At 43.5% G+C, this 281,939-nt stretch overlaps 2 protein-coding genes, 2 non-coding genes and 1 pseudogene across 5 annotated transcripts; 3 read left to right on the top strand and 2 right to left on the bottom strand.

The window, feature by feature from the left end:
* The first annotated feature begins 29,888 nt into the window (after window positions 1-29,888).
* On the top strand, window positions 29,889-73,782 carry ecrg4a (ECRG4 augurin precursor a). Its single transcript, XM_078545577.1, has 5 exons — window positions 29,889-30,116; window positions 49,158-49,274; window positions 52,659-52,706; window positions 61,800-61,951; window positions 73,355-73,782. Exons 2-5 carry the CDS (start codon window positions 49,205-49,207, stop codon window positions 73,520-73,522), a joined length of 438 nt encoding a protein of 145 aa, XP_078401703.1. The 5' UTR covers window positions 29,889-30,116; window positions 49,158-49,204; the 3' UTR covers window positions 73,523-73,782.
* Window positions 73,783-96,448: 22,666 nt separating this feature from the next.
* On the bottom strand, window positions 96,449-203,106 carry uxs1 (UDP-glucuronate decarboxylase 1). The gene is made up of 15 exons (XM_078545576.1): window positions 202,970-203,106; window positions 179,733-179,760; window positions 178,530-178,578; window positions 175,964-176,007; window positions 167,488-167,548; window positions 154,989-155,169; window positions 150,621-150,725; window positions 141,609-141,668; window positions 137,648-137,769; window positions 136,395-136,514; window positions 125,090-125,133; window positions 122,024-122,084; window positions 118,582-118,639; window positions 105,153-105,256; window positions 96,449-97,411 (listed from the first exon to the last, which is right to left on the bottom strand). The coding sequence occupies exons 1-15, from the start codon at window positions 203,052-203,054 to the stop codon at window positions 97,280-97,282; spliced, it is 1,254 nt and encodes a 417-aa protein (XP_078401702.1). The 5' UTR covers window positions 203,055-203,106; the 3' UTR covers window positions 96,449-97,279.
* Window positions 203,107-210,254: 7,148 nt separating this feature from the next.
* On the top strand, window positions 210,255-210,416 carry LOC144683117 (U1 spliceosomal RNA). The gene has a single exon (XR_013577169.1). It is a non-coding gene; the product is annotated as a U1 spliceosomal RNA (small nuclear RNA).
* A 29,867-nt stretch (window positions 210,417-240,283) lies between these two features.
* Window positions 240,284-240,386, bottom strand: LOC144683143 (U6 spliceosomal RNA). Its single transcript, XR_013577187.1, has one exon. It is a non-coding gene; the product is annotated as a U6 spliceosomal RNA (small nuclear RNA).
* A 333-nt stretch (window positions 240,387-240,719) lies between these two features.
* LOC144682409 (opsin-3-like) lies at window positions 240,720-281,696 on the top strand (annotated as a pseudogene). The gene is made up of 5 exons (XR_013577025.1): window positions 240,720-240,954; window positions 257,812-258,137; window positions 275,168-275,401; window positions 279,825-279,925; window positions 281,561-281,696. The product of XR_013577025.1 is annotated as an opsin-3-like (transcript).
* Window positions 281,697-281,939: the final 243 nt, after the last annotated feature.

The raw sequence follows: 281,939 nt of genomic DNA, 5'->3' as shown, positions 1-281,939 counted from the left end.
GATTTATGTCATCTTATGCAGTTGTTGATTTATTATCTAAAAGAGTTCTACCAACAAATTTCAATGTGTATCTTAGCAGTTTAATACCCCTCCTGATTTTCAACTGTTATGTCTGTATTCTCCCAGAGTTTATTTTTTTTGCAGGGAAGAATGCACTGCATATTCCCAAGATTCATGTGTACATCTTTTTTGTGTGTATATATATATATATATATATATATTATATATATTTTTGCAGAATTGTCTGGGCTGTCCCATGAAGTTGATTTAATAAATTATCTAACAAAAATATGATATGCTGTAAACACATGGAAATGTTAGTTAAAAGGATTAAATTCAAATGAAGTGATGGCCGTATTCAAGTAGTGATGAATGTGGTATCTTGTGTTCAGCACAGGATAGGGGTACAACATTTATTGCAGTTCTACAACATTATGAAATAATTTTCTTACCCTATAATTTTTTTGAAATGACTGACTCAATTGTTCACACTTAATTCAGTAAGTAGCTGAGCTGTGTGGACCAGGCCTGAAAGCTACTTTATTTGAATTACCATCTCAGCTGAGGTAGCAGCTGCAAACACTATTACCATTGATGTAGTGTTCCTCAGAAAGACATAATGAATCAGGGTTCCTGCTCTAGATTACTATCCATTTGTTTGTGGATATTAGGTGAGGGTAAAATTTAGCCCAGTTGTGATTTCTCTTCCCCAGTTCAAAAGTGAATGACGGCTATTTCAGGAAGAACTCAACATTTTCATGGGTGCATGAAAAGGAATATCATTAATAGAAGAACAGAACGATTCTACCTCCAGAAAAGCCCTTAATTTCAACATAAAATACTTAAAGCTTGCCAGTTTTTTACTGTTATATTTGAGGTATTTGACAATAACATAGTCACAGGGTCGTGTGGTGCTCCTTCAGTTATTTTGTACTGACCTTTTGAAGGAAAATTATTAAATATCTGGCTAGTATATAATTGAGCATTTCTTTTACATTTAGAAATATGGGCAAAGGCGTGTAGCTGATAATACTCTGAGATGGTTAAAGCTGGAGAAAAGATGAATTAGATAAATTGAGTTAAAGTTGTAATGATACTGAAGGAGGTGTAGGGGTTCCCCTTTTCCCTCAGAGACCCCCCACACTCAAGTTCGTGACACCAGATTCACAAGTGTATGGCTTGAACAGAGTGACCAGCGAGACAAGTTTCTTCTGATAATTCATAATTGCTCTATTGAATCACCCACAACCCCACTGTACAAAACCCAAAATTTAAAACAACCTATTCCCATTACCTGACATAGTCACCACGACTTGGTTAAAACTTGCAAAAACACAGGCAAAATACCACGTCCTGACCTGAAACCTTAAGAAATATACCCTCTGACCAATATCACTAAGATATAGCTGAAACAAGTTACAAGGTGCTGGCAAAAAACAGCAAGTTTTCGCCCCAAACCTTCACAAAACCCTCAGACCAATATCACTACGATTTGGCTGAACTTACAATCTCCAATACAGCTGGTCTGTCCGGTGTTGACTGTAGACCTGAGCCAAGGTGACCAAACTTGACCCTTTTTCCAACTGTAGCACAGATGCTTCGATCTGCTCTGATTTTATAATAATTTAACTCAGACATGTCAAAACATATTTCCTGTTATTCCAATGTCCATTTAGTTGATTCCATGCAAAGTCCAGACGAATGTCATCAGCTCCTGCTGGTTGAAATAATACGGGGTTTTCCATGGAAGATGTATCCAGACGAATATTATCAGTTCTCATTGCATGAGCAATTCTCCTGCTGTTTGAAGTGGCACAGTAACAGCACTTGGCTCCAAAGTTAATGAGGGTTTGAATGACCCTGTTCCAATACTATTGTCTGTGGTGGTTGAATAATTCGGAGCGTATTGTATTGATGCTATGTCCTTTGTGCCATTGTATTGGGTAATCAGACTTCTTGATCGCGTTAGTCAACATACAAACCCGTTTGATGAGTCGCTCTGTTTTCACTAAATGTCCGAATTAACCCCTTGCTGCCCAGCCCTGTACTGCTGTCTGCAACTTATCTTTTTTGAAATTTATAGTTCCAATCATGAGGTCAAAACATGTCCGTGGGTTTGAAATTATGCTTCATAAATTTCCCAGTTGGAGGGGATTTTGATCCTATAGAGTCCATTAGGCGAATGAGTACATGTTGGTTCTTTTTAGAGAAATCCAATCAATCCCATTCCTTCCTCCATCCCCCATAGCCCTATGCCCCCCCATTGCCCATCCAATTTCCCTTTGAAACCTTTCATCATCTCTGTTTCCACCACCTTCATAGGCAACAAGTTCCAGACCATTGGCATCCACGTTTTAAAAAAAGTTCATCCTCAGATCCCCCTGCATCTCTTGCCCAAAACCTTAAATCTGTGTCAGCTTTTCTTTGTCTACCTCAAATAAACCTGTCATGACCTTGTGTACCTCTAGCAATTCTCTCCTCAATCTCCTTTGGACCAAGTAGATGAAACCCAGCTTCTCCAACACAACCTTGGAGCTAAAATCCCTCATCCCTAAACCCATTGTGGTAAATCTCTTCTGCACCCTTTCAAGGACCCTCACATTCTTCCTAAAATGTGTTGACCAGAACTGGATGCAATCCTCTAGTTGTGGTTTAACTAGAGCTTCATACAAGTGTAGCCTTCCCTATTTTTTGTACTCAATGCCTCTATTTTGGAAGTCCAAGATTCCATATGCTTTGCTAACCACCTTCAAAGATTTATGCACATGAACCCCTTCCACCTTGTGCCTTTTTCGAAGACCTATGCACATGAACCCCCAAGTCATTCTGTCCTTGTACACTCTTTAGAACTGTACCATTTAGTCTATGTTGCTTCTTCCTATACCTTCTGCCCAAATGTATCACCTCACACTTGTTTGTATTAAACTCCATTTGCCATTTGTCTGCCCATTCTGCCAGCTTATCTATGTTCAGTTCAGTCGATTGGTATCATCCTCACTCTTTGCCACACTTCAAAGTTTGGTATCATTGGCAATTTGGAAATTTTACTGCATTTCAATATACAAGCCATTTATATATATCAAAAAAGTGGCCCTGGCATTGAATCTTGGGGAGCACCACTGCCTACCATTCTCTAGTCTGAAAAACAACTATTTGCCACAACTTGCTGTTTTCTTCCTTAAGCAATTATTTTTATTCAAACTGACTCCTATTCCTGAGCCTCAATTTTGTTAACCAGCGTTTGATTTTAAAAGGTTGCAAGAGGAATTTATGTTAATATTGGAAGGAAAAAGATGCAGCAGAATTTAGTTGTGAATAACTATAGCAGTGTCTAGAGAAAGGTAAAGGTGCAATGGCGTGTGACAAACAGGAGAGTTGAATTAATGGTGTTAGCCATGTACAAAAGCAAAATACTGCAGATGCTGAAAATCTGAAATAAAAACAAAATGCTGGAAATACTTTACAGGTTAGGCAGCATCTGTGGAGGGAAACAGTTAACCTTTCAGAACTGAGCAAATGTAGAAATATAATTGGTTTTGAGCAAGTGAAATGGGGAGGAAGAACAAAAGGAAAAGTGTGATAGGCTGGAGGGCAGGAGAGATTATATGACGTTTCATGGTATAAAAGCCAAAGGAAGTGGTAATGGATATAGTAAATAAACAAAGGATGTGTCTTTCATGTATCCTGTGCAAGAGATAGAGAAATGCTTGAGTTTCAACAGGTGCCATACCGGAAGTCTCGGATGGACATCTTATTTATCAATATTTGAGTTGTTGGAAGTGCAAAGTAGTCTGCAGTTCATATTTTAAGGTGACTGTTAAAATTCCCAGGTGCAATTGAAATGTGTATTCTCAGCTTGTATCTGGGCCTAAACATGAAGTTAAAAGCCAAGAATCTCTGAAGAAGAGTCATAAGGACTCAAAGCGTTAACTCTTTTTTTTCTCTCCACAGATGCTGTTGGACCTCCTGAGTTTTTCCAGCATTTTCTGCTTTTGTTCCTAAACATGAAGTGTTGTGTCTTATAGCAAATCATTGCACCTTAAAAAAGAACATGCTATTGTGTTTTTTTTTGTAACAAAAATGTCTACTGCAGAATAATTATGAATGACATAAAGATCAGTGGGCCATCTGTTAAGGGGGAAGAAAGGGAATTTGAAGATTAAAAATGAAAAAAAATTGTTGATTTGTTTTTATTGATAAACCATGTACATCACAGGATCATAAAGTGTGGGGGGAAATATTTTTGGTCCATTCAGCTGACTCTAGTTCACAACCACTTAATTGATTTTCTGATTAAATGCTTCAACTTGCATCTCAAAATTACTAATGTTGATGACCACCCTTTACAGTGCATTCCAAAGATTCACCACCCTTTGTGCAAAGTAGTTATAAATACTATGATCTATCCATTCACCTCTTCTGAGTTTCAGGTCATGCCCCTTTTTGGTGCCATTCTCAAAAGACTTGGAAGTGTTATTGTCTCCATTTTTAGCTTTCCTTCCTTTTTCCCTATAAAAATTTAAACTCCTACACTACTCTGTACTTCATTTTTAGAGATAAATTGAAGTAGAAATTTATTCACCCAGCAGTTTAAACTCTGACACTTACTGTGCTGAGAAACCATGAATGTATTTAACGTGATGAAGTGTGGGAATTGGTTTGATACATCCCTAAACTGTTACCTTTGCTCTATTGCATTTTTGACCATTGTAAAAATAAAAATAATTATTGAAGAATGCAAACATGGAATGAAGCCCTGTTGTTGATTGTAAGTGCAAATTTTATCTGTACTTGGTTTTGTAACAATGGTTGGAAAGAATGAGGAAGCACGGAGTGACCCAAAGGCCGAGTGCTTCATGAACCAAGCGTTAAGTCTTAATTTTGTTGCAGGTGGGATCTCCCTGGTAAGTTTTTCTCCAACTGTAATTGCAATTAACAGTCACACTCTGACTTAGGACTTTAAAACTGCAAACTAGTTATGAAACCTAGTTAACAGAAACCGCCTGGCAGTGGTAGCTATCTGTCAATCAATTGAAAGTGGTTGCCTGACTTAGGTGTTAATTACTGTAGCAGAAAGCTGACTTAGCAGTTGCAACTTGGGTGTAAGTCATCAACTCTCGATAAAAGTAAACCAGTTTTGCAACCGCACAGAGTGATCAGAAGACAGTGTGCTAAGTTGGGAAATTGGTGCAGAGAGAGAAGAGGTGTTGCTTTTTACACCTTTTATTCCAACCTCCAGGAGCTGATGAGTGTTCTTTTGTCTGTAAGCTAGGGGATCGTAACTTGCTATGTAACTAAATTAATAACTCATTGACTAAATAATTAAGGTTAGACAGACATGGCAGGAATGGTATTGTGCCATAACTGCAACATGCGAGGATCTGTGGAAAGCATTACAATTCTGAACAACCATATCTGTGGTAAGTGCCTGCAGCTTGAGCAACTTCAGCTCTAATTTCTGAGTTGAAGTCTGAGTTGCAGACATGACAGGGCATCAGGAACAGGGAGAATTACCTGGACACTTTGTTCCAGGTGGCAGTTATAGTCCTTAGGTTGGATAAAACTTGAGTTGATCAATATAAGGGACAGGAGGCTTGACTGAGAAGCAGGTATGGGGATCCAGCATGTAGTGATGGAGGAGCCTCAGCCCTTAACTTTGACCAACAAGTAGGAGGTGCTTGCTAGCCGTGTAGATATGAACAAGGACTGCAGGGTGGTTGAGCAAACTGACCATGGCACCATTAGTCAGGAAGCCATTCAAGTGGGGGAGTGAAAAGGAATGTGGTTGTGATAATGGGCAATATAGTCAAGGGCCTATAAATTGTTCTCAGCAGCTGAGATTGGGAACTCCAAACATTGTTGCCTGCCCAGTGCCAGGGTTAAGGACATCTCCTCAGGGCTGGAAAGAAATGGAGTGAGAGGGGGAGACTTTAGTCGTCGTGGTCCACATAGGAACCAACCACTGTGGTGCAATTAGGAATGATGGTCAGTTGAGAGAATTTGAGGAGTTAGTGCCAAATTAAAATGCAGAACTTCAAAGGTAATCATCTCTGGATTGTTATTGAGCCATGCAGCAATTGGCATCAGGGCAAACAAAGAATTAAATGCAAGGCTCAAAGGGTGGTGTGGAAAGAAAGGGTTTTGATTCGTGGGGCATTGGCACAGTACTGAGGAGAAAGAGCTGTTCTGCTGGGGTGGGCTCAAATTAAACTGGGCTAGACCTATGTCCTGGGAAATTGCATAACCAGGACTGTAGATACGTATTTAAACTAGGAGCATGGAGAGGGTTTAGGTGAAGGGAGATTTAGAAAACCAAAGAGAAAAGTTGAGGAAATAGAACAATGTTGCAATGTGGATAAAGATGAAAAGAAGAACAGAGTTTAACGGTAATCATCAGTGAACATGGTCCATGCAGTTTATAGTGTTTTTTTAAAAAAAATAATCTTTGTCTGAATGCATGAAGAATCCACAATAAGATAGATGAACTAGTCTCACAAATAGAGATAAATGATTTAATTGCCGTTACAGAGACATGGTTGCAGAGTAAACAAGTTTTGGAAATAAATATTCCAATATAACCAACATTTCAAAAAGACAGAATGGAAAAGGGGAGGGGTAGCCCTGACAGTAACGAATGACATAAGGATGTTAGTGAGAAAGGATCTCTGCTCAGATCATCAGAAAGTGGAATCAGTATGGGTGGAGATTAGGAATAGCAAGAGCCATAAAACACTGGTTATGAGTAGTTCATATCCACCCTAAAATAATGCTTTAAACAATAAATTAATTGCCTTTCTTACAAACATTATATGTAATAATTTTGGGTGACTTTAATCTTCATATAGACTGGACCAATCAAATTGGCAAAGATGGTCTAGAAAATGTGTGTAGAATGCTTTTGTGACAGGTTCCTGCAGCAATACATTGTGGAACCAACCAGGGATAAAGCTATTTTAGATCTAACATTGTGTAATGAGGCAGGCTTAATTAGTACTCTCAGTAAAACATCTGATAAACAGTGAGTATTAGACAATTGAATTGCATAATAGGTTTTCAGAGGGGCACACCCCAGTCCCAAAGAAGAATCGTAGACAAAGCGTTACGGACAGGGGAGGGAGACAAAACTGAACTCCTTTACTTTCTCACCATCTGTCTGTAAGCAGAGATGTTTTAATGTTTGAAATAGGCTGCGGCATGTTTCCCTAAACCCTTCTTGATGTCAATTTTTAAAGTGCTCACCACAAACTCTCTTTAGGATTAAATTAGAAGTATAGTTTATTCACACATTCAAACCCAGGGAATGGTCACAACTTCATACACACAAGCACACAATAAGAAGATAGGAAAGAGGAGTTTTTAGAACTATGAGTAACTTAAAAAGCACCACATATTTGGATATCAGTTCATGTGATTGCCAGAGTCCATTCAGAGTTCCTTTATGGAGGAGCCACAGTTCAGGTGGGCTCAGCTAACTGAAGCAGGAGTTTGCAGAATTCCTTTAAAGTTGGTGGTGACAGAGCAAGGTGACATTGGTGTACGGAGACTTGGTCTGTTTGGCTCGAATCCTCCAAAGAGACTTAGACTTGATGCAGGCTGTTGGTCAGCCTGGAGTCCTGCTCCAATGTTTGCAGGCTGGAGTGTTATCAGCAGACTGAGTTGCAAGTCTAGAAACTTAAGCTTTTGGCCTTTGGAAAGTTTTAGTATTATGTCTTGTGATGTTGCCCATTAATGAGTTGGTTGCAGGCTAACGAGCAGTTTCTATGCTTCTGGTCAAAGTCCATTGTTCACAGGAGATAGATAGTGGCTTTTAGCACCTCTGCAGGCATAGTGAGCTTTGATGGCTCTCCCTTTGTTATAGTCCAGGCTGGGGAGACAAGTTGTCTGCTGGTCTCTGGTTTTGTTGACTGTAATGTACTTTCACAATGAGTGGTGTGAGATTCCACAAGGATGAGAGCTGAGCTTTTGTCCTGTAACTGCTGTTGGAAGTTTCCAGAAACTAGCCAACTTGTGATTCGTGACCTGGAGCAGCCATCTTTTGGTTCAGCAATATCCACTTTTTAAATAAGCAAGAAGGTAAGGTTTGATTTAAATTGTTTATGGTCTCTTTCATGTCTTAGGGACATGACAAAAGACAGTTGCATAGGTATAAGGGAAAAGGTGGCTAAGGTTGGTTGGGTACATAGACCAAAAGGTATGGCAGTAAATAAAAATGGGAAACATTTAAAGGAACAATTCAAAATGTTCAACAAAAAGACTTTCCATTGAAAAACAAAAAGTTCAGCAAGAAAGGTCCATCTGTGTCTTACTAAGGAGGTTAAAGATACTATTAGATTAAAATAAGAGGCTTATGATGTTGCAAAGAAGTCTGAGGATTGGGATTTTTTTTTTTAGAAACCAGCAAAGGGCAACCAAAAAGTTGATGAAAAGGGGAAAAATAGAATATGTGATTAAACTAGCCAGGACTAAAACAACAAATTGTAAGAGCGCTTACAAGTATATAAAAAAAAGAAAGTAGCTAAAGTAAGTGTTGATCCTTCGGAAGCAGAGGCAGGAAAAATTATCATGGGGAATGAGGAAATGGCAGCGACATTGAACAAATATTTTGTGTCTGTCTTCACAGAGAAGATTCAAGTTACATAGCAGAAGTAGAGGGTAACCTAAGGACTAAATGGTGAGAAAAAGTTATGGTAATAATAAGAGAAAAAGTACTGGAGAATCTTAAGGGACTGAAAACCAGCAAATCCCCAGAACTTTATGGCCAACATTCTAAGGTTCTAAAAGAGATAGCCATCCACTATCTCTGCAACTATGATATTACAAAATTCCCTGGCTTCTGGGTTAGTAAATGTGGCATCACTATTTAAGAAAGGAGGGAGAGAGAAAACGCAGCACTGCAGACCAGTTAGCCTGATATTAGCTGTTGGGAAAGTCCTGGAATCTGTTATTAAGGAAGTCTTAACAATGCACTTAGAAGATCATGGTATGATCAAAGTCAACAGGTTTTAGGAAAGGGAAATATTGTTTGACAAATTTATTAGCACTTTGAGGATGTAACTAGTAGGGTCATTAAAAGGGAAAATCAGTAGATGATTTATATTTAGATTTCCAAAAGGCATTTGATAAGATGCCACGCCAAAGGTTAATAGGCGAGATAAGGGCCCATGGAGTTGATAACGTATCAGAGCTTAGATCAAGCACAAACAACTCATGAAGGCTTGTGTAACTGAAACCAACACAACTACCCTTTACTAGATCCAGCCTTACTATCTCCAACTGGTCCCTATATCCACTTTCCAATTAGGTGCAGCTGGGCCAGTTAAACTGCTTTTTTCTTTGGAAGTAAATGATCCATTTTCAATTTGGCAGGTTGTAAAATTTTGCAAAGATTAGTGCTAGGGCCTCAGCTATTTACGATCAATATGAATGACAAACAAAGAGACAGAACCATGTATCCAGGTTTGCTGATGATACAAAGCTAGGTAGGAATGTAAGCTGTGAGGAAGATAAAGAGGCTACAAAGAGATATAGACAGGTTAAGTGAGTGGGCATGGAGTGTAATGTGGGAAAGTGTGAAGTTATTCATTTTGGTCATAAGAATAGAAAAGCAGAATATTTTTTAAAAGGCATGAAATTAGTAAATGTTGACATTTACAAGAGATTTGGGTGTGCTTGTACAAGGAAAACAGAAAGGTAACATGCAGGTACAGCAAGCAATTAGGAAGGCAAATGGCATATGTTGGCCTTTATTGTAAGGGGATTGGAGTACAAGAACAAAGAAGTCTTGCTACAATTGTACACCTGGAGTACTATGTGCAGTTTTGGTTTCCATATTTAAGGAAAGATTTACTTACATTGGAGGTAGTACAGGGAATTTTCACTTGATTGATTCCTGGGATGAGAGGGCTGTCCTATGATGAGATGCTAGTAAATTGGGCCTATATTCTCTTGAGTTTAGAAAAATGAGAGTTGGTTTTATCAAAACATTCAAGTTTCCGAAAGAACTTGACAAGATAGACACTGGGAGGTGTTTTTGCTGCTTTGGGAATCTAGATACAGGTGCATGGTCTCAGAATAAGGGGTCGGTGATTTTGGACTGAGCTGAGGAGAAATTTCTTCACTCAAAGGGTTATGAATCTTTGGCATTCTCTACTCTAGAGGGTTGTGGTCCTCCATTATTGACTATATTTAAGGCTGGGATAGCCAGGTTTTTGGGGTCTTAGGGAATCGAGAGATATGGAGAGCAGGTGAGGGAGAAAGGGGAGTTGAAGCCCAAGATCAGTCATGATTGTATTGAATGGTGGAGCAGGCTGCGTTTAGCTCTTATATTCTTCTGTTAACCTGAAACTTGTTGCTGGTGCTGAGCAACAATTCTGCCAAGGCCAAGGTCAATGTTCATCTGGGGTCAATACTTCATTTTGACTGATATCATTACTGAAAATCCAGTTTCCTGTAGTAGGTTGTACTAAATGGACCAACACTTCCACTGCTTCAGGAGAAGCAGTGCTAGATTCACTGGAGCATTCACACGAAAATGTCTCCAGTGACTTTTAACTGAACTTGATTCTGATGGGGGCAGCCTAATGAAATTTCAATGAGCTCCAAAATAACTTTGGGACAAGAGGGTGGCAGTTTACTTTCAATATTCTCACTGAAAGGGTTTGTACTCACAGGTGTGTAGAAGGTTGTTTTGCTGAGAGTTCTGGAAAATAAGTTATAAATTTGTTGTATAGGCCAGAAAGAAGAAAAAAGGTCCTGTGTAGCAGTGGGTAGCATCCCTGCCACTGAACCAGAAGCTCCTGGTTCAAATCCCATCCAGGACTTAATGGCCAGCCAGGAAGAGGCATTCCGCCAAATAGGTTGAGTATCAACCTACAGATCCTTGGTAGGTGGTAAGATGGGAAAGATTTCTGGTCAGCCATGTGATGGAAAGAAAGTTGGAGTCTCTACCATCACTATCCATAGCTCCAGGCTACAGCATGCATGTAAAAAGTGTATTTTGCTACAACAATTCCGACTCCCTGTGCGATCCCATCATCAAGCAAATGAAAAGCACAATGTTAAATGACAGCATGCAGCCTGTGTGGGCTCCCTATCACCATTCTAGCACGGGGAGGTGGGTGGCGGTGGTGGGGAACCACGATGCCCTGTAACATTCAGCCCAATGTGTTTTACTTAAATAAATGAATGTAGGAGCTCAAAAGTATTCATAGTCTCCCCAAAGTCTGGAGCTTTCCAGACTTCCAGTTTGCTTTTGAATGCATCAATTCTTCCGCAAATACATAAGTTCTCCCCCCTTGTATAATTTTATATGCCCGTGAGATATCCCAGCTTAGCCAGCTGCATGCAATGACTCAGCACCTCAGCAAGTTCAGTTTTATTATCAGCTAAGAAAGTACATAACTCTTCCCTGAGATGAAATTGTCATGGCAGCGTACCATAGCCCGAATTACTTACGGACATATTGAATCTTTGAGTAAGACATGTGTTTTTTAAAAAAGGACATACAAGCAAAAATTGGCTGAGACTGTAAAGTAACCACTTGCTGTAAAATTCCTATATGGATTACACGTGACCAACTATTCCAGAGAATGGAAGGTCACACCTAAAAAGGTGTCAAGGCCTACTTCAGACAGAGACACTTCAAAGGAAAAGATGCAGTGCAAAAACTGAAGTGTAATCTCCTGTGGTCGCAGAGATAATGAAGGCTGATTATCACCTCAGCAGAAACAACCTCCTGTGAGGTATATCCCATTCTGTGGACATGACATGGTTGAAAAGAAAGCAGATTTGGGGGAAAGACATGTTTGTTTTTTCCCTTCCAAGAATACACAAGGACAGGGGTTAAAAAGCCAACTGCAACCCTTGTTCTGTGTGCTAGTTTTGGCATTCCAGGCCTGGTGTGTGAGGCTGTGCTGTGAAGGTCACAGCTGAAGAACATCAATTAGGCATCCCTGTCCTTGCAGCTAAAATAGTCCTCTCTCTCTCTCTCTCTCTCTCTCTGACTGCTTGAGCCAAATCACAAGTCAGCAAAGCCACAGTCGAAAAGGAAACAGGGCAACTCCTTCAACTGCCAAAGTCAGCTCTACCAGAATCACCTAACTTCATGGCCGCAACATTTCGCCATCTACTTCTCACGGACAAGCCACAAGACTGATTTGTGTACCTTTTCTTAACCTTTATTTATGAACTCATTTCTCATTTCTAATCTGTGTGTATGTGTGTTGCATTTTTATTAATTTTCTTGCGTTTTAGTAACTAATAAACTCATGCTTTCTTTGACTCAAGAAAGCCTGGTTAAATTGGCTCCTTTTAAAACATAAATACATTTGGACTGGGAAAAGGTACCCATGAGGGAAGGGATCCTTTTTAAATTAACCTTGTTGGGACCAACCAAGAGGATTGAATAAAGAAGGAGAGCCAGTTTATCCCTCCTCTCCCAGGAGCATAACAATTTGGGGTACCTTGTCCAGGATCATAAATTGGGGGAATCTCACCCCGGGACCGATCATAACAAAATATAGAGGTAATCATTCTGCCAAGAGATAGCCATCCCATTTCTGTACATATATGCATGGAATTGTGCTCTGCATCCATTTCCTCACAAAGCATTGGAGTTTGTCGCTCTGGATTTAGTAAAATTAACAAGTGTTGTTCTTGTGTTGAGAACACTCTGAAAACCTGGTTCAGTCTCTTTCACAACAAGCACCCCTTGATGTAAAAAACACTGCATCTAACTAGTGCACTGGCATTTTTCTGTCCACCAAAATCTTTCTGGTTTTTGCTACAGGCTGATCAGTACAGATCCCAGTGCACTATGTCCAGCTGATTTCCGCTGAAGTCATGGAATTAGCCACATGTTTCCTACATTACAACAGTGACTAAACTTCAAAAGTATTTCTCCTGCTATAAAGCACTTTGAAACGTCAGGAGGTTCCCACACAAGGATCAGGATTTTTTGCCCCTTGGCAGCGAGAAGGGTTTGGGGGCAGGCCCTACATCTTCCTGCTGCCATGCCATTTTGCTTGTGGCAGGCAAGTTTGGAGAAATGCTGCCCACTGGGAGCCCAATTGGCCACTTAAGTGGCCAATTCTGGGCCTCTTCCTGCCTCTGCAGGCATTTAGCCAGCAGCAGAGGGGCCCACTGCCAGATGGGGAGACTGTTCAGTGAAACTGGGAAAAGTTAGAAATATAATAGGTTTTGAGCAAGTGAAAGGGGAAAGGGTGGGGAAAAGAACAAAAGGGAAGACCTGTGATAGGGTGGAAGGCAGGAAATATTAAGGCTCAGATCTTCAGCAAGAAGACAGGAACCAAGAGTTGGGAAATGTCCCGAATTCACAAACCTGCCTTTGTTATGGAGACTCCTGCCCACAATATTTTAGTTCCACGGAGACAGGGCCAGGCCGAAGATGGGCCTGTCGTGAGTGCAGGAGGAAACCGGCCTTGATGTGGAGGAGGCCAAATTATGTTTTGAGGCCAATACAAAGGCCCACCTTGGATGCCAATGCTTTTGCTCACAGGAGTAATGTGCTTCAATCAAGCTGTGGTTTGTTCTCAATGTACTTCTGACTCGTGTCATGTGAGAATGACTTTTAACTGTCCCTGATGGCCAACAGGTTGTGAAAGCTCAAATAGATGGTCCAACATGAGCCTTCCATAGCTGAACTGAGAATCCTTTGCTGGCTACCTGCACTCCTTGTGAGGTTACCATACACATTGGACTCATTCCTGGAACAGTCTCTCAGTATTCTCCTGTACAAATGGCTGCACTCTGGCAGCTTCAGCTGCAGTAAGTCCCTGAACTCTGCTGTATTTAGATCAGCAGCCCACATCAGGGGCTGATCTTTAGAAGCTGTCGCCCATTTGCCTTTGGGTTAACACCTAAGACTCCCACGTCACTGGATTGGTCACGCAAATATGCCAAGCCCATTCACATCAGTGCTTCACACCATGAGAAAGGTGTGACTTAGGGGAAGCAGGCCAGCAGGGACATGGACATTCAGTGTCAGAACATACCATATTGGCATGCAAGCAGAAAAGGCAAGATCACACAGGCTTAACACTGTTTATGTGGTGTGTAAAATGGCTACTTCCCAAAACCTTTATTTACAAAAGATGATATCACATGTCATGAAGCTATTAATGTATATAATATTATTGGAAAATATTTTTCTTTTAAAATAAAGGTTTAGTTTGTGGGTGTGTCTTAATTGGATTAAAGCCAGCTAGTCTGGATGCTTTGATGTGTACTAGTGTTGATATGTAAGAGAGATAGAGTGTATCTGCATTTTTTTGAATAGAGCATTCAAGAAGTGGGATGAAAACTGACATCTATCTAGCAGATACCAAGCAATATGTTTATATTACTAATAAAATTGGTACTACGAATGGGGTTCTATGGTTCTAACCTCACTTTAAAATTGTATGGTGAAAATACTTTGCCTGGTGTCTGGTTAAGTCTATAGGTTGCTGTTGCCTTAATGGAGATTAATTTGGGAACTTGTTAAAAGTTGTGATAATAGTAATTTGTAGCCATGTGTATATATATTTTAACCAGTGTAAATTAACAAAATGATTCATTTAGTTTCATGTAAAACCTTGAGAACTGATGGTCTGATTCCTGAATTGAGTCGCATCGCGAATATAACACTTAAAATTATAGGTTATGACAGTTGTTTAAAGTTTTCCTCTGGGATTTTTAAATAACTCAGCTTTACCAACTGCATTGGTCATAACAACTGGGGGCTCGTCCGGGATAAATTATATTTCTAATTCCTTGATTGGTTTGGAATTGGTGAATCTTAAGCTTATGAGTATGAGAGGCACTTTGAATTCAGGAGTTGGTGAGGTATCTTAGAAGTGGTGAGACTGCAAGATGGCTTTGGCAATTGCTAAGACTTGACTGGGAGTAGAAGTCTGATTGGGTTGGAGAAAATAACCAAAAGTAAGTTAACAGAGTTGGCAGATAAATTAAAATTGGGGTTACCTGCAGGGGCTAGGAAATCAGATATAGTTAAAAGTATAGCACAGCATCTACAGATGGAAGTGAAACCTGACACTAGAGAGTCACAGCTGGAGGTAGTGAGACTTCCGTTGCAAATGAAAAAGCTTGAATTAGAAGCAAAGGACAGAGAAATAGCTTTTAAAAGGGAATTAGAAATTGCAAGGATGAAGAAGGAGGAAAGAAAAAGAGAGAGAGAGAATTCCAACTGAAAATGTTGGCAGTTAGAAAAGAGTTGTCAGTAGGTGAGGAAGGATTTGTCTCTAGAATAGAACCCAATGGGGAAATGTTTAAATTTGTACAAACTCTTCCAAAGTTTGAGGAAAAAGATATTGAAGCATTCTTTATTTCATTTGAGAAGCTAGCCAAAAAGATGGAATGGGCACAGGAAAACTGAACATTATTATTACAGTCTAAGTTGTTGGGTAGGGCACATGAGGTATATGCTTCGCCTTCAGAAGAAATGTCGATGAATTATGATGTGGTGAAAAAAGCTACTTTGAATGTATATGAGTTGGTTCCTGAAGCATAAAGGCAGAAATTTATGAAAATCAGAAAACAGCCTGGGCAAATTTATATTGAGTTTGAAAGAGTAAAACAAAGTAATTTTGACCGGTGGATATGGGCGTTAAAAATAGAGACAACCTATGCAGCTCTTAGGGAAATAATTCTTTTGGAAGAATTTAAAGATTCAATCCCTTCAGCAGTGAGAACTCATGTGGAGGAACAGAGGGTTGATTCTGTAAGACAAGCAGCAGAGAAAGCCAATGATTATGAGTTAATTCATATAGCTAAACCTTTTCCTGTCACCCTTTCAAATTGGAAAAGGATTAAAAATTGGGAAGGTGAAAGGAAGGTAGGTAGTTTGGGAAGAGAAGGAGTAGCTGGAAATTCCCAGGAAGTTTTTTCTCAGAATAAAAAGGAAGGTGCTGAAGGTAGAAGTGACATTCAAAAATTGAAGTGTTTTCATTGTAATAAAGTGGGGCACTAAAAGTCAGTGTTTTGGAGATTGCAGGAAAAATTTGTAGGAATTATTGAGGTACAGAAAAGCTCTGGAAGTAAAAGTACTGTGGGTTCTGAGATTCAGGCAAAGGAGAAACCAATGGTTTGTGTACAGGTGAAACAGGGAGAATCAGTGAAAGGTGAAGAAGTGGGATTGTGTTCACAGTTTACTCAAGTATTACTGAGGAGCAGATTGCAGAAAAGTTTAAAGACTTCGTATATGAAGGGAAAGTCTTTCCATGTGTGCAGGTGGAGTTGGTAAAGATGCTGAAATTTTAAGAGGCACAGGGGCAAGTCAATCCTTAATGTTGTGAGATAGTGATATTTGTTGTTCAAAGGGAGTATTACAGGTAATAATAAGTGGGGTTCATGGAGATGCTAAATCTATTCCATTGTGGAAGGTAAATTTAAAGACCAAATGGAAGACTGGTGAAGTTATTGTTGGAGTGGTGGAAAAATTGCCCATTGCAGGGGTTCAATTTATTCTAAGTAATGATAAAGCTGGATCGCAAATGTGGGTGATGCTTATGGTAGTTGAGTAGCCTATAGAAGTGTTTTCAACAGAGGTGTTACAGAAAGAACACCCTGGATTGTTTCCTGATTGTGTTATAACGAGGTCAAAGGCTCATAGAGAAAAACAAGACAAACGAGATAAGCAGGCAGTTCAAAGGCAAGAAGAAGGTGTCAAAATCCAATTAGCTGGCACTGTACTTGATAACATTGTTCAGGAGGAAGGAATGCAGGACAGTTCAGTTGAAATGTTTAACTCAAAGAGGTTAGTGGAGTTACAGAAAAATGATTTGCAATTAAACCAGTTATATCAGAAAGCTTATTCAGAAACTGAAGCAAAATGTATTCCAGTTTGTTATTATCTTCAGGAAGGTATTCTGGTGACAAATTGGCGGTCAGATCATGTCTCAGCAAATGAAAGCTGGAGGGAGGTGCATCAGATTGTTATCCCATTAGGGTATATAAATGTGATTCTAAGGATTGCTCATGAAATTCCAAAGGTGGGACATTTAGGGATTCGGAAAACACAGGAAAAGATACAGAGGTTTTTTTGGCCAGGATTGCATAGGGATGTAGTCAAATTCTATAGAACCTGTTATACATGTCAAATAACAGGAAAACCACAAGTAGTGATTAAGCCGGCATCTTTAATCCCAATACCAGCATTTGAAGAACCTTTTACCAGGGTCATGATTGATTGTGTGGGACCCCTCCCTAAAATTAAAAGTGGAAATCAGTATTTATTGACAACAATGGATGTGTGTACCAGGTTTCCTGAAGTGAAACCTTTAAGAAATATTACAACTAAGAAGCTTGTGGAGGAGTTAATTACATTTTCTACAAGATATGGTTTACCTAAAGAAATACAATCAGATCAGGGGTCAAATTTCATGTCACAGCTGTTTAAGGAAGTAATGAAGAGTTTGGGGATGAAACAGTTTAAGTTAACAGCTTATCATCTGGAGTCACGGGCGCTTTGGAAAGATGGCAACAAACTTTAAAAACTATGAAAAGAGCATACTGTCAAAATTATGCACAGGATTGGGATACAGGGATTCCATTTTTGTTATTTGCTATTAGAGACACTCCTAATGCATCAACTGGTTTTAGCCATTTTGAACTAGCTTATGGTCATGAGGTAAGGGGACCACTGAAATTGATTCATGAGAAATTGGTGGGTCAAAATTCAGAAACTTTATGTCCTGGATTACATATCAAATTTCAGGGGAAGATTGAACAGAGCATGTGAGTTGGCTAGGGAACATTTAAATATATCACAGCAAGTGATGAAAGTGAAAGCAGATAAGAAGGCTAAAATTTGTAGTTTTGTTTCTGGAGAGAAGGTACTAGTTTTGTTACCAGCACTGGGTGATTCATTAAATGCAAGATTTAGTGGGCCTTACAGGATTGAAAAGAAAATGAGTGAAGTAAATTATTTAATAAATACTCCAGAGAGAAGAAAGAAGCAGAGGGTGTGTCATGTAAATATGCTTAAAAAGTACTTTGACAGGGAAGAGGAACAAAAAGAGATATTAGTGACGGTGATGGTGAGAAAGAGGTAGAAATGCAGGAATATGAAATTGATTTTCCTATAATAAAATTGGATAATGAGGGGGTGCTTGAAAATTTAAATGAATTATTGAGTTACCTTCCAAGCAAGTGTCAAAGTGAGTTGGAAAAGCTATTGCAGTCACACAAACCTATTTGTGGAAATAAGTTGGGAAAGACACATTTAGCTTTACATGATGTATGTGTAGGAATATGATCTTCAATGAGGTAACAGCCTTATATATTAAGCTATCCCAAGTACAAAAAGAAATTGATTTCATGCTTCAAAATGATATCATTGAGTCTAGTTGCAGTAACTGGAGTTCGCCTATTGTACTGGTACTGAAACAAGATGGAACACAAAGACTGTGTGTGGACTATTGAAAGGTGAATGCGGTGACAAAAGCAGATTCATATCCCATACCATGGTTGGAGGATTGCATTGAGAGAATAGGACAATCGGAATTTATCACAAAGATTGACTTGCTAAAAGGATATTGGCAGGTGCCATTGTCGGAGAGAGCAAAGGAGATACCAGCTTTTGTAACACCAAGTGGACTATATCAGCTTAAAGTCATGCCATTTGGTATGAAGAATGTGCCTACAACATTTCAAAGATTGACAAAGTAATTGCGGGTCTAAGCAATTGTGCTGTTTATATTGATGATCTAATCGTTTTCAGTCAGACATGGGAGGAGCATTTACAGCATCTGGAAGAATTACTTACTTGACTACAAGAAGATAATTTGGCGATGAACCTAGCTAAACTTAAATTTGCAAAAGCGCAAGTTACGTTTCTAGGCCATACCATTGGACATGGCAAGGTGGCTCCGAGAGATGCGAAAGTTAAGGCTATCGTGGATTTCCCAGTGCCTACAACAAAACAAGAAGTTTTGGGCATGAGTGGGTTTTACCGGAAATTTGTACCAAATTTTACCAAGTGGTTGCCCCACTGAATGAACTATTAAAGTTTCAACGGACATTGGAGTGTCAGAAGTCATTCGATAGTTTGAAAACTGTATTAACTATGACGTCAGTATTGGCAGTACCCAATTATGCCAACCAATTCAAGTTAGCCATTGATGCAAGTGATATAGGCATTGGGGCTGTACTGTTACAAGAAGATGACACTGGAATTGAAAAACCGATAGGTTATTTTTCACAGAAGTTGAATGTACAACAGAGAAGATATTCAACAATCAAAAAAAAACTTTGAGTTTGGTGTTAGCATTGCAGCATTTTGAAATTTATGTTGCAAACAATTCATCAGAAACAGTTGTTTATACAGACCATAATCCTTTGAAGTTTTTGGATAAATTTTGAGACAAAAGTGCAAGGCTTTTCAGATGGAGTGCATTATTACAACCATTTAATCTTCGTATTATACATATTGCTGGAAGAGAAAATATGTTCACAGATACATTATCAAGAGTTTGAAGCTTAAAGGAAAATGGGACATTTAAAAAAAAATCCTGGACACTGAACTGGAGTGATTTCTGTTGATACCAAGGACTTGTGTATATATATTGATATGTTAATGCATGCATCTGGTAATGTAATAGTGTAATAAGTAAAGGAGATAGTGTGAGATGGGTTATAAGAATGAAGCCGTCTTTTGGAATTATGATGGTTCATTTTCTGATAAGGAGGGGGATGTCATGAAGCTATTAATGTATATAATATTATTGGAAAATATTTTTCTTTTAAAATAGAGGTTTAGCCTATGGGTTCCACATGGGAGACTTATAAAGAAGGAAAATGCACATGGGATACAGGGTAATTTGATAAGGTGGATTCAAAATTGGCTTAGTTGTAGAAGGCAGAGGGTGATGACAGAAGGATGCTTTAGTGACTGGAAGCCAGTGTCCAGTGGCGTACCACAGGGATCTGTGCTTGGTCCCCTATTATTTGTCATTTATATAAACAACATAGATGACTATGTGGGGGGTAGGATTAGTTAGTTTGCGGATGACACAAAGATTGGCCGGGTGGTTAACAGTGAGGTTGAGTGTCTTGGGCTACAGGAAGATATAGATGGGATGGTCAAATGGGCAGATAAGTGGCAGATGGAATTTAACCCTGAAAATTGTGAGGTGATACACTTTGGAAGGAGTAATTTGACAAGGAAGTATTCAATGAACGGCATGACACTAGGAAGTTCTGAGGAACAAAGGGACCTTGGTGTGTGTGTCCATAGATCTCTGAAGGCAGAGGGGCACTTTAGTGGGGTGGTGAAAAAGACATATGGGACACTTGCCTTTATCAATCGAGGCATAGATTACAAAAGTAGGGAGGTCATGTTGGAGTTGTATAGAACCTTGGTGAGGCCACAGCTGGAGTACTGTGTGCAGTTATGGTCGCCACATTATAGGAAGGATGTGATTGTACTGGAGGGAGTGCAGAGGAGATTCACCAGGATGTTGCCTGGGATGAAACATTTACGTTATGAAGAAAGGTTGGATAGACTTGGGTTGTTTTTGTTGGAGCAGAGAAGACTGAGGGGTGACCAGATCGAGGTATACAAGATTATGAGGGGCATGGACAGGGTGGATAGGGAGCAGCTGTTCCCCTTACTTGAAGAGTCAGTCGCAAGGGGACATAAGTTCAAGGTGAGGGGCAGGAGGTTTAGGGTGGATGTGAGGAAAAACTTTTTTACCCAGAGGGTGGTGACAGTCTGGAATGCACTGCCTGGGAGGGTGGTGGAGGCGGGTTGCCTCACATCCTTTAAAAAGTACCTGGATGAGCACTTGGCAACATTCAAGGCTATGGGCCAAGTGCTGGTAAATGGGATTAGGTAGGTAGGTCAGGTATTTCTCACATGTTGGTGCAGACTCGATGGGCCAAAGGGCCTCTTCTGCACTGTGATTCTGTAATTCTGTGTGTCTTAATTGGATTAAAGCCAGCCAGTCTGGGTCCTTTGATGTGTACTAGTGATGATATGTAAGAGAGATAGGGTGTATTTGCATTTTTTGAATAGAGCATTCAAGAAGTGGGGGGAAAACTGACATTTATCTAATAGATACCAAGCAATATGTTTATATTACTAATAAAATTGGTACTATGAAAGGGGTTTTATTGTTAGAGAGGTTTAGTTCAGAGGTTGGTGATACAATGAAAATTTACATTCAATGAGCAGTGCTAGGTATAACTTCAGCAGTGTTGTGTGTAGAGCAGAGGCAATGTAAAATCAAAGCAACTGTAAGCCTCTAACTGTCTCCACAGGAACCAAAGTGAAAAGAACCTCATTTTGAATTCGTAAGATGAAAATGCTTTGCCTGGTGTTTGGTTAAGTCTATAGGTTGCTGTTGCCTTAATGGAGATTAGTTTTGGAGTTTGTTAAAAGTTATGATAATAGTAATTTGTAGCCATGTGTATATACATTTTAACCTGTGTATATTAACAAAATGATTCATTTAATTTAATGTAAAACCTCGAGAACTGGTGGTCTGATTCATGAATTTAGAGTCACATCTCAAAAATAACACTTAAAATTATAGGTTATAACAGTTGTTTAAAGTTCCCCTCTGGGATTTTTAAATAACTCTGCTTTACCAACTGCATTGGTCATAACACACAGCTCTCATGAGTATCACGAGCCACTTTGTACAAAAGTATTTCTTCAAACATCCCCTTTTCAAAAAAAGTTGCATGCACTATCATTTCTAATTTACCCTTAAAGAAAATTATCATGCATAAACAGCAAACTTTGTCCTTTCTAATATACCCCAATTTTGTCTGTCCCTACACATTGCACACATAATCTTTAAAGCATTCAGATCTTCTAAAGGTACCTGTTTGAGTTGTTTTTGGCTGTTCATCTGGTGTATGCTGGTTCCTGGGGTGACATTTGGGGAATGTTGTTGCCATGTCAAGTGTGGCTGCTGTGGTCATTGTTGCTGCTGATCCATTGCATTTGTTTGGGAACGGTTGACCTCTGGGAATGATTGTTCTTTAGTTCCTTGCTCAGTTGGCGAAACCAAATCTTCCTCATCAGCTGTCTGCTGTGAAGGAACAGCTTCTCCATTGCATGTACATGCCAGTGGTTGTGACAACATATCTGTCAGTGACTTTCACCATGTACGATTCAGGTGACAACGGTTCTACACAGGTTCTGATTGCCAAGTGGGCTATCTTTTGTTGAGGGTGTTGAATGTTTGAACTCTGACAGGCTCTCCAACTCTCAACTCTGGCAATGGTTTGGAAGATTTAAAAAAGTGAAATTTGGGTTTCTGTTACTTCATTTTAATCTTGTCTCTCACTCCTGTTACTAATTCTGGCTCACTAGTTTTTAACTATTGAGTAAGATGCTTACCTGTCAGGTTCAATGTCTCTGCTGGGTTGATGACTTCCAGAGCATGTCTGCTGTTTTTTCTTGTTGAATCTGGAAGATTTCACACTCTCTATGAGCATCATCAACTTCTTTCAAAGAGACTCCAGCTCTTGGCGATGTATATCTGCTTCCCTCGCTTGTACTTCACTTCCAAATGATACCTCTGGAAATTAAGTAACATCCTTTGTAGATGCTTTGGAACAAATAGAAGCAGTTTGAGAAAGATGCTTTGAAGTTGCTTGTGGTCAGACTCCACCATCACTTTGTCTCTCCCAAACAAGTACTGATTGAAATGCTCACAAGCAAAGACAATAGCCAGACACTCTTTCTCAATCTGTGCGTAGAGTCATTTGACCTGCATTAACACTCTGGATGCAAACACAGCTGGTTGTCCTTGCTGCATGAGGGTTGCTCCAAGTCCTGTTTCACTGGTATCATATTGCAGGGTGACTTTGTCATTAACATAGTAGTACCTCAGCACTTACCCTGTCGTCAATAGTTAATTGATGTGAGTGAAAGCTGATTCTTGTTCTGTGCCCCAATACCACTGAACATCCTTTGGGTGAACTTGGGAAGAGGTTCACACTCTGACGACAAGAACTTGGCTAGGTGCTTCACAAATCCAACAAATCATTGGACTGCCTTCACATCTGATGGTTGCTGCATCTCTACTACAGTTCGCACATTATCAGGATCAACACAAAGTCTGGTGGCTCTGCCTCCTGTTGCCCGGGTACCTGGCTATGATGACTTCACAGCTGCTGCTGTCCCGCTTCTCTGGCCTGGATTTGGGAAGGTGCAACACCCATTCTTTATAGCAGCCTTCCTTCATAAACTGCTTAGACTGGCAGTGTTGCCTGGTGCCAGATAATGTGAATAATCTGGAGGGGCTTCATAGATATTCACATCCTCTGCTCCCCACCTCGCTTTGCACTGCCAGCATTTCAAACAGTAATTTATTGGTAATTTTAAAATACTTCCAATGCTGAAGAAAACTTACTCACAGGTCAACACACCTTAAATCTGCCCTCCAGCAGCGTTTACATCTCCAGCATCTAGTTGTGTTCAGAAACCCTCCTGAAAGGTGTCAGGAGCAACAAAAATCCGGTGTGCTTTAAGCGGTCGCTGGAATGAACTGGCTCTCCCCAGTTCAGCTTCTGCGTGTGTACAAATCCACTCCTGCCCTCTTTCCCATGAAGTCAAATATTGGGCTGGTCAGAAACGTGGGAGGGTCTTGCGAATCCGAGCCTCACCCGCCATTTTTTTCGAGTCCCACTTCCAATTGCTGACATGAAAATTTTCCCCTTAATGACAAAAGGTTTCATGACAAAGCTTTCTAACTTTTCCAAAGTTCTGATGAAAGATCTTTGACCTGAAACATTAACTCTCCTTCTCTCCCCAAAGATGCTGCCAGGTCCACTGAGTATTTTCTGTTTATATCTGTCAACCTGGTGAACAAACACAAGCTGACCAAACAGCTTTACAGAATTTTGTTATTTTCTGCTCCTCTAGCCTATGTTTAGTTCCCTGCCCCATTACTGCCCGTCTTGCACTGCACCACGATCCTTTTCCTCATTCAATCACTCCTGCTTTCCACTTAGACCTTCGTCTTACCCCCTCCTCACTCTCCATCCCTCTGTACTTGTTAAAATCTGCTACATCTCTAACTTTTTCCAGTACTGATGAAAGGTGAGTCCCCACCCCCGCCTCTCGCGCTTACATAAAGTACAATGTGATGATGTCAGGTCAGCAACCCAACATCATCACGCCAGTCTCTGATTTTACGGAAGGCATGCAGCCGCTAAAATCAGACGCACCCCCCACCCCCACCCCCGCCCCACCCCGCCATTTTTAAAAATCCAATTAATGACCAATTGACCTTGTTGAAAGCCCAATCAACTGAAATTTTATGTTGCCCACTTCAGGTTTGTTAGGCGCACGGGACAAACGCTGGGAGTGAGTTACGCCAGGCATGAAGATACGGCTCAAGGGCAGATAAAAGAGCCTGCAAACGGATACATGTCTGCATGTAGCAGCAGAGTCTGCTGATGAAGGTGGCAGAAATTGGATCTTATTACATTTTATCTGTTCACTGTTTTTAAGCTGCCATGGCAAATAAGGAGAGATTGAAAAGGAAGTGGGCCTGGGGACAGGGATATCCTGGAGTTTGAGGACTCCAACAGAGGAACTGGAGCTCCCTGTCTCCCATGGGAATTGTGCACTCTAGAGAGGGCCCCTCCAGTGGGTGGGAAAGGAGGAGAAGGAGACAGAGGAGGGCAGCTGCCCAGGGCCCTGTGGTCCAGGCAGGTAAGGGACCTGCTGCTGTGCAAGGGCCTGAACAAGTGAGACAACAACAGCAGGTTCTCTATGGTAGGAAACGACACCAACTGCACAGAGAGTCTTCAGGCAAACGATGAATTACCTTCAGCTCTCAGGGTGCCAGTGTCTTTGCAGACTGTGTCTGGCCAGGGAGACAGTGACCTCCCTTTGTGAATCACTGGCTGAGGCGATCAGTTCAAATTATGTTAGTGTTCACCGTATGCCGGTTGCTCTCAAAATAACAGTGGCCTTGAACTTTTATACATCAGGGTCATTCCAGGCATCAGCCAGAGGCATTTGTGTCATTTCACGTGAACATAGGAACATAGGACTTTGGAGCAGGAGTAGGCCATTCAGCATGATTCAGCACACCACTGCATAAAGATAGTGGCAGGTGCAATGTTTAGGTGAGAAAATAACTTATCTCCTTCACGACCGATGATGTTAGTCAGGCTGAGAAAGCCAGAGACTTTGCAGGTATTGCTGGATTCCCCAAAGTTCAAGGTGTCATCAATTGCACGCATGTACCCATCAAAACTCCATCAGGCCAGCCAGGGGCACTTGTGAACCAAGAAGGTTTTTATTCCATCAATGTGTAACTTGTGACCATCATCAAAGGATCATGTAGGCGTGTACCCATTATCCCGGGAGTAGTCATGACTCTTACATCCTTAGACACTCCTAGGTACCACGGATGTTCTGTCCACCAGAGCCATTAGAGAGTTGGCTTCTTGGACATAAGGGATACCCACTGAAGAAATGGTTTATGACCCGGGTGAGAAATCTGCGGACAGAGGCTGAGATGTGGTATAATGAGAGCCACATATACCTACCAGAGCCATCACTGAGCAGACCATTGGTCTGCTTAAAATGAGGTTTCAGTGTTTGGACTGTAAAGATGGCTCTCTGCAATGTTCTCCAGCTTATGTCTCACTAAATGGCCTGGTTTGCTGCAACTTACACAACCTGGCACTCCAGAGAGGGGAGGCCCTGGCTGAGGATGATCTATTGAAGCAAGTTGCATCCCCAGATGACGAGTGTCAGGATGACTCTGAGGACGAGGGGCAGGAGCCATGCCAGCCAGCAGTGGAACGCGGTGTACAATAGGCTTTAGATGGCAGAGAAATACCGGAGTCTCTTATAATGTGATGTTTTAATTAGGAATGTGGAATTTGTCAAACGATAACATCTTTGCTGTACTCACCTACTTTTTGTACCTCCTACGCATCAACACCAGGGCCAGCCAATGGTGAGGCAGAATATAAGGCTGTTCAGAGGGGACATATTTGCACAAACTCCCTTGAAAGCAGTCAGGCAACAAAAATCCAAACCAGTACCCCACACACATGAAACACATAGCAGCGAGTAAACAAACACCATCATTTAATACTGAATCTAAGCAACATATCATCAAATAAAAAATCCTATACAATCACTCTTGTGAACTCATGTATGACAATTGTGTTTTTTAAATTCTCTTACGGGCGCTACAGCGTGCTATGCCCCCAACCCCCCACCAACCTCAACCCCCACCCACTTCACTGCCAGCTGCGCTGGAGACAAGCTACTGACAGCATCTTTGCCTGGGATGACCTTGGCAGGCATCCTCTGGTCGCCTGAGGCTGTGAGGGCCCCAGTGTGATGGGAGCCCCCTGCATGGTGGCAGGAGTCTCATCTGTTGCCGTGGCACTCTGAGGCATTGGTGTCAATGACAGAAGGGTGGAGGAGAGGCTGCCCCCATCAGGAGTGCCCTGAGAGGTGCTGACCCGATGGTGTCAACACCTGTTCATCCGTCAATCTGAGGCCCATCTGGCCCTCCCTGTTTTCCTGAGAGGGCCCAGGACTTGGCTGCGACTCCAGGCTCCTCGTCCCCCTCTGGGCACTGGAGCTCAGAGACAAGACGATGCAGTGCACTTCAGCACACATATCCAGCAGCCCATCAGTGAGTTGCTGGGTCTGGCCCTCCCATCACAGTCTTCAGTCTCTCAATGGAGGAAACCATGCGTTCTGAAGAGCAGGTGATCACAGCACACATGGCCTGGATGGATTTCTCCACTGTCCATGCCAGTGCGCACAGCCCCTCTGGAATCTCTGCCACATCTCCACACACCTCATGCTGTACCTCCAGCATCTCTGCCTGAAGAACAACTCCAGACGTTCTGAGGCCTGGGCCTCAGCATCTAGGTTGGCCCCAGCACTCCTCTGAGTGCCAGAGGCTGCACTACCTCAGTCTCCAACAGCTGGTCTTGTGACTATGAGGTGCTCACATCTGTGTGTGTAACCCTTTCAGCCAACTCACGCATGCCCACTGAGGTGCATGTTTCTATGTTGGTGCTAGGTACTGCACAAGGATGTGACACTGCTCCCTCTGAGGCTCCCTCCTCCTCCTCCTCCTCCTCCTCCTCAGAGGTTAACATTGGGCCCTCGGGGCTGTGTCTGCAGCTGCTGAGTTTCACCTGTGGGGGGAACAAACAAGGATTCTGAAGGGCACCATTATCATTTAAGCTGACTTCAGAGGGACTCGTTTCTTAGTCATACACATTCTTGCCAAGGAAAATGGTAACCAGGGTGTAACCCTGGACCACATCAAAACTGAGACACGCATTCCTCCCCAAATGCTGCAAGCCTCCAAAGTCAACCCCATCAATGCTCCCTCCCCGCCCCTTCCCCCTTCCTCATTTTCCCACTACCACACCCCCCTACAGCACAATCTTTCCAGGAGAGAGCTACAGGCCCTTGGAATCTCACCACCTCGGGGCTGCCCTCCCGCCAGTGGTCCTGCACCATTGATTGCTGGCCAACTCCAAAATCTCCTCCCCCGCTGACACCAAAATGACCAGGTTTGTGACCTCTCATGGGCATTGTGTGCCCTCATCTCCTGCAAGAGAAAGAGACAATCGTCATAAATCTTCTGTGGAAAGGTCATGCTGTTATTCATGTGTCCAACATGTATGTTGTCAGCGGCCACTGCTTCCCAATGATCCTTGCAAATTAACAGGCCTTGGACTTCAGACCCCCCTCAGAATCCTCGGGTGCCATGCAGTGTGACATAACTGCTTCGTTCTGCCTTCTGCATGTGGCCCAAAAACTAGAAAATCCCACATTCGACACACGTCACAGGCTCATATCCTCTCATATAGCTCCATCTACAAAATGGTTGTACGCTCACTCGTGACAAACCTAAGAGGTCATTCGGTTTCTTACAGTACTGCAGCCAAATCCTTTGGATGATCCCACGGCTGCTGATATTCTCTGTGACCTCCACGTAGGCATTTTTGGTGTGGCAGGGCGGTCTCCTCCTGCCATCCCTTAGCATGAGGGCATCCCGACAGTCACCCACAACCAGGAGGAAGACTCACTGGGAGTCAGCATTGAACCTTAGGACTGTCCGTGGCCTCAGCCTGTCCATTCGTCCTGCCAGATGAAAGATGTGGTGAAGTTTCAAGGGTGATACTGCCGGAAATGCGCAGGTTGAGTTTCTATCTCCCTGGAGATACAAACAGTGCTAGAAGGTAGAATATGACTCTTATTCTGAACACTTGTTATTCTGAAAGGAAATGGGAGAGGTGCTCAGATGTTCTTTTCTCCCTGGCAAGGGTGCTGAAGGGCTCCTGCTGAGGCAATGATCACCAGAATGGAAAAACATGCGCTCGCCTGATGTTTCAGTGTCACGTATGGATTCTGCTTTCCTAGCCTTCTTTCAAACCACTTTTTTGGCCACACGTGGATCTCTCCTCAAGTTGCCACCAACCTTGCTGGCTGTGACTGACTTCTGGTTCACAGCCTAACTCCTCTGCCACCAGGTGTCCCACCCTAAACTGTCGATTGGGCACGGAGCCCACTTCACGAAGCTAGTTGGCCGCCTTCCTGCCGGGCATCCCCTAATTGGGTGGGTGATGCTTGATTCGCCATGCTGAAACGGTGGGATGGGGGTGAGCAGACCGTGCACTTGCCATTCTGCCCCCAGCACCTTTCTGGAAATGTATAATCCAGCTCATTAGCTCTGTTTCTCTCTCCAAAGAATCTGCAGGACTGCTGAGTACTTCCAGTTTTTCCTGTTTTTCATTATTTCCAGCATCTGCAGCATTTGCTTGTATAATTGTCGATGAAATATGGTGTTCCATTACTTGTGCATAAGATTTTGCAGAGAACATTATTCATTTTTCCTGGAAGTTCTAACTGTAAACAAAGTAAAAAACTAGAGCAAAATAACTTTTCTGGTAGACGTCCACCTTTGATTCTGTATTTTATGGTCTATTTGCCATTAAAATTCTTTGCCAAAAATGTACATTACCATCAAATAAAAAACATATAATATGGTCCTTTTTTCTCTCGTTGCATAGTTAAAGTATAGCGACTCTTATTGATGTAGCAGTATTCTGCAGTCAGTCGTTTCTATATTAATCAGCCATACAATTCAGGTCCTATGAAAGTGATGCCTATCTTTCCAGTATGTTTATTAAATATGTGGGATATCCCAATTAACCCGACAAGAATGATTAAAATCAAATCGTTACCCGGTGACAATAATGAACATGTTACATGTTGATATGGAGGGCTGACTAAGCATTAGATTCTGCATGTCCCATTTCCAGAGAAGATAGAGACTTTTCTGTTTAAATTGAAGCCCACGATAAACATGATAAACATGATAAAATGTCCCTTCTGACCTGATCTAACATGTCTAATAACACGCAGTCATTTTGTGGCCAAATGAAAATTGTGTGTTGAAATTGAATTATCGGACAATTTGAATTAAGAGGGGCAGATCAGAGGGAAAAATATGTTCACATGGCGCTGCTTCTAGTGGCTCATTGAACAAATGTTCCTCCCGATGTAGTTAAGCTAATGTAAGTATCATTAATTTTAGGCAACTGTATGTTTAGTTGAACATTAATGAAAGACATCAGTTAAGCAAAATTAGAAAGATCAAAAAGTGGATATTTTTCTGAAATTATTATGTTCAGTGAAAATTCATTTCAAATTGCAAATCTGTTCCTGATTTTTGTTAATGGAAACCACCTGTTGAGTTATTAAATTCTTTATGGCACACATCACACAGACATCTGTTTGCAATCTACAGCAGCATGAAAAGCATTTTCTTTAAATTAAAAACATTCCCAATTCTGTCAGCCTTATTTAATGCTTGTTGCCAACACCCTTAACATAGGATTTCTGAGATGACTAATAAAAGTTCCATTCTCTGTGACTCATCTTTAGCCTAACTTCAGTTGTTGAATTTTAGTTCTGTGCCTACATAGTGCTCACTTCAGCCTCTGTTTGCTAGGCTGGATTGGACTGTGCTAGACAGAGTAAGGAATGGTCTGTTCTTTTTTTGCTGCGGACTGAAAAATCTGTCTTTCTCCACACACTTGGAAGGGGAAAGAAAAGAATACTTGTTTTGTCAAAGGTAAAATGAATGAATTGCAAAAATGATTTTAGTGATTTAAGGTTACCAGTGATCTAAGTGTGATTTTATTTCTTTTGTTTACAATAGAACTGTACAATTACTTTGTATTTAGCACGCAAAGAATATTTCCCAAAGGATATGCTGCCTTTCAAGAAACCTAGTGGACCAGGAGAAAGTCTATAGAGAATAACGTGTTATCCTAAAGTCATAGTACTTTAAAAATCAAGCATCTATGTATAATTGCATTACCTTGTAGCTTTTGTAAAATTGTGTAAGTTGTATTTTTTTTAACACTTAACAATGCATGCATTCACTGTATTTGTTTAATTTTGTTTAACAATTCAATTGTTTAACAATATATCTTTAAAGTGGATGAAGAAAATGTTTTAAGTGTTGATCAAAACTTCTTAAAATATTGTGTTCAGATTTGCCCTTAGTTGAATCTTAATATTTTAGGTTTTTTTCTTAACCAATACACAGAGAAAAGGAACTGAAACAATTTTCCATGACAAATTTTCCCCAGCTGCAAATCTTCCAAAAATGGTTGTTCATGTAGACATGTTGATGTTTGGATTCAGTGAACCCAAATTCTGAAGTGTACACGTCAAGATTTATAATAGGGCTGGTTGTATTGTTAGTTTTGAAATGAAATAATTTCAAGAAGCTACCAGCATCTGTAACATAATGGCATACATTTCCTTTATTTGCATTTTGATCATGTTTATTTTGACTTCAAATGAAGTCTGGGGTACAATTTGAAAGAATAGAATTTTCCTTTGGTATATGGTAAGCAGATGTCTCTAATATTGAGCAGTAGAAGATTAAGAACTTGCATTAATAATACTGAAACTGGCCGTAAGGATAAGGCACATCTGGACTGAGAAGGGACATTTAAAGGGACTGCTTTCTTTGGACCTTGTATGGAAATGGACTTGAACTCCAGATTTTTGGCTTTTTGTTTATTTTCAGAAGTTCTATGCCAATAAAATTTATCATTGTTACAAACAAAATTATGGATTTGGGAAAATTAATGGAGGTTCTTCTGTTTTTCTGGTATTCAGAGGGGGGGGAAAAAAAGGCAGTGTAAGGATATGTTACAGCCTGCTCCTACTGTGCCAGAGGCAAGCTGACCTTGTCTACAGACCATTGACGCAGACATACCGGTTTGGGAATTTCTGAGGAAAGCAGCCTTTCACAGGATGTCAGCTCAGAACTGACCTTCAGATCATTTCTACCGCAGGAATAGCACTGCAATAGAAATTGTCTGAAGGTATATACAGCTAGAGTATTGCGTGCAGTGCTGGAATCCACATTATAGGAAGGATGTGATTGCACTAGAGAGAGTGCAGAGGAGATTTACCAGGATGTTGCCTGGGCTGGAGAGTTTTAGTTATGAGGAGAGATTGGATAGACTGGGGTTATTTTCCCTGGAGCAGAGGAGATTGAGGGGGGGGGACATGATTGAGGTGTATAAAATTATGAGGGGCATAGATAGGTTAGACAGGAAGGAACTTTTCCCCTTGGTGAAGGGATCAATAAGCAGGAGGCATAGATTTAAGGTAAGGGGCAGGAGGTTTAGAGGGTCTGTGAGGAAGAATTTCTTCACCCAGAGGGTGGTGGGAATCTGGAGCTCACTGCCTGAAAGGGTGGTAGAGGCAGAAACCCTCATAACATTTAAGAAGTATTTGGATGTGCACTTGCGATGCCATGGCATACAAGGCTACGGGCCTAGTGCTGGAAAATGGGATTAGAATAGTTAGGTACTTGTTTGACCGGCGCAGACTCGATGGGCCGAAAGGCCTTTTTCTGTGCTGTAGACCTCTATGATTCTGTGTAGTGAGGTACATATATTCAACAGAGTCAAAACACACTATAGGCATCTTGAAGCCATCGTATGTCTGGACAGATCATTGGGGGCCCAACAGTAAAATCCTACCACTGTATCTAAATATTATTGTAATCTGCAAACTTGGACACCTAGAAAAGACTAATAATACAACAGATGGAGAAGGAGGAGACCCAATTACAGCCAAGGACACAGCATGACACTGATGGTGAGCCAGAAAACAACCCTGTTGAAATAATGGGACAGATTTGAATGCCCCATATCTGGCAGGTTGCACCAGTCCCCTGCCCCAACGAACAGTTGGCAATATGATGTCATCATTCCAGATTCCCAAATTACACAAGGCAAATGGGCATGGAAATCGAAATCCCATGCCGCCATTTTGAAATGACTAATTATCAAGCTATTGAGCTTGTTAACAACCCAATCATCTGCAATTTTTTGGGTGTCGGTTGAGAAAAGGTTTGGGAGTGTTCTAAGGCAGGTACAATGAGCTGGTACAAGGGCAGAAGAAAACCTGCCACTGGGTTCATGGCTGAATGTAGCAGCAGATTCTGCTGGTGAAGGTGGCAGCATCTGTATGTGTTTTAAGCTCTTTTGTTTTTGCTTTTTGGAGTATGCCATAAGAAATAAAGATCTCAGCGAGCAGGGGGCCTTTAAATTTGTAGCTGCGACCGACCTCCTGTTAACGACATAACCCCTCTGCTGCATGGCGTCCCAGCCTAGACCCCCGATTGGGTGTGAAGTCCCTTTTGCTCAGCTAATTGACCGCCTTTCCGTTGGATGGCCATTAATTGGTCATCGATGAGCTGAGACAGCGGGGGCAACAGCGAGAGGACCATTCAGTTTCTGTTTCAACTCTCTTCCCCCACCAAAAAACATAAAATCCAGCCCAGTCGTTGCAGGCGGGATACGTTGGAGGAGATCTTCAGAGAAGTACCACATCTGGTCAATGCTCTGTCCACTCCACACGTGCATAATAAAGTGGCCCAAAGTATCTGCAGCCAAATTGGCCACTGCACTATCTCAACTACCACGATATCCAGATCACGCTCCTAGCACTGTTTAAAGTGCTATCAAATTGAATGCCCTGAAAATGACTTAGTGTATGGAGATATATTTCGTTTTGTGGCAATTAACGTGTTTTGTGTCATCTTCATCCTAATCTTCTGTACCTTCACCGTGCTTCCCCATTAGCAGGTATAAGTGAGAACCTCTGGGGGTTGAGGTAGCTTGTGCTGTGTCATATAACTGGTGCCAGCACATCCCATGCTGTTATGGCTGGCTGTTCTACCCACTGGTTGCCCTATATTTCTGTCATATGAGCAGGAGGGGGTTCAGTATAGGTTTGATGTGGTTTTTCCTTGAGAAGCAGCAGCTTCCTATAGGGTTATTCCAGCCATGTCCTCAGTACGTCCACAAATCTGTGTGGGAACAGAGCCCAGGCAGCGAAGCCTTATGCAACAGCTATCTCTGCCATGTTGAAACAGAACAACATCCTCTTCCATTTGAACTCCAAGCCTCTGTAGCAGCAGTCTGCTAGCAGTATACTGTGGCTTTGTGATTGTCCATGTGCTTCTAGGAAAAAACTTATGTTTTATATTGGGGTGATGGTCCCTTTTAAGAATTAGGTTTACCTGAAAGAATTATTGTGACCAAGTTGTCTGGGGAATAAACAATAGAGAGGAAAAAGAAGGGTCAGTCATAGGGGTTATAGATTGTGGGTGTGGCCCTGGTCTCAAGCAAAGTTTTGTTTTTAATTTAGAACAAGCTTGCTGCAAGGAACATCTCTTTCAAAGAGAGTTCAGTTGAAATCCTATGTTCTGGTTAAAAGAGTTTAAACCTCTTGTTAACTGAAAGGCTCCTGACGGTAAGTTGGACTTCTAGGTATAGCCAAGCCAAGAAGAAAGAGGGAGAAAGAGGCAGTTTTAGATACAAGCCTGTAGAGTTAAAGAATATTAGAACCAGGTGGCTATACTTAAGATGCTAGCGACGTTTCTGTTGAACAGGGAGTCTACAGCTGTGGGGCGATTGGACGAGATCTGAAGAGATAACCTTGCCAGAAGTAAGCAGAAAGCCCAAGAAATCTCAGCCTTTATATAAATCTTTGAAACAGGACTCAGACCAAATGGTTAACCTTCCAATTTTTGGAGTTTGCGGGGTGGGGGAGTTGGAGGGAGGGGGGTGTAAGTCAAATGGGCACAGAAGGAAAGTTGAGTTAAGAAGTTTGGTTTAGGTACCTGTGTTCATTGTACTTTTAATATCTTCACCATAACTGACTACTTAAGATAAAGTATAGTTATTAGTATTCATCTTCTTTGATTTTTGTATCGTAAAATTATTTTGTTTTAAACTGTGAACCTTGTGGCTTCATTCTCTTAGTAAATATCTGGTTTTCTGATTTCCAATCAAAAAATATTTAAAATGTTACTGGTCTCTACCAAGGTCATAACAACTGGGACACTGACCTTGGCACCACTACAGATGGTTCTGGTGTTGATGTGCCCATGGCTGTTAAGCTGTCATAATAGGTCATTACTTAGAGTTGGGGAATATGTATAGACATGAAGGACAAGAAGCAAATGGAACGCTACAGGCGATGTGATGGGGATGCTGACCTTATTGTAGATGAGGACCTAGGTCATTCCATTTTGCGATGACTTGCAACTTATGAATGTCTAAAGTAGAACAATGCAAAAAAAATTCAGCCAGAGGGGAGAGGTAGTGGCTGAAGCAGGTGATATTGTGGAGATGAACGTGACCTTAGTGACTGGATGTATAGAAGGAAACTGAGCTCAGGTCAAAGCATCCACATTAATTCCACACTATGTGTTTAGCCCACAAGCAGCCATGGAACCACATGGTATGAGGCATAAGGTGTTTCTGGAGTGAAAAGGATGACCTGAATTTTGGTGAATTTAAATTAGGAGCAATTTTTGTTTATTGAAGCCTTTAATGTCAGATAGGCGGTTGGAAATGATGGCTACATACATCAATGAATAAGATGGAAAAATAAAGCTGGGTGTCTTTGGCATGGATGTAAAAGTTAACCCAGACTTGCAACAACATTGCAAAAGGATAGCATGCAAAATATTGGGCTGAAGATGAAACCTTAGGAGCACATCTGCAGTAACTGAAGGAATGGGATTGTAGCCATTGCACACATGAAATTGAGAGAGTCATGCTGCAGAGGCGAACTGCTGAGGAATTTGTGGTGAATAGAATGGTCAACAGTATTGAAGGCAACAGGAGAGGACATAGAATATAAGGAGGAACTACAAGTCACAATAATGTTGTGGATAACTTTAAACAATATGGTCTCCATAATCTGGAAGGCTTCAGACTGGAAGTGGTGAAGGAGTTGGTAATGGCATTGCATAGAATTACAGAGACTAAACATTTATTTGTTTCAACCAATCCAAATTGTTCATCATTATGTGAACAGTTGTCTTAATCCCCTATGTCCACACTATCCCCACTTTCTTTTTATTCCTTTTTGCTTCAACTGCCTATCTAGCCTATTCTCAAATGTTGACCTGTTTTGTGTTATATTATGAATGCATTCCACAACCTGACAATTCTTATTTGAAAAACATCATTCTCTTACTCCCTGTTCTAAATCTTTGCTCAATGTTACATCCCCATCCTCTAATTCTGAACCCTGAGCCAAAAATATTTGTTTCCATCTATTCTGGCTGATCCCTTCATAATTTTAAACACCTCTGTCAAATTGCTCCACAATTTCCTTTGTTCTAATGAAGATAACCCCAATAAATCTTTCTTCATATTTCATACCTTTTTCATTAACTTTGATTAGAGGAAGAAAAAGTATGTCTTTATAGATCATTGGTTGAATTATTTTATTTAGTTATCTCCTAGAGATATGAATGTATGTTGGGATATGATGTCACTTGCACTGGCAGCAATTTTGTAACTTCCCTAAGTAGCTGATCTTTGTGTGTACATTTGGATAGCAAACATTAGCATAGAGGCCACCAAAGCCAAGTATGATCCTGTCGTCACAAAAACAAAAATTGCTGGAAAAACTCAGCAGGTCTGACAGAGTTAATGTCTCGAGTCTGTATGACCCACGGACTCGAAATGTTTTCTCTGTCTTTCTCTCCACAGATGCTGTCAGACCTGCAGAGTTTTTCCAGCAATTTTTGTTTTTGTTTCGGATTTCCAGCATCCGCAGTATTTTGCTCTTATGATCCTGTTGTCACTGGACTTCTATATGTACAGTTTCCAGCAGGCTTTCCTGGCCAATAGCTCAGAAGAAACGGGGGTATACAGAGGTTCCTAGTGTATCTTAAATAGTCAGGTGACATTGTTCCAGTTCATGTTAATCATTTCAGATTTTGCCAACAGTAGTTAGTCTACTATACAGATCTTTCTACCTAACCAGTCCAAAGATACTATTGTTATCATGAAGATAAGCCTACTCAACATAAACCAGGGGCCAAACCTGGACCCTTCTTAATCTGTATGGCTTGCTACCACAACATATGCTGCATTACAGTTTACACTTTTAATTTCTGATTAGCATCTCTTAAACAACTGAACTTAAAACTATTCTCTATTTTCTAGTAATGGTAATTGTTGCCCCACCTACTGGGACTTGAAAGGCTATAAATAATATTACAATTCTTAAAAATTACTTCTTGTATTCCTATTCTCATTATGTGCTACACACACGAAAACCTGAAATATATCCTTCTCACTGTAACGGTATGCAGGGGTTCCTAGTGTATCTTAAATAGTCAGGTGGCGTTGTTCCAGTTCATGCTAATTGTTTCAGATTTTGCCAACAGTAGTTAGCCTACTATACAGATGTTTCTGCTAGACTTGTACTCTTCTACTCTGGTTTGTTAAAACAGTACGGGATTTGTATATAAATTTAGGCCAATCTGATGTTCATTTGTAAGCTCCAAACTGCCCTGGGCACATAATCAGTTCAACGTTCTGCACAGTGATTTTCCTTTTATCCATCTTTGGCTGCTAGGGGCGGGGTGGGGGTGGGGGTTGCGGGGAGGGGGGGCTGGCGGTTGGCAGTTGGCGGTGGGGAGAAAGATGCTGTGTGTGAGGAAAGCAGGGACAGATCTGGGCAATGGCATCCTTTTTTTTCTCCTTTCTTTGCTGACATTTTTGAGCCAGCAGTAACACAGTTCTCCACAGAGTCGAAGTCAAGCAGCTGAAAGTCCTGCTAATGCTGGTCAAAAAGAAGGGTGGGCACATGAGGCCAGATTATGAAGAACAAGTGTGTTTGGGAGTGAAGGGTGGGGTGGTGAGGTGGGGGAGGTGAAGGGAGAATATATGACTGGAAGATATTGAGGAGATAGGGTTGGATGAAACCTTGGAGGGACTTAAGGACAAGGACGGGTATTTTAAATTTGGTACCTTGGGGATGGTATGCTAGTGTAAGCCATTGAAGAACTAGGAGGCATGTGGTAGAATTTTGGACAATCTGGAGGCTATCAAGGGCAGATGATGAGATGCCAGCTACGGATACAGTAGCATAACAGATATGTTCCTGGACTAATTGCTGGAGGCCTGATCCAAAGCGCAATCTCACCATGGCAGCTGGGAATTTAAATTCAATTAATTAAATAAATCTGGGGAGAAAAAGCTCGTAATAGTAATGGTGACAATGAAATGGCACTCACCTTGCCAGACCACATGAAGTCATTGACCCTTTACTGCCACTGGATCCAGTTCCTAGGCACCACACTTCAGCCACTGACAGCCTCAGTAACTTGCAGCCATGTTTTGGTGAGGCTGGCTGGTCTGATGCTGCTGTCCTCAGGGGAGAGAACTTCACTCCATACCCTGGCTGTTTCTAAGGTCACCTCCAGGGATATCTTCCGTCCTTCCTGCAGCACATCCCTCTGCAAACACTGCCGCCATTGCGAATCCTGTTGGGGCCCCTTAGGGATCCTTCATTGCTGCTTTAGGCCCATCATCTTGTCACCTTCCCTGATTTGAGCTGGGAACCGGAGTTGGGAGGTTCATTGCTCTGAGAAAGAGTAATGGCAAAGTGGACAATTCAGTGTTGAGTTCTGGACAGGAAAACAGTTCAGCATTCCAGCAGGGACTAAGCTGGGAAAATTCTGCCCAAAGGTGGCGTTGGCACCGATCGATCTGCTGCCCTCTGCACTCCTCATGCTTGCGTCTCCTTGCTATGGGAGGTTAGACCGTGTGGTGCCTAATGTGATGTAGGCAGCTTGTGTCCAAGGGGGTGGTGGAGGGGACAGGCCTGGCATCTTTGTGAGAGTGTTTGGCAGCAGCGGGGTGAGGAGGCACTGGAGCCCTGCAATGTCCCACTCTGGTTGGGGTGGGCCATCCGCGAAGAGAATCCAGGTATAATTAGCACTAATCAATGCTCTTCTCTCCTTTTCAGGAGAAGAACGCACATAATGCAGCCAAGTGGGTGAGGACTGGTGGAGGGCCAGCATAGCTGGCGATTCTCAGCCGCTTCAAGTAGGAGGCCCTAGATTTGGAGAGGCGCCATGTGCCCAGGTCCACTGGTGTTGGTGAGGCTGGGGTGCCACGGGCAGGTATGTTTGCCCAGCAGTGAGGTCACCCTTGTTCTCCCAACAGCCATGGCACTGCTGAGAGGTCAGTGATTGATGTTTGCAACATGGCTTCACCATTGCTTATGGAAGGATGAGCGCATAATGATCCAGGGGACAGGGATGCACATTGACATTGGCTCAGTTAACGTGGAGACAATGTCATTGTTCCTCCTTTCAGCATCAGCAGAGCAGGGCCGGGAGGAGGAGACACAGGGGCCCCCTCTCACACCTGAGGGCCCTGAAGTCACGGGCTCACCAGTGTCACACCATCTCTGTCAGGTAGGCACCAACGCAGATACTAGCAACTCGGTGGGAATTAGAACATCGGCTAGTGTCCCGGGGCACAGCGGTGAGGGCAATTCACAGTCGCTGGAGGAGCTGGCAGAGACAGAGTGCCCATGGCACTAGCAGTCTCTTTCTCTTAATTGGCCCACCCATGTAAAATGGCCAATCCCGGGTGGCACCCACTCCCGCTCCGCCCGTCCGACAAGCAGAAAATTCTGCCCATTGGGAAGAATCTTCCCAGCTTCCCTGCTGGAATGCTGAACTGTTTTCCTGTCCAGAACTCAACACTGAATTGCCCACTTTGCCATTACTCTTTCTCAGAGCAATGAACATCCCACCTCCAGCTCCCCCCTCAAATCAGGGAAGGTGACAAGATGATGGGCTTAAAGCAGCAATGAAGGATCTCTACGGGGCCCCAACAGGATTCGCAATGGCGGCAGTGTTTGCAGAGGGATGTGCTGCAGGAAGGATGGAAGATATCCCTGGAGATGACTTTAGAAACAGTCAGGGCATGGAGTGAAGCCCTCTCCCCTGAGGACAGCAGCATCAGACCAGCCAGCCTCACCAAAGCATGGCTGCAAGTTACTGAGGCTGCCGGGGACCAGGCACATGCTCAGTTGGTGCCTGATGATGTGCCTCTCAAGTCGCCCGCGATGCAGTAAATGCAGAAAATGCGGCCGGATGTGCGGGAGCACCTGGTGGAGATACATGAGGCTATGCTTGGCTTGGTGTCTGTAGTGGAGGAGTCTACGTGGACTATCGCCAAGCACTGAGCCTCATGGAGAGAGTGGCTACTCTTGTGGAGAGGCTCCTCCAGGAGACGAATCAGGTCTTCCTGGGGATGCGCTCTGACCAACAAGCCCTCACATTGGCATTGACCTCAGCTGGTCAGTGCCAGTGTGTGAGATGGTTTGGGCATCAACTTTCCCAGTTCGATGCCCATCCATCCACTTGGATCAGGGAGGTTCGAAGCAACCTCACGTTGGCGCAGCAGCTGTCTGTTGTCTCTGCGGGCACCTCTCAGGGCGCTCCAGATGAGGGCAGCAGCTCCTCCGCCCCTCTCCCAGTGACCTTTGCATCAGGTGAGGCTGCGACGACTGGGGAGATGCTAGCTGTGGAACTGGCAGCTCCCTCCCAGGTGGGGCCAGCACAGGCTCCACAGGCCAGAGGACGACCGCCAAGGTCATCGAGGCCAGTATACCCTGGCAGCAGGATAGTGGCATCTTCTGAGGCCCCTTCTGCCTTGGTCTACCTCTTGGTCTTGCACCCCTTGTGCCTGCGCCTCTCCTCCCAAAGGTGGCTCCCCTGGAGGCTGAATGTAGACTCCTGGCTTCCTCCCCCTTCTAGCCCTCCCTTCCTCCTCAGAGGAGGTGCCTCCAGTGGAGAGTTCAGCTCCCATTCCCAGGCTAAGGGAAGGCTTCCTGAAACATGCAGGCCCAAAAAAGATTCCTCACTGCAGAATGCTGGCCTGAAGGTTGTGAATCCAGACCAAGCAGCTGGTATGCGTTTTTGAAGTATTGCAGATCACACAGGCAAGTATCAGTAACTTTAAAAACTTCAATACTTGAGAGAGCACACTTGCGACCCCAGTGAGCCCTCTTATCCCGCCCATGGATGAGGTTTATACATACGTGTCCTACCTGCCTGCCTGTTGCGCCTGTGTGCCAACCCGAAGATTGCATGGGCGCTGAAAAATCAGCGTCGATTGGCATCTCAAAGTCCTTAAGTGGCCCCTTTAATTAATGGTGGGCGCACATCGGAGATCAACATGCGCCCGCCCAACGAAATATCATGATGGCACGTGGTGACGCCGGGACGCTTGCCCGACTTCACCGCGCGTCATTTTATGCGTGAGCATGCGGGGCCCACCTCCGCACACCAAAGGAAAAATTCTAGCCAGTGAGTCTATCACAAGAAGCTTCAAGCAACTCATCTTGATTTATGCACTCCACTGCAAATTAATATTCAATGTTAAGAATTTCTAACTGGAAGCTTGTTGTAGATAGTTTGGACCAAGTTAATAACAAACAGGACAGCAGGCTGTTGTTAATGTGGAGATATTAGGACTGCACTTAGTAATAGTAAAATTGCATTTCATATAATCTATTTAACAATAGAGATTTTAATCCTATTTAAATTTAGCATGGGGACAAGCACTTGAACAATATCATGATCAAAATATTGTTAAACATTTGAATTTTGATTCTGTCCTTTTGAAGTGAGTGAGCCAGTTTTTGGTTTTTATATATATTCCCCAGAGCCTTGGCTGTGCTGACTTTGCCTGCAGCTTTCTTGATAGCTGTCACAGAACTCCCCATCAGGTTCTGAGCTTCGTTCCTTATTTAAACGCTAATGACTCTTTTACAAAGTATTGGATAAAAGGAACTACCATTTTCATACGATGGCCTAGATTAACTACTGAACAGTTGCGAAGTGATTTGGGAATTTGCATTTCTTTCTAAAGTACAAAATAATCCTTGACTTGCAGCTCTTACCTCGCTGTATATTGTGATATAACAACAGATTAATACTTTCATATTTGACTGTATATTAATCATATATTTGAATCCTTATAATGTTTCATAAGGCCTGTGTTCTTGGCGCCTTGCTGTATGTGTATGAAACATGGACGACTTACAGCTGTCAAGAAAAGAAATTCAACAATTTCCATCTTGGCTGTCTGTGGTACATTATGGGTATATTCTGGCAGGACAAAATCATTAACACAACTCCCAAGTTTGTTAGCACTCATCACACAGAGATAACATTGTTGGCTTGGGCATGTCCGCAGGATGGAAGACGGCCACACGCGCAAAGACTTTGTGTATGATGAAGGTAGCCGGATCCAAACGACCCGACGGACGCCCAAAGCTCTGCTTCAAGAATGCTTGCAAGCATGACATGAAGGCTCTAGACATTGATTATTACATCAGGGAGTCACTAGCTGACCAAAGAGGAAAATGGCTGCACCTCCTGTGGGCTGGCGTGCACCACCATGATGACCAGTGGCTGCAGCAACCTGGCAACAGATGCTAACACTGAAAACAACAACCCACAATGACACTTGGTAGCTTCATTGAGACACCTGTGACAGAACCTGCCTCTCAAAGATTGGCCTCTCCAGCCATCAGTAAAGATGTGCCATATGAAGACACCCCATCTGAAATGGTTTTGTTTACTGCGTGTCCATCATCTTTCATAGATGGAAGGTTATTGTGGAAAAAAATTGAATCCTGATGTGTGCAATGTGATCACAATGTTACAAAGCAAAATATGTTATGTTTTTAATATATGTTTTAATATTTAGCATAAAGTGGAGGTGCAATATGATCCAATGTTGGCTAATTTTGCGACTTAAATGATTGGTATATAATGTGCAGTGTGAGCCTGAGTTTCCACTGTGCACTACAGTTGACACCTTGAAGCTGAGAAGTTAACTCTTGCATATTCTTGAGTATTGGGCAAAACATATATCAATTCAACTATTTTCTGAAGAGTGATAAACTTCTGAGAACTGGGCTCATCATTTCATGACTAGTTCAAAATGGCTATGTCTTATCAACTGCTTTACAGCATCTACTGTGTATGAGGTGGGAGGGGCTGGAATTCTTTAATGCAATTGGTTTGAAATGTATATTGACAGCCTTCCAAAACTAAAAGCTACATAGAAATCCAACACATGATCTATTGGCAGAAGTTCTGCCAAACTGATTTTGCCCTGATCAAAATCATATGATTCTGACTGTGGTGTGCTATTCCCTTCACCTTTCAACTCTGTTCCACGCTGTATCCCTCCTCCTTCTCCTTTTCTCCTCTGTGGAAATGCCTAAGGCTCTATTATAGCTATCTCACCAAAACTAGCGTGTTTAAAGGCTTCTCCACCCCTCTGCTGTCTAACTACTATGTCAGCATTAAGATTGGATAAGAGAGAACTTCTTTCACTCACTGTTGACAAGACTAAATACATCCTATTTGACTCGTGTCAAATAGTTCTTAGTGACTGGCCCAATCCTCTCCCTGACAGTTTGCTCAAGCTGAGCCAGAAGGTGTGCGAAATCAGTATGTTGTTTGACCCTGAGCTACTCTTCAAACCCTACATCATTTCCAACTCTGCAACATCAACAGACTCTGCCCTTGTCTCATGCGCATTAACAGTGTAAAATTCATCCATACTGTACTCATCGGAAAGCTCAATGTTCTTGCTGGAAGTCCCACCCTTCACAATGGAGACTTGTTTAAAACCTTTAGCTAGTCTCTTACCCCACAAACAAAAAAACTTCATGAAACTCCATTACGTAGTCTGTTTTGGGATGCAAATCTTGTCATCTTTGTCCATGTGCCAGGAATGGAAGTCCTAGATGCAAAGCCCTTTGCTTATAGATTTATTAGAGGAAATTGTGCTCCAAAGACAACACATACTGTTGCAGCTTTCTGTGGAGGATCTCACGTTACAGTCACTAAGCTCTTTAGTAGATTGATCCTTGAATTCCTAACACTGCATTCCAGTCCTGACATTCATCCCTTGGCTGCACCAGTCCTGTGATCTGTGAACTCACCCCAGTTTACATTAACGTCTATTCATTTAGCATTTCAGAGACTTGCTGTCTCTGCGGTACCAGTGCGTGAGATCCATGGCCTTCATGATGGACTTAAAACATAGCCTAAGCTGCCTGGCTGATTACCTTCCAGAGAAGGGTAAAAGCAACTTTGTATATAGTTGTAAAACAGGTTTATCTACCAGAAGGTGAAGACCGCACAAAGAACAGACAACTGCCTTTGCGACAAAAACAAAAATAGCTGGAAAAACTCAGCAGGTCTGACAGCATCTGTGGAGAAGAACACAGTTAACGTTTCAAGTCCGTATGACTCTTCATCAGGCCTTTGCGACTCCTGTTTTTACAAACCATGGAGGGGCCTTGAAGGTCTAGGCTGGATTGAGCATGTTCCAGAAGCATTCTGCTGCAGTTTCCTGAAGAAACTATTTGTTTGCTGCAAAATTGAGTCTTTAAAGGAAAATGGAATCCTTAATACAACTTTTGTCATCAGTGCTCCTAACAGTCTACAAAAGGGCTTGCAGTGCCTGGTTGCTGAAATGAGGTTCTCTCTTGTTGAGACATTCTGTAAGATGTTGTAACTCTTTCGAGTTATCAACAGATCGCATGTAACTCTTTCGAGTACATTCACAGTTCTTGGTTTCCAGGAGTGGGACATGAACCCACAATCTTCTGATTCAAAGGCGAGGGTGCTATGAACTGAGCCACAGCTGACACCTCTAAGATGTTGTAAGGTGTGCAACCCAGCACTGATGAACAAACCGTTTGACACTTGCAACATTTAAGTGGATTGCTAGCTATCAGCTTTAAAGGATAATGCAATTATCATAATTGGTTGCAATTTTTTTTGATTACCACAAACAGGATTGCATTTTCTGAAATCAGACTTTTAATTCTATTCATTCCTGTAATGTTAGTGGAAGTTAATTTAAACAACTATATATTGTTTCTTAGGTAATGCACAGCAACTCAGCAATTAATAGCATTTGGTAGCCTCTATGGAATAAGACAAATGGCTGTGTACCCAATTCAGGATGTGTCCATTCTACTAATATTTTAGTTTTTACAAGTCTGAGAGTTCAGGACAAGCTACATTTAAAATGTGCACTTTTAAGGTGCACTTCAAAAGATTTTTTTTTCAAAATTTTGAAGAGGCTACTGAGGACTTGTATTATCTGTCCTCCTTTTCTTTTCCCTCACACTTCTGAGAATTATGGAAATGACCTAATTGGAGCATCCTGCCCTCATTTTTGTCAGCCCAAAAAACCATCTCTAGATAAATATAAATGAAGAAACCCATTTGGCTCATCCTAATTCATGAATCTTATTTCCTATGAGAGCAACCAGCTTAATTAAATATCTCCCAACATTTCTGCTTCCACATCATTCCTAAATTTACCATACCCTAATTTCACAAGATCATAAGGAATAGGAGCAGGAGTACGCCATTTGGTCCATCGAACCTGCTCTGCCATTTGTTACGGCTGACCTCATTGTGGCCTTAACTCCACTTTCCTGCTGGCCCCCATAACCCTTGACTCCCTTGTCGATTAAAAATTAATCTAACTCAGCCTTGAATATATTCAATGACCCAGCCTCCTCTGCACTCTGTGGAAGAGAGTTCCAGAGACTAATGACCCTCTGAGAGAAGAAATTCCCTCTCATCTCCATCTTAAATGGGAGGCTCCTTATTTTTAAACTGTGTTCCCTATTAGTAGATTCTTCCACGAGTGGAAACGTCCTTTCAGTATCTATTCTTTCAAGCCCTCTCAGAATCATATGAGCCAGAATTGTCCGGCCCCATTGGCATCAGGCATCATGGCAGGCAAGGAGGGGACAATATGGTGAGAAGGCCAAAAATCAAAATTCATGCCGTCATAAAACCAGTTTGCAATTGTCCTCTCCACGCGTCAATGGCGGGCCGCATTTCCCTTTGCCGCAGGTCAGGAAACTAACTTCAATATTTTAGCATCTCATTATAAGCCCTGCTTATCAGAATCATTCCCCCCACACTGGATCATCTGGGCACATCGGTGTGATTGCACGCTGACATGTTTAACAACTGTACATAAGTGATGTGCACCTGGTGAACTGCACTTCGCTCAGCACTTCAAGGTCTGTTTGCCTACCTTGCTTCAAGCAACACTCAGTCATCAGCGCCAGGCTTCCAGGCAGTACAACATCACTTTTAACTGGCCTCACAGGCAGGTGTCTACCTACCAGATCAGCTGTAGTGTGGGGGTGGCTTTTCAGTGGCTGCAGGGCTAAGGCTTGCTTGGGGAAGGGGGAGAAGTGGCCCCAGGCAAGGGAAGAGGCTGCAATGCAAGGGCTGTACTTGCGGGGGTGGGGGAGAGGGGGGTGGTGGTGGTATCCCAGGTGGAAAAGTAGTTTAGCAGGAAAGACGGTTGATGAACGTTTAAGAAAATAGTTCATGACTCTCAGCAAAGATATATCCAAGTGAGGAAGAAAGGAAGAAGGATTCAAGGAAGGGGATAAACCAACCATGGTTAACCAAAGAAGTTAAGGACAGTGTCAAATTGAAAGAAAAAACATACATGCAATGTGGCAAAGATTAGTGGTAAGTCAGAGGGTTGGGAAAGTTTTAAAAACCAACACAAGATAACCAAAAAAATAATGAGGGAGAAAATAAACTTTGAGGGTGAACTAGCAATGTAATATAAAAACAAATATATAAAAAGGAAGAGAGAGGCCAAAGTGAACATAGGACCCTTAGAGGATGAGGCTGGGGAAATAATAATGGGGAATCAGGAAATGGCAGAGGAGTTGAATAAATGCTTTGCTTCAGTCTTACGTAGAAGACACTAATCGCATAGCAAAAATTCTAAATCAAGAGGCAAATGTGGAAGTAGGAAATAAATACAATAACTATCACTAGAGAAAAAGCACTAGGGAAACTAATGGGGCTAAAGGTCGATAAGTCCCCTGGACCTGATGGGTTGCATCCTAGGATATTAAAGGGAGTAACTACTGTGATAGTGGATGTACTGGTAGTAATCTTCCAAAAATCCTTAGATCCTGGAAAAGCCCCAGAGGATTGGAGAATGGTCGATGTAACACCCTTATTCAAAAAGGGAGGGAGACAAAAAAACAGGTAACTATAAGCCAGTTAGCTTAACACCTGTCATTGGGAAAATGTTGGAGTCTATTATAAAGGATGTAATAGCAAAGCATTTAGAAATACATAATCTAATCAAGCAGAATCAACATGGCTTCATGAAGGGGAAATCATGCCTGACAAATTTATTAGAACTTGAGGTAACAAGCAGGATGGATAAAGGGGAACCAGTAGATATTTGGATTTCTAAAAGGCGTTCGATAAGGTACTGCAAATATGGCTACTTAATAAGATAAGAATCCGTGGTGTTGTGGGTAGTATATCAGCATGGTTAGAGGATTGACTAACTAATAGAAGACAGAGAGTTGGGATACAGGGGGCGTTTTCGGGATGGCAACCTGTAACGAGTGGAGTGCCACAGGGATCAGTGCTGGGGCCTCAATTATTTACAATATATATTAATGACTTAGATGAGGGAAATGAATGTACTATCATGAAGTTTGCAGGTGACACAAAAATAGGTGGGAAGGCAAGTGGTGAGGATGAGGCAAAGAGTCTACAGAGGGATATAGACAGGTTAAGTGAGTGGGCAAAAACTTGGCAGATGGAATATAATGTGGGAAAATGTGATGTTATGCACTTTGACAGGAAGGATAGAGGAGCTGAATGTTATTTAAATGGAGAAAGACTGCAGAAGGCTGCAGCACAGAGGGATTTGGGAGTCCTTGTGCATGAATCCCAAAAAGCTAACATATAAGTTCAAGAGGTAATAGGGAAGGCAAGTGGAAGGTTGCCCTTTATTTCAAAGGGAATAGAGTATAAAAATAGAGAAGTCTTGTTAAAACAATACAAGGCACTAGTTAGACCACACCTAGAATACTGTGAACAATTTTGCTCCCCTTATCTAAGGAAAGATATACTGGCATTAGAGGCAGTCCAGAGAATGTTCACTAGGTTGATCCTGGGTATGGAGGTATTTTCTTATGAGGAGAGGTTGAGTAGATTGGGCCTGTACTCATTGGAGTTTAGAACAATGAGAGGAGACCTCATTGAAACATATAAGGTTCTTAGGGGGCTTGACAGGGTGGATGCTGAAAGGTTGTTTCCCCTTGTAGTAGGGTCTAGGACCAAAGGGCATAATCTCAGAGTAAGGGGGCACCTATTTAAAACAGAGATGAGGAGGAATTTCTTCTCTCAGAGGGTACTCAATCTGTGGAATTCTTTACCGCAGAAGGCTGTAAATGCTGGGTCATTAAGTATATTCAAGGCTGAGGTAGACAGATTTTTAATCAGTAAGGGAATCAAGAGTTATGGGGAAAAGGCAGGAAAGTGGAGTTGAGGATTATCAGATCAGCCATGATCTCGTTGAATGGCGGAGCAGACTTGATGGGCCGAATGGCCTACTTCTGCTCCTACATCTTATGGTCTTATGGTGTGTGTGGGGGCACATGTTGATCTGTGCAAGTGGAGGTGAGAGATTTGAGAGCTGAGGAGGCAGTTTCCAGAGGAGATGAGGACCAATAAAGGTGTGAGGGTGTGTGTGAGAGAGTGATTAGTGGTGTTCCTTGAGCTGGCAGTGAGTGAGATGCCAGTGAATGTGTGATGGCCTTTTGAGTGTGTAAGTTTAGAGTGATGAGATAGTTGCCTTACCCTGGTGGCACAGATGAGATCATTCATCCTCTTTCTGCATTGGATGGCCAACCCCTTGTGTGCAGCATTGGCACTGACCACCTCTGCCACTGCCTCCCAAGCTGAAATGGTGAGACTGATGGGCCTCCTGTGGCCAGAGCGGGGGCAGAGGACTTCGCCGCGGGCCTCCACGGCATCTAGAAGGATGCGTCACTGAATCGTTGCGGGGGAGGGCTGCACTCTTCTTGGCTCTTGGGGCCATGCCTTCACTGGAGCAGTCCTGGGCTGCAAACATTGAGAACTTTGTGTGAGGCAGCAGTTTAAATATGGCACCCTGCATGAGGCAGCAGCGAGATAACAGCATGGCGAGCAAATTGAAGGCCGCCCGCCAGCGAGATGAAGTTTTTCCTGTGGCTGCATAATTATTGAGGTGGGAATGGGACGGTATGGCATGAAAATTCGTCATTGCAGCTGGCGGGTAAAACTACTTTTTTCCCGCCCACTACCGCACTTGTACAAATCTGGGACGATTCTGCCCATATATATTTTAATAAGGTCACCTCTCATTCTCCTAAACTACAAAGAGTATCGGCCCAATTTGCTCAACCTTTCTTTATAAGACAGCCCCCTCATCCAAGAAATCTGTATGGTGAACCTTTTCTGAACTGCTTCCAATGCAAGTTTGAACCTATATTCCCTTGCCTTACTTTCGTGGGTTACCTTAAAGTAGTATTTTAAGGTAAACCATAACATTGTTGCTTTGTAATGGCACAGTTATCATTCACAGACAGTGTAGCAATGGAAATTTGGTGCATAAAATTTTAATAATCTTGGTTTAGAAGAAAGTCAACAAAAATTTGCATGGATATAAAAAATTGTTACATACTTTTTAACTGTAATTTGCTATGTAGTATAGTTAAACCTGTTTTACTTTAAAGGTAGTGTGCAGCAAAGCCTTTCCTGTTAGCATTGAAGGTTATATTAAGACTTATTGCAGATATTGTTTGAACAGTTCCCTAGTCTAAGGTTACCTGGATCAATGTTTGCTGTGTCTCATTATTATTCTCTTCTTCCCTTTAGCCATCTGAGTCTTCACAAGAGTTCTGAGAAAACTCTAATCTGAAGCAATGTCTCTTCAGCTATTCCGACTTTCTCTTGCGATTATTTGTGTACTTCTGGTGACTTTCACATTCCCAGGTAGGCAAAAGGATTTCAAAGAGATGTTCCCAGGGAGTTTCAAATTTTTTACACACTTAGTAGGATATCTTACTTTTCACTTAGCACAAAGGATTTTTTCAAGAGTATGAAATGTATGTTATACTTACAGATCCCTACAAGGAAAAATCCATCCATACAGCAATACAATACAGAGTATTTTCAACTCATTTTGAAGGCCATAACATTGTTTGAACAATTTAGTGTTAAGTTTACTGGTATATTTTATATCAAATAGAATTAATGAATGTGCTTGTGTTAACTCAATGCCCATGGGGCCCAAATCCTGAAATTCATCATATTTCTTTACACCTTACATCTGCAGCACTTGACTTGAGTGTTCACTCTCTCTTGCCTTAGGTTGGAAGGTACCATAAGCAAGACTACACCCTCTTTGAAGCACACATTCAAAAAATAACTTCATTCATCTTGAATATAAGAAGTTACTTAGAACAAACTGTGCAGACTTGAGTAAATTCACAGCTGGCAGTATCAAATCTAAGTACAAGCCTTTGCTGTCTGTAAATATTTAGAAAATGTGAAAGACTAGAGATTTACATTTTTCTTAAGGTATTGTTATTTTAATTGCTTTCAGTGCAATTGTTTTGAGTATTTGAATATGACTAGAATGACAAATCCTTATCATTCCTCCTACATGGAAACCTAAAATAAAACCTCCCAAAACTGGTGGCTCACTTACTGTCTTAAATCACCCAAACTGAAATAATTTTACAATAAAATATTTCAGTTTTTCCCATAAATATTGGCCAGAGAAAATCTTTATGAATGGAATCCCAATGCAGCTATACACAAGCCCTAGGGATTACTGGTGATATTAGCAGATATTAATGCTTAATATGTCTATATAATGTTCCTCTGTTATTTTAACATTGGTGTTAACCAGTTTACATAATTGTCAAGGACTATCCAATGAATGGATGGAGTGTTCAATCATAATTTCTGTAGTGGCATCTTCCCCATGATGTTCATTATGTTAAAACAAGGTGGTATCACTTAAGAATTACTTGGTCATGGGGAAAGATATATTATCAAGATGGCTTGTGCAAATCTTTTTTTGTCACATTTTGCTGAGTTTACATACAAGGTTTTTGCTTGCAGACAGATAACATTAAGATTTCTTGTCTATACAGAAGGGAGGAGAAAGTGTATGTATTTGCTCCCTGAGATTCAATTGGGTTAGGGAACCTGTTTAGTATTGATGTCCTTCTTGTCAATGGATGAGTTACTGATGCTGCCTTGTATCCCCTCTGGGGTTAGTCCTACGTTCTCCTGGGAAGTATACAAAACTCTGATTCTTCTATTTCATTAAAGCCCAAAGCAATTATCTCCACAATTAAGCATCACAGAATCACAGAATTTTAATGGCGCGGAAGGAGGCCATTCGGCCCATCGTGTCTGCACCAACTCTCCAAATGAGCATTATGGTCTAGTGCCATTGCCCAGCCCTTTCCCTGTACTCCTGCCGTAGTTTCTAAACTGCCTAGCACTTTATAGGAAAGGATTTTGAGACCTCCATGGACTTCTTTCTGTTTTTTCTTGCCAAAAGAGAGATTTTACTTTGATGCTTTTGTTTTTGCTGTTTTCTCTGTTCCTGCACATTCACTTTTGGCCTGTGTAGTAAAGATCTTTCTGATTATAGGTTCAATATTTTATAAGTGTGGATTTTGATAACAACCCTGAGTCAAAGAAACTTGCATATGCCAACCTTTCTCCATTTTAAGCTATCATCAGGGCTTTGAGGCCTGAGTCTGCAAGCTAATGCTTGCTGATCAAGCAAGTGGTGCCTCACCAAACACCGCACCACCCTGTCCGGCTCAGCACTGCTCCTTCTGTTACTAAAAGTTTCATCACCCTTTGCATAGCTTAGGTAGGAGTTCTAATAAGAATAGAAAGATTGATCTACAGTATACATGCGGCGACTAGAATCAACTTAGGCCACAAGTAGGAGCAGTGTTAAGAGAAGAGAGAAAGGGAAAGGGCAAGGAGTCGAGCTTTAAGGTGGGGTGGACATTTGCCAACATAAACTTGAGTGAAGGAAGAGGCTTTTATTTGTTCAGGGGGTAGAAGATCACCTTAATTAACTGAGAGAAAGTGGAAGAAAGCCTTCATTAACTGGTTTGGAGAGTAGGAGAAACCAAATAAACAAGTGAACATCTTTCATGCCCTCGGGATATTCCAAAGCACTTCATTCAGCTAATTACTTTTGTAATGTAGGAAAATAACAGTATTTAACAAGTGAGATAAATGATCAATTAATCTGCTTGGTTGAGGGATGAATGTTGCCCAGAGAGAACTCTTTGAATTGTGTCATGGCAGGAATTGGCTCATTGTTTGCTGATGCTTCAACCTGAACCATTTACTCACAGTTTCCTTTTTCAGTGGTGATTCGTCATTGCCTTCCACTCTCAGGGGCAAGAGGGGTGAGGATTCTATCAACTGAGCCAAACTGAACCCAGCCAGCATTGACTGAAGGGATGAGGGAAGAATGCTAGTGTAGGGAAACCATAGCAAATTGAACTGAGGAATGATGGGAAGAAATAGAGTCATAGTAGAAATTGGGCAGTTAGGAGAAGGAGAAGGCATCTCAGAAATAGTTGGATGAAATTAAAGTGTCGCTGAACAAGGGGGGCCATGAGGTTGGAAATGAGAGTCTGGCTATTGATGTCATTTTTTGGGCAAGTGATCATCTGTTTTTACCTTTTTTCTTAAGAAGTTACAATTCAATTTTCAAGAAAAAGATACTTTTTGAAAAGAAAAAACCAGATACACTGTATGTCTCCAGAACTCCCCTCTGCTTTCAGCTCCTTATGTGTTTTCTCCTCCAATCCAAGTGGGAGAATGCTTAAAATTAAAGTCCTGTGTTACTTTTTCATCTGATATTCTTGACAATCGAGGCTGTTCTTGAGCTGTAGCTGTTTCATGTCTGTCAGCTTTTTCTGGGTTGACATACTTTAAAAGGATTTGCCCAATTTGTGGGAGCCTCAGAGATAGAACCATCTGTAATGCTAATGTTTGCCTTTTATTGGTGTACCACTATGATAAGTAAATGGAGAGTCACACACAGTTTAACAAGCTAATGCATACTAATAAGTTTGAAACAACTGTATTTAGTACTTTGATTAGAACTAGTATTATTTTCAGCTATCAAAGCTGGAGACTTTTCTTTCCTGTTGGACACGCTTAGAACAATAGCATTAGTGAATTAGAAATGTGTTTTTGTGTATACATATATGTGCTTTGAGTGATCTTAGTTCAGCAATGAATCATCTGTCCCATTGATCCTCATAAACTTCATTCCGTTATTTTATCTATTCAAAAGCATCTTAAACTTAATTCCTTTTTCAGATGGATCAAGTGGAAACAAATTGCGCAAGATGATTGAGAAAAGAAGTGGTAAGGAACATCATCTTGATGCCTTTTTTGTGCATGATTTATGTAGGAGGTCAAAGAGCAAACTATTTCTTAGATGGGACCGTTGAAATCCATGTGGAGGAATTGAGAGATTGAATGTTCTGTGAGCTTGTGAGGAATGGCCATTAGGCAAGGTTTTATTTCAGAAGTTAACCACATCATCATTGTCTGGGCTTGTGCTTAGGCCTGGAATACATCTGTGGTTGATAAGTCACCAACTGGTGGGTAGGAAATAGGCTGCATGACTTATAGATTTGCAGCTGCTTCAAGAGGTAGGCATTGTGATATGCAGATTTGGAAGGTATTTTTTATTCGTTCAAGGGATGTGGGCGTCATTGGGTAGGCTGGCATTTATTGCCCATCCCTAATTGCTCTTGTTCAGAGGGCATTTAAGAGTCAACCACATTGCTGTGGGTTTGGAGTCACATGTAGGCCAGACCAGGTAAGGATGGCAGGTTTCATTCCCTTAGACATTAATTAGAGGACATTAGTGAGCCAGATGGGTTTACAATCGGCAATGTTTTGTGGTCATCATTAGATTTTTAATTCCAGATTTTTATTGAATTCAAATTCCACCATCTGCCGTGGTGGAATTCGATTCGAACCTGAGTCCCCAAAGCATTACCCTGGTTCTCTGGAATACTAGTCTAGTGAACAAACCACTATGCTATCACCTCCCCATAAAGTAGGCAAGCTTCTTTTAAAAAAAACCACAATATTCTAGAACAGGGCAACTTCCCAGTATATTTTTGCCAGAGATGACATGGCACTCGAGGGCCTAAGTAAGAAGATGGAAATAACTTATAATCAGAAGGGCATATTGAACACAATGTAAACCTTCTCCATGGATAATTTTTCTTATTGTTCTCACATATGTCAATGATCAGATTCTTGTCCTGATTTTCAATGTAAATATATAAATATGAACACCACTTTCTTGAGTCCATAACAATACCTAGTTGGATGTTTGTACATTCTATTGAGTGCTCCATTGTAGCTTTTGTACAATCCAAAAAGGTACGGAAAACCTCAAAACATGTCATTTTTGATTTACCTAACCTGTTTACTGATCTCCTAATCACTACTATCTCAGTATCCAAAATTTTATTGCCTGTACAGCCAAGGGGACATGCTGTTTGCAACAGGCAAAGTACTGACTGTACTCAACTAGCCCGTGCTTGCAAATCTCAAAACATAAGGTGGAATCGTCCCAGATTTGCACTAAGTGCGGTAGCGGGCGTGTAAAACGACATTTTACCTGTCAGCCGCGATGACGGGTTTTCACGCTGTATAGTCCCAAGCCCGTCACATTATTTATGCATTCCCGGGAAACACACCGTTTCCATGGTGGGTTGGATCTCGTTCGCCCGCCATGCCATCACCTCGCCAGGCTCCATATTTAAAGTCCAGCCACGCGCACACATCTCAGTGCCTCCTGCCTAGAACTACTGAAGGGAAGACATCCACGAAAGGCAAAAAGACTGCAGCCCCCAGGTTTAGTGGCACATCACTGGAATGCCATTTGGATGTCATGGAGGCCCGCTGTGATGTCCTCTATTTCCGCTCTAGCCGCAAGATGGGCAGCAGCATCACCAATCCAGCATGGTAGGCAGTGGCAGCAGTGGTCAGTGCCAATGCTGTACAGAAGAGGTTGGCCATCCAATGCAGATAGAGGATGAATGATCTTATCCATGCAGCCAGGGTATGGCAACCATTTCATCACCTTAAACTCACACACTCAAGCCCATCACACATTCACTGGCATCTCACACACTACCAGCTCAAGGAATGTCACCACCCATTCTCACACACCCTCACATATCCTTGTGGCCTTATCTCCTCTAGAGACTGCCTCCTCACCATCTTGAGGCCACTAGCAAAGATCAACATGTACCCCCACACACACCCTGAGATACCCTCCCCTTCCCCAGTACAGCTCTCATCCTGCTGCCTCTTTCCTTGCCTAATGCAAGCAAGCCATTGAAAAGCCACCCACATATGGCTGATCTGGTAAGTAGACACCTACCCGTGAACCCCCCTAAAAGTGACATAGTGTTGTCTGTGAAGTCTGCTGCTGATGACTGCAAGTGCTGACTGAAGCAAGGTAGGCAAATAAACCTTGAAGTCCCAAGTGAAGTGCAGCCCACCAGGTGCACGTCAGTTATGTGCTGTTGTGAAACACGTTGGCGTGTTTTCCCTCCAACATGGGAGGACAATCCAGCAGCTGGGGGAAGAGTCCGACGTGCTGGCCTTATAATGATATGCTGATGTATTACAATGAGGTTGCCGACGTCTGATGGTGGGAAATGCGGCTCACCATCGGCAGGCTGAGTGGACAATCGCAAACTGGTTTCACGCTGTCATGAAACCAATTGCGCCATATTGTCTGCTCACACCACCAAACAGGCCCGCCACCAGCAGGCACGGAAAATCCCGGCCATAGCGTTCAACATTAGGTGTGATTCTGCGATTGGACAACACTTACTAAACAATCCCGATTATGCTAAGAACTACACTAACAACCAATTTAAGATTATCAGCCGGGCTCACAGTGTGGATCATATATTCACACACAGGGCACTGTCCTTTGCAAACAAAAAGAACATGTCAACGCATTGCACTTTTTCCAACTAAACAAAAACTTTGGGGAACAGCCATTCCCTGGTTCATTTCCCATGGCAATGCCTTGACCAATCAGAGTCAACTTGGCTGGTATGAATTTAAACAGAAGCTCAACTATTCCCTGGTGCATTCTCCATGGCAACTACCAATCAGTCAGCACCCTCTTCTTATGCAATATAAATTGTTGTTCCCTTTGAGATTTGGTATTCCTGTGTCTGTCCTAATGAGTGAGACAAAAGACTTCAAAAGCATGTCTCCTTTTTTCAGCAATATTCAAGTTCTGTATTACCAAGTCACTAATTACAATATAGTAAAAATGGTCACATAGTTATTATGGATAACTGAGCTTGTCATTTTCTTCATTACAACATAAATATTAGAGTGTAGCACAAATGTTTAAAAGTCTTCTTATTCTGCTACTACCGTGTGTTCTTAATGCTAATATTAGAAAGATGTCATCAGAAAAGGCCATTTGATGGTGTTGGTTGTAATTGTTGGTAACAATCTGGTCCCAAACTCTAGCCTAAAAAAACCAGTATTCCTAGTTACACACACATAGTTAGCTGATATTGCAGAAGACTAACAACATAACTAATATCATGCTATTATATCAGCATTCAATTCTATTGGGAGACTTTTTTCTTTCCTGTGGCCGATGAAGTTTCACATTTATAAAGGGCTGCTGTACAAAGCCCTCAATAGGCTGGATTTTGTGGTCAGTGGCAAACGAACTTGCCCATAGACCTTTTAGGGCCTTTTGTACTGGAAGTTCATCTTGGCCAACTGTCAAAAATACAACAACTTCTGCAAATCATCTGAAGGAATAAGACTCTAGCACTTGGAAAGTTCATTTTCAGTGTTGGAGAGGTTGTTTGACAGTAATTCAGACTTAGCACATTATTAAAAATGTACTTACACTGAAATGGACAATCCTTAACTTTTCTTGTTTAGTGTGCATGTATCAGGTAAGTACAGCAACAGTACAGCAACTTCACACCATTCAATGGGTGTAATCGTTCGTGCGCTCTGGTGTCTGGGGTGCTTGGTGGTGTGAGTGGACAATATGGCGAAAAGGCCAAAAATCGGTTTCACAACATCGTGAAGCCAGTTTGCGATTGTCCGCTCAGCCTATTAATGGTGGGCCATGTTTCCCAACATTGGACGTTGAGAACCTCATTGTAATACATCTGTGTATCATTCTAAGGCCAACACGCCAGAATCATCCCCTCCCCCCGCCCCCGGTGGATTGTTCATCTACGTCGACGTGATTGCACGCCGGTACAGAACACGTCTTGACAACTGTGACGTGCAGAAGTCAGGCTTACCGTCAGGGCCTTGCTCACATCGTGGACACCCGAGGAACAGAAGATGCTGGAGCCCAACAGCAATGGCACACTGGAGGAACTTCCGTGGCTTGCTGGGTGGATTCTCATGGACGTGGCTGTGCTGTGAAGCAGCTCACGGAATTTAGAAAGTCACTGTTGAGGGTCTGCTCACAACGGATGATGGTCGAGGGGGCGGAGAGGAAGGTCCACCTGTATTTGGGAGAGGAAAATGTACCTGGGGGGTGCGAGGGGTGTGGTGCAGGAGAGGAAGGTCTAGGACTGACTAGGAGAGGAAGAGATGTCAGGATGGAGTGAGGTTGGGAGGGGGGAATGAAGTTGTCAGGATGGGGTCAGGTTGCGGGGGGGAATGAAGGTGTCAGGGTGGGTGAGGTTGGGAGAGGGAATGAAGGTGTCAGGGTGGGTGAGGTTGGGAGAGGGAATGAAGGTGTCAGGGTGGGTGAGGTTGCGGGGGGTGGAATGAAGGTGTCAGGGTGGGTGAGGTTGGGAGAGGGAATGAAGGTGTCAGGGTGGGTGAGGTTGGGAGGGGGGGAATGAAGATGTCAGGGTGGGTGAGGTTGGGAGGGGGGGAATGAAGGCGTCAGGGTGTGGGGAGATTGGGAAGGAGGGAATTAAGGTGTCACGATCGGGGGAGGTTGGGAGGGGGGAAGCCATGGACAGGATGAGGATGCGAGCTCCAGAGGATATGAGCCTGATGGAGATGTGAGGGTGTGTGTGAGAGTTAGCAGTGTTGTCCCTTGTGATGTGAGATCCCTGTGGATGTGTGATGGGTTTGTGAGTGTGAGTTGAGAGTGATGAAAAGAGTGAGTTACCCTGGTGGAACGGATGAGACCATTCATCCTGCAGCGGCACTGGGCGGCTGTTCTCTTTTGCAGGGCTTTGGCGCTGACCACCACTGCCAACGCCTCCCAAGCCGAATTAGTGATGCAGCTGCCCATCCTGCAGCCAGAGAGGGGGTAGAGGACATGACGGTGGGCTTCCACTGCATCCAAAAGGCTCATGAGGGACGCGTCACTAAACCTGGGGGCTGCAGTCTTCTTGCTTCTCGAGACCATGTCTTCTTTGGAGCAGCCCTGGGCTGGAAGTGCTGAGAGGTGTGCACGCAGCTGCACTTTAAATCTGGTGCCCGGCATGATGAAGCGGCGAGGTGGTGGTGTCGTGGGCGAATGAGAGCACGTACTCCATGAAAACGGCCTATTTCCCAGGAATGAATAATTAATGTGGCGGGTTTGGGATGATGCTGCGTGAAAAGCCACCATTGCAGCCGGAGGGTAAAACGTAGTTTTACCCACCCGCTGCCACACTTAGTGCAATTCTGGGATGATTCCTCCCGATGTATTTCAATGGCACATCCATCAGCGAGTTACTGGTACAGGTTTTAAGTAGAACACCATTTATAGAACAGTTGCATAAATTAAAAAGTAACTTGCAGTGAAAAGGAACATAGGAATATAGGAATAATGAGCAGGAACAGGTTATTCACCCCCTTGAACCTGCCCCTCATTCAATTACATCTTGGCTGATCTTCACCTACCTCAACACCATTTTCCTGCACTATCCCCATATCCCTTGATGTCTTTAATATCTAGAAACCTATCGATCTCTATCTTGAACATACTCAATGACTGAGCCTACACAGCCTTCTGGGGCAGAGAATTCCAAAGATTCACCACCCTCTGAGTGAATAAATTCCTCCTCATCCCAGTCTTATGTGGCCGACCCCTTATTCTGAGACTGTATCCCCTGGTTCTAGACCTCCCCCCCACACCCCGCCAGCCTCCGCCCCCACAGACAGGGGAAAAATCTTTCCTGCATCTACTCTGTCTAGTTCCTTTAGAATTTTGTATGTCTCAATGAGATCGCCTCTCATTCTTCTAAACTCTAGAGAACACAGGCCCAGTTTCCACAATCCCTCCTCATGGGACAATCCCACCATCACAGGGATCAGTCTGGTGAACCTTCATTGCACTCCCTCTATGGCAAGTATATCCTTCCTTCAGTAAGGAGACCAAAACACCATACTCCAGGCGCAGTCTCACCAAAGCTCTATAGAATTGCAACAAAACATCTTTACTCCTGTACTCAAATCCTCTTGCGATAAAGGCCAACGTATCATTTTTCTTCCTAATTGCTTGCTGCATCTGCATGTTAGCTTTCAATGACTCATGAACAAAAATATCCAGGTCCCTCTGGACATCAACATTTGCCAATCTCTCTCCATTTCAGAGAATGTTCTGCATTTCTGTTTTTCCCACCAAGTGGATAACTTCATATTTTTCCACGTGCCATGCTCTTGCCCACTCACTCAGCCTGTTAAAAATCCCCTTGAAGCCTCTTTGCATCCTCGTGACAACTCACACTCGCATTCCCATCTAGTTCCGTGTCATCAGGAAACTTGGAAATATTACATTTGATTCCACATCCAAAGATTGTGAATAGCTGGGGCCCAAAAACTGATCCTTGTGATACTCCACTAGTCACAGCCTCCGAAATTGATAATGATACATTTATCTCTACTCTCTGTTTTCTATCTGTTAATCAATTCTCGATCCATGTCAGTATATCACCCCCGATCCCATGTGCTCTAATTTTGTTTACTAACCTCTTGTGGGGGGGCCTTATCAAAAGCCTTCTGAAAATCCAAATACACCACATTTGCTGGTTCCCCCTTATTCAAAAAAAAACTTCCAACAGATTTGTAAAACATGGGGCAGAATTTTGCGGGCGGGCCCCACTGACTTGGTGGCGGGTGGGCAGCCGACCCCCGCCACCGAAATGGGGCCCGCCGCCATTTTAAGCGGTGGGCCAATTAAGGTCCACCCAGCGGCATCCACGACGGGAAGCGTTATGTGCTTCCTGTGCATGGGGGGGAGGGAATCCCCAGCTGTCTAAGTGCGCTCTTACGTGCATGCGTGCGAAAGAGCACACTTCTCCCTGAGGCAAAGTTCTGTCTCAGGGAGAATAGTGACATTGGTCAAAACTTTAAAAATAGAAACAATAAAAAATTATTAACATGTCCCCCTCATGTAACAATGTCACACGAGATGGGACATGTTAAAAAAGTACACATAAACTTTATTATTTTTGTTCAAAATGGACATGAAACTTCATCCCGCCAGTGGATGAAGCTTCATCAATAATCAGAAGCCCGCTGGGGCTCCTGGCCTGCCCAGCAGCCTTAAGGTTGACTGGGCAGGTCTTTAATTACTTTAACTAGCCTGTCAATGGCCTCAATTGGCCATTGACAAGTCGGTGGGCGGACAGCTGATTTTGCTGTCTGCCCGCCTTCCTAAAAATTTAAATGGCCTGGGATGACGTCGGGGATTCCTCCCGACGTCATCCCGTGTCATTTTCCCCTCGGCGACCAGGCCCCGCCCCCAAATCGCCAAGGGGTAAATCCTGGCCATGATTTCCTTTCCATAAATCCATGTTGACTGTCTAATCAAATCATTATTTTCTAAGTGTCTAGTTATCATTTATGACAGTAGAAGGGAAAATGCTAGAATCTGATGTCTGACTAACAGGTCAGTAGTTCCCTGTTTTCTCTCTCCCTCCTTTCTTAAATAGTGGGGTTACATTTGCTACCTTCCAATCTGCAGGAACCATTCCAGAATCTATAGATTTTTGGAAGATGACCACCAACGCATCCACTATCTCTACTGCCACCTCTTTCAACACTGGGATGCAGATCATTAGGTCCAGGGGATTTCCCAACTTTCAGTCCCATTAATTTCTTCAGTGCTCATTTGTTAACTAATATTGATTTCTTTCAGTTATTCATTCTCACTAGTCCCTTGGTTCTCTAGTATTTCTAGAAGCTTTTTCTACATGTTCCCCCGTGAAAAAAGACACTATGTATTTGTTTAGTTTCTCTGCCTTTGCTTTATTTCCCAGTATAAATTCTCCTGTCTCTACCTGTAATGGGCCCACATTTATCTTTATGAACTCTTCCCTCTTTACATACTGACAGAAGCTTTTATAGCCTGTTTTTATGTTATTTGGTAGTTTACTTTCATATTCTATTTCCCCTTAATCAGCTTCTTGGTCCTCCTGTAATGAATTCTATAATGCCTCCAATCCTCAGGCTTACTACTTTTTTTTGGCACCTTTATAAGCATCTTCCTTTGATCTAATACAATCTTTAACTTCTCTTTTTAGCCACAGTTGGATCACTTTCCTGTTGGATTTTTGTGCTCAATGGAATGTATATTTGTTGTAAACCAAGTACTAATTATTTAAATGCTAGGCATTGCCTATCTACCATCATACCATTTAATGTAATTTTGCAATCTACCACAGCCATTGCCCCTCATACCTTGGTAGTTTCTTTGTTTAGAATTAAGACCATAGTTTTGGATGGAACTACATCACTTTTAAACCTAATGTAAAATTCCATCATATTATGATCACTCTTCCTTAAAGGCTCCTTTATAATGAGATTAATAATTAACCCTTTCTCATTCCACAATACTAGATCTAAAATAGCTAATTCTCTAGTTGGTTCTCAATATGCTGTCCTAGAAAACCATCCCATTTACATTCCAGAAATTTGACCTCCACAGCATTAGTGCTAATTAGGCTTACGCAGTATATATGTAGATTGAAGTCCCCATAATTGCTGTATTACCCTTGTTGCATGCACTTTTAATTTCCTGATTTATACCGTATCCTACATTACCGCTACTGTTTGGTGGCCTATAAACACTCCTAACCAATGCTTGCTGCCCCTTACTGTTTCTTAACTCCACCCAAACTAATCCTCCACCTTGATCTTCTGATCCAAGATCCTCTCTCAGTAATGTACAATCTTATTGTTTTTTAGCAGTGCTACCCCACCTCCTTTTCCTTTTTGCCTATCCTTCCTAAAAATTGAATACCCTTGATTATTCAGTTCCCAGCCTTGGTCACCCTGCAGCCATGTGTCCATAATGGCAATTGGATTATACCTGTTTACTTCTATTTGTACTGTCAATTCATCTACCTTGTTGTGAACTCTGTGTGCATTCACATAGAATGTTAAGTACTTTGGATTCTAAACTGCTATGTAAATGCATGTTCTTACTAATTTGGATGACTCAAAATTTTTGTTACTGTTTTTGACATTTTTTAGCTGATGAGAAATTGGCTGTTTCAGTTCCTGAGTCCAAGGCGAAAGCGTTTTTGAATAGTTTGAAGCGTTCAAGACGGTATCTGTGGGATAGATCTCGTGAGGATGTTCAGCAGTGGTATCAGCAGCTTATGAACATGGGATATTCTGAAGCTGTGAGTATGCTGCATCATTGTTTGCCAAGCTTAATTTGTGTTATTTTCTCAATCACCAACTTAACAAATGCATCATTTTACCTGTTTAAAATTTTCTCCTTTCACCACCTTCCTGCCCTGAAGGTGTTAACTCACTGGGAGGTGGGTGGGATGGTAAACACAGTTGAGCTTATTGTTGTGGCTCTGCTATTTGAGGTGGAGGATTGTATTCTTCATATTCCTGTCTACAAGGTATTTTCATGGAATACAAGCATTGCTGGCAAAGACCAGCATTTCTTGCCCATCCTTAATTGCCCTTGAGAAAGTGGCGGTGAGCTGCCCTCTTCAACCGCTACAGCCCATGTAGTGTAGGTATATCCACAGTACCATTAGGGAGGGATCTCCAGCTTTTTGACACAGTGACAGCGAAGGAACGGTGATATATTTCAGGATGGTGTGTGACTTGGAGGGGAACTTCTAGGTGGCGGTGTTCCCATGCATCTGCTGCCCTTGTCCTTCTAGATGGTAGAGGTTGTGGGTTTGGAAATTGATGTCGAAGGAGCCTTGGTGAGTTGCTGCAGATAGTACACACTGCAGCTATTGTGATTTTAAAAAATATAAAGAGATACTTAAGTTGGAAGTCCTCAAAGTAGAAACATAACCTGGTCCAGATGGGATCCATCCTAGATTACTGAGGGAATAAGAGTGAAAATTGTGGAGGCTCTGGCTACATAATTCCAATGCTCTTTAAATATATGGGCAATGCCAGAGGAAGATTGCAAATTTTACACTTCTATTCAGAAAAGGGTAAAAGGATAAACTGACAATTACAGGTCAGACAGCCTGGTGAGAAATTTTTAGGGACAACAATTTGACAGTTGAAAAGTATCAGCTAATCAATGAAAGTCCACTCTGATTTGTTCAAGGAAAATTGTGTATATTAACTTGATTCAGTTCTTTGGTGAAGTAATTGGGCAGGATGTTGTACCTTCCCCTGTGATGAGTTTGGTGGGGTCATTTAATCAGGTGAGAGGCTGGCGGGTGGGTCCTCACCACCTTCCCACCTCCACCCCACTTAAGCCTATGGCAGGAAGGCCCATGAATGGTCTTCACGCTCCGCCTCCAATTGAGGCCCTTAAGTGGACAATAGTTCTTTACTCATCCTATTCCTTTGATCACCTATTCAATCTAATCTTGAATGTTAAAATTTGCTTTCTGCCTCAACCACTAACCCTGGGCGGGGGTGGAAGTTGGAAGGGCGGGAGTGGAAGTGGGAAGGGTGGGGGTGGAAGTGGGAAGGGTGGGGGTGGAAGTGGGAAGGGTGGGGGTGGAAGTGGGAAGGGCGGGGGGTGGAGGTGAGAAGGGCAGGAGTGGAAGTGGGATGGGCGGGAGTGGAAGTGGGGAGGGCGGGAGTGGAAGTGGGAAGGGCGGGGGTGGAAGTGGGAAGGGTGGGGGTGGAAGTGGGAGGGGGGGGGTGGAAGTGGGAAGGACGGGGGTGGAAGTGGGAAGGGCGGGGGTGGAAGTGGGAAGGGTGGGGGTGGAAGTGGGAAGGATGGGGGTGGAAGTGGGAAGGGTGGGGGTGGAAGTGGGAGGGGGGGGTGGAAGTGGGAGGGGGGGGTGGAAGTGGGAAGGACGGGGGTGGAAGTGGGAAGGACGGGGGTGGAAGTGGGAAGGGCCGGGGTGGAAGTGGGAAGGGTGGGGGTGGAAGTGGGAAGGGTGGGGGTGGAAGTGGGAAGGGGGGGTGGAAGTGGGAAGGACGGGGGTGGAAGTGGGAAGGGCGGGGGTGGAAGTTGGAAGGGCGGGAGTGGAAGTGGGAAGGGTGGGGGTGGAAGTGGGAAGGGCGGGAGTCGAAGTGGGAAGGGTGGGGGTGGAAGTGGGGACGGCGGGAGTGGAAGTGGGAAGGGCGGGGGTGGAAGTGGGAAGGGTGGGGGTGGAAGTGGGAAGGGTGGGGGTGGAAGTGGGAAGGGCGGGGGTGGAAGTGGGAGGGGGGGGTGGAAGTGGGAGGGGGGGGTGGAAGTGGGAAGGACGGGGGTGGAAGTGGGAAGGACGGGGGTGGAAGTGGGAAGGGCCGGGGTGGAAGTGGGAAGGGTGGGGGTGGAAGTGGGAAGGGTGGGGGTGGAAGTGGGAAGGGGGGGTGGAAGTGGGAAGGACGGGGGTGGAAGTGGGAAGGGCGGGGGTGGAAGTTGGAAGGGCGGGAGTGGAAGTGGGAAGGGTGGGGGTGGAAGTGGGAAGGGCGGGAGTCGAAGTGGGAAGGGTGGGGGTGGAAGTGGGGACGGCGGGAGTGGAAGTGGGAAGGGCGGGGGTGGAAGTGGGAAGGGTGGGGGTGGAAGTGGGAAGGGTGGGGGTGGAAGTGGGAAGGGCGGGGGTGGAAGTGCGAAGGGTGGGGGTGGAAGTGGGAAGTGGGGGTGGAAGTGGGAAGGGCGGGAGTGGAAGTGGGAAGGGCGGGAGTGGAAGTGGGAAGGGCGGGAGTGGAAGTGGGAAGGGCGGGAGTGGAAGTGGGAAGGGGGGATGCATCCTTCATTCAAAGGAACTCAGCAAGAGTAGCTGTTGCTGCCAGAATTCTATGCTTTTTAAGCTAAACCGTGCTACTCCTTATGAGAATGCTTTGTTTTCTGGGTAAGACTAGTATGTGCTATCAGGGTGTTTGCCTCTCGGTGATTTTAACTGAGCAATTATTATCACTTATAAAGAACAAAGCACAATGATGTCACTCAGCACAGGGGTATAGTGTAATAAAGATGTCCACCAAAAATTTAAATTTTGAAACTTTCCTAACAGCTCAACAAAGGAGACAACTAGTAAATACCAGGATCGAGGCTTTTGCTGCTGCCTGTGCCAGTGTGTGTGTGTGTGTGTGCGCGTGTGTCTCTCTCTCTCTGTCTGTCTGTGTGTATGTCTGTATCTGTCTGTATATGTGTGTGCCTCTGTCTGTTTGTCTGTGTGTCTGTCTCTGTGCCTGTGTATGTATCTATGTCTGTCTGTGTCTATCTGTGTGTGTCTGTGTGGTGGAGGGTGTATAGCAATTTAGCAATAAATAATAACAAGAGCTTACATTAAGCAAATCAACTATAAAAGAACCCCAGATAATTTTTGTGATTTATCACCTTTGGGTCAAAATTGGAGTCACAGCCTTATAAAATATGGAGCTAAAATAGAATGATAGACAATTCTAGATCTTGGGTATACACTTTTGATAGCAGTGATAACAGCTGGGAGCAAGATGCCAAACCAGACTTCTGGCAGCTAGCCACTGAATAGACCTGCCAAGGTTTTTTGACTTGTACCAATCTAAGTTTCACTTCTCAACATAAGTGCTGATTCCTCTACAGGTGTCATTATTATATAAACCTACCTAAACACTTTCTCTTGACAACTTAATTGATTCTGTTACGTGATTTTCAAAGAAAGGACATCATCATGGTAAGAACAGCCCCTGCTGTTTAAAAGTCCTTGAATATCCTTTTTTCCCCACTAATTATAATTTATCCACAAGGCATGGCTGCTTGTAGCCTGTCTCTTTACAAATGCTTCAGTGTCCTTTTATTGTCAGGGGATAATGGGAACATCTATTTTTAAAGTCGGCTTGAGCTGCATAAAATTTTCTGCCCAAATGGAGGTTAATGGCCGCCAGGCATTCAGCAAGCTACTTTTGAATTAATGCCCCATTATGAGTAGGATATAAATAACCTGCAACACGAGGGAACCAAAACTTGTATTTATATAACATCTTTAATGTGGGAATGAATGCACCCCATTGTGCTTCATTTTGGAAAAAAATGACACCAAGCCAGAGAAAGAGGTGATTAAAGAGGAGGATTATACTTACCTGGCAGGGGAGAGACCATGATCATGGTTCTGCCAGGGCAAGGCCGTGAAGCAAATGCTATAACCAATCGAACCCCATACCATGGGGTATCTAACACCGTCCGAGTCACGGTGAAGGACAGCGAAGGAGGAGCATCTATGAATCGGGCCTTCTTCACCAGGAGGATCCTGTTAAAGGCGTGTGGATTCGAAGCTGCGGAGATCTACTGCCTGCAGGACTTCCCCAGCGCGGGATATTTCGATGTGACGTTCAAGCAAGTGGCAGCCTGCGTCAAGTTCCTGAAGGTGTTCGAGGAGAAGAAAGACCTGCCGGAGATGAAGATCCTGACGGCGGAGCCACTCTTTGCTCTGCCGTTGCAACAGGACCGGGTGGTGACGGTGCATATTTACAACCCCTACGTCCCAGTCGCCGACGTGCTCACCTTCCTCACCAGGTATTTCGATAAGGTTGGGAGCTGCACCGCGGTTAGAGACGATTTGGGGATCTGGACATGCAAACACCAGGTTAAGGTCATGCTCAAGACCGATGGTAAGGGAGCCACCTTCCACCCTCCTTCCAGATTCGCTTTCGGGGGAAGCCGTGGCTACCTTGTCTACGCTGGGCAACCCAAACTTTGTCGCTCATGCGGCAAGGCTGGTCATGTGGTGGCCAACTGCAGCGCTGCCCTCTGCAAGAACTGCAAACAGGAAGGGCACCAGACAAAAGACTGCAAACAGGCTAAGTGCTGCAACCTGTGTGGCGAGGCAAGCCACCTCTACAGGACCTGCCCCAAACGTTGCCGTACTTATGCACAGGCAGCCAAAGCCAACGAGGGGGAAGCAAGAGAAATGCTTCGTGTCACTCCAACCACCAAGGCCCCCAGGGAGAACAACGGGACAAAGGAGGACACAGAGAGAGACAAGGTGGAGAAAAAGATTGAGGCAACAGATAGCCAATCAACAGCACTACCCCCTGAACCTCCCACTCCTCAGGAGAGCGAATCAATGGAGGAGGAGGAGGCAGCAGTGGAAAAGCAGCAGGGGGAGTGGCAGACGGTGAAGAGAGCCAAAAGGAAGAAGGGGCTAAGAAGGAACCAAGCCATATCCCAGACAAGTGGCAAGAGGTGTCTCCCATCCGACACGGATGACAAAGGCAGCAGCTCTTCGGACGAAGAAGTGCGAGGGCGGCACTGACAGAAGAAGCGGCAAAGCTCTAGGGAGTTGGAGGACGAGACACCTGAGCTCCAGAACATTAGAGACAATGAGGAGACCAGCGCACCCCAACTTTGCCTACAAACCGAAGAGGCCAGTGCACCGCAGTCCTAGGAATCTGGGAGCAGTGAGGCGCTCAGCGCACCCCAGCTCCGGGAAGGCGGGAGCAGCAACGCCCCAGAGGGGGAGAGGATTGGAGAAGCTTCTCCAACAAAGGTCATTTCAAACCCTGCTCTCTGCACGGACCCCCAGATGCCACCCGAGCAGAACACGGCCAATGGGGATTTCCTCAGCCCATCCAAAGTGAGGCAATTTGAGCTCACTACGGATATGAAGGAGCAGACTAAAGGTCTTGGACTCTCAGAGACAACAGGTTTGGTAAGAGAATAAATGCTTTAAAATGGGTTTAAAGATTGTATCCATAAATGTGCGTAGCATTTAATCTACTACGCGATGTGTTGTGACCTTGGACTACCTTGCCAAGGTCAAAGCTGACCTGTTGTTTCTGCAGGAGTGGGCACCTCAGCTCCTACAGGCAGTGGTCACGATGGTGGTCCCACGGGCCATCGATCTGGTCGGGCGGAAACGATTCTCGTTCCTCCGGCCTGGGTATTCTGCTGCGGGGAGGCAACTTCACCATCTCCGAGGTTAAGGAGGTGGTGGGCGGGCGCCTCCTCTTAGCAGACGTAATGTACAAGAATGCTCCACTCCGGTTAATTAACGTGTACGCCCCGTCACAAGGGGCCGAGCGGCTGGAGGTTTTTCAGCAGCTCCCACTGCTGCTGGCAACCTCCAGGCCGGTCATTCTGGGCGGTGACTTCAACTGCATCATCGATGCGGCTGGACAATCCGGCAGCGCCGACAGCAGATTGGACGCTACGTCCAGATCCCTGATGGAAACAGTTAAGGATGCCAAGCTGCACGACGTCTTCAGCAACCCTGCAGATGGAGCGCAGCGTAGATACACCTGGTTGCAGCCAGACGGGATAGACTTCCTGTTTGTGTCCCGTGCATTCGCAGTCAGATCTACCGATGTCAAGCCGGTGTTTTTCTCTGACCACTGCTTAGAGAAGGACCAGAGGGTGGGCAGGGGGGGCATGGAAGCTAAACGTGCAACTGCTGACCCCAGAGAACATTGAGGAGCTCAAGAGGGATTACAAAGGTTGGAGAACCGTGAAACCCTCTTTGAGTCCCTGACACACTGGTGGGAAGAGATCAAGGGAAACATCAAGAGGTTTTTCATTCTCAAAGGCACCCAGAAAGCTAGAAAGGAACAGAGGGAAATGTCCCGACTCCAGAAAAACATGCAGAACCTGCCCCAGCTGCAGTCGATGGGTGTCGATGTCAAGGAGGAACTCCAAGAGGTGAAGAGGCAGCGAGCCTCGCTCTTCGCCTCAGAGGCCTCCAAGATCATCTTCCGTTCCAGAGTCCGCTCCGTAGAGCAGGATGCGACGTGCTCACGTTTCTTCTTCCAAAAGGTACACAGAAAGAGCTCTGTGATCAGCAGCCTGAAGGAAGAAGACGGCTCAGTAAGGTCATCACAGTTCGACATTTTGAGGATCAGCAAATCCTTTTATGCCGGATTGTATGACGTGAAGCCCACAGACAGCACGGCCTCCCAGTCCTTCCTGTCCTCTATCACGGAGGTCTTAGACGACAGTACACGGGAGAGCCTGGACAAACCGCTAACTCCTGACGAACTGACTAAGGCCCTTGAGTCCTTTGAGAAGAGTAAAACTCCCGGAAGCGACGGCTTGCCGGCGGAGTTGTATTCGGCTCTGTGGGACTGGATCGGCCCAGACCTGCTAGAAGTGTACGAGAGTATTCTCCTGGCCAGCAGTATGTCAGAATCCATGAGGAAAGGCATTATCACCCTCATCTACAAGCACAAGGGGGAAAGAGAGGAAATTAGAAATTGGCGACCCATTTCACTGTTGAATGTGGACTATAAGATTCTGTCCAAGGTCATCGCCAATCAGGTCAAATCCGTTCTGGAATTGGTGATCCACCCCGACCAGACCTGCACTGTGCCGGGCAGGAAGATCTCTGACAGCCTGGCGCTGCTCAGGGATACGATTGCCTATGTACAGGACAGGGGTGTGGATACCTGCCTCATCAGCCTGGATCAGGAGAAGGCCTTTGACAGAATATCGCACACCTACATGGTGGATGTGCTCTCCAAAATGGGGTTTGGGGAGGGAATTCGCAATTGGATCCAACTGCTCTACACTAACATCAGTAGTGCAGTCTCAATCAATGGGTGGGAATCAGATACCTTTCTGATTAAATCTGGAGTCAGGCAGGGCTGTCCTCTCTCGCCTGTTCTTTTCGTGTGTTGCATAGAACCCTTTGCTGAGTCCATCAGGGAGGATCCGGGCATAAGAGGAGTGATGATCCCAGGCAGTGGAGGCACTCAGATCAAAGCCTCCCTGTACATGGATGATGTCGCCGTCTTCTGCTCGGATCCGCTGTCGGTGCGCAGACTGATCCACATCTGTGACCAGTTTGAACTGGCCTCGGGAGCCAAGGTAAATCGTGGGAAGAGTGAGGCCATGTTCTTCGGGAACTGGGCTGACCGATCCTTGGTCCCCTTCACTGTCAGGGCTGACGGCCTGAAGGTGCTGGGGAGATGGTTTGGAGGGACCGGGAATGCGTTAGAAACTGGAAGGAGCGAGTGTCTATGGTGAAAAGGAAACTGGGCATGTGGGAGCGACGCTCCCTCTCCATTGCGGGTAAGAACCTGGTCATCAGGTGTGAGGCACTCTCGCTGTTGCTGTACGTGGCGCAGGTCTGGCCCATTCCACACTCCTGCGTGGTGGCGATCACCAGAGCCATCCTTCGCTTTATCTGGAGGTCGAAAATGGATCATGTCCGCAGGGACGCGATATACAAGCCTCTAGATAAAGGGGGAAAAAACGTGCCCAACATCGCCCTCATACTGGTGGCCACCTTTGAGTGTGGCTGCATCAAGCGGTGCGTAGACCCTCAGTATGCAAACACCAAGTGTCACTACGTGCTGAGGTTCTACCTGTCCCCGGTGTTGCGAAGGATGGGTCTGGCCACGCTGCCGCGGAACGCTCCAAGTAGTTGGACCGTGCTGTACCACCTGTCCCTCGTGGAAAAATTTATGCAAAGAAACACCTTTGACCACAAGTCCATCAGGCAGTGGTCGGCACGTAACGTCTTAGAGGCCCTGAGGGAAAAGGAGAGGGTGGATTCTGTCGGATGGTTCCCCGAGCAGACTGTCAAAGCCATTTGGCAGAATGCCTCATCGCCAGAACTTTCCAACAAGCACCAAGACGTAGCTTGGCTGGTGGTGAGAGAGGCCCTCCCCGTCAGATCCTTCCTACACACCAGGAGTCTCACCCCCTCGGCACGTTGCCCTCGAGGTGGCTGTGGTGGGGAAGAGACCGTTGTTCACTTCCTTGTAGATTGTGCCTTTACAAAGAAGGTCTGGAGAGAGATACAGTGGTTTTTGTCAAGGTTCATCCTGAGCAGTGCTGTGACACAGGACTCTTTGCTCTATGGGCTGTTCCCAGGGACACACACTGAGACAAACATCAACAGCAGCTGGAGAATCATCAACCCGGTGAAAGATGCTCTTTGGTCTGCACGAAACTTGTTGGTCTTCCAGCGCAAAGAGTTGTCCCCGACCGAGTGTTGCAGACAGGCACATTCCAAAGTCCAGGACTACGCGCTGAGGGACGCACTAAAGCTTGGGGCAGCCGCTGCAAAGGCGCAATGGGGAAGGGTCGCTGCCTAAGACCTTTCTGCCACAGTGCACCAAGGGGCTGGGAACTGTGTACAGCCCCTCAGGCTGTACAGCCCAAAATGAATGTCTGCAAATGATTGTAATATTCATTGTTTGTACTGATGCACCTTGTGATACATGTTGTAAAAGTTGAACCTGATTGTACCTTTGTAATGGTGATTTTGAAATGGTTTGGAATGTGGTTGAAGATATTTTATGAATAAAGTATATTTTTGCAAAAAAAAAGATTAAAGAGGTAGATTTTGATGAGGATCTTAAAGGAGAGAGAGGTGGAGAGGCAGAGAGGTGGAGAGGTAGAGAGGAAAGAGAGGTGGAGAGGCAGAGAGGTGAAGAGGCAGAGAGAAGAGAAAGGTGGAGAGGCAGAGAGGTTGAGGGTATCACAGAACTTCTAGATAGCTAAGACAAGGTAAAAAGCAGTGGGGGAAAGACAAGATGGCAGAGTTGGAGGAATGCAGAAGCTTAGGAGGCTTTTTAAGCTACAGAAGGAAACAGAGATGGGGAGGGCAAGGCCATGAAGGGACTTCAACACAAGGATGAGAATTTGAAGTCGCAGGTGATGGAGGACCGGGAGCTATAGGCCAGTGGTAGGTGAGTGTGACCTGGGCAGATTATGCAGCAACAGGTGCCTCAGTCAACTTTTCTGAGATGCTTATTAAGGTAGCTGTGGGATCCCTCATCCTCACACTTATGTCCTGGGCCTGCTGCAATGTTCCACTGAAGCCCAACACAAGCTTGAGAAATGACACCACATTTCTGATTAGGCACGTTACAGCTAGACTCAATATTGACTTCACAAACTTCAGACCATGAGTTCTGTCTTACATTTTAGTCCTTTGGTTTGCCAAGTGCCAGTCTATATCTTGTTTTTATGTTTTTGCTTTCAGACAGAGCTGTCCTTTATTCTGACATTAACATGTGCTCTGGACCCATGTATTGTTTCTTTACTACAACCATTACCATTCCCTTTGTCTTTTGTTCCATCACATCTTTGTTATTTAACCCCTCCTGCCCTCCAACATGTCCCTGACCTTTCCTTTTGTTCTACCTGATCTTCCCCCTTTTTTGAAAAGCATAAAACCCGCCATATCCCTATCTCTCTTCAGCTCTGAAGAAGTTGTGTTGGATTCAAAACGTTAATTCTGTTTCTCTCTCCACAGATGCTGCCAAACCTGCTGAGTTTTTCCAGCACTTTCTGTTTTTATTTCAGACTTCCTCCAACTGCAGTATTTTGCTTTTATCAAGATAGCTGTGGGGTTACTCAAAGGAGATTCAAGCTTAGAACAGCAGCAGGAGAGTAGGGAGACAAAAGTGAAGGATTGAGGTAAAAATTTGGAGGGGAAGGAAGCATGGGGCGAGGGAAAAGTACCCAGGGGTAGGAATGAAAGATGGTATGACTGAGTGAGAAGAAGGGGATGAAACAGAACAGAAGAGGAGGGAAATATCGGGGGTGGAAGTGATTAATAAGTTCAATTAAAAAAGCTGCAGTTGCAAATAGAACAGGAAATTCAGGTTACGTAGTCATGGCAAAGAGTGTGATAGAAGCGTCTTGATTGTAATTAGAGAATGGAAAGAACACAATATGAAAATCCAAAGTTGAACTAGAAGTGCTACGGTGGGAAAACAATGGACTTTTTTGACAGGGTGTAGTCAGCTTTGAGCATCAATGCAGGAGGTGACTGAGTCCAGCAGTTGAGCAGCAGAGTATCAGTCAGCAAGTTAGTAGTGGGCTGGAATCCAAGAAGTCATGGAGAGTCGACCATGACGCATGACTCCAGGTTGATGCTGGGGCCCCATGCGGAGGTGAGCAATGGTCTTAGTCATCAGTAGTTCACAATTGCAGATCCAGCATATCAGCAGACAAGTGAGAGGCAGTGGGAATGAAACCCAAGGGCTGAGAGCAGCAAAACCAAGGAGGCCAAGAAATAAATCCACCAGATCAATACAGATGAGTGGGTTTGTCTAAGGAAATAGCTGGAGGGAGGTGAGGATTACAGAAGAATGGGGCACTAGCAGGCATTTGAGGAGTTAGTCCAGTGAATGATGATTGAGGAGTTCCGTAGGATGAATAAAGCACGACCATGGAAAGTGGCAAAGCAAAATTTATTTGGCAGCAATGGAATAGAATCCAGAGGAAGATTGGAACCATTAGGCAGTGTGAGCTCAGCATAGTATAAAAACATTTTCACAGTGGAGTGGAGAACTGCAGGAGCAGGCCAGGTTCTAGAATAGAGACATAGAGAAGAAGTTGTGGCCATAGAAAATGGCTGTGATGGTGGAGGTCATTGGAGGTCCAATTATAATTTCAGATTACAGTGTTAAGATCCTTACAGAAAGATATGAAAGAATGTGAATATTTTAAACGAACTCATGTTTGGAATGCTGCTTATTAGTTTATCATCCATTTCAGAATAAACACATTTTCTGAAACACTTCACAGAAGATTGATTCTATTGAAAGTTTTGGCTTTATGTGCTCTTCAATCTTGAACTGAGCTGCTATATTCAAGGGTTAACTTTTTTTTCACTTTTTAATTTACAGCAAGGTGCAGTGATTTCTCCATTTATTATCAGTTTAAAAACAATTGTGTTTTGAAAATTAATTCTCAAGTGTTAATTTTTAAAAATATTATCCTGCAGAAATTTGAAGAAGCTGTTGCGTACTGGATGAGCGTGCATCAGGGCACTATTCATGATGACCACTCCCGGTTTTACAATCGACACCATTATGATGAGAATTCTCCAACTGGCCCCTATTATTCCCAATCCATGCGCCACGGTGCTAATGTTAACTATGATGACTATTAAAGCAACAAGATGTAATTAATAAACATTACGTTGTTTAGCTTTATCTCACCTGGTGACATGATATGCATCTTTTTCTTGAACAAGAAATTTCCTACATATTATAAATTGAACGTTGTTGCTATAATAAATAGCTTTGTGTGAGTTGTTCAGAACATATCAAATTATAGAAATAAAGGTTATTGAACATTAGAATTATTCCTTGAATGCGAATGTACCATTTCTGTAATTATTTGCTCTGCTTTATAAAATGGTATTCTGCATTTTCTGATCAAACATTTTAAAAGTGTTATCCATTGCACATTTTATCAATACAAGTCATGGATAAAGTGTTGTTAGTTTTCCTATGATGCTGGTTAGGCTCAATAATCTTATCCCTTTTTAAATCTTTTGCCCTTCGGATGAGAAAATAGTTCTTTACTCCCCCTAATCCTTTGACCACCTATTCAATCTAACCTTGAATGTAAAGTTTGCTTTCTTCCTCAACCACTAACCCTGGGTGGCATCTTCTGGTCCTGCCAGCAGTGGGAAGCTTGACGTACAGGGGAAACTAATTTAGTGGGAGGCCAAAAATCAGTTTCCTGACGGCGGACTGAACTTCAGTAATTACGTTCTTGGGATTTTAAAGATGAGTTAAAGGTGGATTGAGCTTCCCGATGAACAATGTCAGGAAGCCTTTTTGCATACATTAGCATGCCCATTAAAAGGCCACCTCACCAAAATTAAGCTCCCCCACCAAAGTAAGTTCCCCACCAGCGAGAAATTAGAACGCTCACATTCCCATCTGCACATAAGCGGTGTGCACCTGGTAAGGTCGATTTCTTCCATGATTAATGGTGAGTTGACGCTGCATTGTCCTCTTTGGGGAGTGTCCAAATGCCAGCCTATGCTTGAGACTGGGTGGTGGCAGTGCAAGTTGTGTGGAGGATGACCAAGGAAGGGAGGAAGGGTTAGCAGGTAAGTGTGGAGCCGAGGCCGGGCAAAGGTGGAAGGGATAGTGCAGGCTGTCTGAGTGCCCTTTAAATAGAGCACCAGGACCTCAGGCCATATGAGGTAACAGCGGGGATGGTGACTTCCTGCCTGCCCCGCCGCAAGAATCGGCGAGATCCTCACGGATGTATATTTAATGAGCTGAACAGCCCAAGATCATGCGTGGTCAGCTGTTCAACCTGCACCACATGCCAGCACCCATGCCCAAACCAGGGGCTGAATTTTACCTATGTTGGGCGGGCTGGGCGAGGGTGGGCACGGAGCCGATCGCCACCCGCAATCGGCTGTGTGCTGCCATTTTATGTGGGCGGGCGAACTAAGGCCCACCCAGCGTAATACACGTTCAACACTACCTGGGCAGGCGGGGGGAGGAGGGAAAGTGGGGGCCTGTGTTCTTTCACGCATGCGCACGGAAGAGCGCAGAAATCTCCCTGAGGCACGGAGCTGCTTCAGGGAGATTGAATAGACAATAAAAAATTTTTAAAATCCAAGCAAAAAATTATTCAAACATGTCCCCTCATGTGACAGTGTCAGGAAGCTCTTTCTCGTGAGCTGGGACATGTTTGTCAACTTCACCAAACTTATTAATTTTATGAAACCTTCAGGATACCTCATCCCGCCCGTGGATGAGGTTTCCTGGAAAACATGAAGGCCGCTTAGGCTCTTTGCCTGCCTGCCAACCTTAAGGTTGGATGGGCAGTGGTGTTAATGACGTTAATTCATTTCTTAATGGCCTTAATTGGCCTTTGACAGTTCGGCAAGCGCACAGCTGCCTCCGGTGCGTGCCCGCTGAATGTAATATCGAAATGACGCGCGGCATTGTCGGGACGCACACCCGACATCATCTTGCATCATTTTGCATGTCGGGCCTGCCCGTACACGCCCGATGATGATATCCTGGCCCACCAGAATTCAATCCCACTTCCGTGCCTGCCACTGAATGTAGACTCCAGAGCAGAAGGTTCTGGTCCATGGATGTGAATTCCAGTCTCACAAATGTGTGAAGAAATCTCTCCTACCCTTGGTTATGCTAAATTTAATCTTGTATCCATGATAACATGTTCTTGACCCCTCTACTACTAGAAGCAGTCTGCTTCTATATGCAGAAGTTAAATACTCAGATGCAGAGACCTGTAACATTAACTCTGATTCTCTTCTATTTATTCATTCATGGAATGTGGATGTTGCTTCCTAGACCAGCATTTATTGCCCATCCCTAATTGCCCTTGAGAAGGTGGTGGTGAGCTGCCTTCTTGAACCAATGCAATCTACGTGGTGTAGGTACATCCATGGTGCTGTTAGGAAGGGTGTTCCAGGATTTTGATCCAGTGATAGTGAAGGAACGGCAATATATTTCTAAGTAAGGATGGTGTCTTGGAAGGGAACTTACAGGTGGTGGTGTTCCCATGTGTCTGCTGTCCTTGTCCTTCTAGATGGTTGTGGTCGTGGCTTCGGAAGCAGCTGTCTACGGAGCCTTGGTGATACAGAGGATACAAAAAACATTTGAGTAATAGCTGTAAATCAGGAGGTGGAAGGGAGAGGGGAATTTGGTGAAATTACAATCACTAAAGAAGTAGTACTGAACAAACGGCTGCGGGCTGACAAGTCTCCGGGTCCAGGTGGACTTCATTCTGGGGTCTTAAAAGAGGTGGCAAATGAGGGAGTAGATGCATTGGTGTTAATTTTCCAAAATTCACTATATCCTGGGAAAGTTCCTTCAGACTGGAAAGTAGCAAATATTCTATTTCTGCCTCCCTCTATTCAAGAAGGGAGGGAGGCAGAAAACACAAAACTATAGGCCAGTTAGCTTGACGCCTGTCATGGGGAAGGTGTTAGAGTCGATCATTAAGGAGATTACAGCTGGGCACTTAGAGAGACTCAAGGTAATCGGGAAGAGTCAGCAGGGTTTCGTGAAAGGGAAATCATGTTTAACCAATTTATTGGAGTTCTTTGAAGGAGCAACATGCGCTGTGGATAAAGGGGAGCCTGTAGACATGCTGTACTTGAATTTGCAGAAGGCATTCGATAAGGTGCCACATCAAAGATTATTGTGGAAAATAACAGTGCATGGTATAGGGGGTAACATATTAGCATGGATCGAAGACTGCTGACTGGCAGAAAACATAGGCCACTATTTTTAGTTCATTGGCGCGCGCCTGACCTGAACAAGTGTAAAATGACAATATTTCGGACGTCAGGCGCAAATGGGAGTCGGCAGCGCATCTGTCGACAGCTAAAAGGCCTATAAAGCCCATTAAATTAATAATTGAACTAAATTTTTCACTTACAAAACCTTATGGCTGGCAGGCAGGCGAAAAGGCCATGTGGCTTTTGGATTTTTTAGGAAACCTCATAAGGTTAAGGCGTCCAACAGCTTTTAAAAATTAAATAAAAATGTTAACATTTTATTAATGACATGACCCTGCTCATGTGACAGTGTCACATGAGGGGACATGTTTTGTAACATTTTAAAGTTCTTTATTTTTAATTTTTAAAATCTTCATCTTCCTGAGGTAGCTTTATGCATGTGCACGTGTGAAGTTCCCCGTCGCCCTCCTCCGCCCCCACACAGGCAGTGCTAAGTGCTGCAGCATGAGTTTCATGCTGGGCGGGCCTTAATTGGCCCGCCAACGTGATATCGTGGTCGGGCCCCAATTGCGGGCGGCAGTTGGCTTCCCGACGGGTCCCGCCTGCCCCTGCCGAGCCTGCCTGACGAGGGCAAAATCCTGGCCATAGAGTATGCATAAATGTTCTAGTGCATGTGTCACAAAAAGTTAGTGTGCGGGTACAGCAAGTAATTAAGAAGGCTAATGGAATACTATCTTTTATTAGGAGAGGAATTGAACATAAAAGTAAGGATGCTATGCTTCAGTTATACAGGGCATTGGTGAGACCACATCTTGAATATTGCGTGCAGTTTTGGTCTCCTTATTTAAGGAAGGATGTAAGTGCGTTGGAGGCTGTTCAAAGGAGGTTTACTGGATTGATACCTGGAATGAATGGTCTGTCTTATGAGGAAAGGTTAGACAAACTGGGCTAAACTGGAGTTTAGAAGTGTGAGGGGTGACTTGATTGAAGTACATAAGATCCTGAACGGTATTGACAAGGTGGACATGGAAAGGATGTTTCCTCTTGTGGGGGAGTCCAGAACTAGAGGGGCACTGTTTTAAAATTAGGAGTCACCCTTTTAGGACAGGTTTGAGGAGAAGCTTTTTCTCTGAAGGCTGTGCGGCTTTGGAACTCTTTGCCTCCCAAGGCGGTGGAGGCTGGTCATTGGGTATTTTTAAGGCAGAGATAGATAGATTCTTGTTAGACAAGGGAATCAAAGGTTATTGGAGGTAGATGGGAATGTGGAATTCGAAACGCAAACAGATCAGCCATGATCATATTGAATGGCACAGCAGTCTCAAGAAGCCGAATAGCCAACTTCTGTTCCTATTTCGTATGTTCGTTGAGTTTCTAAAGAGCATCTTGTAGATGGTGCACACTGCTGCCACTGTGTGTCGGTGGTGGAGGGAGTGAATGTTTGTGGATGGGGTGCCAATCAAGTGGGCTACTTTATCCTGGATGGTGTCAAGCTTCTTGAGTGTTGTTGGAGTTGTTGATCCAGTCAAGTGGGAAGTATTCCATCACACTCCTGACTTGTGCCTCGTAGATGGTGAACAGGCTTTGGGGAGTCAGGAGGTGAGTTACTCACCGAAGGATTCCTAGCCTCTGACCTGCTCTTGTAGCCACAGTATTTATATGGCTAGTCCAGTTCAGATTCTGGTCAATGGTAATACCCAGGATATTGATAGTGGGGGAATTCAGCACTGATGATGCCATTGAATGTCAGGGGGTGATGGTTGGATTCTCTCTTGTTGGAGATGGTCATTGCCCGCCACTTGTGTGGTGCAAATATTATTTGCCACTTGTCAGCCCAAGCCTAGGTATTGTCCAGATCTTGCCGCATTTGGACATGGACTTCTTCAGTTTCTGAAGAGTCGTGAGTGGTGTTGAACATTGTGCAAACATCCCCACTTCTGACCAAATGATGGAGGGAAGTTCATTGATGAAGCGGCTCAAGATGGTTGGGCCTAGGATACTACACTGAGGAACTCCTGCAGTGATGTCCTGGAACTGAGACGATTGACCTTCAGCAATCACAATCATCTTTCTTTGTGCTAGATATGACTCCACCAGTGGTGAGCTTTAATCCGATTCCCATTGACTCCAGTTTTGCTAAGGATCCTTGAACGCTGCACTCGGTCAAATGCTGCTTTGATGTCAAGGGCTGTTACTCTCACCTCACCTCTGGAGCTCAGCTCTTTTGTCCATGTTTTAACCAAGGCTGTAATAAGGTCAGGAGCTGAGTGGCCCTGGCGGAACCCAAATTGAATGTCAGTGAGCAGGTTATTGCTAAGCAAGTGCTACGTGATGGCACTGTTGATGACCCCTCCATCACTTCTCTGATGATCGAGAGTGGATGGGCAGTAATTGGCCGGGTAGGTGCCAGTGTTGTAGCTGTACTGGAACAACTTGGCTAGGGGTGTGGCAAATTCTGGAGCACAAGTCTTCAGTTTGTCATGATCAGAAGACAGGAAAGAAAATATATCTATATCACCCTGGCTACTTTATAAACTTATTACTTTTTAAAAAATGGATAAATGGCTAGACTGATAAAATGGCTGCTGCTGATGACCATATGATGTTAGTTCTGAAAGTTTCTGAGCTATTTAAACATGGACAAAGGTTAACTCATCAAACTCCAGGAATGTAACACTCCTTGCATTGTATAAACTTTCCAGCCAAGCCAACACAAAGGACTAGTAGACGAGATGTCTTCACCAGCCAGCGCTGGACAAAGGCAGAGCTATTAGGATCCTCATCTCCAACATTGCACTAATGGTTCTTCAGTTACCTGCTCAAAGCACAATAGGTTTTAGCAAGGCTGCCTCGTTAGCTGAATAGCTCGACTCGAAACCACCCTGCCACTGAGGCTTGAGCTCTTTGAATTGCTTTAATTGTACAGTTTTCAGGTTCAATCTTCAGTTGCATTTTAACTTCAGAAGAGAAAACCAGACTTCAGGCTAGCAACCTGCCTCTCGGACCTCCATCTCTTTCAAAGTCTGATTTCCAGAAAGAACCCAGTATTTCATGTACAGAGTGAACTAATTTCCAGGATACAAGAATACTTTGTTGCATCTTCAACGAACTCAACCTGCAATCGAGTTCCTAGGACCAAGACCAGGAATTCTGCCAAACAAAGCCACCTAAAAGAACACTGGCTTATTGGACTCTGAACTCAAGGGAAAACATAATTTATATTTTTATTGTGGTCTCTGCCCTGAACCCCTTTCTTTCCTTTATCCCTCTGTTATTGTAGGAATGCAAAAAGGAACGGATGTTGCGAAACCCCTTTCCCACCTTTTGTGTATGTGTAAAGTAAACCAACCCTCTTATTTTACCTTATCCCGAGTTTGCTGTGGGGTTATTTTTAGAGAATTGGATCACTCCAAGCTGAAGGGTTGGGAAACATACGCCACCACTTATAAAAGAGGGAAATCAAATATCAAAAACATCTTTCTGTTTACAGATGGATAGTGAGGGGAGAAATCAGGGCTGTTTAAATTAAGCCCCCTCCTGTCTGTAACAAGTACTATTGCCAGAATATTGTCAGGACCCATGGCCTTTGCGGTATCCAGTGCCTTCAGCCACTTCTTGTGTTGTGATCCCAGCTCGTGTTACTACTGGGCAAGTCAGATCCCAGGGTGGAACCTGGCTTGATAGGTCCTAACTTTTATTCTTTTTAGAAACGTGGAGGGCAGTTACTGAACAGAGTCACAGGAGTCTGCTGATGAAACAAAAGAATAAACATTTATTAAACAAGAAAAGATGAGCTATATTAGACTACTCCTTCACACCAACTATATCCTTATAGATATATATACAAATTCGTAAAGGTAACACATGTTACAAAATCTCTCTTATACTCTAATGTTCATAGTGAGTATAGTCCATGTAAGCCAATAGGTGAACTGCAATGGGACACACCACACTCCAAAACCAAGCTTCTATGGATTTCTCATCAACCTTCCAGATGCTTGTCACACCATGAGCCAACCAGTCTCACTGAAAGCCTGTCTTTCTCACAAGGGTTTCTAATCACCATGCTCGAAGAACTCATTTTGGGATTCTCTTCCAAAAGATGTTTTCATTCTGACATCTTCCACAAGGATCCACCTCAAAAGTTTCAAACTCTCCTTCCAAGGTTCCCTTTCCCTGGATCTCTACATGCATTCTCCCCTCTATGGGGGAGGCAGTGGCATAGTGGTATTGTCACTGGACTAGTAATCCAGAGACCCAGGGTAATGCTCTGGGGACCTGGTTTCAAATCCCACCACAACAGATGGTGAAATTTGAATTTGTTAAAAATCTGGAATTAAAAGTCTGACAATAACCATGAAACCATTAACAATTGTTGCAAAAACCCATCTGGTTCACTAATGCCCTTTAAGGAAGGAAATCTGCCATCCTTACCTGGTCTGACCTACATGTGACTCCAGATCCACAGCAATGTGGTTGAATCTTATTTGGGGATGGGCAATAAATGCTGGCCTAGGCAGCGACACCCACTTCCCATGAATGAATATTAAAAAAAAATTCAGGCTTTACCCTCCACGCACACTCTCAGATATTTGGCTGTCCAAACCGGACACCCCTGCCCCAAAGTAAGGAGTCACCTTCGGCTGTTTCCTCGGGTCTTCTGGCTTCTCACAAGCCTGTTTTGTTCCAGGCCACTCCTGGCAGCTCTATATTTAATTGGGAGCCTTTTCCTCTGCTCCTTATTCTTAACAGGGCCTGTTTCAGATTCCTGTTCTTGTTCCTTAACGTAAATGTCATCCTGGGACCTGTTTCTGTCCCACTCCCTGGTTTTTAGGACTTTCTTTTCTTTGGGATCTGCTCCCTGCAGCTCCAGTCCTGCCTCTTCTGGCACTTTCTGCAGAGCGGCATTTTCTTTTGGGTCACTCGACTCTCTTTTTCCCGCTGTTTTGCTTTTGGGTCTTCTATCCCTTCTGTGCAAGCACAGAGCTGGCTTCCAGCCTAAAGAAAATAAAAAAATGAACTGTGCATGTGCGCAGGATCATTTATTGGCTTGAAGACATCGAATCGGGCCAACTATTGGCACATGCACAGACACTGAAGATTGCAAAAAAAGAATGATTGGCGCATGTGCAGCCTTTTCAGAGCCAGCACATGCGCAGAGACCACTAGGGCCCACTGGGAAGTGTACTTCTCAGCCTCCAAGGACCCAATCTCTGTTTTTAAAAGATAAGTTTTTTCTTCTTTTTCTTCATGGGTTCATCACACTTGATATCACGTGGAGTGAATCAAATTGGCTGAAGACTGGCATCTGTGATGCTGGGGACCTCCGGAGGAGGCCGAGATAGATCATCCACTCGGCATTTCTGGCTGAAGATTGCTGCAAATGCTTCAGGCTTATCCTTTGCACTGATATGCTGGGCTCTCCCATCATTGAAGATGGGGATACTTGTGCAGCCTCCTCCTCCAGTGAGTTGTTTAATTGTCCACCGCCATTCACGACTGGATGTGGCAGGGCTACAGAGCTTAGATCTGATCTTTTGGTTGTAGAATCACTTAGCTCTGTCTATCGCTTGCTGCTTATGCTGTTTGGCACGCAAGTAGTCCTGTGCTATGGTTTCACAAGGTTAGCACCTCATTTTTAGGAATGCCTGGTGCTGTTCCTGGCATGCCCTTCTGCACTCTTCATTGAACCAGGGTTGACCTCCTGGCTTGGTAATGGTAGAGTGGGGCATATGCCAGGCCATGAGGTTACAGATTGTGGTTGAGTACAATTCTGCTGCCCACAATGGCCCACAGCGCCTCATGGTTGCCCAGTCATGAGTAACTAGATCTGTTTGAAATATATCCCAGTTAGCACAGTGCCACACAACATGATGGAGGTTATCCTCAATGTGAAGGTGGGACTTTGTCTGGACAAGAACTGTGTGGTGGTCACTCCTACTGATAATATCATGGACAGATGCACCTGTAGCAGGTAGGTTGGTGAGGATGAGGTCAAGTATGTTTTTCCCTCTTGTTGGTTCTCTTGAAAGATCCTGTCTGACCTTCTGTGCTTCTGTTTTTATTTCTGTTTCTATCTACCCTTCCCGATCCTTTTGTACTTTTAAATGTTTCTATTATATTGCCATGTTCTAATAGAAAAAATCTTATTTCTCAGGTTAGTCTTCATATTGCTTCATGCCAGGAACATCTGCAATGCCCCCTCTTGGTCTTTTCAGGTTTTATAGATTCATCATTATCCCTTGGCCTTCATAATCTAAACCTTGCGATAAATCAAGGTGTGAAAATCATCACACAGGATGTATTGTCGAAATAGGCACTCATTTTATTTGGAAACAGAGTTTGAACTTGTAATAGGACATGTGGTGAGACAGTCATGTTTGTTACCTGCTTTTAAAGCAGAAATAAACTATTCTGAAGACAGATGCCTCCAAAATCCATCAACCACTTACAAGACATTCAAGCAGCCAAGGTAATCAACAGCAATTCCTTGAAGATGGGAGATTCCAACAAAGAGAACTCTCCTCAACCTGTTCCAACTTCAAGTTCACTTGAGAACCAACCTCCTGGAAAGTCGACTACAAGAGGCTTGGCAGCTAAATGAAAATTCTCTGCTTTACAAGGCCTGCACTTCAACCAAAACATCAACTCATCTAAGGGACTACACCCTGCAATGAAGGAGACTGAGACAATCATAACTAATAATATAAATGTATTGATTTTTCCCTCATCTATATCTAATCTTTGTGTGATAGTGGAAGTGACATTGCATTTTTTAAATCCCTGGGACAAGTATGTGATAATAAATAGCATTCCTTATTTCAAAATTCGCAAAAGGCTTGCTGCTGGAATTATTTAGATTGGGACAATCATTCTGAGGGTAAGGAAACACACACCCCTCACAAACAAAACACACTGTTCACAGGCAGTAAGAAAACACACAAATTCTGTCCATGACATCCATTATATCACACACTCAATTACTCTAAGATTTGCCTCCTCGCTTATATCTTTCTCTTTAGAAAAGACAGAGTATGAAGTATTTACCTCTGCCATTTCTTTTGATCATCCTCTACAAATTGATGATATAATTCAGTGAACTTTAGCTGTGGTTGCTGTCAACCAGGTTACTTCCAAATGCTTAATGGTGATTCTAATGAAACAGTTAATTATTCTATTCTGGTGTGGTAAGAAATTTAATGCAATTCCTACTCCGTAGTCTTGACTGAGAATATTGATTTATTTTATTTGCAAGTGCTACCACTGAGAAAATTTAATTCTGTCCACTATAAAGGAAGAGTGGAACAAATAAAGAATTATTTTGGTGAAGTTTTGCTGAATTGCAAGGTGACAGTAGATTTAGCTAGTTGCTGGTTACCAGGTGAAAGTTAAGTTCATATGCATGCATGAAATTAAAATGTGGCTCGGAGGTTGAGCGTTTGGAGAAACAGAATTGTCTGCTGAGAAATAAACCAGTACAGAAACCCCCTGAAGACAGTATAAATGCTGTAGTTATAATTAAACTGTGTATGTGTGTGTGTGTATGTGTGTGGTGGAGGGGTGGGGTGGGGGAGGGAGGGGAGGGGGGGGTGAAATAATTGATCTATCATTTGTTAAAAAGCTTTGGCAATCATCAGCCTATGAAAATTTATCTATGAATAAGTCTTGTGAATACCACACACTTTATTAAGCAATATATTTAGTGTGCTATATCAGCATACCTCACCATGCACAACCATGGGTGGGCATCCTGTTGTAAAATCACAAATGGAAAATGCAAACTTATACTCTACCTCCTCACAGTCTGCTATTGCTGGTTGAATTCTGCCAAGATTTGAGTTTGGAAATTAAATTCACCAATATCCACTAAGCCATGAAGAACTCAAATAGAAAGAACCAATGTGACTATGAGCCAGTAGAAGCCAGCAGTGTCAGATAGAAGCAGATCCATAATAAAAACAGTAAATGCTGGAAAAACTGGCAGCATCTGTGGAGAGAGAAACAGAGTTAATGTTTCAAGTCTAATACGACTCTTCATCAGAACTCAGGGGCAGATCCATGTTGGACCAGTGGAAGGGATTAAAGGCAGTGAGAGAGAATCAGTGGCCTCCTACATTCTTCCATGCAATGTGGCTGCTTGGCTTCACCTTCCCTAGCATCATCGGTGTATCTTCAACTACTCTGAGAGAAGAAGTAGCAAAGAGAGATATAAAGGCACTTACAGAGCGAGAAACATTGTGGTGGAAAACAGATGCAGAGTGAGAGAGAGGAAAACTACCAATATAGGGGAGATGTGTCAAGGAAATTTTGAGAATTATACATGCAGGGAATAAATGAATTCATTGGAAGATGAATAGTAGATAAAGGAAAGACACAAAACCACAGCAACAAAAGGTGGGCATTGGTTTTGGTCACTTACAGTCACGGATTCACATTTTGCACGTGAATATGTGCTTACTACAAAACATGAAAATAAGAATCAATAATAAAAGGGGGTATGCCCACCTCTGCAACAGCATGGGAGATCCTCTGGAGGTCCTCAACATCATTGATGTCAGTGTCCTGCCAATTCAGTTCAGGCCAGGTGAAAGTAAGAAGCTATTTATCTGGGAGAAGGGCTAATTTCAGTTAATGCTAAAGAGATCTGGCCTAGGTGGATTGAAATTAAAGATTAGAGATAAAATGATAATTGGGTGTTGGGAGGTCTTCAAAAAATAGTTTGGGTAGGCTAAACATATTCCCACAAGGGAAACAGAAAGGACATCTAAGGCTAGCACTCCTTGGATGACTAAAGATAGAGATTTAAATGAAACAGGAAAGAACATTTATGATAAATGTCGGTTCATAATTTAATAAGGAACCAAACCAAGAACAAAAATCACAGAAGAAAACTAAAAATGAATATGAGGAGCAAAAAAAGTGAGAATAGACTAGTAGGTAACATAAAAGGGACTCAATAGTATATTATAAATGTATTAATAGTAAGAGGATAGCCAAAGGATGGAAGGGCCCTATTAGGAGATAAACAGGAAATCATCTTGTGAAGGCAGAGGCTATGGCTGAGCTACTGAATGAATACTTTGCATATGCCTTCACTGAAGAGGCTGCTGCTAATGTCACAGTAAAGGAGGATGCAGTAGAGAAATTGGATAATTGAAAATAGATAAAGAGGAGGTACTTAAAATGTTGGCAGCTCTCAAAACAAAAAAGTCACCCACTCTAGATGGGATGCATTTTAGGTTGCTGATGGAAATAAGGATGGGAATTGCAGAGGCTCTCAATCTTCCAATCCTCCTTACATATCAGAGAGGCGCCAGACAACTGGAGGATTACAAATGTTACATCATTACTCAGTAAAGGGGAGAGGGATAGAGCCAGCAATTAGAGGCCAGACAATCTAATGCCAGTGATCGGAAAACTTTTAAAGTCACTAATCTGAAGACAAATTAATTGCCACTTGGAAAAATATGGGTTAATAAACTAAAGCCAATGTGGGGTTGTTAAAGAAAAATTTTGTTTGACTAACATGGTTGAGTTCTTTGACATCATAATGGAGAGAGAAGAATAAAGTTAGTGCAGCTGGTGTTGTGCATATGGGCTTTCAAAAGGTGTTTGATAAGGTACCACATAAGAGGACTCGAAACGTCAACTCTTTTCTTCTCCGCCGATGCTGCCAGACCTGCTGAGTTTTTCCAGGTAATTCTGTTTTTGTTTAGGCTTTTTAGCAAGATTGAAGTCATGGGATCAAAGGAATAGTGCCTGATGGATATAAAATTGGCTAAGGGGTAGAAAGTGGTGAATGGTCATTTTACAGATTGCAAGGAAGTGTTCGGTGGTGTTGCCCAGGGGTCAATTTTGGGACACTGCTGTTTTTGATGCAACCTATTGACCTGAACATGGCATAATTTCAAAGTTTGCAGATAACATTAAAATAAAAAATGTAAACAGCGAGGAGGATAGTGACAGACTTGAGGAAGTCAAACATAGACATTGAAATGGGGTAACACATAACAGTTAAAATTTAATACAGAGAAATGTGAAATGATTAATTTTGATACGAAGAATGACGAGGCAATATAAACTAAATGGTAGAATTTTATAGGGGTTGCAGTAACAGAGAGACCTTGGTGTACATATTCAAGTTTTTGAAGGTGACAAGTTGGAAAGGCTGTTAACAAGGTAGATGGGATCTTTGGCTCAGGCACAGGGATCGTGATGCACAATTAACCGGCATTCTTTAATTATCATCAACTTTGTGTTGTCTTCAATGATATCCGCTTCCAGGCAGCACTAACCACATTGTCTCCTGCTGATGCATCTAGCCAACCAACAATGTCATGAGTGGCTAGCACCGCTTAAAGTGAGCCTGCACTGTTTAAATCTATCTTGCAGCTCTTAAAGGGTGGGGTGCATCATGGCTGGAGCAAGTGCTGGCAGTCATGCAGGAAGAGACTTTGACATGGGAAACATTGAGCAATAGCATAATATGGGAGAGAGTGGGATCCAAGTTTTCGGTTACTGCATTAGGGACCTTGGAAGAGAAGGTGGAAAGATGTCCCTGTACTCACAGAGGACCCAGAGACTCTCCGGCCACATGCACAGGTGGCAGTGGGAGCAGCAAATAATGGAGGTCAATGCCAGGAGCCAAGCAGTGAGGACCTGTGCCACAAGTTCAAGGACAGACATGAGTGGTCAAGATCAGAGAGTACATCTCCAAATGTCATATAATACCAACTGCACAACTAGCCTTGGACACTGTTCAATTCACCACACCCCTTCATCCACCTACCAACAATTTATATCAATCAAGACTCGTGTTGCATTTCATATATTCTACTGTATTCACACAGACTTAGCATTGATGCAAACATCTCACAGCTTATACACACCGCAAGCTATTCAACCACTACAGCCACATCATTCAAACAGATTGCACAAAACTGTCTAACTCACAGCCCTCTCTTCTGCAGGACAAAGTGGCAGACAAACAGAGGCAACAGGTGCTGAAATCCCATGGAGAAGTTTGTGTTGGCCATTATTGAGATGGATATTAGAGGCCATGAGCAATGGCAGGGTTGAAACCATCAAATATGATGGTGTCCTCATAATTAATCCTCCTTCTCACACCTCATCTCCCCCTCATCCCAGAATGTTTGTGGTCAATGGCAAGAAGCATGGAGGGGTTCAACACTAACCTGGCACATGGTTTTGCTCACAGTTTGAAGTTCATCCTTTCCAGTGTGGACCAGATGGCCAGCTCTTTTCACACACTTGTAGACCCAAATGTGATGCAGAGTCTGATGGATAATTCTGCAGCTTCCATTGCACCCAAAGCAGTAACAGCCTAATTTCTGAGGGCTACAGTGGAAACTCAGACAGCTGTGATGCAAGGTCAGCTTGCCGCCACACAAGCTTAGACAGCTTTTATCATGGTTTTGGGTTACTGTGTGAAAAGGGGCTGACAGGCTGCCTGCCACAGGAGTTCAGAATACCAGCCTCCAACAGATTACTAGGAATGCTTCCGCAGCATGGGGTGGGGCTTGGGGAGGGGGGAGGAGTGGCAATGTCTCCTGGGAGTACAAAATGTCAGGAACACAGCATTCATCCTCCCATCCCCACCACTCCACCAGTACCCTTGCTGTTTGCATGTGGGTCAGCAAACCTGGATTACTGCCACCCATTGTCATGAGTATAATAATTGTCATAATATTTTTATGGTTTATTGTAAAGGACGTTTATAGGGGTAAACAGTTAGGTCTGTTTGTGTGATTTAATTGCATTTTGTAGCCAAGCAGGCTGCAAGTTGAAGTTATCAAAAAGTGTAGAAGTGTCTTTAATATGCTAATGAGTAAACTTGGTTGGGGTCTTAGCATGTAAAGTGTAAAGGGGATTTGCATTTTTAGATAGATGAAGGAGGATTGGTTTTCAAAGGATCTGTCTGTTTACAAAAAGCCAGACAAGCAAGCTAAGGAATATGTTTTTCTCATGGGTTACTGACAATATATGGTGGCAACATGAAAAGATTTATATTATGAAAAAGGTAAAGTTCCAAAGACATATGGGAACAATGGAATTTACATATTAAAAAGGGAGAAACATATATAAAAGAGAACGAGACGATGTGTTCGAGAGAAGGCATTGTAAGATCTAACAGAAGTGTGTGAAACCTCCAGTATTTGTGCATAAGCCTGCTGTCTACAGAAACCCAAGCTGGAGAGCCATTTTGAATTTCACTGTCCAGGGTATTGTGTTAATTTGCTGGATCTGTTTAAAATCTGAAATCTATTTTGGACCATCGCCTTAAAGGGGGTGTAACTGGGAGTTAGGTTAATTAGGAATTTTAGGAGTTATTATAGTAATAATGTTTAGTTCTATGTGTGTGTTTGAAATCTTTTATGTTAATAAATATTTTAACTTAGTTTTAAAAAAAGTTTCTACAAGTCTTGGTGGGCCTATTACTTCTGAATTCAGTGCACGCATCTCAAAATAAATACAAATTGCAAAACTGTTGTGATAGCATGATCACGTTTTCCTTGTGGATTTGATTCGCCTAGCACACATCATCTGCTGCATCATAACACCCATGCAGAGACACTGCAGTCCAGGGTAGGGCCTTCTAGACACAAAGATGCTTGAGATTGTCCTCTAAGGCCATCTGCAGTCTCCCTCAATGAAAGTCAGAACTCTTCCATCAATCCCTGGGGTAGCACACATAGGAGCACAAGGACAGGCAAAGGCACATGGAAGGTAGGAACTAAGGGAATGTACAAGGATGATTATTGGCTACTGTACTCAATGCTTGATTTATAAATTTGTTTTGTGATGGCTTTTACATTATGGCCAAGGGGACGCTGTGATGGTCAGTGTCAGAGGGAAGTTGAGTGTGGGGCTGTTTTAAAAGGGGAATGGGGGTATTGGAGTTCTACTCTGGGTATCCGTTACCAAGAATGGCTCAGTAGTACCACGACTGACCGAGCTGGCTGAGTCCTGAAGGACGTAGCTGCTAGACTAGGCCTGCAGCAGGTGGTTAGTGAACTAACAAGAGGGAAAAACAAACATGATCTCATCCCCACCAATCTGCCTGTCGCAGATCCATCTGCCCATGACAGCATTAGTAGGAGTGACCACCGCGTGGTCCTTGTGGAGATGAAGTCCTTTTTTCACATTGAGGATACCCTCCACCATTCTAAATAGGATAGGTTTAGATCAGACCTAGCAACTCCAAACTGGGCATTCTTAAAGGCACAGTGAGCCATCAACAGAATTGTATTCAACCACAATTTGTAGCCTCATGGCCTGGCATTTCCCTCACTCTACCATTGCCATCAAGGCTGAGGGTCAGCTCTGGTTCAATGAAGAATGCAGCAGGGTATGCCAGGGGAAGCACTAGGCATACCTAAAAATAAGGTGTCAGCCTGGTGAAGGTACAACACAGCACTATTTGCATCCCAAACAGCAGAAGCTGCATGCGATACACAGAGCTAAGTGATCCCACAGCCAAAGGATCAGATCAAAGCTTTGCAGTCCTGCCACATCCAGTTGTGAATGATGTTGAACAATTACAACAATTAAATGGAGGATGCGGCTCTACAAATATCTCCATCCTCAATGATTGGGGAGCCCAGCACATCAGTGCAAAAGACAAGGCTGAAGCATTTGCAATTATCTTCAGCCGGAAGAGCTGAGTGGATGATCCATCTCAGCCTCCTCCTGAGATCCGCAGCATCACAGATGCCAACACCCAGCCAATTTGATTCACTCCATGTAATATCGGAAAACAGCTGAAGGCACTGTATACTGTTAAGGCTACAGGCCTTAACAACATTCTGGCAGCAGTACTGAAGACTTGTGCTCCGGAACTAGCTGCACCTCTAGCCAAGCTGTTCCAGTACAGCTACAAGGATCTACCTGACAATGTGGAAAATTTCCCAGGTGTCCAGTCCACTAAAAGGACAAATCTAATCTCACCAATTAACACCCCATCAATCTACTCTTGATCATCAGCAAAGTGATGGAAGATGTTGTTGACAGTGCTATCAAGCAGCACTTATGCGATAATAACCTGCTCAGTTTGGGGCCTGCCAAGGCCACTCAGCTCCTTGGCCTTGGTCCAAACATGGACAGAAGAGCTGAACTCCCAAGGTGAGGTGAGAGTAACCGCCCTTGGCATCAAAGCAGCTTTTGACTGAGTGTGACATTAAGGAGTCCTAACAAAACTAAAGTCAATAGGAATCAAGGGGAAAACTCTCCACCTGTTAGAAGTTGGAGCCTTAGACAAAAATAACTGATATTGAATGAATGCAACATTTGGGAGTTAGTTTGGTACCATGGGAGGATGGAACTAGTCTGGGAAAAACAGATTGAGGTGTAATAAGGAAGAAGATGAGGCAAAAGTCATTGATAAAGGCTGGAGGTACATACAAAGTCTCAATTAGCTAATGGCTGGTGAATGACATGAAAGGTGGGATTTTCAACCCAAGATTTAGATAAAGAACTCGATGCCTGATAGGGTGTTTTGAAATAAAGTAAATCTTTATTGGACCATAAGGCATTGTCAATAATCTATTCAGGTATCCACTCCCCAAAAGGTAAGAGACTTTGGGAAAGTTCAGTTCAGTAGGCAGTGGAAAATAACTGAAGGAAGATTCCAGAGGGGTTTGAGAAGGCAAAATGAGCTGGGCATCGAGAAGTACAAGAAGAATGAGCGAGCTGCTCACCAGCGTGCATGCCAGCCATCCTGCCTGATTTGAACTGATAGTCGCTACTCGTCACGGTCATATGTTTTTAACTAGTGTGTTAAAACCCATCTTAAACTCTTATTGGTTGCACTGGAATGCCATTGATTGGATAGTGATAGCTCTCAAATACCTTATCAAGTTAATTCAAGTATCTTTCAAAGATTTATAGATAGCAGGCTTGGTCAGGTCCAATTTGGAGCGCTGCATTCTTGAGGGGCAGTGCCTAAAACAAAGGTATAAAGGTTTTCGAGGATGTATAATGTAGATTCACCAAAATTGGATTGGAGCTAAATTATGAGGACAAGTTACATAATCTTAGTTTGTAGTCTTGAGTTTAAAGGTTGAGGGGTGATCTAAGTCAAGGCATTTAAAAATGTTGAAGAGATTTGATAGGGTAGCTATAGAAATTATTTGCTCTGGTGGGGGAATCTAGAAAGAGGGCATGACCTTAAGTAGAGCTGGTCCATTTGGGAGTGAAATCAGCAAGTCTTATTCATGCAAAGGATACTAGAAATCAGGGACTCCCAAAAGATGATGGATGAAATTCAAAACTGAGATTTATAGGCTTTTGTACAGCCCTTTCACATAATGAATCATCCCAAGACACTTCACATGGACATTAGCAAATAAAGTATGACACCAAGCAACAAAGGAGGTATTAGGTCAGATTAGTTTGTCCATTGATTCAGACTGACTAGAAGCTTGGTCAAGGAGGTAGGTTTTAAGAATGTCTTAAAGTAGAAAAACGGGGTAGAGAGGTGAAGAGGTGTAGGCTGGAAATTCCAGATCTTGGGACTCCTACAACTGAAAGCAGGGCCACCAATGCTGGTGCAATTATAATTGGGAATGCACAAGAGGCCAGAATTAGAGGAGCGCAGATATCTCAGAGGGTTGTAGGCTGCAGGAGATTAAAGATAGTGGGGGCTAAGGCCGTGGAGGGGTTTAATAACAAGAATGAGAATTTAAAAACCAAGACATTCCTTGAGTGGGAGCCAAAGTAGATCGGCAAGCAAAGGGCTGATAGTGGAACAGGATTTGCCGAGAGTTATGACACAGGCAACAGAGTTCTGGATGACCTCAAGTGTATGCAAGGTAGAATGTGGGAGATCAGCCAGGAGTGCGTTGGAATAGTCTAGGCATGGATGAGGGTATCAGCAGATGAGCCAATCAAGCCATGTTACAGCATGAATATGAGATCAGAAGTTCATTTTAGGATCAAATGTGACACCAAGGTTGTGAACAGACTGGCTTAATCGCAGAATGTTGCCAGGGAGAGGGATGGAGACAGTAGTTAGGGAACGGAGTTTGGAGCAGGGACCAAAAGCAATGTCTTGCTTTAATTGGAGGAAACTTCTGCTCATCTAGTACTGGGTGGCAGATAAGCAGTCTGATAATTCAGCAACAGTGGAGGAGTCAAGAGTCTATCATGATCTAATTGAGTGGTGGCACAGGCCCGGCCAGTTGAATGTCCTACAATCCACATAAGATGATTCAGGTACAAAAATCTCAAGGATGCTGCATTAAGCATTATGAAAATGACTGGTACAATCAATCAGTCATGTAATCTACTCGATAGGGAACAGGAGGAAAAAAGAATGCATTCTGACATTGCCACTGTAGAGATTCAGTCAATGAAGCTACACTCCAAAAATAGGTCCCTTTAAAAGTAGCAGCTGATCTGAATTTTAGCAAATCCTAGCTTCCTTGAAGATTGAAGACATGTTGAACCACTATCTTCAGTAATGAGAGCCAAGTCAAACAGGTTTGTTTCCAAGATAAGAAAGGTACATTTAGTGTAAAAGTCCATTATCATGTAGATTGGTCTCCTGGAATTCAAACTAAAGCAGCATTAATATAAAGCAGTTTAATAGCTGTGCAGGTACTGCAACATGAGGAACTTTGCCTGAACCAAAGACAATTAAATAGTCTAAAAAGACAAGGCCGAATGGCAATGCATCCCTTCCACATTAAACCTGAGGTATGTTCAATGCAGTTTTATGATTACCACCAAGAGATGTACATATGCAAGTCAATTGCCTGAGCAAACTATCAGGATAATTTAAGCACAAATGATCTTTTATAATAAAATGCTTTAGCATGCTTAATTTCAGTGCACTTGCATTCATCTTGATTTTCCTGACTTGATGGTGCCCCTTCCGTATCTCTGACATACTGCACCCCATTGGCCAATGACTCTAAGGATTATATATGCTCGTTATCATGAAAAATAAACCGCATCTTTCGAGTTATCTGATAAGTTCCCAATTGCACAATGATTTCCCTAAGACATTTACTGTTGCAATGATTACATTATTGGAATGGGGAGAATGGGGTAAAGGAGACCACCCATTTCTTCCTGATCACCTGTTTTGTGACCGGCCAACCTCGGCTGAAATGATAGGTCCCTTAGCCTGAAAGTAGATCTATTAACCTTATAAATATGATACAAATCAAATGTGTTTCTGCTGGCTTGAGCTCTTGAATGCCTCCATTTATATATGTAGAGAGCCTTATATTTTCTTCTATAAGCTGGTTCCTACAACTTTTCACATGAAAATACAAAGCTTAACCAACTGCATAAGCAAAGGCTCCTCAGTTGTCATCAAACTCTATGGCTTCCAACAGGCTTTGAGGTCACTGGTTTAGTTTTCAGAGAATATTGGTCAGATTTGTGGAATGTGATTTCCACAAATCTAATCAAAAATCCAGAATTCAATTTAATAAAATCTGAATTCATAGTATCCAGTCATCGTAAACCAGTGGTCCTGCCTATCAGCTTTTGAAGCAATGAATGTTGTCTAGTACATGCTTGTCAACCCACAGAAGGAGCGAGTTAAAACCCAAGAGCATCTGGCTGTCAATACAAATACAAGATCTATAATTGTATGTTCCGGGGCCTGGAGTACTAGTCGAGAAGCAATTTTGCCAGAGGATTCATCGAAAGAAATGGAGTTTAAATGGGGAAGTAGATATTGCTGGAAAGGCCTTCCCAGATGGCTCAGAGATAGACACCATAATTCTAAGCCATAAAGGGCAGGGGATCCCTATTTCAAACCTTGGTATATGACAAGCTAGCTGATCTCAACTAGGATGATGCTAATGCCACAATGATTAGCCATAAACCCTCTGGTTTAGGGAACTGAAATTCATTCACGATTCTTACCCCTAACTGTGTTCAACATGTGCTAAAAGTGGTCAAGTTATAGAGTCATAATGGCGCAGTCTTGGGGCGTTTGGGCCCATCGAGGCCATTCAGCCAAGGGAAGAAAGGATCAGGTGCAGCAGTGATACCCTCCACAGCTGTGCAGACTGCCAACATTCATCATGAAACAGGGGCACATGGATGGAATACTTCTGCCTTTGTGACCATTAAGTAAGGAGATCATCAGTAGAGGAGAGATTTTGTAGAGGGAAAACAATCAATTCCGGAGTTGTTTCCTGCGTCTCCTAAAGCTCTGGAGGGTATGCGCCTTCCTTCTTTGTTCCATCAAAAATGATGGAATACTATATTCTTTATTGTACTGGCTTCACTCATTAATTATTACTATAGCACATGCATGTCAAAGCTAGATACTTAACTTACGTCAGTGCTATCAGGGGCTAAACTCAAATGCTATGAGAGACTATGACAGAGAGTACAAGGTGTACATTTGCCTGCATTTGCTAATTTTTTGGGGAAAAAAACTGGCGTAAAAGTAAATCAGGGATTCCAACATTTCTTGTTAATGGTGCTTGGAGGAAAATATGCTTCAGTACTGAAGATGGAATGAATGGATAGAAAGTATGGAATCTAGCATTGTGTCTTAGTTACCACAGAATTTTTTGTTTGCAAGGGAATAGTTAATAAAAAGAGTTGGCAGCTAGTATCAATTTTTTTTCATCTCTAACAGAAATATGCACATTTGAAGCATCTGCATTTGACAGTATTAATGACAACATGAGTGTTTGGTGAGGAGGAGGTTGTGTTAACAATAAACACTCCTTGCTCAGTGTATATTTACTGGAATGTTCCTGAAAGTTCTCTCTCTCAGACAAATTGCAAAATGATCTGACAATGTAAGTATGCTTCCAGGCAGAGTTAACATCAGACCTGTTAGAATTCACCAAAATAGCCTAACAGTGCGCAAGACAATGATGTGGAGCCCATCTTCTAAGTCTGCAGTAGGTTGCTCACTTTTGTAAGTTAACATAAGAATATTAGAAATAGGGGCAGGGCTAGGCCATACAGCCTGTCAAGCCTGTTCTAAAGACTGATAACCACAACATTTAACACCATCACTGGAAACAGTAATGCATTTAATGAAAAATTTAAACCATAAAATGATGCTAATCAGAAGTAGCTGAGAAGTAAAACTGAGCAGAAAAGGCCAAATAGGCAGATGTTGAGATGCAGTGATGTACTGGCTAAGAAAAAGAACAGTGCTAATTAATCAAGGACAGCAACTTCAAAAATTTTCTCAAAACCTTTGAAGAGTTGTTACAGGCAAGAACATGCAGACAACAGGTCAAATTACAGACCAGAAAAACATTCCAAGTGTGTATCTCAGTATAAGGTCTTACTCATAATTCCTTGTCCTGGAGGTGTGACTCAGGCTTGGGTAAAATCTGTACCCATTTAGTAGTTTTCCCAAGTGGCAAGTGTAATCTGTTCTTGAGCATGAAAAGTGAATGTCAGAGCTATTTAACTTTTGGAGGACTTAACAACAGAGCTAGATCTTGACCCCAGCCCCGACACTCATACAGCTGCACTTCTACTAGGGTTGTTGGCTAGTGATCAAGAGTGGGAAGCCTGGCCAATTCATTTTCTTCCCCAGTCCTTAGACACTACCTTACCCAGTTGCTGAGGTGATCTAACTCAGCATTGATCAAAAAAATAAACTGGAACCTCTAGTCTGTGCAGCTCAGCAGCATATTACGACATGCAATTACCCTCAGAGCCACCACAGAGTGGCTGTAAATTTCTTAGGCAGTGTCCCTGGTGATTTTTTTTCCTCTGTGGGATTTCAACAGTTCCTACCCTTATTTACGGGTTGAAGGAATGAGGGGAATGATAGCATTCATCATTGGGTTTTTCATTTTTGTTTAAACTTGGAAGCTATTTAATGAACAGAGTAAGTAAAAGGTCAAAAGTCTCATTTTAATAATTGTTTTCGGGAGATATATATATATATCTATATAGATATTTATATGACCTTACAAGACATTTGAATTACTGAATGCCTCGAAGAAAACTCATCTCTGTAATCAATGATGTAAAAATAATTTTTTTATGATATCCCCACCAAAACTTTATTAAATCGGCACAGTTAAAACACATACCAAGTTATACTCTTCCCCCTCCAAGCACATACACAATGTAGCAGTAATTCAGGCAATCATTACCTTTTTTAAAAAAACCTCTTATATAACAAATAGATTCTTACAAAAAGAAATATATTCCCTAATTTAAAAACAACAATTTTACAACTCTCAAAAATGCTTGAGCAAAGTTTTGTAGCTAAGGAACAATTTACATGGCAGATCAATCACTAGATGTCACTGTTACTCACCTGACAACACTGTTAGCCTGGTTGAAGGTTATTGCATACATTAATGACAAAATTAAGCAGTATCATTTGTTATAAATAATCCCATTTTCAACACTTCTGTTGATGTAAAATGGTTCATTAAGAAATCCTTCACAGCAATGAGTAACAGTCCCATGACAAATATAATAAACCAAAGCAAAAGTACAAAACAGCCACTCAACATTGCTATGCTGCTTTAAATAAAACAGATTAAAAAGTGCAAGGAAAAATCTGAATTTTTTTTTAGGCACATCCATCTGTAGAAGCAAGCTCAAAGAACAAATTCCAGTTCAATTTTAATATTTTTTTCGGAGGTTCTTCAAAAGCCAAGTTTTCATTCTATTCCCTGTGACGCTGAAGGCTTGCTTTGCTCTAGTGCATTAGGTGTGTCTGAGTCTGCCTTTCTTTGTTTTAGCAGGTTTTGGTTTGGGGATGTATTGATTATTTGCCTGGTATTCTAGCTCTTTACGGAAGTAGTCAATTGTCTTGTTTAGGCCTTCTTCCAGAGGAACCTATTTAGAGAAAGAAAATGGAAGGCATGAAAACAGTCAGTGAAATATTTCTTCCATGTTTATGCTTCATAATGAAGCCAAGGAAATATGTCTTAAGTACACATCATCAAAGCTACATACCTATTGCATGTTATGCCATTGAGGAAAGTAATATTTTCATTGATCAGAATGGCACTTCCCTTACTGAAATTAAAAGACACAAGTACAGCATGTTTTCTGGGGTTAGGGCAGCTAGAGGGTCTTCTAAAAGTGCACTGTTGCAATGGGGTGGTGGGCAGGGGACGAAATTGGACAGCATGATCGAGATTTGTGGTTAACACTTTATGAACAGCCCCTTAATCCTGTTTTTATTGGTGTTAGAAATTCATTTAGGATATGTCTATTCAATATCACAAGTTTTCTCAAATTTCAACTAGAAAACTTGATTTAACTTTCCCTCTTAATGAATTCTGACAATATACAAAGAATTCAGGGTGGTGAGGTGCATGCAGTATATAAGCAGTGGATTTCTTGCCTTAAAATTGCTTGACAGTACTTATAAGCAAAATCTCTAGGTTTAAGGTCCCAGTGCTAGAAACCAGGTTAGGTTATCTAGCTAAGTTAGGCGTTAGCCTTAAAAGATGGTCTATTGATTATTTAACATTATAAATGTATGGTAGTATTGCAACTTAACACCTACTTGTTCTATTCACAGTGCTACATTCTCCAGCTCTGTACTATAAATAATTTATAAACCTTTTACTGGCCTATATAAACCAGTAACACCTGTGGGTGGCAGTGTGATAGAGTTTCAATGCCAAGGGCGTTACACTAACAGCACAGAAACAGATTATTCAGCTAAATAGGCTGGCGTTTAGTTTCACATGAACTTCCTTCCAACCTCCTTCCTCTATTCCTTCAACATAGCCTTCTGTTTCTTTCTCCCTCATCTGTTTATCTAGCCTCCACATAAATGCACCGATGCTATTCACCTCAACTACTCTTTGTGGCAATGAGTTCCACCCTTGCCACTCAATAGGGCAAAAGTTTCTCCTGTATTTCCTGTGAATACCTTAGTCACTATTCATGGCCTTGAGTTCTGGTCTCACCCACAAGTGGAAACATCCTTCTTTATGGCTACCTTTTCAAACCATTTCATTAACTTGAGGACCTCTATCAGGCCCCTCAATCTGCTCTTTTCATTCAAAGAGTCATCCAAGCCTGTCCAATGTTTCCTGATCAATATAATCTCTCAGTTTTTGGATCATTCTAGCAAATATTTTTTTCATCTTCTCCAGTCCCTTTATATCCTTTTTTATAATAATGGAGACCAGAACAGTGTACAGTACTCCAATTGTGGCCTAAGGTTCTATTCAAGTTTAACATAATTTCTTTGCCATTCAATTCTATTCCTCTAGAAATGAACCCCAGTGCTTTGTTTGCCTTTTTATGGCCTTAGAAACCTGTGTCACTGCTTTTATTGATTTGTGCATCTATACCCTCAATACCTAATTTTGCAATGAGAATGTGGCCTTCTTATTCTTCCTACCAAAATGCATTACCTCACACCTATCTTTATTAAGGTTTATTTGACAGGTACATGCCCATGCTGCAGGTTTTGTTAAAGCCCTCCTCTGCACTAACTATAACCCCAATTTGGTATCAGCTTCAATTACAGCCCTTCTCTGCACTAACTATAACCCCAATTTGGTATCAGCTGCAAATTTTGGAACTGTACTTCTGATTCTAGAGTTCAAATTGTTTATGTGAATGGTAACCCTAGCACAGATCCGTATAGAACACCACTTTCCATTCTTTTGCCAATCTAAGTAACTACCTTTAATACCTATTGTCTGTTTTGTCGCTAGTTTGCTATCCATTCTTCTTCTTTCAATTTAGTATATTCCATTTGTTATTCATGATACGGTCTCCTTTATATTGGGGAGTCCAAAGGCAGATTGGGTGACCACTTTGAGGATCTCCCCTGTTCAGTCCACAAGTGTGCCCGTGAGCTTCTAGTCACCTGTCAGTTTAATTCTCTGGTCCAATTCCATACCGGCCTCTGTCCTCAGCCTCTGACACTGTTTCAATGAAGCTTAACAGCGCCTTATTGTTGGATCAGGCACTTTACAGCCTTTTGGACTCAAAATTGACTTCTTCACATAAAACCTCTGTCCCTTTTTTTGGGCAACTGATGTTGGTATGATTCTGATTTTCCAATTTGCACCTCTTCTAGACCCACTTTTTTGAAACTTGTCCCCTTACCATCTCCTTTTGCCTTGCATCATTATCCCTTTTGTTATTCTATCTCACCTACCTTCCACCTTATTACAGGCATTCCCTTTTTCTTTCCTCCGCCCTTTCCTTGACTCCTTTCTCTGTCGAAAACCTGTGACATCTCTTTCCGCTTCTGATGAAGCATCAGCCTGAAACATTAACTCTGTTTCTATCTTTAGGGATGCACCCAAACCGGTTGAGTACTTCCAGCATTCCCAGTTTTTATTTCAGATTTCCAACATCCGCGGTATTTTGCTTTTGCTATTCATTCTGCTACTTGTACCCTGACTGCCCAGGTCACAGATTGATTTTTTTGATGTGCCACACAGTGGGTGCTATTTACAGTGAGATAATAAGGTACAAATGTATTTAACTATTTTAATTCTTAGTAACTTTTGATATGATTTTTAAAATCCTTTAAAAATTTTTGTAAAACTTTCCCCCCCCCCCCATATTCTGCCTTCTGGTTCCATTTTTTGTTAGCTGCACATCTCCCTCCCTGCTTCTTGCACAGATTGTCTTGACTGTCCTGCACCATTCCCCAATGGCCTCCACATCTCTTCTCTTGAAAGTCTCACTTTAACATTAAGTTTCTTTTTGAAACTTTAAGCCATCCAGCTCAGCCTCCAAAGAGCCACACCCCCTGCATGCTCACAGGCAGCATTAACAAATGCCCACAGGCAGCATTAACAAATGCCCACATTTACTTATTTTTAGGTAAAATTATCCCTCAGTAATTTAAAGCACAGAGACCTTCACTTCAAGCATACTATGCATGCAATTATTAATCCAAGCAACAGCACTGGTGGCATGCCCAGATGCGACTACCAACCTATGTTTGAGCACTCCAATCCCTCCATTCCGCTGCTGAATGTCTGAATAGGTGCAGTACACATTCTTTACTTTCTTGCACTGTGAAGCTACATCTTCTCTACTCCTTACCTCAGTCCTGTATTAGGAACGTAAATCCACACAGCTACATTCCCAAACATGCCACCTGCACAATGTGCAGGGTTTCTTCAGCTGACTTTGCCACCACAAGCACAGAGATGGAAAGCCATCATTCTCCACTGTGCTGACTTTCTCCCGTCTAAGAAAAAAGGTGTTGGCTGTTGGACCATTCTTCACCTGTTCCCTCGCACTCCTGCCCCTTCCATCTGCTGCCTTTCTTTATTGCCCTGCAGCATACTCACCATCTGATAAAGGGATCTGCTCTGCCCACACTGAGGTACTACGGTCCTGCAACACTTACACCAAACCAGCTATATTTCATCCCTGAACACACAATTTTCACATGATAACTACCCTCCCCAGCTCTCTCCATTGCCTCCGTTCCCCCTCTTGTCTTTCACTCTTCCATCCCTCCCCAACTTGATCCACTCATCACCCTGTCCCCTCCTTCTCAATGTGAATATTGTACAGGGTCCTGGACTCTTTCTTTGTGCAACAACATAGCAGAATGGCTAATATGCACACATAATTGTTATTAGCACTGAACTGAAGTTCCACAATCATTTCAGAACGTAAGAAATAGGAGCAGGAGTAGGTCAACTGCTCCAGCATTCAATAAGATCATGACTCACCTGATCAACTTCCTGTACTATCCTCTTATTCCTTAATTCTCTTAGTACCCAAAAATCTTTGCCCTTTGTCTTGAGTATACTCAATGACTTAACATCCATAGCCCTCTGGAGTAGAGAACTCCGAAGATTCACACCCTTTTCAGTGAAGAAATTTCTACTTGGCTCAATCCGAAATGGCCAACTGTTTATTCTGAGACTGGGAGTCTATGTTCTAGATTCCCCAGCCAGGGGAAACATTTTCTCAGCACCTACCTGTCAAGGACTTTCAGAATTTTACGTTTCAATTGGATCAACTTTCACTCTTCCAAACTCCAGGAAAGATAGGCCTAATCTACTCACAGGACAATCACCTCATGGATACACAATTGATTGAATGACAGAAACCAGAGAGTGGTGGTGAATGGTTGTTTTCCAGGCTGGAGAGTCGGTAGTGGAGTTCCCCCAGGGGTCGGTGTTGGGAACCTTGCTCTTCCTGATATATATTAATGACTTGGACTTTGGTATACTGGCCACAATTTCAAAATTTGCAGACAACACAAACTCGGTAGTATTGTGAACTGTGAGCAGGATAGTGTTAAACTTCAAAAAGCATAGAAAGATTGGTGGAGTGGGCAGACAAGTGACTGATGAAAGTTAATGCAGAGAAGTGTGAAGTGATTCATTTTATTTGGAGAGTGTAGAGAGACAATATAAAACAAAAGGTATAATTCTAGACTTCGTAGCGGTTTGTCACAACTAAGTGGCTTGCTAGGCCATTTCAGAGGGTATTTTAAGAGTCAACCACATTGCTGTGGGGCTGAAGTCACATGCAAGGATGTCAGATTTCCTTCCCTTATGGACATTAGTGAACTAGATGGGTTTTTATGACAATCGACAATAGTTTCATGGTCACTATTACTGAAACGAACTTTTGTTTCTGGGCTTATTAACAGAATTTAAATTCCACCAGCTGCCATGGGCCTGTCCCAAGTGCATTAGCCTGGGCCTCTGGATTGCTAGTTCAGTCACATTACCACAACACCATCACCTACCCTAAAGGGCAATTATGGATGGGTAATAAACGCTGGCCTAGGCAGCAATGTCCACATCCCGTGAAAGAATTTAAACAAGTTCTAAAGGGGGTGCAGGAGCAAAGGGACCTGGCAGTATACGTGCACAAATCATTGAAGGTGCCAGGGCAAGTTGAGAGCGTTGTTAATAAAGCATATGGGATCCTGGGCTTTATAAATAAGAGCACAGAAGTTATGACAGACCTGTATATAACACTGGTTCAGCCTCAAATGGAGCACTACTTCCAGTTCTGGGCGCCACACTTTAAGTAGGGTGTGAAGGCATTAGAAAGAGTGCAGAAAAGGTTCGTGAGTATGGTTCCAGGGATGAGGAGCTTCGGGTTGCATAGGGGAGAAGCTGGGACTGTTCTCCTTGGAGAATAGAAAGTTGAGAGGAGATTTGATAGAGATATTCAAAATCATGAAGGGATTGCGAGAGTAGATAGAGAGGAGTGGTTCCCACTGGTGGAAGGATCCAGAACCAGAGGGCACAGATTTAAGGTAGCTGGCAAAAGAAGCAATGCTGATATGAAGAAAACCATTTTTCCCAGCAAGTGGTTAGGATCTGGAATGCACTGCTTGAAAGTGTGGTGGAGGCAGATTCAATCATGCATTCAAAAGGGAATCATTATTTAAAAAGGAAAGATTTGCAGAGAAATGGGGAATGGCACTAGGTGAATTGCTCTTGTAGAGGATCATGATGGGTCAAATGGCCTCCTCCTGTGCTGTAATCATTCTATGATTCTACCTTACTGAATGCTTTTGAAAATTTAAATACATGTTATGCATCCTACCCATTGCATCCTTAGAAAACCCTAACAGATTTTTCAAACACGGTTTCCCTTTCATTGATCCATGTAGACCTAGATGCATATTATGCTTTTTCAAGTTCCCTGTTACCATAACCCCTAATAATAGATTTCAGCTTTTTGCCTACTACAGATGTTAGACTAATTGGACTATAGTTCAATTTTCTCTCTTCCTCCTTTCTTAAATAGCAGGGATATGTCTGCAACCTTTCAATCCTTTGGAACTGTTCTACAATTGAAGGAATACTGAAAGAACAAAACCATTGTATCAACTTTCTCTGCAATTACTTTTTTAAAACCCTAGGATGCAGACCGTCAGGTCCAGGGAGCTTTTTGTCACATAGTCCCATTAATTCTCCAGAACTATTTCTTTACTTATTCTAATTTCTTTAAATTCCTAATTCTTGCTAAATCCTCAATTACCCATTATTTCCAGAATGTTTATTGTGTCTTCTACCATGAACACAGATTCAAACAAAATGTTTGAAGTCTCTGAATTTTCCTTATTCACCATTATAATTTTACCTGTCTCTGCCTCTAATGGGCCCACATTTACTTTCACTAATCTCTTCCTATTTACTCAAATACAGAAACGTTTACAAGCTGTTTTTATGGGCAGGATTTTCAGGTTGTTGGGTGGGTGCAGTGGGTGGGCCTGGGCGCAGCTGTGAAACGGTCTGCCACCCGTGATCGGCCCCCGACTGCGATTTCACACATGTGCAAGGGAGCACACACTGAAAGTTGCCTCAGGGAGCTCAAGAACATTAAAATAAAAGATTCTGAAAATGTGCAAAACATGTCCCCACATAGGACTCACTCACATGAGCATAAACGTAATAAAAATTATGTCAAAAAAACTTTAAAAAAAAATTAATATTGGAAACCTCATCCCGCAGATGAGGTTTCCTAAAAATCCAAAGGTCGCCTGGCCGATTCGCCAGCCCACCAACCATAAGGTTGGACGGGTGGTGAAAAATAGCTTTAAATTAATTGATTAATGGCCTTAATAGGCCTTTTAATTGTTGGCAGGTGTGCTGCTGACTCTCGCATGTGCCTGCTGACCGAAATATCGCGCGAGTGTGCCATGATGTTAGGACGCTCGCCCAATGTCATCATGCGTTATTTTACGCCTGATTGGGTTGGGCGCATGCCCGCAGGACATAAAATCCTGCCCCATGTTTCTTGCTAGTCTACTCATTCGCTTTTCTCTTTATCAATTGTTGGGTCCTCCTTTGCTGAATTCTAAAATCCTCCCAATCCTAAGGCTTACTACTATTTCTAGCAATGCTATAAGCCTCTTCCTTTGTTCTAATAATATCTTTAACTCCTCTTGTTAGCCACATTGGACCATCTTTTCTCTAGGGTCTATGTATCTTAAAGAAATGTATATTTGTTGCAAATTATGTGTAATTCTTTCAATTACAGCCATTGCTCATCTACCATCATACTTTTGAATGTAGTTTCTCTATCTACCTTAGCCTCAGACCTATATTTTGTTTAGACTTAAGACCCTAGTTTCAGTCTTAAGTAAATCGCTTTCAATCAATATAAAATTCTATCATAATTATCATTCTCCCCTAAAGGCTCCTTTGCTACAAGGTTATTAATTGGCCCTTTCAAACTGCACAATATTAGATCCAAAGTAGCCCATTTCCTAGTTAATTCCTTGACATAGTGCTCTTGAAAACTACCTTGTATACATTCCATAAACTCTCATTCTACACTATTACTGCAAATTTGGTTTGCCTAGTCTGAAGATTAAAGCCCCCATGATTACTGTATGACCTTTATACATGCACCTCTAATATCCTGATTTATACTCTGCCCTGCACTAGACTATTTAATATATTTCTGGGAGAAGGCTGGAGGTGCTGTGGCAATCCAGTCTAACAATTCTAATCTAGTAAAATATGATTTGGAGTACTTTACCCAGTCAATGGAATCAAAACATCTGATAAAGGAAAAAATTCCTGATAGTAGCTTGATGGTATGCAATTTGGCATTTCATCCCCATGTAGATATTGAGAATTCAATGTGTCCTTACCACAGGCTCCCATCCCAACAATAGCTTGGCTTTCCTGATATCGGGATTTCTTCGTTGGGGATCGTCTTGTGCTTCTGGAAGAGGCAGGATGTCACTATTGCTCCCTGTTGGACAGAAGAAGAAAATCTTGTTTAAAGCAAAATCAAAACAAATGCAAGAAAAATCCAACTGACATAACTTTTAGGTTGACTACATTAATCTTCATATCCTATGAGTCAGAAGCTGTGCTGATAGACTGAAAAGCAAGCATTTCTTCTTTTAAAATTAAACTTGCTGAGCTGTGTTAGGGCAGTGAAACTAACCGAAGGCTATCAAGAAGAAAGAGGCAAAGAAGAACATTGGTATTTGATCGACTTTAGAGGCTGTCCAACTTAGATAAGATGGGAAATAAAAGCAAAATACTGCGGATGCTGGAAATCTGAAACAAAAACAAAAATTGCTGCAAAAACTCAGCAGATCTGACAGCATCTGTGGAGAGAAAGACAGAGTTAACGTTTCAAGTTTGTATGACTTCTTCAGAACTAAAGAGAAGTAGAAATGTGGTGAAATATATACTGTTAAAGGGGGGTGGGACAGGTGAAGCTGGATAGAAGGCCAATGATAGGTGGAGGCAAAGGAAAGACTGCAAAAGATGTCATAAACAAAAGGTTGATGGGGTATTGATGATGGTGATATTGGCTAAAGGAAGTGCTAATGGTGCCATTAAGAGTAGAAAGCAGGATGAGCAAGTGACAGATGGCCCCAGTGGGGGTAGGGTGGGGGGAGGGGATGGTGTGGGAGGAAAGATCAAAATGGGCTAAAAGGTGGAGATAAACCAATGAATGGAAATAAATTTTTTAAAATAATAGGTGGGGGAAAAAATGTATATATAAAAATTACTAAATATTTGAAAAAAGGGGATTAAAAAGGGGTGAGTCTGGAGGAGAGAATTCATGATCTGAAGTTGTTAAGATGGGGCTTAGTGTTCTGCATTCATTCTACAAATATCTTAGTCTAGAAGGTTGAGTACAAGGAGCTTCATGTGATGCAACATTACTGAAAGAAAACTAAAGACGGAATACTTTCTGGGTGGGTTCAAACCCATAGGCCAGGATTTTACACAGGTCAGGTGGGCGGTGGGAGGGGTCGGGAACGCAGCACCGTCCGTGATCGGGTCCGCACCGCCATTTAATACGCAACTCCGGCATCAATGTGAAGGGGCGGGCAGGGGAGGGAGCTCAATATCCGCGGGGCCCAATGGCGACCCAGCGGCCTATTGGAAAATGGTGCTGGCAGCCATGCGAAGGCTGCCATTGACTCGGAGGACCGTTGTCATGGAGAACGTCAGTGCTGAACACAGCAGGCAGGAGGGCAGGTCAGTGAGGCAGTCGGCCCCGTGGCTTTCTGACGAGTGTCTCGCTGCCCTCCTGGAGGAGGTGGCAGCAGGCTGGGATATCCTTGTCCCCAGGGATGGGAGGAGGAGGCACCCCCACCTCACCAAAAATGCCTGGGTGCGGGTGGCATCCAGGGTCAGCTCTCATGATGTGGTGAGGCGCACATGGGTGCAGTGCTGTAAGTGCTTCAATGACCTCCTGCGATCAGGAAGGTTGAGTAGCATGTTGGCATGAGTCATTTAGCACACCAGTTAGGAGGTGGAAAATGTCAATGAGGTAGCATCTGGGCAAGGGGTTGAACTCCTAGCTGCTTGGAATGAGTGTCTTGCGGCTCCAGGGTCACAAATCGGCTGAGCCCTGCGAGGTGTTCCTCGGGTGGGGTTGGCCAGGCTGCAATGGCATTGCAGGTACAGGGTGGACTAATCAATGCTCCTCTCTCCTTTCAGGAGAAGACATCCCACAATAATGCTGAAAGGTTGCAGGCTGGCGGAGGATCGCCCCACCTTCTAATCCTGTCCAAATGCGAGCAGGAGGCACTGGAGTTGGAGAGGCACCATGCTGTGGTGAGGTTGGGGTGCCACAGGGAGGTAAGAGTGCAGTGCACTGAGGTCAGAATGTCTGTCATAGCAACCATTCCACTGTTGTCTCTATGTTGATGTGAGCCTCAAACATGGAATCCCCTTTGATAATGGAAAGACGAGGGCACCCCGATCCGAGTGCCAGGCACACATAGTAACAGGGTAGGACTTCAACTAATAACATGTCCTTGTTCTTCCTTTCAGGCTCACCAGAAGCCCATCGGGGTCAGGAGCATGAAGGCCCACCGCTCACCCCAGAGGACGCAGACGAGAGAAACGCGCCAGCATCACACCCACTCAACCAAGCAGGCACCAGCACAGATACCAGCACCTCAGTGGGCATTAAGTCAGCAGATAGTATCTCAGTGCACAGCGGTGAGGGCACTTCACACTCGCTTGAGGTGAGGCGGAGGCAGGGTGCCCAGGACCCCGGCAGTCGGAGGACTGTTGAGGACGAGGAACATGCTCAGTCGGTGGCTGAAGACATGCCTCTGGAGTCGTCCCTGAGGCAGCAGATGCTGGAAGTCCAGCAGGATGTGTGGGAGGATCTGGCAAAGATACATGAGGGAATGTGTGCCATGGCCTCCGTTGTGGAGGAGTCCATGCAGAGCATGAGCAATGTAATGACCCTCATGGCCCAGTGCACTTCCTCCTCCATGGAGAGGCTGCTCCAGGAGCTCAATCAGGGATTCTTGGGGATGCGCTCAGACCTGCAACCACCTCAGACCTCAGGTGGTCACTGTCAGTGTGGGAGATGGATTGGGCACCCAGTATCCCAGCTAGGTGCCCATCCATCAATGATGAGCAGGGAAGTCCAAGGTGACCCAATGTTGGCGCACGAGCTGCTTGTCATCTTTGCAGGCTCCTCTCAGGGCGCTCTGGATGAGGGCAGCAGCTCCTCCGCCTCTTTGCCAGTAACTGTGGCATCCGATAAGGCTGTGGCGACTGGGGAGATGCCAGCGGTGGCACTGGCCGCTCCCTCCAAGGCGGGGCCAGCACATGCTTCATGGTCCAGAGGACGCTTGCCAAGGTCATCAAGGCCAACAGGACAGCAGAGTGAGCAGGCTGCCTCCAATGCCGGTGCCAGCGAGGAGGGAGCACCTAGGTATAGCGCCCACAAGCGAAAACTTAAAGCACCTTAGGCACAACACGGGCTTATCACTGGTGATTTTTTCTGCCCCACTTCTAAGTTAGTTATTAGCAGGTGTAATGGAGAACACCTTTCCATTTAATTTGTTTCATGTATGCCAGGCACCACACCATTAAATTTGTTTGTGTTCAATAAGCCTCTGGGTGTTTCGTTAATTCTGCAGGTGAAGGGTAACCCATGATATTATGAGTGGCTTGTTTGTCATTGAGCTTTATTGAAATGGCACATAGTGCATGTTGATCACGAAGCAAATGCTCCTGTCAGGTATCAAGTATGGCGCCTGCAGCCCTAACATGTGGTGGTGGTTCATCTTTGGTAGGCTAGCTGAAGGAACATTGGATCAAAGCCTCCTGGGGGGGGTCCCTGCCTCCCTGGAGGTTGTCCAGGTCAGTGTTTATCCCCTCAGCGTTCTCCTGAGCAAGCTTGTCCTCATTAATGGACTCATCATCGGTTCCCAGAGCAGCTGCTTCAACATTTTCCTCCTCCACTGCGTCCCCCCCTTTCCAGTGCCAGATTGTGCATGTATTGCAGTGAGCTCCCTGAATGGTCCAGGCATCGGAAGCACATCTTGAGAAGACCAATGGTTCTCTCTACCACCGTCCTTGTGGAGGCGTGGCTACCCGCTGCTCGGCCTCTGTTCTTGGATGGCGGAGAGGCGTCATGAGCCACCTTTTGAGGGGATAGCCCTTGTCGTCCAGCAGCCATCCATCCAGTCAAGCTGGAGCACTGAAGAGCCCCGGCACCTGGGAGTGTTTCAGGATGTAAATGTCATGGGAGCTGCCAGGGTACCTTGCACAGACTTGCAGAATCTGCATCCTATGGTCACACACTAAGTGGACATTCATGGAGTGGAAGCCCTTCCTGTTGACGAAGACACTGGGCTCACCAGCTGGCGCCTTGATGGCCACATGCGCGAAATCGATTGCAACCTAGATGCGGGAGAACCCAGCAATCGCTGCAAAGCCTCTGGCTCGCTCTGCCTGGCTGACCTTGTCCATGCGGTAGTGAATGAAAGTCAATGCACGCCTGAACAGAGCGTCTGTCACCAGCTTGACACAACTGTGAACAGCTGATTGGGAGACTCCACAAAGATCACCCACTGACCCCTGGAAAGAGCTGGAGGCATAGAGGGCCACTGTGACCTTCAGAGCCACTGGCATGGGGTATCCACCCACACTGTTGGAGCTGATCTCAGGGCCGATCATCTGACAGATGGAGGTCACTGTCTCCCTTGAGAGGCGGAGCTTCCTTCGGCATTGCACCTCAGACATATTGAGGTAGCTGCATTGGCACCCTGTAAACCCTGGCAGCAGGATAGTGGCGTCTTCTGCAGCCCCTTCCGCCTTGGACTTCCTGTTGGCCCTGCGCCCCTTGTGCCTGTCCTCCCACAGGTCGCTCCCCTGGAGGTTGAATAAGACACCTGGCCTCCTCCCTCTTCTAGCCCTCTCTTCCTCCTCAGAGGAGGTGCCTCCAGCAGAGACCACAATCCTCATTCCCAGGGTAAGGGAAGGCTGTCTGATACCTGGAAAGCCCCAAGTATTATGACTCCTCTGGGGTCCTGAACTGAAGCCTGTTATTTCTGTCAAAGCAGCTCTGAAGCGAAATGAAGTTGTCCTGTTCACGTAAGCAAGCAGCAGTAAGTTATAATCTGATGTACTAACAACTCGCATTAGCGAGCCCACTCACCCCTCTTATCCTGCCCGTGGATGAGGATTTTGAAAATGTGATCTACCCGCCTGCCCGTTGCGCCCGTGCGACGCCCTGAAAATCGCATGGGCTGCGTAAAATCAAAGACAATTGGTGCCTCAAAGGCCATAACTGGCCTGTTAATTAATGGCGGGCGCACCTCCATCCTCATAGCATGCCCGATGTCGTCGCACGTCATTTTACGTTCCGGCGTGTCGGGCCTGCGCCTGCACGTTGAAGTAAAATTCTGGCCTCTGGTTTAAAGATAGAGTTCAGAACATAATTGGGTATTGTGATTTTAAGAGAGGCTTCATAGGACCATTTGGCCTGTCAATATACTGAGTAACCCAGGTCCACTCCATGAAAAGGGGTATAAAAAGGTTGAACACGTTGGAGACCTTTACCGCAGTCCCGAGAGACCAGCGTTGCAGTTGTGATGGACAAACCTGACTTGTAATTCACAAGTCAAATGAATGATAAGCCTAAGTGAGTGTTTTAAAAAATAAGCCTTACACAGAACACCAAAGGAAAATCTAAATTTTGGATGAATAGAGAAAACTATTTAAATAACCAATGGGTTAATCTTTTAGGAAAATATATATCTCAGTTGTGGAAATGATTCCTTTTTAACTTTCATGCTCAAATGTTCCAAAACATAATCCAACTTTATCTAGCCTTTTCCACTTTAAACCGTTTCAGTAAATTCCCTTCTCCAAACACCTTTTCTGAACTTGCTGCCATTATGTACACAGCTAAAGTGCCAACATAATTGCCCTTGAGCAACTAAGTCAAAGTTCATAATTAGTTCTGTGAAATATGTATAGAAATTGTAGTAAAACTTATTGTTTGTCAAAGGAGCAGGCTTGTGCAACTTTTGCTCCAAGTTTTTGGGGGCGGGGGGGCACATTTGCGTATTTTTCTCATTCAAGGGGCTGATGAGCAAATCTTGAAAAGATAAGATTTGGCACCACAATAAACTGAGTTTATTAAAAAAGTTGAGGTTTTAAGGAAAGAAACAATTGCTGAGCCAAAGCACAGCAATGTCATAGCAACAAATTGTTAAGTTAAATAAAGAGTTATTAATAAAAAGGACCAGAGTGTGAGAAGGTTAGTGTGCATGTGTCCGGCTCACTCCTAGTCTCAGGGTGCTCACTCATTCACACCCTCACTCAATGTGAGTGGGTGCATGTGTATGTGTTGGTGCGTGGTGGTGAGACTGAGTGAGAAATCTGAGACTGAGTGTAAGGCAGACTCACACTCACCCCCACACTCTCATTCGGTCTCTCTCACTCCCATACATTCAGTCAGTCTCTCAATTGCCCCCACACCAACACCTCCAACATATGCACACTCACCATGGCACCATCTCCTCCCTGGGCCTGACGTGACTTCACCCTCCCTGGGCCATGTACCTGATTCCCAATCTCCAGACCCGCCGTTGCTTGGCTCCCCAGGTTCCAGCCCCGCTGCTGTTAGGCTCCCCAGGCTCCAGTCCCGCGATACCTTCGCTTCCATTGGCCTGGCAGCTCTCAGCACACTCAACAATGTCGGTGTTCACTGCTCCTCCAATCAGAGACTGTTTCTCTCCCTTATTGCTGCTGATAGACTCACTAATGAGCCCATCAGCAGCAAACACAGGAAAGAAGTGGCCTGTGATTGGGGGAGCAGCTCCATGTAAAATCTCCCAGTGAAACTCACCTGTTTGAACAGAATTTTGAAAATTGGCTCCGTGGGGTGCATAGAGGGGCTTCGTGGGCCGGATGCAGCTATACATTGGACAAGTCTGCTTTAGAGTATTGCTCCTGCCTTATACTCCATCATCAGCACCCTTGCCTTCAGCTATGTAGCCCCAGTGCTCTAGAATTCCTACTCAATCTTTCCATATCTTCATTTTCCACTTAAGACACTCCTTAAAATGATCTCTGTGACCCAGCATTTGATTAACCCTCTTAATATCATCCTTTGGCATGGCATCTACTTTTATCTATTACACCGTGAAGCGCCTTGGGACATTTTTTTTACAAACGAGGTTCTAGACCACACAGCTCCTCGAGCCTGCTCTGCATTCAAAATGATTATGGCTGTTCTTGAGCTTCAAATCTGCTCCCCAAATCCCTTAAATCAAAATAAAATACTATGGATGCTGGAAATCTGAAAATAAAAACAGAAAATGCTGGAAAAACTCAGCAGGTCTGACAGCATCTTCAGAGCTCTGAAGGAGGGGTCATACAGACTCAAAACATTGGGCAGCTTTTTACCCCTATTGGGGGGTTCATGCAGTAGTGGGCGCAGGCGGGCGGGTTCCCGATCAGCGCCCCCAATTGGGGACACGCTGCCATTTTACGTGGGTGGGCCAATTAAGGACAGCCCAGTGTGATGTCTGCCCGGAAGCGCTATGCACTCCCTGTGCGGGTGGGGGTTCCCGGAGCCTGGAGTGCGCTCTTTCGTGCATCAGCGAAAGAACGCACAGGTCTCCCTGAGGCAAAGTGCTGCCTCAGAGAGATTGACTCAAGTGCGAAAACATTATTAAAGGTAGAAAAGAATATTCCTGACATGACCGCTCATGTGACACTGTTACATGAGCTGGGGCATGTCCATTACTTTTATTTAAAAATTTTCCGAACATTTTAAATCCCTCATGAAACCTCATCCTGCCCGTGGATGAAGTTTCATGCATTTTCGGAAGGTTGCCTGGGCTCTTCGCCTGCCCACCAACCGTAAGGTTGGATGGGCAGGCCCATTAATTAGGTAAATTACTTTTTAAAGGCCTTAAGTGCCCACTGAACTGAGAATCTAAATGACGCGGGGTGACATCAGGGCGCGTGCCCGACGTCACCCTGCGTCATTTTATGCATCGGTGAGCGGGCCCTACCGCCGCGCGCCTACCGGAAATTGCTGCCCCTTAACTCTGTTTCCCTCCCCACAGATGCTGTCAGACATGCTGAGTTTTCCCAGCATTTTCTGTCTTAATTTACCCTAAATCCCTTAATTCCCCAAAGGACCAAAAATCTGTCTTTATCAGCCTTAAATGTATTCAACACTGGAGCAGCCATAACCCTCTGCGGTAGAAAATTCCAAAGATTCAGAACCCTGTAAGTGAAGAAATATCTCCTTTTCTCAGTCCTAAATGATTGGCCCCTTATCCTGAGTCTGTGCCCCCTGCAGTTTTTTCTGATTCATGCTATTCCTAATTTCCACCAATACTGATTCTACTTCATGATCTTTAGTGAGAAAGCATCTGACCTCTGTTGTCCTTATGTCATCCTTTACTATAAGGGCTAGCCCATCTCCTTTGCCATTCCATCTTTCTGAAATATCGTTTACCCTTTTATTTCCCAACCTGGATTACCTTGTCACCATGTCTCTGCGATGGCAATTTGATCTAAATTTACCGCTATTTGTGCCACTAGTGTATCCACCTTATTGCAGATGCTTCGTGTCTTCAGATAAAGAACCTTTAATTTCATTTTCTTCTGCTTCTATTCCCTGCAATGACCGTATTCGCTAATGTACATATTTTGTTAAACTCTCTGGCCAGGAATTCCCCCTTGGCGATTTGGGGGCGGGGCCCGGTCACCAACGGGAAAATGACGCGGGATGACGTCGGGGGGAATCCCCGACGTCATCCCGGGCCATTTAAATTTTTAGGAAGGCGGGCAGACAGCGAAATCATCTGTCCGCCCGCCGACCTGTCAATGGCCAATTGAGGCCATTGACAGGCTAGTTAAAGTAATTAAAGACTTGCCTGGCCAACCTTAAGGCTGGCGGGCAAGCCAGGAGCCCCAGCGGGCGGGATGAAGTTTCATGTGCGTTTTGAATAAAAATAATAAAGTTTGTGTTCTTTTTTAACATGTCCCATCTCGTGTGACATTGTCACATGAGGGGGACATGTTAATAATTTTTTATTGTTTCTATTTTTAAAGTTTTACCAATGCCACTATTCCCCCTGAGACAGGACTTTGCCTCAGGGAGAAGTGCGTTCTTTCGCACGCCTGTGCGAAAGAGCGCACTTTGACAGCTTGGGGAATTCCACCCCCCCACCCCGCACAGGAAGCGCATAGCGCTTCCCGTCAGGGATACCGATGGGTAGGCCTTAATTGGCTCACCCACATAAAATGGCGGCGGGCCCCATTTCAGTGGCGGGGGTCGGCTGCCCGCCTGCTGCCAAGCCGGTGGGGCCCGCCCCCCATCCAAGGGCAAAATTCTGCCCTCTGTTCCTTCCTGTCCCACTCTGCTTGTCTTTACCACATCACTATACTGTTCCGATACCTCCACCTTACTCTTTGGATTTCTAAGTCTCCCTTCAGCTGAACCCTCTCCCCACTTTGTTAGTTCAAAGCCCTGTCCACAACCCTAGTTATACGATTGGACAGGACATTGGTCCTAGCCCAGTTCAAGTGGGGCCCATCCCAATGGAATAACTCAATCTTCCTTGAGTACTGATTGCAGTGCCCCATGAATCAAAACCCCTTCTTCCCACATCATTCCTTGAGCCACGTATTTAATTCTTTAACCTGTTTAACCCTATAACCCTATGCCAACTGGCACATGGCTCAAGTAACAATCCAGAGGTTACCTTTGATGTTCTGCATTTTAATTTGGACCTTAACTCCTCAAATTTTCTGAGTTCTGCTTAAGAATTTTCTTAGCAGAACATCCTTGGTTCTACCTATGTTGTTGGTTCCCACATGGGTCATGACAACTGGAACCTCCCACTCTTAAGTTCCCCTCCAGCTATGAGATGTCCTCAAGCCTGACACCAGACAGGCAACACAACCTTCGGAGCTCCCTGTCTCGGCTGCTGAGAACAGTATCTAACCCCTGACTACATTGTCTCTTATCATTAGCACATTCCTCTTCACTCCACTCTCTTGAATGGCATCCTTCACCATGGTGCCATTGTCAGTCCACTCATCCACACAAGTAGCAGCACTTCCATCACTATATGCTGGGTCCCCATACCTGCCTGACCTGAAGTCACACCCTCCCATCCCTGACCACTGGCCAATTCTAAAATATCGCTTATCCCAAGGGGTGTGACTGCCTCCTAGAATAAAGTGTCCAGGTAACTTCCCCCTCCCTGATGCACCGCAGTGTCCGAAACTCAGCCTCCAGCTGAGTGATTCTGAGCCGAAGTTCCTCAAGCCTCAGACACTTACTGCAGACATGTTTTCCCTGGATCACACTGGTGTCCAGCAGCTCCCGCATTCTGCAGTCGCAACACATCACTTGCCCTGCCATCTTTATTATGTTAACTACTTTTCTTTAATTAATTTATAATTAACAAACCTTACAACTTGCAATAACCTTTACTACTGCTAGTGGAGCTTAATGCCAGCAATAAAACCTTACAATCATTAATAAATTAAACACTTTTGAAAGATAAAGGAGGAAAATACTTACCAACCAATCAATTACCTGTTTCCCTGTGATCTCACGCTTAATTACTCCCCTCTCCCGCTGTTTTTGGACTCCTCTCACTGTTAATGACCCAGCTCCTCTCGCACTCTCTTGCTGTAAATGGCCCTGCTCCTCTCGCACTCTCACTGTTAATGGCCCTGCTCCTCTCACACTCTCTCGCTGCTAATGGTCCATAATGTAATGAACCACCCCAAGGCGTTTCACGGGAACATTGTAAAACAAATTATGACACCGAGCCACATAATGAGATCTTGGGTCAGATGACTGAAAGTTTGTTCAAAAAGGTAGGTTGTAAAGAGTGCCTTAAAGGAGAAAGGTGACAAGTAGCGAGGGATATTCCAGAGCTTGGGGCCTAGGCAACTGAAGGCATGGCCACTAATGGTGCAGCAATTAGAATTGGGGATGCACAAAAGGCCAGAATTAGAGCGCCTTGGAGGATATCTTGGAGGGTTGTGGAGCTGCAAATTACAGAGAACAAGAGGGGCAAGGTCATGCAGGGATTTGAAAACAAGGATGAGAATTTTAATATCAAAATGCTGCTTAACTGTGAGCCAATGTAGGTCAGCAAGCACAGGTGTGATAGGGGAATGGAACTTTAAAAGTTTAAGAGGCCAGCTGCAGTGTTTTGGATGATCTCAAGTTTATGGAGAATGTGGGAGACCATCCAGGATTGTGTTGGAACAGTCGAGTCTATAGGCAGCAAAGGCATGAATAAGGGTAATAGCAGATGAACAGGGAATGTTTTGTGAATGATGGGAATGGATGTGGGAGGTGACAACACATTTAAGGGCTTTGGAGAGAAAAGGAAGGTTGGAGATGGGACGGTAGTTTGCAAGGACAGTGGGGTCAAGGGTTGGTATCCTGAGGAGAGGAGTGATAACGACAGATTTAAAGAGAGGGACAACTCCTGACAAGAGAGAACCATTTAAGGCTCTGAAGAAGAGTCATACTGACTCGAAACATTATCTCTGTCTTTCTCTCCATAGATGCTGAGTTTTTCCAGCATTTTTTGCTTTTGAACCATTTACAATATTGGCTAAAAGGCAAGTTGTTGGTGTTCTTGGTAGTCGGAGTACAGAGCAATATTAAAGAAAAGTCAATCAAATCTTGATGCAGTTAAAATTTGAACTCTGTCATTTGCAAGTAAAGTTGCATGAGATTCCTTTCTTTTATAATAAAAAGCTTATAATGCAACTTCTAATTTAATCCATAGGCCAATTATACCTCTTGCAAGATTTCATCAAGATTGGAGTGTGTTGCATTTTTCCTAGTACATTTATGTTCCCACAAGCAGTTTCATTCATGTTCCAATGCAATTCCCACTAAAAGCCTCCAGGGGGATGGGGGTGTGATAGATAGATAGATTCTTGATTGTAAGGGGGTCAAGGATATAGGGGGCAGGGAGGAAAGTAGAGTTGAGGCCACAATCAGATTAGCCATGTTTTTATTAAATGGCGGAGGAGGCTCAAGGGATCAAATTGCCTTTGCCTGCTCCTAATTTGTACGCTCATATAAATAGTGAGAATGATAGAAGGTAAACGCAGGTCCTTTGGTAACATGGGCACTACATGAGTATAATCACTGGTAGGTATGCATTCCTCCTCCTCCATCATTTGCTTTCCAAGATTTAAGGAACCAGTGGTATCATAGACTTACAAAAATGTTGATCTATGTTTCTGCATAGGGGAAGTGTGTGGCTGGAGGAAGAGGAATAGGCCTGGGCTTCTGGAGTAGAACTTTATATTGTTTCATTTGAATTTGCAGTGGGGCATTGCTGCTCCATCGGTGGTGGGATTCCAATTGTAATTTTGATGATTAAGTCCCCGTAACATTTTGTTTTGTATTGATAGTGATATTACAACAACTTGCATTTATATATCACCTTTAAAGTGTTAAAAATTTCCAATGCGCTTAAAAGGAGCATTATCAGACAAAATTTGAGCCACGTAATGAAATGGTAGAGCATTTGACCAACTGCTTGATCTATGAGGTAGGTTTTACGCAGTGTCTTAAAGGAGGACAGAATGGTAGAGAGGCTTCCATCTTCACAATATTTAGACAGTCCTACTCATTCAATACTGGAGGTTGGACAACTGCTCTCGTGCGTTGCCGATTTTCCTAAACAAGATGGAAATCTCAGCAGATACTAGTCAAGTCAGGGTCTCTCAAATTGGATTGGGTGGGTGTAGAAAAGTTCACAGAGGTAAATATGATAATGTTTTTCCCTTGAGTTAGAAAGAGTATTTTCTTCCATGAGTATTTTTTTTCTGAGGTTAGAAAGATTATTTTCCTCTGAGATTATGTTTAAAGCTCTGTTGGAGAGAGATGGATATCTACAGCACAGGGGGAGGCCATTCACTCCATTTCGTTTGTGTCAGCTGTTTGCAACAGCATTCTAAAATTATTCTTACTGTGCTGGTCTCTCCTCAGAATCTTGCAGTTTACTCTGCTTCAAATATTTATCCAATTGCTTCCTATAAGATGCAATGGCTACTACCTGAACTATTCCATTAGAAAAACCCTCCATAAATTTTAAAAACCTTTATTAAGTATCCTCGGAGCTGGGGATATTCGATGCTGAGGCTGGGGTGCTAAATGTAGAAAAGTATACAAGCCTAAAGTTCAAATACTTATTTACGTATAAGAAAAAGGAAGGAACAGTAAAATGGAAAACACTAAAATATCTAGATATGACAATAATAGAAAAGGAAATGGCAGAACTGTAAAGTGAACATTTCATTTTGGTTTTCAAAGCAGAAAAAGGACACAATTCATTAAGTGCTAGAATTTACAGGCATGAGTAAAATTGGAATGGATAATCTGATGAGATTGAAGTTACACAGATTTCCAAACCCAAAAAAATATTTGAGAAAACTGGGGCGTCATCAATTGGAATTTTCAAAAGCTCACTATATTTGAGGTAGGAACTAGAGGATCGGAAGGCTGAAAATAATCGGCGTGATTTCCCGCACCCAACCGCCACTGCGATCTTCAGGTCCCACCTCAAGTCAATGGACTTCTGGCTGGGGCGCTGCCTCGCCCGCGGCGGGTCCCGCCCATGGCAGGGCCAGAATATCCCGGCCAATGTCTTTTCATGATTCAAAAGAAGGAAGTAGGTCTGATTGGCTAAATGGATTATTCTTGTTCCTATAAAGTTACTTGAGTCCCCAGGACTGAAATTTCTTCCTTTTCCGATTTGCCAAAGTAAAAGAAAATCTTACCAACAAGGCCCCGAATTAATTTGGCAAATTCTAGAATAGTATGTTCCTCTGGGTTTCCCTGTGAAAAGTAAATATAGTCAGCATTAAAAGAATGGATAAGTTTTTAAAAAGTTTACACACTGGTGATTTAGATTTGTTACACTTGTTACAATTTCAAAATCTGAGACAATTGAGTTAGTTTTAACTATATTTTCAGTATACTCCTAAAAATATTTAATTGAACATATTTAAAATCTTTCTAGGATTAGTATGAATTCATCTTAACTGATGCATCATTAAACACTGATCACATATTTATATATACACATAAATCTCCAGCGGTGCTGCTCTAAGTTACGGGATGCACTGTTTCTATGAAATGCAACATTACACCATGTAAAACACAAAGTATAAGTACGCAGTTGAAAAGTACACTAACTGGGAAGACCAAAAATGTACAATGAACTTGGGAAGATCAAAGCCGTAATTTTTGGCTGCTACAATTTTTGCTACAGACTCCATCCTCTCCGCAGTTATTTGATTAGGTTAAATGAGATGTGTACACCTTAGGTTTATTTTCTACTTCTCTTTAGCTCTGAAGAAGTCATATGGACTCGAAACGTTAACTCTCTCTCCACAGATGCTGCCAGACCTGCTGAGTTTTTCCGGCATTTTCTGTTTTTATCTTAGGTTTACGTTTGACTCAAGAGCAAAGCTTCAAATCCAACTTCATATCTGAACATCAAATAACTTACTTCCACTGTAAGAATTGCCAGCTTCTCATCTTTATTGCCACCAAAATCCTCTCTTTAAAATTTCTGAATATAAGCAACATCACTTCCATCACAAATTTGTTTCATGCATCTATATTATTATATTAATGTCCAAATGCACCAATTATCTTTCTGTATTGGTGTCACTTAAATGAAAGACCATTGAATAGATTTATAATAACAAGGGTGGAACAACATAGGATTCATATAAAACCTCTAATTGTAAACAAGAAGTTCCAAGGCACTTCAGTGATATAAGCAGATAGAAATTGATGCTGAGCCAAATGAGGTGATCAAAGTTTGGTCAAGGAGGGGGATTTTTAACGAAGGTTTTAAAGGGGGAGATCGAGGTGCAGAGGTGTAAGAGCTTAGTGAAGGAAATTTCAGAGCACAAGACCTAGATGATTGATGGCACAGCCACCTAGTTGGGGTGCAAAGATCGAGGATGCACAAGAGACCAGAGTATGTCCTGGGGCAGAAGAGAAGTTAAGAGCTTGTATGAGGTTACAGAGATAGGTGGTAGCACTACTTTCAGAAAGTAGAGGGATCAATACCAAAATATCTAAAATTGGGGAAGCAAAAAATTAGATAATTTTGTATAGACTCATTTCTTTCATAAACAGTGGACAGATGCTGTTCAGCTCATTAAATCTATACTGGCTGTCTTAAAAAGCTATTCACTTAGTCCTAAGTGCAATGTCCTTTCCAATTCTCTTTTTTCAAAGTTACCCCTTTAGAAGCTTTTATGAATTCTGCTTCCACAAACATTTCTGATCTGACATTCTAAGTCTGAGGAACCTCTGTGCAAAAGAAAAAACCTCTAGCCTTTCCCTCCATTCTCAATTTCTCAGTTATACCATCTATGACTGATTCACAGGCCAGGGGAAATATTTACCGTATCAAAACTCTTCCTAATTTTAAATACATGAATATTCTCATATTATCCTCATATTCTTCTTTGCTGCAAGGAATGGGATCCTCTAATTGTTCTAGGCTCTCCTCATGATAAAATCCTTGTATCCTTTTTTTTTGAGTCTTGTAACCCTTCCAAAAGTAGGGTATCCAAAACTGACCTCATACTTACTGCAGCCTAAACAATTTTTTGTGAACAGTTTCTGATTTTGCACTTAATACCCTTACTTATTAAACCTAGAATCACACAAGCATTTATAAATTGCTTTAACAATTTGTCCTCACTTTTAAAGATCTATGCATTTGAACATTTAAGAGTCTCTGCCATCTGCCCAATCTAATAATCTGTCTATGTCCTGTTATTTCCCCAAAGAACTCAAATTTGTCAGCCACAGCTAGCCCTTTAATGATAATTACCCTGTATTTTGGCATCCTGAAGCTTATCCACCAACAATATTGAATTGACTAGTTCATATTAACCCATATTACTTTTTTTTAGAAAAGAGATGCTATAATGGCAACCCTCCAGTATTTTATCACCTTCCATATCCAAGGATTTTTACAGGACTGGTTACAACCTGTACTGTTTCCTCCTGACATACCTCAGCATTCTAAGATGATGCCATCAGGGCAAAGTGTCTTTCCATTTTGGTTTCTCCAATTTTATTTCCCTTAATTATGGTTACCCCACCTGCTCCTTTTGTATCCTTTCATTCCCACTACTGCACACTTCTGTGAAAATCAAGACAAGTACTCATTGAGTGTCTCTGCCAATCTTTCATTTTCCAGGGGTAGAATTTTCCCCCCATCCGGGGGGGGGGGGGGGGGGAGAGAAGAGGGGAAGAGTTGAAGAGCGGGCGCACAGAGGCATGCCTCTGAACGGCGCCCCCATTTTACATGGGCGGGCCAATTAAGGCCCGCCCGGCGTGACGTCCGCACGGAAGCACATACGCTCCCTGTGTGGGAGGAATTCCTTGAGCCGAGAGTGCGGTCTTTCGCGCACGTGCACGAAAGAGCGCACTCGTCTCCCTGTGGCTAAGTGCTGCTTTAGGGAGATCGGGTCTATAGTAAAAAATGTTAAAAATAGAGAAAAAAAATTTCCCCGACATGTCCCCTCATGTGACGCTGTCACATAAGTTGGGGCATGTCCATCACTTTTAAATTCAGTTTAATTACATTTTTTAAAACCTACTTGAAACCTCATCCCGCCTGTGGATGAGGTTTCATGCTTTTTCTAATGCCCGCCAGTGCTCCTGGCCTGCCCGCCAACCTTAAGGTTGGACGGCAGGTCCATTAATTACTTCAATGACTCTGTCAATGGCCTCAGTTGGATAGCTGATTCTGCTGAGCCCCCGCCTACCTGAAAATTTAAATGGGGCGCGGTGACGTCAGGAGTTCCGCCCGACGTCACCGCACGTCATTTTACGCGTTGGCGAGTGGGCCCCGCCCCCTGCTCGCCGACTGGAAAATCCTGGCCCAGGAAAGATTTTCTTTTTCATCTCTAATTAGCATAACTTGTGTGTCCATTTGGTAGCAACACCACTGTAATCAATTGATTGTGTAACATTATGCTAAAAGCACCACCTACAGTTGTAATACTATTAGAAGCAGACCATTCACTGTTTTTAAAATGTAGATCACAAAACTCCTAATCAAGCAGCTATCCAGTTTTGCATTTATGACTATGTCAAACATTTTTCCAGGTATTTTTGTTTTTGTTCTATACATCCAATCTTAAATTGGAACAGGAATTGCTCGGACATAGGAAGTTTACATACCACGTTCACAGGACTGCTGACATTATTGTTCATCAAAACTACCAATCCATTCACAAGGTCACTGCAAGGAAAATTGAAATATATTAAAATGAACATGCAATGTAATTTCATATGTGGTCTGTGTTAATGATCTGAAAATCGACAATATTATCTTTCAGTACAAATAAACATTTAAATTGAACATAAAAGCATTATAAAATTTTTTAAAAACTTGCATTTACGTAACAACTGTCATAACCACCAGACATCCCAAAGTGTGTTACAGCCAATGAAGTACTTTAGAAATGTATGAAACCAAGTAGATCTGTTAATTACACATCTATTGTATATTAAACATGGTAGAAGGGTCACAACCTTCTATTTCAAAATGCATTGAATAAGTTGATCCTATAAATAATATTTTAAAACCTGCAATACCTATCAAACATGTGGGTGGCACTGTTATAGCAGTCCTCAATGTTAACCGTTGCTAAGGTTAGCAATATCATAACCCTTCATCTCAGATTAAACCTGCAGAAATTGGTGCCTGTTCAGTAAATGAGGAATTCGTGCCAGTACAGGCACAAATTCTCTTAAAAAAAGGGGCATCTTCAATCCAATACACTTCAGGTCATTATTTTAGATCAGGCTTTCCTCAAAGTAATAACACCAGTAATTGTGCAATTTTTATAATATCAAAATCTCTTAAATGTTTGAAAAATAAGATTTTATCATTCACTCACTACAAGAGGCACTTTTACAGCACCCAACACAGGGTATTGCTGAGCGACTTATTCAACTCTCTCCAGTTGGGGTAGGTAAATTCCTTCGATCCCACAGAAGTGCTTTCCCAAACATTTAACTAAGCTACTCTCTTCCCATCCACCACCACCTGCTGAGGAATTTGTCCAAACTTCACCAGCGAAGCATTTTTCCCACAAGGTTCTTTTCCATACTCACTCTTCTAGTTATTTTTCCAAGCCTCCTCAACATTGAGGCACGATCTTCAGTTCCCTCACCAATTTCCCTCTCTCAGTGCTCAGCCCCCAACCTTATATTACTGTTTCATTTGCCCTCTACTCCTTATACCACACTCTTCCCTTTTTCCCCTTCCTACACCTTTCCTTCACTACAGTTCTTCCTCTTGTTTATGCACCTTACAACTCCTGACACCTTCCCCCAACCCGCTCCACACCTTTGCTACAAAACAATAGTTACAACAATATAGAAGAGGGTCATTTTTTCCTATCCTAAACAGATATTTTTTGAAATGCAGAATATAAATTTTACCCCAGTAAAGTTATTGAAATGCATCCTCTTGTTTAAGTTATTTGAAGGAAAGCTACTAATCAGAAAGTACTAGAAGCTAAAGAATAAGTTCCATCAGTTGTCTGAATGGTATGGATGCAATCAGGAAGATGACATATACAATACATGCTCTGAAGGCACAATATTTTTAATTATACCTTTCGTTTGAACTTGACCTGAAAAATTAACCTGGTTAGCTTGAAAATTTCTGATTCTCTCTCTCTAAGAGTGCCACTAGATCTGCTGAGCATTTCCAGAATTTTCTGTTTTTATGTCAGATTTTCAGTATCCGCAATATTTTGCTTTTGTATTAGAGTTGAAACTGGAAGCCACCCAATTCTAAATAACAGCCTCAAACTGAACCCCAAGTGATCTTTCTGATCCTTAAGAGAGAAGCAAAATCAAAGTGCAGCGATGAAGAAGCAACCAAGCCCAAAATCTCCCTCTCCAACAACCCTCTTTTAATGTTGCTGGCAACAGATGGTTGACAACCTGCAATGTGCCAGATCGCTAATGTCACTTGTTCCCCTATCGCTTCAACTGAAAACCTGTGATCACTGGTGAACTAACTCCCTGCAATGAATTGGATGTTGTTAATGCTCATGAAGAAGGGTATGATCTCCTCCAGCTAACTTTGATATCAGGGCTTACTGAAACTTCCTTTAGGGTAAATCCAAGGGCAGGATTTTCGGGTCTTCGGGCAGGCGGGCCTGGGAGTGGCCGGGAAACAGTCCGTCACCTGCGATCGGCCCCTGAATGCGATTTCACGCTGGCTGGTCAATTAACGGCCAGCCAGCATGAAAGGCACGCTAGGAAGCTCAGCGCTGCCAGGGTGGGGGCAAGAGATGTGCGAAGGCAAAAGTGTGCACATGCGCGAGATTGTGTGCACTGAAAGTTCCCTGAAGAAAGGGAGCTGCCTCGGGGAGCTGAAGAATTGTAAAAATAAAGATTTTGAAAATGTGAAAAAAATGTCCCCACATAGGACTCACTCACATGAACATAAATGTAATAAAAATTATGTCAAAACATTTTTATTTTTAAAAATTATTGTTGGAAACCTCATCCCGCCCATGGATGAAGGTTCCTAAAAAATCCAAAGACTGTCTGGCCTGTTTGCCCGCCTGCCGACCATAAGGTTGGGTGGGCAGTGAAAAAAAGTTTTTAATTAATAGGTTAATTAATTGGCGGGGGGTGCGCTGCTAGCTCTTGCGTGCACCTGCCGACCGAAATATCACGCAAGTGTGCGATGACGTCAGGACGCTCGCCTGGCATCATTGTGCGCTATATTACACCTGCCTGCGGAATGTAAATTCCTGCCCCACATTCCCTCTATTCATCGAGAACAAATGAGTGGCCAAGAATACAGATGGGCCGGTTCACCAAATCTCTTTACTTAGCTAACCATTATCCACCCAAACCCTTCCCCTCTTCATGATAATATTTTGAAGAGTTTTCCAGCTTCCCTGTTTTTCAGTCTTTCCTTTCCTCTCTTCTCTCAGTTTCTCCCAATTTCCTGTTCTCCCATTCCTCTCCTCCTGGATCTATTTATCCTCCCAGTTCTTCTAAGTTTTCTTGACCCAAAGAATGGTCTGGATACTTGGTCTTGACTCCTTGCCAACATTTCTATGGGAGTTTTAAATATAATATGCACAAAATTTTCACAAAATAAATGTATATGAAGGTTAATATAGGCCCAAACAATATAATCTATTTGTGAAAGGACAAAAAGATAGATGCACGAGTGCATACATAGAACACATCCAGTCACACATATCTTACCTTACATATTGGAAAGACCTAGTCTGCGATCCTGAACCATAAACCTGTGAAGACAGTTAAAAAAGTAAATTTAAATATATAACCCATAAATAGTGAAGTATAGTAACCTGAAGGTATTTTACCAGCTAATAAGAATTCAGAAAATATGTTACTGCACTACTATACAAAAAACAACATTGGAACGATAAAATAGTACTTAATGGTATAACTGAGACATAAGGAAAGGTTGTCCACTTCAGTCTCTGGAGAGGAGGATGATGCTGGGGACTTGATAAGAGGTCTTTAAGATTACAGATTAGAGAAATTAGATTCAGGAGTGCCGGTACGGGAGCAGCTTAAAGTGTCAAAAGAAAATGGAAAATTTAAGCAAATTCTTATTAAAAGAGTGATGGAATTGCATCCTTTTATATCAATAACCTTTCATTTTTGATTTATTTTAGTGATTTCAAAAATGAGAGTGCAGGAGTTGCACATAGCCTTTTGGCTTGAGTTGGAAATGTTTTTTGGGGGGGCGGGGAGAGTCGGAGACAGAGTGGGGATAAAGGGTCTGTGCTCAAATTGGCAGGATGTGTCAAGTGGTGTTCCTCAGGTACTTGTTCCGGGGCCTTAAATTTTCACATATTTATTAATAACTCTAATGAAGGAAGAGAGAATTGGATATCCAAGTGGCACTAGATTAGCAGAAACAGCGAGTAGTATAAATAGAGCAGGAGGAAGTTGCAGAGGGACATGGACTAATTAAGTGAGCAAAACTATGGCAGATGGAGTTCAACGTGGGTAAGTGTGAGGTCATCCATTTTTGAGGATAAGGCAGATAAGTTGCAATATTTTCTAAATGGTGAGAAACTAGGAACTGTAAAGGTAGAGATTTGGGAGTCCAAGTAAAAACATCAGTTAAGGCTAACAGAAAGCTATGAGGAGAAATCACCAAGGTCAATTAACGGGTTGCTAAGAAGGATGGTTGAGGACAGGATCCTGAATATTTCAGAAATAGTTAGATGAAGTAATGGGAAGATATATTAGGTTGATATCCTGGAAAGATGGGATTAAATGAACAAGGGGTTTCTTCTTTCAAACTCATTTTGTGATCAATGGCTGCATGAATTGATTTAATCGGATCAAACAACACACCTTATGGTCGATAAGTGAAAATTTTGCAATTTAAATCTAAAAAAAATGATTAGTCAATCTCCAAGATATCTGTGTTCATCTAATTCCAACTTCTTGAACATCCCTGATTTTAACTGCTCCATCATTGGTGGCCGTGCCTTAAGATGCCTGGGCCCTAAGTTCTGGAGTTCTCTTCCTAAACCTCTCCAACTCTACCTCACTTTCTTCCTTTAAGAAATTCCTTAAAACCTACCTCTTTGACCAAACTTTAAGCCATTTGCCCTGATATCACCTATGTGGCTCAGCATCTAATGTTGCTTTATAACACTACCGTGAAGCGCCGTGGGGTGTTTTATTATGTTAAAGTCACTTTATAAATATAACTTGATGTTGTTTAAAACTGCCGAGTTGGACATTTGATTGCACAGGACAGTGTTATATTGAAGGACCGCTGTACTTACATTGCAGGTAAAGTATCTTCTTCTCTTTAGTTTTAAATAATTTTTGCTACTTTGTATTAATGTCCTCATTGTTTCATCAAAGATCAAACTACATAACTTGTGCATATTCACTTTGTCCACACCTATCATTTGAATGACCTAACTCAACTCTCTTCTTAATTATCTTTTATATAATGAGAAATCTAGATTCTACTTTGCTTACTGGAATTATGACTCTTCCTAGTGTCTTGTCAGAGCCCTCTCCATCTTTTAATATTAACATACCTAAATTTGAACGGAGGATCCCATTGTGGCCTTTCAATTGTTGTGAAGGGCCAAAATAATCTGTTTTATGTACTCACCGGGCTACATATCTTGACACAATCAGCAAATTTGATGATTGCTATTATCTTTCTTTTTATTCTTATCAGAATGTAAACAGCAGAGGCCCAATAACATGCATGAACACCATGTAAAACTCTTCTTGGAATTGCTCCTTAGGAGTAATCTTGCTGTGCAGTACCATTAAACTCAAATAACCTTTTTACAGGGTAATCCAGTGTTCTCACAGAACATGCCTGAGGTGAACAGTCCAGGAATTCTCATTGATTATATTTGGTACTTTTTTTATCCATCCTTTTTCAACAGAAAGGGTTTGGAAATAACCACTTTAAAATATATAACTTTTATATCATGTTTATAAATAAGCACTGTGATGATTGGTGGTTAAAATATTAACGACACAAGCCATTGGATGTTGTTTCCCCAAAGGTTTATAGGAAATTGAACATTTCATTCATCTGTCTCAGCAATCAATAAACAATGCACACCCATTTTGTTGGGAAATTTCTGTTCCTTTCAGGCTGTTTTATTTCACCTCCCCTTGTTCACAATGACAGGTTTTGAAAATAGAAAGTGACAAGGTCAAGCTTTTGACAGGTCCAGAAAAAAAGTGCAGGATATTTTTTTTTTAAAAGGAGTTATTTTGTTTAAGCCAAGAAGGATGATCCACTGATGTGGGGAAGCATGCCAGGCACTGGAAGAATCCAAAAAAAAAGCTAATAATTAAGGCTAAAATTTTCAACCTCCAATAGCACATTTATCAAATACATGTACAAGATCAATAAAACAAGCCTTCGATAACAGGGAAGTGCTCCAATTTTCCTTGAACTAGAGGTATGCAGAGAACATGGATGACTGAATGCATTATAAACATATAAATATTTTTCCTCTATATACCATATTTCTTTTTCACAAAATAATACCTCATGACAAAGCTATGTGGATTAGTGCACATTTCAGCTTTATACATATTAAAGGTTAACTCACATACTAACTATTGATCTGGTTTAACAGGTTGGCCTTTCCTGAAAAATCTCCAATAGATTAATGGTAACTCTGCATAAATGTTATCTGGAGGTAGCTAATGAGCACATTGTTGCAGAAGGCAAAAAAAAGGTAGATTTAGAAAGCATTTGCCCTGTTCATGTAGTGATTATGTTACTGGAGTAATGATCTCACCACGGCAGCTGGGAAATTTAAATTCAGTTAATTAATTAAATAAGTCTGGAATAATAAACAAGTATCGACAATCCCATCGGGTTTACAACCATCTTTTAGGGAAAGGCATCCGCCAATCTTTACATGGTTTAGCCTATATGTAACTTCAGACCCATTGCAATGTCAATGACTTTTAACTGCCCTCTGAAACCGCCATGACATCGTATAAGAATAAAACTGAATAGGCTCCCAGCATTGACCTAGGATTTGAACAGGACAAAGGCAAATTCAGCCCAGTCGACCCTGCAAAGTCCTCCTCACTAACATGGGGACTTTTGTCAATATTGGGAGAGCTGCTGCACAGACTAATCAAGCAACAGCCTGTAATAGTCATACTCACAGAATCATAGCTTTCAGCCAATGTCCCAGGCTCAATCAGAATCCCTGGGTATGTCCCATCTTACCACCAGGTCAAATGCACCAGACGTGGCAGCACAATGGTATGCAGTCACAAGAGATTGGGCCTGGGTCTCAATATTGACTCCAGACCCCAAGGAGTTGCATGGCATCAGGTTTTTTTAATAATTAATTTACGAGATGTGGACATCACTGGCTAGACCAGCATTTATTGTCCGTCGCTAATTGCCTTTGAGAAGGCAGTGGTGAGTTGCCTTCTTGAACTGCTGCAGTCCCTGTGGAGGTACACCCACAGTGCTGATAGGGAGGGAGTTCCAGGATTTTGACCCAGCAACAATGAAATATTTCCAAGTCAGGATGGAGAGTGACTTGGAGGGGAACTTCCAGGTGGTGGTGTTCCCATGTGTCTGCTGCCCTTGTTCTTCTAGATGGTAGCAGTCGTGGGTTTGGAAGGTGCTGCCTGAGGAGCCTTGGTGAGTTTCTGCAGTGCACCTAGTAGATGGTACACACACTGCTACCACTGTTTGTCAGTGGTGGAGGGAGTGAATATTTGTGGAACGGGTGCCAATCAAGCGGGCTGCTTTGTCCTGGATGGTATCAAGCTTCTTGAGTGTTGTTGGAGCTGCACTCATCCCGTCAAGTGGACAGCATTCCATCACACTCCTAACTTGTGCGTTTTAGATGGTGGACAGGCTTTGGGGGGATCAGGAGGTGAGTTACTCACTTCAGGATTCCTCGCTTCTGAACTGCTCTTGTAGCCACGGTATTTATAAGGCTAGTCCAGTTCAGTTTCTGGTCTGGTAACCCCAGGATGCTGATAGTGGAGGATTCAGCGAAGATGATGTAATTGCACGCCAATGCCAATGGTTAGATTCTCTCTCGTTGGCAAGGAAACCTCCTGTCGATTACCTACTATCAACCTCCCTCAGCTGATTATCAGTACTCCTCCCTGTTGAACACCAGTTAGAAGCACAAAGAATAGCAAGGTCACAGAAGATACTCCGGATGGAGGACTTCAATGTCCATCACCAAGAGAGGTTTTGTAGCACCACTACTGATTGAGCTGGCCGAGAGGTGAAGGACATAGCTACAAAGCTGGGGTAGTGACAGGTGGTGAGAGAACATACATGAGGGAAAGCCTATTTGACTTCAACCTCACCAACAAGGGGAAGCGGTGGCATAGTGGTATTGTCGCTTGACTAGTAATCCAGAGACCCAGGGTAATGCTCCGGGGGCCCCAAGTTCAAATCCCGCCACGGCAGATGGTGGAATTTGAATTCAATTGAATTTAATTTGAATTAAAAGTATAATGATGACCATGAAACCATTGTTGATTGTTGTAAAAACCCATCTGGTTCATTTATATGTCATACTTACCTGGTCTGGCCTATATGTGACTCCAGACCCACAGCAATGTGGTTGACTCTTAACTGCCCCCTGAACAAAGGCAATTAGGGATGGGCAATAAATGCTGGCCTAGCCAGCGACGCCCACATCCCATTTTATTTAGGGGAGTTGGTGGTGTAATGGTATTGTCACTGGACTAGTAATCCAGCAACTCAGGTTCAAGAAAAAAAATGGAATTAAAAGTCAAATGATGACCATGAATATATCGTTGATTGTCATAAAAACCCATCTGGGTCACTAATGTACTTTAGGGAAGGAAATCAGCTATCCTTCTCTGGTCTGGCCTACATATGACTCCAGACCCACAGTAATGTGTTTGACTCTTAAATACCCCCTGAAATGGCCTAGCAAGCCACTTAGTTCTCAAAGGAAATTAGGGATGGGCAATAAATGCTGGTCTAGCCAGTGATGCCCACATCCCATGAATGAATCAAAAAAAAAATCTATTATAGGTGCATCTGCGTCGGTAGGAATGATCATCACACACTCTTTATGAAGAAAAATACTAGCAGCTGAAAACTGGGCACCGATGAGAGCTATGGACAATCAGCAGCAGCAGAATTGTAACATCAAAATCCAATGTATCCCTCACATCATTGCCATCATGCTAGGGGATCAACCCTGGTTTAACAGAAAGTGCAGTGGAGCATACTAGGAGTGGTACTAGAAGTAACTGAAAATAAGGTGCCAAGCTCTTGAAGTTGTTAGACAGGACTAGATCCATGCTAAAAAGCAGAATCAACATGTTATAGATAGAGCTAAGTTATTCCACAACCTACAACATTCAGTTATCAATGGTCGTGGGCAACGAAACAGCTAACGGGAGGAGGCAGCTAACTGTATATTTAAAGCTAGCAGAGCCCAGCACCAGAGTGCTAAAGACCAGACTGATGTCTTTACAACCATCTTCAGTCAGATGTGCCGATTGGATGATCCATCTCGGCTAAGTCCTGAGGTCCCCATCAACACAGAAGCCAGTCTTCAGCCAATTCAATTGACTCTACGTGATAAAAAACAAAGGCTATGGGCACCAACAACATCTCTGCTGCAGTGAAGGCTTGTAATTCAAAACAAGCTGCCCCTCTAGCCAAGTTGTTCCAGTTCAGCTACAACACAGTCATCTAACCGAAAAAAAGTGGAAAAATTACTAGGTATGTACTGTCCACAGAAAGCAGGACCAAGCCAACTTGGCTAATTTCCACCTCATCAGTCTACTCTCAATCATCCGAAAAGTAATGGAAAGCGTCTTTGACAGTGCTATCAAGCAGCACTTGCTCATCAATAACCCGCTTACCAGTGCAAAGTTTGGGTTGGGCTCCAGGCCTCATTACAGCCTTGATCCAAACACTGACAAAAGAGTTGAGTTCAGGAGGCAAGGCAAGAGTGACAGTCTTCGACATCCAGGCAACATTCGATCGAGTGCGGCATCAAGGTGCTCTATTAAATTAGAAATCACTGGGGATCGCTTGGTAGGGGGGGGGCACGGCGGCGTGTGTGTGTGTGGAATCTCACCACTGGTTGCAGTCAAACCTAGCACGATAGCAATGGTTGTGGCTGTTGGAGGCCCATTAGCTCAGTTCCAGGATATTATTACAGGAGTTCCTTAGGGCAGTGCCCTAGGCCTAACTAGCTTCAACTATTTCTTAAAAATGATCTTCCCTCCTTAAGAAGGTCACAAGTGTGGATATTTGCTGATGATTGTAGTGTTCAGCTGCATTCACTGCTCCTCAGCTAATAGAGCAGTCTGTGCCCACATACAGCATGAACCGGACAATATTTAAGCTTGAACAGTTAAGCTGGAACTAAGTGCCAGGTAATAACTATTTTTCCAGCAAGAGAATATCCAAACACCTTCCCTTGACATTGAATGGCATTACCATAATTGAATCCCCCATTACCTTGGGGGTCACCACTGACCAGAAACTTAATTGGACTAGCCATACAAGTACTGTGGCTACAAGAAATCAGAAGCTGGCTAATCTGTTGAAAGTGACTTAACTCTTGATTTGCCAAAGCCTTTCCAAAGACTTGGCTGAATGAATAAAAAGCCCATCATCCAGGACAAAGCGGTCCTGGCATGCCATCCACCACATTAAATATTCACTTCCTCCACACTGATGCACCATGGCTGCAACATGCACCAACTACAAGAGGCACTGCTGCAACTTGCCAAGCCATCTTCGATGGTACCAAAAACCACACCCTTTACCACCTTGAAGGACAACGGCAACAAGTGCACAAGAACAAGACCAGCTGCAAGTTCCTCTCCAAATCACGCACCATCCTGACTTGGAACTATATCACCACTCCTTTATTGTCGTTGAGTCAAAATCCTGGAACCTCCTCCTAGCATTGCTGCAGGAGTACCTTCCCACCATGGCTGCAGCAGTTCAAAGTAATGGCTCATCACCATGTTCTCAAGGGCAATTAGGGATGGGCTATAAATGTTAGCGCTGCTCACATTCTGTGAATGAATAAAAAAATACTCATATGATCATATTCTTCGACTATTTTCTTTTGGCAAAGGAATGTAATGAAACTGAGTGGAAACAGAGTGCATGCAAAAAGTGTAAAAGTTGGACGTTTTGAATGAGTGAGAATGTGGTGTAGCCTTCTGATTCTAACACTTGCGAATAATATTTAATTTGATCTAACTATATTTTAAACAGGATCAAGTATAAGCTAAGTTCATTACATGCACAAACTTTAATTGATTAAATAATGCAAGTTTAGATAGGGATGGCAATGTATGTAGTGTGCTGCAACTGTAGTTTGTGAAAAGCACTGCTATTGGGACAACTTTTTTTGCATTAAGTGTCTGCATTTCAAGGAATTTCAGTTCAGAGGTGCAAACATTGTGAGGAATCAGGGAGGGGTAGAGTTACATGGACACTTTGATCAAGACTAAGATTATCAGTCAGGTTCACAGTATGGCTGACCTATGCATGCCAGAAGCTACATCGATTCAAACAGGGCCCTGTCCTTTGCAAAGAGAAAGAGCATGTCCACGCATTGCACCTTTTTCAACTAAAGAAAAGCTTGGGGGACGGTCATTCCTTGGTTCATTCCCCATGGCAATGCCTTGGCCAAGTCAATGTTCCTGGCTTGAATTTGAATAGAAGCCTGGCACAGTTAACTGTCCCGTAGTGCATTCTCCATGGCAATACCTCTACCAATCAGAGTCCACTTGCCAATCAATCAGCACTCTCTTCTCATGCAGTATAATTTTTAAAAAATTAATTTACGGGATTTGGGCTTTGCTGGCTAGGCCAGCATTTATTGCCCATTGCTATTTGCCTCTGAGAAGGTGGTGTTGAGCTGCCTTCTTGAACCTCTGCAGTCCATGTGGTATAGTTAAACCCACAGTGCTGTTAGGGAGGGAGTTCCAGGATTTTGACCCAGCGACAGTGAAGGAATGGTGATATATTTCCAAGTCAGGATGTTGAGTGGCTTGGAGGGGAATTTCCAGGTAGTGGTGTTCCCATATATCTGCTGCTCTTGTCCTTCTAGATGGTAGTGAGAATGGGTTTGGAAGATGCTGCCTAAGGAGCCTTGGTGAGTTTCTGCAGTGCATCTTGTAGATTGTACACACTGCTGCCATTGTTCATCAATGGTGGAAGGAGTGAATGTTTGTGGAAGGGGTGCCAATCAAATGGGCTGCTTTGCCCTGGATGGTGTCAAACTTCTTGAGCATTGTTGGAGCTGCACTCATCCAGGCAAGTATTCCATCACACCCCTGACTTGTGCCTTGTAAATGGTGGACAGACTTTGAAGAGTCAGGAGGTGGGTTACTCGCCACAGGATTCCCACCCTCTGACTTGCTCTTGTAGCCAGAGTATTTATATGGCTAGTCCAGTTCAGTTTCTGGTCAATGGCAGCCCCCAGGGTGTTGATAGTGGGGGATTTAGCGATGGTAATGCCATTGAATGTCAAGGGGTGATGGTTAGATTCTCTCTTGTTGGAGATGGTCATTGCCTGGCAGTTGTGTGGCACAAATGTTACTTGCCACTTGTCAGCCCAAACCTGGATACTGTCCACGTCTCGCTGCATTTGGACATGGACTGCATCAGTGTCTGAGGAGTCACAAATGGTGCTGAACATTATGCAATCATCAACGAACATCCCCCACTTCTGAAACAAAAACAGAAAATGCTGGAAAAACTCAGCAGGTCTAACAGCATCTGTGGAGATAAAAAAACAAGAGTTAACATTTCGAGTCCTTATGACTCTTCTTCAGAGCTAATGAGAAGTAAAAATGTAATGAAATTTACACTATTTAAGGGGGGTGGAGCAGGTGAAGCTGGATAGAAGGCCAGCGATAGATGGAGGCAAAGGAGAGATTGCCAGGGATGACATGGACAAAAGGACAAAGGAATGTTAATGATTGTGATACTGGCTAAAGGAGGTGCTGATGGTGATATTAAGGACAGAAAACAGAATGTGATAATGGCAGGACAAGGGTAAGCACTCTGGAGAGAACAACATGAACAAGTGACAGGTGGCCCTTGTGGGGGTGGGGTGGGGGGGAGGGGACGGTGGTGGGAAAAAAAGATTGGAAATGGGATAAAAGGTGAGGATAAAACAATGAATAAAAATGAAAATAAATAAATAAAAATAAATAAGAAAGAAAATGAAAATAAAAATGGGGAAAAAATATTTATTTATTTTTTATCCACAAATGATTTTTTAAATGATGAGAAGCTATTAAATGTTGGTGTTCAGATGAATTTGGGTGCCCTTGTACATGTAATACAAAGTTAACATGCATATACAGCAAGCAATTAGGAAGGTAAATGGAATGTTGGCCTTTATTGCAAGGGGATTGGAATACAGAGCAAGGAAATCTTGCTGCAATTGTAAGTGGCTTTGCTGAGACCACACCTAGAGTACTGTGCAGTTTTTGTTTCTGTACCCAAGAAAGGATGCATTTGCCTTACGGGTAATGCAACAAAGGTTCACTGGTCAATCTTCTGGAATGCCCCACCTAACACTATCATGGGAGAAGCATCACCTTAAGGATTTCAGAAGTTCAAGTAGCTTATGAAAATCTCAGGGAAACCATGGATGGGATGAGTTGTCTCTATACAGAGAACAAAAAAAAAATGTCTGCTTAAGGAATCTGGCCAGTGACCCCCACATTCTGAAAATCAATAAAAACGGCTCCTCCAATGATAATTTTGAGGGTATAATACAGCAACACAATGATCTGGTTAAAATGTACCAGAACAATTTAAGATGGCATTCTAGCCTTTTCATTATCTATCCAATTGAACTTCACATTAACAAGCATTTTCTTCTCCATTGGGAGGCCCACAAAAACTGCTAAGAGGCTGAAGGCATAGGTGTTCTGAGCATTTATCTGTCTTTTAGCAGGTGTCTCAGTTTTGTTTGTAGTCTATTATGTGTGACACGCTCTTGTTTCAGCATTATGCCACTGCTGACTGAGACATGGTCTCAGTTGGGGATAAGTCTGCTTTATACACACAACAGGTTTGGGTTTGAGTTAACCATGTGCAGAGTTTTTGTGTTGCTCTAGCCCAGTATCCTGGGCCAACAGTGCTGTGAAACTGACCTCAGCACCATGCTGGGAAACCACAGAAACAGAGAGGGGGTGGGGAAAGTTGCCAATGACACTTACCCGCCAGGTCTGATGGTGCCTCAGTCCTGCTCCCCCAATGCTGCACGTGAGTTGGCACCTATGCCCACAGTATCAAATTTAACTTCCTTTGTCTGGAAGGTGCGGGTGACAGAGGACTGAAAAAGAGAGGTGGCCACCTAAACAGCAAGTGGGAGAAAGGTGTGTTTATTTTTGAGTGGGCAAACTGGATTATTCAACATTTATTGTGGCAGAGCAGCAAAATGGATTGTTTATATGAAGGGACTTTTAAAAAAAAAAGTTGGAAAATTTAATGCTAGCAATTCCTTTGTTAAAAGGATAGGCCAAATGTTATTCGTTTCACTAAAATGAAAATTTGAAAATAGGAAGTTAATTCTAAAATCTCTAGATATTGTAAGAAACCCCTTAGAATCGTGTCCTCAATGATTTTCTAAAAAGACTTAAGTTGCCACTAATGCTTACAACATTAATCATGCATGCCTATTTCTATTAGATTACACAGCACCATATTTGCAAAAAACTGTTCATATTGTTAGAAGTGGTCAGTAATTTAGTTTTGACAAAAGCTGTAAACCACGTTACTAATTGTCAGGCAAAAAAATTGTTCCGCTCTAATCCGAACTAAGATACAAATAGAGCAGAAACCTAGTACCTGCGATACATCTTTATACAATGAAAAATAAAAGATACCTGGAAAAGAACCACAATAATCCAATAAGGTGTTCAGATAACACTCTGAAGTGCAAGCACAAGTGGAATCCATTCTTCGTATTTTTAAATATACGGCATAAAAATATTCACAAATTGTACTCACTGTCAGACTTTCTCCCTGGAGAGCCTGCAGAATAAAGTTACTCACTACTCTGCCATCATTCATATGCATTCGAGGACCAAATGTATTGAATATTCTTGCAACTCGAACTTCTACTCCTTCCTGCAACATGCAGATTAAAAGATTCTGTGCTTTAATATCAAGGTATTATTAAGGAAATAAGTAAGATTAAAGTACTCTGTATAGATTGAACAAAATTAATTAAATCCACATTAGCCTGTTTGGATTAGCTATTAATTAATTTATGGATGATTTCAAAAACTGGACACCAAATAACATCAAACACAGCTGCTGCAAGGAAAATCACATTGGAGAAAAAAAAATCTATCTGAACAAGTCATGGCAGAGCTGAAGGACATAGTATGACCGAAACTAAAGGGATTATATTCAGTGCAGAATAATTAGACAATGTTAAGCACTCTGAAGCCTGTGTATTCCAATTTCCAATACCTTGTATTACTAGTATGGACAAGATACCAATGTGGATATTAGCTAAAATGAACCAAATCCATGCCTCAACCAGCAGTAACAAATTGATTAAGATTTCCGAAGCATAAGAGTTTAAGGACTTTTCCCACCAAAAAAAATGTAAAGCAGCATGACTGATGACGCAGAAAAAAACAAGAGTTATCTTAAGTGGAAATGGGGGCCACAAGACATCAATGCTTAAAACTGCACATCAGCTCAATCACATGAGCAAACATCTACAAATTCATATTCCTGGAATCACTGACGTTATATGAACATAGTTAGATTATTAATCTAACATCTCTAAATGCTAGTGGCATTTTTTCTGCCAAAGTTCTGTGAACATCAGTGTGAAAGTGAAATTATCTTCAATGATAGTTTTAGAAAACTATGTGGCATAGAATACAAGACAAATAAGTACAAGAATTTTTGCAGATGCTTTCCAGGATTAATCTTCAGTGCTTTAAACTTAAACTCTCTTGTAAAAACGTTATTAAAAACTTAACAGTTAAAATAGAACACAGCCTTCTGAAATCAAAGAATGAATACCTGGCACTAGGGTATCTAACTATATTAAATAAGGGTTAAATCTACTGACATACAAACTAAGAACTTGCAAACTATCAAATCACTCAAAGTGCTGTAAAGCTATTGTTTAAAAAGAAGTTACTGATCTTAAAATGTACTGCCCAGAGTTCAAAATTTAATAAGCACATTACAACTTAGTTTTCTGGTTAGCTAGATGTATGTCTGAGGTATGCACTAACCTGCTTCATGTAGGCATAACACATGGTTTCAGCTACTCTTTTTCCCTCATCATAGCAGGCTCTTGGACCAATAGGATTCACATGGCCCCAGTAATCTTCACGTTGTGGGTGCACTTCTGGATCTTTAAATTTTTTTTAAAAGTAGTTTTATAATTTTAAAAAAGCACAATAAATAACCTTAAAACTTCATAACAATTGTGGACTACGTTCATACATATACCTAATAAGCAACTCTCTGCTGGACCCAAGTTATTGTGAATGATCCAGACACCATCAAGGTAGATGAAGGAGCTACTTGGGTGGACAATAGGCACCATAGTAACTTTACATTTGACTCAGGAAAAAGTACAATCAAGTGATGAGAGGTAGTCCTTTCAACCTGAAGCCCTTAACTAAGCTCAAAGAAATTACCTAGTTAAACCAGAATGCGCACTCAGCAGGGATCATGTAGAGAGTATTGCACTTGTTCCACCTGTCCTGTGTCTTACACACAGACACTTTGTGATTCACTAACTTAGCATGGACTTCAGTGTCACGTCAAATCACATATTGGAAAGTCACATTTGTTTATTTACTAATTTTCTGAAGGAGCCAGCTGTAGAACCTGCCTCACAGCCCAATGTTATTCATTTGACATGGAGGGCCAGCAAAAATGGAACAACTCTGAGGAGTATTAGGTTTAAACTTTGAGAAGAGAACATCAAGTAAAACACAGGGCAGCAGAAAAGGTGAGCAAAGAACTGACCCATGCCAAGCTAAAATGACGATAGCAATTTGTTGGCCACTGCAGCATCAACTGTGATGCCAGCAGCTGCATTGTCACCTGTTGATCCAGTAGGGAGATTAAAGGCTATCTCTACCCCAAGCACCAGTGATATCCATCTCTCCCATTACCTTCTTTCATTATGATTAGCACCTAAAAGAAGCTCTGGTTTAGATAGCAGGATTCATGCCCCATACATAGTCATAAAAAGGGAAGCACCAGGGAAAAAGCACTCATTTATAATCACTATTAGGGCAATAACTTAATTAATCGACACATTTCCACTTTGCTCTGAGAATTCATTTTTAATGAGACAGGTTTTTGCAGATGAATGGATGGTCTGAAGTAGAGAATGACAGGTGGCATACTGCCTGAGGTGTCATTTCACTGGGAATGAACATGCAGCAATGTTTCTGCTGGGGCAGCTATGACATTTAATTAAATTCCCAGACTCAGCTTCCTGGATGCAGCTCTGGTTCACTGTTATTGGTTTCCTCAGGCAATCTGACCTTCCCTCTTCCACTTACTGATTGGTGACTCTTCTGAAAGTAAACCTGTGTAGCACTGAAAATTTTGAAGACTTTTGGGAGGGGTTGTATAACAGGACATGCTCAGATAGCAGCAGAATCTTTATATCAGTTTGCTATTAATCAGATCTATTTTAATCCTTAAGGCATGTGCCTCACTGTTGACGTAAGTTGCAGTTAATTGGTTTTATACTGGCAGCTGAACCACGGCTCAAGGTGGTATCATTGGTCCAAAGGATTGATCCATTTTTATCTTGAATTTCTGTTAAATAATGCTGGGAATATAGGCTGGCATAATATAAATGCTTTGAGACAATTCTCAGATATCTGGCATCCACCGTCACATACAATTTACAAGTTGATTGAATGTATTTCCTTTTTATGAAAGCTATTCCACAAATGAAAGATGGCAGCAAGTCTTCACAGGTCCAATGATTTCCTGCACAAATTTTAGGATGTCTGGGTTTCCAAGAGTGCAAAGTATTGGCAAAAAGCATTTGGAAAAGGGAAATCATTTAGTCTGGTAAACAAGACTTCAGGTGTTTGTAGCACAGCACTGCAGATTTACTGCTTGAAAACAGGTAGTTGCATTGAAGTTCAAAGCAATGGTTACTTTTGTAGCTATTGGAAGAACAGTGCCAGTTCAAATGAAGTTTGCAGGTCAGACTGTAGAAGATAAAACAGGTCTGTGAATGCATCCTTGACAGAGGAGGCTGATGACCTCAGACACGCCCAAGTAACTGCCAGAATTGAGGGAGACATTTCCTTGGGAAGCAGTGGCTTGGGGCACATTACCTCAAGATTTAAGTGGATCTGCTTTAGCACATTTTTTTAGAATACCTTCTTCCCTTTTAATTTCCATATGGCAAGAGGAATTCCCAAAGGAATGCCCATCATCACTGTTTATAGTGTGCAAATCAAAAGCTATACTGCACATAGTGGTAAAGAGGTGACAAAGGAAAGGAAAAAACCTAAAGAAACTAAAATAGAGGAAAAAAAATGAAGCAAAGAAAACATAAAAGACCAAATGAAAGCCACAACCTGCCTAGAAAGAGTAAATTGCTTTTCTGTCTCTAATAAGGTTGAACTAGAATTATGAGATGCCACTGAAGCAGCACAGCCCATTGGGGAAACAATCTGTATAATCCGGGCTACGAGTAGGTACGAGGTCTACTTCAGGGAATTTCTGCCTGTGATGTCTATAACATTTTCTCATTCTGAATTTTATGATGTAAATATGGAGAATGGTCATGTATTTAAAATGTCCAGTTTGACAATATTCTTTCTTTTCAGCTTCCTTTACCTCGCCAATCTAATACTCTGGCACAAACTCAAAAGTCCACAGTACTTCCAGAGATTTCTGTGGTTTTTGCAAGCTATCTTTAAACAGACATGTCAGGAAACTTAATATCTTTGACAAGAAAATAAGTCTTTGGACCAACAGGCCAAAAGCATAGCACTGTTTTGGCCAAAAGTACCTCTCACAAGAGAGTGAGCAGCAAGGAGATTGATGCCAATAGCAAATAAAAGTGAAAAAGGACACTAAGGGCAGGGTTTTCAGGTTGTCGGCCAGGCGGGTCCAGGAGCGGCTAGGAAATGGTCCGCCGTCCACAATCGGTCTCCGACCGCGATTTCACGCTGGCTGCCCAATTAATGGTTAGCCAGCGTGAAAGGTGCACTGAGAACCTAAGTGCTGCTGGGGTGGGGGTGGGAGGAGTGCGAGCGCAAAAGTCTGCACAAGCGCAGGGTGGTGCACACTGAAAGCTCCCTGAAGGCAGGGAGCTGAACAATTTTAAAATCAAAAATAAAGATTTTTAAAGTCTGAAAAAAAATGTCCCGACATGGGACTCACTCACACAACATAAACATAATAAAAATTCTGCTCAAAAATTTATATTTATTTTTTATTTAATTGTGGAAACCTCATCCTGCCCGTGGATGAGGTTTCCTAAAAAATCAAAAGGCCGCCTGGCCTATTCGCCCACCTGCCAAATGTAAGGTGGGGCGGGACACGAAAAATAGTTTTTAATCAATACATTAATGGCCTTAATAGGCCTAATTGTCGGTGGGCGCACTGCTGACTCTCACACGCGCTCGCTGACCGAAATATCGTGCAATGACGTCGGGAGGCTCACCCAATGTCATCGCGCACTATTTTATGCTCGATCAGGTCGGGCGGGCACAGGTGTACGGGACGTAAAATCCTGCCCTAAATGTGGGAGGTGGTCATGTTAATTCCAACACATGACATCCTGAATGGAAACTGCTAATTTGCTATCTCCATTCATGTCATAGGGAGGTGCAAAGTTCGACAGAAAATTTCCACTTATAGACTTCCTCTTACCAACAAACCTAATGCACAAAGCAGGGTAAAACAAGGGGACTGAGAGGCATTAACAGCATATAGGTTTTTTTTAATATTTAGGATTACTAGACAATCAGAATAATTAAGTTCTCCTTTACGATTAAAATATTATTGGATAAGTATATCCATGATGCATGACGTGGTATTCTGATAATTCTGATCATCCACTGAGGATGGCATTACATGATGAAGGACAAAAGCCTGATACTGTAGAATGTAATTAAATATATATTTCACATAAAAAGGTATAGATTAGTGTGGTTATGAAGACAGGCAGTGAAAGAGCAACCATAAATTGGCCCTTACCTCCATATACCTCAGAGGTAGAAGCTAACAGGAGGCGTGCACCAACACGTTTTGCTAATCCTATGGAAAAACAAAAATTATTTATTTATTTAAATAATTGCTAAGTGAAATAAAATGAAGAGAACGCTTTTTATTTTACAAGTAAATTTGTAGGGAAATTGGGAAAGGGCGACATAGCGGGCCTAATTGGATAGCTGTATCAAAGAACTGGCACAGGCATGATGGGGCAAATTACCTCTTTCTGTACTGTAAGATATTATGACTAATAGAGGAAGTCACTACAGATTTTGATTTGAAACAGTTCATTTTACAGATTAAGATCAAATGAATGACATTAGCATAAAAAATGGATTTTAAGAATTAAAATATACATTTGTTTTTCCTTGCCAGTTTCCCCCTCTCCACCTTTTCTGTAGGCATTAAGTTGTTATGGAGTGCAGCTCCATAGGTAGTTGTTGTCTAAACAGTTGAACTTTAAATGTCATGGTGAGCTTTGACAGAGGGTTGGCAGGTTACTTGATAGTGGTGTATCAGAGCTGAGTTTCGGCCTGCCTGTTGTCTACAAACTGCTTTCTGAACAGAGGATCCTGGAAGATCCCTAATTAAGGGCTCTATGTCAACTGCAGAACTCCTACTGCCACTGTGGCTAAAATCAGTTTATTAGTTGAAAGAGGAGAATGAATCTTGACCTTTTATGTGTATGACGCAGCTTATTAGACAAACTGGCTCAGCCACAGGAGGAGATTATCACAATGTCATAAAATGTGTCACATCTTAATGTATAGTTCTTCTATATAGAAAATGAAGGTTTAGTGCCAAATGGACAATTGTACACTGACATCAACCTATTTTAACATTTGGCCAAATGCAACACAGTCATTTTACACAATTTGATTTAATTAAATGGAGTAATAAAACAATCTAATCCTAAAAAATCCAAATTGTTTAAGAACATAGTTGCAAATATCTAGTTCATGTTAATATTTTAGAGATAATATTTAATCCTGGGAAGAGGATTGCTGTAAAGGTAAGGTAATTAAAATGCAGGGCTTTAGGGATTGCCAAAACACCTACAAAAAAAGGGCTGATCAAAAGACTACCCATGTTTGTTCAGGAGAGTCAAAAGAGATAGGGCTATAAAACAGCTGATGGACTTACTTAGCTGGAGAACTGTAGGTGTGATGTCCACACTACTTGCAATAATGGCAGTCCAGGGAGATGTTTTTGTTTTGAGACTTGCAACTGAATTTAGTAAACGTTAAATGGTTATAAAACCCATTTACTTCATCAGATCAAAAAATAAACTGTAAATGAGGGATAATTAACTTAAAGGTCAGTTTGAGGATAGCCCAGAGCAGGCTACTTTGTCATGGAGATGGGTGGAGCTTAGGAAGACACTCTGGTTTCAATTTATCTGGGTGTATGCTGGGAAAGGTTTTTTGTTGCTGTTTAGACCTCATGGGCAGAAATTTTTGCTCGATGGGCGGGCATGCGCCCGACTCGTTTGAGCATGAAAAGACACGCATGAATGTCGGCCAAGCATGCTGACGTCAACACACAATTGCGTGATGGTTCGGTCAGCAGGCGTGTGCCAGAGCCGGCAGCACACCCGCCGACAATTAAAAGGCCTGTTAAGGCCATCAATTAAATTAAATTTTTCGCTGCCCGTTCAACCTAACAGTTGGTGGGCAGGTGAAAAGGCCAAGCGGCCTTTGCATTTTTTTGGAAACCTCATCCACAGACGGGGTGAAGTTTCCAAAAGCAAATAAAAATAAAATAAAAATTTTAATTTTTCATTAATAACACGTCCCTGCTCATGTGACAGAGTCAAATGAGGGGACATGTTTCATTACATTAAAAAAATTTTTTTTTTCACATCTCTTCATCTCCCTAAGGCAGCTCTGTGCCTCAGGGAGATGATGAAGTGCTCACTCGCGTGCATGCACGAAATTTGTGCTCAGACCGCTCCCCCCACCCCCATGCACAAGCAGCTGCTTGCATTTCATGCTGGGCAGGCCTTAATTGGTCTGCCAGCGTGAAATGATGGTCTGGTGCCGATCGTGGGCAACAGTTGGCTTCCCGACCGCCCCCGCCAAGCACCCCAGCCACGCACAAAATTCTGCCCCATGTGGTTTGTAGCTCACAGACAGTGAGACAGTGAGACAGACCTGCGCTGCAGAGTAAACACTACTTCATTGACCGGGTGAAAGGCAGCTGAGGCTTAATGCCATTTTGAATCTTATGAGGAAAGCTTGTCTATTTTAGTGGGAGAATCTACAATGGGCCTCAGTGTCTTTTTTACTGCAAAAGAAAGTAACCAGCAGATTACCTTGTCAGTATTGGAAAAGTAACCAGAACAAGAAACTGAGGCCTCCCCAGTCAAGAGAGGGTAAATAGAAGTTTTACCTCCGGGAATAGCTGGGACTGAGTAAAATTTTCCAGAGGACTTTGGCATACTTATGGGTGGTCCCTACATAAGTAAATAACTTTAAGATTGATGTGTCTTATAATAGAATTCTTGGAGGAAGAAGGAAGTAAATGTGACTGTATAACATATATAGTTACAAAAATATACTGTTAAGTGAATAGCACTTGTTTTATTTAAGTATTTTATATAGGATAAAGTTGGCTTTGTTAGAAAGAAAGTGTAAAGCTGTGGTGTAATTCTCTTGGTTAAAACGAGATGTACAGACTTCTATTTAAATGTTAACAGTTCCTAACTGGATCGTAACAAAATAAGAAATAGGTTCAGGAGTAGGTCAAATCGTCATCAAGCCTGCTCTGCTGTTTTTTTTTAAACTCATTTACAGGATATGGGTGTCATTGGTGAGGCCGGCATTTATTGCCCATCCCTAGTTGCCCTCAAGAAGGTGGTGGTGAGCTGCCTTCTTGAACCGCTGCAGTCCCTGTGGTGTAGGTACACCCACAGTGCTGTTAGGGAGGGAGTTCCAGGATTTTGACCCAGCAACAATGAATAAACAGCGATATATTTCCAAGTCAGGCTGGTGAGTGGCTTGGAGGGGAATTTCCAGGTAGTGGTGTTCCCATGTATCTGCTGCCTTTGTCCTTCTAGATGGTAGCAGTTGAGGGTTTGGAAGGTGCTGCCTAAGGAGCCTTGGTGAGTTTCTGCAGTGCATCTTGTAGATGGTACACACTGCTGCCACTGTTGGTCGGTGGTGGAGGGAGTGAATGTTTGTGCAAGGGGTGCCAATCAAGCGGGCTGCTTTGTCCTGGATGGTGTCAAGCTTCTCCAGTGTTGTTGGAGCTGCACTCATCCAGGCAAGTGGACAGTATTCTATCACACTCCTGACTTGTGCTTTGTAGATGGTGGACAGGCTTTGGGGAGTCAGGAGATGAGTTACTCGCCACAGGATTACTAACCTCTGACCTGCTCTTGTAGCCACTGTATTTATATGGTGGCTACAAGGGCAGGTCAGGTGTGATCATAGTTGGTCTTCCGCCTCAGTTCCACTTTCCCACCCGTTTCCCATATCCTTGATTCCCTGAGAGGTTAAAAATCTATCAAAGCCTTAAATACTCCCAACTATGGTGCGTCTACAACCCTTTGGAGTAAAGAAAGCTAATGTGCGAGAAGTGGGTTCCAGTTCGTGGGGCACTGGCACCAGTACTGCGGCAAGTGGGAGCTGTATTGTTGGGATAGTCTACACCTAAACCGTGCTGGAACAAGTGTTTTTGCAAATCGCATAACTAGGGGTGTAGAGAGGGCTTTAAACTAACAAGAGTGGTGAGGGATCAAGCCTGAGTAAATGTAGCAAATCAAAGAGTAGAGTCAAGGCACGAGAGCAAAATAGTGATATGGGAAATGAGGGTCAGAAAATGGCAGGAAGGGACAGAGAGAAGAAAACCTAAGAATACACCAACAGTCAAGACTAGATGTTACAAAGTTAACAAAAAGGCAAAACTGAAGACCCTGTATCTGAATGCACGAGGCATTCATAACAAAGTAAATGAATTGTTAGTGCACACTGAAGTAAATATGAGCTGATAGCAATTACGGAGACGTGGTTGCAGGATGACAAGGACTGGATCCTGAATATTGAGGGGTACATGACATTCAAGAACAATAGGAAGCTATGCATTGTTGGAGGGGTAACACTGTTAATCAAAGATGGCATTGACGCAATAGTTAGAGATGATGTTGGTTCAGGAGGTCAGGATGTAGAATCGGTTTGGGTGGAGATGAGGAATAGTAGGGAAAAAAAGTCATTAGTGGGAGTGGTCTATAGGCCCCCTAACAGTAATCACAATATAGGACGAAGTATTCAAGAAGAAATAGTGGGTGCTTGTGATAACAGGGCGGCAATAATCATGGGTGATTTTAATCTACATATAAACTGGAAAAATCAGATTGGCAGTAGGAGTTCTTAGAAAGTTTTTGAGATAGTTTCTTAGAGCAGCATGTTCAGGGACCAACCAGAGAGCAGGTTATATTGGATTTGGTATTCTGTAATGTGACAGGATTAATTAATGACCTCAGAGTAAAGGCCCCCCTAGGTAGCAGTGGCCACAATATGATTGAATTTTATATCCAGTTTGAAAGAGAGAAGAGTGGGTCTAAGGCCAGAATCTTAAACTTAAATAAGGGCAACTATGTGGGCATGAAAGCTGAGCTAGCTTAAGCAAATTGGGATACTAGGCTAGAGGATAGATCAATAGAGAAGCAGTGGCAGACATTTAAGGGGATATTTCAGAATATATATAAGTATATTCCTACTATAAGGAAAATTCTAAGGGGAGCACCTACCATCCGTGGTTAACTAAAGAATTTAAGGAAAGCATCAAATGTAAGGATAAAGCATATAACTGCGCAAAGATGAGTGGCAGAACAGATGATTGGTCAGGATATGAAGAACGGCAGAGAATGGCTAAAAGGTTAATCGGGGAAAGAAATCAAAGTATGAGAGGAATCTAGCTAGAAATATAAAAATGGACAGCAAGAGAGTCTACAGCTATTTAAAAAGAGTAAGTAAAGGGAGTGTTGGTCCTCTACAGAGTGACAGTGGGGAGTTAATAGTAAGATAGGAAGGAAATGGTGGAAGAAATTAACAAATATTTTGCTTCTGTGTTCACTACAGAGGATACAAAAAATCATTCCAGTAATAGCTGTAAATCAGGAGTGGATTGGCATAGAGGAGCTTGATAAAATTGCAATCATAGGGAAGTAATACTGAGCAAACTAACAGAGCTGTGGACTGACAAGTCTTTGGGTCTCAAAAGAAGCGGCTGAGGTAGAAGATGAGGTGGTGTTAATTTTCCAAAATTCCCTAGATTCTGGAAAGGTTCCATCAGACTGGAAAGTAGCAAATGTAACCCCTCTATTCAAGAAGGGAGGGAGGCAGAAAACAGGAAACTATAGGCCAGTTAGCTTGATGTCTGTCATGGGGAAGTTGTTAAAATTGATCATTACGGAGGTTATAGCTGGGTAGTTAGAGAAACTCAAGGTAATTGGGAAGAGTTAGCATGGTTTTGTGAAAGGCAAATCATGTTTAACCAATTTATTGGAGTTTTTGAAGGAGTAACATGTTAAAGGGGAGCTTGGAAACATACTGTACTCGGGTTTCCAGAAAATATTTGATAAGGTGCCAAATCAAAGGTTTATTGTAGAAAATGAAAGCTCATGGTGTAGGGGGTAACATATTGGCATGGATAGAAGATTGGCTGACTGGCAGAAAACAGAGAGTATACATAAATAGGTCTTTTTCTGATTGGCAGGATGTGACGATTGAAGTCTCACAGGGGTCTGTGCTGGGGCCTCAACTTTTTACAATTTACATCAATGACAGATGAGGGGAGCGATGGCATGGCAGCTAAATTTGCAGATGACACAAAGATAGGTAGGAAATTATGTCATGAAGAGGACATGAGGAGGTGGTAGATGGATATAGATAGGTTGAGTGAGTGGGCAAAGATCTGGCAAATGGAGTTTAAAGTGGGAAAATGTGCAGTTGTTCACTTTGGCAGGAAGAATAAAATAGCAGAGTATTATTTAAAACGAGAACGACTGCAGAATTCCGAGGTGCAGAGGGATCCAGGTGTTCTAATGCATGAGTCTAAAAAGTTAGTAAGCAGGTACAGCAAGTAATTAAGATGGCTAATGGAATGTTATCCTTTATCAGGAGAGGAATTGAACATAAAAGTAAGGACGTTATGCTTCAGTTATACAGGGCATTGGTGAGGCCACATCTCTAATAGTGTGTGCAGTTTTGGTCTCCTTATTTAAGGAAGGACGTAAATACATTGGAGGCAGTTCAAAGGTTTACCGGATTGATACCTGAAATGAGCAGGTTGTCTTATGAGGAAAGGTTAGACAGGCTTGGCTTGGTTCCACTGGAGTTTAGAAGAGTGAGGGTTGACTTGATTGAAGTATATAACATCCTGAACAGTAATGGAAGGTGGCCGCAGAAATGATGTTTCCTCTTGTGGGTGAGTCCAAAATTAGGGGGTACTGTTTTAAAATTAGGGGCACTTTTTTAGGACAGATGAGGAGAAATTTTTTCTCGGAGGGTTGTGCAGCTTTGGAACACTCTGCCTCCAAAGGCAGTGGAAGCGGGGTCATTGAATATTTTTAAGGGAGAGGTGGTTAGATTCTTGTCAGGCAAGGGAATCAAAGGTTATCGGGGGTAGATGGAAATGTGGAATTCAAAACACAAGCAGATCAGCCATGATCTTATTGAATGGCAGAGCAGGTTGAGGGGCTGAATGGCCTACTTCTGCTCCTATTTCGTATGTTCATATGAAAACATTCTCATCCTAGAAACCAATCTAGTGAACCTGCACTGTACTTCCTCTAAGGCGAGTATATCCTTCCTTAGATATGGACACCAAAACTGTGCACAATACTCCAGGTGTCGTCTCACCAATGCCTTACACAATTGCTGTAAAACTTTCTTGTTCTGGTACTCTAGTTCCTTGCAATAAAGGCAAAAATGTCATATGCCTTCGTAATTGCTTGATGCATCTGCATGATTACTTTGTGTTCCTTCTATGAGTGCACACCAGTCCCTCTGAACATCAACATTTTTAAGTTTCATGCCTTTTAAAAAAAATATTTTTCTATTCTTATTACTAATGTGAATAGCCTCACGCTTCCCCACATCATACTCCATCTGTCACCTTGTTGCCCACTCACCTAACCAGTTTATATCTCAATGCTGCCTCTTTGTGTTCACCTCAGAGCTTACATCTTTCACCTAGCTTTAAATTGTCAACAAGCTTGGATACATTACTCTTGGTCTCTTCCTCCAAGTCATTGATATAGATTGTAAATAGCTGAGGCCTAAGGATTGATCCTTGCGGCACTCCACTGGTTACAGAGCATCAATTTGATAATGCCCCATTTATTCCTACTTTCTGCTTCCTGTTCATTAACCAATTCTCCATCCATGCTAACATATTACCCCCAAATCTATGGCCAGAATCTTCCATTCGGCGTGTGGGGCCCGCCCCCACACGCCGACACATAAAATGACGTGCGGTGACGTCGGCCATGCGTCCCGGCCCCAACTCTCCCTCCTCCCTCTGCCTGCACAGATAGCGCTGAGCGCCTCCGGGTGCACGTCACGCTGGGTGGGCCTTAATTGGCCTGCCCACGTAAAATGGCTGCGCGCCCACCTGCACCCGCTCCCGACCAGCCCGCCCGACAGGGAGAAAATTCTCCCCTATGAGCCCCTATCATGCGTATTAACATTGTGTAGAACCTTATCCAATGTCACTTGGTAATCCAAGTATACTACATGTACTGCTGCCTCTCTACTTATCCTGCTAACTAGATCCTTAAAAAACTTCAATAAATTTATCAAGCATGATTTCCCTTTTGTAAAACCATGCTGACTCTTGGTGGGATTTTCCGGCCCCACCGGGATCATCTAGTCCCACCTAAAGTCAATGGGCTTTTGGCTGGGCCGCCGACTCCGATTCTCCCGCAGCGGGTCCCGCCATGATGGGGCTGGAAAATCCTGGTCTCTGTTTAAGTGCATTGTTAAGACTTCCTTGATAATAGATTCCATATTTTCCAGATGACTGATGTCAGGTTAACTGGCCTGTAGGGCTTCAATTTTCCTGGCCCCAAAGTAGCATGTTTGGAGGCTGAAGTGGGGGGAGGCGGTGGGGGTGGAGAATTAGCAGAAATAGCAGCCACCTCGTCAGGTCTGCTCCGCACTCACTCTCGACGTTGGGAATGTTTCCCAGTAGCAGGCAGGGAGACGGATCAGCTGTACGTTGAATGGAGGACAGCCAAATTGCATGATCAAGACCCCAATTTGGGGAAATTTAGAGAGTCCACAGGCATTTTTCCAGCGGCAGAGTACCATCAGGCTTTGTGCAGAGGCTACCACCTTAATAGAGACAGCCTCTCTAGAGCAGCCAGGGGGACCTTGGGAGCCAGAGGCTTTATGCCCTAAAGAGGGTCGTGGGCAGAAATCAGCCCCCTTAGCCCCAACGAGCCATCTGGAGGGATTCCCCTCCAATCCAAGGGGCCTGCCTGCTTGATGCTTCTGAAATTTTCTTTTAAACTGATCCCTCCATTTTGAGGCACCCTCTCAATTCCTGACCTATCTCAGCAGGGCCTACCTCTCTTGGTGCAGCTGCTGAGACTTCAGAGCTGCCAGCCCTGAGCTGGCAGCAATTATCAGCCCGTCCACCATCTTTAATAGGACCATGAGCTTAGAGGAGGCCAATTAAGAGGCCTTATCCTGGAAAATAACTCCACCGGTTTGGTTGACAACTAGTGTGGGCTCCCAACCCCACTTGGTCCGCTGGAGTCCTAAAGGATACAGGGAAAATCCTGCCCATAGTTCCCTTTTTTCATCTCTCTCTCTCTCCCTTTCATTAAATAGCGGTGTTACATTTGCTAACCTCTAGAATGTAGGAAAGCCACTATCTCTGCAGTTATCTTATTTAGAACTCTAGAATGTAGGCCATTAGGTCCTGGGATTTGGTAAACACAAAATATTAACTTTATTTTAATGCTTGAGCAATAAAAGCGACTCTTACCTAACATGTTTAATGTCCCAATAGTATTTGTCTTCAGTGTCTTGATTGGGTTATACATATAATTTGGAGGAGATGCTGGTGAAGCCAGGTGATAAATCTGATCCACTGTTTGAATAAAAGGAGAAACCGATTCATTACATAGTAAACTCATGTACATATCTAATTCTCATCTAAAAAAAAACTAATCTGATATTGCATTTTGATCATGTGATTCTTTCCCTAATCATAAGATCAATTTCTCAACTGCATGGTAACTTTTCCAATTGAAAGGATGAAGAAATCTTGAGCAGCATCTGGTTGGAAATAGAATCAAATGATGCTCTTTTAAATGAGATTAACCATCTTCAAGTATAAAGGCAGTTTGTCTAACATTTCAATCACAGTAAAACATAAGAATACCAATGTGGTGTAGACATTACAGTGAGCTTTTGAGGGTCTACATTTTCACAATGTGTCATGGCTCTGCAGCACCAAATGTTATTATCTTGACTTAGTTGATTAAGATAGGATCATAAATTCTTGGTGAAACCATATAAATTATTCTACGTAGCTGCCTTATAGATGTTTTAGAGAAATAATTACTTGTATTTATGTAGCTCCTATGTCAAAAAGTGACAAAGCACTTCACTCATAATTACTTTTGAACTGCAGTGAAGCTGCTTCATCGGAAAACACAATAATTCTGAGCAAGCAAACATCCCACAAATGTCACTGAAATGAATGATCAGCCAATTAATCTTTTGATGGAACTGATTGAGGGAGGAATGATAGCTGAGACAATGGAAGAATTTCCCTCTCTTCAAATAACGCCACAGAATCATTAGCACTCCCCCCGAACCAGTGGAACAGGAACATGGAGTATCAGATTGAAGACTTGTCATAAGAATGGGCACCCCTGTTGGTGGGGGTGGGGTGTGAGGGTCTAAGAACTGCTTTACCCATTTGCTGACAAATTTATCACTGATATTACTGCAATAAGGTTGGCAAAATAACTTCAGATTACATGAACATGAAACTGTAATGAGCTTGTAGTATCAAATTTCAAAAACCATGAGCCTTTCTGAGCACTAGCCTATGGTGTTCAGTTCTCAATCAGATGGGATCTCCATACAGATTATTTATTTTTTAAGTCTTTTGTTTTTACTTTTATATGTCTATCATTCAAGGTGAAAGCCTTCTATGCTATGCCAATTCTTATAATTTCCGTCAAAATCACGATGGAAGTGTTCAGAGTTTCAACACATTCAAAAGTTCCAAACAAAATTAATTTTTTTGTCATTTTCCCCAATATTTGCTACTCAGCAACTACTGCACGTTTAGATTATCATCTCCTCGATATTCTTGGACAAACTGAAAAGTTAAGTAAAAGCAAAAATAGTGCAGATGCTGGAAATTTGAAATAATTGAGCATTTTGTTTTTAATTTCAGAAGTTTTGAATAGTTGTACGGAATACAAGGATCCATTATCAGTCACCTAAATCCCAGATGTACTGCTTCAAGCCACAACCCTACTTGCTGATGTACAATTTATAGAATTCAGCACTTGTGCACTAGAGTTCTGCCCAATTTCTTGTCTTGTGATTTGAGTCCTGGGGCTGCATATGCAAGTTGGTGTTGTCTCCTGCCTTCTCTTCTCCCTTGCCAAATGCTTCTTTTCTTGATCCTACTCATCAGTTACCTCCCAATTCTCAGCCAAACTGTCTCAAGAACAAACCTACTTGCTGCTATTCTCCACTGACTTCCTTGCCTGCCACCAGCCCAGGGCTTCTTTCTACTCTAATCCTCCACTGCAGCCACAGCTGTCTCAAAGCAGCAATCTATAGTACACTTTCATTGATGCCTGCCCAACCAGCTCCCCTCAGAAGAAAATAGTCTAATCTACTGCAATTTGCTCTCCTCCTTCTGTAACCCACCACCAATCACATTTTGGGAGGTCTCCCACATTTCACTGGTCCTCAAAACATCAATTTCCTTGGGAATAAAGTTCTAATTGTCCATAAAATCATTAAATCCAAGGGGTGCACAACTGATCATCAGATCTGGCTGAATCACAAAATCTCCAATGCTCACTCTCCTTTCCCCAAATCACCAACTACTCCAGGATCATCCTGGAGAGCAAAGATAACTCCAGGTGCCTTTTTTCCACTACCAACTGCTTTGATAATTTCTTCTTTCCCATCACTCCATTCCCACGAATAAGCTCATGAATGTATTAGCCAGCAAGTTAGAAAGCCTTCAACTAGGTCCATAGCTTCTCACTTTCTCTTGACCATTGATTCAAACGCTCCCCTCTGCCATCCAGTCCTCTCTAGGTCCTCTTTCCTACCTCCACTCATGGGTCAGGATTTTCCCACCGGCAAGCAGGGGCGGGGCCCACTCGCTGACGCATAAAATGACATGTGGTGACGTCGGGCGGAATTCCCGAAGTCACCGCGCCCCATTTAAATTTTCAGGTAGGCGGGGGCTCAGCAAAATCAGCTGTGCACCCGCCGACCTGTCAATGTCCAATTGAGACCATTGACAGAATCATTAAACTAATTAATGGACCTGTCCATCCAATCTTAAGGTTGGTGGGCAGGCCGGGAGCCCCGGCGGGAATTAGAAAAAGCATGAAACCTCTCTACAGCCCTTGAACATAGTTATTGCCCATATCTCCTGGAACTCTGAATTCCTCCCCCATTATTTTTCATTGCTTCTGAAGCACCTCATTAAATGCAAATAGATGCAAGTTCTTGCTATCCCATCAATTCTTTTCAATTAATAGGGCCACTATGGCAGACTGCAATAAGTTTTAAATTCTTACTTTAAAGCATATAAATGCTGTGACAATACTAAAATCCTGTGGTTTAGTATGCTTTGATAAATTTTATAGAAGGTTGAGAAAATGCACACATTCCATGTTGACTTTCTATAGAAGTGCTATTTTATTCCATACACTTGTTCTCTGCCATATTGTTCCATTATTGAGTGTTCCCCAGGACAAAAATCATTTTTAGAATGACTTCCAGCACCTGCCCCAGGCACAGTGCAGCTGTGTAGACTGGCTTTAACTGGTGATTGCCTCTCATGGGATATTGTGCCCCTTGCTCAGGCATGCAGTCACTTACCAGCACATTTAATGCTGAGTGCACACTGCAACCACTTAAATGAGCAGGCAGAAGTTTGGTGTATTGCCTGCATCAGAAGCAAATGGCGTAGGTTAATACCACTTCATGACCCCCACGCCTGTTTTCAGGCCCTGTCCAATTTTGCCAAAATGTATGTGTTCATCACTTTTGATCCCGTTTGGGTTCTTAGCACAGATGTTTCAAAATAATTTTTTTGGCATGGCTATGCATATGGGGTAACTTAACAAGGCCAACTCATGCTTGGCCTGATTGGGAACTTCCAGGCTGCTGTGCAGCTGCTTAGAGCAAACATTGGTGCAAATATGATGGTGACAAGATAAACTGCGAAAGCTAATAAATAGGAATATGGGTTACATAAGGCACTGAGTACAAAAACAGGTTATGCTAATCCTTTTTATAACACTGATTAAGCCTTAGTTACAGTGCTGTGGCCAATTCTGGGCATTACACTTTTAAGAAGGTTATCAAGGTTTTAGAGAGGGTGCAGAGATGATTTACCAGAATGGTAGCAGGGATGAAGGACTTTAGTTACATGGAGGGGCTAAGGAACTGATGGTGGTTTTCTACTTGGCGCACAGAAGGTTAAGGGATATTGGGCAGAGGTGTTCAAAATCAGAAGGGTTTTGACAGAGTAAATAAGGAGACCTGTCTCCAATTTCCTGTATGTCAGCCATGGTTCAGTTGGTAACACTCTGTCCAAAGTCAGAAGGTTGAGAGTTCAAGTCCCACTCCAGGGTTTAAGCACCAAAATTACGGCTGACAGTCCAGTGCTGTACTAAGGGAGCACTGCACTGTCAATATGCTACCTTTCAGATGGGACATTAAACCGAGGCCTCACCCACCTGCTCAGCTGCGCATGAAAGATCCCCTGTCACTATTTCAAAGAAGAATAAGGGAGTTAGGTCTGATGTCTTGACCAATACATTCTCTCAACCAACATCATAAAAACATGTCATCACAATGCTGTTTGTGGGGGCATACTGTGTGCAAATTAGCTACTGTATTTCCTACATTACAACAGTGACCACACCCAATTAACTTCAATAACTTCAGACTTAAGCTATATTCTAACTTACCAACCTGTTTTAATTCTGTGCCTGGCATCCAGGTTTTCCATTTTCTTCTAATTCTGCTCAAAATGCTCCACATAGAATGAATTGTCTTGAAAAGCAGTAACCTATGGAGCCATTTTGCATACAAGGTCCCATAAACAGGGGTGAATGACTTGTTAATAACTCACCTTCAATATATAATGGTTCTACAACATCATGATTGATTAATTCAAAGTTTTCATGCCCAATCCAGTGTTCCACATTCCTTTTCCGGCCTGTGAAAAAGTTGTCAACGACCGTTACTTCATGACCATCCATCATGAGTTTATCAGCAAGATGAGAACCTACAAATCCAGCTCCTCCAGTTATCTGCAATAGGAAACAGAAAACCAAACTTAAAAAATCACATTTAATGCAATTTGTTCCTTACCCATCCTGCACAACCCCCCCCCCCACCCCACCTCAAAAGGAGGGTACATAGATATTATACAGAATACAAACTTGTGGAGCATGTATGAAGAGGAAGAGACTCAATGATCATGGGGATATGTGGGTGTAACAAGAGTACAGAAAGGTACTTTGCCTCCCTGATACCAGGATAAGGGATATCAATACTGGCAAATTAGGAAGAAATAGAAGGTAAAAGCAAATGGAGTAATATGAATAGGTCAATGTTTTAAATGAGAAAAGCATTAGGAGTAAAAAAGTAGGGAGCTATATAATAGGGGCTTTGTCATTCTGCGACAAGGATTTTGAAAGGTTTAGACAGAGAGCTCAAAGAAATAACAAAATTGTAGTTAAAAAACAAGTATCTTGGAGGGAGTATGCTTGGGGAAATGGTGACTAGAATCTTATTATATTTTTCTTTCTACTCAGATTGAAAATAGATAATCAGTACTAAACTGGAAATTAGCCAACTTCTGTGGCATAAAGAGCCAAGCCTAAAATAATAGGCATTCGGGGAAGAGGAGGGAAGTTGATCAGCAGTAGGTGGTATTTAAAAGAGATGGATAAAGAACAGACTAATTCAACTCTGACTGCAAGTATACTGGAAGTAAAGCAGTCTGTTAAAAGCTGGTATTTTGTCAATGGACTGAAAGGCCAGGTCAAAAATTTAGTTTAAAAATAGAACGTTAATCATAGAGAAAACAATACAAAAGAAATCTGAGAAGTATTGGGACATTACAAGAGGAAGAGAAAGAGGTGAGGGCAGGAGAACGAGGAGGGAGTGGGCGGGAGCATAGTAGAGAGGCAATGCCTGACTGATGATTTGTGCTCAAACTTTAATTCCTTTTGGAAATAGGAAAATGCTGGACAGCCTCCCTGTGGTTTCTGTATGAAGAGGCATATTAATCATTGCTCCTCTATGCATTTGAAACTTTTTCTGGATCTATCTTTTACATTTTATACTATTGAGCGCCTGGCATAGCAACATCTAGAGTCATAATAGGTGTTGCAGGAACACATGAATATCTTTTTAGTGCATTTTGAAAAGAATTGTGGTAATCCACATAATGAATTTATTACATAATAGATAAACAGATATACAAGAATGGGAACCCTTACTGTAATGGAACCTACTGCAGGGAACAAAATGCAACTAAACATCGATGCTTCAAAAATATTTAATATCAGTTTTTTCAATAGAAGCCTAGCTTTAAAAAACAACTTTAGTAGCCCAGTCTAGTGAATTAAGCAAACACTCATTATATATCAGTGACATTTGGTCAAGGAGTCTGAAGTATGTCATGGGATCTTATACTGTAATTAGCAACAATGAGGTTGATGTTGGTCACTAGTGTCAGACTCAATTTGCCTATATATTTTCTTTGCCATAATATGCACTAACTCTGAATCTGGCCTGTATGTCTGATTTCTCAAATCAAACCACTGGTCAATCCTTGTAAAATATTTACTGCCATTGATATCTGAACGATGAACCACTGATCCCCAAGTGAACTGACTGACCAAAACTCAGTTCCAATGTTCTAACTGCAGCTGGCACTACTCAAAAGCTTCTCAATCACTCCCTCTTGTTACAGCCATCAAAACTGGATCCCACCACAAAACCCCATCCAAAACCAATGATGCCTTATTCAACATCTTAGCAATAAGGGGTATATGTTAAAAAGTATGAATATGATTTTAGACAATTTACTGTTGATTGACATTTTATTGTCATTTTTAATTTGGTGATCATATCAATGAATATGGTTCAAAGGCAAGTAAAAGAAGTTGAGGTACAGACCAGCCCCTGCATTCTACACTGGAACGATGCAATTACACAGATAACAACTCAAAGTACTGACTGAGATACCAAAATATTACAGCCTATGTAAAGCTGGATAATTAATTTAATTTCACCTGCTCTCAATTAAGTTATGATTACTCATTAAATGCAGGTTTCTTCACCACCCTTGTGATAGGAACTAAGTACTGTTTACACTCCATAAGGAAATAAACTGCTTACTGGAAGCTTATTTCAGTTAGGACAAAAGTGAAATTAAACAAGATTTTTTAACAGTTACAATGTGTTCTAGTTAATGAGAGTGCTTTCAGGAAACTCAATTATTCATATTAATGACGTAATGCTCCAGTGCAATTATAAACTCAGTGAACATTAAGGCATTTACAAAACCACACTCTCAACATGGAAAGCAAGAGCAGAAAACATTGACTGGTTCAAGGCTAACATCGCTGTGACGAAACCCGTCATTAAGCCCAAGCAATCAACTCTCATGAATTACAAGAGATCTGAGCGAGAAGACTCCGAATGCACTAAGGGCCACTCAAAGTAAAATCCAACCGACTGCTAGACGCTACACCAACAGGTTACAACTTTGCCAGAATATCCAGATGGCTTTCAACACAGTGGATGCTAGTGGCATGTTTGATGCGATCCAAAAGGCAACAGGTCCATCAGCGAAGAAAACAGCTCCATTGAAAACAAAGGAAGGGGAGGTCATCAGTAATTTTAACAGTTGGAGAGATGGGTTGAACATTACCTTGAATTGTACCCTAGGGAGAAAATGGTCACCAAGGAAGCTCTAGACACCTTAGAGAGCCTGCCTGCCAAGGAAGGGCTGGATATCGAATTCAGAGTGGGGGAGCTTAGCATAGCTATTGTCTTGCTTGCCATTGGCAAAGCGCCAGGTGATGATGCTATACCACCTGAATTTGTCAAGCACTGGAAACCAGCAGTCCTGCAGCATCTGCACCAACTCCTCCTCTGTTGAGGGACAAGATATGCTTGATGCAAAGGTTGTGACCCTGTACATCAAGGGTGACTGAAGTGATTGCAACAACCATTGAGGCATCTTCCTGCTGAGCATCAAAGGAAAAGCATTTGCCTGTGTTGCTCTTTGTCAGGCTGCAGATTTTGGCTAAATGCATCTATCCGGAATCGCAGTTTGGTTTCAGGATAGGAAGATCCACAATTGACATGATCTTCTCAGTTTGCTGGTTGCAAGAGGAATAACACGAACAAAGGAGACCACTTTATATTGCCTGATACATAAACAGCGCGGAGACAATGAGGCCTAGGTGTGGCAAAGAACAAATGCTCATTTGGAAATTTGGTGCAAGTGGGGATGCTGTGCCGAGGGGAAGGAGATGCTGATTTTTATACCTTTTTTCAGACTCCAGCAGTGATGAGTGTGCAAAGGCATTAATTAGTTGAGCAAGTAGGTAATTCGTTGGTGAGTTTTAAGATTTTATCCCTCTAAACTGGGGCGACATAAGTATTGCATTAAATTTATAGCTTAACTTTTAATATAGCTATGGATAACAGTTGAGTGGTATTTCTAAACTTGACACCCAATTAGTTAAATAAAACATAATAAAGATGGTTTGGCAGGTGATGTGTTGCAGCTGTAGCGTATGGGAGCTGGTGGACACCAGTATGGTCCAGAGTGACCACATCTGCATTAAGAGACTGAAGCTTGAGGAACTTTGATTCAGAGTTGAAGAGCTGGGGTCAGAGTTTCAGACACTGCAATGTATCTGGGAGGGTGAAGTTATCTACACACTTTGTTCCGGGAGGCAGTCACACCCCTTAGGCTAGGTACTTCTGATTTGGTCCGCAGTCATGGACAGGTGGGTATGACTGTGAGTGAGGCAGGTATGGGGACCCAGAAGGTTGCAATGGAGGAGCCTCTGCAATTGTCCAGCAGATTTGAGGTTCTTGCAGGTTATGTGGATAAGAGCAGGGACTGCAGGGTGGATGAGCAAAACAACAATGGCACCATGGTGCAGGGAGCCATTCAAGTGTGGAGAGTAAAAAGGATTGTAGTTACAGCAGGGGACAGTATAGTTAGGAGGGTATATACAGTTCTCTGCAGCTGAGAGTGAGAGTCCCAAAAGCTGAAGGGCCTGTCTGGTGCCAGGGTTAAAGACACCACCTCAGTTCTGGAGAGTAACTTGAAATGGAAGCGGAAGGAACCAGTTATCATAGTGCTCGTGGGTACCATGATAAAGGAACAATGAAGAAAGAGGTTTTGCTGAGGGAATATGACAGGTAGGGGCTAAATTACTACCTGATCCACAAGCAAATTGGCATAGGGTAAATAAGATCAGAGAGTTCAATGTATGGTTCAAAGACTGGTGTGGGAGAAGTTAATTTCAATTCAAGTGGTGGCACTGGCACCAGGACTGAGGAAACTGGGAGCTGTACCATTGGTCTCAGTGCAGTTCAGATGAAGAGAATCCCAATGTTCTGCCAAGCTGTATAAATAGGGTTTTAAAGAGGGATTTAAACTAAATGGTGAGGGTGGGGTGGAGGGTTCACAAGGGGAGATCTGAAAAGTTAAAGAGAAATGACAAGGCAATAATGCATAGTAGCGATGTGGGTAGTGGTAACAGATGTGAGACAGGAAGGGGCGGAGGGTAAAAACATAAAAATGCACCAGCGAATAGTCAGAATAGAGAAAACTGGTTTTAAACAAACAGAGGGGAGGAAGATTCAGGTGAAGGGAGATTTAGAAATCTAAAGTTATGTTGTGGAATCGACTAGACAAAGTTTTTAGATCTAGTATTGTGCAATGAGGGAAGGTTAGTTATATCACTGTACAAGATCCTCTGGGAAATAGTGATCACAGTACAAATGAATTCCACATTAAGTTTCAAAATAACATACTTTGATTTAAACCATGGGAAACAATTCAAAATGTTCAACAAAAATACATTCTATTGAAAACAAAAACTCAGCGAGAAAAATCTATCCATGGCTTACTAAAGAGGTTCAAGATAATATTAGGGCTTATTACTATGTTCTACAACATTCGTCTGAGGATTGGGAGTATTTTAGAAACCAGCAAGGGGCCACCAAAAAGTTAATAAAAAGGGAAAAAATGGAATGAGAGTAAACGAGCCAAGAATATGAAAAGAGATTGATTGTAAGAGCTTATACTATACAAAAATATAACAGGGAGAGAGTAGCTAAAACAAACGTTGGTCCCTTAGAAGCAGAGACAGAAGAAATTGTCATGGTGAATGAGAAAATGGCAGAGACGTTGAACAAATATTTTGCATTTGTCTTCACAGTAGGAGACTAAAGTTACATATCAGAAATAGAGTGTAACCTAGGGGCTAATAAGAGTGAAGAAATCAAGGTAATTAATATCAGCAAAATCTAACAAATATCCAGAGCCTTTGGCCTACATCCTAGGGTTCTAAAAAAAAAGATAGCTGCAGAGATAATGGATGCACCAGCTATAATTTTCCAAAATTCCTAATATTTTGGAATGGTCCCAGCAGATTCGGAGTTAGCAAACGTAACACTGTTATTCTAGAAAGACGGGGAGAGAAAACAGGGAACTACAGGCCAGTTAGCCTGACATCAGTCGTCAGGAAATTGCTGAAATCTATTATTAAGGAAGTCTTAACAATGCACTTAGAAAAGCATATTATGATTAGAACAAGTCAATATGGTATTACGAAAGGGAAATCCTGTTGGACAAATTTATTAGATTAGATATATTTTGAGGATGTAACTAGAGTAGATAAAGGGGACCCAGTAGATGCAGTATACTGTACTTGGATTTACAAAACATGTTCAAGGTGCCACACAAAAAGGTTAATACACAAGATAAGGGCACATGGAGTTGGGGGTGATATATTTAGCATGGATAGAGGATTGGTTAATGGGCAAGAAGCAGAGAGTAGGCATAAGTGGGGTATTTTCAAGTTGGCAGGCAGTGGCAGTAGAGTTCCACAAGGATCAGTACTGGGGCCTCAGCTATTTACAATCTATATTAATGACTTAGATACATGACTCGGTCTCTTTGTCCAAGTTTGCTGATGATACAAATCTAGGTGGGAATGTAAACTTCTGAGGAAGACACAAAGAGGCTGCAAAGAGATATAGACAGGTTAGGTGAGTGGACAAGGTGGCAGATGGAGGATAATATGGGCAAGTATAAAGTTATTCCATTTGGTTATAAGAATAGAAAAGCAGAACATTCTTTTTAAAGACATGATACTTGTAAATGTCATGTTGAGAGAGACCTAGGTGTACTTTATAAGGAACACAAAGTTAGCATGCAGTTACAGCAAGGAATTAGGAAAGCAACTGGCCTGTTGGCTTTTACTGTAAAGGATTGGAGTACAAGAATAAAGAAGTCTTGCTACAATTGTACATGGCTTTGGTGAGACCACACCTGGAATACTGTGTGCAGTTTTGGCCTCCATATTTAATGAAGATATATTTTCACTGGAGACAGTGTAGCAAATGTTCACTAGATTGGTCCCTGGGATGAGAAGTGGTCCCTGGGATGAGAGGGTTGCCCTTGTAAATTGGATCTATATTCTCTGCAGTTTAGAAGAACGAGAGTGATCTCATTGAAACATTCAAGATTATGAAGGGGCTTGTCAGGGTAGATACTAAGACATAGACCAGAATTTTCCAGTTGGCGATTTGGGGGGAGGGGCCGGCTCGCCGGCAGGAAATTGACGTGGGGTGACGTCGGGAGGAACCCCCGACGTCATCCCGGTCCATTTAAATATTGAGGAAGGCGGGCAGACAGCAAAATCAGCTGTCTGCCCACCAACCTGTCAATGGCCAATTAAGATCATTAAAGGCCCTGCCCATCCAACCTTAAGGCTGGCGGGCAGGCCAGGAGCCCCAGCGGGCTCCTGATAATACATGAAACCTCATCCACTGGCGGGATGAGGTTTCATGTCTGTTTTTAAAAGCTTTAATAAAGTTTATGTCCTTTTTATTAACATGTCCCATCTCGTGTGACATTGTCACATGAGGGGGACATGTTAATAATGTTTATATTTTTCTATTTTTAATGTTTTTTACACTGTCAGTGATCTCCCTTAGTCTCAGGGAGCAGTGTGCGAAAGAGTGCACTTTGACAGATGGGGAATCCCTCCACCCTCCGCACAGGAAGCGTAGCGCTTCCCATCGGGCAGGCCGCTGGGCGGGCCACTCAAAATGGCGGCGGGCCCCGTTTTGGCGGTGGAGTTCGGCTGCCCGCCTGCTGCCGAGCTGGTGGGGCCCGCCCGCCCATCAAGATAAGAATTCTGACCATAGATTCCCCAGGCTGAAGGATCTAGTACAAGGGGGCACAGTTTCAGGATAAGGGGCCAATCATTTAGGAATGAGATGTGGAGAAATTCCTTCACTCAAAGGGTTGTGGATCTTTTGAATTCTCTACACCAGAGGGTTGTGGATGCACCATCATTGAAGATATATTAGAGGCTGAGATAGGCAGGTTTTTGATCTCTCAGGGAACCAAGGTATATGAGGAGCGGGCAGAAAAATGGAGTTAAAGTCAAGGTCAGCTATGATCACATTGAATCGCGGAGCAGGATCACTGGCCATATGGTCCTCTACTGCTCCTATTTCTCATGTTATCTTCTCAATCAATCTCACCAAGGCATTCGTCCATGTCAGCAGAGGCTAACTATTTAAGCTGCTGGAGAAAATTGTCTGCCCGCCAAAGCTGCTCAGTGAGATATCCTCTTTCCATGACAACATGATAGGTAAGGTCAGCTATGATGGGGCAACTTCAGAACCCTTTGAGATCTGCAGGGGGGGTCAAACAGCATTGTGTTCTGACGCCAATTCCCTTTGGCATATTCTTCTCTTTGCTGCTATCATATGCAACATGATACTTGCATACCTGAACTGATGGAAAGCTATTCAGTCTTGCTCATCTGAGACCCAAGACAAAAATGCATCAAGTGCTCAAAGAGTTGCTCTATGCCGATGATGCCTCACTAGCATTCCATACCAAGGAACACCTTCAGAGGCAAATGGGCAGACCCTCTCACATCTATAAAGAATTCAGTATGACCATGAGCATCAGAAAGACATAAGTCATGGTTCAGGATTTGCCATACTGCCATCAATAAGCACCAACAATGTGACACTGGAGGTTGCTGATAGCTTCACAATCACCAGCAACCTGTCATTTTATATTGATATCAATATGCACATTGTAAAAGCTGCTGCTGTTATGACCCAGCTGATTAAGAGGGTGTGGAACAAAGCAGCCTGACCAAGAACACCAAACTACAAGTCTACCAAGCTTGTGCCCTCGGTGCACTCCTTTACAATAGTGAGACTTGGACAACAAGGCAGGAGAAAAGACTGAACAGTTTCCACTTTTGTTGTCTCAGACGTATCCTGGGCACCTCTTGGCAGGACAAGGTCACCAACTCAGAGGTACTAGGAGATGATAATTCCATCAGCATATACTCATATCAAGCCAACGTCTGCACTGGCTCAGCCAGGTCCACGAGATGGATGACGACCGCATACCCAAAGATTTTTCAGGACAGTGAATTGACCATTTGGTCGCGGCCCGCTGGACTTCCACAAGGACACCTCCAATTGAGGTATGAAGATGGCGGACATTGACACAGAGAACTGGGAGACAAATCACTGATCATTGTAACCTCTGGAGGCTGACTGTTTGGAGGGGCATCTGGCAAGGCAAGGAGAAATGGAAAGTTGAAATGGCTGAAAAGAGGGCCCAGAGAAATCAAAAACCATTGAAACCTTAACCTTCTTAGCCCACTGTCTTCATCTGTAAGCGTGGCAGAGACTGCAATGCCAGAGTGGGACTCCTGTGTCACACCAAGCGATGTTTAACACTAGACAGATGGCTGTCAAAAGAAAGAACCTTAAGATGTGCAGAACCCAGAATAGCAGAAGAAGTTTTTTCACAATCTCATGATCAAGATTTATTGAATTATCTGCCGTTCCACAATTAGAAGTCCTTAAACTAAAGATGTCTGTTTCTTGGTAAAAACGTATTTGTATTCCATGGGGCATTAAATCTACTGATACTCATCTTTATGATACAAACCAGATATTTATTCAGCTCTTTTCCACAATGACATGAATGTTTTATTTTCTAGGGGCTTGACTGAAAGTTCTTTACTCAAAGGATTTGTTCGCTAATCTCTAGTTTCTGGTAAGACATATTCATTGCACTTGTTCCATTATCACAATCTAAGTAACCTCTCTCAAAGTGCTCAATATTTCTGAAAAATTCTCTTTTTAAGGACCTCGATTATATCTCCCTCGATTTTTTTCTGCTGTGAAAAGTTAAATCAGAAGAGCCTCAAGTTCCATAAAGTTCATAAAGCTTAAACACATCATATTGCTCTTTTGAAGGTTGGGAGCCTAGAGCTGCATGTCATTTCAAATATAGCTTCAACGGTAAACAAAGCAAGGGTGAAAGTGCTCATCTTCATTTGTAAATAAAATGCCATAAGAATTCCTGATCCTTAGCACTTTATTAGTCTCATTGTTTTGCCTTACTCAAAAGCAAAGTTACTTGCATCTTAATTAGGTTTAATAGTGGTAGGTAAATACTATTACAACTGTTATAGTTAACGTATGTATCTTTCAGCAGCAGTTACCTTGAACGTTTTTTCTCATCTAGCTTGAATTAATTTGCTGCATTATAATGATGGACAAAATGCTACTGGGTTTACGTTGCATCGGGTTCATAGCAAACATCAGAAACCATACTTAGGGTGCTGGACTACCCATGAACAATACTATGAGAAATCTGCTGGCTCATTAGATTTTAAAAAGTTTACTCAAACTAGTTCCTCTAATGTGCACAAGGCTTCTCCCTTCCAGTACCTCACATCAGTGATTTCTGACAACTCAACAATTCAAAGTCAATTGCTGCTGAAACATGTACACCCATGCATTCCATGCCTATATCCACTAAGTGCCATGGGAAACATTCATTTTTACAGGTATCAGTAACAACTTGCATTGATATGGTGGCTTTAAAGTTGAAAAAAATTCAAAGAGCTTTACTTAGGGACAAACAAATAAATGATGAGATTACTAAAATGATACATTTTTAGTTCCTTAATAGGTGGTGATCATCACTGGTAAGGCCAGCATTTATCGTCCATCACTAATTGTCCTTGAGAAGGTAGAGGTGAACTGTTTTCTTCAAGGGCTGCTGTCCATCTAGTGTAGATACATCAACAGTGCTGGCTGTAGGGAAGGGAGATCCAGGGTTCTGACCCAGCAAGAGTGAAGAAGTGGCGATATACTTCCAAGTAAGGATGGTGTGTAGTTTGGAGAGGAACTTGCAGGTGGTGGCATTCCCATGTGCTTCTAGATGGTAGAGGTCGCGAGTTTAGAAGGTGCTGTCAAAAAAGCCTTGGTGAGTTGCTGCAGTGCATCTTGTAAATGGTAAACACTGCTGCCACTGTGGTGGAGAGTGTGATTATTTAAAGTGGTGGATTGAGTGCCAATCAAGTGGGCTGCTTTGTCCTCGATGTTGTCAAGCTTCTTGAGTGTTGTTGGGGTTGCACTCATCCAGGCAAGTGGGCAGTATCCCATCACATTCCTGACTTGTGTCCTGTAGATGGTGGACATGCTTTGGGAATTCAAGGGGTGATTTACACACTATAAAATTCCCAGCCTCTGACCTGTCCTTGTAGCCACAGTATTTATATGGATGGTCTAGTTCAGGTTCTGGTCAATGGTCACCTCCAAGGTATTGCTGGTAAGGGATTCAGCATTGCTAATGCCAGTGAATATCAAGGGGAGATGGTTAAATTCTCTCTTGTTGGAGATGGTCATTGCACAAATCTTATTTGCTACTTATCAGCCCAAGTCTGAATGCTGTCCATGTCTTTCTGCATGCAGGCATGGGCTGCTTTAGTATCTGAGGAGTTGCAAATGATATTGAACATTGTGTAATCATCAGCAAACATTCCCACTTCTGACCTACTGACAAAGGGAAGATCATTGATCAAACAGCTGAAGATAGCTGGGCTGGAACACCATTCTGAGGGACTCCTGCATTCCCACCGACTTCAAGTTTGATGTCACACTGGATGAAATGTTACTTTGCAGTTACTCTCTCCACCTCTGGAATTCAAGTCTTTTGTCTGTGTTTGGACAAAATCTGTAATAAAGTCTGGAACCAAGTGGCCCTGGTGGAACCCAAACTGAGCTTCCGTGAGCAGGTTAGTGTTAAGTAAGTACTGCTTGATAGCACTGTCAACACCTCTTATGATTAAGAGTAAACCGATGAGGTGGTAACTGGCTGGATTAGATTTGTCCTGCTTTTTATGGAAAAGGCATTTATGGGCAATTTTCCACATTGTCGGGTAGATGCCAGTGTTATAGCTGTACTGGAACAGCTTGGCTGGGGGCACAACCAGTTCATAAGTCTTTAGTAGTAAAGCTGGGATGTTGTTAGGGACCATAGCCTTGGCTGGATCAAATATTTTCAGCCCGTTCTTGGTATCTCATGGAGTGAATCAAATTGATTGAATACTGGCGTCTACGATAGTGGGGGACATCAGGAGGAGGCCAAGATAGATTATCCACTTAGCACTTCTGGCTGGAAATAGCTGCAAATGCTTTAGCCTTGTCCTTTACACTGACATATTGGATTCTGCCTTCATTGAGTATGGGGATGTCCATGGAGCGTCCTCAGGTTAGCGATTAAATTGTCCACCATCATTCATGAATGGATGTGGCAGCACTGCAGAAGTTTGATCTGGTCTGTTGATCTGGGATCGCTTAGCTGTCTATAGCATGCTACTTCTTCAGGTAGTCTTGTTCTGGAGTTTCACTAGGTTGGCATTTAATATTTAGGTATACCTGGTGTTGGTGGGTTGTTCTCTAGCGCTCATCATTGAACCAGGGTTGGTCCCCTGGCTTGATGGAAGTGAGGGATGTGCCATGAAGTTATAGCTTGTGGTTGAATACAATTCAGCAACCTCAGGGATGCCCAGTTTTGAGGTGCCAGATCTGCTCTGAATCTGATCTACTTAGCACAGTGATAGTGGCATACAAAATGATGGAGAGTGTCCTCAGTGTGCATTGGTCACCCCTACCATGATCATTGTGGACAGGTGCATCTGCAACATGTAGATTGGCAAGGACAAAATCAAGCAAGTTTTTCTCAAGTTGGATCTATCACCACCTGCTGCAGGTCCAATCTGGCAAATATGTCCTTCAGCTCTTAGCCAACTTGGAATTGAATTCAAAATTAAGATGGAGAGCCAAATTTAGCACCCATACTAGGTTACCAGAATAACGAAACGCTCTCTGTAAAGATTTATACTGCTACCTCTGATCCCAATTAAACAACTGAAAAAACAAAATGAACTTCAAGGCCTGAAATACATTGTTAAATAAGGAACAGTTAAACATAGATCCACAGGAAGCCATGAAAGACATACCAGAATTCTTTTGCGATCCTTTTCAGACAGGAATTTTACTGGAGGATATTTTTGAGATATGCTGTTGGAAACAAAAAATATTTTTGAATATCCGATTAAATAAAATATTGCCAATTGCATTTTGATTGAAATACTTACACACCATTTTAAGAGTGTTTGTTTAATCAAGATTAAAGTTCAATTATTTAATATTTTACTTTTTTTTAAAAACAGACTCTGAAATTTAAAAAGTAGACCATTATCAACTGGTCTTGCAATGAGTGGATCGGACAGAAACTCCCATTTGTAGCATTATGGAGCAGAAATCTTCTGTAGGTAAATTCAATTTTACACTATGGTAGGAGATTTAAATGAAGCATATCCATCAACATGGGAAACATTTTGCTTGTGGCTGTAACTCACAATTATATACACTGATGCTTTTTACAATGCAACTCTATGAAAGAATTCCAATGCATCAATTGTAATTAGATCTGCGCACTTCCAAGAATCATAAGGTGGAGTCTTCCCAGGCAAGGGGAGGCGGAATTTGGTAAATCCCATAAGAGACATTAGGTTGGAACCAGGACATCATCACACTTTCATTCAGCTTTCCCCAGGATGAGTTCCAAGGCCAGCAAGGAACTCCCTTGAATCAGTCGGGAAACTAATTAAGACAAGCCTTTCTTTATCCCTGTATTCTGACTTTCTCTGCTAGTGCATGGCTTCCATGCTGTTTCAGCCATCTCGCCAGGTATGAGGAGGGAAGTCATTGTTGAATGAAACTGACTTGCCATCACCGTATAAAGGCTGAAATCGGCAAGCTTCAGATTAGCCATAGTGAAAGGTGGGCACTGGCAGGTAATCGCAGACATCTGCAGCCTTCTCGGAGCAGATGTTTGCCCATGGCTGTCAAGGTGAGCACAGTCCTGAATTTCTTCATGCAGGCTTGTTCCATGAATTTGCTGGTGACATTTTCAGGATTTCACAAACTGCAACCCACAACTGCAGGTTCCAGGTCGCAACTTGGATGAGGTCAGTCAGCTTTGCTTCACTCACAGGATTTCCATAATCCAGGGGGTGTTTACCATATGAGTGCAATCAATCAAGGTGCCATCAGCCCAAATGCCTGAGACATTATGGCACTCATGCTAGAAATTAACTCCTCCTTTCTCTCTCCAAAGGCATGCAGTGCCTCTGAAAATGCTGACAGAAGCACAGACATTTCCCATTGCTGCTCCAGGATTACCATTTTCATTGATGACCCTCAAGGTTCAGCATCAGTCTGCAGCTAAGCAGGTTTTGAAATGTCCTGCACCCTCTGAGAGGGACTCTCTGCTGATGTCCCTGTTTCCAGCGCCTGCATGTGCTCACATGATGTGCTCCACACCATGTGCCACTCTATCTGTAATGCATGACCCACTGAGGTGTGTATATCTGTGCTAGTAGGGGGTGCACAAAAGTCATGTGATAGTGCATCCTCCAAATGTTAATTCTCCTCCATGAACTCCTCAGGCTCCTCAACCATCTCTTCTAGCAGCACCCATAACCACCCATGGGAAATTAAAGAAATGGGTTAGTGCTGAAAGTTGGTGCAATAGGTTCAAAGTTAGCCTATTGCAGACCATGATATTTTAAGTGTTGGTGACATCAATTCAACGTGACTGATAGTTAAGTGCGAAATGGCAGCGCTACATTTAATGCTGACAAATGGTCACTGGACCATTCCCTCCTCCATCATCACCAACAGCCAGTACTTCTGCCATCCTGCCGATCTCAAGGGCGTCCTTCTCCATCACAGTCAGGTTAGCAATGGTTATAGGTCCATCCCCAATTCTCTGCCTCGTCCTGGCGTAGTGGACTGCCTTTTCTCATTGCAGAAGAAAAGGGTGTTAAGTGAGATGAAATGAGTGCTTAGCATGGGAAGTGAATAATCTGTGGAAGGTAACTGAGGAATGGGTGCGAGAAGGTAATAGGATGAGGTTGAGTTTGAGTACTGTCCGTCGCGATGGAGATTTGAGGTGGAAACTGGAGAGAAAGGAATGTGTGACACAGCAAGATGGGCCAGTCAGAGGAATTCTGTGCAAGAGAATACTAGAGAGGTGAGAGAATATGGCTGCCAGGTGAGAGTTGTAGCACACTCAACTTGCAGGACATCATTAGGTCATTAAATCTTTTGTGGCACTGGTAACAGGTCCTGAGCACCACAGTTCTGTTGCTCACCATCTCTGCTACTTGCTGCCATACCTGCTTGGCGAGGCTGGCTGGCCTGCTCCTCCCACCTCAAAAAAAAAGAGGACTTTTCTTCTGGCCCCGACTGCATTCCCACATCTTGGCCAGGGCTTTCTGGAATCAGCCTGCTTTAGCGGGCGGTGGGACGGGGGCTGCATTTTATAGGTGTCAGCTGGTTAAGTGGCTGCTGCCAGGCCTGCGTGTGGAGTCTGTGGTGCCAGGACTAGTCAGGTAGGTCCTGGCTGGGTTGGGGGGAGAAGTGGGAGATGGGGAGGGCGGTGCTGGTCGTGGCGGCGCATGGTGAGGGCAGGCAATTCACTTGCCATAGGGGTGGACACTGCCCCTTCATGGGTGAAAAAGGACCCAAAAAAACAAGTCTTTTGGCCATCCCACCTTCCCCCCCTCTGGGAGCCCAATGGATAGTAGTTAGAGTTTACCAGGCAATCTCCCCATACGGCAGAGGTAAAAGGCCAGCAGAGGTGATTGGAGACCCATAACTGACCATCTTAAGTAGCTCAATTGGACATCTTCCACCTTGCCCACCACTGGCAAAATAGGACATGGTGGCAGAAAGACATTAGGCACTCACCGACACTTTCCTATACCATTTTGCCAACTTTCTCACCTGAGTCCATCCCCAAACACCCTGTTAAATTCAGCCCCTTGCTTCTATTCTGCAGCAGTTTCCTCCTTCCAACCAGTCTATTGAATGTGTTACGACCAGGATGGGAGGAGCACGCGTATGATCTAGCCCCACTACTCCACAGGTTGTACCATTAATTTAAAAGTTCAATTTTCTCACCAATATAGCCAATCATCTATTTTCCCTACTGGTGCCCAGAATAAAGAGTCTTTAACCTTCTTTCTTTCCTAGGCCTTACCATCTTCAGCTGCTTCATCAATGGCCTTCCTTCCATCATAAAGGTCAAAAGTGGGAATGTTCACTGATGATTGCACAATGTTCAGCACCATTCCCGACTCCTCAGATACCGAAGCAGTCCATGTCCAAATGTAGCAAGGCCTGGGCAATATTCAGGTTTGGGCTGACAAGGGGCAAGAAACACTCACGCGACACAAGTGCCATGCAATGCCCATCTCCAAGAGAATCTAACCATCACCCCATGACATTCAATGGCACTACCATTGCTGAATCCCCCACTACCACCATCCTTGGGCTTCCTTTGACCAGAAACTGAATTGGGCCAGCCATATAAATACCATGGCTACAAGAGCAGGTCAGAGGCTAGGAAACCTGCAGTGAGTATCTCACTTCCTGACTCCCCAAATTCTGTCCACCAAGTACAAGGCACAAGTAAAGAGTATGACGGAATACTCCCACTTGACTGGATGAGTGCAGCTCCAACAGCACTCAAGAAGCTCTGACACCATCCGGGACAAAGCAGCCCGTTTGGCTGGCACCCCATCCACAAACATTCACTCCTTCTATCACCGACACCCAGTGGTAGCATTATGCACCATCTACAAGATGCACTGCAGGAACTTCAGTTGTACAGGGCACTAGTGAGACCACATTTGGAGTACTATGTACAGTGTTAGTCACCTTATTTAAGGGACAATGTAAATGCATTGGAAGCAGTTCAGAGAACGTTTGCCAGACTAATATCTGGAATTGGTGGGTTGTCTTATGAGGAAAGGTTGGACAGACTAGGGTTGTATCCGCTGGAGTTTAGGAGAGTATGAGGTGACTTGATTGAAACATACAAGATCCTGAGGGGTCTTGACAGGGTGGATGTGGAGGGGACGTTAGAGGCTAGGAATAGTGCGACGAGTAACTCGCCTCCTGACTTCCCAAAGCCTGTCCACCATCTGCAAGGCACAAGTCAGGGGTGTGATGGAATACTCCCCACTTGCCTGGATGAGTGCAGCTCCTACAACACTGAAGAAGCTGGACACCGTTCAGGACAAAGCAGTCTGCTTGATTGGCACCACATCCACAAACATTCACTCCCTCCACCACCGTTGCACAGTAGCTGCAGTGTGTACCATCTACAAGATGCACTGCAGGAATTCACCAAGGCTCCTTAGACAGCAGCTTCCAAATCCACGACCACTACCACTTAGAAGGACAAGGGCAGCAGATAGATGGGAACACCACCACCTGGAAGTTCCCCTCCAAGTCACTCACCATCCTGATTTGGAAATATATCGCTGTTCCTTCAATGTCGCTGGGTCAAAATCCTGGAACTCCCTTCCTAACAGCACTGTGGGTGTATCTGCACCACATGGACTGCGGTGGTTCAAGAAGGCAGCTCACCACCACCTTCTCAAGGGCAACTAGGGATGGGCAATAAATGCTGGCCCAGCCAGCAAAGCCCACATCCTATGAATAAATAAAAAAAAAGGGTGTTTCCTCTTGTGAAAGAATCTAGAACTAGGGGTCAGTGTTTAAAAATAAGGGGTCGCTCATTTAAAACAGAGACGAAATTTTTTCACTCAGAGGGTCGTGAGTCTTTGGAACTCTCTTCTGTAAAGGTGGTGGAAGCAGAGTCTTTGAATATTTTTAAGACAGAGGTGGATAGATTTTTGGTAAGCAAGGGGGTGATAGTTATCAGCAGTAGGTGGGATGCAGATTTCAAGTTACTATCAGATCAGCCATGATCTTATAAAATGGCAGAGAAGGCTCGAGGGGCTGAATGGCCTACTCCTTGTTCGTATGTAACCAAGTCTCCGTAGATAGCACCTTCCAAACCTACAACCACTACCATCTAGAAGGACAAGGGCAACAGATGCATGGGAACACCATCACCTAGAAGTTCCCCTCCAAGCCACAAACCATCCTGATTTCAAACAATATTGCCATTCCTTCATTGTCGCTGGGTCAAAGTCCTGGAACTCCCTCCCTAACAGCACTGTGGGTGTACCTACACCACATGGACTGTAGCGGTTCAAGAAGCAGCTCACCACCACCTTCTCAAGGGCTATTAGAGATGTGCAATAAATTCTGGCCTAGCCAGCGACACCCACATCCCATAAATGAATATTTTTAAAAATGCAGAACGATTGTTTATTATAAAACAAAACTTCTTTTTAACAAGTTGCATGTACTGGCTAACACACAATTGTAATCGGGAAGTATAACTATCTATCTCTTCCTAAAAAATTCCCCCAGCACACACAGACAAACAAAGAACAAACAGATATGGGCTGCAGAGATGGGCTTTAGAGGATGGGCGTTATAAAATAAAGGATAAGGCTCACAGGGTATCGATGCTGTCGACCTAGAGCTTCCTCGTGTGAAGACTGGTCCCTGTGGACATCTGGAAGTTCTCACCAGCTGGTCCCAGCTTTGCACGTCCAAACGCGGCCAGTTATATCCGATGATGGTTCTCTGGCTATAGGTTGATAGCCACACACAATTGCAAGCAAGGTAGAGAAAGAGAATGAACCAGTCAGGGTAGCCTTCCTTCCTCAGCATGTTACCTTCAAAACCAACAGGTTCACGAGTTTTTTTCTTTCTCCCATGTGATTTCCAGCAAGTTACCAACCTTTGCCTTTTCAGTTTTTTCCCCATCAATTAAGGTGATTGATGTTCAAAACAACCAGATCTTCCTCAAGTACCATGAAGGTCAGGTAATTTCTTGGAAGAGGCCGGCTTGTTGACAGTTCCAAGATGAATTTATGGCCTTTTCAAATAAAATCCCAGGTTAGCATCCAAATGTACAGATAATGCCAAGTCCTTCCATTTTGTAAAAGAAAAATTCAGTCTTGAGAGATATGATTCTAACAAATGCTTCACTCAGTGCTACCACTGCAAACTCTACCATAGAGATCCTTTAATGCCCATTTCAATGCATCATCACACCTGCCGGAGTTGGTCAGGCAACCCAGTGGTGGAATGATAATGCCATGGCTCCAGGAAAGAGCCTCAGCAAAGCCCGCCAGTTAGTCAAACTGGTTCCCAACCAGTTTGGGATTATGCTGCTTTGGCAGGGGCTAATTCTGCAAAATTCTGCCCAGTGTCAGGCTTCCACAGCTGCAACAATTGACACTACAATGCAAATACACAAGGATAGTCTTGAAGAACAAACTATGAAGGTAGGAAAGATACTGGGACATAATTTGGTGTTAAAATAACAGTGAGGCTAATGGCATTTGCCATTAATTAATATGCAATTGGTACAGCAATTTCACACAAGGTCAGATGCATGATTAAATGTATAAGTCCAAAAGTTGCTACTAGAGACAGGCCACCGCACTGTTAGCTTCACAAAAATGGCTTCTCGCTGTCTATCTCACTACTGGAATGCATTGAAAGGTGTGAAGTTCCCATATTTGTCCAGTAAACAGGAACTAAACTCAGCACAAAAAGTTAGGTCTTGCTATTTCAGGCTAAGTACTTTTTAAATAAAATAATATTAATTACTGCCTGTGAGCTACGTTGGCACTGAAATTTAACTATTGTAAGTGTTGAGTCTTATTCCTTCAGGTTTTACTTGCCACTGGAGATGAAAAGATGTCAAATGTAATTTAAAACTTTTCTTTAAACTTTTCCTTCCTGTCTCTTTTTTGTCTCTCTCAATCCAATCTTACTTTCCCTCTCTATTTAAGACCATAAGACTTAGGAGCAGAAGTAGGCCATTCAGCCCATCTAGTCTGCTCCGCCAAAGAATTCCACATATTGACTACCCTCAAAGAAGAAATTCTTCCTCATCTCTGTTTCAAATGGGCGACCCCTTACTCTGAGTTTATGCCCTCTGGTCCTAGACTCTCCCACAAGGGGAAACAACCTCTCAGCATCTACCCTGTTAAGCCCCCTAAGAATCTTATATGTTTCAATAAGGTCGCCTCTCATTCTTGTAAACTCCAATGAGTACAGGCCCAACCTACTCAATCACTCCTCATGAGAAAATCCCTCCATCCCCAGGATCAGCCGAGTGAACCTTCTCTGGACTGCCTCCAATGTCAGTATATCCTTCCTTTGAACAGTTTTGGTCCCCTTATCTAAGTATTCTAGGTGTGGTCTAACGAGTGCCTTGTATAGTTTTAGCAAGATTTCCCTATTTTTATACTCTATAAATTGAAATAAAGGCCAACATTCCATTTGCCTTAACTATTACCTGCTGAACTTGTATGCTAGCTTTTTGTGATTCATGCACGAGGTCCTCCAAATCCCTCTATGCTGCAGCTTTCTTCAGTCCTCTGTGACATTGAATTCATAGGTTCTAATTTACACTTCCTTTTCAATCCCTGCACTATTTATTTCACTATCTTTTAATCTAATTGGTTAAGTTACAGTTGCTTGCCCTGCTCACTCAGGTCCCAGCTGCCATTTCCCTCACTGTGGTTATCAGCTTGCACTTTGAGCAACTTGCCATGCAGAGCTTTTAAAAACGTAAATGTGCAAAGGCTAGTTTAACCAATGGGAGATGCAATTAGATGCCTGTCATAGCAAATTATGGTCCATGACTTTTATTTGTATATCTCAATTTGACTATAATGATTACCTTTTTTTGTTTAGACAACATGTTTATAGGAAGAAATTCAATCCTAAGTTGTTTCTTGCCATTTCTAAAACGATACTGTGTTTAACTTTGTCCTTGTCTTCACTATTACACTTGCATTAAACGCTTCCTTCCTAGGTACCTTCTCACTCTCAGCACAGCAAATACAGAGACCATCAATAACAAAAACAAAGCCACGGTAGTTGGGGGGGGTGGTGTAGATAAGCAAATAGGATTTTACAAACTGCCTTAATTATTAACTACACTCCCTGTAACTAAAGCAACTGTTTATACCAAACAACACGGGGGTTGCAATAAAATTCAAACAAATTGCCAATTTAAATGGAGTTCTCAAGCTTAAATTACGAAAATGTTTGAACTAAATCAAGGCTATTTAATAACTATAAGAAGGATATTAGTATCATGGAAAACATATAGAGAAGATTCAGTATTTACAAAGAGACATAAACTCAGCAATAACATTAAAAGAGCAAAGTGGAACAAAACTTGCATTAACTCAGCCGCAGCAGCAAAGCCAAAACAATGATATCAACTGTGTCACTCATCCTATTTCCAAGCAACATTGCCTCTAAGTGGATCTATTTCACTACAGGCAACAGTATGAATGGAGCAATTTGGATTTACAAGATGAATATATTATATACAATTTATAACACAGGAAGAGGTCAGTCGGCCCAACCACACCATGCCCATGTATGCTCCACAGAAGCCTCCCTCCCACCTTACTTCATCTCACCCTACTTTACCTAAAGTTAATATAAGCAAATGGAAACAACACTTACCTTGTTTCTATTTCTCTAATTTTCTCTTTCAAGGGTGCTAACGCCTGGAAAATGGAAACACATCAAAATCAGCTTTAAAATTATGCATTCTGTCTCAGTTTGTGAAACATGGTAATTTCAGAAGAGAAAACTATTTTATTCAATTCTCTCCACTGTTGGCAAAAATAAATAATCAAAACAAAAACAGAATCCACACATTTTTCAAAGGTACAAATTTGCAAAGTTTCACAACAATGGAGGAGGGTTTCCCCTATGTGTTGTATGATCTGTAAACTCAGTTACAGAGAATAGCTTTACGATTTTAGCAAGTGTCTCACAGAAACTGTCCCCACTGTTTAGCCATAGAATTGAAAAAAATTAAGGAAATACATTCAGCCTATAACACTTTCCAACTGTTTTTTTTTCAAAATCATATACATACATCTGCAAGGAGTTGCATTGTATGTTTCCTCTTGAACCCAGAGTCAATTCCATTACAATCCTAAGCCATGTAGCATTTACTCTGAAGCTGGTCTTTTCCTTCAGAACACCTGAGTAAGTGAATCAGGATGGGAAATGTTAGTACAATATAGAATTAAAGCTGTATTATTTTGAGATTTAAACAATCACAGCTTCCCCAAAGTTACAGGAAAGCCAATTAGGGAATCCGCCCAGGTACTGTCATAAGTTAGTGAAGTTAGGGCACATTTTCAGGTTTTGAAGTGTAATGTGCAGGTCAAGACAAGGTGAAGAACAGGAAAATAGGCAGCAATGAGGATGAAGAGGGGAATGGGCCACCTCAGGGTTCTCTACAGGCTAGACAGCGCAGGCAAAAAGGTCTCTTTGATGGCTCCATAGGGTTGCAAACAGGAGCAGGAATGAAAATAAGTAAAGAAATGGCCTCCTCAGGGCTCTGGCGTGAAAAGTCAACCTCATGTCAGGGCAGCAGAATTAATGATACAAACTCATCTGGCAGCACTCATTCTAAATATATGCAATGAATCTGTTTCCAAATGATTGGTGCAATATGCCAAGAAACTATCATATTTTTCCTAATATTATCGTGGGACATTTTAAAGTAGGTTTGTGTTTGTGTGCGTGTGTGGGGTGGTGTTTGTGTGATTTAATTGGGTTGGAGATGGGTAGACTGCAAGGTTTAAATTAGCAAAGAAGTGAGGTGTAAGACAGGTGTTTAAAATGGAGATGAGTAAAGCTAGGGTGAGGTCAGTAGATGCAGTGTGAATGAAATTTGCATTTTTAAATAATTGGAGAAGTGTTTGATTTCCATAGGGACATGGAAAATATTTGCAAATAGCAAGATGAATAAGGCAAAGTTATAATGTAATTTTTCCCAAAACTGCTGGCCATAATGAGGACATGAAAGATTTTTATATGCTGGGAAAAGTAACTTCTAAAGAAAAGTGGAAACAATGGGATTTACAATTCAAAAGGGATAAAATATACTTAAAGAAGGATGGAAAGCTGTGTGAGGTGTGGCCATGTGAGATCTAGAAAGGTGACTGTGTGAAACAGATTGGTGGGGGGGAAAGCCTCTAGCCAACCTGCAGACATTTGCTGTTCCAGTAACCAAAGTTGCATTATTAGCCTTTGGAAGTCTATTGTCCAGTGGATGCATGTGGTAAAATTGTTGTATGACTTTATAAATTTGGAATCTATTTGGACTGTTGCCTTAAAGGGGGTATGTAGTTGGGAGTTTGGTTAAGCAGGGATTTTGGGAACTGTTATAACTGTGTAACTGTAACCTTGTGTGTTTAAGTTTTTTCTTCTTTTGTTAATAAATGTTTTAATTTAATTTTTAAAATCTCTAATGGTGATAGTAGACTCATTACTTCTGACTTCAGTGTACAAGCCTTCTCATAATAAATACAAATTGCAATATCATTGTGATAGCATGGCCAAGTTTCCCTTGTGGATTTGATCAGCCTGGCAAATACCACCTGCCATATCATAACAAATATAACAAAGAATCCACCAATGCATTATGGGGAAGGAGAATTAATTAATCACATTGACATCAATATGCTTTATGTTGTTTACTATCAATAAAACTAAAATGGTAATTATTCAAGAAATACACTTGCAGCCTGAAGACTGAATTGCGGTATAATTTACATCTTAATTATAAAAACACATAATTTAGGGAAAAAAGTGAGGGTACTAATAGTATATGATTTTGTTACTAGACTAGCAAAGTTCCCAAGTTCTCATTCTACCATGGCAAGTTGTGAAGTTGAATTCAATAACACTAGAAACATGACCTTGAAAGCTGCCAGATTGTCAGAAAAACACAACTGTTTTACAATGCCATTCAGGAAAGAGAACCTGTCAGCCCTACACGTAATTAGTTTCAGACGAAATGTTTGCTCTTTAAACATTCAAGGCAACTTGGTGGGACAATGCCTGGCACCTTGCTGCATTACTGTAATTCCAAGACTCAAACAAATCCAGAAAACTAATTACCAGTCTCTCTTCGATCATTATGGTATTGTCTGAACAATATTTTCATCTCCTTATTACTTTAAAGGTAACAGTGATGCAAGATTAGGAAAAAAAGCAATTGACTAACCTCTTCTATTTTCCTCTCAATTTTCTGATCTCCTTCTTCTTGCAATGATCTGTGCAAAAGGGAATAGAAAAAATTACAATTACAATTAGCCCATCTGGCAAATAGCCATACTATTCTGTTCACTAAGCAATATTTTGAAAACCTGTGCCCCATCAATCCAACAGAAGGGATCAACAATTTGATCTGTAATCCTTTTGCAGCACTCACAAGACATTAGTTCTCTGCTAAAGCATATTGTGTTCACCTAATGCATTCGAGACCACATTACAATGCCACTGCCAAAGGCAGCCTCAGCTGCAATACCAGCACTGCAAAGCAAACAATGTTGCAGAGATGCTCCCACGGAAACTGACAATTAAGTTTGCATTAGCATAGTTTTTTCTTTAAACAGTAATTTGGCCATTATAAAAGGTGGGGAATTAGTTAATTCTTTATACAGTGCAACTCATACTGAAACACTACAAATGCATTATTCTTACTTGATCAATAAGGGATAAGTATTATGTGTCTATAGTTAGATTCAGTATTGCCATCAATAAGCATATCCTGAAATTCTGGAATTTGGTTAATACATCAAGTAAAATTAGCTCAACCTGCATTAGACAATCACAGGTTAAGTGATGTACTCATACTCAGAACAAACAACTTATTAGGAAACATTTAACTAATCATGTTTTTCTTTCTAGAAGATGGGAATACAATATTAGACTGGCACAAGCATTGCAGATTTTAAAAACTGAAGTTAACTTTTTTTTAGTTATTTCATCATTTGCATTGTAATCAAAAGGCAATGTAAACTGGATTAACTGGTTTTAGTTTACTTGCCACCCTTGATCTTTATGCATAATTCACAAGCTGATTGAAGATTGAGAAATCAGACATATCATCACAGGCCAAAATTAAAACCACTGCAGTGCCAAGTACAAAAATCAAATTCTAAGCTCTGAAGAATGGTCATACAGGCTCGAAACATTAACACTGTTCCTCTCTCCTCAGATGCTGTCAGGCCTGCTGAGTTTTTCCAGCATTTTCTGTTTTTATTCCAAATTCTACAATTTCACTTCAAACAGAACATGAAATATTTGCCAGGCAAATATTCAGATAAGTTTCAGAGTACCCAAGGGCGGCTATTTTTAACACTACCAAGACAAATAATATTGTTCAACAGAAGTTTGTAGGAAAAATTTGTAAAGTGTACATTACCTCATGCTCACGAAATTTCCCCAAACGGCTGCAAAAAGAAAAAAAAACAAAATATTTATATTCCATGAATAAAGGGTATTAAAAGTTGACAACTCAAATTGTAAAACTTGTATTTCGTAATCCACATACAGAAATCCCCCCAACCACATTGATACAGAAACTTTTCCAATCTTGAAATAGCTAAAAATGATGCAACTGTCCCTTTCAATTTATTACGTCATGTCTTCTCAGTGGAACTGATTGAAGACACATGGCAAGTGAAAGGGTTTCCATCAGGTGTCACACAGTTTAATGAAAAGTCCTACTGAAGTCTAGGGCAAATGGCACTTCTAAACCAAATAAAGATGCGTGACTAAGCAGAGATCTTTGACTGTTGCGTGATATGGTACACTTAAATAATCAGATTTTAATCCCCATTTTCTTAGTTGTTTTTATTAGCCCAACTATACAAGGATAACATGAGCAGCAAAGGAACTAAACAAAATTTAGATTTTAGATGGAATTTGTGATGAACTACAGTCTGTTTGGCATTTTTATACTAACACTTAGATTATTTTACACATAGGTGTTGTGATGTACAAATAGAAGATATCATTCCTTACAAAGGGAATGTTGTATTTATTAAAAATGCTGTTGGCAAACCAAAAAAAGATGTCACAAGGAGTTTAGGTAAAACCCTATGTAAGCCACTTTGTTGTGATAATTTGAATGGTGAAAAGCACACATTGACATAAAGTGAAAAGGTAAAAGTTTTTTTTAAATGTCATAGCTACAGCCTGAAGTATAAAGATTGAACATGAGAACCTGAATTATCACTCCTGGGTTAGGAGCACAGAATCAGGACAATTCCCAGCTCTGAAAACCCAACCCTGGAAAAGATGCCCCTGAACTTCGGATTTTCATTCTTGGGGCTTGGCCAGGTTTTACGGGAGTCGTGGCAGGCGACCGCAGAAACAGGACAGAGGCAGGCTGGGTGGAAGGCCTGCCTCAATGCACTGGCACTTCATTGAAGCAATTTAAAAAAGCCAATAAGTCAAAAACCACCCTCCAGCCCAAATTTCACACCCCCACCCCATCCATGTCACTTAATTCCCCCACCCACCCCCCCATGGCCCTTCATACTTTCCATGCCAACCTATGCCCATCTGCCCACCCCCATGGTTGTATATAGCCCCTATGCCAACCTAATGCCACCTCATGACCCCATGACACCCACCCCACCTAACACTGCCAACTCACCCAGTATTCACCATGTGCAGACCTCAGGACCAATACTAATATTACTAAAGCTCAAGTGTCTATTGATGACTTCACGATTTCAAAAAAAAACTCTCATTGGTTAAAAACCCATTCACGATATTTAACTTCCTTTAATCCCTTAGAAAAACAAGCATTGGAATTCATAGTCCTACGTCATAGAGCTTATAACTATTTGGAGCTTTCAATCAAACTATGAACTTACAGGCATTTCATTGTGATAATGAAAGGTTGTGAAATCAGCTGTAATGAGTACCCTAAGGCTTCATGTCAAGAAAACGTTTGAAATAGCAAGCACTGATCTCTTTTTAAACACTGTACACAGTATGGGCAGGAGTTTAAATGCCTTGACAGATCTCTGACAGTTCCAGTGAGCTTGACAGTTCCATTTACACACATTCATGTCTCATTTTAACAATCCCATAGGACACCTCCCCCAAAGAGCAGCTTACCTCCTCCAAAAGACACCTGATCTCTCCCAATGCCCTGGGACCACATTCAAAAGGATACCTTACCTCTCCAAAAGGGCACCCTTTCTTTCCAAAGAACTCCGGCAGCACAAGACCTTCTCCTATCAGGTCTTGTGTTTTGGACATCCCAGTAATGAAAATCAGATCAGCCCGAGACAGTTGCTCTTTTAACATGTGCAATTGCCTCCATGAACCATGGATGTGCAACTTAGAACCTGCCCCATTTCCCCCCTCCTGCGAAAATGGTAGGTATCGTGTTTGGGGGTAGTACATCTGGATCCAGGCCTCCCTTGCTATTTTCCTAACAATGAAGAGGCTCTCCATCTTTATGAAAATTCAGGCCAAGATGTCAACAACTTAAAAGTCTCTAAACATTGTAGTACGTCAAATGATGTGTAGTTTTAAACATCTGTTATTGCAACCACTTTGAAACTTAGAAGTGCATGTGCATGCAGTTTCTGACTAGTGTCACTATATTTTTAAGATATATATTTTTGCTGATCCATTAAGTAGTATATGCGTAGACTAAGACATACAGCGTGGTTTCTGGTGCTGACCACAGCTCCGCAGCAGTCTTAACATGGCAGCAATTTCCTAATGTTGCAAATTTACTGAAGCAATACATCATAACATGGCTGTACAATTATATTTGCAATAAACTCAACCAACCATTTAGTAAATTTGAAAATGCAAGTAACTAGGTTCTTCCTTTCATAAAATCACTTCTCAGTTCTTTGCACAACTATCAGAGGATTTGTCCAATTAATTGATAAAATGAAGAATTTTTATCAATTTATTCTTCCCTCCTTTCACATGGAACCTACTTTTCCAATCGCTGATTATTATATAACAATGTTGAAAATGCAGAGACATATATGTTACATAAATGCTATTGTTAGTTGTATTCACTGAGCTGTGAGGAATGAAAATGACTGCCAAAAGTGGTTTGGAAACAATGGTGTATGGCAAATCTTTTTACCCTTGCCATTGACTCTACCTCCTTCCCTATTCAGGCTGAACAATAATAACTTACATTGGTATAGCACCTTGAACATTGCAAAACATCCCACAGTGCTTCACAGGAGCATTATCAAACAAAATCTGACACCACACCAGTTAAGGAAATATTAGGACAGTTACCAAAAGTTTGAGCTAAGAGGTAGGTTGTAAAAGGAGGATCTTAAAGGAAGAGGGAGGGAGAGAAAAAGCGAGGGAGGGAGAGAAAAGGCGAGGGAGGGAGAGAAAAGGCGAGGGAGGGAGAGAAAAGGCGAGGGAGGGAGAGAAAAAGCGAGGGAGGGAGAGAAAAAGCGAGGGAGGGAGAGAAAAAGCGAGGGAGAGAGGAAAGCGAGGGAGAGAGGAAGGCGAGGGCGAGAGAGCGCGAGGGCGAGAGAGCGCGAGGGCGAGGCAGACAAAGCGCGAGCGAGGCAGACAAAGCGCGAGCGAGGCAGACAAAGCGCGAGCGAGGCAGACAAAGCGCGAGCGAGGCAGACAAAGCGCGAGCGAGGCAGACAAAGCGCGAGCGAGGCAGACAAAGCGCGAGCGAGGCAGACAAAGCGCGAGCGAGGCAGACAAAGCGCGAGCGAGGCAGACAAAACGCGAGAGAGACAGACAAAACGCGAGAGAGACAGACAAAACGCGAGAGAGACAGACAAAACGCGAGAGAGACAGACAAAACGCGAGAGAGAGAGACAGACAAAACGCGAGAGAGAGAGACAGACAAAATGCGAGATAGACAAAATGCGAGAGAGAGAGAAAATGCGAGAGAGAAAGAAAGGAGAGAGAGGGAAAGGAGAGAGAGAGAGATAGAGAGAAAGGAGAGAGAGGGAAAGGAGAGAGACGAGAGGGAGGGAAAGGAGAGAGCGGGAGAAACAGAAAGATGGGAATTCCAGAGTTTAGGTCCAAGACAGGGGCCATCAAAAGTGGAGCAATTAAAATCTTGGATGTGCAGGGGCCAGTGTTAGAAGAACACATCTGACTCAAACTGACCTTCAAATTCCACATCATATTTACCATGAATTTATATAGCACTTTTTAAGATAGGAGAATTTCCAAAGGCACTTCGCAGAAGCATAGTCTGACAAAGGATGCCAGTATAGAGGAAGCAATATTAGGAGAAGTGACTAAAAGCTTGGTAAAAATGGTGGATTTTAATGGAAGTTAGAGAGATACAGTGGTTTCAGGATGGACCCGCAGTCCTTATGGCCTAAATGAAAGAATGCGCAGCCAGCAATGGTCAATGATACGCAGAAGGAACTGCACAGGAACACTGGAGGAGCAGAATTCTCTTGAGTGCTCAAAGGCTAGAACAAAGAAGGGATGAGGCCATGCACAAGAGGAATTTTAAATTTGAGGCCCTGCGAGGCGAGGAGCCAATGTAATGATGATGAGCAAGCTTTAAGATAGGTTATCAACAGTTGAATTCTGGATGAACTGAAATATATGGAGGGATGTAGGATGACAGGCCGATCAGGTTCACATTGGAATAGTTGAGTCAAGAGATGACAAAGGCACAGGTGAGGGTTTCAGCAGCTCCAAAAGTCTAAAGTAGGGGTGAACGTGGGTGATAGTACAGAGGAAGAAATAGGCAGTCTTTCTGATGTAATGGATATGGATTCAGGAGCTACGCACATAGCTAGATAGGATGGCAAGATTGCAAACAGTCACGTTCAAATGGAGACAGTTGCAGAGGGAAATAGAATTGGTGGCAAGGATAGCATTTGTGGTCAGGGTAAAGACAATACCTTTGGTCTTCCCAATGTTTAACAGGTTATGTTGAATGACCCCAGGTCTTCAGATGTTCCTGTCAAGGAGCAGCATATAGACAAAGAAGGGAAGGCAGTCAGGGTTAGATCCTTGGGAATCTCCAGAAGTACTAGCATGGGCAGGAAGCAAAGTTACTGCTAGAAACGTCCTCGCTACAATTGGGCTGATAATTGTTGGAACGTGGCAAAGGATTGGTTTCACTCTTATTTATCAAATCATGTTCAACAAATTCACTATACTTCTGCAACTCTCTAGCCTTATCTCAGCATCACCACCACAGAAATCCTTATCCCTACTTTTATATGAGATTTCTCCAGTGTACCCTGCTAACCATCCCTCCCCCCATATTGTCCATAAAACCAGACCTGTTCAAAAATCAAAGCAAAATCTGAAATAAAAATAGAAAACACTGGAAATACTCTGCAGGTCTGGCAGCATCTATGGTGAGAGAAACAGAGTTAATGTTTCAGGTTGTGATCTTTCATCAGAACTGGGATGAGACGAGAACTGAGAGGATATAATCATGAAAGGCTGAACAGGCGGAGGCTATTTTCTCCAGAAAAAGGGAGGTTATGGGGTGGCCCAACAGAGGTCTTTAAGCTAATGAAATGTTTGAGAGAGTAGATATAGAGAAAAGATTTCCACCTGTGGGAGGCTGGTCTAGGTACCACAATTATAAGGAAATCATTAATAAATCCAATAAGGAATTCAGAAGAAACTTCTTTAACAATAGAGTAGTTAGAATATTGAACATGCTGTCACAAGTAACAGTTGAGGCAAATAGCATACGTGTATTTACTAGCAAGCTAGATAAGCACAAGGGAGAAAAGGAACAGAAGGAAATGGGGTTAGATGAAATAGAACAGGAAGAGACTCATGAAGTATAAACATAGACATAGGCCAGTTGGGCCAAATGACTTGTTTCTGTGCTGCAATCTCAATGTAACTTGATGTAAAGGCATAAGTCTACTTAAAGATGGAGTCATATTTTAACTTTTTCTATTATCATGTTATGCAAAAACGTGTGAATTGTCACATAGTTGGTATGGGAAAAATGCATAAAAAGTGCAGACTGTAATGGTCTCCTTGGAGCGAAGAAGGTTGAGTGGAGATCTGATAGATCTCCAAGATTGACAGATTTAGATAAGGTAGACAAAGAAAAGCTGCTCCCATTAGCAGATGGTACAAAGTCTAGGCAACACAGATTTAAGGCTTTGGATACAGGGGGAATGTGGGGAAGAAATCTTCGAAGCAACGAGTGGTAATGACGAGGATGGTGAAAGCAAAGGTGGTCAATGATTTCAAAAGGAAATTGTATCGGCACTTGAAAAAATTAAACTTGCAGGGCTACTGGGATAGAGGGGGGCACGCGGTGCAGGAAATGGGACTAACTGGATTGCTCTACAGAGTGCCGAATGGACTAGATGAGCCAAATGGCTTTCTTCTGAGCTGTAAATGACTCTAGTGTTAAAAGTACAGAGATGAGCTCTGCTCTTACCTTCCCCTTGAACAAGTAGTCTCATGCTGCTTAAGTCTTGACACCACACAGAACTCTGTGTACCTTGGAAGCCTGATGATGATTTAAGTGTTGAAGGAACGCGGAAAGCACAGGCAAAGGCAACTAAACATTTGAAAGGTTACACAGAGTCCCCCAGAACAAAAGATGAACAATTCAAACAAAGTAGAACACACAAGATACTGCTTGATACATCTGTTTCTGCAACTACTGGTCTCAGACAGATAACCACAGTATAACTGCACCATTAATAGCACAAAACTGGCAATTTCACTCAGAGGAAAGGAGGGTGTGAGAAGTGCAACAATTCTCGCTGGTGCAAAAGTGGATTATCTTAGGAGGTTTAGATTAAAACATATTGTTACAAACATATTGTTAGAAACTGTGAAGCTCATTTATATTGGCTTAGCAAGGTGTTAGGGTCACAGGTTCCTAAATACCAAGTCTTGTGCAGCTGGCAGCAGGTAAATGTGCCAAATTCACTAAGGCAAGGGAGTGGCAAGACTCATTAAAGTTGAAGATACTGTCTGCTCGAAATCAAGGCATAGATAAAACAGTTTCCTCAAACTTGACATAATTTTCACCCTTGTTGCCAACTCCTTTCACACATCCCTTTCCATACCCATTTGCTCAATTTGAAACAGAGTATATGAAAGTTGGGTGCTTGTTCCAACACCAAGAAGGGCTTCAAAAGCCATATTAATTTCATCAGCAAGACTGTTCATTTTCACCTCCGGAACATCACCCACTGACAACCCCAACCTCAGTACTGCTCTTCCTATGTCTCCATCGTCTTTCACCTCTGTCTTTGCTGACCCACATTAGTCCCCAAGGGTTAAATTTAAAACCTACACCCCACTATCCAAATCCCTCCAGAGTATCGCTCCACCCTACTTCTGCAGCCTTCTTCACTCCTGTACTGTATCCTTCATTCCCAGTCCTTCAACTCTCACCTTGTATTCATTTCCACTCCTTGCTTTGACATCAAATTCTTGTCATAACTTTAGTTGTTAAGTTACTCTGCTTCCAATGAAAAACGTTTTCACAGCTTTGATTTACCACCACCACACTTTAGGTTGTATTTTCTAGTTAATCAGTCTTATCTTGCTTTGTATTCGGCAAATTATGGTTCTAAGCCTTGGGCCAGAATCTTTCAGTTGGCGGAACACTGTCACATGAGGGGACGTCTGAATAATTTTTTTTAATTTCAAACACCTTTGGACCTGAACTTCATCTCCCTGAGGCACGGAGCTGCCTCGGAGATTTCAGCGCTCTTTTGTGCACATGCATGAAAGAGCGCAGGACCCCACTCTCCTTCGTCCCCCCGCCCGCACAGGTAGCGCTGAGCACTTACGGGTGCACGTCACGCTGGGCGGGCCTTAATTGGCCCACCCATGTAAAATGGCAGCGCACAGCCAATCGTAGGCGACATTCGGCTCCACGCCAGCTCCCGACCAGCTCACCCGACGGGGAGAAAATTCTCCCCTTGATGTTTGTATTTAGAAATCTGGAACAGGCTTGTCTCTCGGTTGTTCCTGTGGCAAAGGGTATTTTACGTGGGCAGGTTATTAGCTGCCTACCACGAGAACCAGTAGAATACTTTTAACCTTGCCCTGACCCATCAACCTACCTGGATGGCACTACCAGGAGTTACAGCATAGAGTCAAAGAGCTTCATATCAGTTCATAGAAAACCAGTACCATGGAAACACTGGTGGCCATGTGATTGCTAGAGATAAGGTACCAAAAAGTCAATGACTGTTTATCTTGGAAGGATGTGTCTCCTTGCTCTACCAGTGGTTTCACAGCCTAGAGCTAATTTAGACCTACTCTCTGGAACTCACTGCCTCAACCTTTGCTTCCCAAGCCACCAAAACCTTCTTAAAACTCATATCTTCAGTCAAGCAGCATTGAGAAAACATATAGTTTCTTGAATATTTGTAATAAAAAGCATATTTTTCAAATATGTGTCTAGGGTGTGGCAAAACCCTAATGCAATAAACAAGAACAGCCTAATTCAAAACAGAACCCTTAGGTCCATTCAGACCTATTGGCTCAAATCTTCCGAGTCCCTCTTTCCGATCCTGATCGGACAAGAACAAAACTACTCACTTACCTTCCTCCAATTATTTTGGCAATTTCTTCTGATGAAGGACCCTGCAAAACTTGCTCACTGCAGGAAACCTCAGAGGGAGCAGTCAGGTGCATAGTTACCCAGGAGTTAGAGTAGGATATTTCTGTCTAACATTTCCTGAGTAATTATCCAGGTAAGTCGGAACCATCTGAGACGCTAACTCAGAGTTGGACTTTTTCCAGAGAGTCCCAGGGAACAGGGGAATTGCCCATTGGATGTTCAAACTTCCTGGACAATTCTTGGGGTATATGTCCTGTTTCCGACAATCTGGAAACTGGAAGATATGGGCCAATATCTCATTGGTTTACTCTTCAGTAACTAATTCAATCCTAATATCTCATTTGTTCAAAGAGTGTGTCCAAAATGATTTTTGTGTGCTAGGTTGCTTCTCATTTTGAGCCCATACCACTGGCTAGCAGCAATGTAAAAAAGAGAGCCAAAGTCTCTCCCTGTCAGGACATAGCCTTTCCACTGGCAAGTCCTCAGCTGTGCCCCCTTGTGGTGACATCCAGAATCTGGGTCCTTCCTGCCCCCAGGCTACAGCTTCAGAGGAGCTCGCAGGGGTGTGGCCCCCAGACATGCAGTGTGCAGGCCCACAGGCATGTGGACATGCCCTGGCGCTCATTAACCAAACTCCCAGCTATGGGCAAATAGCTCACTGCCTTGTAGATATCTCAAGAGAGTTGAAGATTAAGGGAGTAAACCATGACAAAAAAAATCTGGAATGGAACCCAAAGGCCAACTAATGTCCGAACATGTCATCTTTCTGGCAACTCCTGCTGGTTCCAAACAAAGTGCTTTGCATTCCTTTGGTCTCAACCAGGGAGGTCGAGAGGGGTACCCTGACGTTGGGGCAGTCCAGGGTGTCCATAAATTTTGCCAAGACTTACGCCCTGGACAGGACACTCAGTTTTGCTGCGGCGCATTAACACAATGCAGGGGATAGCAGTTACAAATAATAAGCCCAATTCAATTGGCGTAGAGAACGGGTGAGACAGACCATCACCTCTCACTGGTCAGCCATCGTCCACCTCAAGTCAGGCATCCCCTGACTACTAAGGTGCTGACCCACCAGGGTCCATCTGCTTCAATGGGTGCTTGGAGTTTACGTGTTTCTGCTCGACAAGTGCATGGATTTCAAAGCACCAGGCAAACAAATTAAACAAAAACAAAGAAAATGCCAACTCTTAGATCGGAAAGCTGGAATGTTAGGACCATGTGCCTGGGACAGGCAGATGACTTGCAGGGGTCGATAATGCGCTCAAAACAGCTGTGATCAACATGGAACTTGATATGGGTGTGTAGTAATCTGATGTGTTTTACACCTTTAAGACAAAGGTTGTAATGCAAGATCACATGATCTTGATACCCAATAGCAGAGTAACACGGGCTATCTCTGTACTCAGTCGTCTTGAGCTAGAGTCTGAAGAGAAAAGACAGTTTTGAGTTGTAAGCACATTAGTGTAGCTGCTGAGTTCCTTTTGTAAATAAAGTGGACGTGTTTCTTCTAAGAACGGTCTACTGATCTTCTGTCTTAGTATCAACTCGGTCACCCCGAAACATGCGTGCAACCTGGATCCTTTAGCCCCAGCAAACCAGAGGCACTGGATCCATAAGGATGATATGTTGATGTTCAGCCTACGAAACCAAGCTCACAGAGAGATCACAAAGTAAAACATGACACATTCATCTGTCAGAGGAATAGTTCAGAAGGAGCAAGGTGTAGGCTTCACTGCAAGGAACTCACTGCTCTTGATGATAGAATTCCCCACAAATGGTTCAGAATGTGCTCTCTCCTTCAGCCTCTCAACTCAAACAGGACAGGTTAACCTCATGGTATTTATTCTCCAACACTGTGCTCCTCTACAGAGGCAAACGAGCAGTTCTATGAGCATCTTGACAGTGCTATCAGCAGAATCCCCAAGTCAGAACATCTTTACCTACTAGGGGAATTCAATGCAAGGGTGGGTACAGGCCATGAGGCATGGCGCTCCTGCCTCGGGAAGATAAATGAGAACAGACAGGGGCTACTTGGACTTTGCTGCTACCATGAGCTTGGTGTAACTAACACCTTTTCAGAACAAACCATGCCAGAAGATGTCCTGGAGACATCAAAAATCAGGACATTGGCACCAGCTGGATCTGATCATCACAAGGCATGACTCTCTGAAAAACCATTCTCATCACACGCAGCTACCACAACACTGACTGTGATACCAATCACTCCCTGGTGTGAGGTTGCAACCCTTGAAGTTTTTTCATTCAAAGCAGAAATTACAATTAACATTGCGTTACACCTATACACAAACATTGCAGTACAGTTAACATTACACACCGACTGCTAATAACAACGGACTTCGAGTTACATAGCAACTTTCCAATCTTACCTCCTCTTCACTCCAATCTTCTTCCCCACCCACCCCTCCCAGTCTTCACTATCTTCTGCTCATCACATTTCTCCCCTTTTCATACTCCCCACTCTCCCTCCACCTCGCAACCATGCAGTGCCACAACAGTTGGGAGGGTGTAATCGCAACATATTTTACATAGGTATTAATAATGGAAACTGCCTATGTTCAGATTTTTACTGGAAATATAGAAATTGGGAAAGAATACGTTAATTTAAAATGAGAAATAACTACTTCTGGATTACATTTGGATAACATTCTGTCATGAAATAAATTGACTCAGTGCTTCTGAGGGAGAGATCATAATTTCAAGTCCCATTCTGTGTGGACAAAAGTGAGCTCTGCAGGGTGAATGCGCAGATTGGCCATGGGATAATGTTATAGGAAGCCATTCAAGGAGGAGGAGCAAAAAGGAATGTAGTGGTAGTAGGGTACAGTATAGTGAGGGGGATTGTTCCCTGCAGCAAACAGTGAGAGTCTAGAAGGCTGTGTTGCCTCCCCGTGCCAGGATTCAGGACATCTGCTCAGGGCTGGAGAGGAACTTGCAGTGGGAGGGGGAAGGATCCAGTGGTCATGGTTGATGTTAGTATCAACAACATAGGCAGGACAAGGAAAGGGGTTCTGCATTGTCAGTATGAGGAGTTAAGCACCAAACTAAGAAGTAGAGCCTCAAAGGTAATAATCTCTAGATTATTACCTGAGCCGCGTGCAAATTGGCAAAGGGAAAATAAGATTAGGGAGATGAACATGTGGCTCAAAGACTGGTGTGGGAAAAGTGGGTTCCGGTTCGTGGGGCACTGGCACCAGTACTGAAGAAAGCGGGGACTGTAATGTTGGGATGGTCTATACCTGAACCATGCTGGGACCAGTGTTCTTGCGAACTGCATAACTAGGGAAGTAAAAAAGGTTTTAAACTAAACAGTGGGGGCAAGGAATCAAACGTGAGTAGATGTGGTATATCAAAGAATAAAGACAGGATAAGAGAGGAAGGTATTAATATGGAAAATGATAAACAGACCATGACAGGAAGGGACAGAGAGTACAGAGTACAAGTCTAAGAGTAAATCAACAGATAAGGCTAAAGTTGCAAAAATAATAGAAGTACAAAACTTAAGGCTCTGTATCTGAATGCACGCAGCATTCAAAACAAAACAGATGAACTGATAGTGCAAATAGAGATAAATAAATATGATCTAATAACCATTACAGAGACATGGCTGCAGGATGGCATAAATTGGGACCTGAATATTGAAGGGTATGTGACATTTAGGAAGGATAGGGAGTTAGGGAAAGGTGGAGAAGTGGCTCTGTTAGTTAAAGACAATATTAGCACAATAGAGACGGATGACCTATTTCAGGAAATCAGGGTTTAGAGGCAGTTTGGGTTGAGATGAGCAATGATAAAGGCAAGAAGACACTTGTGGGAGTGTACAGGCCACCTAACAGTAACCACATGGTAGAACGGGGTATCAAAGAAGAAATAGTGGGAGCTTGTCAGAAAGGTGTGGCGATTATCATGGGGGATTTTAATCTACATACAGACTGAAAAATTAGATGGACAAAAGTAGCGTAGATGATGAATTCAGAGAATGTTTTTGGTATAATTTCTTAGATCAGCACCTTCTGGAGCCATCCAGGGAACAGGCTATACTAGACATGGTATTGTGCAACGAGATAGGATTAATTAATGACTACATAGTGAAGGCATTCCTAAGTAGCAGTGATCATACTATATTTGAATTTTACATTCAGTTTGAGGGAGAGAGGAGTGAGTCTAAGACTGGCATTTTAAACCTAAGTAAGGGCAATTATGAGGGCATGAAAGTAGAGTTAGCAAAAGTGAACTGGCAATTTAGGTTAAGGGATAGGTCAATAGAGATGCAGTGGCAGGTATTTAAAGGGATATTTCATAATACACAGAGCAGATACATTCCAACAAGAAAGAAAAATCAAAAGGGAAGGGCCCACCATCCATAGTTAACTAAAATAGTTAGATAGTATCAAATTTAAACAAAAAGCATATAATTGTGCAAAGATGGCTGGCAGGTCAGAAGATCGGGCAAATATAAAAAACAGCAAAGAATGACTAAAAGATTACTAAGGAGGGAAAATTTAGAGTACAAGACAAAGCTAGCTAGAAATATAAAGGCAGATAGTAAGTGTTTCTACAGATCTTTAAAAAAGGGTTAACAAAGTCCTATAAAAAGTGATGGAAAATAAGGAGGTGGCAGATGAATTGAACAAGTATTTTGTATCAGTCTTCGCTATAGAGGATACAAATAACATCCCAGAAACAGTTGTAAATCAGGAATTGGGAGGGAGGGAGAAACTCAAGAAAATTACAATCACCAGGTAAGTGCTACTTAGCAAATTGTTGGAACTGCAGGTTGACAAGTCCCTGGATCCTGATGGATCTCATCCTAGGGTCTTAAAAGAAGTGGTTCGTGAAGGAGTTGATGCATTGGTTTTAATTTTCCAAAGCTCACTAGATTCGGGGAAGGTTCCATTAGATTAGAAAATAGCTAATGTAGCTCCTTTATTCAAAAAGGGAAGTAGACAGAAAGCAGGGAACTATAAGCCACGTGGCTTAACATCTGGCAAAGGGAAAATGTTAGAAGCTATTATTAAAGACGTTATAGCAGGATACTTAGATAAATTCAAGGTAATCAGGAAGAGTCAACGTGGCTTTGTGAAAGGGAAATTATGTTTAAGCAATTTATTGGAGACCTTTGAATAAGTAACACGTGTGGATAAAGGGAAACCGGTGGATGTACTTTACTTAGATTTCCAGAAAGCATTTGATAAGGTACCACATCAATGGTAATTATGGAAAACAAAAGCTCATGGTGTAGGGGGTAACATATTGGCATGGATAGAAGATTGACTTGCTAACAGGAAACAAAGAGTAGGCATAAATTGGTCATTTTCTGGTTGTCAGGATGTGACAAGTGGTGTGCCACAGGAGTCAGTGCTGCGACCCCAATTCTTTATCATTTATATAAATGATTTGGATGAAGGGACTGATAGTATGGTTGCTAAATTTGCTGATGACACAAAGATAGTTGTGAAGGGAGCATAAGGAAGCTACAAAAGGATGTAGATAGGTCAGATGAGTGGGCAAAGATCTGGCAAATGGAGTACAATATGGGAAAATGAGGTTGTCCATTTCGGCAGGATGAATATAAAAGCATATTATCTAAATTGCGAGAGATTGCAGAGCTGAGTGCAGAGGGATCTTTTGTGCATGAATCACAAAAGGTTAGTATGCAGGTGCCGCAAGAAATTGGCAAAGCTAATAGTATGTAATTGTTAATTGTGAGTGGAATTGAATACAAGAGTAGGGAGATTATGCTTATGTAGGGTATTGATGAGACCACATCTGGAGTGCTGTGTACAATATTGGTCTCCTTATTTAAGGAGTAAATGCATTGGAAGCAGTTCATAGAAGGTTTATTAGATTAATACCTGGAATGGACATGTTGCCTTGTGAGGAAAGGCTGGACAGGCTAGGCTTGTATTCGCTGGAGTTTAAAAGAGCAAGAGGCGACTTGATTGAAACATATAGATCCTGAGGGGGCTTGACAGAGTGAATGTGGAAAAGATGTTTGCTCATGTGGGAGAATCTAGAACTAGAGGTCACTGTTTAAAAATAAAGTGGTGCCCATTTAAGACAAAAATAAGGAAGCATTTTTTCTCCGAGGGTTGAAAGATTTTGGAATTCTCTTCCTCAAAAAGTGGTTCAGTATCTTTAAGGCAGAGGTAAATAGATTCTTGATCAGCAAGACGGTGAAAGGTTATCGGGGGTAGGCAGAAATGTGGGGTCGGGCTTAAAATTAGATCAGCCATGATCTTATTGAATGGCGGAGCAGGCTCGAGGGGCCGAGTGGCCTACTCCTGCTCCTAATTTGTATTGCAGGACATGTGCATATAATTTAGTCTCACACCTCAATACCCATGTGCTGAGTGAGTGCTATAATGTTGAGGGTGAGACATTAAACCAAGTTCTATCTGCTATCTCAGGTAGACATAAGAGATGTCATGGCATTATTTGAAGAAAAGCAGCTAAGTTTCCCTGGTGACCTGATCAATATTTATCCTTCAACCAACATGACCAAAGAGAGAATCTGTTCACTTATCTCATAGTTGGCTGTGGGATCTTGCTGTGTGCAAACTTGTTGCTGAATCATTTTGGGTGAAAGGTGCTCTAAATATGCATTCTTTTTTGCATATCCAGGTTTATTATCCCCCGACTCTCTAACCTCACTTTATAAGACGACTATACTTGGTCTCCACTCTCCAAACATAACACCCACCTGCTGCATGTCCAACAACTGCGACTACACTGCAAGAAGGTGCACTTATAAAGAGTACTTTTAAGCATTTTGGAATGTCTTGGGATCATTAAAGGTTCTATATAAATACAAGTTTTTTAAAAACTTATTCAGAATTCATATCAGTTTTCATCACTAATCACCAGTGTCACTCCTCCAAGCTTTGCAAATGTTGAAGAATTAAACACTATGTGGCAATTTACCAAATACCACCAGATGATAGAAAATGGGTATTTTCTGGCATGCATGCTTCAGCTACTGTAAGTCAACAAGTAAACAAGTCAAATTATAAAACAGAACTATCTTAATCCTTAGAATTGACCAAGCTACTTTAGGTTCCTGCATTTTTCACAAATTAAAAACAAACTGCAGCAGCAAAGTTGACTAGATCTACACTAGTGTTTCCCAACTTTACATTTGGTCATCATGAATATTAGTTGCAAAAAACAAAAGTTGATTAGATCTACACCAGTGTTTACCAACTTCACATTTGGTTATCATGAATATTAGTTGCCAACACAGCCTGGAAAACAAAAACAAGATTTACAATCATAAAAGATTGATGAAGGTAGCGCAACTGATGTTGTATATATGGACTATTTAAATACAGTTGATAAAATGCCACATAAAATGCTAGCAAAATTGACGGCCATGAGATAAAAGGAATGGGGCAGTGGCTAGAAGGAAACATAATTGGCTAAGGGACAGAAAGCAGGGTGTATGTTTTCCAGATGTATGGAAAGTACACAATGGTGTTTTGCAGGGATTATTATTAGGACAACTGTTATTTTTAATATACATTAATGACTTGAGTATACAGAGTATAATTTCAAAGTCTGCAGATGACAAAACTCAAATGTAGTAAACAGTAAAGGGGATTGTTAAAGGCTTCAGGAGGTCAGTCAGTCTGCTGAAATTAGCAAATCCATGGCAGCTAAAATAACAGGATAGTGTGAAACTATTAATTTTGGTAGGGTTCATGAGGAAAGACAATGAAAGCTAAATGGTACAATCGTTAAGGTAATGCAGGAACACAGACACCTGGGAGATGTTCATACTCAAAACTTTGAAGGTGGCAGGACATGCTGAGATGGCTGTTAAAAAGGCATACAAGACCCTGGGCTTCACAGAAGCAAGGAAGTTATGCTAAACCTTTATAAATCACTGGTTAGATCTCAACTGGACTATTGTCGTTAACTCTGGGCTTCACACTTCGGGAAGGATGCAGTGATTTACTGTGATAATAACCAGGATGAGGAACTTCAGTTATGTGGCAAGACAAGAGAAAGTGGGACTGTTTTCCTTAGAACAGAGCGAGTTAAGGGAAGATTTAACAGAGGTGTTCAAAATTATGAAGGGTTTCAATAAAGTAAAGAGAATCTGATGAGAGGGTCAGTAACAAGAGGCCATTTTTTAAAATTCATTTGTTCATAGGATGTGGGCGTTGCTGGCTAGGCCAACATTTATTGCCCATCCCTAATTGCCCTCGAGAAGGTAATGGCGAGCTGCTTTCTTGAACTGCTGCAATCCATGTGGTGTGGGTACACCCACATTGCTGTTAGGGAGGGAGTTCCAGGAGTTTGACCCAGCGACAGTGAAGGAATGGCAATATAGTTCAAAATCAGGATGGGGAGTGGCTTGGAGGGGAACTAGCAGGTGGTGGTGTTCCCACGCATCTGCTGCCTTTGTCCTTCTAGGTGGTAGAGGTCATGGATTTGGAAGGTCCTGTCAAAGAAACCTTGGTGAGTTGCTGCAGTGCATCTTGTAGATGGTACACATTGCTGCCACTGTGCATCGCTGGTTGGAGGGAGTAAATGTTGAAATTGCTAGATGGCATGCGAATCAAGTGGACTGCTTTGTCCTGGATGGTATCAAGCTTCTTGAGTGCTGTTGGAGCTGCACTCATCCAGGCAAGCGGAGAGTATTCCATCACACTTTCAACTTGTGACTTGTAAATGGTGGATAAGCTTTGGGAATCGGGACGTGAGTTATTCACCGTAGAATCCACAGCCTCTGATCTGCTCTTGTAACCACAGTATTTATGTGGCTAGTCCAATTCAGTTTCTGGCCAATGGTAACCCCAGGGTATTGATAGTGGGGGATTCAGCAATGGCAATGCCATTGAATGTCATGGGGAAGTAGTTAGATTCTCTCCTGTTGGAGATGGTCATTGCCTGGCACTTGTGTGGCACGAATGTTACTTGTCATTTATCAGCCCAAGCCAGAATGTTGCCCAGATCTTGCTTATGGGCACGGACTGCTTCAGTGTCTGAGGAGTCACGATTGCTGAACATTATGTCCACCATCTGTGAACATCCCCACTTCTGACATTATGATAGGGGGAAGATCATTAATGAAGCAGCTGAAGATGGTTGGGCCTAGGACACTACCCTGAGGAACTCGTGCAGCGATATCCTGTGACTGAGATGATTTACCACCGATTCCCATTGACTTCAGTTTTGCTGGGGCCCCTTGATACCTTACTCGGTCAAATGCTGCCTTGATGTTACGGCAGTCACTTACAGCTCCCCTCTTGAGTTCAACTCTTTTGTCCATGCTTAGGCCAAGACTATAATGAATTCAGGAGTTGAGTGGCCCTGGTGGAACTCAAACTGAGCATTAGTGAGGTTATTGCTGTGTAAGTGCCGCTTGCTAGCACTGTCAACAACCCCTTCCATCACTTTGCTGATGATCAACAGCAGACAGATAGGGTGGTAATTGGCCAGGTTGGAATTTTCCTTTATTTTGTGGATAGGACAAACCTCGACAGTTTTCCACATTGCTGGGTAGATGCCAATGCTATAGCTGTACTGGAACAGCTTGGCTAGAGGCGCAGGTGGTTCTGGAGAGCAAGTCTTCAATACTATTGCCAGAATGTTGCCAGGGCCTATAACCTTTGCAGTATCCAGTGCCTTCAGCCATTTCTTGATATCACATGAAGTGAATTGAATTGGTTGAAGACTGGCACCTGTGACAATGGGGACCTCAGGAAGAGGCCGAGATGGATTATCCACTCGGCACTTCTAGCTGAAGGTTGTTGCAAATGCTTCAGCCTTGACTTTTGAACTGATATGCTGGGCTGCCTCATCATTGAGGATGGGGATATTTGTGGAGCCTCCACCTCCTCCAGTGAGTTGTTTAATTGTCCACCAGCGTTCACAACTGGATTTGGCAGAATGGCAGAGCTTTGATCTGATCTGTTGATTGTGGGATCACTTGGCTCTGTCTATCACATGCTGTACCACAATGGCAAAAGAGAGGGACTAATTAGATAGCTCCTTCAAAGAGCTATTTTTGGCATAAGCACACTGGGCCGAATGGACTCCTTATGTACTGTAAGATCCTGCATTAGATATAAAAATAGAACATGAAATCATTCTATCGTAAATAGATATTCATTAAGCTCACGAACACCTGTATGGAATCAGGATGCTTTACAACTTGCTTTAGAAATACAATAATATATTTCTGAACTACATATTGTACAATAAAATTCAGGTACCTTTATAAAATATCAATAACCATTTCAATAATTTAAGCAACTTATTGATTTAAAAATTCTCATCCTTCTTTTCAAATCACTCCATGGCCTTATCTCTCCCCATCTTTATAATCACATCCAACCCTACTTCTGAGATCTCTGTACCCCACTAATTCTGGCCTCTTGTGCATTCCCAATTATAATCACTTCACCATTGGTAGCTGTCTTGGCCCCAAGTTCTGGAATTTCCTCCCTATACCTCTCCATGGGTTCAGCATCAGCCTTTAGCAACAAAAGTAAATGTATGTTGCATTGAAAGAAAAAGGAGACTTGAAAAGCTTTTTACAGTCCACTGCTTTGAATCTATAAATACATCACTCATCATAAACTCTACCCAAATAAACACAGTTCAAAATAAAGCATTGCACATAGAAAGACTCATAGACGTTTACAGCACAGAAGGAGGCCATTTGGCCCATCGTGTCTGCGCTGGTCAACAAAGATCTGACTACACTAATCCCATTTGCCAGTGCTTGGCTCTGGAGGCTATGGCAACTCAAGTGAATATCTAAATACTTCTTAAATATAACGAGTGTTTCTGACTCAAGCACCCTTTCAGGCAGTGAGTTCCAGACTCCCACCACCCTCTGGGTGAAAAAATTTCTCCTTAGCTCCCCTCTTAGCCTTCTACCTCTTACCTTAAATCTATGCCCCCTGGTTATTGGCCCCTCTACTAATGGAAAAAGGGCCTTCCTATCCACCCTATCTATGCCCCTCATAATCTTATACACCTCTAACAGGTCCCCTCTCAAACTTCGCTGCTCCAAGGAAGACAACCCTAGCCTATCCAATCTATCCTCATAGCTCAGACCCTCCAGCCCAGGCAGCATCCTGGTAAATCTCCTCTGCGCCCTCTCCAGTGCAATCACATCATTCCTATAATGTGAACTGCATGCAGTACTCCAGTTGTGGCCTAACCTACATTTTATACTGTTCCAGCATAACCTCCCTGCTCTTGCATTCTATGCCTCGGCTAATAAAGGCAAGTATCCCATATGCCTTCTTAACCACCTTATCTACCTGCCCTGCTACCTTCAGGGATCTGTGGATATGCACACCAAGGTCCCTCTCATCTTTAGTACTTTCCAGGGTCCTACCATTCATAGTGTAATCCTTTGCCTTGTTAGCCCCCCCCAATTGCATTATCTCAGACTTTTCCAGGTTGAATTCCATTTGCCACTTCACTGCCCACCTGACCAGTCTATTGATATCCTCCTGCAGTTTACGGCTATCCTCCTCACTATTTACCACCCTACCAATTTTCATGTCATCCGCGAACTTCTTGATCATAGCCCTGACATTTAAGTCCAAATCATTTATGTACACCACAAACAGCAAGGGCCCCAGCACCAAGCCCTGCGGAATCCCACTGGAAACACACTTCCAGTCACTGAAACATCCCTCTACCATCACCCTCTGCTTCCTGCCTCTCAGCCAATTAAGGATCCAACGTGTCACTTTGCCTTGGGTCCCATGGGCTCGTGCTTTCTTGGCCAGTCTGCCATGAGGGAGCTTATCAAAAGCCTTGCAAAAGTCCATGTGGACCACATCAAATGCATTACCCTCATCAACACTCCTGGTTACCTCCTCAAAAAATTAAATCAAATTTGTCAAACACGACCTTCCCTTAACAAATTCATGCTGACTATCCCTGATTAATCTGTATCTCTCCAAGTGCAGGTATATTCTGTCCTTCAGATATCTTTTTAGTAACTTCTCCACCACTGAGATTAGACTGACTGGCCTGTAATTTCCTCATCTATCCCTTCCTCCCTTTTTTAATAATGGGACAACGTTAGCAGTCCTCTGGCACCTCATCTATGGCCAGAGGATTTGAAAATTACTGCCAAGGCCCCTGATATCTCTTCCCTTGCCTCCCTCAACAGCCTGGCATACATCTCATCCGGGCCTGCTGATTTATCCATTTTTAAGGCCGCTAAACCCGCTAGTATCTCCTCTCTCTCTTTGTTAATTTCCTCTAATATTTCACAGTCCTCCAACCTGATGTCTATACCTGCGTCGTCCTTTTCCATTGTGAAGACCGACACAAAGTATTCATTGAGGACTGTACCCACATCTTCTGGGTCCACACACTCTATGGTCCCTAATTGGCCCTACTTTTTCCCTAGTTACTCTCTTGCTCTTTATATATTTTTAAAAACCCTTTTGGGTTTTTCTTTATTCTGCCCACCAATGCTTTCTCTTAGCTTTCCTAATTTCCTTGTTAAGTTCCCCCCTACACTTTTTATACTCCTCTAGGGACACTGCCGTATTGAGCACTCGGTATCTACCATAAGCTTCTCTTTTTTTCTTAATTCTAACCTTTATGTCGCTTGACGTCCAGGGTTCTCCGGGCTTGGTCCCCCCCTTTGTCTTATGGGGAACATGTTTGCCCTGTACTCTGACTATTTCCTCCTTGAATGCCTCCCACTGCTCTAACAGTTTTATCTGCAAATAGTTGCTCCCAGTCCACTTGGGCCAAATTAATCTCATTTTAGTAAAATTAGCCTTTCCCAAGTTTAGAACTTTTATTCCCGGCCCAGCCTTATCCTTTTCCATAACTAACCTAAATCTAACTGAGTTATGGTCACTACCCCCAAAAGGCTCCCCCACTGATACGCCTTCCACCTGCCCGGGCTCATTTCCGAATATTAGGTCCAGAACTGCCCCCTCCCTTATTGGGCTTTCTACGTACTGGCTAAAAAAATTCCCCTGGATGCAGCTTAAGAATTTTGCTCCCTCCCTTGCACACTAAAACTATCCCAGTTAATATTTAGGTAGTTAAAATCTCTGACTACTACTGCCTTATTATTCTTGCACTTCTCTTAAATTCGATTACATATTTGATCCTCTATCTCTCCTTGACTGTTTGGGGGCCTATAGTACACACCCAACAGCTTGTTTGCCTCTTTTGTGTCTTTTACTTCTCATTTGATGATCCTTCCAAGATATCATCCCTCCTCACTGCTATAATTGATTCCTTGATCAATATTGCGACCCCCCAACTCCTCTTCCATCCCCCTCTCTATCTTGACTGAATACCCTATAACCAGGAATGTTCAGCTACCAATCCTGCCCTCCTTTTAGCCAAATCTCGGTCATAGCTATGATATCATACTCCTAAGTGCCTATCTGTGCCCTCAGCTCATCTGTCTTATTCCTCAGGCTCCTTGCATTAAAATATATTCCATTTAGCCTTGCTAAACTCAATTTTCTTATCTAGCCTATATTTCCTCTGCTCTCCAGATTCACTAGCGTTTACCTTCTAATTCCATCTCAGCTTCTCTCCCTTCTGAACTACTTTTCAGGATCCCCCACCGCAGCCAATTTGGTCTAAATCCACCCCGACAGCATTAGCAAATTTCCCCGCGAGGATGTTGGTCCCATTCAGATGTAACCCATCCAACTTGTACAGGTCCCACCTCCCCCAGAAACAGTCCCAATGCCCCAGGAATCTAAGGCCCTCCCTCCTGCACCATCTCTCTAGCCACACATTCATCTGCTCTATGCTTCTATTCCTATACTCACTACTGCGTGGCACCGGGAGTAATCCAGAGATTACTAACTTTTAAGTCCAGCTTTTCAATTTCCTACCTAACTCCCTCAAGTCTGCTTGCAGGACCTCAATTCTCTTTCTTCCTACATCATTGGTCCCAACATGGGCCACCACCTCTGGCTGTTCACCCTCACCCTTCAGAATGCGCTGCAGCATTTCCGTGACATCCTTGACCCTGGCAATATACCATCCTGGAGTCACATCTACGGCCGCAGAAGGCCTGTCTACTCCCCTCACTAACAAATCCCCTACCACTATTGCCTTTCCACATTACTTCCTCTCTCTCTTTCTCTCTCCCACCACCACCCCCCCCCCCCCCCCCCCCCCCAAGCTGGGCCATCCACAGTGCCATGGCCTTGGCTCTGGTTGGCCTCCACAGAGGAACCGTCACTCTCACTGTTTTCCAAGACCAAAAAACAGTTTGCGAGCGAGATGCACTTGGGGGATTCCCTCACTCCCTGCCTGGTCCCCTTCTTCTGTCTGGCAGTCACCTATTCCCTCCCTACTTGCACTTCCTTAAGCTGCTGGGTGACCACGTCCTGAAACGTGCTATCCACGAACCCCTCAGTCTCGTGAATGCACCGTTATGCCCCCAGCTGCCGCTCAAGCTCCAAAACCCGGAGCTCGATTTGCTCCAGTTGGAGGCACCTCCTGCACACGTGGTCATCCAGACCACCAGGAGCATCTAGGATTTCACACATAGCGCAGGATGTGCAAATCACAGGACTGAGCTCCCCAGACATATCTTAACTAAACAGAATATGGGCCCTGGCTTTAATTTTACCCGTACTCCTACTTGAGCATAGACTAGATGCTAGATCCTCTAGATAGACTAGATTCTCTAGGTGCTGCTGACAGCCTATCCCAGGGTCCTCCTCTTGCACTCCCCTCCAGCAACATACAGTAACCTTATAATTGTGAAACAATAGAGGTGGCCAGAATTAATAATCCTATTTAAAGTACCTCCCCTGCAACTCCGTGCCCTCTACCCTGGCCTCTATTCACTATGCCCTGCCATCTACCCCCATTCCTATTCTCCAGACCCCTGCCCTCGACCCTATAGCCAGTAAACTCCTCCATCTATTCAACCCCACTGCCCTATTCTTTACCCATTACCATCCACACAACTCCCCTGTCCACCCTCCAATCCCCCTCTCCCATCCTCTGGGAACCAGTCCTTGCTTTCCTCTCTCACACACAAAATGCGAATGAGTGACTGTAAGGTACGCGGATTTTCTTCTACAGGCCGATCTCGTACTCACAGGCTACGTATGCAAGCAGTGCAAGTGCGATCAAGAGCTTTATCATCCTTCGGTTGAACAGAGCCCCCAAACACTTCTTTACCATCCTCCGCTGCCCCAACCGCCTTCTATTTACAGGTGAGCTCACTGCGCATGTGCGGCCAGCCTCCGTTGCCGCGCAGGCGGCCGAACAGGATCCCGCGGCATTGTGGGATAGCATTGGTCTTCCCAGCCATGGGAGCCATTCATCATGTTTGATTTCGGGATGGTAGAGAGGGGAATATGATTGCAACAAGACGCGCGAAGGATGTTGCTTTTTCATTATTGCAATTGTATTTCAATGACAGCACGTAGTGATACAGTCATTCCTTATCATGTTGTACATAGTAGCATTGTACTGCCTTTCCCAATGATCCATAAATGGCCTTTGAGATTCTTCAGCTGAAAGCATGCATCCCTTCTTGGCCAGGCATTCATCCAGTTCATTTGGTTAACCAACAGTATTTTATTCCAACACTTCGGAGGCAATCTGTGCCACAAGCCTCTTATAAAGAAGTTGCCTAAGTGTTCTTTATTGATATTATTACAATTGTAAAGTTTATAAGATTATTAGCTTTTAGGGTTGTATTTTTTGAATAAGATTACTGTATTTTGGGACTGGACCTTTAATTATAGGGTAGATGAAAGGGCCATGTGACCTGGGCTGACAGTAAGCCTGGGTCAGGGTGACCAACCATCCTGTATTTTACTGGATTGTCTTGTTTCTGAGTCCACTGACCTGCTGCATGATGCTGGGATGCTGTTTACATGTGCAGTACACACTCACCCCATATTTGCCCTCCTCCCAACGCCCGATCTCTCAGCTCTGACATCATTCCCCCCCCCTCTCATGACTAGCAGCATCCCCATTCTCACAGCTCTGGCAACACCCTGCTCCTCCAAAACTCTGGCATCACCATTGCCAACCCCTCCTCGCACCCCATGCTCACGCCTCTGGCACCCTCCCACCCTCCCCACCCCCTCGCTCGTACCGACCCCCACAGCAGGCTATCCCTTAATTTTCTCCATGAGAGTTGGTCACCCTGGCCTGGGTGGTTCAACTGTTAGAGATCTGAGGAAGATTCAGATTATTTTCTTGAGAGGGAGGTGGTATTTACACTTGGAGACAATGCCAGTCAGGACTGAGTATACCATGAATGGACCTAAAGTCTCCGAAAGTCCTAGAAAGGCATTATAGCTATTGAATTGTAAACAATGGTGTTGTAAACTATCCCTTTACTTCTGAGATGAAAGGGAATTGAAATCAAATAACTAATTAATATTTCTTACATACAAATGTTATGTATTCCCCATTACCATGGGAAGAGAGCAGATTAAGTCATTTTGAGGTCAGGTTGCAGACTTCCCTATAAATCCATGAATACCACAGACAGGCTGGGTTGTAGTTTGTCTGGTATGGGCTGTAGTCAACTGAAAGGTAGAGAGAAAAAAGATAGAATCTGGCAGGCCTTCACATTAAGCAGAAAAAATGCTGACTCTTATCGTTCACCATGCAGAACACAGATGGTTGCTCACGCTTAGATTGAAGACCAAGTTCTTTAGGCTGGAAGATTTACCTAGCTTGGAGCTAAAGGAAAAAATCGACAGTGCATCCCTCACAGTGAGAGATAGTTCAGGGATTAGAAATTACCCGGCTGGGAAAATAAAGAGGAAGCAACCCATTGGAAGCTGGGGGTAACTGTGAACTGTTTTGTATTAGAACTGTAATTATGTGGACAGTACAATGTGTGATATGTAACAACTATTTATTTCCATAGCTGAAAGCATAAGTTGGGTTTAAGCAATGGTGTTTTAGTCAATTGATACAGTAAAAGTGTTTAAATGTGAAATCTTGATGCATCATTCTTTCAGCTAATAACTGGGAATTTGAAACTTTTAAAAAAGTTAATGGTTTCTATGGAGATTGTAACAATATTCAATATGATTCCCATCATGGATAAAGTTTTGCTTTCCTTTTGAGCTGTTCCATGCAAATGAGGTGGTAGTACACAGTATGTGACACTCTGAGGTGCTTCACTACACTTACAAGTACAGGCTGTATTTACAAAAACATTTCATGTCAAATATAGCCCCTTGGCATGCTATGGCGTGGGAGGGCCTTAGACTGTGGCCTTTCCCCATTTAGCCTTTGTGGCTGCAGTCCAAAGCTTCAGTGAGTCCCTCAGCATGTAGTTCTGGACCCTGGAATGTACCAGGCTGCAACACTTGGTCATGGACAGCTGTTTGCACTGGAACACCAACAAGTTTCAGGCAGACCTAAGAGTGTCTTTTGCTGAATTGATAGCCCCCCAGCAGCAGTTGATGTTTACCCCTGGGAACAGCCTTTAGCACAGAATTCTGTGCTATGGAGCTGCATGGGATGATTCTCATAAAAACCACTGCATCTTTTCCCAGATCTTATTTTGCAAAGACACATTACAGAAGGAGATGGACAACGTTTTCTTCCCCACTACACAACATGAGGTGGCGCTGAGGCTCCGGGCGTGTATAAAGGACCTGACCGGGGCGGGGGGGTGGGGGGTGTCCTTTTCAACACTAGCTGAGATATGACTTGTTGCTTGTTTGAAAGTTCTGGCAATGAGGTATTCTGCCCAAATGGTTTTAACAGTTTGTTCAGGGAACCATCCTACAGTATCAACCATCTCTTTTTTCCTGCAGGGCATTGAGAATATTATGTGCAGACCACTGCCTGATGAACTTGTGACCAAAGGTGTTTTACTGTATAAACCGTTCCATGAGGGACAGGTGGTACAACATGGTCCAACTGAATGAAATATTCAATTGCAGTATGGCCAGATCCAGGTATTGGGATTTCCAGTCGGCAATGCGGGCAAGCTACATTGGCCTGGGCCATGGCCAGGCAACCATGTGGGAGTTGATTAATCCCTCGAGAGACCCCCCTCCCAGCTTGCGCCAATCATGGCCACAGCTGTGGCTGCTGGCCATTGTTACAACCCTAGCTGATGTTACTACTGGACAAGTCAGATTCCAGAGTGAAACCTGGCATGATAGATCCTAACATTTTTTTTGAAGACATGAAGAAAAGTTACTGAACAAATGCACAGGAGTCTGCTGATGATTTTTTAACAACGAATAAAACATTTATTAAAACAAGAAAAAATAACTATATTACACCAGGTTGGAGAGATCTCTATACAAACACAAGAAAATGATTCAAATATTCACCCCAGCTTTATCTTCACTGACACATACAAATTGGGAAAGATAAAACAATTTACCATATCTATCTTACACTCTAATATTTAGGGTCAGTATGTAGGACATGTGAACCAATTGGCGAACTGTGGTCAGACACACCACATTCCAACGTTAATGACAGATGCGATCACAACAGAATCTATGGATTTCTGAATAACCCACCCAGCTGCTTGTCACACGGTGATCCAGCTGGTCTCACTGAAACTCTGTCTTTCTCAGGTGGGTTCCCAATCTCCACGTTAGAAGAACTCGCCTTGGAATTCTCTCCGAACATCACTCCTGCTCGGATGGCTTCAACAAGGATCCACCTGCAGGTTTTTAATCTTGTCTTCCAAGATTCCTTTCCTCTGGATTTCTGGTACACCCAAGCTTCACCTTCCAAGCACACTTTCAGATCTTTGATTGTGCCAAGCAGCACACCACTGGTCCAAAAGGATATCTTTGCCCTTATGGCCCACAGCGGAGTTACCAAACTTTGGCTGCCCTCTTGGATCTTCTGGGCTTCCCTTGAGCCCACTTTGCTTCAAATCTACTCCCTGATGCTTTTCCTTTAACTTGGCGCCTTTTTCTCTACTCCTGTCATTTATCTTGACTCAATGGAATCTACCTCTGATCCCTGTCTTTGTGTCTGCCTGGGATTTTCTTCTTGGACCTCTCTGACCCACTCCCTGGTTTGGGACCTTCTTGTTCAGGACTTTCTCCTTATCCCCCTTCCCATGTCCTGCTCCCTGGGACATCCCTTGAATGGCGCTCCAGTTCAGGTCACCAGACCTCCAGCTGTGTGCTGTTTCACTTCTTTTCCTCTTTATCTTCTGCATATTTGCGCAGGGATGGTTACCAGCCTAAAGATAGTAAAATCAACAAACTGTGCATACGCAGCCATTCTCTGGCCGGCACAGATGCAGGAGACCTGAAAACGTAAAAAAACACAAACTGTGCATGTGCGGCCATTTTCCTGCCGGCACACGCGTAGATGGCCTGGGGCCCACTGGAACTGGAGTTCCTGGCCTCTGAACACTTGATCTCCCAATTTGATTGAAAATTAAGGTAAAAATCTGGAATAAAAAGTCTAATCATGACCATGAAACCATTGCTGATTGTCATAAAAACCCGTCTGGTTCACTAATGTTCTTCCTTTAGAGAAGAAAATCTGCAATCCTTACCTGATTTGGCCTACAGGTTACTCCAAACCCACAGCAATGTGGTTGACTCTTAAATGTCCTCTAAACAAGGGCAATTAGGGATGGACAATGAATGCTGGCCCACATCCAATGAATTAAAAAAAAATTGTTGTTCCCTTTGAGATTAGTATTCTTGTGAGTCTGTCCTAATACGTGCAAGACAAAAAGCTCCTTTTTTCAACAATAATTCTGTATTCTTAACAACCAGTCTAATATCTCAGAAATGATGTCACATCCAGGAATAGCAATTAAGAAACCCATCCTCTCAGAATTTACGTTTCCAGAACATAGGTTATGAAACCATTTCATTACATTTTTCTCTGTTTCGATAATGAGGGCTTCTTTACAACATTTTCATAAATATAACAGATTCTTAACATCATATACATTTTAACAAATAGATTATTACACACTGTACAAGCAATTTTCTCTCTTTTGTCACACTGTAATTGTACATGCTATATTTACAAAGCTATAAGGGCTTAAACAATAACAAATCAAACAAATGTGACAATTAGGATTTAGAATTCAAGTTGCATCAATTCTCAGAGTTCCAGATTTCCTGCAAACAAGACTACATTTTACTGCTGGCTGAGTCACTTCCTTTCAGGCTTCTAAAAAGATCTCTTTCTTTTATTTTGCATAATCTTTATAGTTCTTTTATGTCTTTCCTTAAGATGTTGTACTTCAGTTTGTACCATTTGTGTTGTCTTTCAAAATCTGCATAGAATGGTGTAAAGTTTGGGCTCTGTGATAACATTTGTGAGGGGTCCAGAGTTTTTGTAAATTGCTTGGTCTGGTTAATCTCACAAAGAACAACTGATTGCTGGCTATCCATCTGGCTTCTGGGTAATGGCTACTATGAATTGAAACCCAGGAAGAAATTCCCAGTTATCTCGCTTCTTACTCTCTTGGTTCAGCAATTTCCATTGCTTTTCTTTGAAGCCAAACACCAGTCTGCAGTCTTGTTATTCCACTTCCAACACTCAGGGCGGAATTTTCCATGCCCGCTGGCGGCGGGTGTGATAGGTGGCGTGCGCAGACAATATGGCGTGATCTGTCACGATTGTCCACTCAGCCAGCCGATGGTGGGCTGCGTTTCCCGCCAATGGTCATCAGGGAGCTCATTGTAATACATCAGCATATCATTAAAAGGCCGTCCCGCCAGGTTCTTGGACTCCAGCCAGATCGTCTGTCCACGTCGGCGGGAAAGCACGTCAACGTGTTTCACAACAGCACACAGGCGATGTGCACTTGGTGGCCTTCACTTTGGGGGAACTGAAGGTGAGTGAACAGTATCGTTCTGCAGATCTCACCATGGTCGCCTGTTGCTTTGCAGACTTCAAAGGCACCGGGGTGAAGTGCCACCCTGCCACGGAGGCAACTGTTGTCGGTGGGGACTACTACCCAACCTTGGAGGCGACTGTTGTCGGGGAGTGTGACCGGGGGCAATTGATGCCCGGTTGTTGGATCCCGCGCACAAGAAATCGAGGTAGGAGGCAGGGTAGGCAAGGGAAGTGGCCATGTAGCAGGGGCACCTGTATAAACTGACCATTCCTCTGCAACTGAGGCAGTTCAGGCGCAGCCACAGTGATATGATTGAGGTTGGGCTCCTCGACTGCCCACCCACACAAGCAAGGCGGAGGCACCAAAGCACCAAGCACTCCAGACCTTACCGCCTTCCCCCACCCCCGGCACAGACTGCGAGTCCACGACCACTTTACTGGACCGCAGAGCAGCTGGACTGCACACGTTGTACAATCTCCTTGCCAAAACTGGCCATGTAGCAGTCACTGCTGGAGGCACTCACGGCCCCTTGCAATCTCAGCATCCCAGTTGGGAGAAGTCTCCCCCATGACGCAGGCTGACAGGGCAGCCATGCAGCGCACTCATCTCCGGCCTCAGACTGCAGCAGAGCGACGCTATAATGAGGCTCATGCTGCAACTCACAACTTGGTGGAGCAGACCATCGGGATGCTGAAGATGAGGTTCCAATGCTGGACCGGTCAGGTGGAGCCCTGCAATACAGTCCACGGAGGGCATCACACATCATCGTCGTCTGCTGTGCCCTTTACAACCTAGTGCTCCAATGGGGAGAGGAGCTGGCTGAGGAGGAGATGGATGAGCTGCACGTCTCCTCCGATGAAGAGGACGCCAGCAGGGACGAGGGTGGAGAGGTCTTTGGAGGTGACGATGACAGGGATGAGGGCCTCACACTGGCTAGACGAGGTAGCTATCCTCGGGAGGCCTTCATAGCGGCTAGATTTGTAGAAGATGATGACGACATGCAGTGAGGAGACCCCATAGATCCTCACATAGCCTCTGAGAATGTCTGACTCCTGTCTGGCCGAGGGCAGCTCGCTGGAGCTCTGTGATCAGGGTCATATCATAAGAGACGTAGCCATGAAACTCTAGAAGCACCTGGAGCTTTGTCTGCCTTCAGCACCTGAGCCCTTCAGGAGCTGGAGCACAGCATCAGTGGTCACAGGTGCTGAAGAGATGGGGGCCAGCCCCTCCCTAAAAGGTGCTGAGAGCACATTGAGAGAATGAGAGAACTCTGTGGCGCCTGCCTACTAACTTCTGGCAGCAATGACCAGCACCGCCGAGGTGCAGCCATCAGTAATGTTTCCAGGGAGTGTGAGGCCGGACCATCACTGTGGTCTGAAGGCCGCACAAGAGCACAGGGAAGAGGCTGTGGACTGAGACACCTGCCTTTATCTTGTGCAGAAAGGTTTCATATCTGAGTGACACGAACACTGGTTACCGGAACAAGGAGCCATAGGCAGGGAGACATTCTTGGGAGTTTATTGACAATATTGAACATTATGTACAAATGATTAACACCCATGCCTTGGCAGGGGAGACACAGTGATAATGAAGGTTGTTCTCCCAGGACGAGGCTATCCCATTGCACTTTGGGTGTGTTGATGCCTGCGATGTCCCCCAAATGCGGGATACTCGACTGCAAAATTTGTGGTAGTGGGGGACTGTGTTCATGCTCTCCCTTGACTTACAATTCAAAAAATAGGCTACATCTTCTTAACGAGCTCGTTGGAATCATGGTTGCTTCAGTTGGATCTAGACACTGAGGAGAGGAGGTTGTTACTGCTCCTGCTCCTGCTGTTGTTGCTCCTGCTCCTGAGTGTTGCTGCTGCTGCTGCCTTTGCTCCTGAGTGTTGCTGCTACTCCTGCTCCTGAGTGTTGCTGCTGCTGCTGCCCCTACTCCTGAGTGTTGCTGCTGCTGCTGCCCCTACTCCTGAGTGTTGCTGCTGCTCCTGCTCCTGAGTGTTGATGCTGCTCCTGAGTGTTGCTGCTGCTCCTGAGTGCTGCTGCTGCTGTCTCCTGAGTGCTGTTGCTGCTGCTCCTGAGTGTTGCTGCTGCTCCTGAGTGTTGCTGCTGCTCCTGCTCCTGAGTGTTGATGCTGCTCCTGCTCCTGAGTGTTGCTGCTGCTCCTGCTGTGTGCTGTTGCTGCTGCTCCTGAGTGCTGCTGCTGTCTCCTGAGTGCTGCTGCTGCTGTCTCCTGAGTGCTGTTGCTGCTGCTCCTGAGTGCTGCTGCTGCTGTCTCCTGAGTGCTGTTGCTGCTGCTCCTGAGTGTTGCTGCTGCTCCTGCTGTGTGCTGTTGCTGCTGCTCCTGAGTGTTGCTGCTGTCTCCTGAGTGTTGCTGCTGTCTCCTGAGTGTTGCTGCTGCTGCTGCTCCTGAGTGCTGCTGCTGTCTCCTGAGTGCTGCTGCTGCTGTCTCCTGAGTGCTGTTGCTGCTGCTCCTGAGTGCTGCTGCTGCTGTCTCCTGAGTGCTGTTGCTGCTGCTCCTGAGTGTTGCTGCTGCTCCTGCTGTGTGCTGTTGCTGCTGCTCCTGAGTGTTGCTGCTGTCTCCTGAGTGTTGCCGCTGTCTCCTGAGTGTTGCTGCTGCTGCTGCTCCTGAGTGCTGCTGCTGTCTCCTGAGTGCTGCTGCTGCTGTCTCCTGAGTGCTGTTGCTGCTGCTCCTGAGTGTTGCTGCTGCTCCTGCTGTGTGCTGTTGCTGCTGCTCCTGAGTGCGGCTGCTGTCTCCTGCTGTGTGCTGCTGCTGCTGCTCCTGAGTGTTGCTGCTGCTGTCTCCTGAGTGTTTTTGCTGCTCCTGAGTGCTGCTGCTGCTGTCTCCTGAGTGCTGCTGCTGCTGCTCCTGAGTGCTGCTGCTCCTGCTCCTGAGTGTTGCTGCTGCTCCTGCTCCTGAGTGTTGCTGCTGCTCCTGCTGTGTGCTGTTGCTGCTGCTCCTGAGTGCTGCTGCTGTCTCCTGAGTGCTGTTGCTGCTGCTCCTGAGTGTTGCTGCTGCTCCTGCTGTGTGCTGTTGCTGCTGCTCCTGAGTGTTGCTGCTGTCTCCTGAGTGTTGCTGCTGCTCCTGCTGTGTGCTGTTGCTGCTACTCCTGAGTGCTGCTGCTGTCTCCTGAGTGCTGCTGCTGCTGTCTCCTGAGTGCTGTTGCTGCTGCTCCTGAATGTTGCTGCTGCTCCTGCTGTGTGCTGTTGCTGCTGCTCCTGAGTGCTGCTGCTGTCTCCTGCTGTGTGCTGCTGCTGCTCCTGAGTGTTGCTGCTGCTGTCTCCTGAGTGTTGCTGCTGCTCCTGCTGTGTGCTGTTGCTGCTGCTCCTGAGTGCTGCTGCTGCTGTCTCCTGAGTGCTGCTGCTGCTGTCTCCTGAGTGCTGCTGCTGTCTCCTGAGTGCTGCTGCTGCTGTCTCCTGAGTGCTGTTGCTGCTGCTCCTGAGCGTTGCTGCTGCTCCTGCTGTGTGCTGTTGCTACTGTCTCCTGAGCGTTGCTGCTGCTCCTGCTGTGTGCTGTTGCTGCTGCTCCTGAGTGCTGCTGCTGTCTCCTGCTGTGTGCTGCTGCTGCTGCTCCTGAGTGTTGCTGCTGCTGTCTCCTGAGTGCTGCTGCTGCTGTCTCCTGCTGTGTGCTGCTGCTGCTGTCTCCTGAGTGCTGCTGCTGCTGCTCCTGAGTGTTGCTGCTGCTGTCTCCTGAGTGCTGCTGCTGCTGTCTCCTGTGGGGCTGAAGGAGAGAGAAGGAGAGGAAGAACAACTGCTGCTACAGGACAGGAAGGCCAGGAGGCCAAGACTGTGACTTATAACATCCTAGGTGGGTGTCTGGAGTTTCTATTTTGTTAAGGTGGGGGCTATTAAAGACTGTGTTTTGTAGGGGGAGGGCAGAAGACTACCCAAGGACTTGGGGAAGAAAAAGGGGGGTGTGTGTGTGTTAAGAACATCTTGCTGACACCCCTCCCCCTGCCCAGCCCTTTTCCCAGTGGCCAGTGTTGGCTGAAGACTACGTCGCCCCCCCCCTACCAGAAGATCATTAAGCCCCCACCCACCGTCCATCTTTCCACCCAGAGGCACCCACCTAGACTTTCCCCTTTCCCTCCTGTGCCTCCCTGTCCTCTGCCCCTCTCCCTCCTCTCCTGGATATATATATATATATAAAAGGGGGAGGTTATTTCCACCTTTCGCCCCCTCTTCCCTGCCTAGGGAGAACTTTATTAAAAAAAAAAATAATATATATATATATTAAAAACAACAATTAAAATCATGGCCAATCCTTCTTGGGGTGGGTGTGGCTCACGCCCAAAGGCCAGCTTAACATCGCCTGTGGCCGGGCCCTCAAAGGCAAATGTGGAGGTGGTATTGTCACCGGTGGCAGGGCCTCCTAAAAAGACCTATGCGGTGGTGGTTGCTTCTGCAACTCCAGCTGCTCCCGCGGCCCTGTCACCTTTCCGACTCCTCACGAGGGCCCTAGGGGTAAAAAGCTACGCTCACCCCGACATGACTATCGAGGCCTGCGTAAAGGCTATGGCTGGGGTCGTCGGCCCCTTGGCCATAGTCGCAGCCTCGAAAATGTATGGCAAGGCCATCTTTTTCCTGAGGTCTGAGCGGGCGGTGCACCTCGCCCTGCAAAAGGGGCTCACTGTGGGCGGGACCTTTCTGGCGGTGGACCCCCTTGAGGCCACCACCCAGAGGATCATTATTTTGAACGTCCCGCCCTTTGTTTCCAGTGAGCTCCTCCTCCCCCACCTCTGTAAACTGGGGGAGGTCAGGTCAGGGATAGCACCGATCCCGCTCGGCCTCAAGGATGCGGCCCTCTGCCACGTGTACTCCTTCCGGCGCCAGGTATTCATCCGCTTGGCCTGGGAGGAGTGCCTGGAGGGGGCCTTTTTGATAAATCATGAGGGGACCGCCTACCGGGTGTTCTGGACTGCGGAGGGTGTGCGGTGCCATGCTTGTAAGGAGATGGGGCATGTAAGGAAGAACTGCCCCACCTCCAAGGCCACCAGTTCCACCCAAGCGACCGCGGCTAGCACCGCCCCTCCTCCCCCCCGCCACTACTCCATCTCCCTCCCCGCAAGGGGAGGCGTCGCCGGCAGCCGGTGAGGCGGGGGGAGAGCCCCCGCGCCGTAAGAAGACGCAGAGGAAGACCCGCAACCCGTGGGCGGCCCCTGAGACTCCCCAAAACCCCCGAACTCCCCAAACCACCCAAGATCCCCAAACCCCTGCAGGCACCGGCTTGGGGGAAATATTAACATCTGACCCTGGCGTCGTCTCCCCGTGTGCTCCCGGGCCCGTGGGCGCTGAGGTGCCATGTGCTGGGCCCGGCGTCGTCCCTGCGTGGGTTCCCGGGGCCGGTGAGGGCGAGACTCGTGACCCCGAGCCGGTGGTTAAACCCAAACCCCAGAGGGTGGGACGTCTGGGAAGGCTGGACAAGGTGGAGGAGGCCTCACAGATGGAGGCCTCCCTAGCCCCCAGCCTACCCCGGAAGAGACGTCACCCCTTGGAGGAGGAAGAGGAGGGGAGGGCGACGCCCAAGCTGAAGAGATTGGGTGTGTCCCCTCCCCCGATGTAGAGGTGGTGGCATCGCCGCCTAATAAAACCTCGACCTGCCCTCTGGGGGAAACCCAAGTACCTACCCCCACACCCATTGTTCCCCCCATGAACCTGCTGCAGTCCCCTGAGCAGGGCCCCTCGGGGGTCGCTGAAGGCACCTCCCTTGAGGTGGTGCCCATCTTAGACACACTAAATACCCCTGAGGTATCCTCTGGCCCGTCGGGGGACTGCAGCACCCCCAAATTAAAAAAATTAACTGGGTCATTGGGTGGTGGTGGCGAGGAAGGCCTTCCCGCTCCCTCCCAAAACTTAGCACCGGGCATCCTAGTTTTAGGGCAGGAGCTTGTCCTGAGCTCCCCGGATGACCCAGTGCCGGGAGGAGAGCAGGCATCCGAGATGCCGCCACCCTCTGACCCGAAACTATTAGTGGAGACCAGAGAGGACCACTCTGGCCTTGATCCTGGGGGTGTAATCGAGGTGGAGGTGGAACTGACTGGCAGCTCCGGATCAGCCCCTGTACTCAATGCGGGGGAGGGGTTGGAAGCTGGAGGCGACGACCTGGAGGAGGACGGAGTTTCGGTGGTGAGCACCGGGGACGACGTTGAGTCATTATCGGGTGAGGTGATGGATCCCCTGGTGCCCTCCGCTGACTCTCCCCTCATCCCCCCACGGGAACTCCAGGACTTTCTAGCGAGTAATCGCGGTCGCCGAGACAGGGTCCAGTTGGCCTTGGACCGGTGGCATTCTTTTCCGCTAGTGTTCTGGTCCATTTGCGAGGCTCTCAAGGCCTCCAAGTTGGACAGGAACGCTCGGCGGAGGGTCCAAATGTTTCTCGCTGGGTTCCTGAAGGAGAGGAAGGATTAAAAGTCCTCTCCTTCTTTTACTTAAGGTGACGGTTGCATGTACTTTTGACAATGAAGACGACTATAGCCAGCCTCAACATCCACGGCAGCAGGGACGCACCGCGTAGGTTCCAGAACTTCTCAGTCCTCCGGGACGGGAAGTATGCAGTGTGCTTCCTGCAGGAAACCCATACTGTTCCGCCACACAAAGCTAATTGGCTCCTGGAGTGGCGAGGGACGGTCTACATGAGTCACCTAACCTCCAATTCTGGCGGGATGGCTATCTTGTTGGCCCCACATTTTCAGCCGGAGATCTTAGGGGTCAAGGAGCCGGTGCCAGGCCGGTTGCTGCACCTTACTGTGCGCCTAGGGGGGCGCGGTGCTTCACTTTGTGAATGTGTACCCTCCCCTGGGCGCGCAGCAGCAAGCGAGCTTCTTTGAGGAAGTGTCCACTCATCTTGGCTCCATCGACGCGGGCGAGTGCATCGTCCTCAGGGGGGGATTTCAACTATACCCTCAAGGCCCGGGACCATCGCGGTACCCAGCACCGCACGCTAGGTGTGAGTAAGTTACGGGACCTGGTCAGGTCCTTCAACTTGGTGGACGTCTGGCGAAATCTTCATCCTGATTCCAGCGTTTTCACCTTTGTGTCACCTGGAGTCGGAGCGTCCAGACTCGACCGTCTTTACGTTTCTAAGGCGTACGTGTCCTGTGTTCTGTCAGCTTCTGCGCGGCAGGTTTTGTGCACGGCTCACTGTCTGGTGTGGGCGGAGCTCGCTCCATTCTGCGCTCGGACGGGGTCCGCGTACTGGCACTTTAACAACCTGTTGCTGGAGGACGAGCGGTTCCTGGACTCGTTCCGTTGTTTCTGGGCCGGCTGGAGAAGGAAGCGGGGAGGCTTCCCCTCCTTGAGGCTGTGGTGAGACATGGGCAAGGCTCACGTCCGCGTCCCCTGTCAGGAGTATGCGAGGGGGTCGACAAAGAGGCGGAAATCCAGGGTCGAGGAGTTGGAGAAGGAGTTGCTCGACCTAGAGGCACGTCTCTGTCAGATCGATGTGGGCCCGGCCCTGAGGTTGGTATACGATGAGAAGAAAAGCGCGCTGCGGGACCTGCAACTCGTCGGGTCCCGCAGTGCATACGCAAGGTCGCGGATCCGGTTCCTCTGGGACCTGGACCGTGGCACCCCCTTCTTCTACTCACTGGAAAAAAGGCACGGGATCCGTCAGCAGCTCCTTACGCTGCTGGCCGACGACGGATCCCTTGTCTCGGATCCGGAGGGCATCAGGGCCATCTCCCAAGACTATTACACTGCCCTGTTCTCTCCGGATCTGTCCAGCGAGGATTCTTGCAGAGTTTTGTGGGAGGACCTGCCACAGGTCGGCCCGGAGGGCGCCGGAAAGCTTGACTCCCCTATAAGTCTGGGGGAGCTGACCGGCGCCCTCGATGGTCTCTCTAGGGGCAAATCCCCGGGACTAGACGGGCTGACCGTGGAGTTCTTCAGGGCGTTCTGGGACATCCTGGGGAGCGACTTCACGGGGGTGCTGGGGGAGAGTATCGCTACCAGGGAGATGCCCCTTTCGTGGTGCAGGGCCGTGATTGTCCTGCTGCTGAAGAAGGGGGATCTCCGCCTTCTTAAAAACTGGCATCCGGTCTCCCTCCTCAGCACGGATTATAAAATCTTCTCCAGAGCCATATCTTCTCGGCTCGGCACCATGCTGGACCACATGATCCACCCTGACCAGTCTTACACTGTCCCGGGCCACACAATTTATGATAATATCCATCTGGTCCGAGTCATTATCCATTATTCCCAGAGGGCTGGTCTGTCGAGCGCCTTCCTGTCCCTTGATCAGGAGAAGGCATTCGACAGGGTGGATCACGAATATTTACTCGGAACTCTGCGAGCATTCGGGCTCGGGACGCATTTTGTCGCCAGGATCCGACTTCTGTACACTGCTGCAGAGTGTCTAGTTAAGGTTAACAGGTCCCTGACAGCGCCCCTTCACTTTGGGAGAGGGGTACGTCAGGGCTGCCCCCTGTCTGGCCAGTTGTATTCTATTTGCGTGGAGCCTTTCCTGCGCCTCTTGTGGAGGAGGTTGTTGGGATTGGTTCTGCGCAGGCCGGGCATTGGGGTGGTCCTCTCGGCTTACGCCGATGACATGCTCCTTATGTTTAGCGACCCGGCTGACCTGTGGAGGATGCGCGAGTGCCAGGAGGTCTACTCTGCGGCTTCTTCTGCCAGGATCAACTGGGAGAAATGTTCTAGACTCCTGGTCGGCCTGTGGCAGATGGATCCCCTACCCGAGGAACTCAGGCCTTTCACCTGGAGTAGGACCAGCCTCCTGTACCTGGGGGTCCATCTCTGCCCTGCTGAGGAATCCTGGCCGGCGAACTGGCAGGAACTGGAGACGAAAGTCACCGCTCGCCTGCGGCGCTGGACAGGACTGCTCCGAGTGCTGTCTTACCGGGGTCCAGTTCAGGTCGTAAACCAGCTGATCGCCGCCATGTTGTGGTATCGGCTGGTCACTTTGACCCCTCTCCCGGACTTTGTCGCAAAAATCCAGAGAATGCTCATCGACTTCTTCTGGGACAAAAGGCTGCACTGGGTTGCTGCTGAGGTTCTGAGTCTCCTGCTTAGGGAGGGCGGTCAGGCGCCAGTGTGCCTATGCACACAGGTGGTGACTTTCCGTCTTCAGGCCCTGCAGCGATACCTTTACGTTGAGCCTCCTCCGAGATGGTGTGCCCTGGCGACGTATTTCTTCCACCAGGTGCACGGCCTGAATTATGACGTGCAGCTCCTGTTTATAGAGCAGAGGGGCCTCGGTGGCTCCTTGCAGGCATTGCCCGTCTTTTACCAGGACCTGATCAAAGTCTGGAACGTGGTCGCCACACGACGCAGCTCTCCCCCGTCAGGAGTAGCGGCTATCTTCAGAGAGCCACTGCTCAGGAATCCGCCCCTCCGTCCTTTTCAGTGGCTGGCGGAGAGGAGGGCTGTGGCTGCTGGGCTGACCAGGATTGGGGACGTGCTGGGTGGCAGAGGACTGGGCTGGATGCTCCCGCAGGAGTTGACGCGTGGCGCGTCACGCGTCTGTGAGTGTCCAGCTCGCAGCCGATGCCATCCAAGACCTAAGGATGGTCGTGCTCGGACCCGATGTAATTTTAGGTCTCGAAGTGGCCCAGGTGCGCGGTGGTCTTCCTGCTGAATGTTCCCCTGTTCGGACGGAATTCCACATTGGCCCCAAGCCCCAAACCCTCCCTCGGGTGCCGGTGCCCCGCAATATGAGCCACCTCGGGGACATGCCCTCCGTGCCATTTGGCACAGTGCGGAAGAGCTTTCTATACGGACTGCTGCTGCACACCTTCCATTTTCTCGCCCTCGTCCGCCGCCCGGACACGCCCTGGCATGCCTTGTTGCCGTCCGGCGGCAGAGGTCCCGGATAGGAGGCCCTCTACGGAGGTGTCCTCCCTCTTTCTGTCGGGGACCTGGGTTGGAGGGTGTTGCATGCAGCAGTCCCTTACAATCGGAGAATGTGTAGGTTCACGGACTCCCAGGACACCTGCCATTTTTGTGGTCTTGTGGAGTCCGTGGACCACGCTTATATAGGGTGTGATAGGCTGCACTCCCTTTTCAGTTATTTAAAAAACCTTCTGTTACTGTTTTGTTTGCACTTCAGTCCCACGCTCCTGATCTACAGACACCGGTGCGGAGGGGTTCGGGATGGAGGAAGACCTCCTCGTGAACCTGCTCCTGGGCCTGGTCAAGTTGGCCATTAACAGGTCCAGGCAGCAGGTGATTGAGGGGGTCCGATTGTTTATCCCTCTTCCGCGGCTACGTTCACAGCCGGGTGTCCCGGGAGAGAGAGCACGCGGTGTCTGCCAGCACTCTCGAGGCCTTCTGTGCTCGGTGGGCAACGCGGGGACTGGGGTGTTTTACTGACCCCTTTAATCACATTTTGGTTTAATGTTTTTAAGTTTCCTTTAAACTTTGTCCTTAGTTTTACAGCTGACCTGACTTAGGGGCTGTGCTTGATTTATCCCATGTTTTTGTTAATTTAGTTAATTGTTTTAACTCTACAAGAGTTACACATTTTATGTTCAATTCTGGTTGTCAAAAAACAAGGAAGACCTTCAAATGGTGGAGGCAGTGTAAGGGAGGCATGACCTTACAGAAGTATATAAGATAATTAATTATGTGAAATGTGGAATTCAGCTTTAAATTAAATTGTGGAGTAGGGCAAGGAGGCATAGTTTAAAACAAATAAAAGGTAACTTTAGTACTGCTACTAGAATGTTCTTCTTCATAAAAAGAGTCATTAACAGTGGAAATGGATTTCCAAGCAGAATGTTGGAGGTGAAACCCTTGAAACAATTTATGAGAAAAATGGATGAGTGGAATGTGGGGGTGCACTGGATGGATTTATGAAGTTGGGCCAATCTTCCTCATTTTTCATTTCATCTAATTGCAATTTCTTGCTTTCTCACAATATAATTTTACTTTTTGTCAAATAACTCATTCTTTTTAAAAAAAAGGCTTTTGTTTCTACATGGTTTTTGTCAGCCAATTACAAATTCTAAGCACTGTCTATGCATAAACATTTTTCCAATCTCCTCTTTAGTTCTTTATGATACCTATTAGTACAGTACACAAAGAGACTGCACAATTTCAGGTCATAAAACATTCTAAACTGCTCCATGATCTGCAAGTAATGTTTGTGGGGATTAGTCTTCAGGTTAAGTATTCAATTATTTGTTTTGATGAGCTTTACTTTAATGGGTAATTGCCACTTTAGAAAATTGAACCTCATATAAGTTATAACCAGAAGTTTTATTGTGCTCCAAATATTGGTGATGAGGATTACACCCCAGATATGCCAAACCAATGATAAAGACAGAATAGAAATATTTTATACTTCCATCGGAGATAAATAAGCTTCCATAGTATTGCTCTTTCATCAAGTTTCTTCTTTTTGAAATAGTAATTAAACTGGATGTGTACACAAAGATTTGTATAGTGAATCAAAATTGTTTCAAAATTACATGTCAGTTCTTGTATAGCTGTTCCCTCAATGGACATGTTTGCTGAAAATGTGCTTGCATCTTATTCTAACATATTCATGAATTTGCATTCAGGAACACTGGCAATAGGGGACCAAAACAAACCAAAACTGGCTTGAAAACATTCCTGTATTGGTGTAAGTGCTGAAAATACTATTTACAATCACTGCCAGCTTCAGATCAAATCACACATGAGGTTTTATGCTAACCTTGGTTCAAAGGAAGCAACTGGACTTCTGGCCACATCCACTCCATGCGTTACACTTACTACTTTGTTTCACTGGCCATACAATTTGTCACTGGGATAGATTTTACCCTTTGATGGTCAATGGACAGGAAATCTAGTTTTTTGAATTATGAAACAATATTTAATCTAGATTGAGATCACATACATGACTGCTCTCATAACAGGCATTCTTTTCCCTTCGTAAGCCCACTTTTTCTTCTTCAACTGTTGCATCTATATCATGCAATGACTGGTATAGCTATATTACAAGTATCTATTTGCATGATTATGAAGCAATAATTCATGGAAGGTTTATATAATATTGCACGATTTATTAGGTAAAAAGCAAGTACTGCTCATCTATAATCCCCATATTCTTTAGCTTCCATTGGCTCCCTATACCCAACACATTTAATTCACAATCCATGTGCTCATTTACAAATTCTTCCATGATCTCACCCCTTCCAACCTCCTCTAACCCTACATGTCACCTTGTAGCACCCATACTTCTGACTTGGGCCTTGTTTAAAGATCCCGCTCTCTTCATTCCAGCATTGGTAGCAAAACCTTCAGTCCCAACTCTTTAGTTCTATCTTCCTAAACTCTTGCACCTTCCTGTCTCTCTCCTTACTTGCTTCTAATACCTTTTTAAAGCCTATCTCTTTGACCATGCTTTCAGTCATCTCTCCCATTTCTTCGACTGCGGCTCACTGATTATTCCCATCTCTGTGAAGTGCCTTGAGTTGTTAACAATGTTAAAACACTCTTTAACTGCAGCCTGTTGTTCTTAATAATTTATAATAATGATTATATTGGGAAATAAAAATGTTTGTATGGTTCTAAAAATCACAGGATGTTACTTGCTCTAATCATTATTGAAAGTCTGAGATAAAAGACTTTACATCCCTCTTGATACCTATTATTTTAACCTAAACTCTTAAGCTTTCCTACTGTGGCTACTTCACTGGGGCAGGGAGCCTCTGGCTCCAATGGTCCTTATTCTGCTCTCTGTTTCTGCAGTGGACCAGGAGGCTTTCCAGACATCGACCCGGAAGGGAATGGGGGCAGATAATTACCGGAGTCAATACAAAGGGTCTGGCCTAAAGGACCTGGCTGCAGTGCCACAAGAAGCTCAATGACTTGATAAGGTCAGTTAATGCATCTTAAAATGCCACATTATATCCACTATACCGCCAACTGCTCACACTGGTCAAAGCAACACTGCCCCGATTGCTCATCCAGCGGCAATTTCGATCAATCAGGATTCATACCCAACCTTCATATGCTCCACCTCACCCTCACACACTTAGGACAGAATTTTATGTCCCATTGGCAGGTGCGTGCCCAACCTGGTTGGGCGTAAAATAGTGCGCAATGACATCAGGCGAGCATCCCAATGTCATCGCGCACTTGCGAGATATTTCAGTCAGTGGGCGCACATGAGAGAAAGCAGCATGCCCACCGACAATTAAGAGGCCTATTAAGGCCATTAAAATATTAATTAAGACAGATTTTTCGCTGCCCGTCTAACCTTACGGTTGGCGGGCGGACAGATTGGCCAAACGACCTTTGCATTTTTGAGGAAACCTCATCCACGGGCGAGATGAGGTTTCCGACATTAATTTTTTAAAAGTAAAAGTTTTTTGACATAATTTTGATTATGTTTATGTTCATGCGAGGGAGTCCTATGTGGGGACATTTTTTCAGATTTTCAAAATCTTTATTTTTGATTTTAAAATTCTTCAGCTCCCTGAGGAAACTCTCTGCCTTCAGGAAGCTTTATATGCGCGCTCCCCTGCACTTGCGCAGACTTCAGTGCTCGTTCTCCCACCTCGGCAGTGCTGAACCTTTCAGCGCGTGTTTCATGCTGGCTGGCCGTTAATTGGCGCTCCTGGGCCCACCCAGCACCTGCCCAACAACCTGAAAATCCTGCCCTTATAATTGCTGCAAGCCTTAGAGCAAATCTCATAACTTCGACATATTTTCAGCTATGATAGACATATTATACAAACACATTTCAGCACACTCACTGGCACTCTTCCTTTTCCTCTTGCAGGACAAGGTAGCACATAACAGGAGGGAGCAGCTACATCTCCTCAGCCCATTGGAGGAAATGGTACTCCGAATTATTGGTACAGCAATCACAACAGCCATTGCTGAAACCATCCATGTCCCTGCCTTATACACCTTCTCAAATCCCTCTTCACAATATATATATGTTCATACATGTAAACGAATTAGGAGCAGGAGTAGGCCATTTTCCCGTTTGCACCTGCTCTGCCATTTGATCAGATCATGGCTGATCTAATTGTAGCCTCTATTTTCCTAACTACCCCAATACACCCTTTGACTCCCTTGTCAGTCAAGAATCTATCTAACTCAGCCTTAAGAAAATTCAATAACCCAGCCTCCACTGCTCTCTGAGGAAGAGAATTCCACAGACTCATGGCCTTCAGAGAAAAAAAATTCTCCTCATCTGCATCTTAAATACAATATCCCTTATTTTTACATTCTGTCCCCTAGATCTAGTCTAGCTCTCCCACAATCCACCCTGTCAAGTCCCTTCAGGATCTTATATGTTTCAATAAGAACACCTCTCATTCTTCTAAACTCCAAAGGACACAGGCCCAACCTGTTCAACCTTTCCTCATAAGACAACCACGTCATTCCAGGAATCAGTTGAATGAACCTTCTCTGCACAGCTTCTAATTGAATTATATCCTTTCTTAAATAAGGAGAACAAAACTATATGCATTACTCCAGGTGTGATCTCACCAATGCCTTGTACAACTGTAGCAAAACTTCCCTACTTTTATATCCCATTCCCCTTGCAACAAACAACAACATCCCATCTGTATTCCTAATCATTTGCTGTACCTGCATACTAACTTGTTGTGATTCATGTACCAGGATGCCTAGATTGCTCTGTACTGAAGAGTTCTTCAATCTCTCTCCATTATAATATGGTGCTTTTCTGTTCTTCCTGCCAAAGTGGACAAGTTCACATTTTCCCGCATCATATTCAATCTACCAAATTTTTAGCAACTACTTCACCTATCTATATACCTTTGCAGACTCATTATGTCTTCTTCACAACTTACTCTCCTACCTATCTTTTGTCATCAGCAAATTTAGCAACCATACATTTGGTGCTTTCATTCAAGTCATTGATATAGACTGTAAATAGTTGAGACCCCAGCATTGATCCCTGTGGCACTCCACTGGTTACATCTCACCAACCTGAAAATGACCCATTTATCCCTATTCTCTGTTTCCTATTAGCTAACCATACCTCTATCCATGCTAATATGTTACCACCTACACCATGAGCTCTTATTTTGTGTCATATCCTTTGTGGCACCTTGTCAAATGCGTTTTGGAAATCCAAATAAAACACAGCTACAGGTTCCCCTTTATCTACTTTGCTTGTTATTTCCTCAAAAAACTCTAATAAATCAGTCAAACATGATTCCCCTTTCGCAAAACCTCTGATCGTTCTATCTGGTATGAGGTATAAGCTGCAAATAGTGTGACCATGCACCACTTGTTTTCCACACCCACCCCGTTCCTCACTCCAACCCTCCCCTTTTGCATTTTTGCTTTTAATGCCTATGACCTGATGCAAGGCCAGCCAGTGCTGTCTGACAATGAAGGGCAAGAAGATGAGCACGCCTCTAAGGAAGAAGCTCTGTCACTTGATCTTACAACCACAGTCACCAACTCACCACGTGTACTTTAGAGGGTAATATAGAGGCAAGGTCTGCAAGTGGTGAGTCACCTATGTTAGGGACGGGCAGAGAGATGATGGAACGTTTCCCCTTTTTCCTCATCTCTCGGGTATCTGCAACAAGATATGTCTGTAGAGGGAGTGTTTTACCTTTTTAGTGTAGTGAGTTTTAGTAATAGACACGAAGCAGGCTTTTGGGTAATTTTAAGGCAGAAGATAAGAACATTTATTCACACAACACCTCAAAATGTAAACATTACAGAAATACACTCACACCCTCATGTACACAGACAAACACACGCAAGTAAAAATGCGGCAGAATCTTCTGTTCGGCGTGTGGGGGCGGGCCCCGCATGCCAACGTGTAAAATGATGCGCGGTGATGTCAGGCGTGCATCCCAACGTCACCACACATCATTCCAATCTTTAGTTCGGTGGCCGCGCACTGGAATTGGCTGCGCGCCCGCCGAACTGTCAAAGGCCTGTTAAGGCCATTAATAAACTAATTAAAGTAATTGTCAGTGCTGCCCATACAACCTTAAGGTTGGTGGGCAGGTGAAGAACCCAGGCGGCCTTTGCATTTTTCATGAAAACTCATCCACAGGTGGGATGAGGTTTCATGAAGGATTTATTCATGAAATTAAAATTTTTATCAAAATTCATAAACATGTCCCAGCTCATGTGACACTGTCACAGGAGGGGACATGTCTGAATAATTTTTTATTTCTTTTTTTCAATGTTTCATAAGTAAATTAATCTCCCTGAGGCAGCTCTATGCCTCAGGGAGATTTCTGCACTCTCTCGCGCATATGCGCGAAAGAGCGCAGGACCCAAATCTCCCTCCTCCCGCTGCCCACACAGGTAGTGCTGAGCACTTCTGGGTGCATGTCACGCTGGGCGGGCCTTAATTGACCTGACCACGTAAAATGGTGCCGTGCAGCTGATCACGGGCAGCAATTTGCTCTGCGCCTGCACACCCCCCGAACGGCTCACCCGACGGGGAGAAAATTATCCCATGGATTCTAGAGAACAAAGCAGGCAGCTAAAATACTAACAAAATACAAGAAGCAAATCATATTCAGATTGAGTCTTTTAAGGTGTACATGGTGCAGGCCGGGATGGATTCTCTCTCATGGTTTTTTGGAGATGAATGAAAGTTGGAAGTCTCCAGATTTCCAGATGAGTTTATGGCTGAGTTCCTGTACAGGAACATCTTTGCAGGGGAAAATGAATTAGTTCCCCTCGTACTGCCTGAGTTGACTGATAGTTAGGCAGGGTTCTGTTCTCCTGTCTGGAGGAATAGTCCCTCCTGATGCTTTCCAGACAGACTTGTTTCTCCCTAGTGCTTGGAATTAAATAATTGTTATCTGAAGACAGTTTAGATCACACGATCACTACTTCTCTTGTCCATCCAGAATGGTTTAAAGCATAAAGCCATTACCACACAATGGGGATATGGATGGGATATTCACATCTTCTCATGATTTAACTGGTCTCTGCAGCTTTCTTTTGTTGAGTATCGAGCTTGGAAACAGTGGACCTGGAAGTCCATTGATTTTGAGTTTTGGATAAATGCAGAAACAATGGGTGTAAGCTGGTTTTCATCTTGGTGTGTCCATTCAAGGGGTCACTCCACCCATGGTTACTCAATCAGGAACCTTTTGGAGACTTGAGATCATTCTAAATCTCCGCAGAAATTGCAAAAGTCACTTGGCCTTCAGAAGTACCTTAGCCACCTTTTAATGTACATTTTTAAAAGGAAAGGTAGCTGTAGAAAAGTATATATGCAGTACATGTTTAAGGTTATGAATATGAGATGCCTTTACTGGGATGATATCCAGCATAAGTGGGCTACAGCAAGGCCAGTGGGAAAGGATAGTCCATGTGCTCACTCCCCAGAGGACGAGGCCGCAATTAGTTCTGCTGAGGGCACAGATGAGGACGTTGGTGGAGCAGGTTATATGAAAAGACTGATGGGCATGTACACCAAAATGATTGATGCATTGGCAAGCCTGTGAGAGAGATTCCTTAAATTGTCAAGGAGTCTGGAGGGATCTAGCTCCAACTTGGCACAGAGCTGCACACAGCACTTGAAGCCCAACTGTTCCAATATAGCTAACTCCATGCCAACACTTGAGGAGCCAGCCATGATGCACATTTTTATATCTAATGCCTCAGCTTCCATTGCAGCATAGGTTTGTAGCAGAGGGTTAGATAGGTGGGTAACTGGGAAGCAACAGTGATCTGAGGATATTTTCATGATACCCATAGTTTGATGAGATAATCAGCGACAGCCCATCCAGAACAATGATGTCCTGGATGCCTCCTCCATGCCTCCGCTATTCTTCCTCCACCTGAGGTGTTTTCTGAATTCCTGCTGGCAAGTATTGTGCCATCATGATTGCCAGGTTGCGGAGAATGCAGCAGACCACTGTGAATCCCAGGACACATCTGAACGAGTACTGGAGGATTCTCCCTGAGTAGTCCAGGCAGTGGAACCGTTGATTGAGGAAGTAATGTTCTGCTCTACGATGTTCCTGGATAGAGTATGGCTCCCATCGTAGGAATGCTATCCATCAGTAGTTGGATAGTGGAGGGGAGCCATGAACTACCTGTACAGCAGGTGGACCTTGTTGCCAGGCAGCCATCAACTCAGATACTGGCACTACACGTACTTTAGAGGGTTAGTATAGGGGCAAGGTCTGCAAGTGGTGAGTCACCCATATTAGGGACGGACAAAGAGATGGTGGGATAACTTTTCCACTTTTTTCTCATCTCTCGGGAATCTGCAGCACAATATGTGTTTAAAGGGAGTGTTTTACCTTTTTAGTGTTGTGAGTTCTAATGATAGACACAAAGCAGGCTTTTGGGTAAGTTTAAATCAGAAGAAAAGGTAATGTTTATTCACACAACACCCTGAAATGTAAACATTACAAAAAACACACTCCCTCATGCACACAGACAAATATACACAAATAAAGATGGATTCAAGCGAACAAAGTACATAGCTAGAGTATTAACAAAATACAAGAAGCAAATCATGTTCACGTTTGGTTCGCCATGGTGGTTCAAAGGTGGTGGGAATGGCTGACTAGCGCAGGATAAAAACATCGTGACTGCCACCAGAATATTGGGAATTCACCAACATTGTGACTTGTATCAAAAACAGAAAATGCTGGAAAAACTCAGCAGGCCTAACAGCATCTGTGGAGAGAGAAAAAATAGAGTTAATGTTTCGAGTCCTTATGACTCTTCTTCAGACCCTGTACATTGTTGCACACCAATTGCACATTTGGGGAATGGAACTCTTTGCAGCGTCAGAACATCATCCTTATGTGGCGTCTGCAGAGTCATGTGTCGATGGCTCCCTACACTATTGGGAATCTCTTATCCTGGCAAAGCTATGTGCCCAGTCCTCCTGCTTCTCTCTGCTTAGAGAGAAGAAAACAAAGTCCCTTTCCTTGCATACAGGCCTCAGAGATCTCCCTGATGTGCCAACTAAAATGTTGGTGATGTTGCCTGCTCTCGCCTAGAAGATTTATCCTGAGGCCTAAAAGAATTATCCTGAAGCCCAGAAATTGAGGACAAAGATGAATGTGATGGCTAATGGCAATGTGTCCTCAAGCTGTACTGAATATGCGGTTTGAAAATAAGGAGTATCCAATTTAAGACAGAGATGAGGAGATTGTTTATTCCTCTCAGAGAATTATTAGCCTGTGGAGTTCTCTTCCCCAAAGAGCAGTGGAGGCAGAGTCATTGAATATTTTTGAGGCTAAGTTAGAAAGATTCTTCATTGACAAGGGGATCAAATGTAGACAGGAAAGTAGAGTTGATGCCATGATCAGATCAGCCATGATCTCATCAAATAGCAGAGCAGACTTGAGGGGCCAAATGGCCTATTTCTGCTTCTAATTCGCATGTTCATATGTTTGTGGCTGAAGTATTGACAGATTTCAGTAAGGAAGTCCTTAACGGAGCGAAGTCTGATGCATTGTTTCCTACTGAGGTTTAGATTGGAAACTGCTTGCTGAGCACACTGGGTGGATGTGGCCTCCTGCTGAGAGCCCTCCTTCCCCATCTTCCTCCTCCTTCTCTCTTTTCGAGCAGCTTGTCTTGCTTAATATTGCCTTTATTGATTCTGCCTGATCTGCTGTAACCCAAGGAGGATGCAGTTTGCTACACCCATGTCTGGGAGCAAGTGGGTTATGCAGAATCCTTGAAGTCAGGACAAAGTGCTACAGCATGCATTACATCACTTCCTATAGACTTCAGCAACTTTAATCAACTCTGGAAACCACTAAACACTTGTATAATTATAGCAAGAGCCAGTAGAAATCAATCAGCAACCAACCTGAAAGCCATTGATAAATAGCAATCACTAGGATCAATCCTGCTGCTGAACATGAATTCAGTTGTGTGCGGTTAAGGCAGGATGTTAGCTCAAGAATTGAGCTCCCAAATGGCCATGCTGGTGTCAGACCGGTTTACACTGCATCCATCTGCTGATGCTCTTTGCTCAAACACTAGCCCCCTCACAAAAATGATGTCCAGTGTTGCTAACACCAGGATTGTGCGCACATACCACAGATGCCATTTTGGATGCAAAATGGCACGCTTAGCACTGAAAAATCACTCAGAGCTGAATTTTGTAGAGTAAAGGTCTCCAATTTAGCTTCTTCCATGCCTTTATTCTCCTCCTGTTTCATTGCTTAAACATTTCTCATTAGCAAATCCATACTGCAATGCAAAATAATACTTAGAGCAAAACTGAATAAAACTACCAGCAAAAGTCCACATTGAACACCAATGACTTCACTGAAGTTTCAATACTGTAGTGTTCATCAATATCTATTGGAGTAAGTCAGATGTCAACTGCATGATATGTTATGACATTGATATTCTTAACTACATTGCTAAATACTCTGCTTACCATATTAGTGAGTTCAGAGACATCTAATAGACAGAGTATTTGCTCTGGTTCTGAGATTTTATGGGAAATGGTAGAGGACAAAGAGAAGAGGTAACAACATAAGCCAACAATATAAACAAAAACAAACACTTCCCTGGTCACTTCCTCCCTGTCCATGGCTCCAAACAATGAATGCATAACCCCAGAGTTAGTGATTGAAGTAGACACCACCAACATTTAAGAATATGCTAGTCAGTCGAAGGATAATGGGCTATGGGAACAACGTGGCAACATGAAATTGGATTACTACTTGTATGGAGGGTAAACAAGACGGACACACTGGGCTGAACTGCCTGTATATGTGTTTTTAAATCCTCTTTCTGCTTGTCCTCCTCTTATTGAAGTTCTGTTTATCCCTGGTATTTTCAAATGATGCACATCGAAAACGTTAACTCCTCTGTTCTCTCCAAAGGGCTGCTTTACTCATTGAGTGTTTTCAGTTCTTGCTCCATAAAATACTGTCTGTTTAAGTTTAACACAGATACTCTGTCTGAAACTAGTAACCCATATGTTGCCCAATATGGCAGAAAGTTACAAAGTTTAAGAAATAGTGGGATGAATTTTCCAGACCCCTCTGCAGTGGGCTTAATGATGGGCAGGAGGTGTGGACAATGTGGCAGGAGCCGCAAAATCAGTTTCACCCCCCCCCCCCCTCCCACCCCCTGCCCTGCCCCAACTCTGAATGTAGTTACTGCATTGAATCATTTACGCCATGTGGCCTTCGCTGGGTGGGCCAGCATTTATTGCCCATGCTTAGTTCACCTTGAGAGGGTTGTGCTGAGCTGGTTTCTGCACCTGTTGCATGTGGTAGACTGACACCCACAGTACTGTTTTGGGGGCAACCTAAAGGATCTGCACCTAGGCACAGTGCTGGAACTCCGAAACATGTCAAAGTCAGGTTGCTGACATGCTGGGAGGGGTACGTCCAGGTGGCGAGGCACCCATCCATCTGCTGCCTTTGGCGCTCCACATGCTTGTGTGTCCTTGCTTTGGAAGGTTATACTGTGTGGGTGGCAAATGTGATGGAGGCAGCATGTGGGCAAGGTCAGCCCTGGCTGCTTGGTGTGAATGTGCAGCTACTCCAGTGTCACGATTCACTGGAGCCCTGCAATGTTTCACTTAGGTGGGGGTGGCAGGGATGCAATGGCAGTCCAGGTACAGGGTGGACTAATCAATGCTCCTCTCTCCTTTTCAGGAGAAGACAGCACACAGTAACGCAGAGCGCTTGCGGACTGGCGGAGGCCAGGCACAGTTGGAGATTATAACTAGATACGAGCAGGAGGCAATAGAGCTGGAGAGGCACTATGCGCCCAAGCCCACTGATGGTGGTGATGTTGGGTGCCAGGGGGAGGTAAGAGTGCCGTGCACTGAGGTCGCCATGTCTGTCCTTGCGACCATTCCACTGTTCAATGTTTAGTGCTTTGAGCTTCCAACATGGGTTTCCCATTGATTATGGAAGGAGGATCCAGGGGCCAGGCATGCACATTGACAGTGTCTCGACTTCAACTAATCACATGTCCTTGTTCTTCCTTTCAGCATCACCGGAGCAGGGCCGGAATGAGGAGGCAGAGGGGCTGCCACTAACACCTGAGGGCCCAGAAGAATTACAAGTACCAGCGTCACACCATCCCTGCCAGGCAGGCACCAGTGCAGATACTAGCACCTTGGTGGGGATTAGATTGTCGGCTAGTGTCCCGAGGGACAGCGGTGAGTGCACTCCACACTCACTTGAGGTGCAGGCGGAGACAGAGGGTGTCCATGGCGCCGGCAGTCGGAAGACTGCAGGGGACCAGGAACAGGCTCAGTCGGTGGCTGATGAGATGCCTCTGGAGTCATCCCTGAGGCAGCAGACGCTGGAAGTCCAGCAGGGTCTGTGGAAGGATCTGGCGGGGATACTTGAGGGAATGCGTGGCATGGTCTCCATGATGGAGGAGTCCATGCAGAGCATTAGCAATGCACTGACCCTTCTGGCCAAGCGCAATGCTTCCTCCATGGAGAGAGTGGCGACTCTCATGGAGAGGATCCTCCAGAAGAACAATCAGGGCTTCTTGGGGTTGCGCTCGGTCCTGCAAGCCCTTACAGTGGCATTGACCTCAGCTGGTCAGTGTCAGTGTGGGAGATGGATTTGGCACCAAGTATCCCAGCTTGGTGCCCATCCATCAACGGTGAACAGGGACGTCCGAAGTGACCTCGTGTCGGCGCACAAGCTGCCTGTCATCTCTGCGGGCTCCACTCAGGGCACTCTGAATGAGGGTAGCAGCTCCTCTGCCCCTTTGCCAATGACCATGGGATTTGATGAGGCTGCGGTGACTGGGGAGATGCCAGCCGTGGAACTGGCTGCTCTCTCCCAGGCAGGGCCATCAAAGGCTCCACGGGCCAGAGGACGCCCGTCAAGGTCACAAAGGCCAACAGGACAGCGGAGCGAGCAGGCTGTCTCGAATGCCAGTGCCAGTGAGGGGGGAGCACCTAGACATAGCACCCAAAAACGTAAGCTTAAGGCACCTTAGGCACACCATAGGCTTCTCACTGGTGGTTTTATGTTGCCCAGCTATTAGTTAATTATAATTTGGTGTGCAGCTCAATGCCTTTGAATTAAGTCTCTTTTCTGTTTTATTTGATACATTCATTAACTGCTTCATTTGTGAACATGGCTCAGGGTGATTCCTTACTTCTGCAAGTGGGCAGGAACCCATGATGTTATGAGTGACTTGTTTGACATTGAGCTTTATTGACAATGCACATAGTTATTGTTCCTAACCAGGCAGATGTTGCTCTCAGGTATTGAGTATGGAGCCTGCAGTCCTGGCGTGTGTTGGAGGTCCATCTGTGGTGGGCTAGCTGAAGGTTCATTGGATTAAAGCCTCCCTGGTGTCCCTGCCTCCCTGGAGACTGCCCAGGTCAGCGTCTATCCCCTCAGTGTTCTCCTGTGCGCGCTCATCCTCGGACTCACTGCTGGACTCTCTGTGTGCAGTCAGAGCATCTGCGTCTACATCTTCTTCCTCCACTGCGATCCCTCCTTTCCAGTGCTAGACTGTGGAGAGCACAACATGCAACCACTATCAGTGACACACGATCTGGGGGATATTGCAGTACGCACCCTGTACGGTCCAGGCATCGGAAGCGCACCTTGAGAAGACCAATGGTCCTCTCCACCACAGCCCTTGTGGAGGCGTGGCTCCTATTGTAGCGCTGCTCAGCTTCTGTTCTTGGTGGAGGGGTGTCATGAGCCACCTTCTGAGGGGATAGCCCTTGTCACCCAGCAGCCATCCAGCTGAGCCAGAGCACTGAAGAGACCCGGCACCTGGGAGTGTCTGAGTATGTAAGCATCGTGGGAGCTGCCTGGGTACCTTGCATAGACTTGTAGAATCAGCATCCTGTGATCACACACTATCTGCACGTTCAAGGAGTGGAAGCCCTTCCTGTTGACAAAGGCACTGGGCTCACCCGCTGGTGATTTGATGGCCACATGTGTGCAGCCGATTGCACCCTGGATGTGGGGGAACCCAGCAATCGCTGCAAAGCCTCTGGTTCGCTCAGCCTGGCTGGCCTCATCCGAGCGAAAGTGAATGAAAGTCAATGCACACCTGAACAGAGTGTCTGTTACCTGCTTGACACAAGTGTGGATAGCTGACTGGGAGACTCCGCAAAGATTACCCACTGCCCCCTGGAAAGAACCGGAAGCAAAGAAGTTGAGGGCAGCCATGACCTTCAACGCCAATGGCATGGGATGCCACCCACACAGTTGGCACTGACCTCAGGGCCTATCATCTGACAGATGGAGGTCACTGCCTCCTTCGGCACTGCACCTCAGACACATTGAGGTAGCTGCTTCGCCACCTGTATACCCTGGCAGCAGGATAGTGGCATCTTCTGTGGCCCCTTCTGCCTTGCACTTCCTGTTGGCCCTGCACAGCTTGTGCCTGTGCCTGTCCTCCCAAAGGTGGCACCTTGGAAGCCAAATATGGACTCCTGGCCTCCTCCCTCTTCTGGCCCTCCCTTCCACCGCAGAGGAGGTGCCTCCAGTGGAGAGCACAACTCCCATTCCCAGGGTAAGGGAAGGCTTCCTGAAACCAGCAAGGCCCCAAGAATGATGTTTACTCCAGAGTCCTGACCTGAAGCCTGTTATTCCTTTCCAAGCAGCTGTGAAGAGATTTGAAGTTGTCCTGTTCATATAGGCAAGTAGCAGTAAGTTTAAACAATAAATGTCTACCAAAGACAACTCGTGATACCACTCATCCCTCTTATCCTGCCTGTGGATGAGGTTTTTAAAAATGTGGCCTATCTGTCTGCCCGTTGCGCCCGTGCGACGATCTGAAGATTGCACAGGCCCCAAAAAATCATCGTCTATCAGTGGCTCAAGGGCCTTAATTGGCCCATTAATTGGATATCATCGCGCGCGCGCCCGCTGAAATATCGCAATGGCGTGTGGTGACGTCGAGATGCACAACTGATGTCACCACGCGTCATTTTATGCCTTGGCATGTGGGGCCTACCCCCACACACCGAAGAGAAAATTCTGCCCCTGGTTCCCACCCCTGCCACGGGACTTAGTCCCGGAATAGAAAATTCTGCCCAGTGTTTGAGCAGTTTTATTGCATACTTTCCCCTCAGAATTAATAACCTGAACAATTAGCAGTGAATTACCAATGATTTTTGGATAGTTACATAACTGGCAATTAAAGGGCCACTCTTTAGAGGTGACCCAATTATGTAAATGGTTATGCAACATCATTCATTCCACATTTTAGCTATTAATTTACCACTTCAATATGTATTTCACTTAGTTAAACTTAAGATAAAACCTGAATAAAGCCAGAGAGCTGCAAAGTTACAAAAAAAATACACAGATACTGTGTCTGCTGCATTGCTGTCTGACCATGGTAGCAAAGAGTTCTTTGTTGTTTTAAGCACTAATCCTCAATGTGCAGTATGTTTAAGATATGCACAGATGAGGCTCTGCCTAATGGGAAGCGTACATTGTTGCCTATGGGCTATCCAACTAATGTAAAAATATTAGGAGTGACCAGTTCAAATTACTAAAGACTGCTGTGCTGCATTACTATGAGGTGATAGTGCCTCTACCAAACCAATCCTGATGAGGTCATTGATGGTTTTCCAGCATTGAATGTTACACCTCTCTGTAATGTTGTGCATATCAACACAATAAATACTCTCTGCAAGTCCCCTGACCCACCATTCTGAAGAGCTTATGGGGGGAAGGAGAACACCTAGAGAGTAAAATTTGGTTCCATAGTACTGTTGGTTTCGGAGCTACGGGAGCCTAGAGTTGAGAGAAATGCTGGGGGTGGGGTTGGATCGTCCGATAATAACATTTCAAGAGACTGAGATTTAAACTGCTTCACTGACTTTATTCAGCCGCCTTTATTCCCCAGATGCAGTCCCACAGCATTTCTTACCTGATCCTCAACCTCCAGGTCAGGTGACCCCACCCCTGTAGAACAAAATGTACCTTATAATTCAAGTAACATATAGGTCTGAATTTTCTGGTCGGCGTGCGGGGGCGGGCCCCGCTCGCCGATGTGTAAAACGACACGCGGTGATGTCGGGTGTGCATCCTGACATCACTGCGCATCATTCTGATCCTTAGTTTGGCGGGCACGCTGCGGAGTCGGCTGCCCGCCCGCCGAACTGTCAAAGGCCTGCTAAGATCATTAATTAACTACTTACACTGATTCTCAGGTCTGCCCATCCAAACTTAATGTTGGCGGGCAGGCGAACAGCCCAGGCAGCCTTCACATTTTTCATGGAACCTCATCCACAGGCAGGATGAGGTTTCATGAAGGGTTTATAAATTTAATAACATTTTTTATTAAAATTCATTGACATGTCCCAGCTCATGTGACATTGTCACATGGGGGGACATGTCTGAATATTTTTTTTTCTTTATTTCAATTTTTCATAAAGTCATCTCCCTGAGGCAGCAGGGAGATTTCTGTGTTCTTTCGCGTGCATGCACAAAAAAACGCAGGCCCCGACTCTCTGTCCTCCCCCCACCTGCACAGGGAGCGCTCAGTGCTTCTGGGTGCACTTCACGCTGGGCGGGCCTTAATTGGCCTGCCACGTAAAATGGCAGTGCGCAGCCGAACACAGGCGGCGATCAGCTATGTGCCCGCCTGCACCCACTCCCGAACTGCCCGCCCAACGGGGAGAAAACTCTCCCCATAGTGTCTAATATCCAAGTTTACATAAAAATCGATTATCATGACATAGGGGTGGTGGTGGGAGTGGTCCACTCCCGATGGCTTCTGGTATTGACCATGCCAATCACCATGTTAGGAAAGGCGATGCATAGTGGGAAGATTATGACATCATTCAGCGTCTAATGCTGATTTGGCACCTGGCTGTCCATTTTGGACCTCACAAGTCCAGAAAGCAACTTCTCTTAAACATGCACAACTCAACATGCATTCAACTACATAAGAAACTTTACCCCAACCCACACTCCACCCTCATGCCATTTAAAGGAATCACCATGCAACTTTCTGTGAAGTGCTTTAGACTTTGTTTTGCTGCTGTAGAGTTAGTGGAAGTGCTGTGTTCAGTAATGTTGCGGGAGCTCACAGAAGTATCAGAATGGAGTGGTACTGCAAGGAATGGAGATGATTTTGAAGGTTTCTGAGCAGAAAACTTGCTGTCTGTCATAGGAGCTATAACTACAGTTCCTCTTGAGCTGCAGCATGACAGGAAGATGGAGAGAAGGCAGCAGAGAAGAGAAGACTTGTGCAGAGGGAGGAGGAGGGCTCTCTGCAGAAGCCTGTACCCACCTAAGGTCTTCGGAAAGCACTTCTCCTAACTTCACCTCAACTTTTAATTTCAGAACTGTCCCTCACAGTGAGTTATTTATTCCCCTGGGGAGTCTTCCTGCAGTATAAGATTCTGAATGCTATCTCCCGCCTGTTACTGTGTGCTGAACCGTATTGTCTTGCTGCCTGTGGCTGCTCTACCTCTCCTGGATCCAGGCAGACTAATTGTCTGTGAGTTTCAGAGAATCTTAAAATCCTTGCCCTTTCAAAACCCATCTTCACGTCAATGTGAATCACATGGGCCTTGTATCTGGGTAAAAGTATTGATTATCTGTCTTTGAGTCCTGAACTCTCTTTTATCATGGAAAAATGAACACTTTAAAGCACAACTATTTACAACCCAACATTATCAACACTTTTCTGTGACTTTGGAGACTCATAGGTCGGAATTATCTGGCCCTGTTGGCATCAGGCGTCATAGCTGGCAGAGAGGGGGCAATATAGCGAGATGGTCAAAAATTGCCTTTACGCCATCATGAAGCCAGTTTGCAATCGTCAGCTCCACCCACCAATTGCGGGCCGCGTTTCCCACTGTCGCACATCGGAAATGCCATTTTAATACATTTGCATCTAATTATAAGCCCTGCTCACTGGAATCATCCCCCCCATGCCGGATCATCCAGGCACGTTGGCGTGCAATGTGTTTCAAACTGTACATAGCGATGTGCACCTGGCGACCTGAACTTCGAGGGCAACTCGAGTGGTGAGTGCAGAAGACCTGGCTCCCGGGTTACTGATGGCCTGAGGTGATGGTGGGCCAGGCAAATCAGAGGCTGCCCCGCCAGTGATCTGGTGTGTTTCCTGGGAATGCATTATTAATAAGGTGGAACGTGTCGGGAATGGGACGATACGGTGCAAAAACCCACCATAACAGCTGGCAGGTAAAACATCCTTTTTCATGCTCGCTACCACCCTTGTGCAAATCTGGGACGATTCTGTCCATAGTCTATCCACACAGTCTGCTGTCATTATCTTCCAGTAAAACAGTCTGGCTCCCCTTTAATCACGAACAATTAAACCACCCAGGCTTACTATCAGGAAGACTTCAGAATAGGTCACATGATCCCCTTTATTTTATCTTAAAGATACAGTCCAAAACATAACAATCTTACAAACCTCATTATTGTAATAGTGTGGATGGATGGTGGGACCCAAGGCAGGATCTTACCGGTGGTGGCCACTTAAGGGGTTGCCTCCTGGACTGCCATCCAATTAAGTACAGCAGCCTGCCTTTCAGAGCCGGCAACTCAATCAAAGGGCAGCAGCTTGGCAGCCTCAGTAGTATCACCAATCGAGATGGCTGCATGGAGAAGAAGAGGGCACCTCCCTGCGGAAACACCCTTGAAGGCAAAATAAGTGTTATTTTACTGTGTCAGAGCCTGGCAATCAGTGGGCTGAACTATCCAGCAGCAACATTGGACCTGCAGAGTGACTATTGTCACCGGGGGTCCTTCCACGGGTCACAGAGTGGCCATAAATGAAAGCCCTCTCTCCACGTGGGAACGTGCTGGGAGGCTGCCATGGTTTACCCCCACCCACATAGTGGGAGGCCCATGGTGACACCAGTAACATACTGGTGGGGGCAGAAAGTGGTTGTTAATTGGTTAATTAATTGGCTTAATTGGTTGTCTGCTGCTGGTAGGCTGCCATTCCCACTATTGACAATATCCCATGGCAGTGGGAAAGCATCAGACTCCCCCCACCCGATGTCTTCCACTGCCATTTTACAAGGTTTCCTGCCTCCCAACCCATCCCCTGAGGACTGGTAAAGTTCAGGCCAGCATTTCAGGTCAACGACCTTACATCAGTTTATTGAACTCCAGCTCAGATCTCACCTTAAACAATTTAATGAATGGAAAGTTTTAAAAATATCATGATGGCTATTAGAGAACAGAGTCATAAAAATGAAATTATGTGGAAAAATTAAATATCACAACAAATCGACATTATTATTTTCTTCAGTGACATTAAATTATTCAGTATGAAATTGATTTCAGGACAACACACATGAAAAAGATAGTGGGCATCTTGGATAAAAATGGTTCTATGTTGGAAATAACCACAAGTGTAATGTTATCAATCGGTTATAATTCTTTGAAGTTACCAATATTTGGTTCAAGTTTATCGTTTTACTAAAGTGTTTATTTTATTCTTCACACTTTCTCAAGAGTAAACTTGATCTTAAAGAATGGTTTATTAAATAAATTGAACAACCCTGCTGAGGTTCTTCTGCTAAATCCCAAGTTACTGGCCAAAATGTTGACATTTTAAAATTGAAGTGACTTAATATTTTTGTATACAAAATTTAATTTGAATGTACTACATATGTACATTGATCATGTGCTTTAGATAAGCAATTATGGGAGGACAGGTCGAATACATCCCGAGCATCTTTTGGCCATTAATTGTACCATTGATTTGAAGCATTGGAAGACAGTCTCTTCATTATTCTTTATTATTCAGAACTGGGGAGTCCTCAGCTCTCCCCTGATATTATATCTCACATGGCTGAAAGATGACTAAATTGCAATAATGACCCATACCGTATAGCCATGGCTTCATAGTAAGCATTTCTCATACTCAAATAGCACTTTTCTCAGACACAGCCATGGATCAATTCATTTATACTGCCTTCATAATGAAGAATGATCTTTCCTGCATACCAAGATTACCACCCATTGATCTATTGTAAGAAAGTACTCCCTAACTTCCTTTATTAAGCTCAGCTAAAAGGCCATTGCATTACTTCTTTCTGAGCTACACTCTTGGTTTTACATTAGGTATTATTAGCTTACCATACTAGTGTGTGGTCTTGGATCCAAAAGCACAAGATTATAAAACAGACAATCAAGCACTAATCTCCTGCCGAAGATCACAACGTACTGGAGCAGATAACTTACTGATAAGCTATTTTAACATCATACTGTTTTATTAAAAAATATCAAAATGTTCAATGTACATTTCCTATCCAAAATATGATTTCCTATAACACTTTTCATGTCAACACTTATAATGGGAAATCTGTATCTAAAAATTTTATAATGGGAGAAGTTTATGTAATAAACAGTTACTTGTCATAGTTTGTTGAACCAACAGAGTCACTCAAAATGCTTTTTGGCAGTTAAAATGCCTGTTTGACATAAATTGATGACATTTCTAATATACAAGATATGTTTTATTCACTTTTTAAACAAATATTAATAGACTGATCTTCAACTGCATATTTTATCTCACAACAACCGGAGAGAGCTTTCAACTATTTCTGTGTATTCAGATCACATGAAGTTTCCAGAATTTGCCAGCTTGCAATCTGTGCATCAATAGGAATTGAATATGTCACTTCATCCAGTGAGGATTCTGGTTCTTTGCTTTTTTCCAAAATAATTTTAATGAACTGGGGACAGAATCTCCAAAGCTTTATTTCAGGCAAGTCAGGCAAACACGGATTTCTGAACAGCTCAGATTGAAAGCATCAGTAATCCTGAGCAGCTGTGATTAGCAGCTTCTATCATTTGGGTTTCTTGTTGATAAAGGGATTTTTAGTCACTGACTAATTGATTTTAATCGTATCTTCAGCTAAAATATGTATTTTCTGAACCATTTTTCAGGCTTAAGAATTTTTTAAAATCTAAAACATAGAAATTACATTGATGACTTTTGAGGATTTTATAAGGTTATTACTATTCTTGATGGAAATTTATATTTATTAAAGACTTGCAGGGCGTGAGTTTTAAATATGTGTCCAAAATGGGAACAAACATGGGTGGCCCACTTGAACCTGCTAACATGAGGTGTGCAGCGTTTTGAGGTGGGTGCCTCATTTCCATGGTCAGGACATATTTTCAGTGCTATTCGTGTTAGCAAGTGGCAGCTTGCTGATTGGGAGGTGTTGAAAATGTGCTGGCGTTCCTCAACTTAGAGACAACCTATACCTCTTAAAGAGTGGGCGCCATTATTGAATGATGAATGGCACAGTTACTGTTACAAGCAAAATGGTTGCTGTTGGAGAACCCCAATTGGAGAAGTTGTTGAGGCTCCCTGCAGGTGGGTGCAGGTATCTGGACAGTAGCATGCAGAAGTAGTTGAGCACATCAATACCAGGAGATTGACAATAGCTTTCCAATACCAGGTATTGGGCGAATGAATCATTCTTCACTGATACATGTGAAAGCGCAATAATGGTAACCAGGAGTTACCATCTGCACTCCTGGCCTTTGTGCACAATACTGGACCCTATATAAATTTGAAATAATTTTTTAATGTACATCCGCTGTACAGCCAGCAGAATAAAATCATGGGTGTAAATGGTTGCTTCCATTTGTGCTCTTAAATTTGTGTCCTCCTAAACTGTTACTCTTAAAAGTATTTTTCAGAAAATACTGGATTCTGACAGCTTGAAACTTAATTTTTTTTACGGTGGACGAGTTTGCATGTCATCCTTGCGTAGGGGCCATGCTAATCTTCTCTGTATCGTTCCAGTTTGTCATGTTGTGGAATTGAGTTACGTCAGACATACACCTTTAATCACCATAGTAACAGGTGATTTACTGTATTAGGCAGCAGCGGTTGGCTAGTATATTCCATATATCTTACAGCGATATCAGCACGAAACAGGAGAGAACATTAATTCAAAGTTCCTCGACCCAGAGATCCAGACTTAGCAACGCCATGTTTTAAGGATCAATCGGACTATCTTGGAGTTCGCTGCTAACTCGTAGCAAATTTATATTGAAGAGACGATGAGTGTAAACTGGAGCTCTGGGTCCACTTCTGGACCTGCCTTGTCCCAGGAAGTGTCAAGTGGGCTGTCCCAACCTCTGCTCACGGTGGTGGCAGTGTGTCTTGGCTTCATCATGGTCTTGGGGTTTCTCAACAACCTGTTGGTGCTCGGGATGTTCTGTAAGTTCAAGGCGTTGAGGAGCCCGATCAACATGTTGCTGATGAACATCAGTGTTAGCGATATGCTTGTGTGTGTCTTTGGGACGCCACTCAGTTTTGCTGCTAGTTTGGTGGGTCGATGGCTCGCGGGAGAGCAAGGTTGTAAATGGTATGGATTCGCAAACTCTCTGTTTGGTAAGCCCTTGATATTTTAAAAGCAAATAAATCGACCCTTTTCGATTTTCTCATCGGTTTAGCTATCCAATGCTTCAATCTTGTTACAGAGTTGCATTATTATCAAATTGCGCTTTCACATGTATCAGTGAAGAATGATTCATTCGCCCAGAAACTAATGCTCAGTATTTGCTGGAAATTATTCTCCAGTTAATATAATCCTAAATAAATTAAACATCTGCTGCTTGGATTTTTTTATAATTGGTTTATAAATCCATTTTTTATAATAGTATATTGTACTATTTTTGGATTTCCTCAAATGTTTACAATATTTGTTGTGGAAAAACTGAGTCGGTAACTGACTTGAGCAGAGTTCTCACATTCGAGAAATTGTTTTATTGAGGTTACCGGTTTGCTGATTGCTACCTGTCTATTCCACTCCACACAGCCACATTGAGACATTTCTTCCCCAGCATTTTTTTGATGCATGTATCACTGTGGACATACATTATTGGTGGTGATTTTGTATGGTTAAGTTATAATACAACATCGAAGCTTTATAATAAGATAATTTGTGAGAATGTTCTCAATTTATCTGCATGTGAGGGGAAATTCATTATAGTTTAGCTGTGGTATTATGAGTAATAACGCACAATAGCTATTATTCCATGCAGTTTGTGACTATTATGTGCGATCAAAAGAACAGTGCGTGGTCAGGACTCACTGGGGATAGTGCTAATATCAATCCTTAATGCTCCCAGAGCCGTGACAAATGTGGAAAAATTTAATCAACCCATCTAACTGTTTAATTTAGGTTAACAGAATGCGAGCACCATGTTAAACTTAATAAGTAAACAACTGTTTATTGAACAAACTGTCGTTAATCAGTGGCAAAAGAAAGAAATATGAACTGCTAATTTCTAACTCTATAACCTAAACTCTACCCCTTCTTAAATCGCTATACACACACATAAAAGAAACATGAGACACACAAAAATATGGATTTTAAGGGTGGGATAAGACAGTTCAATAGCACCAATTCTGGAATACAGGATTCGATGAGTTGATTTTGATCGATGTCTTCCAAATTCCTTTAAGTTCTTGTTGATAACATGAGGTGATCTTCCCAGCACTTTCAGTCCGTAGTTCATTAGTTGAGCACTTGCCTTTCAATGTCTCTAACAGTGATTTTTCCCTTTGCCTCTTGACATGGGTTTTCAGAGAGAAAGCAGGTTATAGAGATACGAGAAGAAAAGCCAGCTAGCTATTATTGTGGAATTACTGGAAACTTTCACATACAGGAGAAAGAGGTTTTAGGTCTTGTTCCTTTCAGGCTAGGAACTACTCAGCTCTGCTCCCACTTAAAACCCGGTCACCTGGTCTGGAGCCAATCAAAACGCTGTTGCCACGCTGCTCCCCTGGTCCAGGACCCTCTTCTGGCACCATCTTGTCTTTCATTGGCACTCTGTTCCAGGACCGCAACATTGTATATATCTCTCATCCAGTTCCAGTGGACATGTATTTCAACCTGCATCCATTGTAATTTTAATTCACAATCCAACAGAAAATACAAAGATATGTTCTTTATAGCAGTCCAACAGAAATAAAAAGATATGTTCCTTACAGCATTGTTCTGTTCTAGATTGCATTGAGGATTGATGGTAGCTTTCAAAAGGAAATTGAATACATTCTTGAAAAGAAGAAAAACATGCAGTGCATGGAATTGAGTACTGGAAATAATGGGATAACTAGTTCAAGAAGTTGGCACCCGCTCAATGGGCTGAATGGCTTCCTGCAATGATTCTTTAATTAATGTTTATGTATTCAGTCAAGTAATATATACATACGCAGTGCTTTACCTTGTCGATTGCAATACCTGGTCAAGTTTGCAAGTGGAATCTTGAATGGAAGGTGGCTCAGCTGTAACAGGCCACAATGGGGGAGCCATTGTTTAAAGAATTACAAAAGTTTATTGTACAAAATTCATAAGGACAAGACCACAGCATTTTCCTTTTATTACCTATTCTTGTTTATTATTATTCTGAGTTCTAACCTTAGCAACAACATTGTTTTCTAAATTGTTGATGATTGCGTAGGATTACATAGGATATACAAAAGTGACTTATATAGCATCTTTAACATAAAATGTCCCAAGGTGCTTCACAGGAGCATTATAAAACAAAGAATGACACCAAGCCACATAGGATTTATTGTGTCAGATGACCAAAATATTTTGTGTTGGCCTGGTCAAAGAGGTTGGTTTTAAGGAGTATCTTAAAGGAGGAAAATGAGGTGGAGGGGTGTAGGGATGGTATTCCAGAGTTTGGAGCCTAGGCAACTAAAGGGACATCCAACAATGGTGGAAGGATTAACATCAGGCTTGCACAAGAGGCTAGAATTAGAGCAGTGCGGATATCTTGGAGGGTTGCGAGGCTGGAGGAGATTAAAGAGAGGGTTTTAAAAATTAAGATGAAAATTTAAAGTTAAGATGTTGCTTGACCGGTAGCCAATGTAGGCCAGCAAGTACAGGATGATAGGGGAACAAGACTTGGTGCAAGTTAAGACATGGGCAGCAGGATTTTGGATGACCTCAAGTATACAGAGGATACAATGTAGGAGAACAGCCAGAAGTGTGTTGGGTGAATCAAGCCTAGAGATAACAAAGACATGGATGAGGATTTCAGCAACTTATGAGCTGAGACTTGCCGAAGTCAGGCAATGTTATGGATGTGGAAATAAGTGGTATTAGTGATGGCACAAATATGAGGTCAGAAGAAATATTACACAAAGGCTGTGAACAGACTGGCCTAATTTCAGACTGTTGCCAGCGAGACGGATGGAGTTAAGCCTCGTCCCATCTTTCCTCTTCTAAATTTATCATTGTAACCCTTCATTTCCTTCTCCCTCATGTTTGTCTAGCTTTCCCTGAAATGTATCTATACTATTTGGTTTAACCACTCCCTGTCAGAGCAAGTTTCACATTCTCACCGCTTTTTAGGTAAAGAAGTTTGGATTTCTTGGTGGCTATCTTGTATTGATGATCTCTAATCATTATTTTCCCTACAAGAAGAAACATTCTCTCTGTATTCACTCTATCAAAACCTTTCATAATTTTAAAGATCTCTATTATTTCACCACTCAGCCTTTTTTTAAGAGAAAAGAGACCCACCCTGTGAACCTTTTCCTCATATGCAAACCCACATATTTCTTGTATCATCCTTGTAAATCTTCTCTGCTCCCTCTCCGGTGCCTCAATACCCTTTCTGTAATATGGCCACCAGAACTGCACATGGTACTCTAACCAAGATTTGATCCAGGTTTAACTACTTTTCAACCCTCTAGAAATAAAGCCTGGAGCTTTGTTTGCTTTTTTTTGTATGGCCTTGGTAACCTGTGGTGCAACTTTTAATGATTGATGTATTTGTATTCTAAGACCCTTTCATTCCTCTACCCAATCTAGACTTGTACCATCCAAGTAATAAGTGTCCTCTCCTATTCTTCCTACCAAAATGTACCACCTCACATTTATCTGTGCTGAACTTCATTTGCCAATTATTTGCCCATTCTACAAGTTTATTAATGTCCTCCTGTAATTTCTTGCAATCTTCCCCTGTATTGACTATCTGCCCCAATTTGATGTCATCTGCAAAGTTAGAAATTGTGTTATGCTTCAAATTGTTAATGTAAATTAATCAAGCACTGTGAATAACCATCCTTTATTCCCACTTTCTGCTTTCTGTTTTGAAACCAGCTAGCAACCCATCCTGCCACTTGTCCCCTGACTTCACATTCTCTGACTTTATTAGTTAGCCTATTATGGCGCACCTTATTGAAGGCCTCTTGAAAATCCAGATAAATGACATTGACTGCATTACCATTGTCTACCTTCTCTGTTACCTCCTCAAAAATTCACTAAGTTTAGTCAAGGATAGTTTTCCCTTTTGAAATCCATGCTGACTGCTCATTATTATGTTCCTAATTTCTAGATGCCCTTCAATTCTCACCTTTAGTAAGGATTTCATTATTTGGCTAGAATTACCTGAGCATGTTCTGCCCCTCTTCTTAAATACAAGAATTATTTTAGCTGCCTGCTAGTCTTCTGGCACTATGCCATTTCTAACAAATTTCTACACCATTTAAGTGCAAGAACCACTGCTGCTATTATTAAACATATGTCTCTAATATCTTTTTCCTAGGTTCCAATAGTAAATGTGAATGCAATTCATCTGGACCATGACCTATATCCTATTTGAGTTTATTCAATATTTAGCTTATTTTAAATGCTGATTGCCCATCTCATAGTTCAATGTCATGTCTACTTGTTCTATCTCCCTGGCAAATATCAAAGAGAAATAATTATTTAATATTTCTGCCATCTCTCTAATGTTAGCTGTGGTATTAACCTGAATATCTATTAATGCTCCTATTCCCATCAAAACATTCTTTTTTATTGATGTGTCTGTAAAATATTTTATTATTTTGTTGTATGCTGTTTGATAATTTAATTTCATGGTTCCTCTTTGCCTTCCTAATTTTTTTCTGACCTCGCTCCGAATCTTTTTTCCCCTCTTATCAATCACTCCTTTGCTGCTGTATAATTAACGTATTCCTCTTTCCTAACCCTCAATTGTTCCCTATGGCCAGAATCTTCGGGTCGGTGAGTGGGGGGGCCCCGCTCGTTGACATCTAAAATGACACGCGGTGACATCGGGCATGCATCCCGACATCACCGTGCGTCATTCAGACCTTCAGTTCTGTGGGCACGCAGCCGACTCTGCTGTGCGCTCGCCGAACCATCAAAGGCCTATTAAGGCCATTTAAAAACTAATTAAAGTTATTAACTGAGCTGCCCGTCCAACCTTAAGGCTGGTGGACAGGCAAAGAGCCCAGGCGGCCTTCACATTTATCAGGAAACCTCATCCACAGGCGGGATGAAGTTTCATGAAAGGTTTATAAATTAAATAAATTTATTTATTGAAGGTAATTGACATGTCCCAGCTCATGTGACACTGTCACATGAGGGGACATGTCTTAAACATATTTTTTTCTCTTTATTAAAATTTTTGAAAATCAAACTAATTTCCCTGAGGCAGCTCTGTGACTCAGGGAGATTTCTGCGCTCTTTCGCGGGTGCGCGCGTGCGCGCGAAAGAGCACTGGTGCTGACTCCCCCTCCTCCCCCCACTGTGCAGGGAGCATTGAGCACTTCCGGGTGCACATCATGCTTTTAATCAGCAAATAATATTTATCACAGGTCTGATCTAACCATCTCCCCTTGTTGTTCAATGGCATGACCATCACTGAATCCTCCACTATCAATGTCCTGGGTGTTACCATTGATCAGAAACTTAACTGGATCAGCCATATAAATACAATGGCTATAAGAGCAGGTCAGAAGCTGGGAATTTTTCAGCAAAGAGCTCACCTCCTGACTCCCCAAAGCGTGTTGACAAGGCACGAGTCAGGAGTGTGATAGAATACTCTCTACTTGCCTGGATGAGTGCAGCTTCAGCAACACTCAAGAAGCTCAATATTATCCAGGATAAAACAGCCCACTTGAGCAGCACACCACCCACCACGTTAAACATTCACTCCCTCCACCACCGATGTATGGAGGCAGCAGTGTGTACCATCTACAAGATCCACTGCAGGAAATCTTCAAGCTTCTTTTGGCAGCACCTTCCAAATCCATGACCTCTAGAATGACAAGTCCAGCAAATGCATGGGAACACCTGCAAGTTCCCCCAAGCCACACATCACCCTGACTTGGAACTATATTGCTGCTCCTTCACCGTTGCTGGGTCAAAATCCTGGAACATCCCTTTTACAGCACTGTGGGTGTACCTATATCAGATGGACTGCAGCAGTTCAAGAAAGCAGCTCAGCACCACCTTCTCACGGGCAATTAGTGATAGGCAACAAGTGTTGGCTAGCCAGTGCCACCCACATCCTGTAAAAGACTTTTAAAAAATCAAACAATAGTTATTATTCCACAAAATCCAAGTGAACAAGCACAAAAATTATTCACTAATGACATTTTTGTTTAATTTTGCACACAGAAGAAAAGAATGAAACTTCTGTGTGCTTTTGAAGCTGTCAAAGTAAATGATAATTTCAGCTTCTCGTCTCTAGATAATTGAGAAAAAGACATGGTTTTTTTTAATGTTTCAGTAGAAACATGCTCCATTAAGCAGACAGGAAGTTCAGGCAAATGCTTTCAGGCTGAGGATGTATTGTACTATCAATTTGTGATTTTGCAAGATTGTATTAAGTGAATCACAAACCAATTAGACGGTGCTGCTCTTTCTTTAAGTACCATATCACTGAGAGCAAGAGTAGCACCTTCTGATTAGTTGTTGCACTTAATGCAATCTTTTATATGTGACACTCAGTCGATGTTTTGAAAATTTGGCTGATTCATCTTCATGCATAATAAAAAGTGTAGGGCAGATTTGCACTGCATATATACTATAAACAACCTTAAGTAGAAAGATTTGGAACAGCAAAAAGCTTTCCATGAAAACAAAGCTTAGGTTCTATAGTGCAACTGTGCTCTCCAGTCTCCTATATGGTTGAGAAACTTGGGCCAGAATCTTCAGGTCGGTGTGGTGGGGCGGGCCTCGCTCACCGACGTGTAAAATGACACACCGTGACATCGGGCATGCGTCCTGATGACACCGCGTGTCATCCTGATCCTCAGTTTGGTGGGCATGCACCAGAGTCTGTTGCGTGCCCGTAGAACTGTCAAAGGCCAATTAAGGCCATTCAAGTATCAATTAAACTAATTAATGGGGCTGCCTGTCCATCCTTAAGGTTGGTGGGCAGGCGATGAGCCCAGGCAGCCTTCACATTTATCATGAAATATCATCCACGGGTGGGATGAGGTTTCATGAAGGTTTTTAAAGTTTAACAAAATTTTTTAATAAAAGTCATAGACATGTCCGAGCTCATGTGACACTGTCACATGAGGGGACATGTCTTAAATTTTCTTTTCTTTATTTAAAATTTTCAAATTCAAACTAATCTCCCTGAGGCAGCTCTATGCGCGTATGTGCGAAAGAATGCAGGCCCTGACTCAGCCTCCTACCCCCGCCCGCACAGGTAGCACTGAGCGCTTCTGGGTGCGCGTCACGCTGGGCAGGCTAAAATGGCAGCGTGCAGCCAATCGCGGGTCGCGATCGGCTGTGTGCTCACCAGCGCCCGCTCCCGGGAAACCCCCTTAACAAGGAGAAAATTCTCTCCTTGGAACCTGAAAACTTGCCAAGAAAGGAAACTGGAAGCATTTGATACCAGATATCTTCAAAGGATTCTAGGCATACACTGGTGGGATTTTATATCCAGCACTGAAGTAAGAAAAAGCTCAGAGCAGCTTCCAGTTTCATCTTTCTTCTGCAAAAGGTGACTCAGCTGGCTTGGCCATGTCACCCGACTCCCATCATTGCAGCCTGCCCATCAGGGCATATAGTGGAGTGCTAGTGGATTCCTCCTCTCTGAGTCTGCCTCACTTCTCCTCATCAACTCAGGTTTGTGTGATCAGAACTCATAATCCATTTCAAATTTTTCACCTTTCTCTTATCTCTCTCCCTATCTATTTCATTATCTCGTTCTTCTTTCTAACTTCTCACTTTCTAAGCCAAACTTTCTTAGTTCTAAGGAAGAGAAGAGTCATACGGACTCGAAATGTAAACTGTTTCTCTCTCCACAGATGCTGCCAGACCTGCTGAGTTTTTCCACCATTTTCTGTTCTTATTTCTTAGTTCTATTTATTTTTCAATTCTGGCCACTTGCACTCCATCACTAACAGAACAGGTCCTTTCTTCCTCGAGCTCCAGGTACCTAGCCAATTCTTCAAGGATTCCATCCCTCTTAGCTCCTGATCTTATGTTAATCCCCACATGCTCTTCTGCAGCCTGTAAACTTTCTTTTCTCAACTGTTTCAAGTCTGTGGGTGTCAGATCCTCTCTTCCAACAAATGCTTGAGCTTTAAAGGTACTCATGTTGATTTCCCGATTAAAATATAGCAAAAACAAGTGTGAAATTGTGTTTGTTTAAATGTTGGAAACAGATTTCCAAACATTTTAAAGTAATCACAAATTTTCCTTACTAATTACTGCTTCCAGGTCAAAGGTCGTCACAATATTATTACCATTTAGGTTCCGTTTTACATAACTTACAGACTTTAGACTCCGGCAGGTCAATGGGTTAGCCATTTAAAAAAAATTTACAGTTAACATTGGCTCTAAAATAAACACCAGCTGCGAAAGCATTTGCCCTCTGGGGTCAGGAACCTGACATTGGGACCATTTCTATGTCCCTATCCTACACTGGGGGAGAACAGGGGTTTAGTACTTCCAGAGCACGCTAGAGCACTGCTCCGGCACCTCTAACCAGGGCCCGGGAGAAGGGGGGTGCAGATGGTTCCAAACACCCGGGGGCTAGGGGAACCCAGACTCAGTGTTTTAAATGGAGTTCACATCAAGCTGAGCAGCCAGAGCTAAAGACCTGACAGACCGGTTTAAAAAAAACCCGAAACTTTCAGGCTGAGAGTTCTGATTTTTTGAAGCTGATATGTCAATTTCACTAATTGCTGTGCTGTTGCTGGGGAGGCTGGGGACTGGGGAAGGGGAGTGTTGGGGGGTGGAGAAGTGGGGTTGGGGGTTGGAGATGGGGGGTTGAGGGATGTTGGGGGGACAAAAGTTGGGGGATGGATAGGGTCTGGGGGTGGTTGGGGGGTTTGGGAGGGCGGATGGTTTGGGGGTGGGGTCTGGGGATTGGGTGGGGTGTTTGGGAGGGTGAGTCTGAGGGTGGGGGAGGTTGTTGGAGGGAGGGGTGAGAAAGAAGTTGGTGGCAGTGAGGGCACTAGTATTTTTCACTTAAAAAGCAAAGCTTTACTGACTTTTGGGGACTCCAATGATTAATACATAAGAAAACAACATAATAGTAGATGTAGAAATTATATGGTGAACATTTTCTTAGAGTTCCGGCACCTCAAAATTTGGCACTACACCCCCCGGAGGCGAAGTAGCCACAACCCCTGATTTTGGCAACAACGGGCTGCTAATTGGCTGGAGGGTGGGTTTGACAACCAATTAGTGTGATGGGTACAGGATGGATGCGGGGTTTCTAATGTGCAGGCCTGATTTAAAGGCCTCATGGCTTCTATTACTGAGGAAGCAAGCTGCAAGCACCAGGGCAACAGGGGAAGAGGCAGAGGCCTGGCACCCTGCGCAGGACTGTCCATTCTTTACGGATGATGAGGTGCTTCTGGAAAAGGAAGGGGATGCTGTTCTCAGAGGGTTGCAAGAGAAAGCCGCCCATCCAAACAAAACAGACATGGCTGGAGGTGGCTGAAAACGTCAGCAGTGGGAGTTTAGTGCGGAAGAACTGCATACAGTTCCGCAAGAGGCTTAATGACCTTCTTTGCTCTGGCGAGGTGTGTGCAAAACAAGACAAGTCTCTAGATATGCAATCTCCAACAGACACAGCAGCTGAGCAGCTGAGCAGCCTGAGGGCACATAGCGCTCCTGAACATGGGAGTAATGTGTGCACAGGGTAATTAATGACTTATTGGCAATGTCCAGAGTTTTAATATAAAAGCAAAATACTGCGGATGCTGGAAATCTGAAACAAAAACAAAAAAAACTGGAAAAACTCAGCAGGTCTGACAGCATCTGTGGAGAGGAATACAATTAACGTTTCGAGTCCGTATGACTCTTCATCAGAACTAAGGAAAAATAGAAATGAGGTGTAATATAAGCTGAGGGGGGTGGGACAGGTAGAGCTGGATAGTGGGCCAGTGATAGGTGGAGGCAAAGAAGAGATTGCCAAAGATATCATAGACAAAAGGATAAAGGGGTGTTGACGGTGGTGATATTAGCTATAGAATGTGCCGGACGAGCAAGGTACAGATAGCCCTAGTGGGGGTGGGGTGGGGGGAAGGGATCAAAATAGGTTTAAAGGTGGAGATAAAACAATGGATGGAAATAAATTTAAAAATAATGGAAATAGGTGGGAAAAGAAAAATATATTTTAAAAATTATAAATTATTGGAAAAAGGGGGATCAGAAAGGGGGTGGGGATGGAGGAGAGAGTTCATGATCTGAAGTTGTTGAACTCAATATTCAGTCTGGAAGGCTGTAAAGTGCCTAGTCGGAAGATGAGGTGCTGTTCCTCCAGTTTGCGTTGAGTTTCAGTGGAACATTGCAGCAGGCCAAGGACGGACATGTGGGCATGAGAGCAGGGTGGTGTGTTGAAATGGCAAGCGACATGGAGGTCTGGGTAATACTTGCGGACAGACCAAAGGTGTTCCACAAAGTGGTCACCCAGTCTGTGTTTGGTCTCTCCAATGTAGAGGAAACCGCATTGGGAGCAGCGAATGCAGTAAACTAAATTGAGGGAAGTGCAAGTGAAGTGCTGCTTCACTTGAAAGGAGTATTTGGGCCCTTGGATGGTGAGGATGGGGGAAGGAAAAGGGCAGATGTTGCACATTCTGCAGTTGCATGGGAAGGTGCCGTGGGAGGGGGTTGAGGTGTAAGGGGTGATGGAGGAGTGGACCAGGGTGTCCCGGAGGGAACAATCCCTGCAGAATGCCGAAAGGGGGGGTGAAGGGAAGGTGTGTTTGGTGGTGGCATCATACTGGAGTTGGCGGAAATGGCGGAGGATGATCCTTTGAATGCGGAGGCTGGTCGGATGATAAGTGAGGACAAGGGGGACCCTATCATGGTTCTGGAAGGGAGAGGAAGGTGTGAGGGTGGATGCGCGGGAGATGGGCCGGACACGGTTGAGGACCCTGTCAACCACCGTGTGTGGAAAACCTCGGTTAAGGAAGAAGGAAGACATGTTAGAGAAACTGTTTTAATGATGCTGAAGACCTGGCAGCACTGATCTATGCAGTTCCATATTTAAATGAGCCACTGGCCCTGGTCAGAGAGGTCAACAGTGCCTATCCTTCTCTCGCACTTGCCCTTGTAGGAAAAGGGGGCATGAAAAGTGAGGTGAGAGTGACTGCCCTTGGCATCAAGGCAGCATTTGACAGAGCATGGCATCAAGCAACCCTAGCAAAACTGGAGTCAATGGTAATCAGCGGGAAAGCTCTCCACTGGTTGGAGTCATGCCTAGCACAAAGGAAGATGGTTAAGGTTTTTGGAGGTCAATCATCTCAGCTCCAGGACATCACTGCAGGAGTTCTTCAGGGTAGTGTCCTAGGCCCAACCATCTTCAGCTGTTTCATCAATGACCTTCCTTCCATCATAAGGTCAGAAGTGAGGATGTTCACTGATGATTGCACAATGTTCAGCATCATTCACAACTCCTCAGATACTGAAGCAGTCCACGTCCAAATGCAGTAAGACCTAGATAATATCCAGACTTGGGCTAACAAGTGGCAGGCAATGACCACCTCCAACAAGAAAGAATCTAACCATCGTCCCTTGGCATTATCATTGCTGAATCCCCCACTATAAAAGTGCTGGGGGTTACCATTGACCAGAAACTGAGCTGGACTGAGCATATAAATACAAGAGCAGATCAGAGGCTTGGAATTCTGCAGCGAGTAACTTTACCTCCTGACTCCCCAAAGCCTGTCCACCATCTACAATGCACAAGGCAGGAGTTTAATGGAATACTCTCCACTCACCTGGATGAGTGCAGCTCCAGCAACACTCAAGAAGCTTGACACCATCTAGGACAAATCAGCCTGCTTGATTGGCACCCCATCCACAAACATTCACTCCCTCCACCACTGACCAACAGTGGTAGCAGTGTGTGCCATCTACAAGATGCACCAAGCCTTCTTAGACAGCACCTTCCAAACCCACTTCTATTGTCATCTAGAAGGACAAGGACAGCAGATAGATAGGAACACCACCACCTGGAAGTTCCCCTCCAAGTCACTCACCATCCTGACTTAGAAATATATCGCCGTTCCTTCACTGTAACTGGGCCAAAATCCTGGAACTCCCTCCTTAACAGCACTATGGGTGTACTGCAGCAATTCAAGAAGGCAGTTCACCACCTCCTTCTCAAGGGCAATTAGGGATGGGCAATAAATGCTGGCCTAGCCAGCGAACCCACATCCCATGAATTAATTAAAAAAATTGCTGCTTGTACTGGAGGACATGTTTCCAAGCTTGTCACCATGACTGCCATGGAGGAGGCAGCAACGGAAGTTGCCAGAGTGGCCCCGCATGACCAAGTTGGAACAGAGAGATGGGCATACCTGGACGAGAGGGTGAAAAGATTTTCTGATCTTTAGCTGAAGGGGTGAAGGGCACTCCACTCCATCTGGTGCGTGCCAAAAGCTCAGCTACATTGGGAAGTATCAGCATTGGAAAGACTTATGCTGCCAAAAGCTAATTCTCATGATCTCTTCTTGTGTCTCCCACAGGGTCAATCATGGAGATCGAGTGCCAGAGTTCTCAAGAATCCAAGACAGCAGTGCCAGCATCATCACTTTCTAACAATGCACCCTCCACCAGCACAGATATACTCACATCAATGGGTCCTTGTTTGCACTTAGGTAGGGTGGACTGTTTGAGAAGGGCCTGATCCATCAGTTAATTACAGGGCACAATTTCAAAATTTGCAGATGACACAAAACTTGGAAGAATTGCAAATTTTGAGGAAGGTAGTGATAGACTTCAAGAGGACATTGACAAGCTGGTGGAATGGGCATTTTGGTAGGAGGAAAGAGGAGAGGCAATATAAAATATAGGGCATAATTCTAAAAGGGGATTCAGGATCAGGGAAACCTGGGGATATATGTGTACAAATCCCTGAAGGCAGCAGGGCAAGTTGAGAAAGTTAAAAAGGCATATGGGACCTGGGGTTTTATAAATTGAGATATAGGGAGGAATTTAAAATGTAGTGATCCATCCAGAACTTCGGTGGGAACAGAAGATCCTGCCAGCGGAAGGGGCCGCAAAATTCTTTCTATAGAATACAAAAGCAGGAAGTTATAATGAACCTTTATAACCCTCTGCTTTGGCCTCAACTGGAGTACTGTGGTACCATTTTAGGAAGGAGGTGAACGCTTTAGGGAGAAAGAGACTTACGAGAATGTTTCCAGGAATGAGGGATTTTGGTTGTGTGGGTAAATTGGAGAATCTGGGGTGGTTCCCCTTAGAGAAGAGAAGGTTGAGAGGAATTTGGGACTGACAGAGTAAAAATTACAATTCTAACATGCCTGTTCATCCATACTATTACAATATTGAGCAGTGGATGAACATGATCACTACAGAATAACTAGAAAATGTGTAATCCTGTACAGCTAATCTACATTTCAGAGCATACAATTAATTCTAATCATTTTCCAGGCTGAAAATACCCTTTAAATTAAGATGTAATTTCAGTATAATGGTGAAAAATAGTTTTGTAGTACAATCAAAATACAGAACAAGTAATTGCAGGGTCTATTTTATTAGAGTTTAACGTGTAGAAATGAATGTTGACAATAATAATGGACAAATGTTTCACATATTTGTACAATGTTCCTTAGTCTGCTATTTTAATGCAGCATTAACCTAATTATTTTAAATAGGTTAACACCTCTGCTAAAATATGAGTGTGTTAAGCTTTAGTTCACTGACCACGAGATCAGATCTCAACAGTCATCTTACGTGTTAACTGTATTGAGTACTATTCTGATATTTCTGGAGTAGGCTTATAAAATCTGAACAGTAGCACTTGCATAAGTTTTACCTTGGTGTAGGCTTCTCTCCTCTGTGCCAGGATTGGAGGCAGAGGTGACTGCTGGATATAAGGCTTTGTGGGGAATGTCCAAAAACAATCATGAGGCCCCCAGTCTCAAGGATCCACTGGAGATCTATGGAAATAAAGGTAACATATACATTTTTAGGCTTCCCCAGTGATATAGTTTGCTCCTCTCATGTTCTCCGTTTTTATGTAGGGCTGGACACAAAAGCTAGTCAACTTATTCTGTATATGGGCACCAAGCCATCAAAGGTGAAGGAAAATGGGGTCAATGGAGTTCCACACCCCCCCACCAACCCCACTTTGTGGAAAGTTCCTGGGCAATGGAAAGGGGGCAGAGGTCAGATGTACGAGGTCTCTGCCTCTTTCTCCTTTCTTTTGAGAACTGAATGTTCCATAGGCCATTAAGAGAAGAAAAGCTATCTCATTATCCCTTCTCCTTTTCTCCTCATTGATATCTTCCTGCTCAGTGGAATTTTTATAGAGTCATTGGGTTTGAGTCCCCATCCCACTGACAAAAAATTTGCCCTGCAGCCATTTAACACATAGAGGTTAATTGCCTTGAGGCGAGACTTGTGCTCCCATCTGGGGAGGAGGCCCTGCCCCTGAGAGCGGCCCCTAATCAAATGGCTGGCAGCTCTCCAATCCCAGCACCACTGGGAGTGATGGCCACTACTGAGATTGCATTCAGTCCCGACATTGAGGAGTTGGAGGCAGAGCCTTAGCCAGAGTGTGATGTAAGTGAGCGGGTGGTCATGCTAGGCCCAAGCTGGCAGGTCCTGGAAAGGGGGGTGAGGGGTGTTGGAGGTCAGGGTGGACAGACCAAGAGGATAGGGGAACTAGGGTCGGGGGGGGTGGGGCACAGTGCAGGAAGACCTGCAGGGGACCCTCTGATAGGCCCAGAGGGCAGGCTAGCGAGGCACACGCCATCTTGTCTGCCATCAGACCACACAGGCAAAGCTGCTGGACTGGAAGCTTGGCATGGGACTGTACTGAGACTAGTTAAATTCCAGGGGCAACAGGATGAGACCCTTAAGTGGGCATTGATTGTCCACGGAAGGCCCTCAATTGACTCACGGGCAACCCCTTGCCACTTGAAAAATTGCAGCAGGGGCAGGCTGGCATGGTAATTCATGGGCACTCCTCCACATGCAGACCTACTACCTGGAGGTGGTAAAATTCAGCCCATAGCCATTATGCCACAGAAGGAAGCCATTTGTCCCATGGAGTCCATGCCGGCTCACATTCCAGGCCCATTCACCTCTTTCTCGATGGCCTTGCAAATTTATTTCCTTCAATTGCCCATCTAATATACTTTTGAAATCATTCATCATCTCTCTATCATGTGCTCAGCTGCAACAGAGCCCACGCCTAATATAATACAGGAAGCCTTTGCTTAAGAACAGAGTAAGTGGCATGGAGTCCAGTTCTACTGCGTACTGCTTCTACAGAGTACTAACCTCAGAGTTTAGTGAATGAGGGAGTTTTGTGAAATGAGAGAATGGGTGCTATTCTGATATTTTAATAAAGGGAGTGGTCCGGGAGAGGGAGCAGGCAACAGCGAGACTTGGGAGCTGAGATCTAAAGACATTCATTTAAATTATTAATAAACAAGATACTAACTAGATTCTAAAGGAAGGGAGTGAATTTAATGCTGCCCCCGTTGGCGTACTTGAAGGCGAGGCACTTAAAATGAAGCAGATGGTCAGCCAGCCACCTTCCTGCCCATCCCCCACATGTTCCACATATTATGCAGGACAAGTAAGGCATCAGGCAGCCCAGCCACCTTTAGGCCGAATGAAAACCTTAAGTGGACAGTTGACTGCCATTTAACGGCCTTGTTCTGCCTCCGCTGCAATACTTCAGGCTGTGGGGGCAGTGGAAAGAAGGCAAGCAGCCCAGAATCTTTGACAGCGCAGGCTGCTGTGTGGCAAGAATAAGGGGCTACATTGTTTAGGGGGTCCCCTGTGCCCACTGGAGCCAACACCCCCAAGATGGTACCCACCCTTTGTCCCTCCCCCCCTGGCTTCTCTAACCTGATACCCACACCCCCTGACACCTCTCGCTAGGGTCTTCCAGCTGTGCCCGCCCAAAATCCTTTGACTTACCTGAATTCCAGGAGACATCTTCACTTCTTTTTGGGGACTGTTGTAGTCCCAACAGTGGCCACTACTGTTTTCTGGTGCTGCCGGGGTTATCAGATTGGCCGGCAGCTCTCTAGGGTGGGGCTCCCTATCCCTGAGGAGTGGGAGTCCCACTCTGCACTAATCAAGTCTGCCCCCTGCGTATTATTGCTGTGGGGCAGCCAGATTTCTTGTCGGAGAGGTGCCAACTGACTTTTGAATTGATGGGGCTGGTGCGGGTAATCTGTCCTCTGTAAAATCCACCTGAGGGAATAGACTTTTTTTGATTATGGATGAGACCTGCTGCTTGCAATTTCTGTGCCATCTGGAACTTCAGGACACTTCATTGGAAGATTTTTAGCCCTCGTTGTGGGTGGGCATGGAGATGGGTCGTTGCAAAATTTCAGGCTGCCGACTGGCATGCCAGCCCCGACTCCATCCTGCCTCGGGCCAAGATTATGACAAGTTTAGATAAGGTAGATAAACAAAAGCTCTTCTTATTAGCTGGTCATACAAGGACTAGAGGACATATTTAAAGTTTTCGGCCAGAGGTACAGGAAGATGTGAAGGACAATATTTTTACGCAGCGACTAGTAATTACCTGAACAAGGGTGATAGAAATGAAGGTGTTCAGTGATTCCCAAAGAAAATTGAATAGGCATTTGAGGGAAATAAACATGTAGAGTTATGGGGATAGGTTGGGAAAATGGGTCTGTATTGCTGTACAGAGAACCAGCATGGACTCAATGAGCCAAATGGCTTTCTCTTGTGCCATGACTCTATGATTCAAGAAAAGTTCTTCCTTCTTCCTTCATATGTATTTATTGACCACTTTCATCTAATTTGTGATTTAAAAAAATCTCTCTGCACCTCATAGCTATAATACATTAAAAAGCTTGTGTAGAATTCCCTGTAAATGTTACATTTACTTCCTGCAGCACCTTTGTCGATAGAAGCTTGTTGTTATGAAACAATGTGTCTCCTGAATCAGTATGGACATTGCGAGTGCTATTTATATTTAGTGGCAATGTATCTTTTTCTTTCAGGTATAGTCTCTCTTATGTCACTATGCTTCCTTTCCTACGACCGGAGTTGTACAGTGACTAAGTGTACCAAGGGTGCCTCTAATTATCAGAAGGCGTGGTTGGAAGTTGGCCTCACCTGGTTGTACTCATTTCTTTGGACTGTGCCCCCTCTCTTTGGCTGGAGTGCATATGGCCCTGAGGGGACAGGAATCACTTGCTCCGTTCACTGGAAAGCCCACACCAGGGGTGGAATGTCCTATGCCATTTGTCTGTTCATCTTCTGCCTGGTTCTCCCCATCTTTATCATGGTCTGCTGCTATGGACGGATCCTTTATAAAATAAGACAGGTGAGTGGGCTGTTGCTATGCAAGATAAAATAACAATCCACTGGTCAGTGCAGTCAAATTTCTAGGGTAACCTGTTTAGGATGAAGACAAGAGCAAAAAGCCTCCAGAATAAAATGAATAGAGTTAAATCCTGGACTTGTTAGCTGTTGAGCAATGATTTGCTAGTGTGTGATTGTTTGTTAAGATCATCTAAGACTCCCTGGAAGGATCTAATTTTGTTCTTTTGATGGAAATGGTCTTCAGGTCTTCAGCAGTAGCTAACATAACTCCTTGCAGAGAGGCCGGATAAATGACAAATGAAATCCAATATAGTGAAGTGTGAGGTGGTTCATTTTAGTGCCAATAAGGAGGCCACTTCTTGTAAAGTAAGAAACTAACTAAGCTGGAGGATCAAAGGGATACATAATTCGTCTAAAATAGCAACTAAAGTTGATAAAGCCATAATGAGTGCTTTTCTGGAGGAATACAATATATATACACAGGGATGCATTATTAAATTTATATTGAACCCTGGTTATATTACATTTGTAATACTGTACACAGCTTTTATTTCCAAACTGATGATCATATCAACACCTATAAAGTGGCAGTGTTTTTAGAGGTTGGGTTTGGGCAAGAATTGTGGGAAATTGCTTGAGGATCTAGGCCACACTCACCCTTCTCCATTTATAAGTATTGGGGCAGACACCAGAATAAGTGGTACTGTTTTAAGAAGGTTAAATTTGGTGCAATATTTTGGGTCAATTTTGCAGTGGGAAACCATATCAACCCCTTTTATTGCCCCAACACTGCCCACAAACAGGCAACATATAAAAAGAATATATAACCCAGGGAGTCTCCACCAGAGCAAAAAATTAAACAACAGCAAGGTGGATGTTTTTGAAGCTTTTTTTTTGTTTTAAGATAGATGGAAATAGTATTTTTTGTTGTAAACATTCTTCTTCCCTACACTTGGAGATAAAAAGAAAATAATTGTGTAGTGCATAGAGACAGGCTGTTGATCAATTTGTGTAAATCCAATGAAAAATAGAAGGAATAGAAGTAATCATACCAACTGAAACTTCAAACCATCATTTAAGTACTTCAGTAAAATAAAGATTTTCTGGAGGAAGGCACTTCAGAGGCTGTTAAATTAAAAGGTGGGAGCTCAGCAGTGTAGTATAAGAGTACCTAGCATAATAAGGGTTAATGTGGGACTGGAAAACAGTACCATCCACTGTGTGATGTAAAGAGACGCATGACCTGAGACTAGGGTCAGTTGTGGACTGGACAGAGACCTGGGTAGAAGCAAGCATAGAATTAGCTCACAGCTTGGGCTGTACCCAGTATATATGTACATAGTTATGTGTGATAAACACTGAGGGCAGAATTTAGCCCTCGATGGGCAGGCGGGCCCCACCGGCTCGGCGGCGGGTGGGCAGCCGAACTCCGCCGCCGAAACAGGCCCCGCCGCCATTTTAAGTGGGCGGCCCAATTAAGGCCCACCCAGCGGGCTGCCCAATGGGAAGCGCTATGTGCTTCCTGTGTCGGGGGGAGGGATTCCCCAACTGTCAAAGTGCGCTCTTTCGTGCATGCGTGCGAAAGAGCGCACTGCTCCCTGAGACTAAGTGCTGTCTCAGGGAGAGCGCTGAAAGGTTTGTAAACTTAAAAAACAAAAATTAAAAAAATTATTAACATGTCCCCCTCATGTGACAATGTCACATGAGATGGGACATGTTAATAAATATTACATAAACTTTATTAAAGATTTTTTAAACAGACATGAAACCCGCTGCTGGATGAGGTTTCATGATTTTACTTCTTCTCGCTGGGGCTCCTGGCCTGCCCGCCAGCCTTAAGGTTGGATGGGCAGATCCTTTAATTGCCTTAATTATCCTGTCAATGGCCTCAATTAGCCATTGACAGGTCGGCGGGCGGACAGCTCATTTCGCTGTCTGCCCGCCTTCCTGAATATTTAAATGGGGCGCGATGATGTCGGGGCTTCTTCTCGACGTCATTCCCCATCATTTTCCCTTTCGGCGAGTGGGCCCCGCCCCCAAATTGCCGACAGGAAAATTCTGGCCTTAATGTTCAAAGCATACAAGAATCAGAACCTCTTTGTGAGACCTACTGAAGAGACATACAACGTACAACAAGCAGCTCTTTTGTCCAATCTTTGCATATATGTCATGCTCTATACTGGTCCAAGACTTAACTTACTCGATCATTTCATTGTACATTATTCATCCCCAGATATAGATATTTTAGGAGTAATTTGAGTCCAGTTGCCCTTTCTCCCCAATACAATAACAGCAAGATCAATGATCAAAGACTATAGCTTTTTATTTAGCATTTTTAGGATTTTGAGGTAAGAACCACGTTGAGCTATGTGCTGCATCGTGGTGTTTGCCCCTTGTTATCCAATTGTGACTTTGAAAAACACTCAATATCATTTAAATGCATAAACTTAAGGGGCTGTATTATACATGGTTGGGGGAGTGTACTGCTCGATAACAGGCTCTGTGTGGCCTTGAGGAGGTGAGGGTGGGAGCAACTCAGCAGCTCTAGCAGCCCCAGCAGTGCCACAACGTATTAGTGGGCGCTGCTGGGGCTGCAAGTAAGCCCCACGATGAAGATGACATGGCCTCCGGAGCGAGACTGAGTCCAGGGTTCTGGACAGGGAGGGATAGGAGAGCCTAGAGAGGGGGTTAATGGGGCGGGTTTTGGTGGCCAGGTGGGATGTGACAAAGGCGGGTGTTGTCATATACCTTTAAGAGGTATCAGCATGACACCACTAGAAGGGAAATGTGTATTGTGATCCAGTCTTAGGGCGGAATCATTCCAGATTTGCATTAAGTGCGGTAGCGGGTGGGAAAAAGAACGTTTTACCCATCGGCCGTGTTGTCCCAACCCCGCCTCATTAATCATGCATTCCTGGGAAACATGCCGCTTCGATGGTGGGTGGGCTGTCATTTGCCTGCCACGCCGTCACCTCACCACTTCCTCACTCTGAGTGCTGTATTTAAAGTGCAGCAGGCACACACCTCTCAGTCCTATCAGTCTAAGACTGCTGCACAGAAGACATGGCCCCGAAAGGAAAGAAGACTGCAGCCACCCCACCCCACCCCTCACCTCAGTTTAGTGACGCGTCCCTCAAACGCCTTTTGGTTGCCGTGGAGGCCTGCTGTGATGTTCTCTACTCCTGCTCTGGCCGCAGGAGGTCCAGCAGTCTCACCACTCCAGCTTGGTAGGTGATGGCAGTGGTGGTCAGTGCCAGTGCAGCACAGAAGAGGTTCGCCATCCAATGCAGAAAGAGGATGAATGATCTCATCCGTGCCGCCAGGGTAAGGCAATCATCTCATCACTGTAAACTCACATACTCACAAGCCCACCACACATTCACTGGCAACTCACTCACTGCCAGCTCAAGGGACATCATCACTCATTCACACACAACCTCACATCTCCATCTGGCCTCATGTCCTCTGGAGGCTGCCTCCTCAGCCCTCACCATCTTGAGGCCACTTGCACAGATCAACATGTGCCCCCGCACACACCCTGGGATACCCCCCTCCCCAGTACAGCCCTCGTCCTGCAGCCTCTTCCCTTGCCTAAGGCCACACCTCCCCCTTCCCTAAGCTAGCCCTAGCCCTGCAGCCATTGAAAAGCCACCACTGCCTTATGGTAGGTAGAGGCCTGTCTGTGAGCCCCTCTAAAGGTGATGTGATGCTGTCTGCGAAGCCTGGCGCTGATGACTGCAAGTTCTCCCTGAAGAAAAGTAGGCAAACAAACCTCGAAGTCCCGAGCAAAGTGCAGCTTGCCGGGTGTACGTTACTTATGCGGCGGCAATTGCAGCCCGCCATTGACAGGCAGAGCGGATGATTGCAAACTGGTTTCACAACGTCGTGAAACTGAATTTTGTCCTTCTCGCCATATTGTCTGCTCACACCGCCAAACATCCCTGCCGCCAATTGGCATTCTGCACGTAGGACAGAATTTTCTGCCTTTCGGGTGGGTGGGCCCGACCCAATCTCTGGCGGGCGGGGAGACAATCCCTGCAGGAAGAGTGGGCCCTGCCGCCATTTTACATGGGCGGGCCAATTAAGGCCCACCCAGCGTGACGTCCACCGGGAAGCGCTATGCGCTTCCTGTGCGAGTGGGGGGGAATTCCCCAAAAGCGAGAGTGCGCTCTTTCGTGCATGCGCACAAAAGAGCACACATCTCCCTGAGGCTAAGTGCTGCCTTAGGGAGATCGCTGACAGTTCTAAAAACATTAAAAATAGAGAAAAAAAATCCTTCACATGTTCCCCTCATGTGACATGAGATGGGACATGTTCATAATTTACACTAAAACTTTATTAAACTTTTTAAATCCCTACATGAAACCTCATCCCGCTGGTGGATGAGGTTTCATGTTTTATCTATTCCCCACCAGGGCTCCTGGCCTGCCCACTAACCTTAAGGTTGGACGGGCAGGTCCTTTAATTGTTTTAATGATCCTGTCAATGGCCTCAATTGGCCATTGACAGGTCGGCGGGCGGACAGCTGATTTTGCTGTGGGCCCATCTTCCTGAAGATTTAAATGGGGTGGGATGACGTCAGGGGTTCCCCCCAACGTCATCCCGCGTCATTTTATGCATCGATGAGTGGGCCCCAGCAGTTATATCTATGTATAACTGTTTTCATCTTCCTAGTCTTAATAAATGAACCCACAACTTATTTACCCAATCCCTTATGAGCAATTGCTGCATTGTGTCCTGTACAGTAAATAAGCCCAAAGCATTGTATCATTATACTAACATGACATGGTGATCAGCGGTGATAAGACAGGTGGCAGCAAGACTAAGTACAGGTACAACATGGTGAACAGACTCAGACTGTGCTACATGGCATGAGATGACCCTCAAAGTTTTGGTCAGACCTCAGTGAGGTCGCAGCATCAGAGAGTGTTGAGAATGCAGCGCCGTGACTGCAAAGAAAAGCTTTGAAGACACAGTGCCCAGCTAGTGCTCAAATAAAGAGCTGATAAGCAGATAGATCGCTCGTGGTGAGAGTTCAGTACATAGCCTGCCAGTTTCATGAGTGGGACAGTGTGTCGAGAGGACCAGCACCAGGCTAGCCCAGTCGGGAAAAGTGAGTGACCAGGATGTGGGCTGGATCGATAGCAAGTGAGGGAGAGTCAAACAAAAAAAACTCATCATAAACCAGAGAAGGTTACAATGATAAAGGGTGGCTCTGGGAGTTGCTGAACAATAAATTGAATAAAAAGAGAAGGCTCCATTACTCTGTGGTGTGTTCCCACCACAACTTGTCTTCATAGACAGAGTTTTGAAAAAGTTTTTGAATGTGGCTACAGTGACACTCATTCCTGGTACTATAGAAGAAGAAACAACAAAGGGATATTGTCAGAATGTCCACAAAATTCCCCAGTTTGAATTGGGATGCAGCTAACCTACTATCCAAATTCAAAATGTTTACACAACATACAGAGCTACGGTTTCTTGATTTAAGTGTGCCTGAACCAGATAAACAAACCATAAAAATTCACCTAGCAATTGGGAATGAAGGGCTACACATGCTGAACATGTCAGGATTAACAGAAGAATAGCTAAAGGATCTCCAAAATATATGGACTACATTGGAAGACTGGTTCAGGATCGAGTTAATCATCTGTATTCATTGACTAGAGTTCATGTCATTTTGACAACAGCCTACAGATTCCATAAACCACTTCATCAGCAGATGCAGGGTACGTACTATGAGTTTTCAAATGCAGAGCCAGCAGACAGAATTGTTGAGTTGGTGATTGCATTCACTCCCATGGAAACATTCCAGAAAGACCTGCTAGATAAGCCCAAAACATATGGCATTGAACAGCTACTCAAGGTCGACAAAGCTTATAGGTCGTAAGTTCAACCCCAATTGTTGACGCATTCACTAGAATACCCAAACCTAGCAAGATATGTGGAAGGTGTGGTCTTCTGCCTATCCCAAGGAAATACCCAGCTCTTCATCAATTCTGCAAGGCATGTGGCAGAAAGGGCCATTAACAGCAGCAGTGCACCATAACAAAGGTTGAAGCAGCTACAGCAGGTCAACAAAGCTTACAGGTCCTAAGTACAACCTCAACTGTTGACGCACTCACTAGAACATCGAAACCTAGCAAGACATGTGGAAAGTGTGGTCTTCTGCATGTACCAAGGGAATGCCCAGCTTTTCATCAAAATTGCAAGGCATGTGGCAGAAAGGCCATTGGCAACAGCAGGCACTAGAGCAAAGGCTGATGGAGCCACAAAGCTGTGTTCTGATCCAAACAGACCGTACACAATGGGTGCCTTCAAGCAGTAAGAACGACCATCCGGTATCACGTCAGAAACATATACATGAGGTGATTGACAAACTAGAAAATGATGATGCTGTGCACGACAAGATGAAGAGTAATGAACACATGTTTAATGCCATCAATCTCGTAGATGCCATCTCACTGTCCAAAGTGTTTGCCAAGATTCAAATTATCCGTCCTAAGAAAGTTGGTAACCATTGACCAGGATTGACACAGGGCCAAGTGCCATCATACTACCCATGCAAATTCTAAAAGACATGTATCCACAGACCTGGATAGCCATGGTGAAACCTACTGCTGTGAATTTTTCAACGTATAAAGGTTCTCTAATTCCATGTGCAGAATCCATGGTCCTGGAGTGCAAATATATTCAATCCTCCTGTGTGCCACAGATGTTCTGCACCATGGAAATTAAAGGGAACTCCAGGGTAGTTGTCTCCCTAGGATTGTAAAATTACAATCTTGAAGCTTTTGATAATGACTGTTTCAGTGCTTCAAAGAGGTATTGGTGGTCTTCGTGCTACGGGAAAGGCACATCCTTTCTCAACAATTCCCTTGGCATTGAAGATTTTTGAATGAAATAGGGAATATATGGAGGTAAGGAACTAAAGAAACCTAGACATCTTTGAAGATTGTCCTTATCTTGAGGAGTTGGTATGGCCTTAATGTCCTCTGTTTAACTTGGATCGAGACATATGCCAGCACTGGAAGAAATTGATCTGCTGCGCGTTGATGTCACATTTCAGACTGTTGAATACCAATCCTTCATTATGTGCTGCTCGCATCAAGAAGTGCAGATTATGGTCATGTTCTTGCTTTGTTCTTCCCACAACAGCAACGTCATTGGTGATACAGATGCACCTAGCACAGTGCATGTAATACAGTCCATGTGAGCTTGAAAAAGATCCTGGCTACCAGATAGGTGGAAAGGAAGTTGTTGAAAACAGTATCGTCCAAATGGGGTATGAAATGTAGTAAGCTCTTGGGACGTCTCCGCGAGATGTACCAATCAGTAACCATGCTTGGCATCAAGTTTCGAGAAGAATTTTGCACCTGCAAATCTCGGATTTAACTCTTCTAATTTGTAATGACAACGTCTCAAAGCTGTGTTTAAAAGTCATGGATCTTAATGGTCCATCTTTCTTTGTGACATATGTGATTGAGCTGCACCAATCAGTGCACTCTTGTACTCATCTAATGATGCAGTTTGTTTCTTGTCTCTATACATTCCCAATTTCGTTCAAAAATCTTCATCGCAGAATGCCATGACCTCACACTATTAACATTCTATGGAGTCAGTCATTCATCTCAAGGCAGATCAATCTCAGAAACTATTCATTACCTCAGTTCACGGCCTAACATTGAAATATCCAGCTAAAAGCAAAAAACTGCGGATGCTGGAAATCCAAAACAAAAACAAAAATAAAAATACCTGGAAAAACTCAGCAGGTCTGACAGCATCTGTGGAGAGGAATACAGTTAATGTATGACTCTTCAACAGACCTAAGGAAAAATAGAAGAGAGGTGAAATATAAGCTGGTTTAAGGGGGAGTGGGACAAGTAGAGTTGGATAGAGGGCCAGTGATAGGTGGAGATTGCCAAAAAATGTCATAGATAAAAGGACAAAGAGGTGTTGACGGTGGTGATATTAGCTAAGAAATGTGCTAATAGATGACATTAAGCGTAGAAAGCAGGACGAGCAAGGTACAGATAGCCCTAGTGGGGGTGGGGTGGGGGGAAGGGATTGAAATAGGCTAAAAGGTAGAGATAAAACAATGGATGGAAATACATTTAAAAATAATGGAAATAGGTGGGAAAAGAAAAATCTATATAAATTATTGGAAAAAGGGGGGATCGGAAAGGGGGTGGGGATGGAGAAGAGAGTTCATGATCTAAGGTTGTTGAACTCAATATTCAGTCCAGAAGGCTGTAAAGTGCCTAGTCGGAAGATGAGGTGCTGTTCCTCCAGTTTGCGTTGAGCTTCACTGGAACATTGCAGCAGGCCAAGGACAGACATGTGGGCATGAGAGCAGGGTGGTGTGTTGAAATGGCAAGCAACAGAGAGGTCTGGGTCATGCTTGCGGACAGACCGAAGGTGTTCCGCAAAGCAGTCACCCAGTCTGTGTTTGGTCTCTCCAATGTAGAGGAAACCACATTGGGAGTAGTGAATGCAGTAGACTAAATTGAGGGAAGTGCAAGTGAAATGCTGCTTCACCTGAAAGGAGTGTTTGGGCCCTTGGACAGTGAGGAGAGGGGAAGTAAACGGGCAGATGTTGCACCTTCTGCGGTTGTATGGGAAGGTGCCTTGGGAGGGCGTTGAGGTGTAGGGGGTGATGGAGGAATGGACCAGGGTGTTCCGGAGGGAACGATCCCTGCGGAATGTCGCCGGGGGGGGGTGAAGGGAAGATGTGTTTGGTGGTGGCATCGTGCTGGAGTTGGCAGAAATGGTGGAGGATGATCCTTTGAATGCAGAGGCTGGTGGGATGATAAGTGAGGACAAGGGGGACTCTATCATGGTTCTGGGAGGGAGAGGAAGGTGTGAGGGCGGATGCGCGGGAGATGGGCCAGACACGGTTGAGGACCCTGTCAACGACCGTGGGTGGAAAACCTCGGTTAAGGAAGAAGGAAGACATGTCAGAGGAACTGTTTTTGAAAGTGGCACCATCAGAACAGATGCAACAGAGGCGAAGGAACTGAGAGAATGGGATGGAGTCCTTACAAGAAGCGGGGTGTGAGGAGCTGTAGTCAAGGTAGCTGTGGGAGTCGGTAGGCTTGTAATGAATATTGGTGAACAGTCAATCACCAGAAATTGAGACAGAGAGGTCAGGGAAGGGAAGGGAAGTGTCAGAGATGGACCATGTGAAAATGATGGAGGGGTGGAAATTGGAAGCAAAATTAATAAATTTTTCCAGGTCCAGACAAGAGCATGAAGCAGCACCGAAGCAGTCATCGATGTACCGGAGAAAGAGTTGTGGGAGGGGGCAGGAGTAGGATTGGAACAAGGAATGTTCCACATACCCCATAAAGAGACAGGCATAACTGGGGCCCATGCGGGTACCCATAGCCACACCTTTTATTTAGAGGAAGTGAGAGGAGTTTAAGGAGAAATTGTTCAGTGAGAGAACAAGTTCAGCCAGACGGAGGAGAGTAGTGGTGGATGGGGATTGTTCGGGCCTCTGTTCGAGGAAGAAGCGGAGAGCCCTCAGACCATCCCGGTGGGGGATGGAGGTGTAGAGGGATTGGACGTCCATGGTGAATAGGAGGCAGTTGGGGCCAGGGAACTGGAAATTGTTGATATGATGTAGGGTGTCAGAGGAATCGCGGATGTAGTTGGGAAGGGACTGGACAAGGGGAGAGAGAATGGAGTCAAGATAGCAAGAAATGAGTTCTGTGGGGCAGGAAAAGGCTGACATGATTGGTCTGCTGGGACAGTCCTGTTTGTGGATTTTGGGTAGGAGGTAGAAGCGGTTCGTCCAAGGTTGGGAGACTATGAGGTTGGAAGCTGTGGGAGGAAGACCTCCAGAGGAGATGAGGTCAGTAACAGTCCTGGAAACAATGGTTTGCTGTTCAGTGGTGGGGTCATGGTCCAGGGGGAGGTAGGAGGAAGTGTCTGCAAGTTGACGCTCAGCCTCTGTGAGGTAGACGTCAGTGCGCCAGACAACAACAGCACCACCCTTGTCAGCAGGTTTGATGACAATGTCAGGGTTGGACCTGAGACAACGGAGTGCAGCAAGTTCAGAGAGAGACAGGTTAGAGTGAGTGAGAGGAGCAGAGAAATATCCAGAATGTTTTGACAAAATTGCCAGTTTCAAGGAAGATGCAACACTTGTAGGAGAATGCAAGTCCGTCAACTGAACCACCACGTAAGTACAGCATCCACATACAAGACAAATTGAAGATCAAACTAGACAAAATGGAGAAAGATTGCATCATTAGCAGAGTACAAGAGCACACAGATTGATGCAACTCAATCATATGTGTCATCTGTGATGACCTTGGTGGGCATCCTCTGGAAGGCCAAGATCTGGAGGGCCCCGGCTAGCTTTCAGGATCCTGCTGTGTGGCAGTGGCACCCGCCTTAGCCTGTTGAGCTGGAGCTGATGAGGTCACAGGAAGAGGGGATTCGGATGGTCCGGGCACTCTGGGAGTTACCTGGATGGATAGCCACGGAGTGTGCACCTGCTGATCCTCCTCCCTATGGGTGCCTCAAGGCCCCAGGTTGACTCCTTGAGGAGAAGGGGTAGCTGGAGTGAGATCGAGCTGTCCCGCACCCCTCTCACATACACACTGTTGGAGGCCAACTATAACGTCAGCGATGGAGTTGAGCCCACGCAGCAGTGCAGGAGCAACGTCCTGGACCAGGTTCTCCATGCCGGCTGCCATCCCACCAGTGTTGACCTCGGCGCTTTGCAATGCTGGCACTATCACCTCAACCTGAAGGTGGACAGACTCCTCCATTGTGCCTCGCAATCTAAGGAGTGCAGCGGACATCCCTTCCTGATGTTCCCGCAGCTCCAGCAACTGTGACATTACCGAGTCTAGAGGCTCATCGTCTGACTTGGACTCAGCAAATATTTGACCTCCAACACTCCTCTGAGTGCCAGACGACTGGGAAGTCCCTGCCACCACCTGCTGTGGATCGGAAAGTGCAATGTGCTCACCAGATTGTGATCCCGAGGCTACTCTAAAGCTAGGCCTCACTGAGGTGTATGCCTTTGGTGGAGGGTGTGAGTGAGTGCTATGATGGTTCTCCAAAGAGGGTGCCTCCAGATTCTTCTTCAGAGGTTTCTTCAGGACTTGATTGGAGACCCTGGGTCATGGACTCTGTCGGCTGTTTCCCAGATGTGCCTGTGGAAGCAAGGGGAGATAATTAGTGCATAGCAGTGGCCTGTGAAACAGCACACATCAGTCACTGCATGGATGCCTGATGGATGTTGCACTGCTGGGCCCTCACTTGGTTGAGCACCGCCGACCTCACCGTCAGCATAGGATTGGTCCAGATCTTCACCGGCTAGCTGGATGGCTCTGTTTTCAAATTCTGTGAGGACCTTGATTTCAGGCATTCATCCACCAGTCTGCAACTTCTCCCTAATGTTGTGCGCCAACTTGCCCTGCATAAATAGAGATGGAGAAAGTGTAAGCAGGATGCCTGCCAGGCCAGAAGATAAGTATGCCTGGCATGTGTGGGTGGTGAGTGGTCCCATGGATGGGATCAGAACAATGAAGGTGTGTGTGAGAGAGTGAATGGTGATGTCCCTTGCACTTGCAGTGAGTGAGGGCCCTCTGGATGTGTGATGAGTGTGTGAGTTGAGAGTGAGGAGAAGAGTAACTTACCCTGGTGGAACAGAAGAGATCATTCACACTCTTGTGGCACTGGGTGGCTGTCATCTTTTGAAGGGCACCGCCGCCCAAGCTTGGTTGGTCACGCCACTGCCATCCTGCGGCCAGAGCGGGGGTAGAGGACATCACGGCAGGCCTCCACGGCATCCACGCCTGCAACATGCGGTTAACTAACAGTTTGATCCCTCCTGGACCATATAACTAGGTTTCAGTTGTCCTTAGCCATTGTGTTAATAACCATGGTTCTTTGTCTGAAAAAAGGCTGTTATACTTGCTCATGTATCCAGTTTGAAATAGGTGATATGTCCATTGACGCAAACACCTGTGCTTGTGTATCTATGGTCTTTGATCTCACCTAAGAAACATTTTTGTTCCTCTTGTTGAGATTCCTCAATTTCATTGATGGCCTTTTGCATGAAGACTTTCTCATTATCCTCTGTAAACTTAGAGGTTTTTGTTCTGCACACCTTCCCAAAGTGTCCAAATGTTTTGCAGTTAAAGCCTTCTGCAGTGCTTGTAGGGCACTGTTCACGCCTGTGGGGCTTTTTGGTGCTACAATGCTGACATGGTTTGATGGTGTCTGGAACTTTTATTCATATGATGTCTTCTTCTCTAGAGTTTCTTTGACATTCTTTTGTTTCATAAACTGTACGGTCACTGAGGGTTTTCTGAGTCAAGGCTTTTCTTCACCTCGGAGTATGGCCCTATTCTGTTTATGGACTTCTGTTTATCTCACCAAATGGATTGCTTTTTCCAAGGTTAAGTCTTCCTTGGGTTGCAATAGGTCTGACAGGGTGTCATTGGTAATACCAACGACAATATGTTCTCATATTAATTTTGTTTTTAGGTCTCCTTATTCACAACCTTTAGCAAGTCTATAAAGGTCATTATCAAAAACACCAACTGGTTCACCTGGTTTCTGGACCCTTATGTTGAATTTGGTCCTATCTATAATCTTGTTGCTCCTTAAATTAAAATAATTATCAAAGGCTTTTAAGATTTCTTCAAATTTGTCTGATGTCTCATTAATGCTTTGTCTTCCAATAACATCATCTGCAATTATTCCAATAGAGTACAGTAATGTATTGACTTGTTCAGCCTCAGATTTATTGTCCAAACCTGAAGCAATTCGGAATCTTAAAAATCTTTTCCTCCCAAGTGCCCAATTCTGGGTTTGTTTCGGTCCTTCCATATGCCCAAATCTCTCCGATATTGTGAATTTAGAATCCATAGCTGCTCTAAGCTTCTTTATGGCTTGTCTTAATTTTAAAAATTTCGCTTGCAGTAATGCAGTTTTCCTGCACTGATCAACCTCTCACTGATACTCGCTGTGGTCACTGACCCTTTTTGGTATTCACTCCTTAAACTTTGCAGAGTTTTTTAATTAAAATTATTTGCTTGAAGTTTTTAATAAGCACTGTTCACTGCTTCCCTCCTGTTGGGGAATCATATACATGCAGCCAATTTTTTTCTTCCATTGTTGCCTTGCGGTTGTCACATGTAATGGTGCTGGCCTCATACCAAGACTGCAGGATTATGGAAACCTGCACTCGCTAAGGATGGAATTTGCCCAATGCTGCCTGCTTATTGTGCTGTTAAATTGAAGATTTTTACCCTTTTTTAAGGGTTGCTGACTATTCCTCGCTCATTGCTAGGTTCTCCGACTCTGTTGCTGGATCAAGATTTTTTCACAGACCATCACGTGCTGTGGTGCAGCCCTTACTAAGTTGAACAGTTGATTTCCTGCCCCTCCCTGCCTCCATATCTTCTATGGAGCTCTTTTGGTGTTCTTCAACTGTCTTACCGAATTCTTTAATTTTGGCATTCATTTTTCAGGTCAGCCTGGCAAACTTCTTTAAAGTTGATTTTTCAGGATTTTGGGACCCTACATAACTGCCACCATGTTGCATGTTGGCTGTGACTGACTAAGGAATGATTGCTGAGACATAGGTATGCCTGAGCAATAATTGGTTCATTGGATGAACATAACTATATTCAGATATACATGACTAGGTGTTACTCAGTCTAAGCCTTAAGCATTCTCCTTCTTGACTCTTTGTCATGTGTCTTTTACATCATCATATGGGTGATATTGTTTCTGCAGTCCCACATGTTAACCCTTTCAACCCTGATCACCCTAATACTACAAATATGATAGGCAATTTCAATAACACTGCTTGCAATAGTCACTTCTTATACCTGGGTAGAAGTGGGGAACATCTTCAAATCTTCTTATGTCAGTAAAGAATAGTTGATAGAAGAAGGGAAAATGGCCATATAGTTCCTTATTTCCTGATAATGATATGACTGTTAAAAATGTCAATACAAGCATCTGCATGAAAAGTAATTACATTTGCTTGTCCTATAGAAATATCAACGGAAGTCCTTCTTCCACAGCTCACTGATGCCAACAAAGATGAGTTTTACTTCCGATCAAAAGTGTAATTTCTTTTGTGCAGGCTTAGAAGGCCCTTTTAAAAAAGGCTATATAATTATGCTTGTGGAAAATGTCTGTTAGAATGCCATAATATCCTTTATTATCTGAAGTTACATAATACTGTAAGGATAATACCCAGATACACTGTGAGGTGCAGCTATGTTATACTTGGAGAGACCTGTGAATTAGCAACATAGCAATATGCACCATGTTTCATCATTTAAAGTGCTTTGAGATGTTTTGATTTGATGTGTGTTATATAAATGCATGCTTGAGCCCTACTTCATTGCATGTTGACTTAAACTGTATTGAGTAAGCAACTGCTGGGTGATGTCATTTCCTCAAAGTGAAAGCTGGAGGGCTGAATCATGCCTGGATAGTTCCTATTAGCAGCCAGATACAGGAGTGTTGGTGATAGCCTGGGAGCAGCTTGAGCATCTGCCCTCTCAGTTGCAGAGGTGCCTGGCTGGGCAGGGAAAGAAAAGAGTTCATACCCGTAAGAGAAAAAGGGCATTTTATTCTAAAAAAAGAAAAATAGCTTTTATTTCATATTCATTTTAAAAATTCTAGTGGCTACTTAGCAGTCTAACTGATGGGAATTAAGTGATTCCTAATGGGCCCGAATGATTTATAATGCTTCATCAATCTGAAGGAACAATTTATGTAAAAGTTAACAATGTCCTAGGTGCTCCCACAGCAAATTACTGCTCAGCCTTCGATGCTTATGTCTACCTTCATGATTCTTCCATGCCCTAACAAATTAATGCTGCAACTCTTTTTCCACTCCCCCTTAGCAAATGCTGCCGCTTTCCCCAACCCCATCCACCGCCCCCCCAACCCCATCCACTGCACCCCCCCCAAACCACCCCCACAGCAACCGCGCCCCCACCAACCGATTATTGCTATAACTCTTCGTCCTTGCTACTAGCAGTCTTTCTGGCTTCTTTCCTCTTTCCTCCCCTGAAAGTGGCATTCCCAGCTGGTCCTCTGCCTAATCCCCTGGTATAAAAGATTGCGCACTGTAGGCCAGAATTCCTGATGTTGCAAAAATTCATACCTGCATTATGCAATGTTGTTCAAGCACTTTCAAAAGGGATAACAACCACAGGTCAGAAACTGGGAGCAGTATTTGGGAGGTGGGGCCTAGTCCACGGTGATTTTTGTTGAGAGTGCTGGCACATGCATAATACTGTGTCAAAAAAATTGCTGACATTCATACATTGCACAAAAGAAAGATAAAACTTGCCCTGGACTTGGCTTAAACACCGATTATTCATTAAGTCCCTTCCTGATTCCTTCAACACCCATTCTAATCTTTCTTTAACATGTATTTCTCTAGTTCCTGATACACAGTTCACCACCCTGAGGGTATTGTCTTTAAAACACAATGGCTATCCACTTTCTCAAACAAAGAATCATCTATGACTATAATTTCTTCCAGAATCTTCATCTTTGTTCAGGCTGTCTGCTCCATTTTTTAAATTGCCTTTTCTTCTGGGACATTATTACTTTTTGCAGTGTTGAAATGTGCTTCATATCTTCTTATGCAAACCTTAATCCATCCAATATCTCTAATTCCTTGGTTTCCTTCAGCACTTGTCCCTCTGACATATCAGCATTATTCTTTGTATTGATCTCAGCTCGAATCCATAAAGATATGTTTTAGCATGGTTTTATCATTTACCCATGATGATTCATTTACTGAACTGAATGCTATCCATTAACTCTTAAAAATTCATTCATTTCTGTCTTGCCATCTAAATTCATGACACTTGGAACTAGAAATTTGGCTCAGTAGCGCCTGGTTTTTCAGTGCTACAGGTATCATTTTGCGTCCAAAATAACATCTACAGCACATGGATACAGGCCGCACGGGTCGCTATTTTTGGAAGGGCCAAACAAAAAACACCCTTTACTCATGCCTGAAGCGTTAATTAGGCCAGTAACATATGCAAATAAGAGGTCTAACACCTGCTCCTGTTACTTCTTGCAACTTGGTTTTCACCCAAGGTAGCCACGCCAGTGTAGATTGCCTCCAGGAAAAAAACAGAATTTAAAAATGTAATATTGACCCTAATCACTGCCTCTGCTGGTCTCAAAATTTCTGACTTCTTTCATGACTTTAGCCTCTAGGACCCACTGATCTTATTCCACCATTGGCACCAACCTCTTAGTCCCCACTGACAGCACTCCCAACCCACCAAAAAATACCTCCGATCCTCATGATCTTGTTCCCTGACCCTGACAACTGTCCAATTGCACTCTGAGGCTCAACCATTCCTCCTCCAGACCCCTGCAATCTTACCCAATCACTCATGTGAAAATTAGTGTACGAATCTGCACAGGCTTTGATTGCTGTACGACCTACCTGATAATCAAATCCAAGGTCCAAATTGTTGGGCTCCTCAGACTTTCCCATCTGATTGTAGGCTGTTAGTGCTCTGTAGGTAAGGCAGCCAAAAACAGACACTACCAAATTTCTAGGCCTAGTTCTTGAGGGTCAGAGGTCATGTTTAAGTTTACTGATTGAAGACAATTTCACATTTCTTTATCCTTCTATTGTATCTGTCCCCAGTTTTTTGAGAAAAAAAAAATCAATTGATATCCTATATAACTCCTGTACAACAACATTTAAGTTGCACAAATTATATTTTGCTACCACAGACTTCATGGTCAGGAGCAAGGGTTGTAATTGTACTATATCTACAGACAGAGCTTTAACTCTCAGAGCAGTATTCTAGCATTTCTGAGTCCCTATGAAGCAAAACTGGATTCACAAACCTTTGCAACAATGTTCTGTTGTATTTGAATTAATTTGTGGTGGAAGGACTAAACTGTCTTATTTTATTTATAAATACTGTATATTGTGCTGTAAGGATGAATTATATGGATTCTATATCAAATACATATTTTAAATTTTTATATGAACAGGTTGGCAAGATCAAAAGGACTGCATCCCGTCGAAGAGAATACCATGTTCTTTTCATGGTGATTACCATGGTGGTCTTTTTTTTACTTTGCTGGCTGCCATATGGAGTTATGGCACTACTTGCAACCTTTGGTAAATCAAACTTGATAACGCCAGCAGCCAGTATACTTCCAACCATCCTGGCAAAATGCAGCACTGTCTACAACCCTATTATCTATATCCTCATGAATAAGCAGGTAAGACAGGGATAAAGTTTGTTAAGTGTTCCAGTTCTACCTAAAGTATGCCATCCTTAAATAAATATACAATAAAATTTGGCACAAATTTATCAACAGTGTAGCTTTAAAGGAGTCTGTGCCAAAAATAATGAGCTGCAAAAAAAAAATCCAAATTAGGTTGAAAAAACAATACCTTACATTGGAAATAATATACTGACTGGACTCTGATGATTAATAAATAATAAGGTGCTCAGATTAACAGCAATCTTCAGGTTAGCATTTGTATCATTGAGAATGAGAGTTGTAATATGTTCCTTAAGTGGGCATTGTACGGATATAACGCAAAGTAAAAAATAATTATAATAGATATGTAACTTTTGGATAGTAATACCAGTAATGCTTCTCATAAGTAAACTTTGAGCTTTCGGTTGGATTGGGGCTGCTGCCTGGAATTAGCCAAATGGGAGATATAGGAAATCGACAATGCTCCAACTCTTAGAGGGATTGTAGCTGTCATTAAAAGGGGGATTTACTTTGTTGGCAGGAACGTTAAAAGCAACAAGTGTTCACCACTAGAAAGCAATGTTGCAGCACCCACAAAGAATAAAACACAGAAACATGGAACATTTACAGCATAGAAGGAGGCCATTTGGCCCTTTATGTCTGTGCTGGCCAAAAAGCTATCCAGGCTAATTTCACTTTCCAGCTCTTGGTCTGAAGCCTTGCAGGTTATAGCACTTCAGCTGCATATCCTAGAATTTTTTGAAAGTGATGAGAGTTTCTGCCTCTACCATTCTTTTAGACATTGAGTTCCAGACCTCAGTCACCCTCTTGGTGAAAACATTTCTCCTTAACTCCCCACTAATCCTCCTGCCAATAACTTTGCATCTATGACCACTAGTTATTGATCTTTCTCCCAAGGGAAATAGGTCCTTTCTATCCACTCTATCTTGGTCCCTCAAAGTTTTATATACCTCAATTAAATTTCCCCCTCAATATCCACCGTTTTAAAGGAAACAGCCACTGCCTATCCAATCTTTCCTCATTGCTAAAATTATTTATTCCAGGTAATATCCATGTAAATCTCCTCTGTACCTTCTCTAGTGCAATCATATCCTTTTGGTAATGCAGTGACCAGAACTCTATGAAGTACACCATAGTGTTTTATACAGTGCTGGCAAAACCTCCCTGCTCTTAGGTTCAATGCCTCAGCTACTAAATGAAAGTGTCTTGTCTACCTTCTTGACCACCTGTCCTGTCCTGTCATATCTACCTGTCCTGCTACCTTCAGGGATCAATGGACATGTACTCCAAGGCTCCTCTGCTATCAACCAGACAACAAATTTTTGTATCATTTGTAAAGCTCTTAGCATGGCCCCTACATTTAAGGCCAAGGGCAAGATTTTAACTCATTCAAAACCCATCCACTTGTGCAGAGTTAAAATCAGGCCATAAATCATTGATGTAGACCATCAAAAGCAATACAGGTCGAATATCCTTTGTCCATACATCCAGAAACTGAACACATCCAAAAACCAAACATTTTTTTGAATAGCTATGCAGTTAATTTGTGCGTTAATAAAGCAATATAATATTATATTACAAGTGTACTAAGTGTTAACAGGTAAGAAGTAGGATGTATTAGAGTTGGCAAATGGAGAATCAACTTAGTATTTGTAAACTATAGCTAGCCTAGGCTTAGGCTATAGTAATGTAAGTAGGCCTAGGCTTACCATATATATAGTAGACCCAAAAAACGAAAATATCTGAATACCGAAGCGCAATCGGCCCCAAGAGTTTTGGATTAAGGATACACGACCTGTACTATAACACTGAGCCCTGCAGAACCCCACTGGAAACAACCTTCCAGTCACAGAAGCATCTTTGACTATTACCCTTTGCTTCTCACCTCTGAGCCAATTTTGGTTCCCGCTTGCCAATGGATCTCATAGGTTCTTACTTTTCTGACCAGTCACTCATGTGAGACCTCACCAAAAGCCTTGCTAAAATCCATGTTGATTATATCAAATGCATTACCCTCATCGATCCTCCTTGTTACTTCCTCAAAAAATTCAATCAAGTTATTTGGTAGTACTGAAATTGAGTATTGCTGAAAAAAGTGACATGTTGAAGCTTTTCATCTTGCACTCATCAGGACACTTTGTAAGAATACCAATGTAAGTAGAATTGTATAAGTTCCCCTTGTAAATTGTTGTTTTCCCCTTATATTGGTAATCTTGTAAAGTGTCTAGATGAGTGTAAGATGAAAAGCTTCAACATGTCTCTCCTTTTTTAGCAATACTCAATCAAGTTGTTCAGATACATTTCCTGAACAAATCCATGCTGGCTGTCTTTGATTAATCTGTGCCTTTCAAAATGATGATTGTGCTGGCCCATAGAATTTTTCTGCTGCTTTCCCCAACACTGAGGCTGTACTGATTGACCTATAGTTATTTAGGCTATCCCTTCTTCTGTTTAGAAACAATGGTACCATGTTAGTAATCCTCTAGTTCTCCAGCATAACACCTGTAGCCAGAGAGGATGAGAAAATGATGATCAGAGCTTCTGCTATTTCTTTGCCTGCTTCTCTTTAGCAGCCTATGAGATACATTTCACCCTGGCCTGATAATTTATCCACTTTCAAAGATGCCAAACCCCTTAATATTTCCTCTATCACTATGTATACAACATCCCACATTTCATACCATCTCCTTAGCTACAATGTCTGCTTCAGCCCCCTCTTTTTTGAAAACAGATGCAAAGTATTAATGAAAGACCATGCCCCAAGTTTCTTGCCTCCACAAGCAAGCTGCATTTTGGTCTCTAATTGGCCCTACCCTTTCATTAGTTACCTTCTTAGTCTTTATGGATTTATAAAATACCTTTGGGTTTTCCTTGATTTTATTTATCAATATTGTTTCACACGCACTCTTTACTTTCTGATTTCCTTTTTATTTTTATTCCTGCAGTTTCTATACTCTTCTAGCCTTTCTGCAGTATTGAGCTCTCTGTCTCTGACATAAGCTTGTCATTTTTGACTTCTTTTGATACTCTGGCCCAAACCTTCTTGTCAACATCGATGCTGAGTGCATTGACACTGTCTGTGAAGATTCCTGCAACCCGACCCTTTTACGATTTTTCAGCTGTATGAGACATAAGACATAGGAGCAGAAATTAGGCCATTCGGCCCATCGAGTCTGCTCCGCCATTCAATCATGGCTGATAAGTTTCTCAACCCCATTCTCCTGCCTTATCTCCGATCCTGGCTGAAGCATCGAAGGGTTGGTCCAGCCAGCCTCAGAGTAGATCGTTGGGCGCAAGAAAAGATGGAAGAAGGGAGGACACGCCCCTTTTTCACACAGTAGCTGATGTATGCAGACAAGTTTTTAAAGGTCCAAATTTTTCAGTGAGTGAGTGACATAGTGAATGGGTGAGTGGGTGAGGTGGGTAGGTGGGTAGGGTTGGTAGGTGGATTAATGGTTGAGGTGGGTGAGGTGAGCAGTGTAGTATAAGGATCTGGCATATAAAGGGTTAACATGGGACTGAGGGCAGTACCAGCCACACAGTGATGTAAGAGAACACATGACCTGCGCCTAGTGGTCGGTGTAGTGTTGAACAGAGCCATGTGTAGAAGCAAGCATGGAGACATCTCCTTGCTTGGACCTTCACTGTGCCTATGTTTATAGTTTCTAGCAGTTAATAAATACTTACTGTTGAACTACCTAAGACTACAAATACCTTAATGAGACCTACCGAACTACGTCTAACACCTTACAACAGGTAGCTAGGTAGGTTGGTGAGGTGGGTAGGTGGGTGAGTGGATAGTTAGGTGGGGTTAGTCAGCTGGTTGGGGGTGGGGTAGTTAAATCGGATCGGAGGGTAGTCTGCTCGCCTGGTGGGTAGTCCTGTGGTCGGGTGGGTAGTCAGGTGGTCGGGGGGGGGAGGAGATAGTAGGGTTGGGTTGGGGAGGGGGGATTAATTGTGGTGCTCAGCTGAATTATCCTGGTTTACCACTGAGTTAGACCAGGTATTAACCTGCGTAACATTTCCAGGATAAGTATGCAGCTAAGTCCCATGTATCTGACCAAAATCCCTGGCACTGAACTGAGGGTCGGATAAGGTTAAGCTTCCCGGTTAATTACAGCACATGTGTGTGCGTCAGAACTCCCACAGAGTCCTGGCGAATATCTCCTAACTTACATCCCATCTCTGATGATCAGGAGACCAGAAGATTTGGGACTCTATCTTCTTCGACATCCAGGCAGGTCTAGATTTAGGAGTCCCACTGTTTTTCTTTGTGGGAACATATTTGTTCTGAACCCTCTCTATGTCCTCCTTGAATACCTACCACTGTTCTGACACTGACTTACTTTCAAGTAGCTGTTTCCAAACTACTTTTGCTGAATCATATCTCAGCTTAGTAAAAGTGGCTTTTCCCCAGTTTAGAAGTTGTATTCTTTATCTATCTTTGTGTTTTTCCATAACTGTACTAAATCTCACTCAATGGCTGCCTTCTGCCTTGCAAGATGATGGTTTGCTCTGGTCAACTCTGTGTTAAGCATCACCTGATGTGGTTCAGGAGGCCTACTCTGGCATGGCAGTCTCCAGGGCCAGCTCAAGGCCAAGCTAACTGGATGGTTGCCCAGGGCACAATGCTCTGAGGGGTGCAGAAAATGGAGAGAGGGAGAGAGGAAAAAATAAATGAATAAAAAGAAAATAAATGAATAACTGGGAAATGGAATTATTTAAGGTATATGATTCTGGACTCCAATCTTAATTAGTGTTATTTAACTTCAAATTAGCCAGTAGTACACTTAAGTTCACCTTAACCTGTCATGTGACTTGGCATGGGTCTTGTTGAGTTCCTTGGAAAATTTGATTTGATAATGAATGAAGATTTGCATTGGGTTGTGTCTGAAGAGTCTCAAATTCATTATTGTGGAAAAATTGTCCAGAATGAAATAATTAATTTGCTGGGAAATGCTGTTCAAGAAAATATATTAAATCATACTAAAGAAGCCAAATATTTCAGCCTTATTTTAGACTGTACTCCAGACTTAAGTCATACTGAACAATTTTCATTTGCAATAAGACTTTTAGAGGTAGAAGATATTTCAGTTAAGGAGCATTTTCTGAGCTATAAACCAGTTATAGATACTACTGGAAAAGGATTGATTGATATGCTTGATTTTTTTAAGAGAATGCAAGCTGGACTTACCATCAATAGAGGTCAGGGGTATGATGATGGGTCCAATATGAAAGGGAAAAATAAAGGGGTTCAGGCATGAATCTTAAAAGAAAATCCACGTGCGTTTATATGCCATGTGGATGTCACTCCCTGAACTTAGTAGTTAGGGATAGTGCTGCAAGTTGCCTGGAATCGACTTCATCTTTTGGAACTCTCCAACGCGTATATGTTTTGTTTTCTGCCTCTGCTGTGCCATGCATATATTGAAAAAACATGTTAAATGTCTCACTGCAAAGCCTTTATGCGAGACCTGATGGGAGTGCAGAATAGAATGCCTCAAAGCTATTAGATACAAAATTATTGGAATCCGAGATGCTCTTTATGAGCTTTCAGAAAGCTAGTTTCTGATCCTACAATGCGACATGAAGCGGGAACTCGTATATCACAAATAGAAGATTTCAAAGTTTTAGCTATCATGAGCTTCTAGTATGATATCTTACTCAGAATAAATGTTGTCAGCAGAGTGCCTTGGTGGAACTGTCTACCGCAGTTTCATTAATGAGCAGTGTCACTGATTGTCGTGCAAATAGTTATGAAAAGGCACTAACATCAGCAAAAGATTTAGCTGCAGAACTAGATATAGAGCCTATTTTTTAAAGTGCAAGAGTAAGGCGTAAGCAAAGGCAATTTGTGTATGAGATTGTTGATGAAGTTCCTAATGCAGAAAATCTTGAAAGCCTGTTCAAAAACCATGTGTTTAATGTTATAGTAGACACAGCCATAATGTCTCTATCAGAAATATTGATACAGTTACAAAGCTTCAATAATTTGGGGATTTTTAACTAACCTAAAATATTTGCCAGTTAAAAATAAACTGACGGGTGCATGCCAAGGGTTGGAGGAGAAGTTAATGTATCAAGAAAGCAGTGTTATTAATGACTGCGATTCGCTGAGTGAATTAGAAATTGCAAGTGCAATATTTCCTGAAGGTGTAAAGTCCCCAATACAAGCAGTTTGATTTATCAACACTAAAAAGTTGCACTATGTTATGCCAACTCTGTGAGTTGCATTAAGGATAATGCTTACAATTCCAATAACTGTGACCACAGGAGAAAGAGGCTTTAGTAAGCTGAAATTGATAAATACATACTTAAGGTCTTCCAAGACACAAGAAAAACTAAATTCTCTAGCAATTATGTCAACAGAAAATGACCTTGTTAGAAATATAAATGTGGAAAGTGCTATTAAAAAATTGCAGATCTAATGTTGAGGAAAAAAAATTAGTTAGAATAATGGAAGGATTTGTATGCCTGTTGTTGCGTTTGATTTAGCTTTGTTTTTTTCTCTTTTTCCTTCCCTCTTTTTTTA

Source organism: Cetorhinus maximus, chromosome 7, assembly GCF_964194155.1.
Source record: "Cetorhinus maximus chromosome 7, sCetMax3.hap1.1, whole genome shotgun sequence".
In the NCBI taxonomy this organism is placed as follows: domain Eukaryota; kingdom Metazoa; phylum Chordata; class Chondrichthyes; order Lamniformes; family Cetorhinidae; genus Cetorhinus; species Cetorhinus maximus.
The sequence above is the reverse complement of the archived record's forward strand: the minus strand, read 5'-3'. Positions and strand labels throughout refer to the sequence as shown.

Excerpts from the sequence above, each read along its gene's own strand:
- ecrg4a (XM_078545577.1), top strand. The coding sequence starts at position 49,205 with ATGTCTCTTCAGCTATTCCGACTTTCTCTTGCGATTATTTGTGTACTT. Across the intron at positions 52,707-61,799 it reads GATGATTGAGAAAAGAAGTG|CTGATGAGAAATTGGCTGTT; the intron begins GTAAGGAACATC and ends GACATTTTTTAG. Across the intron at positions 61,952-73,354 it reads ACATGGGATATTCTGAAGCT|AAATTTGAAGAAGCTGTTGC; the intron begins GTGAGTATGCTG and ends ATTATCCTGCAG.
- uxs1 (XM_078545576.1), bottom strand. The coding sequence starts at position 203,054 with ATGGTAAAGAAGTGTTTGGGGGCTCTGTTCAACCGAAGGATGATAAAG. Across the intron at positions 176,008-178,529 it reads TTGAGAGGAAAATAGAAGAG|GCGTTAGCACCCTTGAAAGA; the intron begins GTTAGTCAATTG and ends TCCATTTTCCAG. Across the intron at positions 155,170-167,487 it reads AGGATCGCAAAAGAATTCTG|ATAACTGGAGGAGCTGGATT; the intron begins GTATGTCTTTCA and ends TTCCTATTGCAG.